We start from the raw sequence: 264,373 nt of genomic DNA on the forward strand, positions 1-264,373 counted from the left end.
CTCCATTCTCTGCTTGACGATGAAGCCAGGTTCCCTCTTCCCTATCCCCCTTGTCTCACAGGTTTCATATGACCTCAGAAAATCCTTCAAAAGTCTGAGCCACATTCTTTCTGTTGCAGCTCTGCCCCCTCCCCTCCTCCTGTGTCCTAAGAGCACAGTCCTGCCTATGAATCTCCGCTGACCCCGAAGCCCCATCACCTTATAAGGCTTATCCTTCTGAGGTTGATGTCCCCGCTGCCACTGCTCAGACAGAGGGAGAGAGATGGAGAGAGAGACAAAGAGAGAGGGAGAGAAAGGGAAGCCCCAGTCTGGAGTGAGGGCATGGAGAGAGAATCACCGGAGAGATGGAGATAAGACAGCAACAAGGACTCCCCAACACCCAGACACACAATGACACAAATACTCACCACACCACCACCACCTTCAGCTGCCTGGCTTCCGGGGGAGGGACAATTGTCTTACGGCTTTCCATGACGTGAGTCCTCCGCGAGGGCTAGGGCTGTGGGTGAGGCGACATTTCCTGCCCCCGGGGGCTGGGGTGAAAGGAGAGATGAGTCGCTGAGTGTGCACACCTTTTGAGAGCCCAGACACACACCCTGCTCCAGGGGCTCCTTTCCTAGGCTGCCCCCATGGAGTTCCCCCTGGCCCAGATATGCCCTCAAGGTAAGTGTGAAGTTGGGGAATGTGGGTGGGAGGGAACATCAAGACCCCCATGATGCCTGCTCTCCTCCCTCTGGGCCTGAGCTCCCACTTCAGGGGTGACGGGCCACACCTCAAGCCAGAGCTGGCGGGCAGGCGGCCCACAACCCCTGCTCCCCTTCGGGGGCTCCAGGTCCACGCATCCCTGAGGATAAGGGTGAAAGGGTCTTCTGAGGGCTTCTTCCAGTGGAGAGAGGAGGCAGCAGGAGGATGAAGGGGGCTGGGGGGTCGAGGATCCTGGGCCAGCAGAGGGACCTGCCCTGAAGAGATCTGCCTCCTTTCCCGGATTTCAGGACTTCCGGACCAGCCAAAGGCCAGCTGGCTTACCAGCGCTCCTTCCGGGGGCCCAGTTTCCCTGAGAAGCCCCTCTGCGCCTCCTTGGCCCCTTACTCCTCCTCCCTGAGAAATCGTGTCTGCCATCCCTCCTGCATTTCTCCTGCTGTCACAACTGTCCCTGTCCTCCAGGTCCCCAGGGAGAGGCCTATGGGGCGCCTCTGAGCCTGGGGGAGGGGTGGGCGGCAGAGGGAGAGGCAGGCCCTCACTGAGAAACTTCTCTGTGCTAACAGGGAGTCAAGAAGCCCCCACCATAACCTTCAGCACCTTCCAGCCCATAGACTTGAACCGCAGGAGCTGCCAGAGCCTGGGCTTGCTGCCGGGACCCAGACTCCAGGCCCTGAGGGCCCAGGAAGCCCGGCCCAGCCCCAGGGCCTCCGCTGTGCGCCCTGCGGTGAGTGGGAACCTGGGGGGTGTTGCTCCCTCCTCTGCTCCCACCGTCCCACATGTGAGGGCTTGCAGGGGGACAGAGGCCAAAGCGGGAATGAGCTGGAGGCTGCCGACAAAGCCAGCGGCCCAGAGGGAGGGTCTGCATCTCTGTCCGTGGCCTTCATTTGCCCAGTGCATCCTCATCTCAGGCCTTCTCACTCACCCAGTCATTAGGAAATCCTCCCTGTGAACCAGCTCAGTCCCTCTTACTGTAGGGTGAGCCCTCCCTCATTCTGGCCTCTGGCGTTCCCTTCATCCCTCAGGCCAGGGAATGCCTTTCTGTCCATCTGGAAGGCCTCATTCCCATTTAAGCACAGTTTAACAGTTCACTGCTACTGGATCAAAGGCCCACGGACCCAGACGGAAGTGGAAGGAAATTCCCTGGAAACAAAAACAGTTTGACCTAAAGAAGAGATTTAAGTTACACTTTGGGAGGGACTTTCTGGGCAATTATACCCTAAAATAGGCAACAGGGATGGGGGACGGGGAGCTTCCTCCACATGTCCAGGAGGGGCTAGGTATGAGGATGAGAAGGGAGTAGCTGGCTTGAAGTCAGAAGAAGGACCACTAATCATGGCTACTTCCCCCTCCTTGAACTCTTCCCCTATCCAGGCACCTCCCCAGGCCCCAGGGGCTGCCTGCAGCCCAAAGGATATTGGGAAGGAAGAGGTGCCTAGGGAAGGAGGCATGTCCCTGCAGGCTGAGACTCAGGCTTGGTTCCAGAAGACCCAGGCCCATGAGCTCCTGCAGCATGGGGCAGCCCCTGCTTGGTTCCACGGCTTCATCACCCGGAGGTGAGTCACAGAGGAAGAAATAGGCCCAGAGAAGGGCAGGAGTCAGTCCCGGGTCCTGCGGTCAGTCAGGAGTAGATTGAGGCTACAGGCCAGGCTATGACACCTGGAGGTTCCAAGGCTCCTCGTTAAGGCAGCTCTCCTGGGGGAGATCATTGGAGAGGCTCTAGCCCAAACCCCCTACTCCGTGCCTCAGTTTCTCCCTTCTAGGCTCAACTTTCCTCCTGTCTCTAAGGCTTCTAGTGCTCAAGTTTCCACCTCTGCCTCAGTCTCTCTCCCTCCATCTTTATTTACCTCTGGCTCTCTCCAGCCCTCTCTTTCTTCCCTCCCTTGCAGTTCCTCCCTCTTCCTCCACTTCTCAGCTTCACTTCTCCCATATCTCTCTGTTCACATCCTCTGTTCAGCTTGTGACTTCTGAAGTCTAGGAGTCTATTACCATCCCTCTTGCTGCGGCCACTGTACTGACCCCCTTAGTCCCCCACCCCAGGCTGCTTTTCCAGGATGAGGCCAGGAGGAGGATGCAGGGCTGGGAGGTCTCCTGACCATCTACGCCCAGTCCCTGCAGCAGGAGCGCAGTGCCCACATCCTCTCTCTCCCACCTCCACCCTTCTCTAGCCACTTAAGCCCTCTTGGTAGGGGGTAGGGGTCCCCCCATGAGAGCCAGGGAGACAGGGGGTGAAGCTGGAAGAGTCTGAGCATCTTCTGTGTCTTCTCCATCACCCACAGAGAGGCTGAGAGGCTGCTAGAGAGCAAGCCTCAGGGATGCTACTTGGTGCGTTTCAGTGAGAGCGCCGTGACCTTTGTGCTGACTTACAGGTGAGGGGCGGAGCGCTGCGCTGGGCGACAGGGAGGCGGGGCTTCGGGCTAATCAGAGGGAGGGGCTTGATACTGACGGACGTGTGAGGGGAAGAACTTCATGCTGACTCCCAGCAGGGGTGGAGGAGGTCTATGCTCAGCCCCCAGGCTACTAAGGGTGGGAGACCCCGGCGCGGGGCGGGCAGGGGTCACTCCTCGTGCTGGTGCCCTGGCCGGGAAGAGGGAGCAGGTCTGATCCTGACTAGTGCCTCCAGGAGCCGGACTTGCTGCCGCCACTTCCTGCTGGCCCAACTAGGGGACGGGCGCCACGTGGTGCTGGGCGAGGACAGCGCCCACGCGCGGCTGCAGGACCTGCTGCGGCACTACCAGGCGTGCCCGCTGAGCCCCTACGGGGAGACGCTCACCGAGCCCCTCGCCCGCCAGGTACGCAGCCCCCATCCCCGGCCCTGACACTGACCCTGACCCTGGGAACCCAGGCCAGCGCCCCTCCCCACGCAGAGCCCAGGCCGCAGGACCTCGACATCAGGCACTTTCCCATTCCCACCGACGACCCAGCCAAACCTCCCTCGCCCACACGTCTCCACGCAGATGCCCTTCCAGAAAGATGCGTGTGCTGGAGGAGGGGTCCTTGAGAGACCAGCCCAGCCACACAAAGGCTGGGAGTGGCCAGCTAGGCAGACGGGTCATTTGGTGGTGGGGGGGGGGGGGGTGGTTTTTTGTTTTTTTGTTTTTTGCCTCGAAGCTTGTGGGATCTTAGTTCCCTGATCAGGCTTTGAACTCGGCAGTGAAAGTGCCCAGTTCTAACCACTGGACGTCCAGGGAATTACTGGGTCATTTGTTCTTTAAATTAAGAGATATTTACTGAGACAAGACATATAGGTGTCAAACCCACAAAGCTACTTACCAGCGGCAAAGACATATAACAGGAATCAAGTGTGAGAGTGTGATGAGAGAGGAAATACAGAGTGGGGTGCCATTGAGCTCACGTGGTGGGGAGCCGTGTCAGAGAGCGCCTCCCTGAGGAAGTTCAGGCAGTTCTGAGGGACCGCTCTGTGCCAGGCATTGGTCCGGGCACTGGAAAAATTGCAGTAAACAAAACTGACCCAAATACCCCTACCTCCATGGAGCTCCCATTCTAGTGACAGAAGACAGACAACAAATGTGTAACACAGATAACAAACAGAGAATACAGAAACAAGGAGTGACAGGGTTGGGGCTATTTTACACAGGAACATCAGGGAAGGCTATTCTGGTAAGGGGACATTTGAACAAAGGTCTGAATAAAGTAAGGGAGAAAGTCATGCAGATAACTAGAGGAAAAACATTCTAGGTAGATAGCACAGCAGGTGCAAAGGCCCTGAGGCAGAAGGATCCTTGATGTGTGTGAATAAGAATAAGAGCAGTAAGGAAGCTAGCATGGGTAGAGAGGTAGGAAATGAGACCACAGGGGTGAAGGAAAGGGGCCCAGTAAATTCTTGTATGATTTGGAATTTTATTCTGAGTGAGATGGGATGGCACTGGACAGTTACAAGCTAAAGAGTGACATGACCTGGCAAGTTTGAGAGGGACATGGGTGACCAGATGGAGACCACTACAATACTTCAGGAGAGAAGATGGCAGCCTGGACCCGGTTGGTAGAGGTGAAGGGGTGAGGAGGTGGAACACTGGGTCTGTTTGGAAAGTGGAGCTGACAGGGTTTTTGCAGGACTGGGTGAGGAGTGTGAAAAGATGGAGTTGTCACTGACTGAGATGAGGAAGGCTACAGGAGGAGCAAGTCTGCGGGAGGCAGGGGAGATGGCGAGTTCAGTTTTGACGCTTGCGGTTTGAGACATCCATTCAATATGCAAATGGAGATGTCAAGTACGCAGTTGGAATACAGGGATCTGGAGTTTAGGACAGAAGTCTAGGTTGGAGATCAACATTTGGGAGCCATCAGCATGTAGACGGATTGATTCTAAAGGCTTCAGGAGGGATGAAATCTCAGGAATGAGTGTAGATGGAAAAGAATACCAAGTCTCCAGCCTTGAGAGTTTGCAGAAATAAGGGGGAACCTACAAAGAAAACTGAGAAGGAGCAGTCAGAGAGAGAGGGGAGAAGAACCAGGAGTGTGATGCTCTAGACGCGAAGCAAAGAAAACGCATCAGGGAAGAGCAGGTCCCAGTGCGTCCAGAATTAACCACTGGATTTGGCCAACAGAAGGTCACTGGTGACCTGGGCAAGAATAGTTTCCTGGAGCTTGACTGGAGTCAGTTCAAAGAACTTGCCTTGGGCTTCCCTGGTGGCTCAGTGGTTGAGAGTCCGCCTGCCGATGCAGGGGACACGGGTTCGTGCCTCGGTCCGGGAAGATCCCACATGCCGCGGAGCGGCTGGGCCCGTGAGCCATGGCCGCTGAGCCTGCGCGTCCGGAGCCTGTGCTCCGCAACGGGAGAGGCCACAACAGTGAGAGGCCCGCGTACTGCAAAAAAAATAAAAAGAACTTGCCTTGAGGGACTGTGCCTAGGGGTAACTCTTGTGCAGAATTTTGTGAGGAATAAGTGGAGACCTGAAGATTCCCAAGCAGTTGGAACAGGGTGTAGGGAAGTCTGGTGGGGAGGGGAGCCAGCTGGAGCTGCGAGAGCCAAAAGCAGAGCTGTCAGAGACCAAGCTCCATGACCGGCCCTCAGAGGGTCCTGTCACTCACGTTTTCTGGAGTTTGGGCTTTATCCTGGAGCAGCAGGCAGCCATGGAAGGGTTGCTAGGGGAACTTCTGCAGGCTTACTCTGCTCACGGAGTGGAGAATGGGTTAGCAGGGCAAGATGATGCAGGAGGAGGACTTAGGAGGCCTGAACTGGAGTGGTAGCTGTGGGCGTGGAGAAGGTGTGCAGATGTAAAGATATTTAGGCAGTGGAAGGAGCAGGGTTTGTGCTCCGTTAGATGTGGGGAGGAAGGGAGGAAGGTGTCCAGGTTGACTCCTAAGGTGCTGCTGTTTCGGCAGCAGGGTAGAGGTGCTATTTTTTATTCATAAAGGGAATGCTAAGAACTCTTAGGGGGTTGAGGCAAGGAAAAAGAATTCTGACTTGAATCCATGAACTGCCTATACACCTTAAGATGGAGACATACACTTGGTGGATTGCAGAAGCATGAGAAAAGGCCTATGGCCTGAGCCTTCCAAAAGTAGTGGGCATGTGGAGAACATTCAAGAACCCAGGGATAAGTGCTGAGCAAAAAGCATACCTAACATGGGAAGGAACCCTATAAGGCTCATCTCCTCATCCCTGAGGCAGTGTCTCTGTCCCGAGAATGTCTAGCTTATAGCTCCATAAAGCAGAGTCGCCTGGCACCTGCATCAATAAACACAGAAGTCTTGGAGATCTATCCCCATGCCGAAAAATTTTAGGCTAAAGACTTCTAAAGCCTTGTTGCAGTTTTACAACCACAGGTACAAATGGCGACTGGCCTGGCCCTATGTTCCAGATGAAGTTAAGTTTAATGCTAAATATGGCCTGTGACCAGAGCGACTGTCCCGCCTCCTGGTCTCCTTGCCGCCTCTTCCTCACCCAGAAACCCAGCGCCACCCAAATTTCTGTGTCGCACCTCCACCCCCGACATTATCCGTATGGACGAGATTATTTTGCGCCCCCCTGCATCACTTGCCGACTCCCATCCGCCCCTCGTGCACCAAGTCCCTGAGGCCTCCTTCTTTCCCCGCAGACTGCTGAGCCCGCAGGACTGTCCCTAAGGACTGAAGAATCAGACTCTGGAAGCAAAAGCCAGGTCTCACAACCTCAGTATACCTCAATCCTCAAAAAGGAGCAAAGCGCAGCCCCCATGCAGAAAGATGGGGCGGGGGGGCCAAAGCAGGTACTGGGCGGGAGGGGCTGAGAGAGGTGGTGGGGCCTGAGGGAGTGGAGGAGCCGGGAGACGAAAAGAGGGAAGGCCCTGCGGTCAGGGGCGGGGCCAGCGGGGAGGGGGCGGGGCCTGCAGGGAGCGGAGGCTCGGGCTGAGCTGCAGCTTTGGCCCTGCCTGTGTTGCTCTGACCCACTCTCCTCCCCGCCTGCCTTCTCTCTTAGACGTCCCAGCCGCCCAAGCCCAAGCCTCCCATCCCCGCCAAGCCTCAGCTGCCTCCCGAAGTCTACACAAGCCCCGCTCCGAGACCCCGCCCAACCCCGCCCCCCAAGCCCTCCAACCCCATCTACCACGAACCTGATGAACCCATAGACTTCTATGCCATGGGCCGTGGCAGCCCCGGGGAAGGCCCCAGCAACATTTATGCCGAGGTGGAGGTGAAGGTGCCTGATTCAGGGTGTGAGGGCCCGCCGTGCATCCTCAGGCACGAAGTCGTACGGAAGTGCCAGTCCAGGCCTGTCCCAGGAAGCCAGGTGAATAATGGGGGTGCAAGGAGGATTTCCTGAAAGCAGATTGCGGAGGGTGGAGAAGGTGTTCAGACAGGATGCCTGGGTCAGGGTGAATGCAGGTCAGCGGTCTGAGGTGAGATGGGAAGGACAGAGGGTCCAGGCTGCCAGCAACCCTCTTCCAGGCCCAGAGTTGCTCCCTCTCCTCTGCCTGGAGTTACTGGGACCTGCCTCCCCTTTGTCAAGTCCCCACTCCCTCCACTTCTCAGAGAAAATAGAGGCCCCGTCAGCCTTCCCCCAACTGAGCCTGTGTCCCTCTCACCTGGCTTGTCCTCTTCAGACCCACCTGAGACTGACCCCACCCTGTGCTGGCAAGCTCCTCCCAAGTCTGAACTTGGGCCTTTCACTCTGGCTGCCTCCCCTCAGCCTTCAGGGACCTCCTGAAGAAGAGCACCTGGAGTCCCTTGTGTCACCTCAGATGAGCTCAGGGGACAGGGTACCTGCACGTCCCCTGCTTCTGCACACTCCTCCTCTCCTCCATCCTCCCACCTGCCCAGTCTTCTCACTGATCAGTTCAAGTCAGTATCTTGTTTCATGGGATGTGTTAGACCCAACAGCTGCTCCCACGCAATCCCTCTGCCTCTGCCCGCCTCCTCAGGCCCTTCCCCACCCTCCCCCCCCCCCCCACTTCTGGCACCTCAGGCTCCTGCTCAGCCCTTGCGCCTGCTCACACTTATCCACACCCCTGCCACCTGCTACCATCCTAGAGCTGAGGTCACCAGCCCATGTCTCTACGCAAACTTCTCTCCAGGCTTCTGCTCAGCTTCCCAGCATCCCACAGCTTCTTGGACTCAGCACAGCCAACACTGTTCTTACCCTACTCCCTGGATTGCTCCCTCCATTGTTCCCTCTCTGATCGGGTACCTCTCCAGTCACCCAACTATTCAAGATCATAGGGCTCCCTTGACGTCTCCCCTCTCTTCACCCTCACTCCCCTATAAGCCACTGATTCCTGCTGAGTCTCTTCCTAAATATATTTTTCCTTTCCCCAGTTTCAGCCCCCATCATCTCTCATCAGGACTTATCCAAGGGCTTCTTAACTGGCCTCCTAACCACCAGTCTTGCCACTTCTGACCCACTCTGCCCCAAGAAAGTCAGAATGGTCTTTCTAAAACAGCTACCTGGCCCATGAGGCCCTCTATACTTGTGTGGGCTGGGGAACCACCTCCTCAGTCTTACCATCAGCTGCTCCCATCCTCCCAGAACTGGTCACATTCCTCCAAACACACCAAGTGGTTTCAAACCTCCCAAGGTTTTGCACATGCCAGTCCCTCTGCCTATAGCTGCTTCCTGCAAGTGCACCCTCTGGCTGCCCAGCAACCTTCTAATCATCCTTCAAGATCAGCTTGCCCTTCTCCTCCTCTGCAAAGACTTCCCTGACCTCACCACAGAGGCCGTCCACACAGAGGCTTTATACACACCTGCCATGCCACTGATCATTGACACCCGTCTCCCCTCTCCCCCAGCAGAGTGTGAGCTTCCTGAGGGCAGGGGCTGGGACTTGTTCATCTCTGTTTCCAGAGCACCCAGCACAGTGCCTGGCAAAGAGCAAGTGCTCAGGAAATGTTTGTTGAATGAATGAGAGAGGTTTAGACCTCCTCTCTGCAGGCCAATGTCTGTTAAGATCAGCCCTTGAGGCTGCAGGTAAGCCTAGGAGGCAGAAGGAAGAGGGTGTGACCTGGGACCATCCTTCTCTCTACAGAATCCAGGTGGCCAACAACTGCATTCTGAGAACTCTGTGGCTGAACAAGGCCCTGCTGTGCCCCACAAGCCCCTACCCCGCTGTGGGGGAGGGAGCCCCTACCCTCCCCCACAACCTTTCTAGACAGGTGCTTCAGAACAGAGGTCAGGCGTGGCTCCCCCTGGGGCCTCCTCAGTAGCTGCTGAGTCTGAGCTGGGGTGGGGCGGGGGTGGGGGATAACTTGGAACAGCGGGTCCAGAGACCTTCACACACACCCAGGCGCCCTTCTCACAAAATGTGGATGGAACAAACTGTAGATGATCAAAGCTGGAAAGGACCTCAGCCATCATCCATTGCAAAGATGGCAAAAAGGTGTCACCTCGCATGCCAACTCCAATCCATTCATTGTGGCTGCCTAGAGCGCTGCAATGGAAAGGATGTTGAGGTCATATCTGAACTCAGCAGAAAAGAACTCTGTGATTGATTAGTGATGTCTGCCACGGGTGAGAGAAGGAAGAGGAGCAGCATCTCCTTTGCTCTTACTGATCAAGTTCGACTCCCTCACTGTGCAGATAAGGAAACAAAACCAGAGAGGGATAGTGGCTTAGTCAAGGTCAAGGACTAGAACCCCAGCTTCCTGTCTAGTGCTCTGTTCCATACCCCACATCCACTAACTCTTTACCACGGGAAATGTCAGAGATTTCCTCAGGAAATCTGGCTGCTTTCCAGAGTTCTGCCTCATGGGGGCCCGGGTGCTTGTTCCCCTCCTCCAGATCCCAGCTTACCCCTGTTCTCCTAACTGGTCTGGGGCCCCACAAAGAAGCCTGGAGGTCAGGGGAGCAAATGTGGAGTCGGCTTCCTTTTAGGGACACACTCACTGGTTCCCCCCCAAGAGTCTCCAAGAACCCAATGGCTCAGTGCTTGCCTCCAAGGAAGTGGGCTAGGAGGGCCCTGCTGCAGCCCGCTGCCCTGCTTTCTCCTCCTGGAGTCTGATTTCCTTGGCCCTCTGAGCCTTTGAGTCTGGGCCCTGGTCCAATGCTGCTGTTGTCTGAGGAACAGTTTGGCGAGAACAGATGTTAGAACTTGTTTGTTGATTCTTGTCTGGCTAATAAATCATCACCAACCACCTCCCCCAACAGGGATTCAAGTACTCCAGGCTCCTTCTGTCTCTCCTCCTGACTCTCTCTCATATTGTGGAAGGCAAGTGGTTGAACGACCATTGCAATGGTGGGAGAAGGGTCGGGGGTTGAGAGACTCCTGGGCAAGGGTCACAGATCTATGGGCTGGGGGCAGGGAGACAGCAAAGCAAGGGACACAGACCTCTCTCTGAAAAGTATTCTCTCCCTAACTGGGGTGAGCTGGGCAGTTAGCCAGGGGCAGAGGAGTGGCTACATCACCTGCGGGTTGCCAGGAAAGAAAGGGGCAGGGAGGGGAGTGGTTGAAAGGTAGCCCCTGCACCTCCTTCCCCAACCCCCTGCCAAACACAGGACTGGGAGGGGGAGGGGGCATTGTTAGCCTATGTATGTGAGCCCCTTAGGAGGATGCGGAGCCCCCCTGCAGCAGCTCCCAGCCTCTTGGGCTTAGGCCTCCCCTGTTCCTCTTATGAGGCTTCCTCCTGTCTGCCCAGACCCACTTCAGGGCCATCTTCCTGCCTCTGTGGCCAAGCTCTGCATTCTAAGCTTCAACCACCTAGAAGAATCTGCCTTGGGTCTTATTTTTTTATCAGACTGGAGGCTCCCTGAGGCAGGGCTGTGTCTGCACCTGGATGGCCCTGAGGGCTCAGAATAGACTGCCCCCAGGAGCCACTCAGGGGGCTTCTGGGTACTCCTGTGGTCCCAGACTATTCTATGAGAGTTCAGTCAAGACAATCAGAGCCCATCGAGGTCTCTCTTCCTGCCAAGGGGCCCTGGGTACTTGCCTGAATCACAGAAGCCCCCCAGACCCCCTCCCTGAAGACATATTCCCTAGGCCTAGGTGCTGCCACCACCATGCCACCCCCAGCCTGGTGCAGGGCCAGCTCCAGTGACTAGTGAATTCCCCTCCTTTCCACTCAGTGCTAATCAGCTCAAGGAGAAATATGGTTGCTGAGTCAACAGAGTGGGGTTCCACTTCCTTCTGTCTGTAGGTCTGAACTCCCTCCTGAGCGAGAGACGGGGGAGGGGAGGGGAGCAGATGGCTTTGGGAGGGGAGGCTGAAAGCGCAAGAAAGGTCTTAGATTAGACTCAGGGAGTCACCTCATGGCTGGTTCCTCGTGGCAGGGGAGGAGGCAGGAAAAGGAGAGGCTTGCTGTATAGCAAGGGCTGGAAATCAGAGTCAGAAGATGGGATTTCCTTAGACTTCGGGATAGAACAGGATGGCGGGTTCGGGGAGGGGACAGAAATGCCTAGGGACCCACTTGGTGTTTCTGAAGGAGCAAAGCCTGCTAGAAAGGGGTGAGCAGGACCCAGGGAATCTCCCCCTCCCTCTTCAGCTCCTCACAGCTAGGGGTGGACTCCCCAGAGTGGGTGGGAGGATCCAGATGATGGCATTGTCAGGAGCCCTGGGTTCCTGTCACGGCTGTTTGCTAGCAAGCTGCCCGGCCTTTAACAGGGGAACTCGTTTCTGCACCACCGTTCCCTACACTGCTTTGAAATGAAGAGAATGCCTTATTTGCCCACAGGGCTGCTGTGCAGAGCAGATGAGACCAGGCAGCGAGGGGCTTGGCCGAGCAGGACTGGGACAGGAAGGGACTTCCAGACCCCTTGTGACTGACTTCTTGGTTCAACCAAATCGGAAACTGAGGTCTAGAGAGGGGAGGTGACAGGGTACTGGAGATAGGACCAGATCTTGTCATCCCAGTCCAATGTTCCCCCTTATACCGTGAGGTCCCTCCCAGGCCAAAGGATAAGGCCCCGGTCCTCCCGAGGGCTCCAGCTGCAGGCCCAGCCCTGACGACCAAGGTGGTGGAACCTCCCTTCTCCCCACCATAGCCATAGGCACCCCTGCACCATCCTGCTGATTTCACTCCCACGGGGGCCTGGGGCTGCGGTGAGACCTCAGGATAGAGAAGTTGAGTAACTAGTACAGGAAAGGGAGCCTGGCGATCGTGCTGAGCAGGTTCCTCAGCCCCAGCAGAGACCACTCGGGCAGGGAGGGGGAGGGCATTTCCCAGCTGACTCAATCTCCCACGGTTATTCCATCCCTCCAGCTTCCTCTAAGGGAGGGCTCTCTCTGGCTCAGCCCCCTGTCAGAAAGAAGAGTCTCCTACCCCGAGCCCCAGATCCCCTTCAGAGCCTGCAGCAGGCCTTGCTGCAAGTGGCGGTTCCAGCTTTTTCCTCCAGTTCCAGCCCCTTCAGCACCATGGCCGACCCTGAAGTCTTTTTTTTCCTGCTCCTATCTCCCTTAAGCTGTCCCCTTTATCCTATCAGCTCCCTCAGCTAATGCAGTAGACAGTCTCAGTAAAGTACCCTGTAACTCTGGCTCAGGGGACCAGGGCAGGGGCAGGGGGCTGAGAAGCTATTAAACCCCAACCTCAGCTGTCCCGAGTCTATAGCACATCATTCCCCATGGACCCACTTAAGGAGGACTGGGGGCCAGTCATCACTGAGGCCCCATCCCCAACTACCTCTACTGGCCTTAGAACATGTGTCCCCACCGGAAACAAAGCTGAGCAGAGGGAGAGGGGTAAAAGACGGTTGGGAGCAGACAGCAAAGCCTTCCAGCACCCTGGCCACCTCCCCGGGCCCCACGGAACTCAACCATCCCCTCAACAGACTGCAGCTTCTTGGACAGCAAGCTCGGCACCCAGCTGGGGCGAAGACCTGGCCAGGTCCCTGCCCAAGGGTCAGAGCTGAAACCCCCTTTGTGACAGCTGTGCCGTCTCTGGGCAGTTCCTAAGTCTGCGTCCTGAGCCTGTTCCTGTGGACCTCACCTTCCTCAGCTCCTCTGCCCTGGGCAATGCAGCACTGAACACTTGGGCTTTGCCCCAGCACCTCCAACACCTTCTAGGGCCATTGGGAGCCACTTCTGACCAAGGCCTTCACCTCCCGCCCCCACCAACCCCGCCCCTTGGCTGTTACTGCCATGCCAGTTTGAGCCAAGTTATCATTCCTTATTCCTCCTTCCCTCTCCCTCATCCCTGTCTTCTCTTTCCTGTTTATCAGAACTTGAGGTTATTACCTCAGGAAGCCCTCCCAAATAAAGTCTGTCCATTTTCTAACTTGTATTTCTCTTGGTAACCAAGAAATTCTAACCACCAAATAATAATGTCATCTTTGGTAGGAGTAAAAAGTGGCTTTAAAAAAATGGCTTAGGGCTTCCCTGGTGGCGCAATGGTTGAGAGTCCGCCTGTCGATGCAGGGGACACGGGTTCGTGCCCCGGTCCGGGAGGATCCCACATGCCGCAGAGCGGCTGGGCCCGTGAGCCATGGCCGCTGAGCCCGCGCATCCGGAGCCTGTGCTCCGCAACGGGAGAGGCCATGACAGTGAGGCCCGCGTACAGCAAAAAAAAAAAAAAAAAAAAAAAAAAAAAAGGCTTAATACTACCTCCAGAGAACCAAAGGAGGTGGGAGGCAAGAGGAAGCTGAAAGATATCTGGCTTAACTATCCGTTCCCAGGAGACACCAGGACAACCCCTGACCACCACGCCTTGCCTCCCAACCCAAAGCACTTCCAGCTCCATCATGATGCAGCCCCTAAAATGAGAAAGTTGAACTGCTGAATCCCAGGAGTGTGGCAACTCAGGAGGGCAGGACTGCGTCTATAGCGTACTGAATACAGAAACAGCACTTGACGCCATGGGACCTCAGACTTTGGGGCCCTGCTGAGCCTACCTCACCACCTCACTTCACTATGACACCCCAGAGGGGCGACCTCAGCCCTCAGTGCCTCTGTGGATGGTGGGAGTGGTGGTGCGGGCTAATGCTCCTTGCTGAAGGCTGGCTGGATGCACTGACTTGGACAACTACAGCCCAAGTGTCCCTGTGGGATGCAGGAGCCCTGTCTGGCTCCAACCTGAAGTAGGTCAGATTTCAGATAAGCGGGTGGTTTTCCTGTAAGTGATGAAACCCTCCTCTGTACTTAATGAGAAACAGACTCCTCAAGTTACCCCAGCCGACAAGAGCAGAAGCATGGTGAGATTCCTCACTTCTTCTAGACTCCAAGTCCCCACCACACACTTCTTCAAACTGCCCCTCTAGCCTTAGCCTTCCTGTCACCAGGACTGTCAAACGCCAACTCCTCCTAGTGTTCTCCCCATTCAGAACCTGCAACGACTAGAGTCAGGCATCTTTGTCCAGTTAACACTGCTCTGCCTAGCACCCAAGGCTTTTCTTCTTGCAGGAGTTTAACAGTCCCTTCCTGCAGGAAGCCACTGCAGTGAAGCCCTACTGGAGTCCCAGTACCCTCAGCAACAGGTTTCAGTAGTGTCTACAGTAGGATTTGCATGCTGCTTTGTGAACGATACCCGGTATCTTCCATCTCTACTTGAATCTTGCTCCGAGGAGGAATCATACCACCTATCTTGTGGCTCCTGGGCACCACAGTACCCTACAGCTAACTCAAGTCACAGACCCTGCCACCTCCCTTCCCCATCCATCCACCCACCCAACCTGCCCCTCCCTCTCAAGCAAAAAGCTAGGAGTCCAGAAATCTCCAAGATCTGTCTAGCCCCCAAGCTCTATGCAAAGCTTCCAAACCAGCCCAGGTCGATGACAACCAGTATAAATCTGACTCATCTTTAGGGACAGGCATTTCACCACTTTTTCATGTCCAACAACTCTTTCATGTCACAGAAACAATCTCCTTGACTTCCCCCAGTCTTCAGAGATACCCGAGATCAGCAATACTTTCCATATTTGGGATCACAGGCCCCTGTCCCATACAAAACTGTTGGTACAATTCCTAGAGCCTTCAATGGCCATGACCCCAGTTTAGATGGTGAGTACTCAGAAAAGATGCAAAGTAATCATAAGGCAGCTCACGATAGTCTGGAGGTTGCTTTACACAAAGTAAATATTGAGATCCAAAGACAGGATAACAAATGAGAAGGGTCCAAAAAAAAGAGACCTCACTTAAAAGTAGGAAACGGTCAGGGCAGGCAGCATCTGTCAGACTGAATGTTTTATTTCAACAGACATCCCTGGTTTAAAAAAAAAAAAAAAAAAAGATGGAGGGGTTCAACATTTCGTCACACCCAACAGAGAGCAAAACTCCCATCCAAGAACTCAGAACCCCTTCTGAGGCATCACTTGAGTCTCTGCTAGCTCCAAGACAGAAAGGAGCTGAATTTTCTAACTTTTGTTAAGAAAAATCTATCAAATATGTTCATTCTCGCAGAGGCGAGGGCTGGGTCCTCAGGGAAGGAGATCCTGGGCTTGGAACAGCTGGGGTCCCAGAGACGAAGCTGGGGGCCCGGCCAGCTGGGCAGCAGGAGATCCAGGGGGCAGTCAGGTCCAGAGCCCTAGAATCCATATTTGGCTTGGGTCTGCCGGCGGCTGAGCTTGTTCTCCGACCAGGTGTTCTTCAGTTCCAGCTCCCGCTCCTTAGCCTATGCGAGGAAGAAGGGGCAGGGGAGAGTCACACTAAGGTTCTGAGAAATATTTTTCTTTTGCCTCTGTGCACTTCCCAATTTAAAGTCTTTCTCCCGGGCTTCCCTGGTGGCGCAGTGGTTGAGAATCTTCCTGCTAATGCAGGGGACACAGGTTCGAGCCCTGGTCTGGGAGGATCCCACATGCCGCGGAGCAACTAGGCCCATGAGCCACAACTACTGAGCCTGCGCGTCTGGAGCCTGTGCTCTGCAACAGGAGAGGCCGCAATAGTGAGAGGCCCGCGCACCGCGATGAAGAGTGGCCACTGCTTGCCACAACTAGAGAAAGCCCTCGCACAGAAACGAAGACCCAACACAGCAAAAATAAATTTAAAAAAAAATTAATAAACCCCAACATCTTTTTTTTACTTATTTCATTTAATAATATTGGTATGTATATTTAGAATAGTGTTACACAAAATATTTTAAAAAATAAAAAATAGAGCCTTTCTCCCATCAAAACAATTAGGTGGGAAAAGCAAATCCCTTGAAAGATTTAATTTTCCCTTATTCAAGCAGAAGGGGAATACCCTGAGAAAGCAAAGAAAAACCATCTCTTTGGGGAGCTAATAGGGTTTAAGCAGAATAAAGACTCAAGAATCCTGGTCCTTCATCAGCTAGAATTAAAACTGAGATGCTCAAGTGGGAAATGGACAAATGAGAAACTGAATCTGGCATCTGAAAGAAAGACAACTGGCTACCTTGGATACCTAACTAGCCAAGTGGGAGAGGACAGCCTCAAAGACTTGGACAGGTCAAAACAGGACACCAACCAATAATAACTTAGTCTGGAGCCACAGTTTGCTGTTGTGTTGAATACAGTGTATATGGTACCCTAGAAATTCACACCACTTTCAAGTATAAACTGAAGCTGTGAAAAATTGACTGGAAGGAACTAGAATTAATGCTTTCTCCTTCTGACTGCAACAACTCCTGGCTCTACATTGCATTCTGGGAAGGTACAAGCGCCACCCTAGAAATGGGGCTCCTCAACCCCACTCCCAACAAGCTAGTTGATACCTGCTCATTTCCCCTGGAATGGGGTGGGGTGCTAAGGGTTTGGGTTTAAAAAAAGACACTACAGGGGAGCAGCTAGCAAAAACAAATAATTAAAAAATAAATTTAAAAGAATTTTGAAAGACCCTACCCTCAAATTCTTTCCCTACAAACAATAAGACAGGGTAAGGATACAAAGGAGTCTCTGAAAAGGAATGTGAAAATATGATAAGAACAACGAAAGCAAGTTTTGCCACTGAAATCACCAACCAGCATATACACTCCCCAGGGAAACGGCCAGGAAAGAGTCTTATTCCTGTCTGTACCCTTGACAGCATTTAGTACAGTAGGTCTCGAAAAGATATTCAGTGATTCAGTGAATATTTGAAAGCTGCCAGGTCCTATCAAATAAATACCAAGACATATTCTAATTCCAGAAGATATTCTGGATTATCTGTAATTTTGAATTATTTGCACTGATGTTTCCTGCCACAGAAATGGAGAACATAAATAAAACCAACTTCCTCACGAGGTGGATGTTTTGCTAAAAGTTGGTGAACCAATTTTTCTTTAAAGATTTTTTTAATTTTTTAAATTTATTTATTGGCTGCATTGGGTTTTCATTGCGGTGGGCGGGCTTCTCACTGCAGTGGCTTCTCTTGTTGCGGAGCGCGGGCTCTAGGCGCACGGGCTTCAGTAGTTGTGGCATGTGGGCTCAGAAGTTGTAGCTCGCGGGCTCTAGAGTGCAGGCTCAGTAGTTGTGGCGCACGGGCTTAAGTTGCTCCGCAGCATGTGGGATCTTCCCAGACCAGGGCTCGAACCCGTGTCCCCTGCATTGGCAGGTGGATTCTTAACCACTGCGCAACCAGGTAAGTCCCTAAAGTTTTTTAAATTATCAGATAAACTTGCTATTTGAAAGAACCCTGTGATAAACCAGTTCACTCCCCTCTTACCTTTATGCTTTGAATATCTGAATTTTCACTTACAGAGTTTATTCCAAGCACCTGTACTTGAGTCTTATCTAAAGTGAGACTGATGCAGAGTAGGAGAATTCTGAAGGACACATCCCCACCTAGTGGCCGTATGGAGAACTGGGGAGGGCGCCTGCTGGAAGCTTCTTAGCCTAGATCTCAGCCTTCAAATCCCCAGGTTTTCAGGGATCCTGCCTAGCAGGCCAGGGCCCTCAGCCCTCTCACCTGATGAATCAGATACGTGATCTGGTGTTTCCGCCGCTGCTGGCCTGTTGGCTGCTCACCTTTCTTCTGCAAGGGAAGAAAACAATCATTAACCCACTGAAAGAAAAGTGGAAGTTTCTCACGTGCCCCAATGAGGCAAGGTTGGGCATTAAGAAACCAACTATACACAGCCCAAATCCTAGGGGGAAAAAGTCAGCTTGGAGCTGTTTTTATGTCTGTATACTTACAGTTATTTTTATTAAAGCCATTATGCAAAACTCCCAAGCTCAGACTACTTGCCTAAAATAGCCAGCTAACATCCCCATTAGACTGGAAATCCTATGGGGTCAGGACTGTCTACTACACGTCTTTGGTAAGTAACCCCACCCCGCCCCCAGCACCAAGCATGGTGTTCTGCCCACAGTGGGCACTTGATACCAGCTTTACTGCCTGCAGTCAGTCTAAAACAGCTGAAGTGCCAGGGTCCAGGAGACCTTCCTCCCTCCTTTCCTCGCGCCCTCCAGACTCTCTCACCACCCACTCTGCCCATCTCCCCTTTAGGCCCTCTTCATCTCTGTTCACCTCTCCCCAGTCAGGCCAGATGTCTAGCCTATCTCCTACCTACTGCTTACCAAGCTCTCTCCCATCAATCACCTCTGGCTGAAACCCCAGTCCCTCATTCTAGTAACTGCCAACAAACAACTTCCCTGGAATTAGATTTTCGCCATCACCCCACCTCTCTCCAGTCTTCCAGCCTCCACCCGTAACTGCACTGAACCCCTAACCAAACTTTGATGCAAATGATTTACTGTCAAAGTCTATATTGGTCTGGGCTTTCATTCTGCGGTTTTTCTGTCCTCTGCCAGTCTTGTCTCAGACTAGAAGCTTCCTAATCAGCCCCACCTAACTCCCAAAACTCCTCTCTGGAGTCTCCTCAGCACTTATGTAATCAATTTGCACCATAATCATTTACACTCAAGTGTCCTTAAATCTCTTTTTCTCAACTACACTGTAAACCCCTCAAGGACAGGAACTGTATCTTTCTCTCCTTTTTTTTCAATCTAGCTCAATACAATGAGATGATGGAAAAAACCCTTAGACCTGGGAAAACAGCAAACTCCAATTCCTTGATGCTATTTAATATCATTTAATATGACAGTTAAAGATGACAAACATAAAACATCCAGCTCCATTCCTGGCCCACAGTGAGCACTGACAACAGTAGCTATTACTATGTGATGATGCTTCTCGACCCACAGTTAGTAGAGCATGCTCTCCTAAGTGGTTTTTCCAGTAAACAATGATGGATCTATGCTGATCTAACCACAATCCTTTGCTCTGTCCTGTATGGCCGCCAACATTCAGTTAAAACAAATGGCTGGGGCTCAGATGGCCATCTGTGGCCACAGAACAAAGCAAAGAAAATGGATAGAGAAGGGAATAAAATGCCCGACCTTGGCCTTACTGGTGCTCGGCTAGAATCCAGGGCTCCCCACATTTTCCCCCCTGTGGCAGGCTCATAAATGTCCACATTTGCTGTACTCAGCTACTAGGTGAAGAGATGTTCATCATACTGACTGAAGAAAACTAGCAGAGAGAAGGTAGGAGTGTGGTGTGGGAAATGTGAGGCATAAAGCATCTGAAAAGACTACAGCTGGCTACAATAAATAATGGAAAGAAAGGAGAGAGAAGGACATGTACACTCAGCACCTAGGACCCCAGGGCTTCTGAGGCTCTGCTGTGCCCACACCTCACAGATGTCTGTGCCGGGTCCCAACTTAACAGAATGGAGAGAGAGATATGACTGCAGAGAGAAGGAAGAGCAGCTATGGATCCCGTCCAGCCAGGGAAGGAGCCACACATATCAGAGATCTTCCCAACTGCAGGTTAGGAAACTGTTTCAACCATCCAATCTCAGTAACCAGACTCCACCACCCAGATGGAGAGCAAAGTGCTGCAAAACTCTGAAAGGCGGGAGCTCTGTCTGGGAGGCTTGGTGTACACTCCAGTACCAAGGGGAACAGGTGTTTGCTAAAGGTGCTGGGACAGTAACAATGGGGTATGGGGGTCAGATTTTGCTTTGGCCACCCACTAGACCTTTCCCACTTACTTTGCTGAATGACTTCATGGTTTTCTCTTCTGTCAATGACTTGGTCATCCACTGCTGGGCCCCACTGAGCTGGTCATCACCTTTGATCTCCACAAAGTTGATCTCCTCCCTCCCTCGGTTCCTTTTGCCCTGCAGCCGCTTAAACTGGAAAAGGGGGAAAAAATTCAGGAGTGGGGGGTCTGGGTAGGGGGTCAGGAGATGTCACCAAGGATCCAGAGTTTATGGAATGGTTTTGGGCCTCCCCAATTCCATTGCACCCTTAATTCTCTCTATGCAGTATGTCCTTTCACCATGCCACCTACCAAGTGGCCTTAAAGCCAGGTGAAAGGCTACTTCTCAGAGGTTCTCCTGGCCTCAGGGAAAGGAAGGCCAAAATGTATTCCCAAACATAAGTGAGTGCAGAGAATCACTGATATGAATTTGTATTCAAATTATTTATAAATTGTATCTGCCTAAAAGGACTGCATACTATTTTCAAATTAAGGGTACAAAAAAAAAATTTTAGGATTTCTCTTCTAAAAATTGGTTCTTTTAACATGTCTGTTCCTTCGCATTGGTTCAGTATCACCAAATCAGCAGACCGCACAACAGACCAGACATGAGAGAAGGAGAACGTAGAGATGGGGAGAGAGGAAGCCTCAAAAAAAGACCTGGCAAATTTTCTAGGAGGCTGCTACTCCTTCCTCCTCAAAAAAAAAAAAAAAAAAAATCACACCACAAGTCACCAGGAGATATGCCTAGAAGGAGTGTGAGCAAAGGGGAATTAAATTCAATAACACTCGGAAACCTGCAATGAAACCCAGGTTGTGGTCTGAGCATTAGCAAGGCCTCCTGGGGTCACTCTACCCATAAGAAGCTGACTTTTGCCACTGGATGAGCTCTCTGCTGCCTCCTAGGCTTAAAACAAAAAGGGCCTAACTACTGAACTTGTCAAGGAGGATATACACAGGGAGGTGGATGAACACAGTATTAACCACAGGCAGAAGTTTGCAAAGGGATGCACATCTTTCTGTGAAAAGGTGAGAAGAAAATTATTTTTATAAGAACTTGCATGCAAAGAGGTAGAATCCCCAATTTCTCCAACCCACTCCTAATAGGCTGTGACCTACCTACAGATGGAATACTTTATCTCCTGAACATGACCAGATGGCCGCAGGACATGGGGTTTTCATCTTCCCTTGTGCTGAGTTGGGGAAAAGCTCAGCAGCAGGGAACACAGTGATGTGAAACACAGGGTTATTTACTGTGGCTGCTGTTCCCTCCCCAAATCCACTCTCCTTGTCTCCGTTAGTATGAATGAACCCAACACTTCAGCTAGGCATATTACCACCCAGCGAAAAGACTCCATTTCCTTGCAACTAGATATGGCCATGTGACCAGGTTCTAGGCAGTAAGACAGAAGGGGAAGTGTTCTTAGGAACTTTCAGGAAGTCTCCTAAAAGGGGAGGTGACTTTCTTTCTCCACTCTGCTGCCTGGTATGCAGTAATGATGGCAATGGACTTAGCTACATTCTTAATCTTTTTTTTTTTTTTTTTTTTTTTTGTGGTACGCGGGCCTCTCACTGTTGTGGCCTCTCCCGTTGCAGAGCACAGGCTCCGGACGCGCAGCTCAGCGGCCATGGCTCACGGGCCTAGCCTCTCCGCGGCATGTGGGATCCTTCCGGACCGGGGCACGAACCCGTGTCCCCTGCATCAGCAGGCGGACTCCCAATCACTGCGCCACCAGGGAAGCCCCATTCTTATTCTTATCACTAACCCTAAGAATAAAGGCCACAACCTAGGGATGGGCAAAGTAATGATCAGAAGGGGACTGGACCCCTGACAGCTTTGTGGAGCTGCCATACCAGCCTTCGCCTGCCTACCTCTAGCCTTCTTTTATGAAGAAAAAAGTTAACTTCCCTTACATAAGCCAGTATTACTTGAAGTTTCTCAATTATATGTTGCCAAACCTAATCCTAAGTGAATGTAGTTTAAAAAAGAAAGAAAGAATTTCCTTTAGCTTCAGATTTGAAACCTGGTGACCAGGGGTTAAAGATGGTCACTTGTGCTTTGTTAACTTACTGCTTCGTCATCGATGAAGGAGGCATCTGGGGCAATTTCCTGTGGGGGGACCAGAGTTGGGTCCTGTGCGGGATAGTAGCCACCACTGTAATAATCCTGCAGTCAAGGAGGGAAAAAAACACACCAACTGAGGGCACAGTGGAGAGGGGACAAAGAAAACCCTCATCAAAGAGGCAGTGGTGACACCCACACCCACACTACAGACCCTCAAATGGACCAGTAAAGGCACAGATCCTAAGGACCTACCCTATAACTCAAGAACCAGACTTTCTTCTCATCTGCACCATCCAGACGGATATTTTTTAGGGAAGAGAGGTAAGAAATAAAGACGTTCTCTCTGGCTTCAATTTACCCCCTGCTCCCCTGGCCGCTTCCCAAGAGTGGTTCCCACTCCTGACCTCTACTGCACCTCAGCCCTGCTCCTGCTCGTAAGACCCCAGCAGAATCCAGTGTGAGCAGAGGTGAGAGGTGTGAGGCATGCCATTCATGCTCCTCGTCCTATCTAGCACCCTGGACACAGGAGATCACCTGTAACAGGCAGGGAGGTTGCAGATCTCGGATAAAAATCAACCCCTACAAGGGTGGTATGGAATTTACAAAGCTGGGAACAAACCAGGTTTGCATTACCAGATTTTTAGTTCAGGAATTGATGATTTCCCTTTAGAGGTGAGCTGTCCAGATGTTGTTATGGACCCCAGAGGAAGAGGGGTGAAGGCAAGGGCAAGGCCCCTACTGTGGCCGAGTCAGGCAGCCACAGGGCTGAGAAACTGTTTCCTCCCTGCCTGCACTTTTTCCTAATTCTTCCACCTTTGCCCAGAACTCCAAGAAATGCTCCTCTAAAAACATTCACTTTATAGTGAGCTATAAAGGTTTAATTCTGAATAAAAGTAATACATAAAAACCCAGAGTAATTAATTTTCATTAAAAGTATTGATAATAACATACATTTAAATTGCAGGGCCCCCTAGTGTATTTAAAGTGCTTTAATTTGCACAGATTACCTCAATAATGTTGATAACTGCATACAGAATTCCAAATGATACTCATTTGCTGGATGTAAACTAGTGGTTTCTTAGATTTTTTTTTTTCTTTTCTCCTGCTAAAGAGATCAAAACACTCATGTTCCTCCTTCCTTCTAACAACCTTGAGGGGAGATGCATTGTCCCTGATCAGCCTACAGGATACAACAAGGTTTAACGGCAAATAGTTCTCAAGGTCTTTGATCAGAACAGAGTGCCTTCAAAGCCCACTGCCTAGACTGTAGATAAGATTAACACTGACCATTCAGAGAATCACAGTGGCTGAAGAAGACTGGAGTCTTGAAACCATCGCATGCTGGCAGGAAAACTTCCTACAGCTGCCCAGCCACAGGACCGGCCAGAGGCCTCTGTTCCACCTCCACCACTGCCGTGAGTCCCGGAACTCCTGGGAGCCCTCTCCATCTCAGGAAGCTCTGACCACTGGAAAAGTCTTTCTTAAACCTATTTACAACCTGGCCTCATATATTCTCACTCTCTGAGGCCACATAGAACAATTTAAACAGCTCTTCCCAATAACATTTGAATAAAAAGTTATCATAACCATTTACTGAGCATTTGCTATGTTCCAGGCAGCACGCTAAACCAATGTAATTCTACCTAACAACCCTGAAGTTGCTAGTATTCTTCCCATTTTAGAGCTGAGAAATCTGAGACTCAGAGACGCAGTTAAGTAATAGACTCATATAGTTTGAGATTCAAACTCCAAACCACCCTCAAACCCCATTCTCTATCTCTGCCCAAACTATGGTCCTCCAGCATCTTCTTTCCAGGGACTTGCCTCAGTCCCTTCAACTTCCTGTGACTCAGTCGAGGCCTCTCACCATTCTCCTTATTCCCTTTTGCATTCGACTCTCCAGATTCCCTCCTGTCCTCCACAGTCCCTCCTCTCCCTTGCAGTCCTCCTCAGCACTCCCCGCCTCCAGAACTCTTCTTGGACTCACTGCTGTCTAGGAGTCTATGCCACAGTTCACTTATCCTCCTCACCCACATCTGCAGAAGCTACCTGGGATCTCTAAGACTAGAGACTGCTCCTCTTCCACTTTCTCCCTATACCTTTCATCAGCTCCTACAATGACATTTTGTTTTCAGAATAAACGGGTCAATTATGTGTTTCGACCTATCAGACTACAAGACTTAGCATAAAGGCAGTATGTTTTGAGGCCTGACAGGTACAGGAAAACCAAGGCACCAGAAGATTCATTAATTCAGCCAAAGTGATGCCACAGAGGCCGTATCACTGGCTCAAAGCTCTCCCTGACGGCCGTACTCCAACATTCCCTGGCCTGCCCTCCATGCCTCTTACCCACCTGATAGTAAGCACCAGCGGCATTGGCATCGCCATACGTGGAAAACTGATTGTAGCTGTAGTCATCCCCAGGCTTAGGCATCCAAGGGGCCCCACTTGAGCCTGCTGCCATCTTGAACTCTAAGGGGGCATTGGCTGCATCGTCCTGGAAGGCCGGCTCTGGTTCCGTGCCTGGAGGCAACTCTTCAGGGACAGTGGGAATGGGGTAAGGGTATGGCTCAACTCCAGGCGGCTCAGCCTTCTCAGGGAGGGAGAAAAAGTTCTCAGGGGCTACTTCCTCATCACTATCGTCCTCTTCCTGCGTGATCTGCTTCGTCACCTGCAGGGCAGCACTCTTGGCAGCAGCCTTGATAGCAGAGGGCGATGGAGTGGTGGTTGTGGTGCCCACAACAGGGGCGAGAGAAGAGGGCTTGGTCTTAGAAGCTTGTCTGGAGGGCTTAGTGTCAGAGGAGCCATCCGAGGGTTTCCGGGAGAAGGCATGGGGCAGGAGCAACCTGTTAGTCTCTTTCACAGTCAGGTTTTTAGGTTGGGGAAGCAAGGCGGACAAACCAGTCCCCTCACTGGATCCCTGGTGAGCCCAGGTTTGGGTAAGGAGGGAAGAAAGATGACAAGTGAGATGTTATGATACATACTACTGACATTAAGAACAAGCATTACAGATATGTGCTCTAGCCTAAAATCTTACCAGCCCTGTTTCCGTCTAACCTCGGACCACTAACGTCATCCAAACTGGACTTGACTCCTCCTACCTCAGGCCATTCTGCTGTCCGCTTCTCCCAAGGTAAGATGTCATCCCTGTTTTCCTCATCCATCTCAACCCAGCTCCACTTCCCTCTGCCACAAAGCCTTCCCTGACTCTGATTTTTTTGCAAATATGATAAATACATTTGGCAAATACATCATCCTTCTTCGCAAAAAGCCCAGGGCTCTCTCCAGCTGATCACTGAACCTCTATGTCCTAACGGTTCCTCTTAACATGGGACTACTCCCTGCTTCCTTTGGATTGCCACTCAAAGTCAAGAGCAAGCCTATGTCCAAAAAAGATATTCATACATACCGCCAGAAGTTCCCTCCCCGACCCAAGGAAAGCCCTATAGATGGGGTATATTCAGCTTGCTTACGCCAGAGTCATGCATGTAACTTATCAATTTGTAAGCTAATTGGCTCAGCCTATCCAGTGTTCCTCAGCCCAACCAGAGTTGCTATTATTCATAAGAATCTCTGGGATTCTGCTTTCCATGTGCTACAGGTCCAGCTTGGCCTAACTGCAGGGCTGAGGGAGGTGTCAGTCTGAAAAAGGAGAAAGGAATAAGGTCATTGTGTCACCGTCCTGGAGTACCCATGTACTTCAGCTCTCTCAGCCAAGAAATGCCCAGAATGAGTAAAATAAGACTTCTGAGTCAAGCAGGCCAGGCAGAACTGTTCATCCAGAAAATGGGCTCTTCTCCCTGCTGTCTGTGTTCACAGATTTGGGTCATTTCAGCCTGGTAGACCCCAGAGGCTCAGGTTCATAAAAAGCAGACTGAGGTGGCCGGTGGAGCACATCCTCAGGCTACCTTCAAAGTGTCTGACTTCTCAGATACATCTGGGATCATGGCTACATCCCTGGGCAGTGCTGGGTCCATACTCTGCCTTAATAGCTCAGAGTTTCTCTATGCACTCATCTCTTCCTACCATCTGGAAGACTGCTTTTTACTCCTGGGGTGCCTTCTGAGCCAGTGTCCTCTCATTTCTTCAGTTGCCAGTCCACGTCCTCCAGGAAGCCATTCTGATAACAGAGAACAACTGGCTTCATTCAGTCTCAGCAAGTCAGTATCTTCCATGATTCCTCCTCCATCACCCACTACAAATATGGACACAACATCACTCTCACTAGTTATCTTTCTAACTTTCACATGACTTTGTCCTTCTAACACCTCCCAGCCATGGAAGTGACACCTTAACAGAGTCAGAGGAAGGAGCAACTTCAGCATCATATACCTAAATCATGAGACAGCAACCTTATAAAGGCAGAACTGTTTTTGTTTTTTTGGCTGTGTTGGGTCTTCGTTGCTGCACGCTGGCTTTCTCTAGTTGTAACAAACGGGGGCTACTCTTCGTTGTGGTGCACAGGTTTCTCATTGCGGTGGCTTCTCTTGTTGCGGAGCACGGGCTCTAGGCACGCAGGCCTCAGTAGTTGTGGCTCGCAGGCCCCAGGAGTTGTGGCTCTCAGGCCCCAGGAGTTGTGGCTCACAGGCCCTAGAGTGCAGGCTCAGTAGTTGCGGTGCACGGGCTTAGCTGCTCCGCGGCATGTGGGATCTTCCGGGACCAGGGATCGAACCCGTGTCCCCTGCACTGGCAGGCAGATTCTTAACCACTACGCCGCCCCCAGGGAAGTCTCAAGGCAGAACTGCTTTTGCTCTTCCTGAGGCACATAATCAACATGAGGTCAGAGAGTGTATAAATCACCGAGTGTGGAGCTGAACAGGAAGAAACTTCTGGGAGCCAGAATAAAGGCACGGGGACAAGGGGAAACAGGAAACAGCAGCAAGATCATCTCCCAACACTGTCTGGTTAAGGACTTCTGGTCTTGATGACAGAGCAGCAGCCAAATGCAGCAGGTAAGAGCTTGGACTCTACAGTCAGACTGCCTCAGTCTGAACCCCAGCTCTGTCCCCACTAGTTGTCTGACCTCGGGCAAGTTCCTTAAGCTCTCGTTTTCCTTGTATGTAACACGGGGATGATAATAACGCTATGACTTAGGCACTATTAGGAGGATTAAATCAGTTAAACACTGGTACAGCACTTAGTGCCTGGTAAGTGCTATTTAAGTGTTTCTTTTCCAGGTTAAAAATGAGACAGGGAGAAGATGGATAATTTTAAAGTTCAGATGTTCCATAACAACATTTTGACCAATCCATTTATTCTACCGTTCCTAAATAATCCTTTTACCTGAAATGTAATGAATCAAATTGAGTTCCAATTCATCTCCCTACCACGCCTGTCCTCTAGGAGAGACGCCAGTGCGCTGAAGCCAGGGAACAGCGAGGAGAGGGCAGAGAAGCACGAGGTCTGATGTTATCAGGAAAACAAAACTACACCCAACAGGCAGTCGTCCAATACTTGCATTTGCTCTACGCCTGACCTGGAAATTTCCCATCTTTAGGAAGCAATATGGGAAGAGAAGAAATGGCTTCTATTACATCACAAAGCTTACCTGAAGGACAGTTTTCTTCTTTGTGGGTTCATCTTCCTCGGAATCTGACTAAGAGAAAAAGAAACGGAATAAGGCCTCACTGTTTAAGGACAGTGGAGAAGCACCCACATTAAATGAAGCACAAATAAAGGACTGGACAACAGGGGCCATCATCCTGTCCGAGCCCCTCCTCTGTATGCGAGATGCACCCCCCAGAACCAGCCAAAAAGCAGAGCTTCCTTCCTGCTCTCAAACGGCTTCAGAGAACAAGGTATGCGTTGACCACCCCTGGCACTCATTCCCATACCTCCAGACCTGTTGCACAGCCTTCTTAGCATCCATTTCTAGTCCTTTAAATTAAGACTACTTCCTCCCATTCAGTCTTTGGTAGAAAGAAAAAGCTACACCCATTCTTCTTCCTATAAATCTGTCCACTAGAAGATGAATGGGATTTGGCCCACAATCTCACCCAATCTCAGTTTCACTTCTAAAACCACTTATATAGACTACATAACCACAGGGCTGGGGAACTCCAGTGGGATTAAGTGGTATGTTAACTACTTTTCTATGAGGTATTAAAGGTCAAAGCCATTGGAGAAATCCATTCCCTCTCGAAGTATGATCTATTGTCTGCCAGACAGAGTTGTTTGTGTCCAGGAAGAAGGCGAGCAAATGATGACTGTGAGAATTTGGAGCAAGAAGGGAGCTCATCTGTGTTACTCCTCTGACTCATCAGGATTGTTTCTAATACTAGCTCTCACACTAAAAATGTCTAAACTTTTAGCTCAATACCAGTTCCTCAGCATCTCCAACTATCAAAAAGATGCAAGGCATATGAAGAGCAAGCTTTCACATTTTATTTTAAAAAATTAATATCCAAACTGAGAACCTTAAAAGTTTTCCATTTGTTCTTAGCACCTTGGTTTGGGGTATCTGTAAACAAAGGTGATTAGGCAAGAATCTAAGATCCTATTCATCTCCAAGACTCTAAAGAACTCAAATCCTCTGCCTGTCTTTCTCAACTGACCCTCATATCTCACAAGTTCCTTTTGGGGTTTTTTGGGAGTTGTTTTTTTCTATTTTATTTTCATTTATTTATTTTTTTGGCCACACCACATGGCATGCGGGATCTTAGTTTCCCCACCAGGGATCGAACCTACGCCCTCTGCAGTGGAAGCACAGTCTTAACCACTGGATGGCCAGGGAAGTCCCCAGGTTCCTTTTTGGATTTGTGTGCTACAAGGACTTTTTGATCATCATTACTCAGAACCTACTGTATGCAAGACACTGTGCCAGGCACTGTAGACAGAGTTTCCCAGCTGGTGTCCTATGGCTGGGTTATAGGTACTATGATGATACTGACCCACTCAGCCCACAGGGCATCAGGCAGGGCTTGGAGCAGGTAGAGTCCTGGCCCACTGGTTTCCAGAGGCACACAGCCTGTACCACTTCCTCCACTGTGCTTCAAAGATTTTCTTGTGTGCCATGACATGAAAAAAGTCCCTGCCCTCAAGAAACTTACAGTCCAGTTAAAAAGAATGACAAGTACCCAAATAACTGTAATAAAGGCAGTAAAAAGATAAGGGCGGGCTTCCCTGGTGGCGCAGTGGTTGGGAGTCCGCCTGCCGATGCAGGGGACATGGGTTCGTGCCCCGGTCCGGGAAGATCCCACGTGCCGCGGAGCGGCTGGGCCCGTGAGCCATGGCCGCTGAGCCTGCGCGTCCGGAGCCTGTGCTCCGCAACGGGAGAGGCCACAGCAGTGAGAGGCCCGCGTACCGCAAAATAAATAAATAAATAAATAAATAAAATAAAATTAAAAAAAAAAAAAGATAAGGGCATCAAGTGTGGTTCCAACATCCCCTCAAAGAATTGGCTGATCCTCCATTTGTGCTTTCTTTCACGTAAGTCCCCCACCTTATTACTCCCTCTCCCCTACCTGAGTCACTGACACCTCTCACTCTCCTGTCAGTCTGCACTCTGTACTTCCTGACTCGAAACTCCTGAAGTCTTTCTGAAGAAGCTCACCTTGCTCTTTTTCACTCTGTGTCCCTAAGTTATTCATTTGTCTGGGGTGGCATCATGCTAACAATGATTCATTTGTGCCTGCTGTGTAAATGTTACATTTTTCACGTGCGTATTCTTCCCTTTACTCTGACAGCCAAGGCCGTATCTTACAGTTCGATATTACCTCACAGTAGTCAGTACACAATGATTTTAATTACTAACTGCTGCCAATTGTAGTATTAAAAAAACCTGTTAAGAGAAATCTGTCTTGGACTTCCCTGGTGGCACAATGGTTAAGAGTCTGCCTGCCAATGCAAGGGACATGGGTTCGAGCCCTGGTCCGGGAAGATCCCACATGCCGCAGAGCAACTAAACCTGTGCACCACAACTACTGAGCCTGTGCTCTACAGCCCGCAAGCCACAACTACTGAGCCCGTGTGCCACAACTACTGAAGCTCACACACCTAGAGACCATGCTCCTCAACAAAGAGAAGCCACCGCAATGAGAAGCCCACGCACCGCAACGAAGAGTAGCTCCCACTCGCCGCAACTAGAGAAAGCCCGTGTGCAGCAATGAAGACCCAACACAGCCAAAGACAAATAAACAAAACAGGGCTTCCCTGGTGGCGCAGTGGTTGAGAGTCCGCCTGCCGATGCAGGGGACACAGGTTTGTGCCCTGGTCTGGGAAGATCCCACATGCCGCGGAGCGGCTGGGCCCGTGAGCCATGGCCACTGAGCCTGCGCGTCCAGTGCCTGTGCTCCGCAACGGGAAAGGCCACAGCAGTGAGAGGCCCGCGTACCACACACAAAAAAATAAATAAATAAAATAATAATAATAAACAAAATAAATAAATATATATATTTTAAAAAAAGAGAAATCTGTCTTAGTACTTAAATATGGGGGTAAGAGAAAGGGCAGTAAAGGACAGGACAGTCATTTGCTGAGTAGCTACTATGTGTCAGGCAATTTATTCACAAGTTTTTATTCAATCCTGAATAAAACTTCAAGGTAGGCATTATTATCTCAACTTTACAGGTAAGGAAAATAAGGCTCAGAGAGGTTAAATAATTGCTAGTACACGGCAGAACCGGGACCTGAATCAGTTTAGGCTCCCATGTTTTTGCAGCAACACCTGTCACGTTTTTGCAGCTGAGCTGTGCGTGTCCAGACCTGAGATCCACAGTGATCAGATCCCACATGATACAGCCGAGAGCACAAGGCACAACATCAGAAATACAGGTTTATAGCTAGTGGGAAGCAGCCGCATGGCACAGGGATATCGGCTCGGTGCTTTGTGACTGCCTGGAGGGGTGGGATAGGGAGGGTGGGAGGGAGGGAGACCAAGAGGCAAGAGATATGGGAACATATGTATATGTATAACTGATTCACTTTGTTATAAAGCAGAAAGTAACACACCACTGTAAAGCAATTATAGCCCAATAAAGATGTTAAAAAAAAAAAGGAAATACAGGTTTGAATCTCAGCTTTGCCATTCATTGGCTGGGAGGATCCCCAAAGAGCCATTTAACCCCCCAAGCCTCAGTTAGCAATAATACTTATCCATATCACAACATTGTTCTAAAGACTGCATGAGCTACTATCCATGAAAATGTATATAAACTAAAATTCTTAACAGAGTTCAAGGATTACTATTCTCTCTGGTCTGCCAAGATGTCAAACACAACCGAAGAATAAGGCTTAAGCCCCAAACACCCAAGCATTTCTGACCTTTTCTCTCTGTTCCAAACTCTCACTGCCTCAGGGGCTACTGACCATTTCCCTTGTCTTCTGACCGTGAGGACTTTTCTCCTTTCCAGCAGACCACACAGAGCCACCTCACTATGGGGTATACAAGGTTTTCATTAAGTCCCCAGGCACGTTTAAACTTTAACATCTAAGGCAATACGTCCAATGGAAACAATCTGAAAATAAAATTTTATCAAGTTTAAGATGATTACGTTTATAAAATTGTACAAGCATACTTTTATTTTTCAGATCCTGTGACAAACAGAAAGTGGCTACTTTGAAAGTGTAGGCAAACTGTCCCACGGCTAATAGAACCGAAGGCCAGATCAGCTGTGGGAAGAAAATTCAATTTTTCCTTAAATGTCAGATTGTTTCCATTACACTGTCAACCTAAGTTGTTTTATTTTTTCCAACCTAAGTTTAAAAGCGCGTGTGCGCACACACACACACACACACACACAAACTGTACAAAGACTTTAGGAACACCTTATTAATTCTGGATTTAGAGAACTGCTATGGCTACTCACAATCATCCTTCTTTGAACGTTTTGTACTAACCTAATGAACTCCATTATAAATCATCTCAAGATGGGCACAAAATATGACAGACTCCCTAAAACAGAACACTAAGACCCTCAAAAACATGTGCTGAGCCCCTAAACACTTCTTAAGTCATGACTATTCATCTCTGAGCGAGGGGTAAAAATAAATCTTTACCTCTTAAAGCTGGCAAACAGGACTCCGAGACATTCAGTAATCTACCCAGGGCCACAGAGGAAGTCCAGGGCCATTGGGAGGGTGAGGAAATAGAATGAGAACCGCCTCTTGCCCCCTGAACTAACTTTAGCCAACTAAAGAGGTTGGAAACACAGGACTCACTGGTTCACTATGAAAAGAGGTCTAGATGCCACTCAAAATACTTCTGGGCATGTGGGGGCCTGAATGAAAACTAACAGGAAGCGAAAGGAAAGCTCAGCAAGGAATTATCCAACTACCTCAAACAAAAAAATAAACTTCGGTTCAGAGTACCGAAAAGGAGGAGATGAATAAGCCAAAAGCTAAGAGATGTGCCACATATCCGCCAGTCACAGGGTAGGGGTTGGAGTCGGGGGGATACAGCTGTCTCGGAGCAGTTAAAAGAAAAATTAATTCAGCTTCTATCAGGAACCAGCTAGAAGCAATGGGCTTAGCCTAAATACAGTATTTAACTAAGACACAAGAACTTCCTTGATGGTGAGAGGCACATGAGTATACTGGGTTTTTTCCCCCTTATCGTGGTAAAACATATATAACATAAAATTTATCATTTTAACCATTTGTAAATGTACAATTCAGTGGCAGTAGGTACATTCACAATATTGTATAACCATCACCACTATTTCCAGAGCTTTTTCATCATCCCAAATAGAAACTCTGTACCTACTGAACAATAATTCCCTATTGCCCAGCCCCCAGTAACCTCTACTCTACTTTCTATCTCTGGATTTGCCTACTCTAGGTACCTCATATAAATGGAATCATACAATAGGTGTCCTTCTGTGTCCAGCTTATTTTACTTAGCATGATGTCTGCAAAGTCCATCCATGTTGTAGCATGTACCAGATTGCATTCCTTTTTAAGGCTGAATAATATTCCATTGCATGTATATACCACACTTTTGTTTATCCACTCATCTGTTGATAAGTTGGGCTGTTGCGCTGTTGCCACCTTTTGGCTACTGGCTACTGTGAGTAGTGCTGCTGTGAACACTGGCATACAAGTATCTGTGTGAGTCCGTTTTCAATTCCTTTCACCTAGGAGTGAAAATGCTGGATCACATGGTAATTCTAATAAACTTTTTGAGGACCTGCCAAACTGTTTTCCACAGGAGTATATTAAATGGAGGCGTGGAGTCAATTCCTAGAGAATGCTAAAGACCAGCAAATGGTGATCTGAGTGGGTCTGTTTCATTAGACCCAGAAAGAAGGGTGATGCTAGAGATACGGGAGCACCCAGGGCTGGAAGAAGTACGCTGGGCCAGAACAGGCATTCCCGGGTTTTAGAGACACAAACCGGTTGTGTCTCTTAAGAAGAAAGTATTGTATTTCTTCTTGGCCTCATTAGAGCCTGAGCCTCAATGGCCACCACTGTCCTCTCTGTTCCAGCTGCCAAGAGTGACAAGACACACACACCCAGAGACTGCTGAGCAAGAACGGAAACAGACATTTTCCATTAAGCCAGGCCCAGTGGGATCTGCTAATCTATCAGAGCCTCATTCCCCGTGGCAGCCTCCCTCTTATCTTTCCAGGCTCTGGTTCTGACAGACTCCCTCTCCAAAAAAGCAATCACTAGTTGCCAGGGCCAGGAGCCAAGAAGAAAATCAGGGCCCAAGCACAGACTCTCCTACCCCCAGGCTCCAAACTCTAATCACTTCTACACTCCTCTCTGCTATTATCCCAATTAGCTAGATTCATCAACTTCTTTACCCTTTGGTCTCAAATATGTTCTTACATCTGCCCTTCAGTTAGGACATCATTTTCTCTCCCACTTTTGCACTGCTCATCGTATCACTTTCATAGTTCTGGTTGCTCAAGGTTCTTCTATCTTTTTGGTAGGCACTATGATAGAAAGGAACAGAACACACCCTGGGTACAAATACGACTTCTGCTACTCCCAAACTGTGTGATTTTAGCTCTGCTCTCTAAATTCCTATCTCCTCACCTGTAAACTAGGGGTAACACTTAGCTTACAGAGTCGCTGAAGTGCCCAGCACCGTGTCGGACACTATGCAAGTGCCCCACAGGTGTTAGGGCGCGCCTCCTTCCCTTTCTATCTAGGGCTAAATCTTAGCTAAATCCACCGCAGTCTACTCTTATATTACTTGGTTAACAGAAATGAGCAAAATTAGTGAACTTGCAATCTCACAGCTTCAAATCTTCCACTACCTGGGTAAACAATCTAAAAGGACGGGTAATACTAATCCACATAACCCTAAAATTTCTATTTGTGTTGTAATGCACATTATATGACAGAAAACTCTTACAGCAAACTTATTCTTCTAATTTTGTTTTTTTGGTATCCTAATTTTAGAAGTCTGCATCCCCTAAGCCCGCAAAATCAACAATAAACCACTGTTCAGAAAAAGAACAGTAAGAAGGGAAAAGGAAAGGATGGTTCTCCATTTTATGGGTCATTCCTAATTCCTCACAGAAGTCAAAAGCTGACTGAATTTGATTTTGCAGTGCACCTGGAGAGAGAAATTTGGTGCCACCCTGTCCCCGGACTGCAGCTGGCTGATGAGCTCACCCAAACCAATCATATCCTCTCCCCTGGAAAACCAGAACTGGGACTGAGATTGTAGGTCAGTCTGAGCCAATCACTAAAAGGAAGAAACGAAAAACCAAGGAGGTATGGGTGGCCATCTTTCACCTGCAACAAAAGTTAAGAAGTGGAAACTGGTCTGCAGACAAGGAAGAATGAATCAAATGTGCAGAGAAGCTGTGTGGGTCTCCGACAGATCTCCAATTCCTGATTCCAGGCCCTTTCCAAGGTACCTCAGTATACTTATGACGCATTTCCATTTAAGCCAGCTAGGAGCGGTTTCTGATACTTGTAACCAATTAAATCTAATCCCCAATCTGCTCAGCCTCTGTATTCCCTAAATGCACCACTACCCTCCCAGCTGCCTGAGCCAAAAGGCAAGGGATCAGCCGGGAATCCTCTCCTTCACCCATGACACCCAATCAATTCCCTAGTCTTAAAACGTCTACCTCAGAAAAAGACCTGGAGCCTCCAGCTCTCTCCAGCCCCCGCTACTCCCTTACCCAGGCCGCCATCATCTTTCACACTCTCTGCCAGTCTTGCTCCCTCCAGATCTTTCAGCACCCTGCGATCAGAGAATTCCTGCTCAGACTTCAAGGGCTCTTCACTACCCTAGAATTATGTACAAAGGCCTTGGCATGGTTTCCAAGGCCCATTATCATCTAGCCTCAGCCTCTTTCTCTCTAGCTTCATCTCTCATCACTGCCCCGCCCACCCATGCGCTCCAGCCATGGTGCCTTACAAAAGGTTCCCCCAAAGCGTTTTCATTCTCTCACCTCTGGGCTTTTGTACATTCTGTTCCCCTGCCTGATGTTCTCCTCTCCATCGCCCCTTTCTCTGGCTACCTTCTGCTCATCTGTCTTATCTCTGAAGTTTAGACATCGACTCCTCCTGGAAGCCTCCCCAACCTGTGAACTGGGTTAGTGCCCCAGAGGAGTGCTCCCATGGCACCAGCTCTATCATGGTTCTTCTCTGACTTGACCTAAAATCTATTTCCTTGTCTCCCCCACATTGACCATAAACTCCTTTTGTGACAGGATCTATCATGTTCACTACTGTACTCTTAGCTCCTGGCACAGAGAAGCAGCTCAATACTGAACGAACAAATGAATGAAAATTCAGAGTAATTATTTCTACTTCAGCACCAAACCCTAAAGGGAAATTATTTAAGGAAACCTAATTCATTCACTCAAATGTTTACTGAGAGCCCAATAAGCACAAGACACAGAGCTTGGAACCACAGGGCCTTAGAACCACAACTATTTCAAAGGCGAAAGTCACCCTCACCTAATCACCTTGGAACTCTCTTAGGCTACACTTCCCAGGAACTATATGTTCAGAAAACAAAAATACTAACTTGAACAGAACAAAAATGGGAAACTGAACCAGCTAAGGGCTAGGATTTGGCTTTATTTTAATTATCCACATCAGGATTCACCTCAGGAATTTAGTAAATTATACTCACAAAGGAGGGACAGTTAGAAGTCCTCAGAGTTTTCTGCCACTTCAGCCAGCCTAAATGGAAGATTCTACAGCCTCTACCAGCACCTTTTTTTTTTTTTTTTTTTTTTGCGGTACGCAAGCCTCTCACCGTTGTGGCCTCTGTGGTTGCGGCGCACAGGCTCCGGACGCGCAGGCTCAGCGGCCATGGCTCACGGGCCCAACCGCCCCGCAGCATCTTCCCTGAACGGGGCACGAACCTGTGTCCCCTGCATCGGCAGGCGGACTCTCAACCACTGCGCCACCAGGGAAGCCCCCAGCAACTTTTCTTAATGCTACCTTTGCAGACCTAAAAATGAGCCTTTCCACCGTCACTGTGGAGGGTGGAGGGAGGCAGGTTTAAAGTGCCATCTTCCACCAGATGTAACAATTAGGCTGCGAGAAAAGTTGGTGGGAAAATTGTGAAAAGAAAACACCCCAAACAACAAACCTATTTTCCTCTGTCCTACTCAGGGACTTTCCTTTGTTCCAGGTTAAATCAAGACCAAACTAAGTTTCAGTGGAGCAATACAAGCCTTTCTGGGAACCTAAACTTAGAAATGACAAACTCAGGTGAGAAAGAAGGGGGAAACGATATGGAAAAAAGTTTGGAACAGGGCCTCTCTGGTGGCGCAGTGGCTGAGAGTCCGCCTGCCGATGCAGGGGACATGGGTTCGTGCCCTGGTCCGGGAGGATCCCACATGCCGCGGAGCGGCTGGGCCCGTGAGCCATGGCCGCTGAGCCTGCGCGTCCGGAGCCTGTGCTCCGCAAAGGGAGAGGCCACAACAGAGAGAGGCCCGCGTACCGCCAAAAAAAAAAAAAATATTTAGGTAGTATTTAGCTTGTGCCAGGCACTGTTTTAACCACCAGGGATATGGCAGCGAATAAAATAAACAATAAGCCTATCTTCATGGAGCTTGTATACAAGCAAAAGGAGAAAGGCAAATAAAATATACAGTATGCTAGACGGTGGTATAGTATTTTAGATGTCAGTGCTACAGAGAAAAATAAAAGAAGTGGGGTGGGGAGGAGCATGTGACAGGAAGTTGCAATTTCAATAGGTCGGCTAGGAAGTCCTCACCAAGAACGTGTCTTTTAAGCCAAGATTTGAAAGAGGTGAGGAAAAGAACAGTAATACATGGGGGGGGGGGGGGCGGGGGGGGGAGAAATAGCCTCCAGGCAGAGTCTGAAGAAAAGAAAGGGCAAGAATCAGCTTCTCTCAGAGGGTTACCAAAGGTGAGCCAGGGATTGACCTAATTAACCTTTTAGAAGAGAGAGAATGGAAAGAACTCCAAATAACTGTAAAGTATTACCTGCCCCTAGGCTGTCTCCTTTATCCCCCAAAGTGCTCACCCCAGAAAAGGCCTTCAATTTTTCTGATACAACATTCAGAAAACGACAAGAGCTTGGTTGCCTCTCTAGGACCCAAATGTCCTAATTCACCTAGGCTTGAGAAATACCTAAACCGTGAAACTGAGGCACAGGCCTGGAGTTCAGATAAACCCTTAATCTTCACTCTGCCCTTTGCCAGGTAAGATCATGCATACTGGACACCTGTTTCTCATCTGTAAAAATTAGAATGTTATCTCCCAGAGTTCTGTGACAATTGAAGGAAAGGGCCAGTGCCTGGTAAACGATCTATACTAACCAAATACTCAATTTCTTCCCTAACTCCCCTCAAACACAGAATCCAGGATTCCTATCCTTTTCGTTCCGAAGCCTGATGCTTTTAAGTTCAGAGGCAAAGGAAAAGGTTAGTCCTGAATGTTCAGCAAGGGCTCAGGAATCCTGTCTCCTGTTACCTAAGGTGCCAGATTTTATGCTGTTCTCAGTATAAGACAGAAAGAGGGGGAAAAAAAAAAAAAAACTGGGCTGCGGTGAAGATGCAACAAGGCGGAGTGGAACCAAGTGTCCCTAGGCCTGGGCCTGTCAGTGCCAGGTGATGGTATATGGCCCTTCTGCAGGCGAAACCAGCTTGAAGAAACCCGCATGGACAAATTCCCTAACTCCCCAAAGCCGACAAACTTCAGCTCAATTCATCGCACTGTACCAGGAATCCAGCGGTCCGGAATCAACGGATGCATTTACAGGAGAGAGTCTCGCAATCTCCACAAGTCCCTCCTACAGCTGAGCCCATGCCCAAACCCAATGGGCAGTTTGGGGGTGCCCTCCTCAGATACTCACATCCCCCTTATGCAGCTCTGGCGCCGCAATCTTCACCGGCTCTGTCCTCTTCTTTGGCTTGGGAAGCCCCAGGGGGGGCCCGGCCCCGCCGATATGGGGGGGCAGACTGAGGCCAGGGCCTCTGGGCGAGGGCAGCCCCAATCCCAGCCCCTCCCCAATTCCCGCCGCTTCAGCCGGGCTCACGCCTGGAGGTGGAGGGAAGCCTCCCAGACCGAAGGGCAAGGAGGGAGGAGGCTGGAGCCGGGGGTCTCCGGTGGGTGTGGGCAGCAACAACGGCGGGGGAAAGGCTGGGGCCAGCATCTGGGGGGACGGAGGCAGCAAGGCCGGACCCTTGGGCGCGGGAAGAGAAGCGAACAAGCCCCCTAAAGTGGGCCCAGGTGTAGGGGCTGCCGTCTCCTCCTCCTCCTCCGCCTCCGGCTCAGCCTCATCCGGCTCACTCTCATCGCTGCTGGCGTAAGCAACCAGCGACATGGCGCCTCCCGCCTTTGGGGCGCCCTTGCCGGCAGACGAGGCCTACTTGACACCGGGGATGTCCGGAGGCCTAGTGGGCCCCGCTAGTTAGCGGGGCGGTGAACCAAAAAGCCCGCCTTCTCCGTACTCTAGGGGTAGCCCCGGTAGAGGCCCATGCCCACAGTTGATTTCCACCGAATAAGCCTTCCCTCTCCACTTAGGCTCCTAGTCCCGGGCAACTACACACAGCTAATGGCCGCCGAGTCACTCCACCTCCTCCTCGTCTCACCAATATACGAACTACAACTCCCAGAAAACACTTTGGCCACAGCACCATTCTCCGCCGCAGGGAGCTCAGCGCAAGGCACGGCGGGAGTTGGAGTCCGAGGAAGGATTAAGGGGTGCGGAGAAAGACAGGAGGTAAACCCGCCTCTGACACGAGGACTCCTGGGATGAGTAGTTTTTTTGGTCTCCTGACAATTCCTAGGTAACTACAAGCCCCATCGGTCACCGCGGTAGTCACGGAGACGGATAGGAGAGCATTTCGGTACTTGAAGTTCCCTAAAACAGCTGCCTGGGCGCTAAGATTTATGGGAGACGTAGTGCTCTTAGAAACTGCAAGTGAGGCTGGGAATGAGAGGGAGTCTGGGAAGGTGACGGATTGAGGGAAAATAGCTTAAAGGGAAAGAGGTCTGTAAATGAACTGATGAAGCTTCCGAAGCCACTGAAACCCCTAGTTGGAATAAAACACCCCAAGAAGAGCCAGGGCCCGAGACACCTGTACGGAATTGGGCTGCGAGCCAGAAAGAAGCAAGACTTCAGGCCTAATTAAAAACATCTCAGAGCTGAAATAAATGTGACGTAAGAGGGAGTAAGTGATCTCCCTCGCCTTGACCAAGGTGCATATCCAGGAGCACACCTAGCCCTTCCAGCCTGGGTCCTAACCTCTCTCTGCAGCGAGACTGAAAGATGGGCAGGGCCCTGGAAGGCAGAACCTGGTACTTGAGGTTAATCCCTTCCCCTCAGCCCAGTGGGATAAGGGGGCCAGCTACATCTGATACCCCTTCACAGATCTGAGGCATCATCTGAGTCCATCTCTATCTGCATATGTCCTTTGTATCTGTGTGTCCGTGCTTGGTATTCGTGTGACTTTGTGTGTGACCTTGTTAATCGGTCTCTGTGAGTGCCTCTTATATCCATCCATGTTTGTGTGGCCTTTTCCAGCGCACACATGTCTGTCTGCCCGTGATTCTGCAGCTGTCCTTCTCTGTCCGCCTGTAATTTTGTGTCCTTTTCTTTATATTCATCTTTGCCCCTTCCTGTCTGCCTGTGAGTGGGTGCCCTCTACTTGTCAACTCTGTACCTGTCCTATATATGCCAAACCACCTCTGTGTGGGCTCTATCTCCCTATTGCCAGAGCAGAAGGCTCTACTGAGCTCAGCCCATAAAGACTGTTGAGGTTTGGGGAGGAGGCTAAAAAGGAAGATGGAAAGGATGACAAGGGGGGCGATGATGATGGCAACAACAGAGAGGGACAGTGAAAGCCCAAGCATGAATTCTCTGTCAGACAGGCCTGCTATGGCCCCCTCCTCCCCACCTTCTCCACGTGTCTAAATCTCACCCTACCTTCACCAACAAACTCATATGCTGCCTTCTCCGCCTGTTTGCTTAAATCTGTTTGCTCCCTGCTCTGGATGCCCAGAGCATTTTTTCTGCCCACCAATTCTTAAACTTTATTGTGCCTAAGATCACTGGGAAAACTTCTTAAAAATGCAAACTTCTGAATTCCAGCCTAAGAGATTCCTCTTCAGTAAGTGTGGGGTGGGGCCCAGAAGTCTAAATTTTTTTTTTTTTTTCCAGTACGCGGGCCTCTCACTGTTGTGGCCTCTCCCGTTGCGGAGCACAGGCTCCGGACACACAGGCTCAGCGGCCATGGCTCACGGGCCCAGCCGCTCCGTGGCATGTGGGATCTTCCCGGACCGGGCCACGAACCCGTGTCCTCTGCATCGGCAGGCGGACTCTCAACCACTGCGCCACCAGGGAAGTCCAGAAGTCTGAATTTTTAAGAAACTCCTCAGTTGATTGCAAAGCAGGTGCACTGAGGACCGCGTTGAGAAACTAGACCTTCCAGTCCTACCTCGCAGCTGGTATGCTTTGCACAGTACTGACTTCTAATACCACCTTTTCGAATCTAGGTTCCCCAACCTACTTTCTGGTGACTTTGGACAGTCACTTCTCTTCTCTGAGTCTCACTTTCCTCCTTTGAAAAATGGATAGAGTATGAAGGAACCCTACCCTACTTCTGTGAGAGACATCTGATATTAACACACAGTGAAATGATTCAGAACCGTAAGAGAATGGGAAACTTTCAAAGGGAAATGACTATCCTTGTTCCTGGTCAACATATCTTGCTGCCCTGCAGTGAAGAGACACCACAAAAGGGCAGAGATCTTTTTGACAAACATTTTCTAAGCAGGGTCCTCTTACTGTAAAGATTAATGATTTACCTTAATAGGTAGATACCCTGCCCTTGAAAGGTTGTTTTCGTGCAAGAAATTGATAATAGAAACTTGAGGACAGGGATGGGAAGGGGATTTATTTCTTACTGCTTACTCCTTTATACCTTTAGAAATTTGTAACTTGTGCATGTATTGCCTATTCAAAAGTAGTAATAACAGTTATAAAGTCTTCCATTAAAGATAGTGAATAGAATAGACATATCTAATTTGGTTCCTTCCTGAAATTCTACTAAAACTTCAATTAAAGGAATTTTTTTAAGGCATTAAAGATCATTTTGAAAAGATTTAAACCCACAAAGATGGGGACATGAGAAAAGGAGATCACAGTAACAACATTTGGAAGGTGGAGAGCAAGATGCATCAATGGTACTGACTTGGCATATCCAAGAGAGCCGAGAAGCAAGCTGGCCTTGGGGAATGGTGAGAATGAATCTGAAGTATCTGTGGAAACCTCAAAGGGCTCAGGAGTGGTGGCATCAAGTACCTCCGGAAGTAAATGAGAAGGGAAGGGAGCAAAAGTGAGGGCTGGTTACAAGATGGTTAACAAACAGTTAGATCCCTAAATCCCCTCCCCCACTTCATGCTAGTGGAAGACTGCCTCTCCCCAATCCCAGAAAAAATAAAGGGTCTTTGTTTTTGTTTTTTTCCAGAGGGAACAAAACAAGAGGGTTTCTGCTATGGGGAAAACCAGGCACAGTCAAGGGCAGAGGTATTTTACAGAAATCAAAGGAGTTAAAGCAATACGCACATGGAATACTGAGACCCCAGACCTAATTCTCCAGAAGACTGGCCACGGCCTTTACCCTAAAGGCTAGATGCTGGGAAAAATCTCCACAGGAAAATGTGTTCAGCCCAAGAAGAAAGATCTATGGAATCCCACATCAGAGATTCCCCCTACAAATTTCCCAGCCAGATAACCCTCACATCAAGTTCTCAGTTGAGAAGCCCCAACCACATGCCCATAGGTACAAGATGTCTTTTTAGTCCTTCACTCTTTTTTTTAAGTCCCTCACTCTTAAACATGAGCAGGCACTCTGACATGAATGATAGAGACAAAACAAACAAGTAAAAAGAGAGAAAGTGCAGGGAGAAGAAAACTTCCAAAACCTAACAATTTTCTCAAATAAGTAAGAGAAAATACTATATACATGAAACAAGAACAGAATGCCATAAAAAAGTAACAAGCAGAAGATAAAATAGAGCTCTTGAGAAATCAAAATATAAGCACACAAATAAAATTCTCACTAGAAGAGTTGGAAGAGAAAAGTTCAGAAAATCAGAGAACCAGCCCAGAAAGTCTAATATCTGAATAATAAGAGTTCCAAAAAAAAAAGAGAGACAACAGAAAAAACACAGAGGGAAGGAAATCGTCAAAGGAATAATTACAGAAAACTTCCCAGGACGAGCGTTTGTTTTCAGATTGAAAGGGCCTACCCACTGCTCAGCATAATGGGTAAAAATGGATCCACACCAACATGAAATTTCAGAACACTGAAGACAAAGAAAAGATCCTGAAAGTTCCCAAAGAAAAGAAACAGATCTCTTAAAATGGATCAGGACAGGGACTTCCCTGGTGGTGCAGTGGTTAAGAATCTGCCTGCCAACGCAGGGGACACAGGTTCGAGCCCTGGTCCAGGAAGATCCCACATGCCACGGAGCAACTAAGCCTGTGCACCGCAACTACTGAGCCTGTGCTCTAGAGCCCATGAGCCACAACTACTGAGCCCACATGCCACAACTACTGAAGCCTGCGCACCTAGAGCCTATGCTTCGCAACAAGAGAAGCCACTGCAATGAGAAGCCCGCGCACCACAACGGAGAGTAGTCACTGTTCACCGCAACTAGAGAAAGCCCGCACACAGCAGTAAGGACCCAACACAACCAAAAATAATAAATAAATAAATATGCTGCAAAACAAAACAAAACAACAACAACAAAAAAAATGGGTCAGGACAGAATGTGCAAGGCCTTCAAAAATGCAGAGGAAAAATATTTCCAACCTAGAATTCAACTCCAAGCCAAGCCATCAATCAAGTGGGAGGGTAGAATAAAGACATTTTCAGACATAGAAGTTCTCCAAACTGTTCCATTCTAAGCACCTTTACTCAGGGAGCTACCAGAGGATGTGCTCTATCAAAAAAAAGGGGGGGAGGGGAGATTAACCATGAAAAAGAAACACCTAGGATTTAGAAAATACAGGAGAGGGATGAAGGGAATCCCCAGGAGGCTTGGGAAGGGAGATTCCAGGAGGAAAGCTGTAGACCAGACTACTCACTGCCAGCCACCTATTCACCTTCAGACCTACGCCTTGCCCCCAACACTCCCTCAGGGCCTGGCACAGCACCTACCAATGCGCTGTGAATATATGTGGGGGTGAATGAATGAAGCTTCAAGCCTGTGGCAATGTGGTGGCAGAAATGGTGGCCTTTCAGTACCTCCATTGCCATCTGTGCCCACAGAAGCCATAATCAGCTTCCTCCAGCAGAGCCAAAACTGCTGGTCTCTCTCCCTCGGTGGTGGGGAGGTGGGGAGAGAGGCAGAGAACCCACTAGGGCTCAATCTTATCATTCCAGAAAAGGGCCCTTGGCCCCTCCTCACCCAGGCACCTCCCAGGCTCCTCTCCTCCCTAGGCCTCTGTCCCTGGTGTCTCAGAGCAATGCCCTTGGTGGGAGAGGGCTGAAAAGTGTGGTCAGACACGATCAGAGCCACAGCAATTCTGTCAGCCTGACTCTGGTCCCAGACCTCATTCCTTTAAGTCTCAGGGACCAAGGGGAAAGCAGACAGACCTGGGGTTTGTGGCTGTACACAATGGAGGCTTCTCATTCAACCTTAGATGCCCCTGTCTATAATTAGCAAGGTTACTTCCAGCACTACTTGTCAGCAAACTCCTGCAAATAATGTTGCTGTGAATGACCTTTTTCATCTTGCAAATGGGAGAGAAAAATGGTGAGGATCCTCACCCGTGAAAGAGATGAAATGGTACAGTTTTATTCACTACAGCATTATTGGTATTATCAAAAGAAAGGAAAAAACCTGAACATCCATCTACAGGGGGCTGATTATATCATTTATGACACAGAAATGTTGTGAACTATTATGCAATCATTAAAATGAATGGGGCCAATCCTTGTGTACCGAAATGGAAGGAGTTCCAAGATATATTATTAAGTAAAAGGTAGTAAAGTACAGAACGGTGAAAGTGAGATGCTACAATTTGTGTAAAGGAAATAGATAGCTCTGCATTTGCTTGAAAATTATATAGAGAGAATATTACTAGAAAAATACATACAAATTGGTAAATTTTTGCCTCTAAGAAGAAAATTGGGGTGGCAAGGGATAGGGAGGGGTAACATGAGATGACTTTTCGCTAAATTATCTTCTTGACTTTCTAAATTTTGCATCATATACACATATTCATTACATATACAAAAATTAAGCTGAATTTTTTTTTTTTTTTTTTTTTTTTTTGCGGTACGCGGTCCTCTCAGTGTTGTGGCCTCTCCCGTTGCGGAGCACAGGCTCCGGACGCGCAGGCTCAGCGGCCATGGCTCACGGGCCCAGCCGCTCCGCGGCATGTGGGATCTTCCCGGACGGGGGCACGAAGTCGTGTCCCCTGCATCGGCAGGCGGACTCTCAACCACTGCGCCACCAGGGAAGCCCTAAGCTGAATTTTTTTAAATGGCATCTACAACTCATGGGATCTTGAGCTGCTCCTGACTCTTTCCTGGTCTATGAAGGCTGAAGTTCTCTCCCCTGAGGGCTGAGGAGCCAAGGAGCCGTTGCCACCATAATTCTTGGAAGAGTGGAGAAGAGAACCCAGGAATACAGCTCCCCGGGAGCTTTCATAGCCCCTTCCACATGTGAGGTCACACGTCCCTCAGCAGAGACCACCGCTGTACCCTCTCCATGACCTGGCAACTCCAAGCCACTCCACACCCGTGCTGCCTCCAAATGAATCTTCTAGAAGTTCACCTCTGCTCTTGCCTAAACACTTCAACAGCTTCCACTGTCAACCAATTAAATCTAAACTCTGGGGAGTCTGGCCCAGGCATTAGTATTTTATAATTCTTCAAGTGACTCTAATGTACAGCTCAAATGGAAAGCCATGGCCTTGGAACACTGCTGTCCAATAGAACTTTCTGAGCTAATGGAAATGTTCTGTATCTGCTCTGTCCAATACAGTAGCCAATAGCCACATGAGACCACTGAATACTTAAAGAGTGGCTCATATGACTGAAGAAGGGAATATTTCGTTTTAATTAACTTACATTTAAATAGATATGTTAAAAGAATAGCTTTAGAGAATGAATCCAATGATTCTCACTTTTTAAAAAACAGAATCCAGGAGTTCCCTGGTGGCCTAGTGGTTAGGATTCCGGGCTTTCACTGCTGTGGCCCAGGTTCAGTCCCTGGTTGGGGAACTGAGATCCCGCAAGTTGCATGGTGGCCAAAAAAATTAAATAATAAATAAAAATAGAATCCTCTTTAAAAAAATATATTTTTCTTATACAGGATATTATACATACAGAAGAGTTATAAAACATAAGCATTTTTAAGAAAACTAGCTAAGGGAATTCCGTGGTGGTCCACTGGTTAGGACACCTCATTCTCACCGCCAAGGGCCTGGGTTCAAGCCCTGGTCCAGGAACTAAGATCCCACAAGTCTGTTCTAAGCCTGTTCTCAACATCCCCGTTTACAGATGGAAAACTGAGGCACAGAAAGGTTGAGTAACTTGTGGCTGGTCACACAGTTGGTAAGTGGTGGAGTGGGACTCAAACGCAGGTAAATGGGTTCCCAAGCCCATGTGAACACCCACATTCATTGTAGTAGTGCCAGCTTTATCAGCGCATAAGGCTAGTACCTAGAAGCTCACTGCAAAGTAACCCATTTTCTTGAACTATTACTCAATCGAATCTGATAAATACAGTGATCACTGATTTTATCAAGCATTTACCATGTTCCTGGCTCTATTCAAAGCACTTTAAAATACATTAAATTCATTCAATCCTCATCACAACCCTTTTTACAGACATGGAAACTGAAACTCACCCATTTCACAGACATGCAGACTGCGACTGGGAGCAGTAAAGTAGGTTTCCTAAAGCAATACAGTGTGTCACAGTGGTGGAGCAGGTACTTAGACCCTGTTATCTCTGACTCCTTGTAAAATGCATAAAACCATGAATGCTTTTTTTTTTTTTTTTTTTTTTTTGCAGTACATGGGCCTCCCACTGTTGTGGCCTCTCCCGTTGCGGAGCACAGGCTCTGGACGCACAGGCTCAGAGGCCATGGCTCATGGGCCCAGCCGCTCCGCGGCATGTGGGATCTTCCCAGACCGGGGCACGAACCCGTGTCCCCTGCATCGGCAGGCAGACTCTCAACCACTGGGCCACCAGGGAAGCCCATGAATGCTTTTTTATTTGGGGAGGCACCAGTGGGAGGGGCCAATGGAGGCGGTTTTGAAAACCACTGTTCTAAACTTCCCATCCTTCTCTCCTCCATTTTCCAGAAGGGGTAACCGGGCCCAAGAAGTAGTAATGGGAGCAGGTCACACAGCGTTGAGGGCTGGGACCGGAGCCAAACCCCTCGACTCTCTCTTAGGAGTTAAAGGGAAGGAAGCTGACATTTCCTTTGAAACTAATGAGCAGGTAAGTTTTTCACTCAGATGATCTCCTTTTCACTTTACAACCACACCATAAGGGTGGCTATTTGTATTAGTATTTTTGCAGTGGAAGAAAATTTTGTTTAGAAATTCTAGTTAAGTCATTTGCTAAAAGCAAGTTTCAAACAAACACAGATTGTTTCCACTAGACTACATTGCCCCTTCCTCTAGTACTCTAAATTCCACAACCCTACTGCTGTGCCAGTTCCTCCTTCTTCCTGACATGGACAGAAAGAAGTCCGCCACCATCTTCCCTGACCTAGCTCCTCCAGACTCGCTTCAGAACCCTAGAGCCAGATCTGCACCCTCAAGCCTTCTCTGCTCTAGGGCCCCAAGTCCACTGTCTGTCTTGACCTCCCCCCCGCCCCCGCCCCCCGCCACAAACGTAGAATCAAGCACCAGCATCAAAGGAATCATCTCACTGAGACATCTGTGAATTGGTTCCAAGCTGGACTAGCAGTCGGGGGCCTGTGACCGAGTGTTTTAGACCTTACTAATCAATAGAGGTCCAAAGCAGCAGCACCTTCGGTGATGAAATAGAAATGTGGGCACCCCACACCTACTGAGTTAGAATCTGCTTTTTAAGAGGATCCCCAGGTGATTCATTTGCACATTAAAGTCTGCAAAGCGCTAAATTAGACCTGAATTCCAGGGGAAGCAGGTTTATGCCCGCCCCTGTAACTGACCCTCTGTGGCTCCTGGCTTGGTTGTTAGGGGCAGCTGTGAATTGGTTGATGATGTTATTGTAAGGAGAACTTGGATATTAAATTGCAACCAAGGCCTGGGAGATTATTGCAACAAAGGGAACCCTGGTTGTTTTATTGCAACCAGCATCTGCATGGCAGACTGAATGACAGGCCCAAGAGATTTGTTGCAAAAAGAATTGAAGAAGCCTTATTGCCATCTCCATGCAACAAAGTGGAGAAATGGATAGGAGTCTTTGGTTTAAACTAAATTGGGGTGTGCTAAATTGGAAAATAGTTTAAAAAACATGTTTGTTGCACTGAAACGGCATATTTATAATACTGGCCTGAACACTAAATAAAAGGAAACCAATTGTGACACTGGATTTACTGAAACATTTCTAAGAACTTGTGACAAGATTCTCTCCTAACAACAATAAGAACAACAAAGAAGGGTATTAGCCTGACAGAATCTGGACTATCACACTGACTGCATTTCAAACTGGAATGCATGGTAGAGTAAACACCAACTGGATCTAGCTGCTCTGTTGCAACAAGTTTGGATTTGCTATTGAAACAAATCGACAAGTCTGTGGCTGAGGGCATGCATGAGGACCTTGCAGAGTGCCCCGCTGTGCCAGCAGCCTGGGGCCTGGAGTGCCTGTGGACAGGGCCAGCCACCTCCTATCACAAGGTGGGATTATGCTGAGAGGCCACATTCTACAAAGGCAACAATTGTGAAATGCATTGCCATGGACATAAGGACAACCAACTGATATGAAGGCCTGCAGGGAGCAAGGTCAGCCCTCAGCTAATGATAAGCAGCCCTTCCATGTCTGTGATGTTGGCAGGAAAGTAATGTGATCCCATCTCACAGCTGAAGAAACTGAGGCTCAGGGAGAAGTTCAGGGGGTAGCCCAAGTTCTCATGACTAGTGAACAGCAGGGTAGGATGTGGATCTGGGCCTTTTGGCTTCATCCTGCGCTTCTTTTTCAGGGAGACTTTGCATATGCTTTGAAGTAGGATCAGGAAACTTGTGGGAAGAAAAACAGACATATTTTCTCTCTTCAAACCTAGAATATTTTGTTGAAAATTTTAAGGATCTGGACATACTATAACATAAGATCCAAATAGCTTATTTCTAAGTTACCATAGGTGTCTGGAATTTCGGCAGATCCAAGATCAACAGAGTGACAGCAAATCAAAGATGTAATTACGGCAAAGTCTTGTTTGGCTTAATGGTAAGCGACGTGAATTCAAGTTTTGGCTCTATCAGTTCTTAACATATAACCTAGTCTAAAATGTTGTCTCTGGAATCCGGCAAGCTCACATTCGTCCTTTAAGGCCCAACTCAAAAGTCACCACTTTATGAAGCCTTCCCAGATTTCTCCCCACTCTCACCGCCCCGAGAGATCTAGTGACTTCACGTTTTATCGATGGTTTGGGATTTACTGGCATTCTACTGTCTCTTCCCACTAGAACAGAGCTCATCTTTGAGGGCTTAACTGGTGGTAAAGCCCAGATCTCTTCTGCCAGGAAGTAGCAGAGAACCGAGACCTGTCTAATGCACATGGAACGTGGCCACTTTGTGCCACAACCCCTCCGAAGCTTCCTCGATACCGAATTCCACAAAGGCCGTCGTAGGGCGCAATCCCCGACGTTTCAGGAGCCGCCCCACAGACTGTAAGCACGTCGAGGTCCAGGCCAAACCTCTGTGCGCTCAGGGGCGCGGTGCCCAGCTCTCGCCCCGGCGCCCAGCTCTCGCCCCGGCGCCCAGCACGCTGCCATGCACTGGGTGCCCAGCAAACATTCGTGGATAGGGATGGAGCCGAGGGCAGGGAGACACTGCGCCTAGACGTCGACAGTTGGCAGCGCCGAAGCCGCAGTTGGGAGCGACCCGAGGGGCCGGGGGAGGGGCGCCAGGCCGCTCCGTCCTGCCGGGCGCCAGCTCCTCCCGGGCGGGCGGGCACCCACCGACAGCGGGCACACAAAGCCTACTCGGCTTGCTCGGCAATCGGCTCCTCACGCCTGTGTCGCCGCGCACCGCCAGGCGGCTCCAGGTTGGGCGTCGGGCAGTGGCAGGCACAGGGCGTCAAGAAGCCGCACTCATCAAACCGCCGCGGGAGGGAGCGCGGAGGAGGGAGGAGGAGGAGGAGTGAGAAAGGGAGGAGGGAGGAGGAGGAGTGGGGACCGGGAGGGGGGTGGAGGAAGAGGCCTCGCGCAGCGGAGGGAGCAATTGAATTTCAAACACAAACAACTGCACGAGCGCGCACCCATCGCGCCGGAGCGTTGCCCCCGATCCGCGCCCGCCCCGTCCGTGCGGCGCGCGGGCGGAGACGCCGTGGCCGCGCCGGAGCCCGGGCCGGGGGCCACCATCGAGGCGGGGGCCGCGCGAGGGCCGGAGCGGAGCGGCGCCGCCACCGCCGCACGCGCAAACTTGGGCTCGCGCTTTCCGGCCCGGCGCGGAGCCCGGGGCGCCCGGAGCCCCGCCATGTCGCGATCCAACCGGCAGAAGGAGTACAAATGCGGGGACCTGGTGTTCGCCAAGATGAAGGGCTACCCACACTGGCCGGCCCGGGTGAGCAGGGCGGCCCGCCGCCCCCTATCCACCTCCAGACTTGGGTTGCATAACACCCGAGAGGGCAAGAACGCTCCGCGCGGAGGGGGTGGGGGTGGGGGGCGTCTGAGTCCCCGAATCTTTCCCGAGCGACTCAAGCCCACCCGCCGGTTATATAATGGTGGAGGCGGGGTGGTGGGGGTGGTGGTGGCGGCAGCGGCGAACACCTGGCCACACGGCGTCCGCGCGTGGTGGCGTGTGCGCGGCGTGGGGATCTGAGGGCGCCGGTCACTTCCCGGCCCCCGGCTCCGCGTGCTCAGTTCCGCCCCCAGCCCCCATACTCCCAGCGGTTTCGGGCGCGCTGCCTGGGTTTGGGCCAGCAGTGTAACTCCTCCCACCGCCCCCCAGGCGCCACCGCTACCCCCTTCAGGGACCCCCTTAGAGACCCCCAGTTTCTTCACTGATTGTTACCCCCAGTTCAAACTCTCCTCTTTCTACATTAGATGGTTAAGAAGGATCTCAGCCCTGAAAGGCTAGATGGAGGCGGAGTTCGCTTCTAGAAAACTTTGGTTTGGGGCATCCGTAAGAGGTCTGAAGTTGGGAGGGTCGAGGAATCGTTGTGGGGCGGCAGAAGAGGGGGTCCGTCTAGCTTGGAAATCACCGGCTAGTACCCTTCACTCCTCAGCTCCACAAAAATATTTCTCCGTATGCTGCCGACTCAGATTGGGGGCTGAAGGTGGCAGAGCCCTTGTTGGAATTGGGAAGTCCAGTCCAGACTGCCCTGCCTCTTAGTGGAGGTGGGGGGAACCCGAGTTGCTTCTCCTCCCCATTTCTGAGCCTCTCCCGCCAGAACGGCCCAGTCTGCCATGTGGTTGATTCAGCCCGCCAATGTGAGGCGCCCACCCTCCCCCCACCCCAGCACCTGGCCAGGTGGGAGGGTGGGGCCCAAATGCCCAGCCTGGCGCATTCATCATGTTTCCCCTAAGAACTGAGACAGGTGAAGTAAGGAGTAAGGGAGGTTGCCAGAGAGTGCTGGAGGAGGTGGGGGGTGTCACAGGGCACAGTGTCTCTGGCACCTTATTTCAACGTTGGTGTAGAGAGAGGCCTTTGGTATCGGCCCTAGGGTATAGGACTCCTGTAGAGTGTAATCCAAGGGCAGAGAGGAGTAGAGGGAGGGAGTCTTCTGGGCAAGGGGACCAAGTGCAGAACTGCCTTATGGCTGTGGGTTGCTCTTTTCCACATGAGTCTGTGTCTTCATCTGGGCCAGACCCTGCTCTGAGCTCGGGAAGTTGCCCCAGGCTCCCTTGGGTCCTGTTCAGTGTCCAGACCAACTTTGGGGCCACTCCGAGAAAATCCAGGAGACCCTTCCTCACTCAGTACCCTCTCCTGAGGAATAGACCTAATCCCATATGCCTTGAGCTCCTTGTTCCCTGCAACTTCTAGATGTCTGGCCTCTGGAATGGGAGTGAAGTACAGAGTGAAGCAGGGCTCCCCCAGCCTCCAGGGCCTCCTAGGGGACTTGGGTTTAGGGGGTGGGGGGCAGTGTGAGGAAGCAGCCACAGACAGCCTTGTGTGTGCATGTATGTGTGTGGTGTGTGAACACTCATGTACTTTACCCTGCACCTTTGATCCATCTGGCTTCTTGGTCCAGATGCCAAGGTCCTGGTGGGCAGGGCAAGAACTGAACACAGGTCTCTACTGCTTCTACCTCCTGGGGGTGGGACAAAGTCCGGAGACTGAGGAGGGGGCTCAGCTGGAATGGGGGTTGTAGGGAACCCCTTCAGGCTGCAGGGAAGAGAGAAAGGGGGGCCCATGCAGACCCACATTGGCCCCTGTGAAGAAGGCCTTCAGGTTTCTGGTAGCCTTTGGAGTGAGGGCAGCGCCTGGGACTGGGGATGCTGTCCATTTCCTCTGTTCACCCTACGCCTCCAGGACAGAAGAGCAGAACAGGGAGGCAGTCTCTTGCTCTGTTGAGGCCTGGGCCCTTTAGATAAAGTTTGGGTTGGGGGAGGGAGATCAGACTGGATCCCAAAGAGATAGGACCCCACCCTTTGCCTGTGCTCCGGGTCTTGATTCTGAAAATTGGAGAGAGTGGTACACCCAAGGTTGTTATCTTCCGAATACCTCACCATCCTTGGGTGCTGTCTTAGTCTTGTGAGTGGCAGAGCCTGAAGGGGGGCCTGGCTCCTCCTGAGATGGAGGAGGAGTAGGGGGGCCTCGCTGACTGCTCCATCTAATAGGCAACCAGAGTCCTCAGCCATGGTGAAGGCCACTGTGTGGGCTTTCCTTCCTCAGCCTCTGCTTCTGGGGAGGACGGCTGACTCTGGGTGAGACTGGAACAGCCCAGTGCTTGGAGAGTTCAGCCAGAGGGACCACGTGGTAGGCAACACCTGCCTGGAAGGATGGTGTGACTCCATCTTAACCTTCTCCTTTCCTCTTCCTCCTGCCAGACTTCCTGGGGGATCTCCAAGCACTTAACAGTTAACCTCCAAGACTCAGGGATTTTCCCCCTGAGGTTCCTTCCTCCTTTCTCCACTTCCTGTTTCACAGTCCCAGGAAACCTGAGCAGCCAGAGGGCCTCGCCCATCTGTCCGCCCTCTGCCCTTCCCCCACATCCAGGCACCACACCACCTTCTCTTTTCTGCCTCTTGGGCTTGCCACACTTTCCTGACCCCAACTGTCTCCTGTCCCACATTTTACGGTTCATGGGTCAGGTTGGGCCTGGGCCTTGGGTGTGGTGGTCAGAACCCTGGCTGGCAGTCAGGGTGGGCTTAGCCTTCTCTGCTGCCTTTCTATGTGCTGAGCTGGCGCCCCTGGGCCTGGATTTGGTATGAGGCTGGGGTAGAGGTGTTCAGTCCTCTCTCCCCACTCCTCACCTGGGTCCTTCAGGCCTTAGAAGGTGCCCTGGGCTCTGGGAGGATGGGACTTGTGCTCAGGCCTGTGTGATGGAATGAGGCACGTGCAGAGGGGGGTGGGGTGGGGGTGGGAGTGGATGAGCCCCAGCCGGGTTGGGGGTGGGGGAAGGTAACTTGCCAGGATTCCTGGAATGGCTGAGAAGTAGCAGAGCCCCCTCCCCTGTTGGCCAGTGGAGGAGGTGCAGTGGGGTACCCAGCACTCATCTGGCCCCACCCTGACCCACTTAGCTTTGACTCACTTGTTCTGAGTCACAACCTGGATATAAAGGCACCGCCTGGGAGACACATGTCTGTATTGGGAGTACAGGCCTCCCCTGAGACTTCATATCCTCTATGTCGTCGATGAAGAACCTCCCTTCACTTCCAAATGCAGAAAGACATTTCCTTTGTGGCTTGAAGGATGAAGGGTCCACTAGAGAAGGAATGTCTCCCCTTTTTGGGGTGAGGGGTTGGGAATTCCATTAAGTAAAAGGAGCACGCCTCTCCTGGCCCTTCCCCCACGGTTGCCTACACTCGAGGTGAGGTGGGATTGGGGTGGCTTTATGCTTTGGGGGTAGATGCCCATCTTCCCAGGCCCCTGGCCTCCCTCTTTCCTCTCGACCTACCCTTTATCTGGCTAGAAGTCAGCAGGGCGGGTATATCTGGTGTGTCCCGTTCTGTCTATTTTTAATTCCCATCCATTCTTTGGTTTCTCCCCCGCCCCTGAGGCTGGGCAGCTGGTGGCCTCCTGGATCCCCTGTCACAGCGTTCAGCTACCTCTCTTTGAGTTCGCTTCCCACGGGAAAGAGACTGACGGGCAGAGCGCTGCTTTGCCTGGTCTGAGCTCCTTGAGAGGACCTCATGTCTCCTGTTTCTGACCCCATCCCCCCTTTCCTGAGCCTCAGTTTCTCCCTTTTCATCACATGTTTCCTACAAGCCTGTTAACGTCCTGGCTCAAGTGTGGCACTGAAAATGCAGAGCCCAAAGTAGTTCCCAGCTGGGACCCTTAGATATTCCCCCCCCCGCCCCCCCCCCCCCCCCCCGTCCTCTTTCCTGGTGCTCGATGATCCACCAACAAGAGGCCTAGGAAAGAGCTTTTGCTATTATTGTCCTATGCCTGTCTCCTGGGACCTCTAAGCCCTGGAGGCCCTCATTTTATTTTTTGCTTCCCCCTCTGAGAGGAGGGTGGGGAGCTAGCAACAGGACCCAGGTATCCTAGCAGAGGACTGGCTCCTCCTTTGCCCACACCCCAGCTCTGCCTTCCTGAGAAGGGCCCGCAGCCCTCAGCCCTAGCTGTGGTTTCAGGCACAGCCAGGGACCCAGGTGCCAGACTCCAGGCTTGGGGGTGGGGTGTGTGTTAGTGTCCCCTCCTCCCCAATCTGGAGAGAGGGCCTGGGGGGGGAGGGGCAGTCACATTCCTGGTTGCTGAGTGGCCCCGGGGGCGGGGTTGGGTTGTCATGGCGATGGGGATTGAGCTGGGGTGGGGGACAGCGTGCCTTTCCACCCCCAGCTCTCACACCCCAGTGTCTTCCCGATTGTGGGGAGGGCCCAGTTTGTGCTGAGCCTTCCTGGGGGGGAGGGGCTGGACCTCTGTCCCCAGAGGCCACAGGGCAAGGGGGGAGGTGCTCAGGAGCTTGAAGACTCCATGTCTGGAGCAAGATGCCCCTCAGATTCTTGCTCAGGTTCCACCCCATCTCCTGGGTGTGTCTCAGCTTATTTCCATCCACCTAGCCTCCCTGTCTCCCCAGGCCCCCAGTCAGGCACTCTGTCCTAGTCTCTGTGTGTTTAATCACTGCCTTGGCCTGTCTGTCTCTTTCCTATCTGCACCCCGGGCCCCAGCCAACATGGCCACCTGGCCTCTGTCCGGTGGGAAGCCCGGCCGCTAGGGCTGCTGCAAGTGTTGCTGGGAGTTGTAGTCCTCTTCCCCCGTCCCCCACCCCCCCACCCCCCCCAGCTCAGCTTGGCCTGGGCTTCCAGGGCCTGATCTGGGAGAGGCTATCTGGGCCAGTGTCTCTCACCATTTCCCTGACCTCAGACCTCTGCACCTTCTCCACCACAGCATCCCTTATGCCCCCAGGACATTTGAGGCAGAGGATCAAGTCAGGAGCTCTAGTTCTGAAATCTGGCCCTCACTAACTTGTCCTGTCATCTTGGGCAAATCACTTTTCTTTTCTGGGCCTCAGTTTCCTTGTCTGTAAAATAAGAGAGTCTGACTACATGACATGACTTTCAGAGAGTTCCCTAGAAGTCTTTTGGAGCTGCTACTGATGGGGGATATTGAATAGGCAGCCCTTGGCCTCACCTCTCCACTTCAGTCAGAGCAGGCTGCTTCTGTCTGTTTCATAGAGTCATTCAGCATATCTTCACTGTGCACTCACTGGGTGCTAGGCACTGTGTTGGACTTATAAACAGATGTCTCTGTTCTCGGGGCAGGTATAGTCCACGTAGACATTAAGCAAACGGTAAAACTGTAAAACTAGAATTGTAAAAAGCACTGTGAAGGAGAGGTGCTGAGAGTTTTATCTGGGACGCCAACCAGGTTGGGAGAGGTGGGGAAGCTTTCTGGAGGAAGTGATGATGGGGCTGAGGTTGGAAGGCTGATCAGGAGTTACTATAGGAGACTGAAAGGTCAGTGTGGCTGGAGCAGAGAGCAGAGGGGCAGCGTACTGGGGAGAGGATGTTGATAGCGAGCACATATGCGGGACGTACTACACTATGGTCATTTAATCCTTACAACGCTATGGCTTAAGTACTGTGACCATCTCCATTTTACAGTTGAGAAAACTGAGGTTCTGTCAGTTGCCCAAGCTCATACAAATACTGTTGGCAGCATTGGAATTCAGACCTTGACATTAGGGACAATGGTGAACAGGTGGGCCCTAGAGTCCTGAAAAGCCACCGGAAGGTTTCTAGCAGGGGGAATGAAATGCTCAGACCCGCACTTGGAAAGGCCCCCTCTGGCTGCAGTGTGGAGAATGAGTTGTAGTGGGGCAAGAATGGAGACTGAGAGAAGAGAGGGAGGCTGTGGTTTCAGTCCAGGCAAGAGGGGACAGTGGTTGGACCCGGGTGATGGCAAAGACGTGGAGCTTATGGGCAGGATCTGTTTATGGACGCTGTTTGGTTTGTGAAAGAGAGGCGGGGATTCTGCTGGGCTTTTATGCCTGACTTCTTTTGAACAAAGTCACACTGCTAAAAATGGTTCAGAAACCCCTTTGGTGAACTCCTGGGTCCCTCTCAGTCTGATTTTTCACAGATGTGCCCTAGAGATCAGCCCCTAACCCCTAACCTCCGGCCCCAAATTCGTGACCTCAAGACTCCAGCTCACGCTCACTTTACTTATCTTGCTCTCAGATTGACGAGATGCCTGAGGCTGCCGTGAAATCAACAGCCAACAAATACCAAGTCTTTTTTTTCGGGACCCACGAGACGTGAGTGAGGGGGCAGAGGTGGGGAGGGCCACGGGGGGACCACTTTGGGGAACGAGCAGTGGTGACGGCACGCCTTCCCTATGGGGCTGCGCAGCTCAGATGCGGTGAGGGACTCGAGAGCACAGTCTCCCATCTCTCACCAGGGCATTCCTGGGCCCCAAAGACCTCTTCCCTTACGAGGAGTCCAAGGAGAAGTTTGGCAAGCCCAACAAACGGAAAGGGTTCAGCGAGGGGCTGTGGGAGATCGAGAACAACCCTACCGTCAAGGCTTCTGGCTACCAGGTGAGCTGCCATCCGCCCCAGAGACCTCCTGGAAAGCGGGTGTGGCCATAGGTGCCGGGAGCCCCTGGGCCCACATGTGCTGCTTCAGGAACAGGGGGCTCAGACACCAACACCAGGGCTTTCAGAGTAGGAGCTCGTGGGGTGGGGGGTTGGGGGAGGCTTCTTGCAGAGGGGAAGGGGTTCCGGGTGTGTGATGTAGCTGTGGTCAGGGGCCACCTGTTAGACAGCGCCTGGGGGGGCAGGAACAGGATGGAGGCGGTAAGTGGGGACAGGCCTTTGGCAGGCCCAGTGTGAGTATAGGATGTGGCCTTAACTCTTTCCACAAAGGCTTCCAGGAGGAGGTGCTCGTGAGCCGGGCAGGATGAGGCGGGAGGGTGGGGGGCGGGGGTTGGCGGGGAAAGGGTCCCAGCTCCCTCTGGGAGAAGTTGACCCGAGGTTTTGCCTCCTGCTCCAGCCCTCCCCCCTCCTGCACAGAGCCCTGCCTGCCCGGCCAGTGGGTTTACCCCGGGGCTAATCCGACAGAGGTGGGTCTCAAATCACTTGTGAGACTGGGCACCTGGGTGGGGGCGGGGGAGAGGTGGGAGAAGGAAGGAGTGAGTGGCCGAGGGAGGGGTCTGGGGAGGGGGCCCAGCGTGGCAGTCGCTGGTGCCACTCAGCCTTTGCTGTCTCCGCCGCAGTCCTCCCAGAAAAAGAGCTGTGTGGAAGAGCCCGAGCCCGAAGCCACCGAGGGTGATGGCGATAAGAAGGGGAATGCCGAAGGTAGCAGTGATGAGGAAGGGAAGCTGGTCATTGATGAGCCGACCAAGGAGAAGAATGAGAAGGGGGCGCTGAAGAGGAGAGCGGGAGACCTGCTGGAGGTAACTGCCCCCTACCTGGGGCCCCAGAGCAAGGCTCCTAGTCTGAGGAGGGACGTTACGACTTTTTCAGGGAGTGCCCGTCTGAGAGACAGACTCAGCCCCTAGTTTTGGGGAGTCCCTTGCTGAGAAGATGGGACACAGGAGACCTCTCAGCTAGCAGAGGGTTGGAGGACTGTGGGTCTGCCTAGGAAGGAGAGCCTCTGGGGAAAGGAGGGGGAGGCTGGTGTCCTCCCTCTCTAGCCTCAACCCACCTCATCTCTGCTAACCCTGCCCAGGACTCCCCCAAACGTCCCAAGGAGACAGAAGACCCCGAAGGGGAGGAGAAGGAAGGGGCCACCTTGGAGGGTGAGAGGCCCGTTCCAGTGGAGGTGGAGAAGAACAGCACCCCCTCGGAGCCGGGCTCTGGCCGGGGGCCTCCTCAGGAGGAAGAAGAGGAGGAAGAAGAGGAAGAGGCTGCCAAGGAAGATGCTGAGGCCCCGGGCATCAGAGACCATGAGAGGTGAGTGAGCCCCCTGCCCCTAGGCAGCTGGGCTGGGAGGGCCCAGCCCCCTGCTGAGAGGAGGAGGAGGACCTGTAGCAGTCAGCCTCCAGGGAGGCAGGGTGGGCTCTCCCAGGAGGCCGGCACTGGCTGGGGCCCGGCCAGGCCAAGGCCACACCATTAACCCTTCTCCCCTCCAACCCTCCCCCGCAGCCTGTAGCCACCAATGTTTCAAGAGGAGCCCCCGCCCCGTTCCTGCTGCTGTCTGGGTGCTACTGGGGAAACTGGCCATGGCCTGCAAACTGGGAACCCCTTCCCCACCCCAACCCACTCTCCTCTTCCACTCACTCTCCCCCTTCTGAGCTCAGACCCTGGAGATTGACCCGGATGGGGCAGGCCACCTGGCCCTCACCTCCATGTCCCCACACCCCTGTGACCTGAGTCAGGTCCGTGTTTTCTGCTCTGTGGGATGAGATGAGGCCACTGTGTCCCTCCCTGCCTGGAGCTGTTTCCCAGTGTATTTGTTAGGGCCTGGACTGGCTATTTCCATCTTCTGACACCCCTCTCGCCCTTCCCCGGGCATTCTAGACCTCTGGGTTGGTTGGGATCAGGGCTATGAGTGGAAGGGATGGAGTGTAAGTTGCACGGTGGGCTTCTGGGGCCTGGGAGGGGCAATCTTCAAGTTGGGGTGGGGGAGTGGGCAAGAGGATGGCATCCTGTCCCTTCCTCCCGCACCTGTTCTCCCAGCTACCTGGATTCAGGGAAAGTGGGACAGCTTGTGGGAGAGGGGGGCTCCCTTCAATAAATCCTTGATGGTTGACAATGCCCATTCTCTTACGCCAACCCTAGGTGTTACGGGAGTTACAGTTTATCATCAAAAGATTTGGGGTCTTCCAAGTTCTTTGGGTCAAGGACCTGAGACCTGAAGGGTTAACTTCACCCAGCTCCTATGGGAGTGTTGAGGAGTATCCATCCACCTTTAGACCTCAGGCCAGAGATGGGATGCCCTGGGGAGACCCTTAGCTGCCCTTTTCCCTCTCCCCACAGTGCTCAAGGCCAGCCTACAGTCACATACGTCACTCAGACATAAAGGAAAAGACACATTTTTTAGGAAATGTTTTTAATAAAAGAAAATTACAAAAAAAAAAATTTTAAAGACCCCCCCCATCCCTTTGTGTGCCCCCCACTCTGCTCCTTTCTTCCCCACTGTTGCCCCCATTTCTGAGGTGCACTTGGAGGCTCCCCTTCTGTTTGGGGCTTGATGACTTTTCTTGTTGTAGTTGGGGCTTTGGTGTTCCTTCTGGTGTCATTTCCCATCCACATACCCTCACCTGGTCCCCTCAGTGTTGTCACCAGATCCAATTTGTAACCCACTGAGAGGCCAGAGGGAAATAAGCGCCCTCTCCCAGCCTCTTTCTAGTGGTCTATTTGGCTCTTCCGTCTCTCGTCTCTTTCACCCTTGCCCCCCTCCCTTGGGCTCTGATGAAAAATTGCTGACTGTAGCTTTGGAAGTTTAGCTCTGAGAACCGTAGATGATTTCAGTTCTAGGAAAATAAAACCCATTGATTACTACATTGGATTTTGACTGATTCTTTGGGGGTGTATTGGTTAACTGATGGTGCAGGGGAATGGGAAAGGGAATGCAAATGATTTCCAAATCCACTTTTCAGATTGAGGTAAGGTGTGCCAGACTTCTCCATTCTCAGTCTGTTAGAGATATCTAAAATTCTACATGAGGGCAAAGTCACAGAATATGGTGCCCAGTATTCTACTTCTGCCCAGCCACTGTTTAACACAGTTTCCCTCATAAGCACCTGGGAAAGTTTTTTTAAAAGTTTGCACAAGAAGTAGGGTGTGGGACTTCCCTGGTGGTCCAATGGGAAAGACTCCCCGCTTCCAGTGCACGGGACCTGGGTTCGATACCTGGTCAGGGAACTGGATTCCGCATGCATGCCACAACTAAGAACTCCACATGCTGCAACGAAGATCCCACGTGCTGCAACTGAGAGACGGTGCAGCCAAAATAAATAAATAAATATTTAAAAAAAGAAGAGGTAGGTTGTGAGAGGTGACAGTATCAGTCACAGCTCACGATGGCCAGGGAAGTTAGGGTGTTGGGGCTGGTTGTAGAAACAACTTTGACCCTCAAGGGCAAAGCCAGGGATGCCCGCTACTGATAACGTGATGAGGGTCGGGGAGGTTGATAGCATGGAATCCTCCCAATACTCCTGAATTAAGTGGAATGGCTGGATTAGATCCTCTCAGGTTTCTTTCAGTCTGACATTTTGTGACTGGATCATCGACTGGCATTGGAAGGGCCCACGTTTCATCCCTTAGTTTAGAAAGCCTATGACACTTTCTTCACTGCCTTGGCTCCCTCCAGCAGAGGGCGGGCGGGGAGAGTATTGACTGTAGCCTCACTAGAAAGCGAGGCCCTCTGCTTTGAAGAAGCCGCAATCACCTAGAAAATGGAGCCGTCGTCTCTAGTAACTACAATTCCCAGCGGCCTCCACGCAGAGCACGTGCAGGAATGTGGCAGGCGCGATAGCATATTCCGCTTTGCCTTCAATTCCCGACGTGCTTCACGGTGCTCTTAGGCTTCCTAGATTTCCTACAAGGCCAAATTTCCTGTTTCTCGCTTGCTTTGCAGCAGCGGACTACAACTCCCATCATGCAGAGAGGCTAGATTATCGTTGCGCGTCCATTGTACCATTAGACTACTTTTCCCAGAAAGCCGGGGGACGCGGTGGGGCGGGGCTTAGGTCCCACGTGCAGAAGGGACTGGCGGAGGCTTCGGGGCTCAGCGGGAAGCGGAGGTGAGAACAGCGTGGCCCGGACGTTTTGGCAGCTTTGGGCTGGTCCGGGAGCGGGAGCGGGAAGAGCCTTCTTTTACCCTGGCATGGCTCAGTCGCTTCGTCCGAGGTCTCCCTGCTTCGGAAGCTCGGAGCGGGTGGTTGCTGAAGACTGCTGGGGGATGGGGCCGGCGGGGCCTTTGGAGCCGGGGTCTGAGGGAGCAGACGCCCTACCTCACTACCTAGCACGGCGCCCCAGAGCGCGCCATGAAAGCCCCACTGCGAAAGGGCACCAGCCTTTCCAGGGTTTGGAGGAAAAAAAGGAAAACATCTAGGGGGCTGGCTTCTGGGATCTTCTCCCAGAGCTTCAGATCTTGAATAGCTGAGGTTAAGGGACGTCTTGCAGCAATCACGCAGGAGTCTCGGGTCTTAAGATTGTCTTTTTTGGGGGCCGCACTGCGCGGCCTGCGGAATCTTAGTTCCCCCACCAGGGTTGGAACCCGTGCCCCCTACAGTCCTTCAGTGGAAGCGCAAAGTCTTAAGCACTGGACCGCCAGAGAATTCTGCTTCTATCAAGTCATGAACTAGGGCAAATCTCCAGCTCTCAGGGCCTTGGTTTCCTCGTCTTCTGTCAACCTCCCGCGGAGAGCAGTGTGAAGATCAAATGCTGGGAATAGTGAAGTTCCCAGCATTAGACCTGTCACATAGTAGTGCTCCCTAAGCATTTTTTGATTCTGAATGGGAATACCAAGGCCCTTAACATTCATCCAGCATTAATTAAAAATAATATTAGGTCTTTTCCATATTGAGAAGTATAGAGAAGAGAAATGACCTGATATCTCACTGTTCAGATAAACCAGCTGATGTATTATTGTAAAGGTACGTGTTTAGAAAATGCAAACGTTATGGAAAGGAACAAGATGGAAAGTAATAGCCCTCCCAAACTTCCTCATCTCCAAAACAAGTACTTTATTTGTTCCCTGTTGCCTTCTTGTAAATATTTATGTCTGTGATAGAATATATATTTTTTAATTTACCCAAAAAAGGATACTATCCACATGATTCTGTACATTGCTTTGTTAAAATGTTAAAAATAACTCGAATGACAGAAACAACCCTGTAAAGTTTTATGAATGATGAAACTGAAACTCGGAAGTCAAGTTGCCTAGGGTCACAGAATAAGTTGATGGTGGAGCGGGGACTAGAACCCAGGTCGTCTGATTCCCAGTCCAGAGCTTTTAATGTCATTAGTGCACTTTAATTGTACTTTGAAGTTAGGCTTTATTCTTAGCTATGAAACAAGGCTAATGGTACCTCCTTCATCAGTTGTCCTTGGGCTTAAATGAGATGATACAGGAAAGCACTTAGCATGGCAACTGGAAGGTAGCAAGTGCTCAGCAAACTGAAGCACTTATTATTTTTGCCCTCAGTTGTCTCGCCGCCCCATTGGTTTAGTCCATTATCCAAAATTGGGAGGCTTAGAGTACATACTTAGTTTGGAAATGTAGGACTCTATAATCCTAGAGTCTGGCTCTGGGTCCTTTTCCTTTAGAAAAGAAACTATCTTAGGGAGAAGTGGTTATTTCCTGATTGAGATTAGGAATTGGACATTTTGTAGGGACATTTTAATCCCAGTTTTTATCTCTGCCACCTGTTTGATTGTTTTACCTTATAACTGCCTGTTTTCTGGCTTTACGCCAGTGTTTTGTCCATTACTTGTTTTCTTTCCATCTTGCTGTTGGTGCATTTATTAAATAACTTTTTATTGAGTACCTACTACATGCCTGGCCCTGCTGGGATCTGCTGGATTCAAGGGTGATCTAGATAACATGGTCCCTGGCCTCAATGAAGTTTTGGACTTTGAAGTCAGATATATGTGGCTTTGAATGCTGATTCTCCCACATAGTAGCCTTATGACCATTGACAAGTCACTTAACTTCTCTGAGTCTCTGTCGTCATCTGTAAAGCGAAGATAATATCTTGTGAGGATTCAGTAAGATCAAGTCCATTGAGCCATGAAGTAAGTGCTTAAGAAAATGTTGCTTCCCTTGTTTCTTTGCCCCTTTCTTTGTCCTACCCCAGCGCCGACTAGGAAGATTTCTGGGTCTTTCACCGGCCAGGGGATTTCTCACAGTCTCCAGCCATGCGGCTCTCTGCTCTGCTGGCCTTGGCATCCAAGGTCACTCTGCCTCCCAATTACCGCTATGGGATGAGCCGCCCAGGCTCCTTGTCAGACAAGAAGAAGAACCCTCCAGGGACTAGGCGGCGCCGGGTGGCTGTGGAACCTATCTCTGATGAAGACTGGCATCTGTTCTGTGGGGACAGGGTGAGAATCTCAGATGGGGTGGGTGGCGGGGTGCTCCTGGGCAAGGATCTCCTTCCCTGAGGGTCATCTCTTCCCACAGGTAGAGATCCTAGAAGGCAAGGACGCTGGGAAGCAAGGCAAAGTGGTTCAAGTTATCCGGCAGCGAAACTGGGTGGTCGTGGAGGGGCTGAATACAGTAAGTGAAGAGTGAGGATGGCGATGCTCAGGAAGCCTGTGCCATCCGTCCCTGTCCACTAAGAGCAGCACAGGGAGGCCAGAGACTGGCTGAGGGGATGGTGAGACAACTGAACCTTCTGCTTTTCAACTTGAATGCTCTGAGTTGTGGTAGACAAGCCCCCTTCTCACCTCCTGGGTTCTGATAGCCCCCTCCTCTTTTGGACAGCATTATCGCTATGTTGGCAAGACCGTGGATTACCGGGGAACCATGATCCCCAGCGAAGCACCCTTGCTCCACAACCAGGTCAAACTTGTGGATCCTGTGGACAGGCAAGCACATGGGGCTCTGGTCAGAGGGTTTCTTGCCCTCTGAGTCCACACAGCTGTTGACCATGTTTATCCAAAGGGAATGGTGGGTTGGATGTGCTGAAAATTGAGAGGGGCCATCCATGACCCCCCGTAGGAAACCCCAGTGCAGGGGTAGCAGAGAAACAAGATGGTGACCTTAGCGTTCTTAGTCATTGACTTTCGGGTTGGAACATAGAAGGGAGACCTAACTCCCTGGCTGGCCTCACTTCTTCTATCCCCTAGGAAACCCACTGAGGTGGAGTGGAGATTCACTGAGGCAGGAGAGCGGGTACGAGTCTCCAGAAGATCAGGAAGAATTATCCCTAAACCTGAATTTCCCAGAGCTGATGGCATCGTCCCTGAAACATGGATTGGTGAGGCTGGGTGAGGCGGCAAGAAGTGGGGGGGTGGGAGGAGTGGGAGTAAGGGATGTTAAGAAGCCCTCCCACCCATCTTCTTTTCTCTGGCTCAATAGGTGGCCCCAAAGACACATCAGTGGAAGATGCTCTAGAAAAAACCTATGTGCCCAGTCTAAAGACACTGGAGGAGGAGGTGATGGAGGCGATGGGGATCCAGGAGACTCGGAGACATAAGAAAGTCTATTGGTATTGAGTCTGGGGAGAGCTGCTTCTCCCCTCCTTGCCTTAACCTGGACGATTGGGGCCACCTCTTCTTCAGACTCTAATAAAGAGCCTTGGGTCCTCTGTGCGCAGCTGCTGTCTTTTGGTAGACTGGCACCCCTAACGCCTGTTTCAAGGACTGAGGGAGGGAGATGTTATGACAAAACCTGGATAGAAGTTAGCCAGCCTTAAGGTGGTCCTCCCAAAGGGCAGGGCCTGCAGATTCTGGGATGGAGATCTAAGGGAGAGACAGCTTCCCTCATGGAGACCTCTGAGCAACAAGGTGCTACCTGTTAGGGAAGACAGTGGGGATTGGGGATGTGAGACCTAATTTAGCACCTCTGCAGGATGCGGTAGGGAGGGTGCATGTCTGTCCTTTTCTATACTTAATAGAAAAGACAGAGAAGTAAAGATTTCAATTTTTTAATAAATAAAAAATAACTTTTTGCATAATGTTACATAACACACAGAGGGAGAGAAAGGGTATGAAGCTGAAGGTTTGTAGGGAACCAGGATTCCACGGAGGATGCTGGTTCTCTGGCTGAGGAGGTGGGTGAAGACTCCGCCACCCAGTGTGGTACCTGGCAGTTTCAGATGGGGTCTGAGATATGCCCTTCCTCAGGCTGTGTCAGCTGTCTTCAGTCTCCAGAACAGAGAAGGTCTCACCCAGAGGCCTTTTGGTGGCCACCAGAACCAGGTTTCTCGGAGAGAGTTCGGGGCTGAAGATGGGCAGGAGCTCAGCATGGAAGCCTATGAGAAAGGCAGGGCTACTCAGAAGGGGAGAAATGGAACAGACTCTTAGCCACTTCCTGCTTAGCCTGGAGGCATAGCCCCTTTTCCCCATGGGGGAGGCTCCAGGGGGTCTAAGGAGACCCAGCTCCCTCCAGGAACATGAGTGCCCGAGACACTGACTCGGGAGGAGGCAGTCTGCAGCACATCGTAGGTTCTCAGTGCCTGGGATGCTGGCTTAAAATGCACCTCAGGGAGGTACCACCACAGGCAGATTCAGTAGGAATTTGCATTAACAAGTTCCCCTTCCCCCACCTGACTCTGAAGCAGCTGGTCTGAGAATCACCACAGCAAGGAACCTAGTCCTGGCAGGTGCAGGGGCCGGGACCTGAAGGAGAGCCCTAGAACTCCAGCCCCTCTGGCCCTGGGTCCCTGCTTTGGCCACCCTCACCCTGCTCCTGAAGGTAGAGCAGCCGGTCCAGTAGAATCAGTGTCTCCACCAGCGGGGCCAGCAGCAGGGCCAGGCTGAAGAAGGCCACCACACGGTTCTCCTGGGCCTGGTGGGCCCGAAGGGCAGCCAGATTCAGCGGCAGGTGGGGGTCAAGCCCCACCCGCTGGAGCCCCTGCTGCACGTATCTGTGGGGTCAGCCACAGACAGCACTCAGTTTGGTTTTAGAACCCTCCTCCCCCATTCAAACTGTCCATTCCTAATTCAATTCCAGCTGTAATAGATTTGCCACCCTAAGGCATTTTTAAATGTTTTTCTGGCTGTGAGCTGTCTGTCCAATAGCAAATCAATCCAAAAATTTATTTTCATCCTAATCTGTCCAATTATTTAGCCATGTTTTTAGCATTTCAAAAACTTGATAAAAGAGTGACAACTGCCTTTTAAAGAAAGTTTGAAGCTGCTTCCGAACTCAAAATCACTCCCCTCCTCCCTGCACATTTAGATTTTCTTCAGGACATGCTAAACAGTTGAGGGTGGGAGGGGAATCATACCTCCAGTAGGTGATACCCCCCTCCTCGCGCCCCCCCAACTCCCCAGCCTCACTCTTCAATCTTGAGCTCGTGGACCCTGGGGATCCCCTGCACGCCTGGCCGACGGAGCTCGGGCCGGGCACGCCGGATGACTGTCTCCAGTGCTGCCCGGTAGCAGTGGGTTCGAAGGCCAGGGCCTGCTTTCTGCAGCCGCTCAGCGTATTCCTCCAGGGCGTGGCAGGCCCCCTCCCGTAGCCTGTAGGGCAGTTCACGGCCGGGCAGCCCAGCCACCCACTGACTCAGTGGGTAGCCACCGGGGTCACTCAGCTTCATGTAACAGCAGCCCACTGAGGCCAGGGCCGCCACCTCAGGGCGGCAGAAGTGCCTCAGCAAGGCAACACTCAGATCCCCACAGGCGTGGAGGCCTGTCAGCAGCAAGCGGGCCTCACTCTGAGGTGAGTTCTCCAGTGGAAGCAGGAGCTCCTCACACAGGGCCGTGGGGTCTACCCACCTAACCACATGGTGGGGGCGGTGGCGAGGGCCAGTGTGGACCACCTGTGGAGGCAGGACAGAACAGAGGCAGATGGGAAGCCGGCTTCCCGTCCCCGTGCCACCTCAAGCCACGGGAATGGATCTGTCCTCTGAGTTCCTTCCCAAGGAGGAAGGTGGGGGAGAAACTGGGGCAGAGGAGAAAGTGGAACTTTGAATCAGGAGATGGGATAGATTCTGGGTCTGTTATTAGTAACTGCAGGTCTTTTCGTCTGAGCTTCCTCATTTGATTGGCCACTTTTTACAGGTGGCTGTGAGAAGGACGTATCGGTGTGGAAAGCACTTTTTAACTAGAAGGTGCCTTTAAGATATGAGGAGGCTTTGGGAAAGGGGTAGCAAAAATAGAGACATGCCATGTCAAGCTGAGAAACTTAAAAGAGGGAATTAGCCTTGGTGCCCAATTCCAGCCAAGCAGACCCTGCTCTCACGGTCCTGGCTGCAGGAAGGGCTGGTCTACCTGTGGGTTCCTCTTCTCCTCTTTCTGCAGAGCCTGCAGGAGCTCCTGGTCTAGGCGCTGGGCTCTCTCCACCAGTCTCTGATCCCCTTCAATGCTCTTCACCATCAGCCCCAGCCCCAGGGACATGAAGCGGGAGAGATGGCCCTGGAGTCCCGAGAGGGAGGGTGGAGACAGCCCCGTTCAGTGTCCTCTCCACTGTCCCCCTCCCTATCTGTGGTTTGGACGCCTGGGTCCTAGGCCCCCAGAAGGCTTAAATTCTGCCCAGCTTGCTTCTACCACTCCTTAGCACCTGCCTCCCTGGGCCTGTGGCCCGATAACCTGTCTTCCAGCTGTTCTATCCCCACGACAAAAAACCAGAACATTAGGGGTCTGGCTCACCTGGCCTGAGCCTACATCCACAACTTGGGTGCAGCCTGTGAGGTCACTCAGCTTCTTCACCAACTGAAAGAGGAGGGAACAAAGGTCTCCTGCCATTGGTGTTGGCTCCCAGGGCAAACACCCATAATGAGGGTGGAGGAGCTGAAGATGGCAGAGGAAGATGGGTAGAGGGAAGAGACAAGAGACATGGAAACCAAAATGGGGTGTGCTGACCCCAGGCTCAGGCTACTGTCTTTGCTCCTCTCAGGCTAGTGATTCAGTCTCCTCCACAGAACAAGAGCCCTGCTGTGAAGCCATGAGCAGATTGTGAAGGTTATCAGAACAAGATTAAGCCAGTGATTCAAATACAGCCACCAAACAACCCAGCAAAAGGATGAAGATATGATTATAGTGTATCTGACAAGGAAGGGACCTTCTAGGGCCTCTGGTCCTGCAGGTAATATAAGGTGCCCACACCTTTGTAACCCATAGGCTTAAGGAGTCCCCAGGCTCCCAGATACCACCTATACCCCAGCCATCTCCTCACCTCTCCCAGCCTCCGAATCTCATGCTGCTTCTTGGGCCTGACATGTTTCCGGAATGGAGCTGTCAGTCGGGAACTCTGGCTGGGGTTCTCCAGGAACTCTGAGGGGGTCTGAAACCCAGGCGTCCGGGTAAAAGCCAGGGCATAGGCTGTGGACTTCAGGGCCAGCAGGGTGAGTGGCCACACCGACCTGTACCTGAGATAGCCCACCCAGGCCCCCAGTGAATAGTCCCATTGCATCCTGAGTGTGCAAGTTTACAACCCAGGAAGCCCTTGTGAGACTCTGAGCAATGGCTCCCTGCAGGGCTCAGCACCAAGTCCCCCAACACAGGTGCCCTCTTGCCCATACCTGGCCACTTCCCCTTCCCCAGGCATCCCCAGCAGCAGTGTGGCCAGCTGTGGCGGGTTCAGTCCATCCAGGGCTTCCTGCCATGAGCAAGGGAGTGTGCCCCATAGGTTGTCTGTGAAAAATTCCTGTAGGGGAAAGGGAGAAGCAATCAACAGGCTATTACTCTTCCCATTCTTCCCTGCCCCACTCAACACATGGCCACTGGCTGCAACTAACAGGCACCTCTACTCATTGGCTGTCATCTCTTCTCTGAAGCCTGCTCTAGCCTCCCCCTCCTTCCTCTGAGCCCAAACTGCATTTTGGACACATCTCTCCTTTTAGCAGTGTCCCCACTTACTTATGTGTCTGTTTCCTCCACTCAACTAAAGGGCAGGGATGGTGGCTTCACATCTGCATCCTCAACACCACAGTGACTGACATCCAGTATTAGTGTTACCACCTAGTAACCTACCATTAGATGTGCCAGACATTATATATGTCAGAATGTTGGGTGTTTTTTTTTTTTTTGGCCGAACTGCGTGGTTTGTGGGATCTTAGTTCCCCAACCAGGGATTGAACCCAGGCCCTCGGCAGTGAAAGCGCTGAGTCCTAACCACTGGACCACCAGGGAATTCCCTGCCAGAATGTATTTTTATTCATTCATTTATTCAACACAAATTCTGGAGCTTTGGTTAGGCACCAAGTTCTATCCTAGGCTCAGGGGATACAAACAATGAAGCAGACAGACAAGATCCTTGCTCTTACAGAGCTTACATTTTAAAAAATTATTTCAGATAACATCAAATGCCACATAGACAATAAAACACTAATGAAACAGTAACAATGGAGAGTTTGAGAGAGTACTATTTTAGATAGAGCAATGAGGGAAGACTTGTCTGAGAAGGTGACACTTGAGCTGAGACTTGAATGATGAACAGGAAACAACACATGTAAAAAAATTCAGGCAGTGGTTGCCAGAGTCAGGGGGTGGGGGTGGGTAAAATGGGTGAGGAGGGTCAAAAGGTACAAACTTCCAGTTACAAAATAAATGTCATGGAGATGTAATGTACACCATAGTGACTATAGTAAATAATACTGTATTGTATACTTGAAAGTACTGTGCACTTGAAAGCTGCTGAGAGAAGATCTTAAAAGTTCTCATCACAAGAAAAAAATGTAGCTATGTACGGTGATGGATATTAACTAGACTTACTGTAATCATTTCATAATATATACAAATCACTATATTATACACCTGAAACTAAAATGTCAATCCTATCTCAATTTTTAAAAATTCAGGTAATAGCAAACACAGAATACTATAATATGCCAGGCACTGTCTGAAACATTTTACATGTATTAATGCATTTAATCCTCACAATTACCCTATGAGATAGTACTACTTTTATCCCCCATTTTACAGATAAGGAAACCAAAGTACAGCAATTAAGTATTCTGTCTAAGTCAAACAGCTAGTAAGTGGCACAGCTGGGATTTGAAACCAATTTGACTCTAGAGTTCTTGCTCTTAACCACCCTACTCAATTGCCTTTCTGTGGAGGAAAAACATTCCAGGCAGATCAGTAAGTGCAAAGGCCCAGTGTAGTACAGTGAATGTGGGAGAGAATGAAATGTGATGGGGTTTAAAAGAGAGCAGGGGACAGATCATGTAGGGTTTTATAGGTAAAGAATTACGATTTCATCGAAGTACCTAAGAAGCAAGGAAGTGTCCTGGTGAGATTTACATTTTTAAAAGATTAATCTGGCTGTTTTGTGAAGAACTGGGTATGGAGGAGAGGAAGCAAACACAGAGATCAGTTAGGAAGTAGTCCAGGAGAGAGATGATGTTGGCTTGTCCTAAGGTGGTAGCAATGGCAATGGAGACAAATGGGTGAATTTGGATCTATTCTGGAAGTTGAGCCAATAGGACTTGTTGAAGGGCTGGATCGTAGATCAATGAAGAAAAGAGCTGAATCGAGCATGGCTTCTGGGTTTGGGAGCTGAACAATTCGGTGGATGTTGGTGCCATTTATACATCATCTCATTTATTCTTCACAATGATCCTTCAAAAAGAGATCCATTTTACCGCTCAGGAACTGAGGCTAGGAGGAATGTTTTTTTTATGCCTAAGGTTAACACAGTAGGGGAGGCAGGATTCTAGTCCAAGTCTGTCAACTCCAAAGTTGGAATTGTCCATTACACTGCAAAGCCAGGAATTTATTCAAAGCTTGAATGAATGAACATGTGTGTTCTCGAAACACCTCACATGTTCCTGGGAGAGTTTAACGTAGCTGCAGCAGCATGGCTCAAATGTCCATGCGTTTTATTACTTTGGACTTGAGAGGGTTAGAAAAACACTATTAATATTTAGGTCATCTGAAAGAAAAAGAAGGGGGGGACTGCCCCAGCTTTAACCCTTTCTTGTATAGACAAAAGACTGAAGAAACATATTAGAAAAGAGATCAGAAGCTAACTCTACATTCTTCCCCTGTCGTGGCTAGGGAGCCACCCACATAACCAGGAGCACCCCACCCACAACCCTGTGGCCTCACAATGATGTAGGCGTCCAGGATGGAACGGTAGAGCGTCACGACCCGGGTGAGGTTCACAGCTAGCTGCCTCCTCGCTTCGTGAGAGAGGCCCCGGGCGGAGACCCCCGGCATTCCGGGGCCCAGCCGGTGGCGCGGGGAGTGAGAATGCAGTGAGGCGGGAACCTGGGTCAGGACTACGCGGGTCCGGGAACCGGGCTTGGCTCAGCTCTGCAGAACCGGAAGAAAGCACTCAGAACCCGGTCCCAGACGCCGCCTTTCCGGGATTCGAGCTTGGGGTTGAAGACTTGAGGCGCCCTCCTGACGTCACAGGCCGCGACGTCCCATAGACCGAAGCTGTCAACATTGGACGCAAGCCGGGAGGCGGTGCCAGCGCAGTGACGCCACAGAGGCGTGCCGCGACGCCCACCTCAAGGAGTGGGGCGGGCCAAGTTCCAGGTCCCGCCTCCAGATCCCGCCCCTTCCCATACACTTCCCTCTTCTAACGGAAGTGAGGCCCGGGGCCTCCGGCATGCTGCAGTGCCAGTTTGTAGCGGTCTCACCACACCTTCGAATTGTACCTCCACTGGGCTAGAGGGCCCGGGGAGCGCATCCCGCCCCCGCCCCCACCCACGCCGCCGCCGCCGCCGCCGCCGCCGCCGCCGCCGCCGCTGCCGCTTCTCACACACTAGGAATCCCTGGCCTCGCTCCCGGAGGCAGGTGCGCTGTGGGTACGCGGGCCCGGCCTCCGGCGCGTTCCAATCCGCTAGCCTGCCGGCTCGGGCCTCGCCTACGCGCGCCAATTTCCGCATCCGGCTCCTGGCGCTTCCGGTCTTAGCTGGGCCCATCTGGGAGGTAGGTGTGTGAGGGTGGGAAGCTGGCTCCGGTGGCGTGGACGGCCAGCGTGTGCTGTCCCCAGCCTCGGTTTTCCCCTCCGCTAATATGTGTTGTCAAAGGTCCTTTCTTGGGAGAAGGACTTGAGTGAGCTGCATGTGGAGATTTCCTTCACGTGGAGATGAGGGAAATGGGTGCCTGAATTTCTATCTCTGTCCTTGGGACCCGCGCTGGGGATGCCTGGGTAATTCAGAGGTCAACTGTGCCAAACCTGTGACTGCCTTCGAGCATACTTAGACGTTCCTTCCCTGGGCAAATGATAGAGCTCACCTATTCTGGCGTTCCAGATCACAAGAGTTTCAGATGGTTGGTCCTGCAACCCCCTCAGTTTACGAATGAGACTGAGATCTAGAGAGGGGAAATGGCCTTCCTAATACCATACTGCTGGAGAATTGTGGGGCTTCCCCGGAACCCAGGCTTCCTGGTTCAGAAGGAAGTCCTCCTTCCATCATTTCACATTTCACGTTATCTGAGAGGTTACTCTGATGTCTTTCCTCTCTCCTTTAAGTCCTACGGAGATGGGTCTTATCTTACTGGTTCCCAGGCCTATGGACTCCGTTATCAGGATCATTTTCTTCCCCAGGGTATACTACAAACTTCCAGATGTTGGCCTATGGGATTCAGCAGAGGATGAGTTGTCCATCCTCTCATTGGTAAGCTGTTTTTCCCAACTGTTCTGCCACCATCCACCGTCATCATGTCTACCTTACTCCTCAATCTGGATTTTGGCGAACCTCCCCCCAGAAGGGCATTAGAAGGCAATGCCAAGCACCAAAAATTTGTCAAGAAGCGGCGGCTCTTGGAACGGAAAGGCTTTCTGAATAAGAAGCAGCAGCCCCCTAGCAAGGTCCCTAAGTTGCGCTCAGAATCTTCAAAGAAAGGGGACACTCCCAAGGTGGATGGCACTTGGAAGGCCCCTCCCCTTCCAAAAAAGAAGACTGCTGCTTCCAGCAGTGGGTCAGAGCAGTCCCTGGACAAGAAAGCTGCAGTGCCTTGGCTGACCCCTGCTCCTTCACAGAAAGCTGGTTCTGTTGTGGCTAAAGTAGATTTGCTGGGGGAGTTCCAGAGTGCCCTACCAAAGATCAAGAGCCTCCCAATTCGCCCCCAGAAGAAGGGCGCCCAGAAGAACCCTCCTCAGAAGACTGCCCCACAGATCTCCACCCAAGCTCACTCAGAGAATAAATACCCTGGAGCATCCCAGAAGATGCCAACGAAGATGGTGGCAATTGACTGTGAGATGGTGGGCACAGGACCCAAGGGGCATGTCAGTTCCTTGGCTCGATGTAGCATTGTCAGCTACAGCGGAGATGTGCTTTATGATGAGTACATCCTTCCCCCCTGCCACATTGTGGACTACCGGACCAGATGGAGCGGTATCCGGAAGCAGCACATGGTGAATGCTACACCCTTCAAGATTGCTCGGAGCCAGGTGAGAGGCATGCGAGATGGTGGTAGCAGCGGGGTGGGTGGGGAGAGGTCCAAATCATTTTTCTGCAAAGAATATCACCCTGGGGAGGCGCTGAAGGATTGTGGAGGGAGGGATGGAGTGGGTGGAGTAGCAGATGAAGAAGGCTTTCTGTTGGGATAAGGAGTGGTGAGAGCCTGGAAAGTTACAATTAGCGGGTGTAACGAACTTTATTAGTTAAGATCTTTTAGGTCCCAAGCGGAATCCTCATCTGGAGAACCGGGAATCTGCTAGAGAAATAACAGCCAGTGATAGAGCAACAGGCATGAGTGCCAGGGGGAAAGGGCTCAATTTGAGAATGCCTTGTAGAGGTGGGGTCTAGGGTTGAGAATAGAGAGGTGGAGAGGGCTTCCCAAGCAAGAAGTAGCCTGTGGCAATGTGGAAAGTTGGTGATGGGAGAAGGCAGAACATTGACAGAAGGAGCTGGGGCATATTTGTATAACTGGAACAGGTAGCCTGCAGTGGAGGGGATAAAAGACACCGGGCTGGTATGTTGGGGTTCTCATCTCACTCACTGAGCAAACCTAGCCACTGTAAGTCCTATGCTGAATACTGGAGGCCCAACAAATGAACGGGAAAGGAGGGTGAGCTGGTAAATGTGAAGCAGAAGGGAGCCTGCTGGTCTTGGAAGGCCTCCAGAGGGCGCCTTTGGTCCACTTCTTTGTAATTTCAGCTCCACATTCTTCGCCTTCTCTAGACACACACTGTTCCAATAATTCCTCATATGCCAGAGCAGTCAGTTGGAGGAATTTCATCAGAGGTGGAACAGCTGGATTTTAGAAAGAACTTGAAGAGTTGAAGAACATCCTGTGCACCAGGGGCATAGCTGAGCAAAGGCTTGGGAGAGGCAGAAGATGGGGTGGGCCTGAAACAGCAAATCCACTTAGCTTTAAGGCAGGCTATATGTTGAAATTAATGCGAAGTAAAGGTGTTAGTGGTCAGTAAACTGCAGGTGCAGTTAGGAGCAACTAAATACCAAGTTGATTGGACTATATCTGGCTTTCATCATAAAAACCAGTGCCCAAGCTGGGGTATGAGACTAAGGTACATTCAAATGAGTCTTTTCCCTTCCAAGGGGTCCCATTGGGAGGCCAGGCATTGATTCCAGGCCTGTTGCTCTTGTTCACAATCTGTTTGGAACCCCATTTTGGTAATGGCCCTCAGAGCTCATGACATATTCTTTAGTTATCCTCATTGGCAGTATGTTCTTATGCTTTAAGATTCTGAAATGGTGAGAAATTATTTGGTTCCAAGAATGGTGTGAATAAGGTTCCTGACCAGCTGGTAAATACCCTCTGGTTATGAGCAGGAGGAGCTATGAAGCGCCGGGACTGATTTGTTAAAGCAGCATAAGCGTGGGCACTTGATCACTTCCCTCTGCAGCCTTAGTTCTATAAATGATTCTTAATCTTTTTCTTTTTTGAGGTGGGGCGCTGTACCTCACAGCCTGCAGGATCTTAGTTCCCTAACCAGGGATCGAACCCCGGCCCCAGGCAGTGAGAGTGCCGAGTCCTAACCACTAGACTGCCAAGGAACTCCCAGTTCTTAATCTTTTATGGCTTGTAGGCTCTTTGAGAATCTGATGAAAGCCATGGATTCCCCCCCCCCAAAAAAGGCAAACATATGCATATCTATTTGCATATAATTTGGGGCTTCCAGTACCTTCCTGGAGCCCATCTTTAACAACATTTATCCCAGCCTATGTCAAAGGCCAACATAATGATCATGGTTAAAGAACTTCAGGTATCAAGCCAGGACTGAACTAGGTAGTTACATGAACATCACATTGGGGTAGAAATTAATGTGAAGATAAGGTGCCACTGGTGATGTAAATCCAAATAGGGTTACACCATAGAAAATACCTACTTTTACCTTGGGGAGAGGAGACAGATTTCAGGTGAAAGAAAATTTGTAGAAGGGGGCATTTCAAGGATGAGGCAGGTGGGCAATTGGTGAAAAGAACCTAGAAGGACTTAAACAGCCATGTTGGGCTTTGAAGATGCAGGGGCTACATCTTTGAATGCTGTTCCTCACCACCTCTTCTCCCATGCCTGTTTCAGATCTTGAAGATTCTCACAGGGAAGATAGTGGTGGGGCATGCCATCCACAATGACTTCAAAGCCCTTCAGTATTTTCACCCTAAGTCCCTCACCCGAGACACCTCCCATATCCCCCTCCTCAACCGTAAGGCCGACTGCCCAGAGAATGCAACCGTGTCTCTGAAGCATCTCACCAAGAAGCTGCTGAGCCGGGACATCCAGGTAGCGTCTTCCCAAATGCTGCCAGACCTCTGGCCTGGACGCTGAAGGCTCTCCTGCTGCCTTTCTCCAGGCTCTGACCCTCAAATTCCTCTGGTTGTAGAGAGATCTGGATGGGATGCTCTGATGGGAAGAGCTTTGGGCAAAGGGGTCCATCTCTACATAGGGATAACTATTCCTGTTCTCTACCTCCCAGAGTGTTCCAAAGGATACTTGGAAAAGGAAAAAAGCCTGAAAGTGGGGATAAAACCCTAACTAAGAAAAGTAGAAAGCAGGTAGTTGTGGTGGTCTAAAAGACCACGTAGTGGATGCAAGAGGCTCTTATGTATTTCATATGTTTGGCAGTCAAAGAGGGGATGGCCTGCCTGGCATGAGGCTGTAGACACAGGTCATATACAGATCAGTTAAGGAACTGGGGAAGGTGGAAGACTCAGAAGGCCTGTCTATGGTCTGGTTTGTCGTGCCTCTACAGAAGAATGTAGAACAATATGGTATGTACATGTTGCTACAGAAAGGATTGAGGCAGACAGTAGCATAGGAGTTGAACCCCTGAAATGAGGTAAGGAGTAGGCTCTCACCACAGGTCTACCTTTGTAGCCCGCTACCTGCAGAAGCAGCAGCATCAGTGGGTTGGAGGGAGCCAGTTGGGAAGGGAAGAAACAGTCTCTTGTAGCTTCATGTTCTTTTCTTCCTCCCTTTTCTTCCTTCTCTCAGGTTGGGAAAAGCGGACATTCCTCTGTGGAAGATGCTCAGGCCACCATGGAGCTGTACAAGTTGGTCGAAGTTGAGTGGGAACAGCACCTGGCCCAGAATCCCCCAAAAGACTAGTGCCAGTGGGGACACTGGTGGTGTGGGGAGGCAGAGGCAGCACCACACCCAGGAGAACAGGGCAGTGGACCAGTGGACAGCTCTACCAGCTCTACACCTTTGGAAACTAGAGTTGTTTGGGAGAGTGAGGCTCCACCCCAGACTTAAAATCCATTAAAATTTCACCTCAGGTGTTGTTAAGTGTTCCATGGAAGGAGGAAGGCTCCACGTCAGAACCCAGCCCTGAAGGCTGTTTACCTCTTAAATGGTGCTAACCATGGGTCCCAGGGTGCTTTGCTCCTGGGAAAGCCTTTTGACTTTCAAGGGGCAGGGCATACTGGGGAGTGTAGTTTCCCAAACTGCCTTATCATTAGGGTGACCATATGTCTCATTTTATGCCTTTTGTTCTCAAGTAATTAGCAGCACCGTGTTGAACTTTCCAAAAGTATCCTGCTGGATGATAACTTGTATGATCACAGTTTCTCTCAGACTTTTTTTGGCTCAGAGTCTACATCCAGTCTGTGTTGGGATATCACCTGTTCTTTCCACCTTGACTTCCAGAGGAGCCATCCCTGGTGAGGTTTAGTTCTTAGGGTTACAAGGAAGTAGAGGTAAGAGAGTGTGACTTGGAAATCAATTTTTCGGATTTAGGAAAGCAGCCTCTTTCCTAAAGTGATAGAGGATTTATTTAATTTAGACCCCACTTGGAAGGTTAAAGAAGAATTCAAAGTGTTTTAATGGTTTTTAGTCTTTTACTTTGCTAAACCAAGCCTTTTAAAACTCAAATTATTCCCTTGATAAATTTTTATAAAGGAAAAACAATTGTGTGATGTTTTCTTTATAACTTCACGTTAAGTAGCTTTGTCACAGGATCCTGTAGAGCTGTAATTCTGATAGGGGGTCCAGGGTCTGTGTGAATGACACTAACTGGGCCCTGGTTTGCTGGAAGTCATCAAGAAGCGCTGACCAAGCCTTTGTGTGTAGCCCATGTGCTCTGCTGCCTTGTCCTCGTCCCTACCACAAGTCAACGAGCACACCTAAAGTGACACCCCAAGCCATGCGAACACCCTCACACAGAGGGTATGTGACCAGGAGAGTGACTCAGAGAGCGGGCGTGCGGGAGGGATGGAGCCGGGGAAGAAGGGTGCTTCATGACGCCAGCCTGGTCGCTCCTGCCAGCTCTTCCTCGGTGGTATACACCCTCATGTTGGGAAGGTGAATCACAGGTCTGACTTTGTGTCTGGGATCGCTGCACTCTGTCTTGAGAGAACGCAGACTCCATGTATACACCAAGGCTTGTGCCCTCTTGAGTGGCTAGTTTGGCTCCAGGGGCCAGAGTCACAGTCATGGCTGCCCATAGAAGGGAATTTCCTGCAGCCAAACCGGACCCCACATGTGGTCTTGCTGTTGTGTCCTGCGCTACGGGATCTGCTTGCACAGGCAGCTGTTGAGCTCTGAGCAAGTTGGTTCCTGTTGAACCCAAAATATGTAGTGTCCATGACACTTCACAAAGAGGTGCTAGGCGTCCTTACACACCTCTAAGTGGGATTAATCAAGGAAGGCTACACCAAAAAGCGGGGATACAAGTCTTATTTGAAATGAAGGCGAGTCTTACTTACATTGTGATCAGTAAACTAGAATATATGTGGAAAATTCTCATTTGAGTTCAAGTTTTAGGGTACCTGGCTTTGTAATTTATTCCACTGAAGTATAGTTGATTTACAATGTTGTGTTAATTTCTGATGTACAGCAAAGTGATTCAGTTATACATGTATATATACATTCTTTTTCATATTCTTTTCCAATGTAATTTATCGCAGGATATTGAATATAGTTCCCTGTGCTATACAGTAGGACCTTGTTGTTTATCCATACTATATATAACAGTTTGCATTTGCTAATCCAAACTCCCAATCCATCCCTTCCCCACCCCGCTTCCCCTTGGCAACCACAAGTCTGTTCTCTATTCTGAGTCTGTTTCTTTTTCATAGATAAGTTCATTTGTGTCATAGTTTAGATTCCACATGTAAGTGATAGCATATGGTATTCGTCTTTCTCTTTCTGGCTTACTTCACTTAGTGTGATAATCTCTAGGTCTATCCATGTGAGTAGCAACTGGCTTTTATGCTCCACTTCACCCCCCACTCAGGTGCCCTCAGTCCAGCATTGGGAAGAGCTCAGTCTCACTTTAGCTCACCAGGAAGAACCTGGAGACCAGAGGACCTTGCAGACATTTTCTTACTCTTCTCTTATCACACTTCCTGGTCAGAGCCCAGCTCACCCTGCAAGGTGCCTGGGGATCCCTGTACTTTATTATTATATTTTTAATAAATTTATTTATTTATTTATTTATTTTTGGCTGCGTTGGTTCTTTGTTGCTGCGAGCAGGGGCTACTCTTCATTGTGGTGCACGGGCTTCTCATTGGGGTGGCTTCTCGTTGCGGAGCACGGGCTCTAGGCGCGCAGGCTTCAGTGGTTGTGGCCCGTGGGCTCTAGAGCACAGACTTAGTTGCTCCGCGGCATGTGGGATCTTCCTGGACCAGGGCTCGAACCCATGTCCCCTGCATTCGCAGGTAGATTCTTAACCACTGCACCACCAGGAGAGCCCTGGGGATCCCTGTATTTTAATCCCCTCTTTCTCTGCCCCTCTGTTCCCAGGCTTCATCCAACTGATGACAGATAAGCCCCATTGCAGATTACTATGGAAATAGCAATCAGCAAGTCCTGTTTTGTCTTGGGTATTAAGGCTCTTCAGAGTGGAGCATACGTATAACAAAACACATGCTCTTCCAATAGCATTCTTTTCGTAGCATAATAATGTTTTCTAATGCCAAGACCCCCTTCTGCAGGTGAGAAGGATAAAGGGAAAAGAGTGTGAGAAGTGTTATCATGCCAAACACATTACTGATCTTAAAATTTCATGTAACAAAGTGATTCTCAGAAGGGTAAGGGGGGATGTATTTTGAAATTTCAGGTGATAGCACTGCCATTCTCTACCCTTAAGAACCACTGATTGAGGGAATTCCCTGGCCGTCCCGTTAACCACTGGACTCTGCACTCTCACTGTCGAGGTCGTGGGTTCAATCCCTGGTTGGGGAACTAAGATCCCACAAGTCACACGGTGTGGCCAAAAGAAAAAAAAAACCACTGATCGAGTTAAGGCTCTAAAGGAATCATTTGATTCCTAGTTTAACAGATGGTTACAGCTGACGATAGGAAGGATGAACAGCACTGTAATTATGAACTTACCCCAAGACACATTAGCACAAGTCCAAGTTTAGAGACGCAAATTCCCATGTATGCAATATGCCAAGTGCATTTATGAATGTCCTATGTCTACAGTCTACGTATTATTGTTCACAGTGCTCTTTCATTTACCTGTAATTAAGGACAAGTCCACAAAACAGCCCATAACAGCATTTTATTGTTGTATTGATACTAGGTTTTAAGTTTGATCTTGCCACTTACTAAATTCGTGATGGTCAGTCAGTTTGTTTCTTGGAGCCCCAGTGGTTCTAGCATTAAAATTCTGGGGTTCTTTTCTAACCTTGAAGTTTAACTGATGGTTGCTGTCATTAATAATAATGGCAACCATTTACTGAGTGCTTCTCTGTGTCAGGCACTGTGCTGAGTCCTTTAGGAGCATTGTCCCATTCTCTGTAAGGTAGGTGGAGGTATTCCCATTTAACAGTTGAGGAAACTGAGGCTGACAAAAAGGAAGAAATATTCCCCAGGCCAAATAGCTGGAGGTTGGTGGTGCTGGCGTTCAGACCTGCCAAGTCTGCCTGTCTGAAGCCTCTGCTCTTAACCACTGCCCTGCTTGGCTGTTAACGCATTCAGGCAGCACCTGATGAGGCTTGGAATCCTTCCACTCAAATGTTTATTAAGTACCTGCTATGTGCCAGGCATTGTGCTAGGCACAGAGAAATGGCCTGTGACCCCGAGTTGCTTACAGCAACCTGAAGAAGAGAAACCAGTAAACTAATTTCAATTTAAATTTAAATCCTGCAAGGATTTAAAGCAGGGGAGTGATGTGGTCAGATCTGGGTTTTAGGAAGACGACGCTGGCAGCCCAATGGAAGCAGGATTGGGGAAGGGCCAGGAGCTGAGTTCTTCTGTTTGACTAATTTGATGAGCAGTGATGGAGTCCTGAATTAATGAAGTGGGAAGATGTATATGATCATCACTGAGGAGGTAGAGTCAGTAAGACTTAGAGATCAGGGCAAGAGGATTAAAGGTTGCCTTGATATTTCTGAATTACAGTGAATAGACAGCAGTGGTACCATTCACCAAGACAGAGAATATGGTGGGCAGAAGAGCAGGTTTTTGAGGAGGATGACTTGGGTATTGACTGACTTGCCTTTGGGCTGCCTGAAGATACCCAAATGGAGATGTCCAGCCAGCAGCTGGATGTACCAGACTGGAGTTTAGCAGAGTAAAAGAGATCTGGGGCTGGAAACTAAGGCTTAGAGACAAGAGTGTAGCAGTGGGATGGAAGCCTTGGATTGGAACGAAGCCTTTATACATAAAGGTATAAAGAGCAACAGAAGGTCAGAGTCTCAGGAAGTACCCATCCTTATAAGCTGCTGGAAGAAAAGAGGTCTGAGAGAGGGCTATTGGGTAAGAGGACAGCCAAGGAGAATCCCCAGGAGGGAGGAGATAGCATTAGCAGCATGGACAGCCAATAAGCTGAGAGCAAAGAAAAGGGTCTATTTTGTAGCGATTTGGTGCCCTTGATCTCAGCAATGTCTGTGGCGGTGGTGGGGAAGGCGGCAGAAGCTCAGCTGAGGTGGGCTGGAGAATAAATTGGACGTGAGGAAGGAGAGGAGTGGGTGTGGACTGCTCTTTCTTGGCTCTGAAGAAAAGCAGGTGAAGGTTGCTGTAGGAGTGAGAAGTCTTAGGATGCCAATGGACAAAGCCAGTAGAGCGCAAGGTGGCTCACGAGGGGGCAGGTGAAGTAAGCTACAGGGGATCCTGAAAGAGTAGGGGGAAGGAATGCCAAGCTTAGCCTTGGCCAGCAATAGGCATCCCTTGTCTTCTGGGACAGAAAGGAAAAAGGAACGGGTAGGGCAGATGGAGATGGTTTGGGATGATGGTGGAATAAAGTGATTAGCACCTGGTGACCTCGATTGCTCATTAAATGGGAGGCAGAGTGGTCTGCTGCGTATGAGGGGGAAGTCAGGGGACAGGAGCTTGGGAAGAATAAAGACGATTTGCAGCAGCCACTGAGAAGACGGGAGAGCGAGCCGACCGAGAACACAAGGAAAGGCCTCTGAGCAACGGCAGAGTTCCTGATTGAGGTCAGAACCTGAATTTGCAGGAGCACTGCAAGCTGCAAGCTGCAAGCTGCTTGTCACAGTTTTTTTCTAGCATCACTCGGCAGCCCAAACAGAGAAGTGGAGAGTTTAAATGCTTGCGGCTGCATAGGCCGCAATGGGAGGACAGTGTGTGGTCCTGGAGGTGAGTGTCTGAACTGAGATGGAGATGAGATTGTTGGAGCCCATGGAGTCAAGGACCTGAGAGGCTGACCTGTTGAGTAAGCGCTGGAAGCCCCCAGGTGGCTGGCTGTAGGATTACATATCTATATATCTATATATCTGTACCTATATCTATAGATAGATAGATAGATTTCTTTTTGGTTGCACTGCACGGCACGTGGGATCTTAGTTCCCTAACTAGGGATCAAACCCGTGCCCCCTACGGTGGAAGCATGGAGTCCTAACCACAGGACCTCCAGGGAACTCCCCGGCAGCAGGATTAGAAACAGGAGGATGGGGAGCCTGAGCTAGATCCTTAGGGACCTGAGATAGATAGATGCAGCAAACAAGGAGTTGAAGATGCAATAAACATATGGCGTGAGCCTCAAAGAGTTGGGTCAGGGATTTCTAAGAGGGCGGCTGAGGCATCGTGGAGAGTTCTGAGGCCTCCCAGGCAGCGGTCATGGCCTCCGCCAGGGCTATATCACTCTCGTTTTCAGACCTGATTTTTGTCAGAGTACCTCTTTCATGCATCTATCAAGGACAGTTAAATAAATGATTAAGCCAGGAACAAGAGTACTAATGAAAGACAGGTATTTCTTTCAGCCTTAGTAGTCATTGATTTTGGTTGATGTCATTCACTTTTCAGTCACTTGTTCAAGAAATATTTATTGAGTACAAACCATGTGCCAGGTACCGTTGTAGGCTAGCGAAGTCTGCACGAACTTCCCTTGTAGTGGGGTGATGAGTGACATGAGGAAAAGTAAGGGGATAAGGCAGATATGTGTACATAAGATTTTAGATGGGCTGTTTAGAGAAGACCTCGCTGAGGAAGTGACACTTGAGCAGACCTGAAAGAAGTGAAGGAGCAGGTCATGTAGATATCTAGGGGAAGAACATTCCAGAGAAAGAGGGAGGTGCAAAGGCAGGAGGAATGTTTGGTGTATTTAGGGAGCAGCAAGGAGGCCGGCATGGCTGGAACAGGGGAAGCCAAGGGGAAGGGGGTAGGAGTTGGGGTTAGTGAGCAGGGCGAGATACAGGCAGATAATATAGAGCCTTGTAGGCCATCGTAAGGAGTTGGGCTTAATACCTGCACAAAATGGGGAACAAATGCAGGGTTTTGAGCAGACTGGTGTGAACTGGCTCAGGATTTAAAGGACTCCCCCTGACTGCTGTGAAGGGAGGAAAGTGGGAACAGAGAACCAAAGAGGAGGCTCTTGCTGTAATCTAGGCAAGAGATGATAGGAGTTGAGGCAGTGGATGTGGTAAGTGGCCTCATTTGAGACTGATTTTACATACACATGGATGATCTTTGGCGTGGTTGATGCTGAACAAATGTTTAAGCCAAGACCGACATCTTTGGCTTTTCAACTCTCACCCAAGCTCCTGTATACACTAGCCCACCAAAGAGAGCTCAGGAAGTACACGCACCCTCAGAAGTTGGGGACCCAAGGATGGTCAGGGGTGGAGATTTGCTGCAGACTCTGAGCAGACAGTCAGGGTTGCACTCGCTCTTTCGCGCAGTGACTAAATGGGTAAGTAACATCTAGTGGCACTGCTAGGGGAGGGGTCCTGGTGAGTCCCTTCCACCCCAGCCCCTGGCCTGTGGGAACTGCTGCACAGGTCTTTGCTCCAATCTCCTCTCTGCCCTCCCACCGCTTAACTGTGCTGACTTGCTGGTTTTGTTTGTTTCTTTCTTCAATGTGTAAGGCTTCTAGCCTTATTTAGGGATACCATCAACTCTGTGCTTTCTTTGAAAGAGTGCATATAATACATAGGATTTTGAGAGAAATGGGGGTGGAGGGAAGAGGCAGAGAGAGAAGGTATTTTTAAGAATTTGCCATGGAAAGACAAGTACATCTTAATCTTCCTCCAGGCTCAACTGAATTCCACTCTGAAGTGTTTTAGAGCAAAGCTTTGGAATCAAACAGACCCAAGACAGTACATGGAAAGCTGTTGCACAGTGGTGGGTTCAGAGTCAGAGCCACTCCTTTCCCAGACCTGGGCACTGAGGATCGGGCCCTGTGCCTGTGACCCTGACCCCCCTGTCCCAATGCAGCACCAGGAACCTAAATTGTCTGGCATCCCTAGACCAGAGGCAGCTTCCCCAAGGGGCAGGTTCTTCACTCCCTTCTACCTTGTGGAATCCTGCTCGGTTCCTTCTTGGAAAGATTCCATGAGACGGATCCAAACCATAACCAAAGGAGGAAGAAGGCAGACTGCCCCCGCCCTGGGAGCTGGGGAGGGAGACGGAGCCCACACCCAGGACCAACAGGGAGGCAGAGGCAGATAATATAGCCTGACAGCCGGACACCTAAGGCTGGGGCTTGGACGCCGGGCTGAGCTGGCAGAGTGGGTAGGTCTGGGAAGCTTTCCTGAAGGGTGGGAGGGTGGATCTGGGATCAGATCAAAGGGGCCCCCCGGGCTGGGGAAAGGGCAGAATGATCTGTTGCCTTTCTGCTAGGTTAGAACCCACCCCCATGCCCACTCTCCACTCCAAGGCAAGAGCTGCCTCCTCCCAGCTTTGGAATCAATTCCCTGGGGCTCCTAGGAACCTAGCTCCCGTGGGTCAGGGAGCTCATCAGAGGAGACTTCGCCCAATGAGACCACACTGCCCCCAAGCAGGGAGAAAGGCACACACTGTGTCCTTGACTCAGGATGGCTCCCTCTCTAGGCCAGCCACCGCAAGCTCAGTGGGAAGACTAACCAAAACTCCGGATCATCCGGAAACCTGGAAATGTGTGGCTGACAGTCCTAGAGCACTGGGATTTAGGAGGCGTGAGACCGTGGCGAGAGGTTGGCAGCTGTGAAATCCAGGAGCTGCTGGCTCCTTTGATCCCCCAGGGACGTGTCCCTGAGTATCCCAAGTGCCAAAGCTCCCGCTTGGATGTCTTTCCCAGGTTGGTGGAGAAGACGCAGGCGGGGCGGGGGGGGTGGGGGTGGGTGGGGGGTGTTTGTCACAACAGTGTGTCCTCAGCCTGGCGAGCTGAAATTCACAGACACTAGCCCAGTGCCCTTTAGGAATCCAGGCAGGCTGGGGGGCCCTGGTGGATGGGATGGGGTAAGGGGTACTGGGTTGGGGGAGGCAGGGAGACTGTACAGTCTCTCTTTGACAGCTAACATTTTCCAGAGCTGGAGCCTACAGGGGAAAGGAAATCAGAGCTTCCCACTTCACACATCTTTTTCCCATTTTGTTCATGCTGCCCAGGGAAAGCCATTAGGGCTAGGTCAGTCTGGGGCCTCCCCCACACTCCCATGTCTCCAGCCCTGCTATAAGGAGGGGTGGGATGGCAGGGTCACTGGAAGGACAAGGCCCTAGCCTGGCAAAGGGGCCAGACTCTGAACTCTTGTATCCCTTCTTAATTCCCTGCCTGCTCAAGATGGGAGGATGGGGGCAGGGACCAGGAATCTGGGCTCCTGGGGCCCTCCCTTACTCTGCTCTAATCCCCCTGCACCTCTGATTCTGTCTCCAGGGAGTCTGGCCCCCTGGCCTGGGCCTGGTCTGCAGCAGGAAGGGCCCTGGTGTTGGGGAAGCTGGCCCTTATTACCCGACTCTTGGGGCTTCAGCCTCCTTCCTGGAGCCATTAGCACAGCTGGTTTCCATAGGCCCCTAGGAGCCAGGCTGGGGGCCAAGCTACTAGGTCTTTTTTTTTTTTAATTTATTTTGGCTGTGTTGGGTCTTCATTGCTGCACGCCGGCTTTCTCTAGTTGCGACGAGCGGGGGTTACCCTTCGTCGCGGTGCACGGGCTTCTCATTGCGGGGGCTTCTCTTGTTGCGGAGCACTGGCTCTAGGCGCGCGGGCTCAGTAGTTGTGGTGCACAGGCTTAGTTGCTCCGCAGCATGTGGGTTCTTCCCGGACCAGGGCTCGAACCCGTGTCCCCTGCATTGGCAGGCAGATTCTTAACTACTGCGCCACCAGGGAAGTCCCAAGCTACTAGGTCTTACCTGGAGACAAGTAGCTGCATTTGGGGGCTAGAGACAGGAGGGGAATGTGAGAGCTAAGGAGCTTTGAAGTGGTGTTCTCCCCAAGCTGGCCGACGTTCCTGAGTCTGACCCATCAGCCCCCTTACCCTGCCCACAGCCCCCCCCCCCACCAGGGACAGTGAGTCCAACACCCTCTTTCTGTCTCCATCCAGAACCTCAAATCTCAGACCTGGGGCCCCCTCAGTTTCTCCTCTGGGACCTCGTCCTTCTCGCCTCCCTCCTGCCTCTTTCCTCTTCAATCCCAGAGTCTGATTATCTGGCCCAGTGCCCACCTTCTGCAGTTCAGGCCAGAAGAGGGATATAGCACCCATCCAATCTGCAGCCTTGCCGATTTCTTTCTTCCTCCAGAAACTCCAGACCATCTCAATGGAGAGAGGGGTTCTTTACACCCCTGGCTCTTCTTCCATTTGCCATCCTCAGAGAGTGGGAGAGGAGGCATCTGGGAGATGGTTCGGGCTCCCCAGAACCAGTTTTGGGCTAGACTGCAGGCTGTTCATCTTTTCCAGGGTTAGCCACTGTCCCCAGGTGCCATGCAAACCCAGGTGTCCAGCCTGCCAAACCTGTCATAGCTACAGCCTTCTCCCTCCTGCCTTGGGCTGCCAGGGTTAAGGGGCCAGTGCAGGGCAGGGAGTGGAAATGGCAGAGGGGTCTGGCCCTAGTCACTGCATCATAAAAGCTAAAAGGAGTTTAACTGCAGGTCTCGGTGCCGACTGACTTCTTCGTCCAGCAGTGCTGCCCTGGGGGGGATTCCTTCAGGAGGGGGGGAGGGGCCACAGCTGGCCAGAGTCAGGTCCAGGCCCATCCAGCTTCAGATGTTGGCAACTGCCACCAACAGTCCCGGCCACACTGAATCCCACCTCAGCCGGGAGGTTCCCTGAGAAGCATGGAGGCTCCAGAGGAAGGGGAGTCGGATTTGGTGCCTTTCACTGCAGTAGGAGAGGAAACTGAACAGGGGCCTACGTGGAGAAAGGGATGACCTCCCATGCCAGACTGGCAAGAAGCAAAGTCTAGGTGGTGGAGCCACGGTAGGGGGACAGAGAAACAAAGAGCCCAGGGTCAAGGAATAGAATCAGTGCAGTGGTGGCCAGGCCTTGTGCAGGGGGTCTCCAGGCTCTTCAGACACTGCCCACACCTCTGCACCTGCCCCCTGAAAAGGTGAGCAGAGCCAGGGGCCTCTCTCAGGCGAAAGAGATTCAATCCGAACACTGTCTTCAGCCAGTGCATCCCCACCTCCTCCTTCTCCCCTCCCTTGCTCAGCCCCCCCGCGGCTCAGTGTGCCCGGCCCAGCCCTGAGGAAAGCGTTGGCGGAAGGAGCTGGGAACCAGGTAGCAGAGCCAAAAACAACAGAGGAGCCGCCTGGCTGCCTGGGTGCGGTGCAGATCCTCCCCTTGTCTAACTGTAATCCCTCCTATCACAGTCAGTCCCCTCCTCACACCCCGTGGCTCTGACCCTACTGGGCCATACTTACCTCCCTCTTTGCAGGGCCCTGGGGCTGGCCCCAGAGGCCACTTGTCATCCCCTACCTTTGAGTCCAGCTGCCCCTTCCCCCGGTCACTCGGATTCTCTGCTCACGTCTTCCTTAGTTCTCAGGGTCTCTCCCATGTACCCAGACGTTCCTGGGAAATGAGTTGCCTCCTTTCTAGTTCTCTGCCTCCCAGCTTGCACTTTAGCTTGCTGGAAGCTCTTTTTTGGTCTAACTGCCATCCATCCTGTTGCAATGGCAATTTCACTTGCAGAGAATCAGAGCCGGCCTTACCAGATTTGAAAAGGGCTGGGCCCTAAACCCAGGGAGACACACGAATGGAACATCCCCTTCGGTACCGAGGATCAGAGCAGACTAGGAGGCAGGATGCTTAAGTCTACGCTTGGTGCTGAGTGGAATCCTGAGGGCTCAGGGAGGCCAGGAGACACAGCTGTCCTGCCCCAGGCACTCCCAACTCCCCTCTTCTACTTTCCGACTTCCCCACCCTCTATAGAAGTCCTGCTTTATTTGCTGCCCCTACCCTGAGTGGCAGAGACCCAGGTGTCCAGCCCCACCTGGGTTTAATTTCTACATGACTCCCAGCCAACAAACTCTGTGATCCAGCAGATGCAATAACACTGGTCAGGGTGAGGCCCTTCTACAAGTGCTGGCTTTGGCCAGAGAATCTCCTTGGTCCCGGTTGGGGGTGAGGGTGAGGGGTTCATGACACTCCCACTCTTCCCATCACTCCTCCCCCACTCAGCTTCAAGGGAATGATGGAGAGGAGTGGGGGAGCCTCCTCTTCCCAAGCCCCCAGATCCCTCAATCGTGCACGCATCTACATCTACTCACACCCACACTCTTGCAACCATTCAGAGCCTGCCCATCTCCATTCCCTGTGCAAAACCAGCCACTTTCCTCATAGCCACACTGCAACGGGAACAAATCCCCGGAGTGTTTATTTCCTAACTCTCTCAAGCCGGTTGGTTTCCTCCCCACCCCACCCCCATCCTGCCTCTGCTCCCCCAGCTTTTCTCACCAATTAAGCACCCTCCCCCACCTGAGTCTCCAAATTCCTAGGAGGAACCCCAAGAGGAGTATGACCAAGGCTCCTAGAAAGGGGAACGCGTTGCCCCAGGAGATCTGCAGCAGATTTGGTCATAATTAAAAGGCCAGCGACACTAGGAAATTCCTTCTCCTTATGGATCCCAGCGGGAAATTAAAGCCAGTTGTGACTGAATGACTGATGCTGGCTAAACTCCTCCCCATCGCCTTGTTCCAGGGCCCTAGTCCCTGTCCCTTGCCCCTAGGCTCCCCCAGCCTCCTCTGTCAGCCCCCTTTCCCGGTACCCCCAGCCCTCTCATCCCACTGCTCCCAACCCCAGTCCCCCAACCCCCTTCCCCTGATTCTCCCCTAAGCACCCCTTACACATGAGCCTCCATGCTTCTGTGGGGTAACAGGGCTGCTGGAGGCTGAGACATCCAGCCTAGCTGCCCGGCACCATGCTCTGGACCCTCTGCCCACCTCCCTCAGCCAGGGTTGGGATGCGGGGGCTGAAACTCAGGCCCAGAGCTGCCAAACCACAAGCACATCTGGAAAAAATTCCCCTCCCAGCCCGACTTTCCTTTGTCTTACTTCTGTCTTTTTGGAAATTCTGGCTGCCTGGCCAGTGGGGGGAGTGAGGAAGTGAAGGGAGGGGAGTGGGCCCAGGCCTCCTTCCTCCACCCCAGGGAGCCCCCACCTCCAGCCTCTCCAGTTTCCTCAGCCAGACCACATCCCTCCTCTGTGCTCCTGCAGGTCTAGGCTCCCTCATTCTGGTTGACCATCTTTTGAGCGAGGTTTCTACATCCTTCTCACAAGGCTTGTGGGGGAGAGGGCCACCACTGGCCCTTCTCTTTTGCAGCAGGAGGGATGCATATTGAGGAGGAGACTGGACTATTCTGGCTGGGGTCTCAAGAGGGCTGGAGTGGAGATGGACATGGGACCTGGGTGGAAGAGGTAGGGGGCAGTGAGGGGGAAGGAGAGGCAGCAGGAGTCTGCTTTCCACCATGTTCCCTCCCCCAGCCTCTCCTCATCCCTTTGGCTGGGAGCCTGATTTCACTGTCAGAACCTAATCCCCCTCCCTTTACCTACAGCGTTGCTGGAGCCGTGTGGATGGGGGAGGAGCACAGGCTGTGCCTTAACCCCAGGCCCTAAGCACCCCCCAGGGACCACCCCCTTCCCTCCACCACCTCTGCTTTTGTCTGTCCATCCTCCGAGAGCCCTTCGACCTGCTGCCCCCTCACTTCCAGAAGACCAGGCCACCCGCACCCCCAAATAAACTCTCCCACACCAAACCTGGAACCCTAAAACCAGGCTGGAGCATCCAGCTCCCTTCTTCAGAATTGACCTTTGATTGGTTATTGCAGGGTGGGACCCTGTCAAGAAGTCCTTTCTACAGTCTAATCTCCATCCCTCCTGCTCCAGAGTCACCCTAGTTGCATTATTTTTTTTTTCCTACACACCCGTAATTCAGAGATTTTCCTCTTTACAGCACAGAGGCTCGACCTCCAGTGTGACTTTGGTAAATCCTCCAGCCCCTCTCCCTTGGCTCTCCTCCTCCGGGCTCCTCCCTAACTAAGGCCCCTACCTCCTTAGACCGTTCCCGGGCTCTAAGGGAAAGGGCCTAGAATCTCGGAGAGCCTGTCTTCTGCTCCACCCATGGCCACGCTGGCAGGGAGGGGCCAGGGCAGGAACCCAGGGCTGGGACCAGATGAGGGGATTTTCTTCACCGTCTCGGAAGAAGCTGGGAGGACAGCTCCGGCAGGGTGGCGGGGGTGGGGTGCGGCACGGGCATCGGGGCCACGTGCACGGATTCGCCGAGGGCAGCTGGGCTGCAGTGTCCCTCAGCGCTAGACAGGTCCCCGGGTTCCGCCCGCTCAGGGTACCGCATCCTCTGCGGTCGGCGGTCTCGAGTCTCCCGGCCTGTCTCCGAGGTTCCCTGCCTGACTTCCATTTGTTTCTCTGTCTCCTGGCCCTCTCCCCCGGGGTCTCGCTCACTCCCACTTGGGTCTCCGTGGGGAGCCGTTCCCTACCCCCTTCCTTTGATCTCCCACTTCAAAGCTGCTCGCGGCGGGGCGGCCTCTCCTTCCGCCAGTTTTACGGCTCAGAATGGTGACACCTGAGACCCCGCTCCGCCCCTTCCCCGGGGCACCCAGACTCCCCCCAACCTAGGTGGCAGCGCGGCGCGCCGAGGGCTCCGCGCCTCAGTCCCCGCCTCCCCTCCCTGCCGCCTGCTGCGATTCCCTCGGGGGTCTGGGGAGCCAAGTGACAGAGAAAGCGCCGCAATAAAGAGCTCGTGTCAAGTGATTGGCTGTGACCTCTGCCCTCCCCAGCCTGGCGCTCCAGGCTCCTGTTTAACCCTTCGATGCCCGCCCAACGCTTTAAGAAGAATGAGTCTCTTTGCTTCAACTTCCAGCGTCCGCAGGCGCTACTTGAGCCCGATACTGGGTGGGGAGTCGAGGGTGGTGGGTAGGGGGTGAAGCCCCCTCCCAGCCTCTTCGAGTTGTTCCAGTAGGGGGCGCTGTTGCCTCACTTAGGTGCCTGGCCCCTAAACCCCAGGGCTCCCCAGCCGGTCTCGAGTTCGGAGCGGTCACACTGGATCCAACTCAAGCTTCAGTGGAGCCGGAGCTCGGCCGCGCATTCTCTTCCCCGGCTCTGGCTTGCAAGCAGGGGTTCACCCGCCGGTGGTGTCGCCGGGTGTCCGGCGCCAAGGAGTCGAGCGCACCGTGTCAGGTTGGGCAGGGATGGGGAACAAGCGAGGTGCGACCCTGTGCCTCGAACTGCAGGACATGAGAGCCCAGCATCTGTGCCCCGGGCCTAGCGCCCTCTCCTCTCGGTTGAGAGCCCAGTCCGAGGGCTATAGCCCTCCGTCCGCCTCCTCATCCACCCACTGGCGCGGGAGCCAGCAATCTCGGGCCCTCTCAGCGAATTCTGGACCCGCCCACTGGGCTAGATCCAGAGGACGGGGTGGGAGTGGGGGTGGGGTGGTAATGCAGGGCCGGGGCTCAAGGCCCCCCAGGTGGGGTGGAGGGGGGGGGCGGAGCGGGAGGCGGGACCACCTCATTCTTGGGCAAGGGCGGGTCCACAAAGGGTATAAAAGCTGCCCGCGCGAGAGCCCAGGCCGGCTTTAGGGTTGTCTTCGGACGAGTCCTGGTTCCTGAGTCTTACCATCCGGCGAAGGCGGCGGAGACATCTCTTTCGACTAAAGGACTCAGCGTCCAGTGCTCCAGCCGAAGGATCTAAGGGGACCGCCACTAGCACCGCCACCATGCCCAACTTCTCTGGCAACTGGAAGATCATCCGATCGGAGAACTTTGAGGATTTGCTCAAAGTTCTGGGTAAGGAGATTTTTGAGCGCCCGGGAGAGGAGAGGGGGCTCCGCCGAGGCCTTGGAGGTGGGTACGAGAAAGAAAGGGAAGTTGGAATCAGGGCGTGGGAAGCTGGGCGCCTGCGTTCCCAAGAATAGGGGTCAGACGCCTGGGTCCCGGGGCGCTGAGCCCGAACACCTAAATCCTTCTTCCTCTGGCGGGGCGCCCACAGACGCCAACTCCTGCGGCGACTCAGCCTCTGAATCAAGTAGAAACCAGAAGCATGAGGTCGGTATTCCCTGGGGTGAGGCAGTGGGGTTCTCCGCAGTTCGGAAGCTGCACACCTTGCATCCAGGCTGGGAGCCTGGGTCCCTACCCAGCCGAGCCTCCCACCCCCACCCCAGGCATTCCTGCCTCCTTCCCCTTGCCCCCCGCAGGTAACCCAATCCCCGGGCAGATTCCAGATCTCTCTGTGCGGGGCTCCACCCACCAGGTGATCCGTCACCGCAGGGCCCCCAGATCCCCCTTTCAGAACTTTTCCACTCTGCTCCCGCCACCCTCCATCTGTGAGACAAATATTTTCCTACAGCGAGCAGCTCCAGAATCTTAAACTCGCTCTGGATAATTATCACTTTCTTAGATTTCAACAAATGGCTTCGTGTGAAACCCCAGCCATCCCCTCCCTTTGAGAAAATCCGAATTCTCTTCTCCCTGCCTCCCTGGAGAAGGGCTGCAACCCAGCTAGGTCTGTTGGTTAAAGGTGGAGGAAGTTGAATCTACCCAGACTGCCCTTCCCAACTCCTGTGTGCCCTCTGGTGTCTGGGGAGGAGGGGTGGGGAAAGCCTGGGCCGGCTGGGGAGAGGGCTCTGCAAAGAGATGGAGGTTAGTCAAGGACCCAGCCACTGGGAAGCCACCTGGAAACCCTGGAGCCATCAATTTCTGAACTGAACAGAGAGACCCCAGCTGGAATGAGCAGAGGGCACCCTGTGTGGGGCCGGGGGCTGTAGAAATGAGTCAGGAACTAGGAAGGGGCTGGAATGCAGTGAGGAAAGCAGGGATTTCCATCCTTCCTTACCATTAGTTCTGCTTGCAGTCTGACCACAGTATTTCTTGTAATCATGTCAGCCTTTCTTGCCCTACCCTTGTTGAAATGAAAGATCCAGGACTTCCCTGGTGGTCCAATGGGGACCCCGCACTCCCAGTGCAGGGGGCCTGGGTTTGATCCCTGATTGGAGAATTGGATCCCGCATGCCTGCCTCATGCAGCAGCCAAGATCCCGCGTGCCACCGAGATCCTGCCAAAGGATAACAAGTTTCCCTTCAGAAAGCCTAGATGCCATTCCATCCCCCAACTTCTCTGGATTCTGGCCCCTCTCCCCAGTGGAGGAGGCAGTGGCCTGGCACACCCCCAGGCCCCAGCTGGAGGATAAGATCCCAAACCCAACCCTGTTGTCTGTCTGTCTTCAGTCTGTTTGTCCTCCCTGCGGGGTCTCTCAGAGCCACGTGCCCTCCTCAGGGCTTGCTGTTGGGCAGATTGAAAACAGACCCGTTAGACAAACACAGTCCTGAATCAGCCAACGTTGGCTGAGCCTGGCCCCAGCACCACAGGTACCAGAAGCGGGCTGGAGGGGTGTCTCCTCTGGACCTAGCCTTGCTTCCGCAGGAATCTCAGTCCCTTCTCACCCCTCTTTGTCCTATGCAAGAGTCTCTCTCCTGGGGAGGGATGCTCAGGTATTTGGGGGATACCCGTCCCATCCAGTATGATGGTTACGACACATAGCTAGCAGCTCCTGTTCCTATAACGGGAAAGATGGATAACAGGATGGACTTCCCGGGTAGCACCAGAGAGTGAAGTAGTCTTTTTGTCCAAGGAGGTGGAGTGGGATATGTCTCTTTTACCAAGTCAATTAGTCCTGGGAACCTCAGTCATTTCTCCCTGGACCCAAGAGATTGGCAGCCAAGAAGTGCGCTCCTGGGGCTCCTGAGGGACAGGGCTTCCTCCCATTCCCTTCTGTCTGGAATAGAGTGGGTCTGCTCTGGTGCCGAGGGGAAAGGGGATTTGTTTCTTCTCTAGGGACCCAGGTCTGGAGGAGGGCCAGGGGGTCTGGACCGCATTGGGAGGTAGGGAATCCCACTTGCCTGGCCCAGCCCAGCTTGGCCCCTCATCCCACCCATTGCTTCCCTGAAGCGTTCTGCTCCAGTTCAGGGCAGGAGGCCAGGCCAGGTGAAGGGTGTAGAGCTTGGACCTGGGCCCTGACTAGAGGTGCCTCCCTGCCTGCTTGACTTCCTGCCAGAGGGCTGCTCTCTCTGGCTCCTCCACTCCTTTGAAATAACTAGGGAATAGAGAGAAGGGGTCCAATCTGGGAAAGGATAGGGGGACAGGCACAGCGACTCTGAATCCACAGAGGCTGAATGAGAAGACCTGACCCCTGAAGTTGGGTGGGTGTTCCTGGAGTCGGGCCCACATCAGGGGAGGGGAGGGGAGTGTCCCTTTCTGTTCCAGGAGGGCAGGTGGGCAGGAGTCCGATGCAGGGAACTTTGTCTGAGCCCCAACTCTGGCTTTTTCTTTGCCTTCCTTTTATCAGTGAAAATAACAACAACAATAAGAGTAGCTATTGTTTCCTGAAAACATATAGATGTGCCTGGCACTGCGTGTGCTAGGGCCTAAACACACATCATCCCATGTGATAGGCTCTTGAAGAAGTTACTGTCTCCATTTTACAGTTGTGGAATCTAAGGCTCAGAGAGGTTAAGCCATTTGCCCAGGGTCACCCAGCCTGCAAGGGAGGGTGAGCCAGGTGGAAATCATGGCCTAATGGATCTTATTTCACAGCCGGTGGTGTCCCCAGGCTTCTGACCATTCTGTAGGGGGAAACAGCTGTCCCACCTCTTCCCCTGCTGAGAATCCCTGCTTCTTCTCATCCTGGGGAGGGACAGAGGCTCAGCAAATAAAGGTCACAAGACAGGGGAGGGGAGTGGGCAGAGAGGGAAGTGGCCCCTACTCCAGGACGTGAGTAGTGAGGCCTGGCGGGGGAAGGCCTGCCCTGCACGTGGGCGGGGGTGCAGACGCAGTGGCTCTGATGAGCCCACCCCAGCAGATGGTCTCCAGCAGGATGGACAAAGGACCAAAAGTGAGGTGAATTGAGCCAAGGTGAGCTGTCGCAGGATGAGAGGAATAGGGGGAAGCTGCCCCCAAGAACCGAGTGAAGAGCTGAGACTTGGGGATCCCGATCCAGGGCTGCTGACTCATCCAGGTGGGGCCGTAGCTAGAAGCAGAACTCCCAAGGGCGGGGCACTGCCTCTCTGTCCCTCCTCCCTGAACCCACCAGCCATCGGGGCTGTACCACCTGCCCTCCCTTCAAGGTGCTTTCTTGGACACCCAGGCAGCTTGCCCCTCTTCCCAGCCGCTCACAGTTCAGCCTGCTCCTGCTGTCCCTGGGGAGAGTGTGAGCCAGGCGCCTGGAGCACCCATAAGAGTCGAGCCTCTCCTCTCCCTCCAGGGGTGAACGTGATGCTGAGGAAGATCGCCGTGGCTGCAGCATCCAAGCCAGCAGTGGAGATCAAACAGGAGGGAGACACTTTCTACATCAAAACCTCTACCACCGTGCGTACCACAGAGATCAACTTCAATATTGGAGAAGAGTTTGAGGAGCAGACTGTGGACGGGAGACCCTGTAAGGTGCGTGCCGGGACGGGGTCCCTCAGGGTCATGGCATCTGTTGCCCTGCCTCTCAACATGACATTTTCCAGTCTTTTCCTAGAGTCTTTCCTCCAGTTCCAATGGAGAAAGTCCCTAGATAGTGGTGGTGGGAAGAAAGGGGGTGCATCGCCTATACCTCTCACAGCATTGTCCCTGCTGTGGGCCCACCTCACCTGACCACCCTCTCATGCAGAGCCTGGTAAAATGGGAGAGTGAGAACAAAATGGTCTGCGAGCAGAGGCTTTTGAAGGGAGAGGGTCCCAAGACCTCCTGGACCAGAGAACTGACCAATGACGGAGAGCTGATCCTGGTAAGGCCTGCCTCCTCTCAGCTCAGAGCAAGCCCAGTGCTACCTTCAGAGATTTTCCGGGACATTCCAGGGTGCAGGAGATTTAAGAACAACTGTGGCTGGTCTCCCCGTCTCCTATGAGGCTGCTGGGGCAGGACTAGGCTGTCCCTGTCCCATACAGTGTCCTTGTGCAAACGTAAAAGGGTGTCCCTTCCATTTGGAACAAAGGACATGCGCTGAGAGGTCCCAACAGTTCTCCGCGGGGATCTTCCAGGCTTGGGGAGACAGACTTAGGATGGACCCCTGGGGCTGTATTGTCCTCCATCCCATGATGCCCAGGCATTTTGTGACCAGCTCTTACCTGTGAGTCCTGAGCCAAGAAGTAGGTTTGGACCTGGAGGGCAAGCAGAGTACCTCCGCTCAACCTTCCTGCAACCAAGCACAGGACCCAGGCTAACAATGCCTTCTCCCCTTTCAGACCATGACGGCGGACGACATCGTGTGCACCAGGGTCTACGTCCGAGAGTGAGTGGCTGTGGCCCAAGAGCCGCCAGAGCCTGCCACCAGCCCATGCTCCCTGCTTCACTGCCCCATGGGCTGCCCCTCCCCCATTCCTTCCTTCTAGGCTAGCTCTCCCCTCACCCCAGTCACTTCTGGGGGTGCTAGGATGCCTCCTGCAGGGGCTCTGCTTTTTTTGCCCCCTCTTCTCCTCCCATACACCAACAAAGTGGGATGGATGGCAGGACCCCAGATCACCCGTTCCAGAATCACTCCCCCCATCCCAAGTCAGCAGTCCCAGCCCCAAGCCAGCCCAGAGCACCGTCTCTCTCTTTTTCTGCAAGGGGACCTGAGGGCCCGACTGGGAAGACCGGCCCTCTGTCTTCCACTCTTTGTCCCTGTAGCCCATACAGTGTAGAATATTTATTGGTTAATTTTATTAAAATGTTTTAGAAAATAAAACCTGTCTCTGGCTCATTGGGAAGGGGTTGGGTAAGTCACCTGAGTTCAACTTTGCCTCTAAATTGCAGCGTGAGAGAGTCGATGTTTCAGCAGCACCGGTGCGACTTACACACCTGGGAGGGAACCACCTTCCCTTCACCTTTCTCATCACCACCCCCTCATTTGCTGCTGAGTCCATGAGCATCACCTTCACTTCCCCTCCTCCAGCCTCCTTTGTCTCCTGCTCTGGCTTCCAAGGCCACCAGGGCCCCCCTGACTCTGAGCTGGCTCGCTGGGGAACTGATTCCCACCTTCTCCCATGATGGTGACACAGCTTCCTCCTCCTCCAATTGTTCCTTCTCTCTCCTCCAACCCCAATCTGTGGGCGACCCTGGGCCTGGCCTTGGCTTCCCACCTGGTTCCAGACGAGCTCGTCACCGCCCACGGGCTGGCCTTGCTCTTACCCAGGTATCCTCTGTGTCTGAGACAAACCCATCTCTGCCTTGAGATCCCTCACTCTGCCCCATCTGCCCTGTCTCCTGGGTCTTCCAGGCCCCTTGGGTCCTCCTCCCACTCACCTCACTGAGCCTCCACACTCAGGTCTGTCCCGTGTCTTCCCAAATTCCATCATCATCTCTCAAATGCCTGCCCTCCTTCCCCAGGCCACTGCCCTAGACCATGCTTTCTCACTGCTCACCTCCTAACTGGTTTGCCTGTTTGCTCTTTACATTATCATGCTGTGATAGGGCGAAATGAGCACAAGTGTTAGAATAAGAGAGGCTCAAATCCTGGTTCTGCCACTTGCTAGTTGTGTGACCTCAGACAAGTTACTTAGTGTCTCTGAGCTTCAGTTGTCTGGATTTTTTGTTTTTGTTTTGTTTTTGAGGTACACGGGCCTCTCACTGTTGTGGCCTCTCCCGTTGCGGAGCACAGGCTCCGGACGCGCAGGCTCAGCAGCCATGGCTCACGGGCCCAGCCGCTCTGCGGCATGTGGGATCTTCCCGGACCAGGGCACGAACCCGTGTCCCCTGCATCGGCAGGCAGACTCTCAACCACTGAGCCACAAGGGAAGCCCCTTGTTTTTGTTTTTAATTGAAGTATAGTTGGTTTACAATATTGTGTTAGTTTCAGGTGTACAGCAAAGTGATTCGGATATATATATATATATTTTTTCAATTCTTTTCCATTTTAGGCTATTACAAAATACTGAATACAGTTCCCTGTGCTATACAGTAAATCCTCGTTGTTCATCTATTTTATATATGTTAGTGTGTATCTGTTATTCCCATACTCCTAATTTATCCCTCCCCCGTCCCCTTTCCCCTTTGGTAACCATAAATTTGTTTTCTATGTCTGTGAGTCTGTTTCTGTTCTGTAAACAAGTTCATTTGTATTATTATTTTTTTGGCCACACTGCCCGGCTTTCGGGATCTTAGTTCCCTGACCAGGGAGTGAACCCTGGCCCCCTGCAGTGGAAGTGTGGAGTCCTAACCACTGAACCACCAGGGAATTCCCTGTATTATTTTTTAGATTCCACATATAAGTGATATATAATATTTGTCTTTCTCTGACTTACTTCACTTAGTATAATAATCACTACGTCCATCCATGTTGCTGCAAATGACAATATTTTATTCTTTTTTATGGCTGAGTAATATTCCACAGCGCGCGCGTGTGTGTGTGTGTGTGTGTGTGTGTGTGTGTGTGTGTGTGTGTGTGTGTATGTATATATATATATATATATATATACATGCCATATCTTCTTAGGCCAATTGTCCATTGATGGGCACTTGGATTATTTTCCATGTCTTGGCTATTGTAAATAGTGCTGCTCTGAACATGGTGGGGAAGTACATGTATAGTTTTGAACTAAACACAAAATAATGTAATTCAATAGCTTATGTCCTGGGAAGTTTCAGCTGGGTCTAGCTTCAGGTGTGGCTAAGTCCAGGGACCCAAACAAGTACATCAGCCTCTCCCTTTGCATCCATCCTGCTCACCTCTGTTTCTTTGTGCATTGGTCACCTTCAATCCTATCACACAGAAATGTTCTCTAAGTCATAGGAAATTGGCTTCATATGACCCAAGCTTACATGGTTACCCCTTGAGATCCAAAAACAAGTGGGACTCTCTCCCGGGGTCTATATCTTCAACATCCCAGAAGGACTCAGTCTGGTTCTGCTTATATCACATGACCATCCCTTGGACCCTTGGTCTAGTTGCTGTTGGCAAAGCAAGGGGCCCACTGATTGGCCAGGCCTGGACCTCATGCCACACCCATGGCCAAGGAACAGGTCTGGTTCGGTGATTAACAATCGCATCAGAATCCCATGGGATGGGAAGCAGCACTTTTCCAATGAAGAGGGCTGTTATGAGTCTCAGGTTTCTAATCTAGAAAACAGCAATTATATATAACATCTACCTCACAAGGGTGTTGTAATAGTTAAATAAAATAAATCTCATTACGTACATAGCACTTAGCAATAGTAAGCTCTTAGCATCTCTGATCTAACCTCCACAGTGCTGCCAGAGGATCCTTCAAAACATACATTTTATTATGTCAGAGCCCTGTTTAAAAAGCCATAAAACAAGACACAAAATCCCTTTAGCTGCACCCTCTTTTTTGTCCAAAATAAAGTCCAAACGGGTATTAGAGGCCCTTCAAGACATGGCCCCTGCCCTTTCCGGTGTGTGTTCCTCCAGGCAGGCCTCAGCTCCAACCTCCCCTGCATGGTATGCTGCCCTCTCACCCACTGGCATTCAGCTGCTTCTCCAAAGCTTAGCTCCTCACACGGCCTGAAGCAGCCTCTCCCTCCATCGGCACAGTGCACAGTTGGTGGTCACGCTTCAGAGCCTCTGTGTCGGCTGGGGAGCCTCCTCTCCCTGCAAGATCAGGATGCCCTGGGGCCAGAGCCTTCTGTTCCTGCCCCAAGAGAGGCCACATTCAGCAGCTGAGGGCAGAGGGTCAGGGCCAGGGAGCAGGCAGACAGTGTGCAGAGTCCTTGGGTAAGCAAGTCCCGTCTCTGAGTGTGGGGTGGGGGAGGTGAGGGACCCTTTCATTTATTCATCCAACTATTGTTTCCTGAGAGCCTCCTAGGAGCTGGGCACCCTGCTAGGTACTGGAAACACAGAAATGAATAAAATGGACAAGATCTCTGCCCTCATGGGGGCTGTGGGGGGGAGGGGAACAGACCTTTAGTAGGGAAAGATGGTTAAAAAGTAAATGCATCAATAAATATGCAAGGGACTTCCTTGGTGGCCCAGTGGTAAAGCACCCACCTTACAATGCAGGGGATGCGTGTTGGATCCCTGGTCAGGAAACTAAGATCCCACATGTCGCAGGGCAACTAAGCCCATGAATCACAGCTACTGAGCTCACGCGCCTCAACTAGAAAGCCCGTGTGCCGCAAACTACAGAGCCCACGAGCTCTGGAGCCTGGGTGCCACAACTAGAGAGAAGCCCATGCACCACCATGAAGACCCCGCACGCCTCAACGGAGACCCCGCGTGCCGCAACTAAGACCGGATGCAGCAAAAAAAAAAAAAAATATATATATATATATATATGCAATTACCTGTGTGGTAGGTGCTATGAAGGAGAAGCAGAGTAGAGGGAGAGAGTGCCACAGAGAAGACCTCATTCAGATTGGGGGTGGGCAGAGCATCAGAAGAGCAGGTGTTTTGGAGGACAAAGCACTTAAGGGGGCCCTGGAGGACTCAGTGGGGTAGAGCAGAGGGGAAGGTGCTCTAGGCAGAGAGAACCATGGGGTAGAGTCTCTAAGGACAGTTTGGGGCTGTTCAAGGTCCCATAACTGGAGTGCCTGGGAGCTGGGGGCCATCAGTGGCTGGATCGTGCAGAGCCTGAAGGACCTGAGGGCCACAGTAAGTATTTCTTTTCTTTTTCTTTCTTTCTTTTCTTCTGACTGCGCCTTGCGCAGCTTGTGGGATCTCAGTTCCTGACCAGGGATCAAACCCGGGCCCTCAGCCGGGAGAGCACGGACTCCTTACCACTGGATCACCAGGGAATTGCCACTATTTCTTATTTTATTCTAAGAGCAATGAGAAGCCATTGAAGGATTTTTAAAAAGGGGGTGGCATTTCACTTGTGTTCTAAGGATTTTCTTCTGGCAGCCAGGTGGAGATGGAACAGAGAAAAGGGGAAGTGAAGGAAAGCCATCAGAAGACTGGTGAGGTGCTCGGGCAGAAGGTGGAGAAAAATTTGGGGGAGGGTGCAGACTGTGATGCATTAGAAGGGAGGCGTCAAGAATGGCTGTCTGGGGGCTTCCCCGGTGGCACAGTGGTTAAGAATCCGCCTGCCAATGCAAGGGACACGGGTTCGAGCCCTGGTCTGGGGAGATCCCACATGCCGCGGAGCAGCTAAGCTCGTGAGCCACACCTACTGAGCCTGCCCTCTAAAGCCCACGAGCCACAACTACGGAGCCCACGAGCCACATCTACTGAAGCCTGCGCGCTCTAGAGCCCGTGATCCGCAACAAGAGAAGCCACCGCCATGAGAAGCCCGCGCACCGCAACCAAAAGCAGCCCCCACTCGCTGCAACTAGAGAAAGCCTGTGCGCAGCAACGAAGACCCAATGCAGCCAAAAATAAATAAATAAAAATAAATTTATGAAGAAAAAAAGAATGGCTGTCTGGCTTTGGTCGCTGCTGGTGCTGTTTTCAGAAATGGAAGAATGAATCAGGCTGAGCTTTCTGGATGCGTTTTGTGTTTGGTTTAACCCAGAAGAGTCTTAATTTGTCAGCCTGAGCCCTTTCTTTATCTTCGGCATCACCTCCTCCCCTCTCACCCCATCCTTGACTCCAGCTCTGTCTGGCCTGCATCCAGGCTGCTGGCTCCCCAACCTACCCTTCCCCCGTCAACTTGACTCCCCACTCCCACCCTGGAGAGGCCTTTTTTCAAGCCTTTCCCAGGCCCTTGCGGCCAGAGCTCTGTCTGTCTGTTCGGGGCATCTGCTCTTGTTTCTCTGCCTAGCTTGTCTCTTTCTGAATAAAGTTGTTGAGAATGGCAGACAGAAGAGACATTTCTTTTTCCCAGGAGATCTCGGAGGGCAGGGACTGGGTCTCCCCCAGCAGACTGGGGGTTCTCTGAAGGCAGTAGCTGTGTGTCCACCCTGAGACCGAGGCTCCCCTTGGGCAGGCACCTCCTCCTGGCTCTGCTTCTCCAGTACTTCCCTGCCTGCCAGCCTGAGATGACGAGGAAGTTACAGTCCTGGACCCAGGAGATTGGACCAAGGAGCGGCCACCTCACCCATTTGGCCCAGCCCAGCCCAGCCTGTGAGAAAATCTCTCCAGCTTCCCCTCCCAACCCAAGGCCTCTTGGGTTCCTCTTCTGTTACCTGCCCTCATTACTCAGCAGTGCATTGGAGGGAAAATGCATAGGACCTCCCACCCCCTGCATGCATCCTGAAAATTCTGTGAGATATCTGTGGGCAGAGTCTTTTCTAGAGTCCAAGCTTCTCAGAGGAGAGGGAGAAGGTGAAACCTCTGGGGCAACAGAGGGGCCTGGGTCACTGAGCCCCAACAAGGGCCAGAGCAAGAAGAGCCAGAGAGGAAGGGAGGGCAAAGCCAAGGGAGGGGGTATGTGTGATTCTCTCCTGAGGTCAGGGCTGGCACGCATGGCAGGGGCACTTACAGGCACTGGGACAGTCTACAGCGACATCTTAGGGAAACTGAAGTATACACACACACACACACCAAGAAACAGGAGCATGGAGCTGAGAGAAAGGTCTAGAAATGTCAAAACCAAGAGAGTCAGGGCACAGCTGAGACCAGAGAGGAGAAAGCCCTGGGGAAGCCAAGGCCCAGGGTACCTCTGAGGCCTCCAGAACCTGAGCAGCTCCGTGCCAGTGTGTGACAGGAGGAACCACGTTACAGGAATCCACATGGGAGGGATTGGCCGAGGTGGAGCCAGATACAGGAAGCCCTGAGAGAGGGGAGAGAGAGACAGAGAGAGAGAGAGAGACAGAGACAGAGACAGAGACAGAGACAGAGAGAGAGACAGAGAGAGACAGAGGGAGACAGAGGGAGAGACAGAGAGATCTAGGCTGGAGAAGGCTGAGATACTCAGGAGGAGGGGAAGAGGGGTAAAGAAAGGGCCCCAGGGGTGGGGCTCAGAGGAGAGGGGGCATGCTGGTCAGGCCCTCTGACCCCAGGTCCCAACAAAGGGCTACTTAAGGACCGCCACAGGCACAAGATGGATGGGACTGGGGCCGCCAGGCCCTTTGTAGCGGAGGATGAAAGGGAGCAGGCTCTGAGGAGAGTCCCCCAGAGTCCCCCACCTCTTGCTGGCTCCTCTGCCTCTCTCCTCAGTGACTTTAGGACTCTTCAGGTGTCAGTGGAAAGGGAGAGACTGGGGTGGGGAGGTGGGGAGGAGTCCACCCAGGGATTTCTCCCGCCTGGGCCAGTCGTACCTGAGAAAGACGAGGGACAGGATAGCAGGACAGGGACAGCTGGGGGACCTGGGAGGGTCCTTCAGTCCGTCTAGAAAGTGAATCCGTCATATGCAAATAGGATGCAAAAGCGATGCCTACGGAGGTCCCCCGGCGGTTGAGACTGCGGCTCTAGTGAGGGTCGGGGGTCCCCAGGTCAGGTCCTCCCACCTCTCCTTCAAGCCTGCCACTGCCCTCCTGACCTCTTGGCTTCTTCCTTCCCCTGTCCCCCTTGGTGCTGCCAGTCGAGAAACCAGTTCTGTCCCTGCCCTGGATAAGGATCTCTGGGCTGGGCTCTTCCCAGGCAGCGGCAGAAACCTGGCTGGCTGACAGCACCCTCACTCCCAGCCGGGGCTGCCAAGAGCTCCCCACTCCAGGCCCACCCGAGGGTGGCCTGGCCCCTTCCTCACCATCCCTCCTACAGTCCAGTCGCACCTTCCTTCCCAGCCCTATTCCCACTCAAAGAGAAGTTCTCCTCAGAGTGGCCTTGTAGGGGGCAGTGTCCCTCCCTCACTTTCTTCCTTGGGTGTCCCAGGAACCCCAGTCCCTCTCCTCCCATCTCTGTTCCCCTTTCCCTTTGGGCTGGTGGGCTGGTGGGGTTTGCCTGAATTGCCCCTTCCTCCCCCGCTCCCCGCCCGCTCCCCACAGGGCTGTGACAATTGCTCCCAGACAGCAGGGTCAGCCCCTTGCCCAGTCACTGGCACCAAAGGGGGTGAGATGAGACAGGGTTGACCCCACTTAACCCCAGCCCCTGGTCTCCTCTTGAACCATCATTCTTTTCCCATGACATTCTCGTCCTTTTCTCATCCCTTGGAGCTGCATGCCCGACTCCTCCAACTGGAAGGGACTTTAAAAGGTCGTCTCCTCCGTTCTCCTGCCTCCTCATCAAATGCCTGCCTGACCTCTGCCCCCGGCCAGCGCCCCAGAAACCTCATTCCTATCCCAGCCCTCCACAGGTTTGGCCAGCCTCTCCCAGCTTCCCCCAGGGGATCCAGCCACTTGCAGGGGAGTAGGAGATGAGAAAAGCAGAGAGGAAGGCAATTCTGGCAGCCATCAGAGGAGATCTGGGGGTGTCTGGAGGTAACTGGACTCAGGTCTCAGCTCCCACCCCCGCTCATTGAGGTGAGCAGGTGTGTCAGGTCAGGTTGGGATTCAAGCTGGTGACTCAAGCTGGAGCAGCCTGACAGCTGCACGGTCCTCGGCAACGTGCCCTCCCTTCCGGCTGCCCCAAGGTGGAATCTTAGAAGCTGGGAATTGTAGAACCAGAGAACAGAGTCCCAGAAGGAAGGGCCTTTGGGGATCATGCCTCTCCTTTGTTCAAGAAGCAACTGAGGACCAGAAAGTGGTGTGGCCTGCTTGGGGGATCACTCAGGCAGCAGGGAAATCATTGGTCACATTAAGAGGGGTCTGCTTGGTCCCAACAGGTGTCAGCAGGACCCCTCCACATCCTCTTTCTCCCCAGCCGGGGAAGTGGGTGCCCCAGGGTGGAGAAGTGTTAGTCTTCCCCATAGGCTCTCTTCCATCTCTCACCCTGGAAGGGGGACAAGCCTCTGCTCCTTGCTGGGCCTCTCCTCTCCTTCTGGACTGAAGATTATGAGGCCGGGATAGCTGTGGGAGCCCTTCAGGCTCAGGTGGGGGATTATGGGCTAAAGTTTCAGCAGGAGCCTAAGGGCAGGGGATCCTGGGCTCAGCCCAGAGCTGCCTGGGGAGGGAGAGCCACCCTCACTTGGCCCAGCTTTGGGGCGGGACACTGGAGCTTCCTCAGAGGCCTGATGGTCCAGCCCCCAATTCATTTCAGCCCACCCAGGGTGTACCTAAGCGTAAGGAGACCCAAGGACCAGCCCATCCTCCTCTTGGTTCGACCACAGCACAGGTGTCATTACTGTTTTCAGGGATGCCTACAAAGGCAGGGCCCAGGCCTGGCCTTGGCCAGATGGGCAGCATTTATTCCCTTGACAAACATTTACGGAGCATCAGCTAGTCGCCAGACCCTGTGCTGAGCAGGACCAATGCAGTCCCTGACTTTCATCCGTCCTCTCATCCATTGAGGAAATACTCCTCGACCTCCTAGTATGTGCCAAGCACATCATTCCGGCTCCTCGCCCTCAGTTCCAGAGCTGAGCTGGGATGGGACATCCCACAGCAAACTCTGTGGGACAAGGTGTCAGAAGGGCCCTCTCGTGCCATCCTCAGCCTCTGCCGTCAGGCTGCCCAGGTCTCAGCTCCAGCCCCTTTCCTCACAGCTGGGTATAGAGGCTAATCTTTCAGCGAAACTTTCCTGTAATTGTCCTTCTGTCATCACAGTCCCTGACTCAGAAATCAGCCAAGGAACTGCAGAAACAGAGGCAGAAAGGTGAGGTCATCCTTCCAGCAGCCTGTCTCAGGTCAAGAACGTGGGCCAAAACCCAGCTGAGTCCCAGGACTTAACAGAGAAGGAGAGATTGCACCCTCCCACAATCCTCTCTGGCTCACTCCTTCCCTTGCCCCCATTCCTCCAGGGAAGTCCTTCCTAAAGGCTAACTGAAGTTCCTCCTGCTGTAGCTTCAGCTCCTCAAGGGGCTGGAACTCAGAGGACAGGCTCCTTTCCTCAAGTAGCTTTAGAGACTCAGAAGAGGAGTAGTGTGGGCGCACCCACGTGGGGACACTGTTTCCACCTCTCCCAGCTCTCTTTTCTTTTTCTCTTCTCCACCCCTCATCCTTTCCCCTTCCCTCCTCTCTCCTCAGTCCCTGACTCCAGCTCCTGGCTCAGTGCCAGCATTGTTCCTGCCTGGCTCCCCGTTCCCCTCTTCCTTCCCTCCCTGCCCCCTCCAGCCAGCCCTAGGGGCACCAGCCTGCCCAGTCCCAGCCCTCAGTAGCCCCAGGCTGGGGGGGGGGGCGGGGTGGGAGGAGACCTTTCTGATTCCATCCTCTGTTTCCTCTTTGCTCTGCCCTTCTAGTCCCCACTGATGGCCTCCACCCTGCCATAGAAACCTGGGAGCTTGGGTTACGCAGGGGCCCTGGTTATTTTTAATGCCACCAGCTCAGAAGATAAATATACCTCCCCCTCCCCCCAGCTGCCCTGCATAGACCAACACCTCCTCCAGATACCCTCATTCTCCCACCTTTTATCCAATCTCCTCAGTCTTGCTAAATGCCTTCCCATCACATTCCTCCTTAGTGGGTCCCCCCACCTTGGACTCTCAGCAGGAAGACAGCCTGACCCCCAAACCCCCATAGATGAGGTGGGAGGTGTCCCGGTGTCCTGCCTCCACTCGGTGGCTGCTTGAGACAAGGGCTCCACGGGAGCTTCCCCCTCGGCTGGCATGGCTGGGGCAAGACTCAGAGAGCCCTGGGGAGGAGGCGCTGGACAGGAGTCACTCCTTGGCCCCAGCCTCAGCCCTGGGGTCCCTCTCCTATTTGGCCAGGGGAGGGGCCAGTGGTCAAGAGCCCACGGCCTCTTCCTCTCCCTTATCCCACTCCATTTCTGTTTGATCCCACAAGACAGGCAAGTTCTTCCTGGAATTAACTTCCAGGCCTCTTGTTTTGGCTCAAAGAACCAAACTCTGGCAGGGAGTTCCCTGGTGGCCTAGTGGTTAGTATTCTGGGCTTTCACTGCCATGGCCTGGGTTCGATTCCTCGTCAAGGAACTGAGATCCCGCGAACCACGGTGCAGCCAGAAAAAAGACAACCCTCTGGCAATATTTCAGGGCAGGAACTGCAGCTCTCCAGGGAAGACAGGAGCGGGGTCCTGGGGTCCAGATGGACTGTTGTTCATTCCTAGAGTGTTGGAATCCCCAGGGTTGAAGAAACCACCAAGGTCCTCTAGGACAGATCACAAAATGGATCACCCTAGAGTGGTTAGCTGTCTTGTGTCCCAGTAATGGGGCTCACACTCCCTCTGGTGGCAACCTGCTCCAGGACAGAAACAAGTCCTGTGCCCATCTCCTTTGTCTGGGCTGGCATCTGGGCCCGTAGCATCTACTCATCAGGACGGGTTCTGATCTCTGGACCCACTAAGAGGAGTCTGGGCCCTTTTACCCAAGAGCCCCTCAGGCACTTCAAATGACCCCACCGTATGTATTTATTTTCAAATATTTCACATACTCTATCAATAAAGAACTACATTACGCACAGTGGTGTACCTCTCCATCCCCCTTGCATCTCCTCCCTCCTCCCCAGAGGGAACTATTATCCTGTCCTTTATTTTTACCATTATTTGCCTTTCAAAAACGTTTTTACTACACACGTACATGTCTCCAGATAACACATTGTTTTGCAGGGTTTTGAACTTTGATAGAAAAGGCATCTGCCATGTGGATTTTACTGCAGCTTTTCCTTCTCAACATGATATTCGTGAGGCTTATCCATGCTGATGCGTTTCCACAATTGTACTGAATGGACACACTTCACAATTGTGAAAAATTAAAAAATCTGACAGTACCAAGACACTGTGGAGCAATGGGAACTCTTTGCACACTGTTAGTGGAGAGTAACCTGGTATGCCCGCTTTAAAAAACGATGTAGCAGGAAGTCGCTGGTGATTCAGTAGTTAAGACTCCAGGCTTTCACTGCCAAGGGCGTAGGTTCGATCCCTGGTTGGGGAATTAAGATCCCGCAAACTGCGTGGCCAAAAAAAAAAAAAAAAGATGTGGCATTGTGGCATTGTCCAGTGGAGTTGAAGATGTGCCTTCCCTCCAACAAGCAAATTCCCTTCCAGATGGCTCCGAAGAGAATGGGACACACACGGACCCCAGAAGACCTGGCCAAGAATGTTTGCAGCAGCATGGGTAGTAACAACCTAACACACCCCACCTTATTCACTCATTTATTCATTTCACAAACATACACTGAACACCTGTTGAGGACCAGGCGCTTGGACAGACTGAGAGGCGAGTTCTCTGTGCTCAGATTGGGTGGGTATTATTTCCCCCATTTTATAGATGAGGAAGCTGAGACTCAGAGAGGTTAAGTGTCTCTCCAGGACTCAGGTCTGCCGCCAGAGCCTATGCTCTTAACATCCTCACCACACTTCGTCCAGGTGCCTGGTCCTTCAGTGGGCACGTTACGGTGTGTCTGTGCCCTCCTTCAGCAGGGTGCTCGGAGCCAAACTCAGTCCAGTGTGGGGTTGGACAGTCAGTCAGCGAACACCTGATGGGAGCTCAGTGTAGGCAGGGCATCAAGGTACCACCAAACACAGATGGCACCTTCAGCATCTTCCCTGGGATCCCAGCCCAAGCCAACCCTAGCTCTCTGATTCCAGCTCCAGTCCAGCCCCAGCTGACCTTCTCTGTCCACTGCTCCTAAAAACTGGGTGGGTGGGTGGGTGTTGGTGGGGTGAAGACTGGATGATTTTAACCAGGGAAGAGTGTTTTGAGTCCAAAGTTAGTCATCTCCCGGTTGGTGCTGTGTGTGCTAAGGTGGCCCTGAGTGAGATGCTAGGAGAAGCATGAGGGATGGTAGAGATTAAAGACTTTCCCACAAGGTCCTCTCTGACTCATCCCCTGACCCCGCCCCCCATCATCACCTTCTTTCCCAGAGAGAGGGAGGTGCAGGCTGAGTCAGAACTCTGAGTTCAAGTTCTATTTGTGTGGTCTTGGATAGGTTACTTAGCTTCTTTAGGTTGTTTCCTCTGTTAGAAAATCATGAATGATAATGATGATAATAGTACCTACCTCACTACCTAGATATTATAGCTTAAAATCATCATCATCATCATCACAGGATTTCCCCAGGGAATGCAGCTTTTCTTGTGGCAATAGTGGCGCCCGTGGCGGCCGTGCCCCACTGCAGCCCCTTTTACTTTGCGGGGGTGGAGACCTGAGCTGAGCCGGAGTGGGCGGGTGGCTGCTGCTTTGCAAGCTGCTCAGCAAACCACAGACCCAGAGCGTCACAGAGAGAAGGGAACAGCTCATCATTCTGTACTTTTATCCTCTGTCCCTGAACAACCCAGTCCATGCTCACAGTCCCCCAGCTTATCCACCCCACTCGGGCATCATCCTTCTAAATGTGATCCCCAACCCTGTACATCTGGCAGCCACTGCACCTCTCCCCATGCCACCCTCCCTCCCCACCCTAGGGCCAAGCCACCAGTATGGGAATCTTCCCTGTCCCCTCCCGCCATCCCACATCTAACTCTTATTGGAACCGACACATCCTAAGTATTCTCACACTCATCCCTCCTCTCCGCCCCTAGGCTCTGGTCTCACCACCTCGAAGGTGGCAACTGCCTCCTGATTGGCCATCCTGCCTGTCTCCCCCCAGCCGGCCCCAGTCCTTCACAGTGATCTCACCAGGTTACCCGTGGTTGAGGTTAAAACCTTTTCAGGGCTTCTCGCTGCCTGGAGGGCAAAGGCCCCAAATTAACCACACGGCCACCTCCTTTGCCCCCTCCCCCCTCCTCCTCCAGTTCATCACGCCTCTCTACCCGGATCGCACTCTATGGTTCCCACGTCTGTCCTCCAACGTGCCCATCGGCTTCCTGAGGACAGGGCTCCACATTAGTCATTTTTGATTCCTTCACAATATTTATTTAGTGCCTATGGTGCACCTGGCACTCAATAAGTGCTTTCTAAATTATTTGAATAAATTACTGTGGAAACCACGACCCAAAGAGGTGAACTGACTAGTCCAAGGTTGCATAGAGAGACAAGGCTCTTTGTTCAATGCTTTTCCCATGCTACTTGCCTCCCCTTAACCCCTCCCTCAGGATGTAGAATGAGGAGTCCAGCTGGCCTGCTGTGGATGTGAGGGACAGGAGAAAGCTGCAAAACAAAGCCAGCCCCATCATCCCTCCAGCCGGGAGAGGAGAAAACGAAGAGAGAAGGAACATTTCTGCCTCCCAGACCCAGCTCCAGCTCCAAGCCTCCCTCACGGGGATGGGGAAAAGCAGCATGGAAAGGGAGGGTCCAGCCAGTACCCAGAGCTCTCAGGCCAAAGCCAGACTTCCCAGGAGGGGTCCCTGGGCCCGCTCTCTGCTCTGTTGATCGCTTCCTCGGCACCCGCTCTCTCCCTCTCTCTATGTCTCCAGATCTCTCGGTACAGAGCTTCCCAAAGTTGCCGTCTCTCTTACCATCTGGTCTCCAACCTACTCACTTCCTTCTTCCCGTCTCTTTTCTTGTTGTCAAAAGACTTGTGACTCCTTGCTGACGTTACTCCTTGCCACACATGTCCAGCAGGACCCATCTAGTCCTGGAAGTGGAGGGGAAGAGAGAAGGGGGACAGGGAGATTAAAAGGAGGGGTCAAGTTAGGGATAGGGCAAGAGTGATGCCCTGCCCCTGCCCTAGCCTCCGTATTATGAGGCAAAGAAGTGAGAGGTAGGGGAGGTAACAAAAAAGGACAGCTTGAGATCTCTCTGACCACTGCCTGCAATGACATTCTGTTGGGTCTCCCTCTCCTGTCCCTTAAGCACACTTTGGCAGACCCGCCCCGAGGCTTCCTTCTCCTCTGCAGGACAGAGGAGGAGACAGGGGTGAGTGCCACTTACCCAGGGCTACAGTCAGCCTTCCTCAGATGCAGACCTCCCCTGGGGGTGGTGATGCCCAAAGCTTGCTCCCCATGGGGGGCTCCTTTCACAGAGTCCTCTTGGCACACAGAACCTCGCCTATCCCTCCCTGTGGCCCCCTCTATTTCCAGCCATCCTTCTCCAGTGTCTGTGTCTCAGTGAGGCCCAGATGAACAAACCCTGTCCCCTAAAAGACAGCTGCCCAGAGGTGGGACACCAACGTGCCCTTCATGCGGATGCCCGGCCTTGAGGAGTCATCCCCTTGGAAGTCCCCACCCACTCGCCTCAGTAGGCATCACCCTTCCCCTCGGAGCAGAGGAGGGGAAGCCGCAGCCTGCCCTCCAGGGCTGGCCACCCTGCAGTCCAATGCTGCGGTGTACAACCTCTTTGCACTCCGCCTGCCTTCTCTCCTGGGGACTGGGGCAGGGGTGAAGCCTTGCAGGCGAGTCTGGCAACTTTCTTTAGGATATGTATGGTGCGCAGAGGCTATTATCTTTTAGTTTCGGAACTTAGCTGCAGTCCTGAGACATGAGTAGATGCAGAAATTCTTCATCAACCATGATTCCAAGTTGCCTTACCATCTGCTCATCTTCCTCTGGGATCAATTCCAACATGCCAAGGTCCCTCTTAAAATACTGTGTCCAGAACAATACTCCAAATGCGGAAGGGCAAAGGGAATGTCACCACCCCTGATCTGGACGCCCTGCATCTATGAATCACTTATATCCTTTCTACTCTTTTAAGTGGCCACATCACAGTGTTGGTTCATAACAAGCTTGTGGTCCGCTAAAACCCCCAGGTCTTCTTCACTAGATAGGCTTTATTCTTTTCTCTTCTTATGCTGTTGATTTTTTTTTTTTGGAAACCGAAAGCAGAATTTTACATTTATCCCTATTAAATGTCATCTGGTTCATTTTTTTTCCTATTCTGTCAAACCCTCTCATTTCTTGCATAACATGTAGATTTGATCAATATGGCTTCTATGATTTCATCCAAGTCTTTAATAAAAACTTGTGATCTTCAGACCAAGGACAGAACCCTGAGGGCCCACAGAACCCTCTTCAGCTTTCTCATGGACATCTCTGGGGATGGCTACTGAACTTTGTATCCACCCAGTGTAGTATCACACAGTCCATGTGTCCTGGCCAGGCACAGGGACATAAGAATGCAGGCAAAGGCCTCATAAAAATCCCAGTAACAGGGCTTCCCTGGTGGCGCAGTGGTTGAGAGTCCGCCTGCCAATGCAGGGGACACGGGTTCGTGCCCCAGTCCGGGAAGATCCCACATGCCACGGGGCGGCTGGGCCCGTGAGCCATGGCCGCTGGGCCTGCGCGTCCGGAGCCTGTGCTCCGCAACGGGAGAGGCCACAACAGTGAGAGGCCCGTGTACCACAAAAAAAAAAAAAAGAAAAAGAAAAAAAAGAAATCCCAGTAACAATGCAACCCCCCGAGGGAGGAGAGGACACCTGGCCCCCCTTGTGCCCATTGAGTGTCCCCTGGTCGCATGGAAGGCCTCATTTTCCTCAGCTTCTCATTGCCTCAAATATCAGTTATCTGTTTAGAATTGTCTGGGCCTTGGTGTCCGCTCCACCAGCTGTGGTTGCTGGGACCCACCTTCTCCTGCCTTAAAAAAAATCAACATCCCACTCTTCTCCAGCATTTCAGATCATCTCTGCCTTCCAAGATTCCCAAAACTCACCAAGAGTTCACGGGAAGGGTTTGCTCTAGCTTGATGGCTTTCATGGTGATGGTCCTCAAAAAGGCTTTGTACAGAGACGTCCCCATACCCGGTCTTCTTTGATGCTCAGAACAAACGCCTGGGGATGGGTAAGTATTAACCTCTTTTACCAAACAGGTAAACTGAGGCTCAGTTGGAGAAGCTACGTGATTTGCCTAAGGTCATTCAGCTAGAAAGTGTAAAAGTCAGACCCAGTACTCTTTGCATGAAACACAGTCCAAATGTCTCCCCTCTGGGTGAGAGTGAGAGGTCCAGGAGGGAAACTCCCCACACCAGTGCCACCCCACATTTCCAGGGGACTGCCCCCCCTTGGAGGAACCCAGGGATCTCAAGTATTCAGCTTCTCTCTCCCCACAGCCAGGAAGAGAAAGAGGAAGGAGAGATGCCAAGTGACCTCCCCTGGACACAACTTTTGCGATGCCCCAGCCCAAACCAAACCGCAGGATTTGTGAGGTAATGTGGGGATGGAGAAGCCTCAGCCTCCCGGTCTGCACTAAGTCTCAGTCAATCCCCCCACTCCACGCCCACTGGCCCCTCCCTTTCTGCTCCACATATGGTAGTGAATTCAAAGTCCAGTTGGCCTGGTGGGATGGCCTCCTGGTCATTGACCCTGCTGTACCCCCTTTCCAGAAAACCTTCTCCATTATCTGTGCTCCCCCAGGTCTCTGTGGATGCCTCAGGTGCTAAGTATTATGATAATATTACCTCCACCACCATTGCGGTTGCCCTCACATTACCAAACTGTGTGCTCCTCCAGGGCTGGGACAGAGTGCTGACACATAGTAGGTCTCAATTAACACTTGTAGAGCTAAATTGGATTTACATGAGCAGAAATTCCTTCCCCAAAGACCCCCCTCAGTCTCATTATCTCTGGCCCTCTCCCTCGGACCCTGCTTCCCCTTTACACTACAAACCCCAAATCCCACCTCCCTCACCACCCAGTTCAAGGACCCCTCCTCCTCCAGAAGGCCTTCCCAGCTACTCCCGCCCTCAGTGAGCTCTTCGTTTCCTGAACTGTGGAACCCTCAAAGGGATGTTTTGAGGATTCAGTCAGATAACGTAAATAAAATGTTGGAACATGATTGGCATATTACAAAGGCTCGATAAATTTGGACTAGTTGTGACAAGAGATGCCTCTTCTTTCTGCTTCCTCTTCTTGGCCCGGTCTGCGAGCCACCAGGGGGCGCCCTCTGCCCAAAAATCGCTGACAACGAGGCCAGGATGGGGTGTCCTTCCCTGCGAACTGGCGGGGCGCGGGGGGGGGCTTCCATTACCTAAAAAGTGGGTATATGAACCTCAGCTTATATGAAAGATGAGTAGAAAGGATGGAGGTGAATAATGGGGAGAACATCCTTTTGCCTGCTTTCTCCGTTTCCTGGTGGAGACTGAGGAAATAGGGTGTGTGTGCATATGGGGTGTTTCCCAGTAGGACACATTTGTTCTTGTGTTCCAGGCAATGTCTCTTCTAACTTCTCTCTGCAATGCTGCCTTCTTCCAGTATTTCAGGAGGGTGAGCCTTCGCTATTTACGAAAAACATGGCCACATCTATTCTTTCAACAGTCCCATGACAGTTCCCTCATCACTCCCATTTTTTGGATGAAGAAACTGAGTCTTAGAGGAATTCAGTAAGTGATAGCTCTCTTGGATGCGCTGAGTAACTGAGACTCGCACCCCCTCGCAGGACTGAATCCCCTGGCACCCCCTCCACAGGCTCAGTTCTGTGTATAATCTGCTTTTATCTGCGGTTCTGACCTTGCCTCACGGCCTCTTCCCCCTGAAAGCCACCATCGGATCGGATTCTCCGGGCATGGCTTCTCCTTGGGTTTCACTCTCCAGCATACCGGGGGCACAGGGACAAAGGCTGCCCTCGTTTCTCTTAACTTTAAGGGGTTAAGGCCTGGGTCCCGCCCCTTTTCCCGCCAGGCTGGCGGGAGTATGAATAGCCTCGCTCCCACTCCCGACTCTCAGTCGCTTCAGCTGCTCCTCGCCCCGCCCCGTCATTGTCCCCATCCGTCTTCTTTACCCTTCCGTCCTAAAAGCTTTGAGAGCTGCTGGCTTCTCCCGGTGCTTCGCCTCTCTCCACCTTCGGTGGGTCAGACGGGCAGGATGGAGGGCTGCTTGGGGGAGGAATCTTTTCAGATGTGGGAGCTCAACCGGCGCCTGGAGGCCTACCTGGCCCGGGTCAAGGCGCTAGAGGAGCAGAATGAGCTGCTCAGCGCGGAGCTCGGGGGTCTCCGGGCACAGGCCGGGGACGCCTCCTGGAGGGCCCGTGCCGACGACGAGCTGGCGGTCCTGCGGGCCCTCGTCGACCAGCGCTGGCGGGAGAAGCGCGCGGCCGAGGTGGCGCGCGACAACCTGGAAGAAGAGGTGGAGGGCGTGGCGACCCGGTGCCAGCAGCTGCGGCTGGCCCGGGAGCGGACCGCGGAGGAGACGGCCCGCAGCCGGCGCGCGGTCGAGGCCGAAAAGTGCGCCCAGGCCTGGCTGAGCACCCAGGCGGCGGAGCTGGAGCGCGAGCTGGAGGCTCTGCGCGCGGCGCACGAGGAGGAACGCGCGGGCCTGAACGCTCAGGCTGCCTGCGCCCCCCGCGGCCCCGCTCCGCCCCGCGGGCCCCCCGTGCCGGCCCCCGAGGTTGAGGAGCTGGCGCTGCGGCTGGGCGAGGCGTGGCGCGGGGCAGTGCGCGGCTACCAGGAGCGCGTGGCGCACATGGAGACGTCGCTGGGCCAGGCCCGCGAGCGGCTGGGCCACGCGTTGCAGGGCGCCCGCGAGGGTCGGCTGAAGCTGCAGCAGCTCCAAGCGGAGCGCAGCGGCCTCCAGGAGCGCAGGGCCGCGCTGGAGCAGAGGTTGGAGGGCCGCTGGCAGGAGCGGCTGCGGGCTACTGAGCAGTTCCAGGTGAGGAAGCCTGGGGGCCTGGGCAAGACAAGGCTTCAGGAAGTCCCGTTGGGGATCAGAGACCTGGGAGAGGGAGTGGGAAGTGGGGGGTGTGGTGGCTGCAGGTTCAGGGGCCACTTCTTATAAAACCATGCCTGGTGCCACTGCCCTAGACTTTCACAGCTCTGTGTAGTGTAGGGCTGGAATGATGGAGGTTCAGACCTCAAAGCACACCCCCTCGAAGGGCAGACAGGCACAAGACGCTGCAGCGGCCTCCTCACTGTCTAAATGGCACGTTCGCACCCTGATGGCCCCTGGACCCCTCTCTAGGCCCTGCCGTTGCTCAGAAGATGCTCAGAACTTTCCCTCTCAGGGCTGATCTGATGGTCTGGCCACTCAGGAGTCTCCAAGTTCCCAGCTGCCCTCCTCCCCCCCCCGGCAGGAGAGGGTGAGGGGCCCTGGGTGGGGAGCCGCCGGCCCTTCTCTCCCTTGTCTGGGCTTTTCGGCTCCCGAGCACATTCCAGAGGCCTGGGACAGCTGCTCCCCCTCACACTGCGCAGATGCGACCAGCAGCTGAGAAAACAGCCTCCTGCCTGGGCCAGACAGAGGTCTCACCATGACACCCCCCCCTTCAGAGGAGAAAGATTCCAGAACATGTGGGAAGTGGAGGGGGTGGGGGCCTAGCATGGGGAGCAGGAGACAGTGACTGGGACCCGGGCTGTTTGGCTTCCAATCCTGCAGGCTCCAGGCCTGGTGATTAATTGTTTTTCCTTCTGCTTCCACTTTTTTCCTTCTCCTCCTCTCTGTAAGCCATCTCCTCTCCTCCCTCACCTCCCCCTTCCTGTGGGAGCTGAATTCTGAGCAGCATGTGCTACCATTTAATCAGCATCTTCAGAGGAGGAGCCAGGCCGTGGGAGAGGGCTGAGAGGGGCCACTGTGCTCTTCTCGGGGGCTTCAGGAGGGGTTCTCTGGGCGGGAAGTGGGGTAGGGGAGGCAGGAATCTGCTCTGCAGAGAAGTGAGGGAGCAGAAGATGCTGCTGCAGCAGCCCATGGGGATGCAGGTAAGTTAGCAGAAGGACCCCGTCCCTTCACTGACTGCCTCTGGCTTGCTCTGCAGCTGTCCGTGGAGGCCCTGGAGCAGGAGAAACAGGGCCTACAGAGCCAGATCGCCCAGGTCCTGGAAGGTCGGCAGCAGCTGGCACACCTCAAGATGTCCCTCAGCTTGGAGGTGGCCACATACAGGTACAGGTGGACCCTGACCCATGCAGGCACACAGATGCACACATGCAGGCAGGGGCAGACTCCTGGGCTGAAGAGGCCCAGAGCCACGGGTGGTGGAGGCTCTGCCACCGCTCGGTCCTGTGACTCTAGGCGGATCCCTTCCACACCACGACGTGTGCCGCCTAAGCCCACCTGCTTTCTCGTGGGTTCAGGACCAGAGAAGCGTCCTGTGCTCAGGAGATCCCCCAAGGAGAGGCGATAGAGCTGTGTGGGACAGCCTCAAAGGAGAGGGCTGGACACGTGCGGGTCATCCAGATCCAGAACCTTACCCCAAGGGGCTGAAAAGCCCAGTCTCTGCGTGTGTGCTCACACAGAGGGTGATGTCCTTGAGCAGCCTCGGGAAGAAGGAATTGCAGGTGTGGGCCGGTGGCACTGACTTGCCACCTGACCTGGGCCTCAGTCTCCTTGTCGGGAGGATGGGAGATGGGCTGGGTGACAGCCAAGGTCCCTTCCATCCTGAGTGTCCTGGGGCCTGGCTTCTCTCGAGCCTTGGCCCTGCCCAGCCCTTCTACTGACCACATTCCCCGTTGGCTCAGGAAAGGTTGAGACCAAGGAAGTGCTGCTTCTCTGGCTCTGTGGCCTTGGGCAAACCCAGTTTCTGGGAAACTGGCCTGGTTAGCCAAGGATCCACCGATGAAGCCTGAGGAAGGGGCTTTGCTACTGTGAAGGGCTGCGTACCCCAAGCCTGCAGGGTGGAGCCAGGGCTAGACGGGCTATGAGGACAGTGCCCCCAGAATCCACAGGCAAACAAAAGCAGGGGCCCTGGGACAGGTTAAGGAGGAGAGGGGAGGCCGGGCCCAGAGAGGGAAGGGCGGTGGGGATCTAGGGATGAAGAAGAGAGGGCCTCCACCTCCGTGGGGCACAGAGCTCAGGGGGCATGATGCTGCATCGATCGAGAAGGACAGAGGTGAGACCATAGAAAACACTAACCGGACTCAGAGATCATGAGGAAGAGCACAGAGGAGACAGATGTTCAGGATAACTTGTTGAATTGATTGGTCCTCCCTCCCCCGCAATCGGTCCCCTCCTCCTCAGTCCCCGTGGGGCACTAAGGCAGGGGCATGTACACAAAAACCTCCATTGCCCTGAAAGGCTTGGGATCCAGAGTACTTAGAGATCCCAAGACGAGGGCCTTGACCCCTAAATCAAACCACTGAGGGGAAAGGACTGCGCAGGCTTGACCTGGGTTTTGAGGCATGAAAAGGATTTGGAGAGAGGGAGCTGAATTCATTGGCTTTTGTCTGGAACCAGCTCTGGGGGCCCTGGGGGAGAAGGAGGAGGGAGCCTATCCCATGGGAACGGCCTGAGAATTCCCACTTCCCCTGGGAAGCCCCCTACTCAGACCCTCCAGATGGCAGTGTGGACAAAGGCAGCAATTAGCATGAGAATCGGCCCCCCACACGGAGGATGAGGTCATAGGCCTGGGGTTGGGAGGGGACTAGTCTAAGCAATGTGTGGGTGTGTGTGTACACTGTGTCGACTGTGTGGGAATCTGCTTGTGTGTCTGTGAGTCCAGCTGTGTGTCCCAAATCAGTGTGTGACTCCGTGTGACCAAATGGGTGATATCTGGGGGATGTGACCATGTGATTTCATGTGCAGAGCCAACTATGCGTGTGGCTTTTGTGTGATAGTGGTGAAAATGAAGAGATAGCCTGCCAGGCCAGGGACGCGCATGCTCAGCTGTGACTTTTCCCTGGATGGCTTGCCGGCTGGCCTGTGGGCAGAGGGCTGACCCAGCTTTTCCTCCCTTGTCCCCAGAACCCTCCTAGAGGCAGAGAACTCCCGGCTGCAGACACCTGGCAGTGGTTCCAAGGCTTCCCTCAGCTTCCTGGGTAAGAGGAGGGGCCAAGGTCCCCCCAAAACTTTACCTTTCTTTCCTCTTCACACCCAGAGCGATGCCTTTCCTGAAAAGCAGCAGTCTTAAGTCTTGACACCGTGGTCCTCCACGGCAGCGAGCATACTTAAGAGTATGCTCATACTCCCAGCCCATAAAAGGCAGGAGCAGGACCCTCTTGCCAGAAGTGGTAGCTGTTCCCCTGCCCCACCCCCAACCTGTATGCGCTGTTCCCCTGCCCCACCCCCAACCTGTATGCGCTGACACCGTTTCTTCCCCTCTACCTTTCCAGACCCTAAGCTGGAGCTGCATTTCCCTGGGACCCCAGAGGGCCGGCGTCTGGGACCTTTGCTTTCTGTGCTGAGCCCTACTCCCCTCTCCTCACCTTTGCCTGATACCCTTGAAACACCTGTGCCAGGCTTCCTGAAGAGCCAGGAACTCCTTCAGGGCCATGCCCCCACCTCGGCCAGCACCCCAATTCCGCCCACACCTCAGGCTCCCCACCCTGCCACAGATGCCAAGATCAGAGCCCAGGATGCCCCTCTCTCCCTGCCCCAGCCACAGGTTGGGATGCAACAGGTTCCAGAAGCGGTGTGGGCTGAAGCCAAGGTGGCCATCCCTGCCAGCGTCCTGCCAGGACCAGAGGAGCCTGGGGGCAAGGAACAAGAGCCCAGTCCAGGCCAGTCCTCTGAAGATCATGCCTCCCTGGCTCCAGCCCTCAGCCCTGACCATCCCAGTTTAGAGGCCAAAGATGGAGAACCCAGTGGGTCTAGAGAGTCCAGCAGATTCCAGGAGGAAGGGGAAGGACAAATCTGGGGGCTGGCAGAGAAAGAAACAGCTGTAGAGGTCAAAGTAATAAGCAGCTTGCAGCAGGAAACATGGCAAGAAGAGGGGGATCTGGACATGAAAGAAATCCAAGACTCCCCGGGTCCTTTGGAAAAAGAAACTCTGAAGTCTCTGGAAGAGGAGATTCAGGAGCCACTGATTTCTCTGGAAAAACAGCGCCATGAGACGATGAGATCTCTAGAGAAGGAGAATCAGGAATCTCTGAGGTCTTTGGAAGAAGAGAACTTAGAAACACTAAAAACTCTAGAAAAGGAGAATCAAGAGTTATTGCAGTCTTTAGAAGGAAAGGAGATGGAGGTAATGAGACCTCTAGAAAAAGAGACTCTAGAACTACTTAAGCCTATAGGAAAAGAGGACCCACAGACATTGCAATCACTAGAAAAGGAGAGTCAAGGAATAATGAGGTCTCTTCAAGGAAATGTAGGAGCATTTTTATCTCCGGGAAAGGAAAATCAAGAATTAGTGAGGTCTCTAGAAGAGGAGAACTTTGCGTCATTGAGAGCTCTAGAAAGGGAAAGGCAAGAGCCACTGAGATGTCAAGAAGTAGAGAACCAGGAAGCATTGAGACCCTTAGCAAAAGAGACTCTAGAGCCACTGAGATCTCTAGAAGAAAAAGACCAGGAGACACCAGGACCTCTAGGAAAAGAGAATCAGCCACTGAGGTCTCTAGAAAAAGAAGACCAGATGACATTGAGCCCTCTAGAACAGGTGACACCAGAGGCACTAAAGTCTCTTGGAAAAGACCAGGAGATAGTTAGACTTCTCGAAAAAGAGAATCAAGACTTATTAAGGTCCCTAAATGAAGAGAGTGTAGAGGCAGTGAGATCTTTAGGAACAGAGACTCTAGAACCACTAAAGCCTACAGGAGAAGAAAACCTGGAAATGTGGAAACCTCTAGAAAAGGAAAGTGAAGAACCACTGGGGTCTGTGGAAGGGAACCAAGAGACACTGAGACCCCTAGAAAAGGAGACGCAGAAATCACTGAGCTCTCTGGGAGGGCAGAGTGTAGAGGATGTGAGATCTCCAGAGGAGGTAGACAAGGGAAGTCAAAGGTATCTGGAAGAGGAAGAGAACGTGGAGAAGGGAGAGAATTCAGAGCCACCGAGGTCCCTGGAGGAGGAGGGACAGGAGCTGCCACTCTCTGCACATCTGCAGAAGTGGGAAGATACGGTGCAGGGGGGTCAAGAACTGGATCAGGAAACGCCCCCTGGGAGACCTGAAGTGGACAGTGCGGACGAGGCAGAGATGGAACCTAGGGAATGGGATAGCTTCGCTGGGAAGGGGGAGGCTGTAGACCGGGGGGAGCTGCAGCTGACGGCCACAGGCCAGGCCTGGAGCCCAGGTGAGGGGCAGCCAGGGAGCTCCGCGCCCAAAGAGCAGAGGGTCTCAGCTGAGGGAGCCAGTGGGGTGGGAGGCACTGAGGGCCTCCAGGACCCTGAAGAGCGGCCAGACCAGGTGGGGACCCCGGGCCTCCCAGCTCCCCAGGGAATGTCAGAGGTGCTAGAGCCAGTGTTGGAAGGTGAGGATGTGGCCCCCAGCGATGGCCGAGCCTCCCCAGAGGTCACCTTGGGCTTAGAGACTGCAGGAGCGGAACAGGGACCGGAGCAGAAGGCGGTAGGGCTGGAGGACCCAGGCGGCCTGGCCAGAGAGGAGGTGATGGGGCCACCCCTGGGGGAGGAAGGTTTGGAGGCAAAGAGGGTGCAGGGCTTGGAAGGGCCCAGAAAGGAGCTGGAGGAGGCAGCTGCTCTGGAGCCAGAGCTCTCCACACTGCCCAGGAAGAGCAGAGACCCGCTGGACACTGCCAGGGGCTGGGAGGAGTCTGAGCCTGAAGCCCCTGAGGAAGCAGAGGAGATGTTCCCTGCCGAGACCTCGTGCTGCGATGGAAGTGACACCCCTCAACCCAGGCCCTTGAGCTCCGAGGGAGCAAAGGAGGACGCCAAAGCAGTGCTGGGGCCACCCAGCCCACGGCCCACTGAGTCCTGCTCACCCATCCCAATCCCTGAAGATGCCCCTGGGCCCCAGCCCCTGGCTGAGGGTAGCCAAGAGGCTAGCTGGGGGCTGGCAGGCAGGGCTGAGGTCCTGGGAAAGGTGGAGGGTGAGCAGGAGGATATGGGCTCCGGGGGAATCCCTGAAGACCTCTCGGAGGAGGGGGAGGAGAGCAGAGAAGAGAGTGAGGCTGATGAGCTAGGGGAGACCCTTCCCGACTCCACTCCCCTGGGCCTCTACCTCGGGTCCCCTGCTTCCCCCAAGTGGGACCTGGCTGGAGAGCAGAGGCCCTCCCCTCAAGAGGAGACTGGAAAGGAAGGCTGGGGCCCTGCAGTCCTGGCCTCTGAGGGCCTTGGGGCCCATCCCTCAGAGGAGGAGGAGGGGGGAGATGAGGAGGAACGTGGCCATGACTCTGAGCTGTCGGAAGAATTTGAGGACTTGGGGACTGAGGCTTCTCTTCTTCCTGGGGTCCCTGGGGAGGTGGCAGAACCTCCGGGCCAGGTGCCCCCGTTGCTACTGGAGCCTGCAGTCTGGGATCCGGATGGGGAATCGGATGGATTTGCAGATGAGGAAGAGAGCGGGGAGGAGGGAGAGGAAGAAGATGAAGAAGGGGAGAGGGGGCCAGGGGCAGGGCGGTGGGGGGCAGGGCCCTCTGTGGGCAGCCTCCCGGCCCTGAGTGGCCCTCAGAGAGGGAACCTCCTGGGGTCTGAGACCATGGATGTCAGTGTCCCCTGGGATGATGGCTTGAGGGGTGCGGCATCTGACGCCCCCATGACCGCCCTGGAGACTGAGTCCCAGGACAGCACGGAGGCCTCAGGATCAGAGGAGGAGTCTGATGCTGTTCCCCTGGAGAGGGAGGGCCAAGTCCCTGGCCCTCTGGGGACCCTCAGTGCGGTGGAGGACACGGGCTTGGAGGTAGGGGACACCCTTGGTGTCAATGGCCAGGGCCCCAGCCTGAAGGAAGAGTTGGAGCATGTGAATGGGGGTGTGGTGAACGGGCTGGAGCAGTCTGAGGGAGTAAGACAGGGGAAACCGGGGCCCCCTGAGGGTGACCAAGGGAGCCCCTTGGAGGAGGAGGAGGAGGGGGGTGCCCTGAAGACCCCGTGGGCAGGGGCTCCGCTTCACCTGGGCCAAGGCCAGCTCCTGAAGTTCAGTCAGCGAGAGGGAGATGCAGACTCCTGGTCCTCAGGGGAGGACTAGAGGAAGAGCACCCCCTCCTGCACTGAGGTCTTGGGCGGGGGGGTATCCCCAAGCCCCTCCCTGCTCGGAGGCAGCACCCTTAACTTATCTCTTGACCCGTGGTTTCTGTCCGAGAGGCCTGGCTAGCCGAGGTGAAATGGGTGTGGCAAAGGGACCCGTTCCAAGAATGCAGGCTCTGGGAATAGAAACCAGCCCCTTGGACCCTGCTAAGGGGGACATCCGGCCTGCACTGTCCCACGAGGCTGAAGCCAACTGAATCTCTGTAGGACTAGGCCCCCCCTTTTCCTTGCACTCCCTTTCCTCCCCATCCCATCAGCTGGAAAAGGCCAGGGGCCCAGTGGCTCCTCCATGGGGAGGGGGCCGTGGTGGTCCATGCACCAGGGCTCACCAGCTCTGCCCTTCTTCACTGCACCCTCATGGGATGTCTGGCTGATGGCTAATGGGGGTGAGGGGGTGCTCCTATGTCCTGACCCCCCATATGCCTGCCATGTTGTAGCCCCATCTGGCTTTTCCCTGCCTGAATAAAGTAATGCCTCCGCCTATAAAGTCTGGACTCTTCCTTCTTCAATTCAGGGGGGCCTCAGGGCTGACACAGAAGCAGAGGAGACTGGGAGAGGAAGCAGGAGATGCTAGTGTGAGGGAGGGGCTGCCTCCTGAGGAGAGGAGGACCTGGAAGGCCTCATGGGGGAGACACAGCAGACAGATGAAGGCTGCAGGCAGCAGTGCTGGAGACCTGGGGAGGGAGGGGGGTGTTGTTTGACCAGGGAAGGAGGGCCAGCCCCTGTGGCCTTGGCGCCTGCAGAAGTCAGGCCTGTCATCATCTCTGCCCACAGCGCTGATTACAGGGATTAAGCCTCGGGGCCACACTCCCCCGCGCATGTCCTCCCTGCTGGCCCCTCAGTGCCGCCAGCGTAATAAGCCCCCTTGCCCCCAAACCCAAACAATTGTATGGCCTTGGCGTCTGCTCAGACTGGCTGGGTCAGAGCTGGGTAAGGGAAGAGGGAGGCCTATTCTGTCTCAGTCTGGCTGTGTGGCCTCAGGTCAGTGTTTAATCTCTCTGAACCTCAGATTCAGCCGCACAGCGAGGGATGCTGGGCCAGGTGACGGCGGGGCCTCCCAGGGCAGGGAGATCAGGAGGAAGGCTGGGGAAAGCCGGAGGGCTACAGTTTAGATCTTCGGTAGGACTTCCCTTCCATGCTAAAGCAGGAGACAGAGAAGACAGGAAAGTGGAGGTGAGGCCGGGATAGACTGAAGCTGTCAGGGGTGAAACAAAAGAGCGAGGGGGTGTGCTGATAACGGGTTAGATCGGGGGTCCACCCAGCCACAGCTTCTTCCCAAGAGTACCCCCCTTCCCAGGAGTTCTCTGGGTCCCTGTGTAGGGCAGGGTGACACCCCCCTTCCCAGGGGTTCCTGGATTAGGCGGGGCTTGAAGGCCTTGAAGTCAGGATACCCAAATAGAAACCACTCCCCAGCTCAGCTCTGCAGGGAAGGAAGAGCCGGCGACACCTCTAAATATCCTGGGTGGGGGTGGGGCAGGGGCTGACAGACAAATGTTCCACGTCTGGGGACAATCCCAAGGCCGGGGGCAGGCCCTTCCTTTCCTCGGGCCCAAGGCTGAGGGCAGGGGAAGATGAGAAGATGAAGTCTCAAGCCCTCTGACCTCAACTCATCCTCTGGCCAAGGAGGGGTGGACAGAGGCCCCCTGACAGAACCTCACTGTCTGTTTCTCTGCCCATGCCTTTCTCCTCCACCTAAGAGTCTTTGCATTAGGTACCCAGGCCCCCTCCTCTGCCCTTGGGGTCCAGGATGCTGGCAGCCCTCCTGGCAGCCCAAGCCTCCACGATCCTTCCTGTACTCACTGCTAACAAGGCCATGTCTGCTCCCGCCAGGCTGTGGGCCAGCACACTGGCCCGAGCAAATAAGGCCCACTCCCTGCTCCTCTAATGGGACAGAGGAGACCTGTGCTTGATCTCCCCAGGCCCTCGGGCACCCCCACCTGGACGGGGGACCAAGGACAGAGGCCAAGCCAAGCAGTCCTTCCCTGTGTCTGGTGCCCATCCTGACCCCCACACCAAGATCCCTGGTCCCCTGCAGAATTACCCAAACTAGCCATTTCTGCCAACAATCCCAAAGAGGTGGAGGGACATCAGTTAGACAGAAGCGAAGACTTTCTAAAAGACGCATACGGTGGGTGGCGTGTTCTCTTTGGCAATGGTAGTCCATCTGTGCAGCAAGAGAAATGAGGGTTGGACAGTAACAGGGACTGTCAGATGTCTACAGGGCATCTCCTATGCGCCATGGACCATGCAGGTGCTGGGAGTCCAGGGTTCCTGGCCCCGAGAGCTCTACCTTCTAACCGAACAAGGGCTTCTGAGTGGAAATCATATTTGAAAACAGAGAAGGGCAGGAGGTTATGGGAGCATAGAGCAGGGGCCCCACCTGATCTGGGCTGGGGATGGCTGGGAGGAGGAGGAGGTCAGGGATGGCTGCCCTGGGAACCTGAAGCATGAGCAGGAGCTGACCTGCCTGGTGAAGAGGAGGGAGGAGGAGGGAGGAGGAGGGAGGAGGAGGGAGGAGGAGGGAGGAGGAGGGAGGAGGAGGGAAGAGGAGGGAGGAGGAGGGAGGAGGAGGGAAGAGGAGGGAAGAGGAGGCGGAGGAAAGGATTCTAGTCAGAGGGAACAGCAGGTGCAAAATCCTGGGGCAGGAAGAGAAGTCTGGGCATTTGAGGAACAGAATGTAGGCTTGTGTGGCCAGAAGGCAGAGAATGAGGGGTAAAGTGTCCACAATAAGACTAGAGAGGCACTGGGGGCCAGTGGGCCAAGGCCTAGCCAAGCAGCCAAGCAATATGGATTTCATCCTAAGGGAAATGAGGAGCTTTGAAGGGTTGTAAGTAGTGAGATGACATGACCAGGTTTGCATTTTAAATAGAACCTCTGGCTGCTGTGTGAGAGTGGATTGGGGTAGGTAGGTGGGCTTCAGGGAGGCTACTGCAGCGGTCCAGGTGGGGGACAAGGGTGGCAGTGGGAAGGAGAGGAGGCAGGTAAGGGAAGCACAGTCTCAGGCCTTGGTGACCCACTGTGGGAGATGGAGTGGGAGTGTGGCAGTAGGGGCAGCTGGGAGTCGGTGGTCCCATCTTCTGAGCTGGAGAATCCAGCAGGAAATTGTGACCTCTAGGAGGAGCTGCCCTGGGAGAGGGTGGGTTTGTGGAGCCCAGGAGAGAGGACCAGGTTGGAGAAGAGAATTGGAGGGGTCTGGGGGCCCAAGGGTGCTCAGTAAACACGGACTGAATACATGAATAAATGAATGAATGAACGACTGTGATGAGATCAGACGACAGGAAGCACTTGGGAGGGTGGAGTCCCAGGGGAGGGAATGAGGAGGCAGCACCCTCCACGTCCCCCCCATCCCAGCATGAGGACAAGTGGGAGGTTATTCTGGGACCTCCTCTGGGTAAATATAGCCTCTGAACGGGGTGGGGGTAGGATGGGGGGGCTGGAGGTGACTTCCTCAGTTTGCTTGGGGCACTTCCTTATAAGGCTGTGCAGGCCCAGGCGCCTGGGAGGGTGAGGTCAGGGGCTGAGCTCTCCATTCAGCCCAGCCTGATGCTGTCCCCGTTGCTGCTGCTGCTGCCGCCAGAGGCTCAGAGGAAATCAAAGGCCTTGGCTTTGGGTTCTGGCCAAGGAGCTCAGAGTGCGGCCTCTTAAAGGGCCCCCTCAGCCTCACGTCTATGCAGGAGCCCAGTCCAGGGGTGGGAGGGGGTGTTCTTCCAGGGTCCTCTCAGAAGGTGATGCTGGGGGCCTCGGTTTTCCCATCTGCACAATACTGCTCGGACTGGATCATTCCCTGCTGCTCCATGCAGCTAGGAGATGCTGCCGTCTAACCTGTATCCCTCCCACTGCAGGGTCTATGCTTCTTGCTCTGGCCTCTTGAGATCAAAGACTCAGAGTTCATTCATTGCTTCCAAAGGCCCTGGTCTCTCAGCTCCCCTAGTTTCCCCCTCTCGACCCCTCCTTGGGGGACCAGCTGCTGCCACTTGACCCTGTGGTGTCACAGCTGCTGTCAGAAATGCCATCCTTGTCAGGCAAGGATGGAGGAATGTGATTTAATTTCAGCTGGAATGTGCCCTCTGGGGCTGCCCCTAGAAAGGGGAGGGAATGGAGACTAAGCCCACCTAAGCCCAAGAAACCCAAGAGGGCTCTGGGCTTGGCAACAGGCCCCTGGGTCCCTGTGAGGCCACCCCAGCCCACAGGGGATGGTAAGTTCCAGGACAGTGCTGCAGCAGGATGGATGGAAGTTAGACAGGAGGGTCTTCCTAGGAGGTGGGAAAAGAGAAGGTGTCACGTGAATGCAGCTCCAGCAGATAAAGAAAAGACCCAGGGACCCGTTCCCGAGTCCTCAGGCCCACCTTAAAAAGACAAAGGAGAGTCTCAAGTGAGCCACCAGGGAAGGGACTTTTTGGCTCAGGGGCAGGAAAAGGGACAGAATGGCCTCAGGTGAGGGTCCACGGAGTCTGCGACCAGAAGCAGAGGAAAACACGGCCCTCTCTGTTTCCACTCTCATGATCCGAAGATCCCATATCCACGTCTCCATCCACCCTGGGGGCCCCTCTCCCCTCTCTTTCTAATACAGCACTGGCACACCTAGATCATGTCTCTTCTCCAACAATTCAGAAGCAGTAGACTCTGCCTCCCACTCCCCACTCTTTCCCCAGCCCCATTAATCCAGGGTCTCCAATGTGGACATCCCTCCTGTAACCTAACTCCTGTTTCTCATGCTGTTGCCTCTGACCCCTCTTTCCCAAAGGGGCAGACCTGGGCCCCAGAGTCCCAGGTCCTAGAGCCTCCTTCAGCTTTCTCCTCTTCCAGTCATAAGCTCCCCTTCCCCCAGCCTTTATTCACTCTCCCCACCCCATGACTCAGCTGTGGCACCAGAAATAAACCGAGGCAGGTGCCAGGGGGCCACTGTCGAGGAAGCACCTCCCAGCAGCTGTGGGCTCCTGCTGACAAGTGGAGCCCCAGGGTCCCAGGAGGGGTGGCTTGGAGAGTTCAATTTTGGGGGTGGGGAGACATCTCGCTGGCTCTGGCTCCCTCCTCCATCCTCCCTGCTAAGGAGAGACACCCCCTCCCTGTCAGCCTCACTCACCACTCACCGACCCACTCTCCTTCCTCATCTCCCCCTTCTCACCTCTCCTCTGTCTTCCACTCTTCCACTTCCTTTCTTCCCTCCTCCCTGGCCCCTTCCCAAGTCCTGAATCCCTTGGTCTCTCCTGGATTCCCTCTTTTTCTATTCACCTCGTTTGCCAGGAAATTCTATGTCAAAAGAGAACTTCAGTTCACCTTGATGGGGATAAAGGCACAGACAGACATTCTTGCCAACGATACTAAGAACCCTTAGATGCCACTTGGGGCCCATAGAACATGGGCCAGCGGTCTGTGGGCTGTTTCTCTTAAGGGCTCAAGTCCAAAGTGGTCAACCAATAGCCTTCCCTCTGTTAACAACTTCTAAAGACCAAGGAAGAATCATCAGGAAATAAACACAGAGGCCACAGGATCTACACACTCAGACGATTAACGAGAGTCTAGAGTCTTTCAGTGGGGAATTTCCTCACATTTTTCTTCCATTTTCCTCTTTTCTTTTCTCTCCTCTCCTTCCCAATCCTTTTCTCCTGCTCTGTCCCTGAATCTTTCAGTTCTCCCTTCCCAGGAGGAAGAAGGCTGCTTTGCAGGAGGCAGACGGGAAGTTAGATCTCAGGAAGGACCTTTAGCCTGGGGAACAGAGGAACCTTTATACCGCCGGGAGAGACAGCACCTGGATCCTCACTCCATGTGGGATCTGACTGCAGCCCCTACGGAAAGCCCTCCCACCCACGGGGGTCTGACAGGCTGAGCATTTTTGGAAGTCTTTGGGAGCTACTGTGTCGCAGAAGGCAGCCAGGACAATGGGGCCCTTTCTCTCCCTGCCCAGGAGACAGGCCCACAGACAGGCTAGGACAAAGGCTTCAGTGAGGTCAGGGCAGTGTGTGGGAGTTATGGGTGGGGGGGTGGGGAGTGGGGGAGGAATGGGGAGGTGGGATGTGGGTAAGAGCAGCCTGGGAAAAACTGGGGACCCTGGCAGGTGGAGGACCTCTGGAAGGCCCATCTCCCTGGGCTCTCAGGCCCCTTTTCAATGCCCAAGCTCCTAACCCAAGCTGGGCCTCCTCTCTCTACATAGAAGGGGAGGAAACCCCCATTCTAGGTATGTGGGAAGGAGGCTGGGAGCTTAACCGTATACCCAGGGCACTCTGCTGTGTCCTGGAGGCAGAGGTAGATACAGCTGTGCCCCTACTCCAGCTGTCCAAAGAGATAGGGATGACACTCCATGAGGGGCTGATTCCCCCTATCCAGACCAAGAGAGGCCACACACACACACACACACACACACACACACACACACACACACTGGTCCAGGGGTTAGATTCTGTGCAGGGTGCTGAGTCATCCCTGGACCAGCTCTCCCTTCCCCAGGAAGTCCAACAAAGCCAGGAGAAGGCTTCCGTTTCCGGCAGCCCTGCCCAAGCAGCTCAGCAGGTGTCAGGGGAACAGGGGGGATTCTAGTTCTTCTGGAACTCTCCTCACCCACAGATCAATGATGGTAGATCCCTGCCTACTGCTGCCGGGAGATTCAGTGAGAAAGCTGATGACAAGGCTGGGAAACAAAAGCCCCTTCCAGCTTACCACCAGAGTCTCTCCAGGAAATCCAACCTGCTACCTAAACTCCATCTCTGTGAGGATATGTTTCTCAGACAACCTCCCTTAAGAACCCAAGGACAGGGCTTCCCTGGTGGCACAGTGATTAAAAAGCCGCCTGCCGGGCTTCCCTGGTGGCGCAGTGGTTGAGAGTCCGCCTGCCGATGTAGGGGACGCAGGTTCGTGCCCCGGTCTGGGAAGATCCCACATGCCGCGGAGCGGCTGGGCCCGTGAGCCATGGCCGCTGAGCCTGCGCGTCCGGAGCCTGTGCTCCGCAATGGGAGAGGCCACAATAGTGAGAGGCCCGCGTACCGCAAAAAAAAAAAAAAAAAAAAAAAGCCGCCTGCCAATGCAGGGGACACGGGCTCAAGCCCTACTCCAGGAAGATCCCACATGCTGTGGAGCAACTATGCCCGTGTGCCACAACTACTGAGCCTGTGCTCTAGAGCCCGTGAGCCACAACTGCTGAGCCCATGTGCCACAACTACTGAAGCCCGCACACCTAGAACCCGTGCTCCACAGCAAGAGAAGCCACCGCAACGAGAAGCCCACGCACCGCAAGGAAGAGTAGCCCCCGCTCACCGCAGCTAGAGAAAAGCCCGCGCACAATACAGACCCAATGCAACCAAAAATAAATAATAAATAATTTAATTAAAAAATAAAAACCCAAGGACAGACACTGCCCCCTCCTCAGCCTTCTCCTCTTCAGATCCCACCTTCAGAGGCCCACTTTGGTCTTGATCCACTTACAATTCCAGCTTAATGCTCTGACATCCCTAAAAGCGCAATGAGTGGGTAATTGCAGGGTAATACAGGATAAAGTGGGGTTCTGCTCTGGCCCCAGGATCATCTTCTTCTTTGCAGCTGCTTAAAAAACAGTCCCACTCCCTAGCCATGCTAGGCTGTGTCGTGTGGAGGTGTGGAGTGTGGGCAGGGCAGAAGGTGGGACAGCAGAGCCTGGGGCGAAGAGAGGAATGTGGTGGTTGGTGACTGGTTGGGAGCTGGGTCTGGGAGGTCAGTGTTGGTGTCTCAGAGACCAGCTGGTTGGGGTTTACATACCTGGAGAAGGCCCAGGATGGGCCTGGGCAGGGATGGCCTGGGAGAGCCCCCAGCTCCCCCCAGCAATCACCTGTCTTTCTCTGTCTTGTCTCACTTGTCTGGGCCTCTTCATATTGCCCTCTCTAAGCTTTTTGCTGCTCTGGGTCTGTCTCCCTATCCCTTAGGTTTATCAGGTTTTACAGACTTCTGCAAAAAGGAGTAAGAACTGCCCATGTGCGTGAATGTGGTGTAACCGTGGGCACAAGCAGAAGTGTGTACACATGACAGTGTGCACACGTGTGTGCATGTGTGTGAACCAGTGTGGTCAAGTGTGAGGATCTGCAGCAGTAAGATTCATCCCCATCAAGAAGACAGCATGCTGACAAAACACTTTACCAGGAGGCACAAGAAGGCACAATTCAGTGGACTGCGATGAGGTACACACACACACACACACACACACACACACACACACACACACACACGCGCGCAGCTGATCATTCTCTCTCCACTATTCAGAGAGTGACCTCATCATCTCAATCTCCGCTGACTCACAGACCCCAGGGCCAGCTCAGCCTGGCCGGAAGTCCTACCTTCCTCCCGCCCCACAGCCCGCAACCCGCTTCCCTTCCCTGGGCTCCTCAGAAAGACAGACCCCAGCGCTCCCTGGCGGTATCCTGGGACTCCTCCAGTTCGGCTCCACTCACGCACGCGCACACGGCACTCTCAGGCTGACGTGTCTGCAGCCGCAGCGCCCTCTGCTGACCACAGCCTATGGGCCTCACAGGTCGTTCCCCAGATCCCTGCCAGCCCTTGTTTCCCCGTTCCTGCATCTCTGCTGCTTCTGCTGAAAGTAAGCCTTCTTGAAGCCTAACCCTCTGCGTTCCCTTCACCCTCACACCCCCTGGGAGAATCCCCCTCTGGGACCTCGGAATGGGGACACCAAAGCACCCACCTCTCTGCCTTCCTCTCCGGGCCCTCAGCCCCTCTACCTCCCCAGACTGAACTCCAGGTCGGCTTAACTGGACACTCTGGGCACTCCAGCGTCTTCCAAATATCCTCATGCTGTTCCCCAACCCCCGTGGGCTTCTTCATTCCATAAACACTTACAGGGCAGCTATTCTGTGCCGGGCACTCATATCGGGCACTGACATCTTGAGGACTTCTCTGATCTTCAGAAGCTAATAAACACAGAAGGTCTATTCATCCTGTGAGGCCCGGCCCAACTCCACTTTTCTCTCTCACACACAGAGGCATCAAACTTGTTTGGGCTCAAATGCAGCTTTATTTCCTGCTGGTTTTACAGGTATTCCACCCTGCGAACCCATTCTCTTGGAAAACCGAGAATGAGTGGGCACAGAGCCCCCCAGGGGAATGGAGAGGACAGGATGGCTGGCAAGGAGAGGGCAGTTGAGGCACTTAGGGACCTACTCAAGGCCCTGAGGGAAAAACCTGATGCCCAGGGTAGGGGTGAGAGAGCCTAAGGCAGGGCTGGAGCTACCCAGGTATTTCACAGAAGCCCCTCCAGGCACTATCACCTGGACTTCAGCTCCACCCCTCTCATTGTCACTCCCTGTGATGGGAAAAGCATGGGTTGGAGGGAGGGTTGGGGGCAGAGCGCAGTGCTGGGGGCCTTGACCCTTAGGGACCTGGAGCGGGATTGGGAGGGGGTGTCAACCGTGCCTTCCAGCTCTCCAGGAGCCTCCTCTGATGTCCTTCTGGGGCTTTTATTGGGCGCAGAGCTCGAGCCTGGGAGAGACACACACTCACCCTCCACCCTTGGGCTCCTCCTCCTTCTCTCTCTTCTCAGAGCCTGCCCTCGGGGTTCTTGCTCCTTGACCTCTGACCTCATCAAAACACTTTCCCTGGCTCAGCCCTTAAGAGCCCAGACTGTGGCTGCACATTCTCAGACAGCAACACTGAAGGGGACCCCGGAGCATTCAGCCCACCTCCTCTTTGCCCCAGAGAGGGGTAGTGATAACTCCAAGATTACACAGCCAGTGATGGACAGAGCTAGGACTGGAGCCCAGGGTTGTGTTGGCTAGTGCCCCCCACCTGCCTCCTCCTGCCACTCACAGGCCTGCGGGGCACACAGGAGATCTGGGGGGGCTCCCAGCGACCATTCTCCTGGCAGCGGATCAGTGGTGGGTTGCGCTGGGCCAGGCCCTCCAGGCACCGGTAACGAAGCACTGTGTCTACTTCATAGCGCAGCCGTGGACGGCCAAATACTCGAGCCAGGGGCAGCTCTGGTGGGGGGCCACAGGACACTGCAGGGGGGACACAGTCAGGAACTGGGAGCTGGGCTCTGGGGGTAACAGTTCCCAGAATTGGGATGAAGGAGGAGAGGAGTAGGCCATAACCTGACACACAAAAAAAGTAGGGGTTCCAGGGACTTCCCTGGTGGCGCAGTGGTTGGGACTCCGAGCTCCCAATGCAGGGGGCCCAGGTTCATTTCCTGGTCAGGGAACTAGATCCCACATGCATGCTGCAACTAAGAGATTGCATGCCACAACAAAGGAGCCCACCGGCCGCAACTAAGACCCGGTGCAACCAAATAAATAAATAATAAAGAGTAGGGGTTCCAAATGGACCCGTCTAATTTGTTATCCCGCCCATGCCCACGGCCTGGGACGCATTTCTGATTTCTCTGTGTAGCTTTGCACCCTCCTTCTGCACACACATCAGTTCCAGGATTCTCTAGCCCCCACCCCTCCTCCCCCTCGCCCGCCCTCACCCAGCCCCATCTTGCAGGTGTAGGACAGGTGGTAGTTGCAGGGCACATCACTCCATTGTCCCTGATCGTGCCACACCATAACCACGCAGTTCTCTCCGGACAGGAAGTAGCTGTCTGGCTGCCCAGGGTTCCAGTTCTCATAGAGCTGGGAGGGTGGGGGGGAGGATGGAGGAGGTGGTGAGGAGCTCCAGCCCCAGGAGCACTGGGAGGAATGGACCTGGAGGACCTGAGGAGGAGGGGGTGGGGGAGGGGCACCAGGAGAGGGAAGGCTAGAGGGATAGGGAGTAGGGGACCCAGAAGGAAAAAGAAGATGTCAGGGGCTTTGGGGGGAAGGATAATGGGAACCAGAAGAGAAGAGAAGGGGACACAAGGAATGCAGGAGGGCCAGGAAGAGGAAAAGGTAAGGGGCCAGTAAAAGGAGAGGGAGGGATGGAGGTTATTGGGGGTAGAGGGCAGAAATGCTTCGAAGAAGCGACCTAGACAGCGTGAGGGGCGGCCAGAACCTCTCACCAGGGAGACGCCATCTGACCACAGGAAATCGCCTTCGATGGTCCTGTCATTGAGCCCGATCCACTGGTACTCCCGGTATCGATCTGGGGAAGAACCGCAGGGGAGACGAAGGTGTGCAGTGAGCTTCGCTGCCAGCAGATGGCGGCCATTCCCTGTCATCGGGCTGTCTGTGGGTGCTCGCGGGGGGAAGTCCTTCCCGCAACCCCAAATCCGCGCTTCCCGGTATCCTTATCCCTCCAACATCTGCACAAGGGCGGGATGGAAGGCAGGGGCGTGGGGGGTGAGGGAAGAAGAAAAATATCACCAGGGCTAGAAAAGGGAAACTCTGGGAAAAGTAAAAACTCTCAGCAAGGTCAGAGTCGGGGAGAGTAGAGGGAGGCAGGAGAGCCAGGGAGGTGGGGAGCGACTAAAGATAAGCCCCCAAGCAACCGCCAGGCTGATGCAGGTGTACTTCCTGCGCGAATCTCAGCCCTCCCCTGCCTGAAGCCCCACTACCCACGTGTGGAGTGGGAAGGAGGGAGAGAGGAAAGAAAAGTGAATGAATGAATGAATGAGGTAAACCAAGTAATGAGTACCTGAATTAATGTATAAGGGGGCTAATTAACACACTCATTAATTGATTGATTGATGAGTGAGTGAGTGTGTGAGTGAGAGAACAGGTGACGAGGGTCGCCTCCCGCCCTGTCCCCAGCCCACTGTTGATGAAGTCCTGTTCCTCCGGCGTGCTGACGCTGGCCAGGTGCGCGCCATACATCCGGCACTTATTCTCCGCCTCCTCCCAGCTCCTTCGTGTAGAAAAGTGCTTGTAGCAGGCGCCCTGGAAGGCGTCCCAGCCGGGGCTGCAGAAGTGGAGGCCTAGGACACAGAAGGGCAGGCACCTTAGGCGGGAGAACCCCGAAACTCTGAGAGGCTGGGTCCCCAGACAGGGACTGGGCTCCTCCCACTACCTCAGACCGAGGGGGCGGGCTAAGTGTAGGAGGGCGGTGCCAAAGAGAGGGTAGAGAAGGAGCGGCTAGGAGCTGGAAGGGCCCTGGTTGGAGGGGGGCCTTGATGCCTTCCTTCTCTCGAGCGACACAGACCAGGGTGAGGCTGGAGTCCCGGCCTGGGTCTCTGCAATCCTCCTTCCTAAAGAAGAGCTGAACCCTCCTCTCTTCCCAGGAGAATGGAAACCGACAAGTACTGCCTGCCTGCCAAATTCCAGGAGCATAGACTCCCAGACTCCCTGAGAGAGTCCTTTTTGATTCCACTTAACAGATGAGGAAATTGAGGGGAGGGCTCAGAGAAGTTATGTGATTTGTCTGAAATGGGGATTCTTTTCCCGCGCTTCCACTGCAGGAGGCCCAGGTTCAATCCCTGGTCAGGGAACTAAGATCCCGCAAAGTGCGGGGTGCCTCCAACAACAACAACAAATGGAAATTCATTAATGGCAAGGCCCAAACCAGTGTCCCGTCCCACCCCCTGGAACTAGCGCGTTGTGGCAGGGTCTAGGCTTCAGCTCTCCCCCCACCGCAGCCCCTCAGCACACTCACCAACATCGCACAGGTCCCCCCCATAGCCAGGCAAACATAGGCAGCGGACCCCCTCCTCCTCCTCCAAGCACGTCCCACCATTGTGGCAGGGGCTGGGGACACAGTAACCTAAGAGGGAGAGAGGTGTGAGGTGGGGGGCCAGGGGAGCACAGCTCTGCAGCACAGGGTTCAGGGGTCCCAGCCCTGACCCGCTTGTCCTGGGGGCTATCACAGCACCCTAAATGTTCTCCCTGGAGCCTGCCTCTGGTCACAGCCCAGACCTGAGTTCTGGGTTTTTTCCCCTCCTCACTGCCCCCCACTTCAGCACTGGCTCAGCCCAGTGCTGGTCATTGTCATGCCCACCAGTGTGGGCCACGTCTAACAGGGGCCGAGAGGAGTGTCCAGGAAGGCCTTCAGGGTTTGATCCCACTAAGGGGAAAGATACTGGGCTGTCAGTCATGCGTCCTGGACTCTTACCTAGCTCCTGGATCTGCTGGGTACACTGAGCCAGTCACTTTACCTCTCTAGGCCTAGAGTTTAGTCCCCCACCCCTTGTCATTGTGCCAGGTCCTAGCACAGTTCTGTGTAGTCTAGGTGGGCTGGGTGGAACTGAAGGAGAGGAGAGTCACCATAGCAACAGTGAGGTGTGGCCTGCCATTTACTGCTTCTGGGATCTGATATTGGGGTGGTCTAGGAGGGAGCTAACCATTCCTCCTGCTGTCCACTGGGCAGAGCCAGGCCCAGAAGCTCTTAGTGAAGATCCAATGTACTTCCCTCACTCTATGCCCTACTCCCTCGCCCCCCCCCCAACCCTTCCCAGGAATGCAGCTGCAGCAGCTCCCCCTGTCCTGTAGCACTGGCTCCACACACTCTCTCAACATCATCCAACCTCTTTGCCTCCCCTTCTTATCTCCCAGGACTCTCCCCCCACCCCGTTACCAGGCTCCCCTTTCCCCCTCCACTTGGGGCCTCCTGCAGGTTCCCCAGCCTAGAAACCCCTTCAGTCCATTTTGTTCCTTCCTTCTGGCCCCTCTCCTCCAGGCAGTCTTCTTGGACTAACACACTACTCTGAAGGCCTGCAATCTGTTGTCTACATCCAGCTCCGTCTGGCTAGGCCATCTGCCTTCTCTTCTGGACTCTCTCTCATGATCTTGGGTGGCTGCCCTTAGACTGGGCCTAGGTGCTGAAGGGGCTGTCAGATTCTACTCCTTTCTGATCCGGATGACCTGGAGATGATGGCCCCACAGACTGACAGAGCAGGTCAGTGTTCTCGGCCCAGCCCTGGGCAGGACCCCTCAGACCAAGCCATCCACTCCTAGCAGCCAAGACCCATGCCCACAGTGATTTACTCTGGCCCAAGATCCCACTGCCTGGTGGGGATCAGAGCAGAGGTGGGGGGAGGAGAAGCTGGAGGTGATTCAAAGAATTTTGCTGGGATGACCTAGCTGTTTTGGGTAAAATGAATCAGCTATTCCAACACCACTCCCCCTGTCATCACCCCTTCTGCCAATAGTTTCTTTCAAGCTGGTACTGCTACCTCCTAGGGCAAAGCAAGAAGGGGAAGTGTTTTATTTAACCCTTTAAGGACCAGGTCCTACAGAGGGTAGGAGTCCTGAGCCCCCTTCCTTTCCTCACACTTTCCTGCTCCTCCCGTGAACCTCTCTGCTCCTCTCTGTCCAACCCCCTAACCCTGGGGGCCAAAGACTCTCAAACTTGGTCCCTGGGGCCGTACCCAAGCCACAGGTCCCTCCCCCTGGCTGTGGGTGGCAGAACCTGAACCAGGATGGTGGGGGGTGGGTGTTGGTGGTGAAGGAACTCCTCTTGAGACTTTCTGGTCTTCCGCCTCCCCCCTTCTGGATCAACTACTATACACAATCAGAAAGTTCTCCCTTCCTTCCTGCTGCAATAGCAGGCTGGAGGACCTCTCACTCATCCCCCAGGTGGGGTAACTAAGACACCGCAGATACTTCCAATGGTGATCCTCTCCCACCAAAGCCCCTCCTCACCCCACAGCACTGAACTCCAAGGCCAGCTGGGCAGGGAGACAGTAGTTGAAATGAGTGAGCCTAGGTGTGATGTAGAGACCCTAGCCCACCCTGGGCCATCTAGGAGAATGGCCCTGGTACTAGGAGGGTCCAGCCTTCTCCAGAGATCTCCATTTGGAAGCTCAACCTTCACTGAATAGATAGGGCTTCTTTCTCTCAGACCCCAGAACCTAACTCCCCATTCCCCCTCCCTCCACACTCTCCATCCTCCCCTCCTGATTTGTTTCTTCTCCAGCAATAGGAACTTTGAGATCCTTTGGGTTCAGGAAGGGTGAAATAGTGGGTGAGGGCGGTCATTAGTGCAGGAGTTAGTGGAGGAGGGGGAGGCCATGGGCAGTGGGATGAAAGCGAGATACCATTCCCCTGCTGATATGTGGGGGAGGGGAACAGAGCCTTGGGGCACCTGGACACCAGGGAATGGCCTTCATGCTAAGAGGGGCTTTCTCTGTCAGTCCTCTGTATGTATGGCTCTAGATGGGAGCCATCAAGATGGATCAGAAAGGGACACGTGTACACACACACACACACACACACACACACACTCTGGCCTGCAGAGGTTTCTCTCCATCAGGAGTGAGGGACTACAACTCCCAGCACTCCCGCAGACTGACAGACAAAGACTTCTCTGGGGTAAAGTGTACAGTCAGATTTGGGATCTCAGCAGTCAGGAAGGAAGGCGGAGACAGGCCTGAGGAGAGGACAAGGGAACAGCAGGGGCTGTTAGACTGCTAGGACAGGAGAGGGTGCAGGCTGAAGATGGAGACGGAAGAGGCACAAAGACACACAAAGACCCAGGGGGAGAAAGAGAGAGACAGAGAGACACAGAGAGAGAGATGGCACCAAAAGAACCATCAAAAAGCTACCCAGGACACAACTCCATGGAATGAGAGGGGCAAACAGCTGGGGGTGGAGACAGAGGGTGCCAGAGTTTTGGTTATAAAGCGGTTTAATAGAGATTTATTTCCAAGGCTTGTTTCCATGAAACAGTAGAAAAAAGTACTTCACAGAAGTAGTTGCTTAAGGCTCTGTGGGGATAGGGCTCTCCTGGACCCCAAAGGTTGAGGGGTGGGCATGGGACCCCAGGCTTCCCTGATACCAGTGGGAGGCAGCTGAAGGGAGGTGGCACACAGGAGGGGGAGGGAGCAGTGGAGGATGGGCCTGGGCCTTGAAGAACGCAAAAGGCAATGAGGGCACCCACTGAACAAGGCATGAGGGTCCTCTGTGGGGCCAGTGAGATGTGAGTCACAGGTAGAGAGCCGAGGGTAGGAAAAAGTTCCAGGTGTTTGGTGGTAGGGCTGGGGGTCACAGTGTGGACTTCAGAAACAGGGACAGGGTCACGGGGTGGGAGTCATGGAGTTGGGGGTTACAGGGTGAGGACTCAGAGAGCTGGAATGGAAGTCACAAAGTGGGGTATCCAAGATTGGAAGCCCACAGGTAGAGGTGGGTAGGAGAATGAAGGCAAAGGACAAGAGAGTCTGGGGCAGTGGTGGGTTAAAGGACTATAGGTCAGGTGATCCAGAGCTGCAGGGGGGGAAAGAGGACGAGGATAAAGAGGGAGGTTGAGCCTTGGGCAAAGTTACCTGATGAGGGGGCCACGGCCACTCCACCATGGCTGGCACTGTCAGTGGGCAGCACCGGCTGGGCATGCACTGAAGTCCCTGCTGGGACAGTTCTTCCAGAATTCTCTTCAGAAGGGGTCTCCAGGTCCCTGGTACCCTCAGGGACCCGTGTGGCTGGAAGCAGGGAAGGGGCATCCTCGGAGCTCCCTGTCTCCTCACTCTCTCCTCGAGGGACCCCAGACAGCTCAGGACCCCCAGTCTCCTTCCCTATCTCTCTTGCCCCAACCGGAGCGGAAGGTGATGGGGATGCCAGGTTCCCTTCCCTGGGAGAGGGCAGGGCCTCCGTGGGTGGTCCAAGGACCGTTGGAGGCCTGGGAGCCTCTGACTCTCCGTAGGGAGGTGGTGATGCATCAGGCTTCAGGACCGCCCTCACTGGTGGGGATGCCCGGGAGAGTGACTCCTCTGGAGCCGGCTCCGTGGGGAGAGGGGCCTCTGGGTCCAGGCTGCTGAGCTCACTGGGCCAGGCCCACAGGGCCTCGTCCTCCACCTCCTCCTCTTCTTCTTCTTCCTCTTCTTTCTCTGCTTCATCCTTGTATGTCTCTTCTTCCTCCAACACCTTGCCTTCCTCTTCTGAGGACCCCAGGGGAGGTACAATGGATTGGGTTTCAAATTCTAGGCAAAGCACAGATGGTTCAGCACCAGGGACAGCACCCACCAGAGGACAGGAAGAAGGAAGGGGAAGGGGAGAAAAGTGGGGCTGGGGAGGGTGAGCCCTCAGGGAGAGGGAAGAGCCTGCCCTGGGGAGGAACTGCCTTTGCTCCACACCAGAAGAATTTCAACTGGAGCTGCAATAGTGAGGCAACACTTGAGAAGGCTCTATGAGCTGTCATTAGCCCAGGAAAACCTGGTGGTTGCATCTTCCTCTCCCAGTCTGTTAAAATTCTCTGTTTATTTTGCGTAGGTGAGGGGGAGGAGAGACCGAAGAAAGGAGATCCCTCCTTCCCAGAGGGCAGCTCCTTAGTCCAAGCATCTCCAGACCCAGCTATCTGGGAGTGGGATTTGCTGGAAAGGCAAAGGTTGGGAGAGGAACAGGAGAGGTGCCTTGCACGACTGTGCTGCTGAGAGAGGACAGGGGAGCATCACGGCAGCGACAACCCCGGCCTCAGCCTGGGCTTGCCCTTTCTGCCCCAACTTCTCCCAGGTGTGGATATCCCCAGGATAAGAGATCTGAGTTACCTAGGAGGGTCCTAGGGGCCTCTGCTGGGTCTTCTGGAGTGGAGCTTCCACCTGTTCCATCCTCCATAATGGGAATGGAGTAGATGGCTCCCCGGGACTCGCTCTCCACAGCTTCCCGAGGCAGCTGCAGTTCCTCCAGGGTCTCTGTCACTGTGACAATGGCTTCCAGTGCATCAGAGGCCAGGTCAGAGGCCTCAGGGATGGCAGAGGGCTGGCCAGAGTCTGTGGCAGGAGGAAAGTGCCGATGGGAGGTTAAGGAGGTGCCTCTGCCCTCACAGGCCTGCATGTGAGGGTTCTGGGTTAGACTCAGAGACCATGGAATTCTCTTAATTCTCTCTCATCTTCCCTATGGAGCACCCATGGGGCCCAGAGACCACCCCGGGGCTTCATCACTCATTCCTCAAGCATTAATCAAGTACCCGAGCATTCTCCTGGGCACTGAGGATACAGTGCACAGCAAAACAGCAAGCTTCCTGCCCTCAAGGGAATTTATGTTCTAGATACAGACAAACAAATAAACATATAATGTTACCATATAAAGAACAATTACGTTTAGTAAGGAGATGGGAAGTGCTACTTTAGATAGAATGGTAAAGGAAGGCTCAGGGGAGAGGTCATCCCTTGAGTAAGGAGATGGAGGCAGAAGGATGGACAGAATGGCCTCAGCACCTTGGGACCCTGGTTTTAGGGTAAGGTGTGAGGGACCCCAGTCATCCTAAGACTCTAGAAATGGAAGGGGACAGGCTGCCATCACCACAGGAGAGCTGAAGGGTAGGATACAGGAAGGACATTCAACCATCACCACCTGATGATCTCGGTGTTGGGGCAAAAGGGCAAGTGGCCACCCCATCCTTGCAGGATCTGCTCTCTTCAAATAACCAGAGTTTTAGAATGAATTACCTTGTCCCAGGGGAAGGGAACCAAGAGCAGAAAACCAGTGAAGCAAAGGTGGAATTGGGCTAAGAAAAGCCCTGAGGGCCATATGTGTTCAGCCAGACAAGACAGGACAGCACATCCTGCCTGCGTCACCTGCTTCAGTGAGCCTTGCTCATACCAGACAAGCAAACCTGTGCCCTTGCCCGCCTCTGCCCTCCACCTGCTCCCAGCCATAGTCGTCCTCTTCCTTCCCCACTTCTCCTGATTCAGTTCCTCCTTCAATTTCTTTCCATAACAGTGCTTGGGACATAATTACAATCAGTGCTAGACGTGTTAACTACCATTGTTATAATTATCATCATCATCATCGCCATTATCTGTGTTCAAGTAAGTCTTTCCAGATGGACCTGTGGACTTCGCTTCCCCATCCCTCCCAGCCTCGGGCCAAAGCCACCTGGAGATCTGTCCCAGGGGAAGTAATGCTTTTCTCTCAGTCTTTCCTTGTGCTGGGAGTGAAGCATTTTGTCTTTGGTCAGACTGGGGGCTTCCATGGCAGAAACTGTGTCTTCCTCCTTCAGACTAAGGGCTCCTAGTAGGCTGTGTCTTCTCTTTCCGTTTCTGCCTCCAGCCCTTGTGCCAGTACTGCAGGCTCACAGTTGGGGCAGGGACTCCAATGCTCCGTGGCAATGCCTCCCTGATTGTCAGTCATCCTTGGCCTGGGCCCTGTGCCTCTGGGGGTCGCAGGCACTGCTTCCCCTCCAGCTCCCAATATAAGATGTGGGCAGGAAGCCATCTTTACACCCAGCTGTCTTTAAGGACCTGCTCCCTGTGGGGGGAATTATGTCTGTCCCTCAATATTTGGTGGTAAAAATCTGACACCTTCAAGCTGAAGGTTCTGGAAACCCCTCTGAAGCGTATTTAGTTAACTGGAGCAGATCATTCATTGGATTCAGAGAATGTCAGTCATCTCTGGTCTGCTCATGAGCTGACCAGAGATGGAGACATATTTGGCAGCCCAACAAGGGAGAGGCAGCTTTGCAACAGGAAGAGACAAGGCAGGGACTACTGGTGTGGAGGCAGGTGAGGAGATGCAGCGAGGTGAGCCCTCCTTGAGGCCACAAAGACCAAGTCAGAGGGCACAACCAGAATTAGAACCCTAAGGGACAAGCTGAGCACCACCCAAAGCTCCTTGAGGCAAATGGCAAAGACCCAAGAGAAACAGGTCGGGGCTGGGGTAAGAGCGTAGGCCTCGACTCCGTCTCCCTGAGGTTGGTCTCAGCCTCTGCAGGGAGGTGGGCTCACCTCGGAAGCAGTAGACATTGAAGCGGCTGTGCTTGTTGGGGAAGCCGGTCTGGTTGGGGAAGAGGAAGAGAGTCTTGACACCAGGGAGGCCCCCACCACAGCGCTGGCTGGGTGTGACGATGGGGTAGCGCACACTGCCATCAGCCAGCCAGCCTGGGCTGCAGCGGTCCAGGCCACCATCCCAGGCTGCATACAGCTGGCCCGTGGTTGCAATCTTAGCACCCCGCTCCTGGCAGTACGCCCGTGCCTCCTCCAATGTCAGCTTGTCTGCAGGGGCACCCAGGAACAGCTCTCCTGGGGAGAAGAAGAGGCTGGGTTACCAAGAAGGGAGCTCCTTCCACCCTGGGCTCCCACAGAGACTCTGGGCAAGCTTCTCTGGGCCTCAGTCTCCTCATCTGCGACATGCAGTCCATCACACTACTTTATAGGATCGAAGTCTAGATAGAACCTTAGGATCGATAATATTGCTCGAAGGAACCTGGCCCAACTTCCTAATTCTGCCAAGAAGGAAACTGAGGCTCAGAGATACTGAAACATAGAGAGATGCACAACAGGTAACAGCAGAGTCAAACTCAGTCTCCTACCACCTGTCTGAGGCTTTGGCCATGAACTTGTCTCTATGACAGTGTTTGGAGGGAGGGACACTGACTGTTTCCTTACCGCTGGCTGCCCACTTAAATACAGGATGATAAAGGATGATAAGGTCCAGCAGAGGCCCAGGAGGACCTATGGGCAGCACTGGAGAGGGGGCTCTTCCCCTGGGAACTCCCTACCCCCAATCACCATTTAGTTCTTCAGCATAACAGTAGACATCATAGAGGTCATCCGGGTCCACCACTCCATAGTTCCGGACCCCAGGGAAGCCATCCATGTCTCCATAACAGGCCTCTCGTGGAGTCTGGATGGGATACCTGGGGAAGGGGTACAAATGCCTTCACCAGGGAGCCATCCCATGGTGACCCTCCTGAATCCCATTGCTTTTCAGTGCAGCCAATTGTCCTCCTAGCTCTGCAGAAATGCACACCCCCCACCAAGGCGGGGTCCTAACCCACCCTCCAAAGACCAGCTTCATCCGCCAGAGGCAGGGAGCCCTATATGGCCAGCCTGAGGCAGCCCCTGGCAGAACCAGAGGACACAGCCCACCTCAGCAACAGCTAGAAGCTCCAGGGCCCCAGCCCCAGCCCACCTCACGGTCTGGTCGGACAACCAGCCAGCATCACACTGTTCATAGCCCCCAAGATAGGCGGCATAGAGCTGCTCCGGGGTGGCGATTCGGGCTCCGATGCGGGCACAGGCCTCCTGGGCCCCAGCGAAGGAGAAAGCATAGCGGGCAGAGCCCTCCCGGTAGAGAAAGACGACCCCTGAAGGGCAGAGAGGATCCTGAGGCAGGATCACCCAGCACACTGACTTCCCCTTCCCCTCCTTGTCAACCCCCTGTATACAAAGGGTAAAGTCCAAATTGCGCCCCCTCTGCAGCATGAGGGGCTTCAGTTAGACTGTGGGTAGAATTTCCTCCACCTGAAGAGAGAAAGGAGGTAACAGAGGCCTGTAGCTACCCACTCCTTTTCCAACTCAGTCTGTGCCTTCTAGGTGTTTGCTTCCGCTTCAGACTGTGGGCTCCCCTCCCTCTCTCCGGGAACCTCTCTCCATCTTTGCCCTCTCACCTTTGACCTTGACCTCCACAGCGTCGCTGCTGTCGTCGATGCCGTGCTGGACCTCGCAGCGGTAGATGCCCGAGTCGTTGGGCCGCAGCTCGCTCAGCACCAGGGAGACATCGGTGAGTGACGCTGGGTAGGCAGGCAGTGCCACGCGGAACCGGTAGGCCTCGCTCACCTTGACGCGTAGCCCCCGCGCCACTAGCACCTCGGCCTCCCGGCCGCCGGACAGGAAGGTCCACTTGACCCGGGGGGAGCCCTGCGCGGCCCGGCGGCTTGGCGGCGGCCGCAGGTAGTGAACGTGGCACGGGATGGTGAGGGCGCCGCCCAGCACGCCCTGCAGCGGCGCGTCACCCGCTATGCGCACGCGGAAAGCCCGGTCCTCTGTGGGCGGGCGGGGCCGGCTGGAACTTCGTGCTGTGGATCTGCCACGACCCGCCCCAGGGTTTCCGAGCCCCGCCCCAGGATCCCGACGCCCCGCCCTAGGATTCCCGGGCCTTGCCCGGGGGTTTTCGTAACCCCGCCCCCAGGAACCTGGGCTCGGGCCCGCTGAGTCCTGCAAATCCACCTCTAGGACCCCCAGGCCCACCCCCCACGGCCTACAGACCGATCCACAAAGTCTCCCAGTCAAATTCACCCCCAAAGTCTCCCAGTACCACCCCAGGATTCCTGGCCCCCACCCCAGGGTCTTCTAACCTCACCCCCTGGGTCCTGCAGCCTTGGCCCCAAAGTTTCCCAGTCTGTTCCCTTCAGTCACTTTCACGATTTCTCCCAATTCCACCTCTGTTCTGCCTCCCAGCCCCATTCATTGTGCCCCAAGGGTCTCCCATCCTCCACCCTGGAGACTGGCAGCCATGCACCTAGTGCCCCTCCCCAGCCCTACTCCCAAGATTCCGCCACCCGACCAGCGGCCCACAAATCATCCCTTATTTTCAAGTGTCCCTGCCCTGATCTTCCCCCACAGTGCTCCCAATTCTGTCTCTTCCCTGGGTCCCTCAAGGCTGACAGACGTTGGTTAGGGCTGAACAAGAGGCTCCTTCCTACCACAGGGGAGATGCAGGAGACTGACAGTGACCCTGAGTGGGGTTGCTTACCTGAGCTGTCTCCTTCCAGAGCATCAGCTAAGGCCGCAGGGACCCAGGCCAGAGCCAGGGTTGCCAGCAGGGGCAGAGATGGTAGGGCCATGCTGCAGGATGAGGGGGGGAATGGAGGAGGAAAGATGGGGTTAGACCTCAGGATGGACTTCTGACTCCCTCCCACGTCCACATGGATCACACATATCCTGACTCCAGAAGCCCAGTGCCCCCACCTCACTCTTAATTAACACTGTTTCTGTCTCCCCACAAGGGATTCTTATTTATTTATGCTTGGCTGCATTGGGTCTCTCTTGCTGCGCGTGGGCTCTCTCTAGTTGTGGCGAGTGGGGGCTACTCTTGGTTGCGGTGCACGGGCTTCTCATTGCGGTGGCTTCTCTTGCTGTGGAGCACAGCCTCTAGAGCGCAGGCTCAGTAGTTGTGGCGCACAGGCTTAGTTGCTCCGCAGCATGTGGGATCTCCCCGGACCGGGGCTCGAACCCGTGCCCCCTGCACTGGCAGGAGGATTCTTAAGCACTGCGGCCACCAGGGAAGTCCCCCCACCAAGGGATTCTTATTCAGAACTGAGACCTGGGTCCTCATCAACTCACTGTGTGACTTAAGGCAAGTTCCTTACCCTCTTTAAGCCTTTGTTTTCTTACTTGTAAAGGAGCACCATTACTACCACCTCACAGGTTGTCATGAGGCTATGGGCTTTGAGAGTGCTTTTTATCCTAAAACAAAACAAAACAAAAACAAAAAACAAACAAAACAAACAAAAAAACCTGTACAAATGTATAGCACCCTGCACACAGTAAGAGCTCAAGAAATGCTTACAGCATATAGCATGAATTGTGGGTGCCATTATGCTTGAGTCTCCTCTGCCCCTCCCAGTACCAGACTTCTTTGAACCTTCCTCCTCCCACAGTACCCCTCCAACCTTTCCTTCCTGTCCCTTCCTCCCTGAGTACCATACCCACCTAGCCTCCTCTGGGAAGGCTTTCTAGACTAAACCCGGGCAATGAACAACACCTCTCCAGCCCAACCCCTCATTGACCTCCCCCCACTGCGCCATTACTTATAAGGAAACTCTTCTCTTTACCCCCCAGCATCCTCCACCCCCTCATCCTTGGCTGCCTTCTCCCTCCTTCCTCCCAGCCTTTCCTTTCTGCCTGGCACGGGCTTTCCCACAGGATCTCCTGGCTCAGAAACCAGCTGGGACAAAGCCCCTGTCTCTGCCAGTCTGGCCTCCATCCAGCCTCTCCCTTCCTCCACCCCAGCCCCAGGCTGGGGGGTGGGCTAAGGGGGGTGTGTGAGAATAAATGAAAGGGACCATTTCCCTCCTGCCCTTGGCTATCAGAAGCTCTGAGAGCTTGAACTATTCTTCTGAAGATCTCAAAGCTCTTACACTCTCATAATGGAGGGATGGGGGTGGGACATTGAGAAATGGGCCCAGAGAGGGATTGAACCTGAGTCCCCAGTGAAACCAAGTCAGGCACCAGGCCAGTGTGCCCCCAGGAAGGAAGGCTGCAGAGCCAACGTCATCTTTAATGGTTGGCTTAGACTCAAAAGAGCACGGAGAGCCAAGGCTGCCATGGAATAGGCCAGTGATACGGCAAGAGAGATGAAGGTTAGACTGCAGGCAAGGCTTCCTAGACATCAGGCTTATTCCTACTGTCTACTCATTCCCACTTCAGGCCCATTGTTCCAATTCTATCTTCCCTGACCACTCAGGCTCTGCCTTCATACATGTCCGCCCTTTTCTGAGCCTGAGCTGATGGGAAATTTCCCTCTTCTCCCAGATCCTCTGAAGGATCCCAGATCCTCCTAAGGATGCCTCCCCACCACGGTAACATCCATTTCCCCCATTGTGGCTGGGCATCGAGGGCTCTGTGGCTCTGTGGCTCTGACCTCAAGGTCAGAGGTGGGGGAGGAATGGCAGAAGCCAGATGCCCAGGGCCTCTCTTCGACCTTTGAGAGGGAGGAGGTTCTTGATGGGGCCCAGTCAGAGGGTGTGAGACCAACTCTGGGCATGGGGGCCCTTGAGAGGACTGCTTTCTGGGGTTGGAGTGGGGACCATTTGGTATGAACAGCCAGTGCCTGCCGGGTGCTTGAGAGACTGTTTGCCATGCATTTGAGCTGTGCCAGGTCCTAAGCTGGACCCCTTTCTGGTGCCTTCCCTCCCCTCACCCTGGGCTGGAGCTGGAGCTACTCAGAGCTCTCTGATGGGCGGCCCAGAAACCCATATAGTTGGAGCCACTCTGGGACCAACACCCTAGACCCCGCCTTTCACCTCTGTTATGTAAGTGGGGGAATGAAGGGAGAAAGTCTGAGTCTGATGAGGACCTGGATGCCTTGAATCATAGAGGGTATCCCACCCTCACCTCCAAGATTTGGAGTCACTGACCAGAGGAGCCAAGAGAGTGGCCCTGATTGTGTGGTTCTCAGTCAGAGAGTTCTGCACACCTCCCAACCCCACACCAATCACACCAAGCTTGGGCCTCAGCCCCTTCCTGGTATAGCTAGGAGTCCTGAGAAAACTTAGGCATCCCCTCCTCTGGTACCAGACTCAGACTCAAGGATCCAAGGCTTGGTCTCCATAGCACACACCCACACACCTCCACTACATCTCATCCTCCAGAGCAGGACACACCACCACTTCATCTCTATCCTCAAGAGCTCAGCAGTCTTCCTGTCCCTTTCCCTGATGCCACACCATCCCTCGGCTACAGCCTCTGGATTTCTCCCCTTGTCTTGAGTTTTCCCAGCTGTTCAGGAAACTTCCCTCTCGTTACATTATCATTCCTGTCTGACCATGGATGTCAATCTCCTCACAGCCTTCAAAAACCCAGTGCACAGAGAATCAAGACCAAGCTGTGTGTGTGTGTGCGTGTGTGTGCGCGCACGCATGCATGTGCGTGCACTTAGGCACACATACCCAATGCCCACCATCTCTATGCTGAATGCCCACCAGCTGGCGGTTCAAGGTCTGCCCCATGGGAACTGAGCTCCAGCACTCAGCAGGGTGAGCAGGGATGCACAAGAGGCCAGAGCTTCAGTCACAGCAGGAGGGAAGCTTTCAGCTACCCCCTTAGTGGCTGTGTGAGGGGCAACAGGAACCTACACAATATCAGTGAGGCCTTAGCAGGGCCTGCAGGAGTAATTGCGGTAACCATATAAATAGTCCTATTTATTGGAAGCACAACTAACAGTATGATTAGCAACATCGTCAGCTGAGCTATTGTAACTCCTCCTAGTATAAAACCTGAAATGTGGATGATGCTGTTATCAACAGCAAAGTTAGCCATGACAACACAGGCACTGGTAATACTGGGAGTGGGTCTATGGGTTAGGTCATTGTCCCTTGATCTCACTGGTATTATCTGGAATAGAAGTAATGCAGATATGAATGGTGATAACAAAACTAATGGCAAATCTTTGTCCTGTTAGAACCAAGTGGGCAGAGCTATTCTGATAGGAAGGGGATATGGAAGTACCTGGGGGGAGAGGGGTTCCCGGCCCAACAGCAGTGCTAGGAAGGAAAGCAGGAGCGGTAACTGGAATTCCAGCTGACAGTTCCTGACCATCTACTTGAGCCAGGCCTCTTACTAAATGCTTCCCATGTATAACCTCAACTTTGAGAAAAATACAGATTAGGCATTACATCGATGAGGAATCCGAGGTTCAGGGAGGTGAACTAACTTGCCCAAGGTCACACAGCAAGTAAGTGGCAGAGTTGGGATTCCAGCTCCAGTCGGCGCCGGCACCACCCACAACAGCGGCTCCTGTTTGCTGTCCTGCGGGCTCCGGGAAGGTACCCCTAGGGTGGCTGGCCGCGGCTCTTCCCGCGGTGCTTCCTGCACCGTGGGTACAGAGTCGGGGGCTGACTCAAACCGCTGCCGCCCTGACCAGGACAAGGTCGCAAATCTCGGGCGGTGGTGCTGGGACTGGAGCCCGCAGCAGGGAAGACGCAAGGACCCAGAGGGGCGTTTCCATTAGCCCGCGGACTCAAGGGGGTTGCGGGTCAGGCTGCAAACAGCAATGGGGGTGCCAGCGGCAGAGCTGGGAGGCAGAGCTGGAGGTGGCAGGACGGCAGCAGGGGCCGTAGGCGCTCCGGGCTGGCCGACAGCGGACCTCGCCGAGGTGTCAGGGGTCGGCGGGTTGGGTGTGCCGGAGCCACGCGAGGCAAGGCCTGAGGGGTCGGGGACGCGGACCACAGGGCAGCCGGGGGTCGCTCCCTTCTCTCTCCCTCCCAGGTCTGGGCGGCTGGGATGCGGTCGCACTCACCTACCGGCGGGAGGCGGAGGACTGGGGTGGGGGTGCGGCACCGCGAAGTTTGCTGCTTCCTCCGGGGGTCTCCTCCGCGTCCACGGCTCGGTCCCGCAGCTGCAGCCGAGACTGCGGCGGGGACTGCGCGGGCGCGAGCAGAGGCTGGGCCCGCAGGACGCTCGAAAGAGGGCGCCGGGCGGCCGGGCGCCGCACAAAACCCCCTTTCTTTACCCCCGCCCCCGCCCCGCCCTTCCTCGAGTCTGCCCCCGCCCTCGGGCTGGGAACGCGGGGGGCTCGGGAAGATCACGGGACCCGCTGCCTTCTCTGCGTCGGTTCCCGGCGGCGGCAGCCGCGAGAGCAAGGACGAGAGAAGTAGGACAGCGTCCTGGGGATAAGAAGCCGATGACTTGGAGTAGGGAGGGAGGGAGGGCAGAAGGGGCGGGCAGGGAGCGCTCGCCGAGCTAGAGGATGATGTTGCAGCCCGAGGGATGGAAGTTAGACAGTCGGAAGGACTTCCCGTTGGTCAAGAGGAGAGGAGGAGGGACTCAGACAGTAGGGAAAGGGATGAAGGGAGAATGGGAGGGAGGCTTTGCTCCTGGAGAGACATCACACGCACGTATAAATGGGGGAGGGAGTCTCTTTTTTGGAGGCAGGATCAGGTGCAAATGACCTTAGCCACCTCCCTGGAGGAAGCTCTGATTGGGTTTTGTCTTCTGTGGTGCTCCCACTCCCTGCACAGAGGAGGAGCTGACTTTGCAGCTGGAGGGATGGAGGTTAGGCAGCAGATTCATGGGTTAAGCAAAGCAAGGAACTCTCTAGACATGGAGGGGGGAATGTGGCACTGTGAACGGTCATTACTGGTCATGCAAACCAATGTGCAAAATGCAGGCGTTGCTGGGAGCCCAGAGGGCCCACTGGCCAGAGCTGTCGCTGATGAATGCACAGCCTGGTGCCAGGGGGTGGGCCTTGAGCGCTGCCCAGCCGCTGGGGACTCCTCAGAGCCCAGAATACCAATGACACCCCCCTCCACAGCTCCAGGGCCTCTGCTTGCCTCTTCTTTCCCAGGCTCTCTTTCCCTCTCCCTCCTCCCTCCTGGGATTCCAGGCAAGGGCCGTGGCACAGACTGTGGGCAGGACAGCCAGACGCCTGGATTCTCTCCCCTGGATACCAGTGATGGCATCAAGGATAGCTTGTCAGGGGCTTTGATCTACACAATCTCTAACAGCACCTCCAAAATATCCCAAGTAAAGTGGGGTGCCTGCAATGCAAATGAAGCCTCAAGGCAGGTCCATGTCCATCCATCTAGATTTACCCAAGTCCGTCTTGTATGGAAATTCTGGACTGCCCTCTAGTGGATGCCCCAACTGCCCCACTCACCACTGCCTAGGCTTCCACTGCCCGGGCTTCCACTCACAGTGCTGTGAACTTGGTTCCGAAGGACTCGAAAAGCTCTCACACACACACACAAAAACAAACAAACCCTCCCCCACAAACAAAAACCCTCCTCCCCAAATTCTTGAGGACCTAAAGGTAGAATTCGGGCCCCTCCGCACAGACCCATCTATTGGAGAGACGGGACAAGAAGACCTGGGGGAAGTGGGTGGTAAGGTCCCTCAGTAAGAGACATGCCCCAGGCAGGGATGCAAGACTGAAGGGGACAGGGCAAGATGTCTGGGGAGTTTGGGGAGAAAGAGACCTCAGTTTATTCATTTCATTAAACAAATACTAACTGAATGTCCGCTATGGATCAGGCACTATTTTAGACCTTGGGGATGCTGTCCCACGTTCCTTAGTGGGGATGAGGGATCTGAGAATGCCTCTGGGGACAGATCTAGGCAACGCCTGGGCAGACCTAGGACCTCCCTTTGCTTTCCTCAGACCTTGCATCCCCAAGCTGAGAGACAGTCTCAGCATCGGTGCCTGAATCCATCCTAACCCCCACTTAGGCTTGTCTCTACATGGGCTCGTTGGGGCTTGAGCCCAGCCAGGCAGAGCCATGCAACTGAGTGGCTGAAATTCAGTCCCAGCCGTGGCTCACATGTAACGACAATTCTTGCCTTGGGGAAACCTGGCTGTGACCAGAAAAGACAGAGAAAGTGACTTTCCTTGCCACCTACCCATGTGACTAGAAATGTGGCCACACATTTCGGTGCCCTGGAGGAATCCATCCTCCAGCAGCACCTGCGTCTGGACAAAGGCTGGTACCAGACAGTCTGTTCCAAGGGGCAGACCCCTGGTGGGAAACCAGACCTGGTGAGAGAACAGTGAACTGCTGCTGTGAAGATCTTGATGAGAACAGGACTCTGGAGTCATGCGCACTGAGGTCAAACTCCTGTTCTGCCATTTGCAGTGGCAAAACCTTGGGAAGGTCTTTGTTTCTCTGGAACGGTTTCTTCTGTACAACAGGCTGAAGAGTATCTGCTGCACTGGGTAACATGTACTGCACTTGGGCTGGGTAGAGGAGGCACGTGGCCCATGGTTTAGGCTAAGTCAAATCTAATTATTTTTTATTTTATTTTATTTTTTACTTGAAGTAAAGTTGATTTACAATATTGTGTTAGTTTCAGGTGTACAGCAACAAAATCGAATTCTTTTCCTTTAGTAGTCATACACACACACCCTAATCTGCACCAGATCTCTTGGCCAGGAGGTCAGTGGGCCACTCCCCTGTGAATGGGATAGAGTGCTCATTATTTGAGAGAGGAGTCCTTTCCCAAGGATTTCCCAGGGGAGGAAATGAGCACCTCCCCAAGACTTTCCAGTATTTCCAGCTGTGAAAATTCATACTGAAGTCTAACCTGCACTTGATCTGCCAATTTCTGATCAGGGACTTTTGCATCTTGACCCATGGCCATGTGACAATCTCCCCCACTCTCCATTTCTATCCTCTTTTTGAGAAGAGATGAGATCTAAGGCCTTCCCCTCTAGGATTCAGAAAGAGATCCTCAGGGACTGGCTGAAAGCAAACAGGATCAATGGAAGCAGGAAGAATGAAAGTCAGATTTTAAGTAGAACTTCCTGCCCCAGTAACAGGAGGAGAATGTCTCAGGTAACCTTAGGTATCTTCTGGACGAGGAAACTGAGACCCAAGTGGTGAAGTGACCATCTAGGGTCACATGGCATGTAACTGACATTACCAAAACCCAGGTCTCCCAACTCCCAGGCCCAGGTTCTTGCCAGGGCCCACAGCTGTCTCTCTCAGGGGAGAGAAAATGGGGGAGGTGGAAAGAAGAGAGAAGGAAGGAGGTGGGTCCAGCTCTCCTCCCGTGCAACCCAGCTGGCTGTCTCCCAGCCTCCTGGGCCGTGGAGAATTTTCCAGTTTCTCCAGATGAGAACAATCTCCAACCCACTGCCCACCCCCAATATCCTCCATCCAAGACAAAGCTGAGGTCATGACCCAAGTTCAGGAAGCAGAATCAACCCTCCAAGTTCTATCATCCCAACCCACCCCCCCACTGGACTCCCAATCACAGTGGCCACTGGGAGAGCCTGTCTATCCAGCTTCTTGAACACCTGTCTCCACTTTCTCAGACTTGGAGGTGGGCGCCCAAGCAGCTTGATTGGTCTCTGAGGCCATGCACATCACACAGGCACCTGGATCCTATGCCATGGGGACGTGAGAGTGGGGCTGAAGAGGAGGGATGGACATGGCGCTGAAGGCTGGCACAGCTGTGTTTGGAGAATAGGGGCTTTGATAGCTTCTGAAAGGGGCCAGGAAGCTTGGGACCCCAGCCCAGGGGAGGGAGGGCCCAGGAATGGCTGGGTGTAGCTCTGAGGGCTCCTGCAGCTGACCATGGGCTGGGGGTGGGAGGGGAGTAGGGTGGTGGAGGGACAGTGGGGGGACCTACAGACTGACCAACATTGTGGGAGAGCCTCTGCTGCATGAGGAGGAGCCAACTGTCCCCCCTGACCTGACAGACCCTCACTTTGAGGGCTGCAAACTCATGTGTTCAGAGAAGACCACCAGCCTGTTCCACAAAGAACAGCTGAAGGGACTGGAAGGCTCAACCCTGAGTACATCCAAATCTACTTCTTGAGAAAAAGTCTGTCCCATCTGCAGACTCTCTGCAGCCCTTCTCCCGCCCCCTGATGGGGAAAGACCGCTCACTTTTCTGTGATGCTGGGGCAGGTGCTCTCTGAGTCTCAGTTTCTTCACCTGTAAAATGGTAATAACACTTTATTTTATGGTTTTGATGTTGGAATCATATAATTAAAACAAAAAATTAAACTGGAAAGAATTAATTTTAGATTAATTTAAACAGAGGAAAAGTGATGCAATCCCTAAAATTTTAAAACAAAATGAAACTCATGCACCTAATTATATATAAAGTTGGAGGCAAAGCCACATAGAAGAATTTTCTTTCAAGTGATTATAAAACTCAGCATTTTGACTATAGAACCCTAAGAACAAAGAGAACCATGGAGATATGTTACTGCTGGCATTATTATTTTGAAAAGGGCTATTTATGGTGATAAAGCAAATAAGTAATTATAGTAATGGTGTTAGGAACTAAGATTTTCAGTGTAAGAAAAGGAAAGTTAAGCAAAAACTGCTAATCTTAAATCTGCATTGGAAGTAGCAGCGTGAACTCAAGATTTGCATATTTATCTTCCGTCTCCTGAAAAGGCTTAGAAGCAATGACAAACCAATAACAGTGAATACCCCTTGTATCCAGATTGAGGTCTCTAAATAGTACTTTTCACTAAATGGAACTCTTTGGAGAGATTCCAGGTCTGGGGCAGGATAGCTTGTCATACTTGAGAATAAGGAAGTTATGAGACTTAGGTCAGGTTCATGTCAAAAGGACCCAGTAGCCAACTTGAGAAGACTCCCACTGGCCAAAGATGAAACATCAGCATTAAGATGAATAATGACCGGAAGAGATTGAAACACGTCGAATGGATAAAAAGTCCATGGTTTCATAACGATACTAAAAAATAAGACCAGTGGTCACCTCTGGACGTTGACAGGACATCAACTCACAATTTTGAAAATGAATGGGGTATATAGCAGATCGTGTTGGTGTCCCTGTCCCTTGATAAGGATTCATTTCTGATGTGGAGGTACACTTGGCCTAAGTGCATGGCAAGTCAGAATGCCCCTGGAAACGGCCCTCAGTCAGTGACAGAATGGGACTTGATAGCCTAAAATCCCAGCCCCTCGCCTCTCAGGAGGGAACACTCTGAGGCAAGTTCCTCTCAGAGCTCCCAGCAGCTTTGAGCTCCAGCTGCCCAGAGCCATTACCTGCCCAATTATTTGGATTATTTACTTAATTACTTAGTGGATTCCTTTCCTTCCCTGTTTCCCTTTCCTATCAAGATCTGGGAATTTTCAGACCTGCTAAGTCATGAGCACACGTGGGTGAGCACAGTGGCCATCCACAGTGGTATATTTGTGACTGGGTGTGAACACATACAGAGGCATGAGTAAACCACGTGAGCAGTGGGCCCAGATTCCCACATTACCTATCTCTGCCGCACCCTTGCCTCTCTCCCAGCTCACCCTGTAGCCTTGTGGGGCTTGTCTGTGATTAGGATTCAGAGGAGGACAAAGCCCACACCTGGTCCGTGGATGAATCACTGCGACATATTGATGTGAGCTGAACATGGGCTGTTGCCACACTGCCGTCCCCAAAGGGGTGGCCCTGAAAGACAGTGGTGAGGGAAGATCCTCCCAGGAGGATGTTTCAAGCAGTACACAGCTCATCTACTTTGCAGTGAGAGAGGTGACTTGAAGGAAGTATGCACATGGACTCTTGAGCAGTGGCAAATGGCTTGGTAGGTCAGGCCAGAAAGGGCACAACTGGAAGGCTAGAGATAAGAAGTCTAGGGAAGGGCTATATGGATGGACTTACAGGAGTGGACATTGTGTCTGATGGCAGTACTGTTTGAGAGCATTCACTGCAGAGGAGACATTGAACAGCTAGGGGAACAGAAGGACTCCAGTGGATAACAGCCAGCCTTTGTCCTCCGCGGTGCCAGGGCTTGCACAATGTGCCCATGAATGGAGTAGTTGTGGCAGTGAATATGGGGACTATATAAGGGATCACCAGCATGGGCTCCCTCTCACCAAGGCTGATCGAGCTACTGCCAATGCTGGATGTTCGGCCTGTCAACAGCAGAGACAGATGCTAAAGCCTCAACATGGTACCCTCCCTCAAAGAGATCAACCGGCCACTGGGAAGCCTGTTGATTACAATGTACCTCTTTCAGTTTGGAGAGTGGAGCAGTAACTCCTTACTGGGATTAATGCATATCCCAGATATGGATTTCCCTTTCCTGCCCAAGTGCTTTGGCCATCACCAATATCTATAACCAAGGACCTGAAGGAAATGGTTTATCCTTATGAGATCCCATATAGTAGCACCTCTAACCAAGGAGATCAACTTTATAGTGAAGGAAATGTGACAGTGGGCACATGACCACAGGATCCATTGGCCCTACAATGCACCATATCTCCTTGAAAGTGCCAACCTGATAGTACGTTAGTATGGCCTCTTCACACCACATCTAAATACCAGCTTGGGGAAAACATCCTCTAGGATTGAGGTACTGGCCTTCAAAACACAGTATATATATATATATATATATATATATATATATATATATATATATATATATATATTTGAACCAATGGCCATTCCATGGTGCTGTATCCCACGGGTAAAAATCATGGGTACCGGAACCAGGATACGGAAGAAGCAATATCCCTCTCACCAGTGACCCACTTCGGGAATTTGTGCTTCCTGTACCTATACATTTAGGCTCTGCAGGATTAGAAGCCATAGTTCCTGGAGTGGGAGATGCATCCACCAGGTGTCACAGTAAGGGTATCACTAAACCTAAGGCTATAGCAACTTCTGGGTCATTTGGGCGCCTCATGCCAACTGACCAGTAAACAAAGAAAAGAATTATACTGGCCAAGATGTTTGATCTTGATTATCCCATGTCTGGTGGTAATCCTGAACAGGCAGTTACAGCAATGTTGGCCTGTTAAGGGCACGGTAATGAAAGGCTGAGGCCTTCAGGGATGAAGGTCAGCGTTTGTCCATTGTGAAAGACTCATAGACCAACAGTTGAATATTGATTACGGCCTTGGAACCAACTGCAGCAACTGTTTGTCCCACTAACCTTATTGTTATAAGATGCTTTTTTCTTTTTTTTGACTGTACCATGGAGTTTGGGGGATCTTAGTTCCCTGACCAGGAATTGAACCCGGGCCCTAGGCAGTGAAAGCACAGAGTCCTAACCACTGGACAGCCAGGAAATTCCCAACACTTTCTTTTATTGTTTGTTTTTGTTTTTGATTTTTTTCAGAACGCGGGCCTCTCACCGCTGCGGCCTCTCCCGTCGCGGAGCACAGGCTCCGGACGCGCAGGCTCAGTGGCCATGGCCCACAGGCCCAGCTGCTCCGCGGCATGTGGGATCTTCCCGGACCGGGGCACGAACCCGTGTCCCCTGCATCGGCAGGCGGACTCTCAACCACTGCACCACCAGGGAAGCCCAAGACTTTCTTTTTAATGAATTAGAAATTGCGATCAGCCATGACCTTGAAGAATCGGTGAGGGGACAAAGTGATCTTATCATGGAGGCACAAATGGATGACAGTGCAAAGGGTTTAGCATAGCTGCGACCCCTATTCTTTGCATTCACCTCTGCAAGGGGAAGGCTTCTGGGAGAACATCTGTGACTCTGCCTGGGGACGTTTTTTTTCTGGCTGTGGGAGCATATTTGTGCTCAGGGCTAGCCAGGAATGGTAGAGGGTTAATGCTTCCAGACGCAGCCCTCAACTTTCAGACAGGAAGTTGACCAATAATATTTTAGTTTCTTTGCCCTTCAGGTGGGATTTCCTGAGACAGGTTCTACACTGCCTTCTAGAATTCCCCAGCAGGACTGAGCCCCAGTTGCTCCACCTGCTCTATCACAACGTTTCATTAGCTTCCTCCCCTTTCCTGTCTCAATTCTCCACTTCTATACCAGTGCTCCTTAGCATGACCTCCCAGATAACCTCCTTGCACTCAAAGTCTTGACTCACATCTGCTTTTAGGGAACCCTGTTGTCTTAGTCAGTTTAGGCTGCTATAACAAATTACCATAGTCAGGGTGACTTAAACAACATTTATTTCTCACAGTACTGGAGGCCAGCAGATCTGGTGTCTGATGAGGGTCCACTTCCTGGTTCTCAGATGACTGTCTTCTCGTTGTATTCTCACATGGTGGAGAGCAGAGAGAGAAAGTAAGCTCTCCGAAGTCTCTTCTTATAAGGGCACTAATTTCATCATGAGGGCTCCACCCTTGTGACCTCATTACCTCCCAAAGACCCCACCTCCAAATACCAGCACATTAGGGATTAAGGTTTTAACATATGAATTTTGAGGAGTGGGGGGACACAAACATTCACTCCATAGCACCTATCTAAGACAAATGGAAGAGAATCAAACATTAATCCTACCTTCCCGAATGGGTTATATGTCAGAGTAACAAAATAGTGGATAAAGAGAAATTTTTCCTCATAGACAATTCACAGCTAATAAATGCAGGAGAAATGACAAAATTAGAACATCTCCATTTCGCACTTCTAATGAAATAATGGATCTAGACAGTGATCATCAGTAGCCATTAGATTAGAAAGTTGATGAGTGTAGTGAGCTGACAGTTGGCCACAGATATATCCACGTCCTAATCCCTGAAATCTGCAAATGTTAACTTGCTTGGAAAAGGGTCTTTTTGGATGTCATTTATTACATGAATTCATTCCTGGAATTCAGTTAATGGTTTTGAGATGAGATCTTCCTGGATTAGCCAGGTGAGGCAAACCCAGTGACAAGTGTCCTTATGAGAGACGGAAGAAAAGACACAGGCACATGAAAAGGAGGAGGTGGAGATTGCAGTGATGCAGCCAAAGGAGCCCAAGAACACCACCAGACACCAGAAGTTATAAGAGGCAAGAAACAATTCTCCTCAGAGTCTCCAGAGGGAGGGTGACACTGCCGACACCTTGAGTTTGGACTTCTGGCCTCCAGAGCTGTAAGAGAATAAATTTCCTTTGTCTTAAGCCACCAAGTTTGTGGCAGTTTGTTACAGCAGCCGTAGGAAACTAATACAGTGAAGAACTTTATAATGAGTGGATCAGACTTACACTACCTGAATTCACTGATCAACCTTAGCATCACTATTTTAGCCCAATAATCAGACACCATGTGCCTTCTGATGTGATGAAGGAGGAAGTATGCAGTGTCACTTATTAAATACTCCTGGGGGAAAAAAAATGAGTGTTAATTTAATCAAACTTGTAAATATAATTACAGGGGATGGAGGAATATATTAAATGACACTTTGAGGATACACTGCGCCAAATCAAGACTGTGGGAAACCTGATAGGAAAAAGACCGAGTTACATAAACAAACAAGATGGCATAGATAAAATGGAGGAAGTATTATGGCTTAAAAGATACTTAAAGGGGCTTCCCTGGTGGCGCAGTGGTTAGGAGTCTGCCTGCCAATGCGGGGGACACGGGTTCGAGCCCTGGTCTGGGAAGATCCCACATACCGCGGAGCAACTAAGCCCGTGCGCCACAATTACTGAGCGTGGGCTCTAGAGCCCGCAAGCCACAACTACCGAGCCCACACGCTGCAACTACTGAAGCCCACGCACCTAGAGCCCGTGCTCCACAGCAAGAGAAGCCACCACAATGAGACGCCCGCGCGCCGCAATGAAGAGCAGCCCCCGCTCGCCGCAACTTGAAGAAAGCCTGTGCACAGCAACAAAGACCCAATGCAGCCCCCCCAAAAAAAAGTTAAAAAAAAAAAAGATACTTAAATTAACCCAAAACAACTAATCAAATGCAATGTGTAGACCTTAGTTGGATCCTGGTTTGAGCAAATAAACTCATTATAAAGTTATATTTTTAGACATTCAGGAGAAATTGATCATGAACTAAATGTTAGATAACATTAATTTTGTTGGAGGAGTGTGATAGTAAATTATGCTTGTTTGTTTAAAAAAATTTTTTTTTTTTTGCCACACTGGGTGGCTTGTGGTAACTTAGTTCCCCAACCAGGGATTGAACCTGGGCGCTTGGCAGAGACAGCATGGAGTCCTAACCACTGAACTGCCAGGGAATTCCCAGAATTATGGTTATTTTTAAGTCACTATATATGAGAAATACATACTGAGTATTTACAGGTGAAATGATAGGCTATTTGAGATTTGTTTTAAAATACTCCAGCAAAAAACAAACACAAATGAGAGGATTCAAGAAACAAGGATAATTTTGAAATCGTCAAGCTGGAGGATTTGTTATTCTGTTCCCTCTATTTTTTGAGTACCTTTTAAAGTCTCTATAACGAAAAAATAATAGTAATAGCAATATGAAGAGTAGTTGTAAGAACTTGTGGTCATATGTTTCTATGGGCAAAGAAACAAAGCTTTGCAGCAAATGAAAATCTCCTCCCATGACCGTTTCTCATATGGTCTCTTGACAAATGCTGAAGGCATTATACTGAAGACAAGCCATCTTCCTACAGGCTGAGCTGCAAGGCCTTAGATCTTGGCTTCCTGGGGTTCTGACTCCATAATAGGAGTGGGGGGACACAAACATTCACTCCATAGCACCTGTCTAAGACAAATGGAAGAGAATCGAACATTACTCAAATATTAAGAGAATCAAACATTAGAAAACCCAGAAGATTGGGGGAGTGGGTGACTACCAATATGTCCAATATACCCCAGAATTTAGACAGCCCTCCTTGCTGTTGGTGGTCAACATTTGTGCTGGTGCTGTTCACCAAATAGTTCCAATTCTACTTCTAGGTCAAAGTAAGATTGCTCTTTGCTGCCCCCTTCTGGTTGAGTGGGGTCATGTAATTAGTTTTGGAGAATTGAGTTGTGGAAAAGACAGTTGTCCCTGGGGCCTGTAGCTATTAACTGCTTGTATAAGACCCTCCAGAGCTCTTTTTATTTTTTCCTTCTGGCATGGTGATTGATGGCATATGAGATGGCAGCTGCTCTGTCACCTGGGGTCCCTGAATAACTAAAATGAGAAGAGCCCCATTATTGACCACAATACATGTAGCTAGAGTGAGAAATAAACCTTTATGTTTTAAGCCACTGAGATTTGGGGTTTTTTTGTTATCACAGCATAATTTAGCTTATCCTGACTAATCAGTGCCATACAACAACGGATACTACAGGCTGCCTAGTAAGAACCTGAATAGGAATGATTATTTTTGTTCTGTTACTATCATTATTACTCATTAATTATTATAGGTACCACTTACTGAGTGCCTCTTATGTGTACCAGGCATGTACTATGCAGTCGATGCATTGTCTCAATTACTGTTCACAGCAAACTTGGGAGGCAGATCTTATTATCCCATGACCAAGATGAAAAAACCAAAGCTTAAGAACTGGAACAAATATTTCATTGGCTATATGAGGATTATTGAAGATGATGTTCATTCAGTCATCCTCTGTCCCTTATATAAAGTCCCATGGGATGAATTCATTTGACAATGATTGCAAGAATCCTCTTGGAAGGCAATTTTACAACATGTATGAAGTGTCATTAGGAAGTTCATACCCTTTGCTCCAGTCATGACTATTCTCTAGCCCAGGCTTTCTGTGGTGTAGTTAGATTGCTTGAACAGTAATAAACAAACAAACATACAAATAAAATGCATAGAATATAATATATATTAAGGAAAATGAATTAATGACATTGGAGTTTGTCTCTTGAGTTACTGGTATGTTTCTTTTAGCCAGTTGTTAAGAATGCCCCTGGTCCAGTTGCCACTTTTGTCCTGGCAGTCGTGATGGTGGTGAACGCTAAACCCAATGCACATAACCACCCTGCAGTATCAGCCCTGCGAGAACCTTATTGTGTCCGTTAACCTCCTCCTCCTTCTGAGGGCTTAATTTCCCATCAGCTGTTAACAGCGGAATGACTTTCCTTCCTTTAATAGCAATCATGGAAACGCTTCTGGGAGACTGGCAGGATACAAACACATTTTGAAGTATGTTCAGGTCCACCTTGTATTTGTTCTGTGGTGCCCAGGGGCTAGGCCTCGGGGGTTGGAGCGCTCCCGGCAGATTTGAACTAGAGTAATCTTAAGTGAGTGTGTGGCGCCCCCTCGTGGTGCCTGGTACAACACCACCCTGGATTCACTTGCTCCTATCCGTGACCAGGCCGTCCAAGGTGAATCCAACTCTCTTCCGGATTTTTGGTGCCCTCTCCTCGCAATCCCTACTCTCTTGCAGGTTCACCCCTCAGGGGCAGTAGCCTCTGCTCTTACTCTGTCTTCCTAGGCGCGCTGTCAGCACGCTGGGTCCAAGGCCATCCCCCTCATCCCCCCAAGCCTCGCCGCCGCGCTTACAGCTTCACCCAACACAAAAAGTCCTCGAGTTATTTTATTGCTGTATATAGAAGTCAGTTAATGCCCCCTGGACTCCGCTTGCGTCACCTAGCAGTGGCTGCCTCGTCTGCCGGGGCGCGCGAATCGCCGCGGGTCCGAGGGTCGTAGCCGCGCACCGCCACCGGGTGCGCCACCACTTCCCCTCCCCGACGCCGGGCCAGTCGGGATCCTCGGCTTGCAGCCCTCGGCCGAAAAGGCGGGTCAGGAGGTACTGCTCCTCGTCTGATGGAAGGGGAGGCTCGCGGGAAAGGGGCGGCGAGAGACCCCTGACACGACTCCCAGGCTTTGTCGCGCGCGCTGGAGGGGGCGCTGTGGGCCCCTATTCGGAGTAGCAGTAGGTCCCGTAGGCCGCCTGCTGGGGTCTGGGGAAGCCGAAGCTGCGCACTCCGGGATCCGGGAGGCCCCCGCAGCGCGGCCGAGGCGTGGTGATGGGGAAGCGCACGCTGCCATCCGCCAGCCAGCCGCCGTCGCATTGGTCCAGCCCGGAGAACTTCCAGGCTGCATAGAGGTGCCCGACCTTGGCCACCACGGCCCCGCGCCGCCGGCACGCCGCGTGGGCTTCAGACAGCGTCAGCCGCCCCGGCACGAAGAACACTTGGCCTGGGGACCGAAGCGGGTCACCGACTGATCCAGAGAAGGGCCAGCCGGGGCGCAGCGGGATTCAGACTCCCAGGGAGCAGAGTCGGGGGGGCAGGTGTGGTCGGGTGGGTCCGAGCTTGGGTAGGAGGAGTGGGAGTAACGAGACTGGGGGTGCGGGTGAGGTTGCGGGAGACAGGCTGGAGCCTGAGTGGGCGGAGTGACGGAGGGGCGAGGCCTTCAAGAGACCACGGAGCTGGCCCGGGATCTCAAGCCACTTGCCTTCTACGTTCCCGGCCCCATCCTTCAGGTCCGGGTCCTGGCCCCGCTCGCCCCGCCCCGCCTCATTCACAGGCTGAATCCTCCTCCTTCGCAGCCGGTCAGGCCACGCCCCCTCCGGTGCTGAGGCTGGCTAGCCCCGCCCCCTTACCTGACAGCTCAGAGGTAAAGCAGAAGGCATCGTAGCGGTCGCGCTTCCGGTCGCGGGGCCCGTAGCTGCGGATCCCGGGCCGACCTGGGCCACCGCACGGAGCGCGCGCCGTGAGCACAGGGTAGCGCACGGAACCCTCGAGCAGCCAGCCCGCGTTACACCAGTCCAGACCCTCGGTCCACGCTGGGGGGAGATGGCGGGGGGTGGGGGTTGTGTAGGGCGATCAGAGGCATCACAGGCGGGAGCAGACGACTGCTGGGGTCCACGTGACAGCCCGGAGGGCGCCTGGGCGGTGCCGGGGTTCGGCTGCTCACCCTGGTACAGCTGGGCGTAGGTGGCCAGGCGTCCGTCTTGCTCCTCGCACGCCTGCTTCGCCTCGTAGTAATTGAACTGGTACCTGCCCCGGCTGGGCTGGTACGGAAACACCACACCTGGGGGGTGGCAGACAGCCTGGGGAGGGCAGGCAGAAGGAGAGGGGGAAGGAAGGGCGGTGCAGCCTAGGAAAAAGGGCTTGGGGGACCCCGGGAGCAGGCGGGGGAGAGGCTGGGGAGGAGCCCTGGGAGGCCTGAGATGAGACAGCCGAGCCACCCCTGGAGAGGAGCGGGGCAGTAACCGAAGGGCCTCACCCTCCAGGCGAAGGGTCAGCGCCACACTCTCGTCCTCAATGCCATTGATGAGCTCACAGCGGTACCGGCCCTCGTCCTCCAGGCGCACGCCCGCGATGACCAGGGAGGCGTCTAGCCGATGCCCCCTTCGCATCCTGGCACGCCCCCCCAGGGGCCCGTAGCCCCGGGCGTGCAGTCCGTTGGTGATGAGGATGGGCGTTTCCTGGAGTTCCCCCGGCTCCACTTTGCTCCAGCGCACCTTGTAGCTGGGAGGCGGGGCGCCCAGGACGCAGGGCAGCGTGGTCGTGGCCCCACGACGAGAGTGAATGACCTCGTGGATGGGGGGCAGGAGGTAGTGGGGGCCAGGGTGGGGCGCTGAGCAGAGGGGGCCACAGTGGCAGGAACCCCCGACCCTCAATGCCCCAAGTGCCTACCCAGATCCCCTTACCCCAGGCTCCCCCAACCCTCTGCTCCATTGCTCACTCAGCAATGACTCTCAGCCCCAGAGTATCTCCAACAGCTGCCCTTTCCACTTTCCCCACCACTGTTCCCCAGATTCTGGGCAGAGCTAAGGTCTTACCTGAGTCCCCCAGGGCTCTGTGGAAGGTGGTGAAGGCCCAAGGGAGAAGGAAGTGGCAGAGAGTGGGGAGACTGATCCTGCCTTGCATCATGGGGAGTCAGCCCAGCACAGTCTGCAGGGCACAAAGGGTGGGCATTCCTTAGGACTAAGGGAATGGGGTGGAGGGAACAGGGTAGATCTCCCATCAGGGATTCCTGAGAGGGGACTGTCCAGCTGGAAGCCATGAGGGCAGAAAAAGGGGCTGAAGTTGTTAGCAAAAGGAAGGTAATGGGGGAGGGGCAGTAACTAGCTCCACTCCCTGCCAGGCCTCCTGAGCCCATCCCGCCTCCTCTCTCACATCCCTTCAGTCAGCAGGTCCTAACTGAGCACCTCCTCTACCTATCCATTCTCAGCACCAGTTGTACTTCCCAAGTCTCGCCTTCTGGATGGCCAGCTGTGGTCTCTGTCCTCTCCCAATACCCATTCTTCATCTGAAGCCAGAGTAAATGTGGTCTTGTCACTCTCCTGCTTTAAACAGTGACTCCTGAACCCAACTTCCAAGGCTCTCTGTGATCCAGCTTCTCCCAGCACCTCCAGCATTGCCCCCCTGCCACCCTACCCCTCACTACCTGTGCCCTCTGCGCTGTGCTCCAGACATGTTCTGGCTCCAACACAGTCCAAGTTCACCCTCACCTTCTTCTTACAGGCAATCAGTTTGGACCTCACCTCCTCTGGGAAACCTTTCCCCTCCCCTCCACTTCATCACGCTGTAGTGCACTGTGATCTACTCCTCTGGTTCCCCTACTGCCTTGGACTGGGGACTTGTTTTCTTAGAAGTAGTTCTATTAACAGCTAAATTAGCAGTGTGGATCTGAAAGTAATACATATGCATATGTAGACTATGTCAGTGAGCTTTCCAGTAATTATCAAGTATAAAATTATAAGGCTATTAAAAATGATTTCAGGGCTTCCCTGGTGGCGCAGTGGTTGAGAGTCCGCCTGCCGATGCAGGGGACACAGGTTCGTGCCCCCGTCCGGGAAGATCCCACATGCCGCGGAGCGGCTGGGCCCGTGAGCCATGGCCGCTGAGCCTGAGCGTCCGGAGCCTGTGCTCCATAACGGGAGAGGCCACAACAGTGAGAGGCCCGAGTACCGCAAAAAAAAAAAAAAAAAGAAAAAAAAAAGAAAAGATTTCAAACACAATTGTCTATTTCAGTAGTTGATTTCCCTCCCTTCTTTATTCTATTCTTTATTCTTTATCACCTTGGCCATTTTTTAAAAAAATTAGACTAAAGACCCCTTAACCTAGTTTTATTCCTTTTTGAGATCTGATTCCTCTACTTCCTAATCGCATGACTTTGAACAAGTTGCTTAACCTCCCTCTGCCTCAATGTCCTCATCAGTAAAATGTGGTGAATAGTAGCACACCTACCTCACTGAGCAGTTGTGGGGATTAGAAGAATGTATGTAAAATGCTTAAATAGGTCCTGATATCTAGTAAGGGCTATGTATATGTTAGCTGTTATCTGCAGCTCCCGGCATAGTTTCTGGCACACAGTAGGGGCTAAATAAATATGTGTGTTAATGAATGAGCTCACATTAAGGACTTCTGGGAAGGAGAGCAGGGACACGGCAAGAGGAAGGCAAGACTGAGGAGGAGTCAGAAAGCTAAGGAGCTGGACTCCGTCTTCTTGCAGATGAAGGCCAGAGCTGAGCATGCAGAAGAGACAGGGTTTAGGTGCAGAAAGGACTTCCCAATGGTTAAAAAGGAAAGCATCTGGGACAGGGACCTGAGCGAGAGAACACATCTCCTGTACAGGAGAACCTGGTAAGCACAGTGAGAGTGGGAACTGAGACCGATTGAGGGACCCATAGCAATGACAGCCAGCACCAGCATGTTTAAAGTTTAACGTGCCTGAAACTGCTCTAGGCACTTCACATGTACACTTTTATATCTACTCCCCTTAGCAATCCTATGAGGTAGGAACAACTATGGATCCCATTTTTATATGCTCAGAGGTGCTCACATGTCAGGATACTTGAGTGAGGTCACACAGCTAGTAAGAGGAGGGGTTTGCTGGGACTTGAATCCAGACTTGACGTGAGTTTCAAGCTCTTAGTCACAGATCTGTCTTTCTGTTTCTCAAAGCAGGCGCGCACACATCTTCTTCATATCCTTTACAGAGAATGAGAGCGCGGCTAACAGCTCCAGTGCCTCCCCCCACCTTTTTTTTTTCCACTTATAAAGTTTTATTTAAGCTAAATAGTCATAATTTTTGTGAGACACTTTTAGGTATAGAATAAAATTATTTCACTGATAATTATTTTATGAACATTCTGATCAACAGTACTGTGTAAGATATTTTGACACTGACCTGTTAGAAGTGGGCCTCTTCACAGAGATGGAGGGAGCAGTGACTAGCAGCTTTTTGTCCTGCTGGAGGAAGAGGTTCCAGGTGAAGGAGTTGCCTGGGCCCCTGGGAGGTCCAAGCATCTAAGAGCCCCAGGACTTGCACCCCTGATCATCGTACTCTCTCCTTTCACACCTTTGAGGAAAGGCTTCTGCCCTGAGTTCAAAGAAATCAAGGTACCAAAAACTCCCCCACTCATCACTCCACTAAGCCAGGCTAAGTGACTAGGGTCCAGCTCTGTGGCCGGGCACTGTGTCTGTGGCACTCACTGTCCTGGGCCCAGGGGAAGACACGGCTTAGGAAGAGGCATGGGAACCCATGAAGAGGGATGGAGTAAAGGAGGCAACCCAGGAATAATTACCTGGAATATTGTGGAGAATGGGGTGCCTCGTTTCTTCTAGATGCTCTTAGACCAGAGAAAGGATGGATTAATGGGTGGGTATAAGGATGTTGGACTGATGGGCATGGAGTGAACTACAAATGAGGCTCAAAGATCCGTAAGTGTCAAGTTCCAGCTGCCTCCGCTTTTCCATACGGGCCTACTCTGCGTAGCACCACTCCACCTCCCCCAACAAAGCCCTCACCTCTGCCCTCCGGTGCCTGGGTGCGCATTGCCTATGGGAAGAGGCTCTCAAGGTGGGAATCAGACTTCCAGGACCTCCAGTTGCTTCAAAAACCCTGACCCCTTCTGTCCACCTCCCCTGTCTGTCATCTGTCTGTCCTTTCCTTCTCTGTCTCCACCCCATCGGAAGCACAATTTCCCATTGTCTCCTTCTTTTCCCCTATTGTTGAATAACAGGGGCCCTTTCTTTATCCTGTGGGTAATGGCAACGAAATGTCAACAGCTGGGGATGTGGGATGCAGGACCGGCTGGCACATGCCACCGGAAAAAGGGCCTGGGTGGAGGCGGGCTCAGAACAGGAACTGACATCCCCAAGGAGGAGAAAATGGGGAGAGGGAGAGAGAAGTTTTGTGAGAAGGTTGAAATGAGGTCTCCCTCAGTATTCAAGTTTCACGGCTCTAAAGAGATTTTGTGTAAGGCCGGGGAAATGGCTGAACTCCACGGAGAGCAGAATGAGAAGTCAGCATTGCACGGGGAGAGATGGAAATTAGATAGCACAGAGGATTTTGCTGTCTCTGGGAAGGACATGGGAATTTCTGAGGATGGAAGGATTTTGGAAAGTTCTCCGAGAGAGGGCATCTTATTTGTTCCCTAGTTCCCCATCGCCTCCTTCAGCAGATGGATAATCTTAAAGTTCTCAAGAGAAAGGAGATCCTTAACCTCCCCGAGTGAAGGTTCACTTCTTTAAAATCCCTCTTATTAGGAAGTCTAAACTCCTACTGGAGTTTAAGCTCATTTTTTATTTATTTTTTTAAATTTTATTTATTTATAAGAGGTATGTGGGCCTCTCACTGTTGTGGCCTCTCCCGTTGTGGAGCACAGGCTCTGGACGCGCAGGCTCAGCGGCCATGGCTCACGGGCCCAGCCGCCCCGCGGCATGTGGGATCTTTCCGGACTGGGGCACGAACCCGTGTCCCCTGCATCAGCAGGCGGACTCCCAACCACTGCGCCACCAGGGAAGTCCTAAGCTCATTCTTTAAACCTTTCTATTGAGATATAATTTACATACAACAAAGTGCAGTTCCTAAGGGTACAGCTCAATAAATTTTGACATGTGTACACACCCTGTAACTACCCAGACCCAGATTAAGATATAGAAGGTTTCCAACACCCAGAATAAGTGCATTTCTTTTTTGTTTGCTGTCAATGCAAAGGGAGCACTTCCCTCCATAAACAGACATTTAGAAATGTTTCGAGCTTCAAATCGCCTCTTGCCCTTCTTTTCTCTCTGCAACCCAACATCAGTGGCTTCACGTTACTAAATCCTACACTTTCAGGATCCTTAGCTTCCTCATTTACCAGAGGGAAGTGACTTGTCCAAGACCACACAGAATGCAGTTGTTGAGTCAAGCCTAGAACGTTCTGCTTTTCCGGCTAATCCCTCTTCCACTCCTCTCCTCGACCCTCCGAGTCAGCCCCGGAGTTGCAGGGTCTTCACTGGGGCCATATTTGACAGCATGGAGCCCACCCCGACGGTGCTCTTTAAGGATTGGATTGACTTTTTCCTGTCCCGCTCCATCCTTTCCTAAACCCTTCCCTCTTCCTCCCAGAGAGAAGGACAAACGAGAACAGACAAATAGCCGCCTGTCTCCTCTGCCAGGACACCCTGATCCCGCGCATCTGATTGGCTTCCGCCCAATACAAACAAACAGCCTTACGCGGAGGGGGAGGTATAAAGCCTCCATGGCCTGACCGGTCGCACCCTGATTCCCAGGCTCACCCCTCGCTGCTCCTTTCTCCCCAGACCACTTCTGAGTTGCGGTTTGGAAGTCTCTGGTGTATAAATCCGTAAAAGGCTGAGTTTGGCAGGGAGGAAGGCCTAGAACTATGCGATAGATGCAAAGAGAACCCCTTGAGGATGGAATGAGAAAGGAACAGACCAAGAATAAATACAGCGTGAATAACCAAACTGTTCAGTCTGCTTAGGTCACATTCATTCTCAGTTCTTCCCGAAGACACTACGAGACAGGAATGAGGTAAGACTGCTCAAGCTTGAGTTGGCATCTTTTCTGGCACCTTCTGAGGAGAAGCCTTTGCCACTCCTGCTGCCTACCAACCAGGGTGAGGTGGAATCATCTAGGAGGAGCATGGAGTCCTGACACCTCTTTCCCTGACACCCCAGACTCAGCCTCCACCCTCCAGGCATGTTCAGCAGACTAATTTTCTGGATCTTTGGTGACGGCAAGCATGGGCCCAGTTTACTACGGGATTGTTGCATGAAGGACTGGAAAAGTCGGCAAAATGGTACTTTAGGGCGCATAGCAGGGAAGGGCCAGGTGTGCCGGGGTTGGGGGGGTGGGGGGGCTTCCCTCTCCTTCCAGTGAAATTTGCATTCACCCCCACCTACCTGGGCCGGCCGCCGCAGAGTCTCCAGCAGACGCTGCAGGGCCCTCTCTCGCGCCTCCTCTGCTGGGTCTCACCTTTCTCCTCCTCCCTGGGAGCCCCCAGGCTTCCTCTTGCTTCTAACCCAGGCTCAGGCCTTTTGTGGGGCTGCATCCTGGCTGCACTGCAGGACCATGTGCGGGGTGAGCCTGGGGGAGTCAGCCTTGTGGAAAGACATGTTTTCCGCTCAGGATGCCTCACTGTACCCTGAAGAGCCTTTGTCCTGTAGACAGAGTCAAGGGTGGGAAGGAAGGGGAAGATGTGGCCCATGCCCTTGGGTGGGGGGTGGGCTGCCAGTCTGGAGGGGGCATGAGGCCACATGGGCTAATGGGAAGAACACTGGACCATGAATCAGGAATCCCGTTCCAGCCAGATGCTGACTTCCTAGGAGACTCTATACCAACCTCCTGGAGCTTCAGTCTCTCTAATTATCGAATGGGCACCACACCTGCCCGATGGGACTGGCTGGTGTGAGGGTGATGGAACAGACTTCTACCCAGTGAAAAGCACGCTGTGAATGAGGTTCATTGTTATAATGGTTGGTTCAAATTGGAAAACTGCTAGAGAAGGGGAGAATGAGATGGGAAAGAGCTGAGATCCGTTAGACACCCTCATCCTTGAACATCCTTGAAATAGCCACACCCTCCAAGAACAGTGGGGGCCCCTCATGGGGCTGGGGTCTCTTTCTAAACAGTGAGGGTGTCCCTCTCTGTATTTCCATCTCTGTGGAGAACAGGGGGATGTCACCACCCATGCCTAAGTTGCCACGTGGATCCCTGACCGTGCCCCATCTCAAGCTGCCCCGCCCAGCCCAGGAGTCCTGACAGAACTCAGTTCCCTGGTCGTCACTCCAGCCCCTTGATTTGGGGCTCTTGAGAAGTGGGACCCACAGTGCCCACTTCAGTACTGATCAGAACCTAGAAACTAGAAGCAAAGATGTCCAGAGGCATCCTCTATGGGCAGCGTCTTCCTGGCTCTGAAAGGTCTTGAAAGACAACAGTGGGGATATCTGGTTGTCCTCATCTCAACCTGGCAAATGTTCAGGTTCCTCAACCATCTCTATCCTGAGGGCGTGATGGCTGAGGGGTGCGGCCAGGGTAGTGCTTTTTCTGAATTCCCCCTTTTCTGAAGGGCCTCAGGGTGTAGAGAACTGTGTGAGCAAATGCAGTAAATGAACTTGGGAAGGTCTTGACCTTATGAAGCGCTCAGGCTAGTGGGATAACACTGTCCTATCGCAGAGGTAGATGAGGGTAAAATAAAAGGTTGGAAAGTGCAGAGAACAGTAAAAGACAAATGTCTAGAAGTTGTTTTCATGGTTACTAAGGTTTAACAATTATATTTTACATATTACTAATCATGTCTCTGTTTGTCACAGTCAGTTCATGGCTATATTCAAGTGGGCCATTTAAATTGTACTTTTGGGGTGCAGCTACTGTGGAAAACAGGATGGACGTTCCTCAAAAAACTAAAAATAGAGTTGCCGTATGATCCAGCAATCCCACTTCTGGGCAAATATCTGGAGGAAACTATAATTCGAAAAGATACCTGCACTCCTATGTTCATAACAGCACCATTCACAATAGCCAAGACAAAGAAGCAACCTAAATGTCCATTTACAGATGAATGGATAAAGAACATGTGGTACATGTATATAATGGAATACTACTCAGCCATAAAAAAGAATGAAATAATGCCATTTGCAGCAACATGGATGGACCTAGAGATTATCATACTAAATGAAGTAAGTCAGACAGAGAAAGACAAATACCATATGATATCACTTATATGTGGAATCTAAAACATGACACAAATGAACTTATCTATGAAACAGAAACAGACTCACAGACATAGACAACAGACTTGTGATTGCCAAGGTGGAGGACGGTTGGGGAGAGAAGGATTGGGAGTTTAGGATTAGCAGATGCAAACTATTATATATAGGATGGATAAACAGCAAGGTCCTACTGTATAGCACAGGGAACTATATTCAATATCCTGTGATAAACCATATAAAAATATGAAAAAGAATGCATATATATGTATAACTGAATCACTTTGCTGTACAGCAGAAACTAACACAGCACAGCAAATCAACTCTACTTCAATAAAATCAATTTTAAAAGATAAAATTGTGTTTTTGTTCATCTACCTCTGCAAATACCTTGAGATTCCCGAGTCCTCATTTTATCAGCCCTTCTCACACTCCCAGGCCTCAAGTCTTGCTCTCTCAAATCCCTGCTTCTGTTCTCGTTCAAGGCAGTCTAAGTTGGATCTGACTTTACTTTGTACAGACTCTCACTCCCAGTCACACGTTAGTCAAACTTAAGCCCAGAAGTAAGAAGATTTGCAAGTATTAATCAACCGTTCTCAGGCCAGAATGTGAATAATTTAAAAAAGCGAGCCCTAACTTATAGCTCTACATTCTCTCACATGGGAAACATAAATACTCTCACAGTATTAACATTCCCATTTTATGGACAAAGAAACTGATGTCTAGAGAAAGTTAATTGTTAGTGAGTAACCCAGGGAGCTCATCTCCGAAGCTAGATGAGTTCTTCCCTTCTGTGGAAGAATAATTCCTCCAAACTTAGAAAAGGTAAAATGAGAATTGCTTTTTTTTTGTTGGTTATTGGGCGTTTTGTTTTGGGGGGGTTTGGTTTGGTTTGGTTTGGTGTCGCTCTAGAGCATTGTCTAAAAGCTTGCTTGACACTCAACTGACTCTCCTGGAGAATGGAACTTTGTTGTTATAGTATATTTGATAAAGAATCTACAACCAAAAAAAGATGAAACATTTACAGTCTGTATGGTTAGTGGTTAACTTGGAGAAGTTGATAAAATGATAGGGTTTTATTGCCCAGCAGAGAAGTTAACCACAAAGGTGTTTTGGTTTTATTGTCCTGGAAACTTGACCAGTCATATCTAAATTAGCAATCTTATTTCGGCATTCCTTTTTTTACTGACTATATAAATCCCTGTTTCTCAAATGCTCTTCAAAGCAGCTCCTTTGTCTTCTTCCTAGTTCTGCCATTAATGAGTTGAATAAATCTTTGACGTGAGTTAAAAAATAACTTTGAGAATTGTTTTTCCACTTCTCAACTTCCCTATATTGAAAGCAACATCCTAGTGCTTTCTGCTTCCCTGGAATAGCAGATCCACTTGTAGAACTAACACATGAGTGCCCTGAGAGACTGAACCTCCTTGAGGGGAGGATACTTTGTATCTCCAGCCCGCAGAGAACCAGCAATGGCACTAGGAGGAAGTGGCCATTCTCAGCAAGAGTCCTCTACAGTGTCTTCTTGTAGTTAAGGCTACGAAGGCTGCTGCTCCAATGGGCCACCATTGTTACAGCAACTCAATTTCATTAGCTACATCAGAGACTTTAAATTGCATCCATTGTTCTTCCTCAAGGAAGCCTCCCAAGAAACAATTTAACAGTTTTCTCACCTGGCATATACTAGCATTCAGAAAATGTTTACTGAATAAATAAATAAATTTGACATTTTCTTTCTTTCTTTAATTTCTGCAAGCTTAACCAAAGGGCAGGGCATAATGGCTAAGTTCCACAGGCTCTGGAATTTGAGTGTCTGGAGATAAATCTCAGGCAACCTACTAACTGGATAACATTAGCCTTCTCTTTACTTCATTGTTTTCCTCTGAAAATGAGGATAATGACATCAGTAATTAGAACTGTGCCTGACTCATAGAATGCACTCAATATATTTTAGCCCTTACTGTTGGTGAGGGGAAGAAGTGTCAAAGGGAACAGAATCAATCAAAACACAGATACTGACTGATTGATCCTAAGGGATCACGTGATTTTTAAAAACCATAAACACATACAAATCAATGTCCCACTTATTTTTATTTATCACAAAACATAACAAAATTAATACATGAACATAATGAAAAAGAATTAAACCACTAACAAAGGGATAAAATGAAAAGTAAAATCCTTCCTTCTTTTCTTCCTTCCTTCTTCTTACTTCCTCCTGGAACAATTAAACCATTGTTAAGCTTCTTCTGTACCTGCTCACAAAGGTTTTAAGAATCTACAAGAATTCACATAAATGGAAACATACATCATGCATATATTCTATTTTTTAATCTAATTAGGATCATATACAAACTGCTCCCTACTTTTTTTTTTAAACTAATAATATGTTGTGAACATCAGTCCTATCAGCACATGACATAAAGTTTCTTCATTCTTTTCCATGTCTGCATAGTATTCCAGTGGGTGGCTGTAGCATAATTTATTTAACGAGATGTCTACTTTTGGAGACTGCTAGAGGTTGGACAACCAGTTAGCCATCTTGGGAAAAAAATATGATCCATAATTCATTCCTTAAACTAAATAAATTCCTGGAAGTTCAAACATTTAAATGTAAAAATGAAGCCAGAATGAGTCATAGAATAATAATTTTTAAATTGGAGGGCAACTTTTATTGCTTTCTTAAAAACTGATTCCACAATGATGCATTTAATTTTAGAGAGTTTAACAAACATAAAAACATTAAAAAATGAAAATTGCAGGACTTCCCTGGTGGCTCAGTGGTTAAGACTCCGCGCTCTCAATGAAGGGAGCCCAGGTGTGATCCCTGGTCAGGGAACGAGATCCCGCATGCATGCCACAACTAAGAGTTTACCTGCCGCAACTAAGGAGCCCAAGAGCCGCAACTAAAGACCCAGCGCAACCAAATAAATAAGCAAGTATTTTTTAAAAATGAAACTTAATCCTACCACATAGAGAAAATAAATTTTAACATTTTGTTGTCTGTTCTTCCAAACTTTCAAGGCATTTATGTATTTATTATGTGTATGAATTTTTTCATGATTTAATATGCAATACATCTGATAGCCAGCAGGTGGCTCAAGAAGGCGGCGTTAGCGGCGCTGACGGGCCCTGCAGAGTGCTGGGCTCCGCATACAGCTCGAGTCCTGTGCACTGCTGGAGGATCACCGCTTGTTTACTGCGGACGATGTTCAGAGATGGGAATGCTATAGCAGAGACCTGAAAGTTTTGGGGGCGTCCTCCAGACTCAGAGCGCCCTTCAGACTCGCTTTGACAAGGCTGAGCTAAGCTTCAGTTCAGAGGGAGAGAGTCCCAATATCTCAAAGCGTTTTCCTTCGTATTTGTGGCAGCAGTGCCAAGAGAAAGAATGAGGTGGGATACCCTGCTGCTTTTCTTTCCAGCAGGGTCCTTTTTCCCACCTCTACTTCCACTCATATTGGTGTCTTTCATACTGCCCCCGTTCAGAAATTTTTCCATGGCATTTTTACTGATGTATCTGGAAATATTTCATTAAAAAAATATTGATTGATCGATTGGCTGCATGAGGTCTTAGTTGTGGCACGCGGGATCTTTCATTGTGGTGCGCGGGCTCTTCATTGCGGTGCGCGGGCTTCTCTAGTTGTGGCACGAGGGCTCCACAGCGCGTGGGCTCTGTAGTTGGGGCATGTGGGCTCTCTAGTTGCAGCGCCAAGCTTAGTTGCCCTGGGCATGTGGGATCTTAGTTCCCCCACCAGGGCTGGAACCGGCGTCTCCTGCGTTGCAAGACCGATTCTTAACCACTGGACCACCAGGGAAGTCCCTGGAAGTATTTTATTTTTTAAAATATAAAAAACAAGCCAACTGGAAATGTCTGCTGCCTTGAAAACTTCACTTCTCTAGGCTGACTCTAGAAGTGGCAGCAAGCACTACAGAGGAAAGAGGGCCCCTTTTGCAGTTCCCTCCCTCATCCATTCTCACCACCCCACCACCACAACCAGCATGTACACACATTGGGGTTTCCAAGCCCCTTCACAGAAGGACACACTGAGGCCAGGGAAAGACAGAGACAAGAACTAGAGGGACAGTGATGCAGAGCTCAGAGACAGGTCTTGACCCAAACTGGAGAGAAGCGTGGTACCAAGGGGCAGATGGCAATGATGCTTCAAAGGGTTTGTTAAGCAGAAACCCACACCAGATTGCATTAAAGAACAGCCGTCTGTGGCTGAGACCATTTCATTTCTGTTTTCTGTGCTGACTGGCCCTCAGGTTACTTACCTACAAATAGGGAAGATTATATACAATTTGGGATTAGGCTGAGAATCAAATAAAATGATGTTTGTGAAAATGATATTTTAAACTCTGAACCACTGTTTTAAATAAAACCCACTATTTTAATTTTTTTGAGTCATTTTTATTCATTTATTTATTTAGGCTGCTCCGGGTCTTATTTGTGGCACGCGGGATCTTTGCTGTCAGCATACCGACTTCTTTTTTTTTTTTTCAATTAAACTTTTTAAAAATGTTTGAGGTAATTGTGGGTTTTTTTGTTTGTTTGTTTTGTTTTTTTTTAAACATACCGACTTCTTAGTTGCGGCGTATATGTGGGATCTAGTTCCCTGACCAGGGGTCGAACTCGGGCCCCCTGCATTGGGAGCATGGAGTCTTAGCCATTGGACCACCAGGGAAGTCCCCAAAACCCACTATTTTTAAATAGCAAAGCACTCTGCACAAGGGATTGTAATATTTTTGTTGTTATGAACTTAAATAGTTAATGAAGTAGGAAAATTACAAACTGCCTAGGCCTGAGGATTAAGAAATAATATCAGTCTAAGAAAAAACCCTAAGACACATAGGCGCACCCTTTTTTTTTTCCCAACAGAAAGAAAAATAACATTATATTAGGTAAACATTGCCAATATTTGTGATATAAGCTTTCAAAAATCCCAACATTTGGTACTTCCCTGGTGGTCCAGTGGTTAAGATTCCATGCTTCCACTGCAGGGGACATGGGGTGGATCCCTGGTCAGGGAACTAAGATCCCGCATGCCACATGGTGTGGCAAAAAAAAAAAAAAAAAGTTGCAACCACAAGCTCTTTTCTCTTCCCTCATTCTCAGATTTCAGTAATAGAATAAATACATGAACAAACAACTGAGAAGAGGTGGAGGAAAATGTTACACAAGTTTATGCACCAGAGGGATTTGTTAGCGTAGTATGATTTTTATGATACTCTGTGTGGACTTAGAGTATAGAAAGATAACCCAGTACCTAATTTTTAGGATTTCATTCTGCTCCAGAAATTTAGAAAGGAATTCAAGAGTTGGTCATCTCAGACTTCCCTGGTGGTGCAGTGGTTAAGAATCCGCCTGCCAATGCAGGGGACACAGGTTTGAGCCTTGGTGCGGGAAGATCCCACATGCTGCAGAGCAGCTAAGCCCGTGTGCCACAAGTACAGAGCCTGAGCTCTAGAGCCCGCAAGCCACAACTACTGAGCCCCTATGCCACAACTACTGAAACCAGCACGCCTAGAGCCCGTGCTCCGCAACAAGAGAAGCCACCACAATGAGAAGACCGAGCACTGCAACGAAGAGTAGCCCCCACTTGCCGCAACTAGAGAAAGCCCGTGCGCAGCAACAAAGACCCAACGCAGCCAAAAATAAATAACAAATAAATGTATTAAAAACAAAGTTAAAAAAAAAAAGAGTTGTTCATCTTAGTGCCACATTCACCTCCTCCTGAAGGTCTCCCTGTTGCCAATCATATTTCTCCTCATTTCTGCACCAAGTTCCTCAGCACTGAGGAACTCTGATTTGTATTCATTTGCTGTTTTAAAGTTATTTTTCCTGACAAAGTATGTTAATTGTAGAAAAAACTAAAATTCAGAGAAAATGTATAAAGAAGGGTATGCACTTACTCATAATTCCTTCATCTCAGAATGACTGCCTGTAACATGTTAGTGTTCTCTTGTTCTTTTACTGTGCCTGTGGTTTTTTGTTCTTTTGGTTTTTTTTGAGATATAATTCACCTACCATAAAATTCACCCTTTTAAAGTGTACAATTCAGTGGGTATTAGTATGTTCACAAGTTTAATCAACACCACTGATTCCAGAACATGTCATCAACTCAAAAAGAAACCCTCCACCCACCCATTAGTAGCCACTCTCCACTTTCCTCTTCCCAACTGAACTATGTCAATGGAATTGCCTACTCTGGACATTGCACGTAAATAGAATCATACAGTATGTGGCCTTTTGTGTCTGGTTTCTTTCACTTAACATATTTTCAAAGTTTATCCATGTTGTAGAATGTATCAATACCACATTTCCTCTGATGACCTAATCATATTCCATTGTGGATCTACCATGTTTTGTTTATCCATTCATTAGCTGATGGACACTTGGATTGGTTCCACTTTTTAGCTATTACTATACATAGTGCTTCTATGAAATTTTGTGTACAAGTTTTTGTATAGACATATATTTTCAATTCTCTTGGGTATATACCTAGGAGTGGAATTGTTGGTTCATATAGTAATTCTATGCTTAACTTTCTGAGGAATTTTTCATACTGTTTTCCAAGGCAGCCGCACTATTTTACCTTCCCACCAGCAATGTATGAGGGTTCTCATTTCTCCACATCCTCACCAACACTTGTTATTGCTCATTTTTTAAATAATAGTTATCCTAGAAGGTGTGAAATGATATTGTATTGTGGTTTTCACTTGCATTTCCCTGATGACTAATGATGTTGGGCATCTTTTCATGTGCTTATTAGCCATTTATATATCTTCTTTGGAGAAATGTCAATCCAAATCTTTTACCCATTTTAAAATTGTGTTGTCTTTTTTTTTTTTTTTTTTTTTTCAGTACGCGGGCCTCTCACTCTTGTGGCCTCTCCCGTTGCGGAGCACAGGCTCGGGTCGTGCAGGCTCAGCGGCCATGGCCCACGGGCCCAGCCGCTCCGCGGCACGTGGGTCTTCCCGGACCGGGGCACGAACCCGTGTCCCTTGCATCGGCAGGCGGACTCCCAACCACTGCGCCACCAGGGAGGCCCTGTGTTGTCTTTTTATTATTGAGTTGTAAGTGTTCTTTTTTTAAATTTTATTTATTTATTTATATTTGGCTGCATTGGGTCTTTGTTGCTGCACAAGGGCTTTCTCTAGCTGCGGTGAACGGGGGCTACTCTTCTTTGCGGTGTGTGGGCTTCTCATTGTGGTGGCTTTTGCTGCAGAGCACGGGCTCTAGGTGCACAGGCTTCAGTAGTTGTGGCACGCGGGTTCAGTAGTTGTAGCTCACGGGCTCTAGAGCGCAGGTTCAGCAGGTGTGGTGCATGGGCTTAGTTGCTCTGCGGCCTGTGGGATCTTCCCGTACCAGGGATTGAACACGTGTCCCCTGCATTGGCAGGCGGATTCTTTTTTTTTTCTTTTTCTTTTTTTTGCAGTATGCGGGTCTCTCACTGTTGTGGCCTCTCCCGTTGCTCTGCAGCCATGGCTCATGGGCCCAGCCGCTGCGCAGCATGTGGGATCTTCCCGGACCGGGGTACGAACCCGTGTCCCCTGCATCGGCAGGCGGACTCTCAACCACTGCGCCACCAGGGAAGCCCTGGCAGGCGGATTCTTAACCACTGCACCACCATGGAAGTCCCTGTAAGAGTTCTTCATGTATTTTTTGGATATTAGAACCTTACCAGAAATATGATTGCAAATATTTTCTTCCATTCTGTAATTGTCTTTTTACTTCTTTTTTTTTTTAATAAATTTATTTATTTATCTTTGGCTGCGTTGAGTCTTCGTTGCTGCACACGGGCTTTCTCTAGTTGCGGCGAGCGGGGGCTACTCTTCGTTGCGGTGCGCGAGCTTCTCATTGCAGTGACTTTTCTTTGTTTCTGTGCACGGGCTCTAGGCACGCGGGCTTCAGTAGTTGTGGCTCTTGGGCTCTAGAGCGCAGGCTCAGTAGTTGTGGCGCACAGGCTTAGTTGCTCCGTGGCATGTGGGATCTTCCCAGACCAGGGCTCGAACCCGTGTCCTCTGCATTGGCAGGCAGACTCTTAAGCACTGTGCCACCGGGGAAGTCCCTCTTTTTACTTCTTGATGGTGTCCTTTGGAGCACAAACGTTTTAATTTTGATGAAGCCCAATTTATGTTTTTTTCCTTTGGTTGCTTGTACATTTGGACTCATAACTAATAAACTATTGTTTAATCCAAGGTTATGAAAGTTTACATCTATGTTTTCTTTTAAGCGCTTTAGAGGTTTTGCTCTTACATTTAGGTTTTTGATTCATCTTGAGTTAATTTTTGCATATGATGCGAGGTAGGGGTCCAACTTCATTTTTTTTTTTTTTTTTTGCATGTGCCTATCCAGTTGTCTTAGCATAATTTGTTGAAAAGACTATTCTCTCCTCATTGCATTGTCTTGGCATTCTTGTTGAAAATTAATTGCCCATAAATGTCTGGGTTTATTTCTGGACTCTCATTTCTATTCTATTGATTTTATGTCTAGCCTATGCCAGAACCACAGTCTTGATTACTATAGCTTTGTGGTAAGTTTGGAAATTGAGAAGTGTTAGTCGTTCAACTTTGTTCTTTTTTGAGAAAAAGGACTCCTTGCATTACCATTTGAATTTCCAAATCAGCTTGTCAACTTATGCAAAAAAAGCCAACTAGGATTTTGATAGAGATTGCGTTGAATCTGTAGACCAATTTGGAGAATATTGTGATCTTCTTAAGTCTTCCAACCCATGAACACATGTATCTTTCCATTTACGTAGCTCTTCTTTAGTTTCTTTCAATGACATTTTGTAATTTTCAGTGTACAACTCTTGCTCTTCTTCTGTTATATTGTGTTAAATTCCTAAGTGCTTTATTCCTTTTGAGGCCATTGCCTATGAATTTTTTTTTGTTTGTTTTTTTGCGGTACGCGGGCCTCTCACTGTTGTGGCCTCTCCCACCGCGGAGCACAGGCTCCGGACGCGCTGGCTCGGCAGCCATGGCTCACGGGCCCAGCCGCTCCTTGGCATGTGGGATCCTCCCGGACCGGGGCACGAACCCGTGTCCCCTGCATCAGCAGGCGGACTCTCAACCACTGCGTCACCAGGGAAGCCCTGCCTATGTATTTTTAACATAGATGGGCTCTTACTATGCAGGAACCAGTTTGTACCTGCTTTTTTCATTTCCATCATATCATAGACATTTCGCCCAAGTTATTAAGACTCCTTTTAAAGCTACATATTAGTGCATTTTACGGTTACACTATAATTTATTTAGCAATTCTCCTGTTGTGGGATATTTAGGTTCTTTACAATTTTTCCATTTTATAAATATTCCTGTAATAAATATTTCTATTGATCTTGCTATGTCTGCATTTTAGATTATTTCCTTATAAGTAGTCATGGCCCCTTCCCCCACGAGAGAACACAGCAATAAAGTGCCGGATATGAATCAGGAAGAGGGACCTCACCAGAAGGTGATCGTCCCAGTCCCTTGATCTTGGACTTCCCAGCATGCAGAACTGAGAGCAGCCAAGATGGCGGCGTAGAAAGACCCTCAGCTCACTTTATAATAGCCATGTATTCTTGTTCTTACAATGGATTTTATTTCTCACAACTCTTGTGAGGAGTGTGAGACCCCATGAAACTTGGAACTCCTGGAGGCCCATTTCTTCTTTTGCAGTCCCACATAGCCCCCAGGGACAGGCTTACAGGCTGGGAGAGACTCCTTCAGGAAGCCCTCAGGGGCCCTGGCTTCTCCTCTTACCCCTGTGGCACTGTGTCCTGACCTTGCCACAGCTCTCATCACTCACTCATATAAATGCCTGGTAACTTGTTACACTCCCACAAGACGGTGAGGTCCAACAGGACAAGGGCTGGACCCCTAGCCCTTGGCCTACAGAAGACCCTTAATAAATGTTTATCAAATGAGTGAGTCAGGCAGAACAGGAGTTCAAGGTCCTAGGCCAGAGGAAGAATCTTGAGTCAAGGAATTATGGCCATTAGGTTTTTGGAGTGGCTGGCAAAGTATGCCACACAGAAATTGTAGGCTGGAAAGGGCCCTTGAGGTTGCCCTATTCAGGAGTTTTCAAACCTCTTTTATGCCCACAGTATAATATATTAGATAGATAGATAGATAGATAGGGGAGATGGAGTGGGAAAATGGTGGAAACTGAAGACCTATCTATGGAATTTTCTCTCTCTTTTTTTTTTTTTTGCCGCGCTGCTCTGGCTTGCTGCATCTTAGTTTCCCGACCAGGGATCGAACCGGACCCCTGGCAGTGAAAGCTCGGAATCCTAACCGCTGGACCGCCAGGGAATTCCCCCTTTATTTTTCCTTCCCAGGTAGCATATTGTAAAAGTAAAATTAATTTTACGTAAAAAAAGAAATCATATGGGGATGAGGGAGTATGACATACTGAGCAATTATGACAAAACTTTACTATGAAACAGCAGTTTTTCTTTTTGAAGTTCCTTGGGGGTGGGGGTGGGGGTGGGTCGGCCTCTAAGTTACCGTAAATCCTGATACAGGGACGCAAACAAGGGATTTTTTTTTTTTTTTCCAGGTTTTAGTTCTTGGGTGGCTCCGTGAAGCCTAGGAACAGTTTGTGGGGATGAGAGCACGTGCAGCCTCTCTTGTTGATTTGTTTGCAATATGTTCTTTCCCTCCCCTGCTCAATGGACCCTAATACTTAAAAGGCAAGTCCAAACTCCTCAACCTGGCATGGATTCCGGGATCCTCCCTCTCTCTCCAGTCCCACTCGAGGTCCCGATTTTCCCTGGGCTAGACTAGGTGCACCCCGAAGTCAGGGCTCTCTCTTATGCATCTTTGTATCACCAGTACCAGAAGGGGCAGGTCTTGGCACAGCGTGGTGAGTCAAAAAGTGTTTGATGGGCTTCCCTGGTGGCGCAGTGGTTGAGAGTCCGCCTGCCGATGCAGGGGACACGGGTTCGTGCCCCGGTCCGGGAGGATCCCACATGCCGCGGAGCGGCTGGGCCCGTGAGCCATGGCCGCTGAGCCTGCGCGTCTGGAGCCTGTGCTCCGCAACGGGAGAGGCTACAACAGTGAGAGGCCCGCGTACCGCAAAAATAGAAAAAAAAAAAGTGTTTGATGAACCTACTGAAACCTCTCATCTCTAGGATTTTATAAACAACTGTCCCTGCAGGCTGAGTATTCATCCCCGCAAATCACCTCAGAGGTGCTACCTCCTTCTCTGCCTCCACAAATCTCTCAGGCCACTCTCGATGGTTTCCCCTAAAGTTTTCCTTCCTCATATTTGTGCCTGGAACTAGTCAGTGTCGGACCCAAAGCTGTTCTCGGCATCCCAATACAGCCGGATAGGACTGAAGTCCCACGGCCGTTCAGACCTGCAGGGAGGAAGAAAATAGAACACTTTCCGGATCTTCTGAAACGTGCACAACACAGTTCCTCCGGGGACGACCGAGAGTTCGGTTCCGGCGTGCGTCTCTATGGTTTCGACAGCCTAGAACGACCGAAACGGCACTTCCGGGAAGATGGCGGCGCACAGGTTACGTGTGGCACATGTTTCTGCGGAGAGGCCCTTACACTAACGGTAAGGGCCTACAGTCCCCCGAACGGTGGCTGTCAGAGCCCGGGCTCAGGAGCAAATGTGAGAGCAGGAGTGAAACTGCGGGAGGAGGGCTGGAGTTTAGACCTCAAGAGGAAGGAGGCCTAGGGAAAGGGTTGCCGGTTCTTTGGAATCGCTGTAAGAAAGGTGGCCCAGGGCCCCTTCTCCAGAAAACTCAGGTTGACTGGAAAGAAAACAGTTCCTGAAAATGTGCTATAAGTTTATAAAGACTGCGGCGCACAGCCTGGGATCTAGTTGCTTCTGTCCAGTTATCCATTCTAGGTCGGTTAAAGCAATTACCATCAGTGTCACTCAGTTCAACGAATGACGACTGAACGCATTCTCGATTCTTGGAGTTGCATTAAGTACACCGGGGTTGGGTAATAAAACCAGGGCGTATAGTTTCGAATTACTGCGACAAGGGACAGGCAATGGTAGGTTTTACAGCGTAAAGTACAGACGTCTATGAGATTGAGCGATGTAGTGATTAAGAACGCCAGTTCCGGAATGCCTGAGATCCTGGATCCGCTACTTGCCAGCTGTTTGATTTGGACAAGTAACTAAACTTCTCAGGGCCATTTGTCAATTACAAAAAAAAAAACCCCAACAACTCCTAATAGGGTTGTTGGGAGGATTAAATGACATAATGTGTGTTCAGCAATTAGCAGCAGGCTGGCATTGAGTAAATGCATGTGTTGGTTGTTGTTGTAATTGAAATCTGGGGGCTAGTAGATTAGAAATAACTTGTGAGAAGAAGCAGAGGTTTGAGGTGGCCTCAAAGGCCTCAGTGTTTGAATTTTACTTCTGTTGCATTATCAAGAAGCAAGATAGGGCCATTTCTTCACTCAGTGCTTTTCTGTTGGGACTCTCAAGGTGTCAGTTAGGTTTTCAAATAATCATCCTTCACAGTAGAAATGTGAACAGAAGTGTGATTCATCCTAAATTTGCTACTCTTCACACCTAACCAGACTGGTCATCGTTGTTAAGCCTAATATGTAATGTTTAGGAGGGGTAACTTGATGTGTCTGACTTTTTTTTTTTTATTAGCATACTCACTAGACATTCTTAAACACAACTGAAAGTTTTAGCCTTTGGAGTTGTCACTTGGGGAGGCCAGAGGGTTACTCCAGGAGTGCCATTAATCAGCTTTTAAAATGGTCTGCAATGCCTGTAATAAATGATCTTAGTACAAGTTAACTTTAGTGACTCAAGTCAGCAGTGATAGTCTTAGTTTTGAACGTCTTGTGTAATAAGCCATCTTAACCGTTTCAGAGGCAAATTTGGTATATAAGTTGGACAGTGCCATTGTGGAGTCCAAAATGAGGAACACCTGAACAACTCTAAACAAATGCAACTACAGCTGTGACAAACAACACAGATTTGAACTGCATGGGTCCACTTACATGTGGATTTTTTTCAATAAATAGTACAGTACTACATAATCAGTGGTTAGTTGAATCCTGGGATGCGGAAGGCTAAGTATGGGACTTGAGCATCCATGGGTTTTGCTATCCACAGCAGGTCCTGGAACAACTCCCCCGCTGATACTGAGGGATGACTGTAGTTGGGAATGTGATAGAAAGTGGGCCACTGTGGAGTCAGGCAACCTGAGCTCATATTCCAGCTCCATCTCTTAACAGCTGTGTAACCCCAGGCAAAAAAACCCTTTGTAAAATAAGGATAAGGTGTATCTCACAGGACTGTCAGGATTAAATGAGACAGTATAGCAATATGTGTAACCCCTCTGTTACGCTTTAAATGCTCAATAAGAGCGCCCTTCCTAAGCTGGACAGTTTCAAAAGGGGTGCTCCAACAACACTGAAAGACAGTGGGGAAGAGGCATGTAGCCTTCACATTGAGAGGACAGTGTAAATGCTGGGGCACAGGTATAGGATATGGGCTCTGTTAAGTACTGTTGTCAGGTTAACAAGCACCTCCTTGCTTTGTTTTTACGTGGTAATAAATCGTGGGAGATGTTATCAGGTAGTGGTAAAGAGTGGGGACTCTGCAGACAAGCTGCCTGGGTTTGAGTTCAGTATGTATCAGCTGTGTGACCTTGAGCAAGTCACCTAACCTCTCTAGGCTTTAGTTTCCTCATTTGTAAAACAGGGATATAATACTTTCCTGAATGTAAAGTTCAGGAAATCTTCCCGGGCTGGGAAGAGTACGCAAAATGATCCATGTAAAATCTTAGCACAGCCTGGCATGTAGGGAGTTCTCCATACATTTGGGTGTTATTATTAATACCAGGTTTCCTTGGCCTTCAGCATGTTGACATTGACCTCTCAGTGGTCGGACAGGGAGCTCCCCAGGCACCAGGCCGCTTTCCTCTGTCTCTGCTCCAGCTTCAGGGAAGAATTCTTACAGGAGCAGGCAGGATGGATTTGATGGATGATTTGGGCACTTTCTTTTTTTTCCCCTTAAAGGGAAGCTAGTGACCCCTTCTCTTCTCTGGTGAGGGCCTGAGGACAGTGACTCTTTTCTCACCATGAGCGTCACCCCAGAGGTCAAGAGTCGTGGGATGAAGTTTGCTGAGGAGCAGCTGCTAAAGCATGGATGGACTCGAGGTGATTCCCATGGAGCCCTTTTCACATCCCCCCAACTCCCTCACTACCCTCTGCCCAGGGAAGAGGCATCATCCTGGATTAACCCCTATGTAGTCCATTCAACTGAAGGAGGAAAGTTAGTTTAAAGGGAAATTTGCAGAAGAAAATTGCTGACATTTCCAGAAAAGGGAAGAAGGGAAGAAATATGATGGTGGATAGTGAGAAAGAAGTGGTTCGGAGGACTGGGAGGGGGAGGAAGAGACACGACTTCTGTCCTGAGAGAATTATGAAGGAAGGATAGTTTGGGCTCAAAGATGGGAGGACTGCATGGAGAGGTGCTAGAAAGAGTGCAACTGGGAGGGCTTCCAAGATGGATGGAGCATGCCCAAAGTTAGGTATGTGGAATGGCAAGGAGTGGCATGTGCTGGGTGTGCCTTGTGAGGGCTTGGGGCAGGAGTGGAATAAGCCAAATCATTCACTGTGTTTGCAGGCAAAGGCCTGGGCCGGAAGGAGAATGGCATCACCCAGGCCCTCAGGGTAACGCTGAAGCAGGACACTCATGGGGTAAGACTGGGCAGGCTGAGGGAGGTCAGTGTGGATGGGACAGGGGGGCCTTGAGGATAGGGGGAGGAAGGGGAATGACGGGTCCCGAGTTAACACTTCTTCCTCTGGCAGGTGGGACACGACCCTGCCAAAGAGTTCACAAACCACTGGTGGAATGATCTCTTCAACAAGACTGCGGCCAGCTTGGTAGTGAAAACTGGGCAGGTATAAGCTCTAATAGTAGGCACATGAACCATGAGGGCCTGGGACATGTGGGGGTGAGGGAGACATGGCATGTCACCCACTCACGGATACTCCCCCACAGGATGGTGTACAGATAAGGTGCCTGTCTAAGGAGACCACCCGTCATGATCCTTCCAAGCCCAACTTGCTGTATCAGAAGTTTGTGAAGGTATTAGAGGCTGGGGGTGAGAGGGCCCATCCTTTTTTCCTTCCCTGGTCTCCCCTGGGGCCTGAACAATTGCCTTGTGTGCCCTACCTATTCTCAGGACTGTCCTAACAGTGGGATCCTGTGACCAACCTCGCTGTTGCTTACCTAGACTGCCCAGACCCTCAGCAAGAATTGAAATCTTCAGGTTGAATGGATCCCTGCCATCTGCTGAGGGGGCAGCAACGGGGAGTGGGGGGTGGGGCACAGTCAGGAGCTGTCAGAGCAGGGCAGGGAGGGGATGTCTAATTCAGAGGACTTAAAAGTCAGAGGAGACCTGCGGGATCATCTGACCCATTGTCCTTATTTTGCAGATGTGGCCAAAAGGGGGGAAAGTGGCTCGCTGAAGAGCCCACAGTGGGCTAGTAATGGCAGACAGGACTAGAACCCAGGTGTTCAGACCCCCCTTTTCTAGCCCGCCAACAGAAGGGAGCTAACATTTAACGATCCTCTATTATGTCCTTAAGGGCTCTATGTATTATCCAGCAAATCCTTCCCATTCATCTCTGTGGCCATCTTCTGCCCCAGTTCAGACCATCATCCTCTCCTGCCTCATTTCTTTTCACAGCCTCATAACTAGACTCCTCACTCTAGTCTCAATCCCCACCGCGATTAGTTCATCCTCCACAAAGGATCCAGTGTTCTCTGAAAAACACAGATTTCATTCTGTCACTGCCTCCTCCTTGACCTCGGATGACACAGTCCAGATGTGTCAGACTGGCTCACATGGCCCTTCATGCCTTGTCCCTGCCTTCTTTCTTAGCCTGTCTCTCGCCACCTCTCAGGACCTCTACACTTTAGCCAGATGGAATCTGAATCTTTTCAAGGTACCATGTTTTTTCACTTTCAAGTTTTTGCACATGCTGTTCCCTCTGCCTGGGACATTCTGCTTCCTTTGCCCCTTTACCTGCTGACCTTTTTCTTGTCTTCCAGGGCTCAGCTCCTTGTAGAAACTATTCCCCAAACCCTGAAGCCTGAGTAGGGTACCCTTCCTCTAGCACAGACAACACTTTCATCATTTTCTATGTTCTGCCATGTTCCTTTACCCTCCAACCATGTAGATTCCATCTGGGCTGGAACCATCTCGTCCTTATTCCACTCTATCCCCAACCTCTTAGCCCAAAGTAGGTTCTTAACCTGGTTAAAGTACTGTGCATAGGTATAGGGGGAGGGGGCATGAAAAGTAGCATCTTTATTGTACATTACTGGCACCATGGGATGACCGCCAGGGGGCACTTGTCCCACTGTGAAGACCTGATGACCCAGAGCACTTCTTCCTTCCTTCCTGTTCTGCCCACTAGCTGGCTGTGAGCCAGGGAGGCCAGGACTGCCCCCACCCCACCCGCCCCCAACTGCAGCCCACCTCCTGCCCAAGTTGATGTATGCAGTTTGGCACATCTCGTGTGGGGCTGCAAGGAGCGATGCTGGGGGCTGACAGATTTGTGCCAGTGGCTGTTCAGGGTGGCAGTGGCACCACTGCTCTTCCCTTTCCAGGAGGGAAGAGCAATGGTGGTGGTGCTGAGTGGGCCTTGTCCACCCCCATGATTCCTCCTTCTAGACGGCCACACTGACTTCAAGTGGGGAGAAGCCAGACAAGGACTTGGAAAGCTGCAGTGATGACGACAGCCAGGGGTCCAAGCCTCCAAAGATGTGAGACTTCTTTTTGGTGCCAGGGGCATGTGGGAGGAGATGCCTTCCAATCTCAAAAGAAAGGACCAAGTGTAATGCTTGACTGTGGGCTTCATCAGGGTGGAAATGTGTTGTACTCATCTTTGTATCCCCTACACCTAGAAAAGTGCCAGGTCCTGAATAGGAACTCAGTGCTGAAGGAATGTTTTAGAGGGGAGGAGAGGCCAAGCCTTTCCACCAGATCTGTTTGTAACTCCTGATTCCTGCCCTTCCCCAACAGTCTGACTGATGAGATGATGCTCCAAGCCTGTGAGGGGCGAACAGCACACAAGTAAGTAGCGGTTAGCTTCTTGGGCTCCCTTCTTTTCTCCCCATCACAAGCCCACCCCTGTGCCACTCTTTTCACCCCAGAGAAAGTGATTCCTATTCTCTGCCCATTTCTGAAGCTGTCTGAAGACAAGCAGCTCTTCCCTTATGAACTTTCCCTGCAGTCTCAGAGATTAGGCCTATTTTCCCCAATACCCTCCCTCTGACTTGGGCCCCATCTATTTCAGGGCTGCCCGTCTTGGGATCACGATGAAGGCTAAGCTTGCTCGGTTAGAGGCCCAGGAGCAGGCCTTCCTGGCTTGTCTCAAAGGCCAGGACCCTGGGGTCCCTCAACTGCAGTCTGAGAGCAAGCCCCCACAAAAAAAGAAAAAGAAAAGGAAGCAGAAAGAGGAGGAGGAGGCCACGGCAACTGAAAGGAATGCAGAAGAGTACCCAGAACACACTGACCAGAGTGTCAGGAAAAGCAAGAAGAAGAAAAGGCGGCATCAAGAAGAAAGTGTCACAGATGAGAGAGCGGGAACAGCTGTAAGGCATGAGGAAGAAGAGACCACAGGAACAAGTGGGCTTGGGGAATTGAAAAACAGAGAACAAACTGATCAGTCCCTCAGGAAAAGGAAGAAGAAGAGGAGGCAGCGTGAGGAAGAAGACTTGAACATGGAGGAGGCTGTTGTAGATGGTGGGACCAGAGAAGCAGAAAGCAGATCATGCAGTGATCGGAAAAGTAGGAGAAGCAAGAAGAAAAGACAGCGGCATCAGGAGGAGGAGGACGTCTTGCATGTAGGGGATGAAGGAGAGGAGGAAGGTGGCAGGGCTAGGACAGCAGAGAGCAAGGCATACACGGGCTCAAGTGGCAAAGGTAAGAAGAGGCAGAAGCAACCAGAGGAGGAAAGACCTGGAGTCCACACTGACCAGAGAGCAAAAAAGAAGAAACAGAAGAAGAGAAACTGAAGGCCAGGTCAAGATGCAGCCCGATCAATTCCTCTTCAGGAGCTGAAGCCTCAGGGACCTGAGTTGGTGCAGGTCTTGTGTACCCTCTCAGTGAGGAGTCCCTCCCAAGGAGGAAACAGCTCTGCTGAGAGGAGAGCGGTAGTGCCGTGTCTGACTTGAGGGAGCAGGCACATTCCCCTTACAGCATCTAACCCAGAGAGGCTGAACTCAAGCACCTGCAAGGCCCGGGCAGCTAAGGGACAAGGATGCTGGGGGCTATGGGAACGGGAATGCAGACAGCCTCTGAAGGGGCATCTTGGCTAAAAGAAGTTGAAAATGTAGACCTATGGGAAATGTACTGATTTTTTAATTTTGTGAAGGCTAAGAAAGACATGCAAATTCAGCCCATAGGTTGCCAGTTTCTAACTATACCAAATTGAATAAACATCAGCTTGGTCTCCAAGCCTATATATAAGTCCTGACCATCATCTCCATTCTCAGCCTGAGAAGGTCCTGAATACAAGTTAGTTTCCTTGGAGGCCTCTGAAGAAATTCCTTCTGTTAACTTCCTGTAGTCTTGCTGTGCTGTTAAGTGGAAGGAGAAAGTTCAGAGAACCTCACCCAGGTCCCTGTCTGCATCCCTGATAAGAATTGTGTGTGTGTAAAGGACAGCACACCTCACTTGGGAGCCTTTTTTAGCATCTGAAAGTGAATTGTCATTGCCCCCAAATGTCATAGCAACCCCTCTTGCATGTTGTTCCCCCAGAGAGAGGGCACCACATCTCCAGTGTTGCTCTCTGGCTCCTGCCATCTCTTAACCTTTATTGCCAGAAGAGCTCCCAGGACTCCACAGTTCTGGGAGAGAGGAACTAAATCTATTGGGAAGAATGCCCGCCCGCCTTCCCTCACTGCAGACGATAGACACACTCGGTGTCAGGGTAGGGTGGCAGGTTCAGCTGGTACTTCTTTTCCAGAGCAGGAGGCACGAAACGACCCCCCAGGTAGTGGTAGCGACCAGTAAACTGGCTTGCAGACTTTTTGGGTGCTGTCAGGGAGATGAGCAAGTCTGGCTGGATCCCTCCAGAGTTTCCTTTCTCCACATCCCATCCTGAAAAGAAGGTGGTATTCAGAAAGAGCGGAAAAGACCAGATGTCCAGTCCCCTTCCACACCTTGCTCTACTCTAGTCCTAAAAGAGTGGGAAGCCCCCTGGGTCCCCACCTGAGGAAATCATGTCCATGTACTCCTGGGCTGTGGTCTCTGACAGTCACTGTAAAGGGCATTCCTGAACTTTGCTCCCCAGCCCTACTCTGGCTGTGGTATGCGCCTCTACACTTGGTCTGAACCTTGAGTCAAGAACCAGGACTCCTAGTACCTACCTCAAGGCAGGGCAGGGCCCCAATCCCCCCAACCTCCTTGGACCCAGCACCTGAGGGAATGTCGATGCTGGCAATGGGCACAGTGAGTCCATTCAGGACACTCAGGATGCTGCGGAATGGCTCCCGAACATCACCCTTGAAGCTGAAGCCAAAGATGGCATCCACCACCAGCTCGTATAGTTCATCAATCAGCGTGGGCTGTGGTAGAGCAGAAAAAGGAAAGGATGTCAGAGCCGGCAGCTGCACAAAGAACCCTTAACAGGAGAGGGCTGTCCTTTGTACCCACAGACCATTCACATAGGCACAAATATAATTTTTTTTTTTAACGAATATTTCATCTTGTTCAGATGGCATTCTGAGGCCTAGAGTTAAGTGCAAGTGGGTCACTGATTGAGGCCAAGGTGAGTCCAGTCACATTTTCTGTTCTGAGTGCCTGCCAACCATTGGGGAGGCTACAGTGTAGGACAGCCTGAGACTTGGAGTCAGGAGGGACAGGTTCTGGTCTTGGCTCTGCCATGATCTGGTTCTGTGACTTTGCACAAATCACTTCCCTTCTCTTGCATCTCAGTCTCTTCATCTGTAAAATGTGTTAAGGAATTTTAAAAAGAAGTTCTCAAGTTTTCCACTCCTAAATCCAAGATCTGAAGCATCTGAAGAAAGGGTTTAGGATGAGGCAGTCACCTCAGCTCCCAAGAGATGCAGATGATGTGTTTACTGCAAGCTAGGCGAAGAGGAACTGGCTGCAGAGTTACAGGAGTGGGGCTTCCCTGGTGGCGCAGTGGTTAAGAATTCGCCTGCCAATGCAGGGGACACGGGTTCGAGCCTAGGTCCCGGAAGATCCCACATGCCGTGGAGCAACTAAGCCCGTGCCCCACAACTACTGAGCCTGCGCTCTAGAGTCCACGAGCCACAACTACTGAAGCCCGCGTGCCTAGAACCCGTGCTCTGCAACGAGAAGCCCGCGCACTGCAACACAGAGTAGCCCCCGCTCACCGCAACTAGAGAAAGCCCGTGCACGGCAACGAAGACCCAATGCAGCCAAAAATGAATGAATGAATTTTAAAAAAAGTGACAAGGGGAAATTAAGGGGAAATGAAGCTGAAGAGAAGGTAGTGTTGGGAACTCATGGAGCACGCCTTATGGAGAAGGCTCTTACACCACTTCCATTCAGATAGCATGCTTTAGGCATCTTCTGTGTCAGGCACTATCCCTGCCCTCTAAGAGTTAATCCTCTAGAGAGGAAGATAAGCAAATGAGCTCAGTCTGGAAAGGTGAGGGAAGAGCAGAACACAGGCAGCAGTATTGAGGAGGGCAGTGAACTGGAACCACCTACCTCTGGGGGCATTTCACCAAGGAAAGGGATGTCCATTTTCTGGCACTGGGTCACCAGTGCAGTGAAGAGTGGCTTGTTAGGCCTTTTAGGATAATAGATGGTTGGCTGGTAGCCCTATGAGGAAAGGAAAGGGGTGATTCAAGCCCAGGTCCTGGAAACCTCACTCTCCCCGACAGCCCTTCCCCACATACTCACAAAGAGTTTGAGGTGTCGAGCACAGACCAGGCCATCTCCTCCATTATTCCCGGGGCCACAGATGACCAGGACAGTAGGGGGGCTCCTGGACAAGGACGTGGGGGGATATGCCTGAAGGCAGAGTCAAAGGGGATTCAGAAGGGCTTCGGGCAGTGACAGCCCAGTCTCGGCCTGGCCGTCCCTCCCAGTTCATTGTGCCTAGGCCAGGTGGCTTGCACAGTGACTGCCCCTTAGGTGGAGGGTTGTGCCACTGACCTTGGCAATGGCTGTGGCACAGCTCAGCCCGGCCAGCTCCATAAGTTGATCCACGCTGAACTGGTACTCGTTAAACAGCTCCTGGTCCACGGCCTGGGCCTCCTCCTGGCTGAGGAAACCCACAGCCTGAGTCCCCTTCCCTCAGGTGTTCCGTCGCGCAGGCGGCGCGGCCCAGGTCCCGCCCCTGGGGGGTGGTGGGCTTCCACCCAAGTCCCGCTCCCAGCGTGCCCGCCCAGGGAGCACGTGCCCGTCCAACCTCAGGTACTTCACTGCTGAGCTCGCCATGACCTCTGAGTCCCCGCGGCCACCCGAGATCAGCCGCTGCGGCCCCCACCAGGTGGCTCCCGCGCGACAGGCGCCGGCCTGGACTCTGAGGAGCGATAGGCGCGGGCCCGCAACCAGCAGCCCGAGCCCCAGGAGCGCCCGCAGCCCGGACATTCAGCTCTCAGAGCGCGCGGCCCCGCCCCGCCTCGCCCCGCTGCGCCCGGCGCATGCGCGGCCCCTCGTCCCGCCCCCGAGAGGCCGGGGCCGCGCGCGCCCCTGAAGGAGGTGGTCCTGGAGCTGGAGGGACTGGTAGTGGGACTCCACCGCTCCTCCGTGTGTTGGTATGCGCGACAGCGCCCTCCCGCCCCGGCCGCACGTCGTCCGGGCGCCTTGTCTAGATGCCAGCCCTTCGCGGGAGCATTTTCATATTGCCTCACAGATGACCGAAGTGCTTTGCTTCCAACCGCCCTTTGATAATAATTCTTGTTTTTCGTAGCTCTTTCAGGAAGCTGTATAGCATAGCAGTTAGCCCGGGTTCCTCCCCTACCACTTAGTGGCTGAGTGAACTTGGCTCTCCAGGTTTCAGTCTCCTGTCTATAAAATGGGGATACGAGTACATACTTCATCGGGTGGTAATCCATGCAAAGTCGTCGACAGCGCCTGGTACATAGGGCTCAATAAATTAATGTTCTTATTCACACTGCTAAGCATTTCATATAACTTAGTACCCCTCTCCCCACCAAATTAGCTTCCCCTATCTCTGTTTACCAGGAGAGCACGCTGTACTTCCCTGATCATACATAATACTTGTCCCTCTTCATCTGGTAATAGCTGTGGAAATAGAAAAGTATAAACCTTAAATAGGTTGGGTATGCCAAGATTAAAAATGTAGTTGAAACCCTAGACTCCAGGTCACGATAATATTTCAAGAAAAACCTGGAGAGGAAGACTAAACTTGTAACCTAAGAGCTTTTAAGAATGCAAACACACTCCTGCCGGGTTAAGAGAGAAGTATGGGGAATAACAGACCAGTTACATTAAGGCATTAAGATAAAGATAATTATCCAGGTGGAATGAAGGTCTTGGGTTTTTGTGTTTGTTTGTTTTTTCCGTTTTCCTTTATGGTTTATTACAGGATTGAAGGTCTTGTTTTCATGCTAGTATATTCTTTTTCTGTATCGTGAATTCCATTCCCGGCTAGTTCACTGAGAAAACAAGAACCCCTCCTGCTTTTAACTACTCCTCTGATAGTCTCCTTTTTAATTATAAGAGGTTTAACATCTTCTATGGGTTGTACCCTTGGCCTTCATCTATGTTTGTTTTACATGTTTGCTGTGGGAAATTGAATGTATCAGACTGTGATTGCGGTGGAAAATTGTTTTTGTTAGACTTTGTTTGTGGTTTACTCATAGAGTTTACTCATCTAAATTGAAATGTAGGGTTTACATTACAATTGGATAATCTTATTCAAGACCTCATTAACTTTGTTTTATAACTTCACCGGTATATAAGTTGTTTCACTTTTATATATTAGTCAAGACTCCCTACAGGCCTACTTGAGAAAATTAATTTGGTAATTCTGAAGATTCATTTCTAAAACACAATGTGAAGCATGCTTCTTTGACATAGATAACATATTGAGTTTATGTGCCCAGTGCTGACATGAATCATCTCATTTCATCCTCACAACTCTGTTATTATCCCCATTTTACAGATGAGAAAACTGAGGCTCAAAGATGTTGAATGACCTGTCCAATGATACAGTGATAGCTGTCAGTGGAGCTAGGATCCAAGCAGCTTGACCTAGAGTATGTAGTCTTTTTTTTTTTAAGGGCTGCTGTGTATGCAGTGCTCTTCAGTGTTTTTATTTTTATTTATTTTTTAAATTAATGAACTTATTTATTTTTGGCTGCGTTGGGTCTTCGTTGCTGTGCGTGGGCTTTCTCTAGTTGCGGCACGCGGGGACTACTCTTCGTTGCGGTGCACGGGCTTCTCATTGCATTGGCTTCTCTTGTTGCAGAGCATGGGCTCTAGGTGCACGGGTTTCAGTAGTTGTGGCGCCTGGGCTCCGTAGTTGTGGCTCGTGGGCTCTAGAGCACAGGCTCAGTAGTTGTGACACACAGGCTTAGTTGTTCCGCGGCAGGCATGTGGGATCTTCCCGGACCAGGACTCGAACCCGTGTCCGCTGCATTGGCAGGCAGATTCTTAACCACTGCGCCACCAGGGAAGCCCCTAGGGTATGTAGTCTTAAGCATTATTCTATGCTGAAATGCCTCTCCAAATGCAGAACTATGTAACTAAAGGGTTGTCAATTGCTGACTTCATTCTGATGAGACATAACTATAAAATTATGACACACACACTCACAATTTATGAAACAGCCAAATGAGGGCTATCCTCAGGAAGGCAGTGCCCAAGTGCCCTAGTCCACCTTGCTGCCTTTCAGATTCTGGAGTTTTCTTTGGGAAATGCCTTCAAAACCAGTTCAAGAAGGGCATGTGGATTGAGCACCTACTGAGTTCCAGATGCTTTACATATATTATCTAATTTAATCCTGTCCATCCTATGATGTATTTTTATCCTCATGTTAGAGATGAGAAATTGAGTAGCAGAGAGAAGTCAAGTAATTTTCCTAAGATAATATAGCTATGAAATGGTAGAACCAATGATGGTTGATATTGGGTTGGCCTGACCCAGTAGCAATACTCTTGTGTGACAGATGCTGCTACTTGTCCCTCGAAATCCATTCTTCTCTATTTAAAGGCAATGTTATATTGGTTTTTGTTACAGTCAGTGAATCTGCATCCCAGTCAAGACATCTTGAATGCCTGACAAGATAATAAGCTCCATTTAGATAAGGAAGATTAACAGCTGTGTCCCTTGCACCTAGTTCTGTGCCTGGAACATAGTAGGTCCTCTACAAATATTTTAATGCATCCTCAAAATTTCATTGTGAAGTAATTCACAGTACAGTACATGCTCTTATCTGACATGACTGGGAGTAGATGATCTTATTTCAACTTAAAACAAAAAATACAGGGAATTCACCAGCGGTCCAGTGGTTAGGACTCCACGCTTTCCCTGCCGAGAGCCAGGGTTCAATCCCTGGTGGGGGAACTAAGATCCCACAAGCCACATGGCATGGCCAAAAAAAACCATTCGTTTGCCATCTGTCAAAGTGTGACCAGGGTCTTGTCTCTGAGGATAGGGCCAAAGATTGTAGTTCTCCATCTTCTTTATCTCATAAACTTCACCACTTACATATCACCTGCAATTTGCAGTCTGTGTCCTTAAGGTGGAAAAAAATTTATTGTATATTTGAAGCAAACTGAGTGCAAAATTCATCTAGATTTTTATGATTTTCCCCCAATTTGTAATAGTCTCTCTGCTTACATCTAATTCAACAGCAGTTTTTAAGGTGAGTCACCTGAATCACGTCTTCTAAGGATTCAATTTAGTTTTCATAGAAACTGCTTGTTTTCACACTCTTAGTTTATCAATTTAATTAAATTACATATTACAATAACACAACTGGAATAAACACATTTGGTATCAAACACAACCAACTCGGTAAGCAATGGCTTAACTGGGGGAGTAGAACTGACTGCACAGCATTCTAGAAGCTTCTCACTGCCTAGGTTTGAATCGCAGCTTCACTTACTAGTTGTGTGACCTGGGTGGCAAACCAGTTAACTTTTGTGCCTTGTTTTCCTCATCTGTGAAAGGGGATTCATCTGCTGTGAGGATTAAAGGAGAAGACACTTGTGAAGCACTTGGAACAGTGTGTGGCATGTGCTAAGTGATCAGTGTTACATAATACTGTTGTTGCAGCTGCTGGCAGCAGTTTTGCTACAGGCCTGAGGGGCCTGTATCCAGGATCTGCTATGTTTCTTGGAGGAAGAGGAATGCATCCATTGGTTGGTTAAGGCGTATCTTCTGTAGCATTAGATCGCCATTTCTCATGTGAGAAAATGGAGTCAGTGACTCCAAAGCCTCTTAACCAAGATGTCATGGTTTTAAGAACTGGCAGGGGCCTTGGCAGTTGTGAGGTTTGAATCCAGAAGGAAAGGGGGGAAGTTCACCATCCGTTTTCCATTTTTCTTTTGCTTATTGAGTCCAAAAATCCCAACGAGGAGCACACAGACCGCTTCAGTGCTGAGACTGCAAAGGCTTTGTCCAGCCTGCTCCGGATCCCACTTTCTGACATTGTATTCTGTGTCCATACAGTGCTCACTGGGAATGACTGGGAAGGGGCTCAGCCCCAGAAGCCCCTGAAGTGTGTATGTTGAGGAGGTACTGTAGGGGCCATGCTGTGGCCAGCAGGGGAGGGTCACATGATCATGCAGAAGCCAGACTCAGTGGATCTCCTCCGAGGGTTCCTGCTGGGGGGTTCCCTGGGCTGTTTGGATGACCTGAAGGAGGCAGAGAGGGGCTTGCCAATGGGAGTGATTAGGGAGCAAACAGAAGGCAGCTTGCCCTGGCTCCCGTTTCTGTTACCCTCTCTGACCCTTACCTCTGCTCGCAGGCTCCAGGGCAGGAGGGAGTAGGCTTAAGCCGTCTGTCCCCCAGTTCAGCAGGACTCTCCCTTTCGCTGAGGGCTGCACTCAGGCTGTGCAGGAGGCAGGGGACACCCTGGGCCTCCAGAGCCCGGTGAGGGTTGTTCCGATTGCTAAAGGGCAAAGACAAAGAGGCTCAAAGCACCATTCCCCCAACTTCATGTTCCATTAAAGTCATCCAAAGCCACACCCTCTCCTACTTCTTTTATCCATTCTCCAGGCCTCTTCCCTTCCCGCAGGGACCCACCTCTTGCTGTGGGGGCCGTTGGTGACCAGAAGGCCAGGATTCTCCATTCTGAGGGGGCCTTGGCCTCCAAATGAGAGATTGGCCCTGGGTCTTGGACCTGAATGGAGAGGACCAAACACATTCATCACAGGCCTCTCTGCACCAAGAACCATCATGGTGGGAACGAGACATCTTTGGGAGAAGAACAAGGAGGGTGGGTATCAGGGGATGTATTGGTCACTGTACACAGAGGAGACACCTGTACAGGGCAGGTGCTTGGCAAACCTGGGCCTACTAAAGTTGGGGATGATTCACCAGTGTCACTGATGCCTGGAAGAAAACACACTGAAAAGAAGACATCAGTGAATTCAAGTCACCAAGTAGCAAGGAACTCTGTCCTCAGAGTGCCAAGCCTTTGGGGGAAGAGACTAGTAAACAGTAAGCTAAGGTAAGAAAAGCATCCAGTGCCTGGCATGTAGTAGGTGTGAAAGCCTTGGTGCCCCAAGATACAAAGTTCTAGATGTTAGGAAAGCCTCGGAAGCAGGGAGGAAGAGGCGATTCAGGAAAGTGTTTAGGGGAAATGGGCCAGGGCCTTGAGAGACAAGCAGAAAGTGGGGAGGGCTGGTCCTGGGGTTGGGAATATAATGTGTGTGGGGTGCGGCCTCAGTATCAGACCTGAGGCAGGGAAGTGACAGAGTGGGGCGTGGGGATAAAGGAAGTGAGAGTCTCCCATTTGGGGGAAAGCGATGCACAGCTGGAAACAGCCTACTTAGACTCACGCTCCAGTCTTGGTGTCCAAGACGTCGTGAGAACATTCGCCGACTCTTCCTCTTTCCCCTCGTGGCCCTCCTCTAACTCATCTTCCCACCTATCGGAAGATCTGTAGGGGCAGGGAACAGGGGGCAGAGTGGCACTCCGGCCAGATCCCCCCCTCCCCAGATCCCCCCGGCCGCTGCCAGGCTATGACACCTCCCAACACCCTCCAGAGGCCATACCCACACCTGAAGCTCTGTTCCTGCCTGCCCTACTCACTCACCTGTGACGCACTCCTGCTGTGCCTTTTCCCACCCTGGCTGGGGTCCCCACCACGGGGCAGGCCCCACCTGGAGCCTGGGGCCCCCCTGGAGCTGAGGTCTGGGAATGAAGGGGAGTAAAGGGAATCAGTTTGAGAAAAATGGCCACCCCAGCAGTGGTTGTGGTGTGCATGTATGTTCTCTCCACACACAATGGCCCCAGAGGGACAGAGAAGTGCTAGAGACAGCTGGGCTGTGCCTTGTGTCTGAGGATGAAATTACAGGGCAAGGCCCTTTGTCGTGTTATGGTCCCTGCTAGTAACTCTCAAGTTAGAACTCGGGCTCATGGACTGTCAGAACTGGCCAGAGCTTAATGACCACCTCATCCTGCCTGGGGTCTCCGGGACAAAGTCACACAAAGTCAGTGGCCAACTTCAGCTGGAACCCAGGTCTTCTGACCCCCAATCCAGTCCTCTGCTTATACCAGGCTAATTTAATTTTACTTGCAAATTATAAATATGGTGTCCTAGTCTTTCAAATAAGACAGAACATAAAACCTAGTAAATAAATATAACAAATAGTAAAGTATAATTTCAATTCCTGGCATAGGAGGTTGCCTGAGAAATCTCAGAGTGTGAGGGAGGAGGCAGCTGGAGAGACGCTGACCTGTTGAGAGAGGCTGGGAGGTAGCGAGAGGGGGAGGAGGGGTCAGAGAGGGAGGGGCACGGCTAGAGACCCACAGAGAAATGCCCCCCAGCGAAGGAGGGAGGGGAGAGAGGAACGCCCTTGGAGCACTACTGCCATCCTGTGGCCCTTTGGGGAACTGCAGCCAAGGACAAACCTTTCCACCTGCTCACAGATTTTTTGCTCAGTATCTTTGAAGGCACACCTTGGCTTTCACCCACTGAGCTAGTTACCACTCAGCCAAGGCCCTGGCACAGCCCTAGTGCTGGAGACGTGCCACAATCCCCCGCCCACCTCCCCATCCCCAGGTGGCCTCTGAAAAGTGATATATGTCCCATATGCAGGCCCCAGGGCCGATGAACACAGATGAGCAGTCAAGTGCGGCAGCAGCCCTGAGGACATCAGCTCTGCTCACCACCACCCCTTTCTCTGGGTAACCTCTCCCCACCACCCGCTCCTTGTCTCAGGTGTCATCTCACCAGGGTGTGGGTTGGGAGCAGCCCACCCCGGGCCAAGTGGGTCCTTATGGCGTCTGTCAGCTTGGCCACCAGCCGCTCTCGCACAGAATCTGGCTCCTTCTGGGGAGAGAGTGGATAATGGAGTAATGGAGGAAGCCTGGGCTTTGTGGTCCTCTGGGGATCGGGGAAGAAAGAAACAGGAAAGGGGGAGGGAAGGGGGAGGGAAGGGGACTTTGTCTCCCCTCTTTTCTAGCCCATCTCCATGCCTTTGCCAGGGTCCTGCCACCGCCTGCCCAGAATTGTGGACAGAGATGGACTCTTCCTCTCAAGAGTGTCCCAGGACCTAGCACACAATGTGCTCAATGCACGTTGGACGAGTGAATGAATGGTGGGGAGAAGGCAGGAATATCAGCCAGAGAAAGGATAGCAGGAGAGCAGCTGGAGGGATATTGGGGAAGAGTTAGATTCTGGGATGGAGGGTCTCACCTGACACCGGGCCAGCGCTTCCTTATAGTACTTCAAAGCCTGGTCATGCTGCCCCAGTCTGGCTGCAGCAGCCCCCAGACCCTCACAGGCCTGCCATTGCCCCTTCACGTCCCCTGGGGAAGACAGCCTGAGAGGTCCTCCCACAGCTCCCTACACCTCCAGAGGTACTCCCCACCCCCAGTCCCCCTATCTGCCTCCCCACCAGCCCCAAGGATTCTCAGCCTTTGTCCCACCCCAAGCCACCTGCAAACCCCCTCACCCTCACCAGTGTCCCGGGCAGCCTGCAGAGCATGTAGATAGTTGTCTCTGGCAGCCTTGTGGTCTCCCAGCTGGCTCAGTGCAAATGCCAGGCTTCCAAAGCTCCGGCCCTGCTCCCACCGCTGCCCCACAGAGCCTGGTGATAGAGCCCGCCCCATATTAAGAGAGGACTTTGGCTGCTGGGGCATCAGGACCCTACCCCCAAAGACAAAGGGAGGGTTGCCAGGAGTCCTTGTGCTCAACCCTGGCACACCTCCAGATGCACCACAGAGGCCTGAACGCTTGAAACCCAGCCTCTCCTCAGTCCTGAGCTTTGGCCTGAATGCCTCCCCCATGCTATTTGAGCCACGTATAATTCCAGGGCGTCAGGCAAGGCACGTATTAAAAGCTCCATTTTTATACATGTAGAACCTGAAGCTCAGAAAGCAAAAATGACTCGCTAAACGTCACACAATCATTTAGAGCAAGCACTGGCTCCACTTCAGGCCTCCTCTACCAGCCAGGGCTCTTCCCTCTGCCCATTGTTGCCTTCCCAACCCCAGGCCTCAGCCTCTAGGCCCATGACCCTCTGTCCTGTCTGGCTATCCCATCTCCTGCACCCCCTGCACACCCTCACTCCCCTGTTCTGGACTTCCCAGTCCCATAATTAGTTCTAAACGTCCATCTACTCTTCAGCCTCCGGGCCCCAGCTGGAACCCCTTCTTAGTCCCTTGGCCCCAATCCCATTCCCCAGCCCCTGGTACCCACCGTGTGTGTCGGCAGCCTTCTGGTGAAACTCCCGGGCTTCCTGATAGTTGCCGAGGGCATTGTGGGCCATCCCAAGGTTTCTTAGCACCGTGGCCTCCTCTCCTGGCCCCCGGCACAGGGGCAGGGCTTGCTGGAAGGCCTCTGCTGCTAGCGGGAACAGCTGGAGCTGGGAATAGCCCACGCCTAGGTCGTTATAGAGTTGCCCTAGAGGGCATGGCCAAGGTCAGTGGTAGCCAGGTCAGATGCAGCTGAAGCTGTACTGCTGCAGCCTCTGCCCCACTCTCCCAGGGTTCCCCCAGTCCTCAGAATTGCCTCTGCTTCCACCCCACTTCTCAGAGTATCACCAAGTCTTAATCTCCCCAGATCCCGCACCTTCTCTGCCCAAAGGCCTCACCCAGCAGTCCTCGCTCAGTGCTCCTCTCAGCAAGCCTCCAGCTCTCCTCCAGCACCTGCAGCACATCACCCACCCCATGCTGCCCGCTCTTCAGCATACAGCCCGCTGCAGCCCCCAGTGTCAGGGCTGCAGCCCTGGGTTGCCCTGCTTGGGCGTAGGCCCGGCTCGCTTCCTGCAGGCAGTGGGCTGCTAGCTCAGGCTGTCCCAGAGCCTGGTAGCAGGCTCCCATTCTTGCCTGGGCTTGCCCCTGGTCACCTAGTGGCTGGTAGTGGCCCAGGGCCTTGTGATACCAGGCCAAAGCCTGAGGCAGGTCGCCCAGGGCGTGGTAAGCCAAAGCCACGTTGAAACACTGGTCGCCATGACACCCGCCCTGGGCTGTCTCTTGAGGTTGAGCTCGTAGGAGCAGCTCAAGCCCTCTGGCTGGGTCCCCAGTCTCCACGTAGGCAGCCCCCAGGTTGAAGGCACAGGCCCGGAGAACAGGGGTGTCCCTGGTTTGTGGTGACTTGGAAGCCAGGAGGAAGGCCCTCTGGAAGCTGGTCAAGGCCTCATGATTCTGACCAGCCAATAGGGCCCTGTGGCCAGCCCTGGTGAGGGCTTGGATTCTGGCCTCTTGCCGTGGCCACTTTCTTTTCTTCTTTTTCTTCTTGGAGCTTGAAGGCGAGGGCGAGGGCTCTTGCAGGGTATCCTCAGTGTTGAGGGAAGACATAGTGCTGACGATAGGGAGCAGAGGGGTCAGTGTGTCATCCTTGGCTTCCTCCAAAGCACTATCCCTCTAGGCAATTCAGCTCTACCTCTGCCCTGGTGTGACCCTCAGGGTGTCAAGGATTTCTCTCTGACATCTCACTTTGCTTCATCTAACCCGGTGAACACCATATTAACTCTCACTCTAATGTCCAGACTGGTTTTTCGTCCTCCAAGACTCACTTCAAGCTTCCTTCAGAAAGCCCCTCCCCTCAACCAACTGGGTCCCTCTTCTGTACCCCCATAGTACCTTGTGTCCTTTACGGCATTTATCACACTGGGTTTAGGGTTATTGACTTTCTTGTCTATCTCCCCTACTAGATTTGGAGCAACTTGAAGGGTCTGGCACATAGATTCTCAATATATGCTTATTGAATGAGATGAAAAAGTTTTATAGATCATTAGATTATTATTATATATAGAGATTTTACCACAATAAAAAGGTTTATTGAATGAATAAATGAATGGATGAACGAACAGAGCACACACAGGGCCTCTTCTCCACCATCTCCTTCACCCTGTGCCTCCAAAGACACCCACTCATATCTAGGTTCTCCTGCTGTCTAATCTCAAGGTATAGTTCAAGTCAGCTCACCAAACAGTGAGCTCCTGCTGTGTGCCGGGAGGGAGCCACACAAGGCACTGGTGGCACAAAGGTGCATAGGCCATGGAATTGGCAAGGAGCCAACTTCCAGGGGCAGGGCTACTGTCTCTCCATTTATTGCTTACTCCCTATCTCGAGGGGAACCTCTTTCTCCCCTACCTCCTTGGCTTTCTGTCTGCTTGCTAGTTTCAGTCCCCCAACATCCTGCTCTGGTCTCCAGGGCACTCTTAAACCCAAATACATTTCTCTCATCAGCATGTGTTTCCCATTAGTATCTCTCCCTCAGAAAGGCAAAGCCTTTTCATGAACTCTCCTCCCAAGAGACAGGAAAAGGAGTGGAAAAGATCCAGTAGCTGAGCTCTCAGCCCCTCCCATTTGCTTCTTCTTCTCCCCTTTTTTTTTTCTTTAGGAGAAGCAGGCAGAGGTGATACATTTTCTTTTCAAAGAAACTCCCCCTGCTCCTAAGAACAGCCAGGAATCCTGTCTCTTTGAGACCCGCATTCCTGAGGCATTCCCGGCTGCCCCCACAAGGTCTTGGGGCCCCAGACACAAAACGCCTTACCTCCCTCGATCTCCTCTGTAGCTGGCTTTCTGGAATGGTCCCTCAGGCTAGGGTTACCTCCCTTGTCTCTTAGCTCAGAGCCCCTGGGGTTCCTAGACAACCAGGTACCTCCCTCCACTCCTAGGGAATTCTTTGATTGACAGCTCAAATGCCCTATCTTAGTGCTGAACCCTGCTGGTGCTTGGGCACAGATACCTGAATTCCATTGCCCTTCCTGCCCCACCTCTCCCCACCCTTGCAGACACACGCATCAATCCTTCACTTCAGGCAAGAATCAAAGCATCAAGGGCTTGTTACTAGTCACAGCTTCAAAGATCGTCTATCCCATTCCCTCATTTCACAGAGGAAGGGACCTCAGAAGAGCAGATGTAACTTGCCTGAGGTCACAGAGCACTCATGTAGCTAGGATTAGAGCCCAGGTTTTCTGATTCTGGGCTAATTAGCCTAAGGTCCCTTCCACTAACCGTAATTGCGAGCTTTAATGAGGCTTGGGTTGTCCCAGAAGTGAACCCTTTCACACATACACACACGAACACACACGCACTCTTATACACTGTGCTTCTGTGTGATAGTTTCACATTTGGAAACAGGGTGAAAGGTTGATGGTCAGGAAGGGCCTGGAGATCAGAAGAGCCTCTCTGCCCCCGGAACTCCTTTTTCCAGCTCCACTGATCTGCAACCTCCAGGTTCTGCTTAATGAGAGGACAGCAGGCCCCAGGACAACAGGCACCTACTGCCCTAACTCACCAAGGATGGCCTGCATCAGAAAGCAAATGTCCTCATTTATCTGGGAGAAAGGCCTCTTTTAAGTAGAGGCCATGGCCAGAAACAAAATTATAAGGAAGTACTTGGGCTCACCTGCATTTGCCAGGCAGCCTCTGCTGAGTGCCTGCTGCGTGCAGGCCTGGTGCTGTGTGCCACAGATGGTGCCCATGCCCGAGGCCGGCTCTCCTAGCAGCCTGCGGCTTCTGCCCATGGGCTGGGCCTTCAGGATGCTACCACAGCATAGCCAGAACCAAATATGCAGCTCAGTCTGTTGTTCACTGAGTAGCCTCTCTTAAGGGGAGAGGAGGATTTGGGGAGGGAGCAGGGACTGAAACCATTCTCACCAAGGTTCCAATGACCTCTCAATGATCTAGTCATCATTTCTGAATCATTTTTCTTGTTTGATTCCCTGCTGTATCTGATATATCCTTGCAACTCTCTCCTCACTTGGTTCCATGACCCACTGTGTCCTGGCTGTCCTTCTCCTGTGCTGACAACTCCTTCTCCATCTCCTTTGCTTGCCCTCTGTCCACCTCTTAAATGCTAGTGTTCCCCAACACTCTGGCCTTTGCTCATTTCTTATTTTACATGCTCTTCCTCAAAAACTTCATCCAGTCCTTTGAATTTTTTTAATTGAGTATCGTTGATTTACAATATTGTGTTAGTTTCAGGTGTACAGCATAGTGATGCAGTGCTTTCGCAGATTATATCCTATTACAGGTTATTACAAGATATTGGGTATAATCCCCTGCGCTATACAGTAAATCCTCATTGCTTCTCTATTTTATGTAGTTTGTTCATCTCATACCCCTAATTTGTCCCTCTCTGCCTCCCTCTCCCCTTTGGTAACCACGAGTTTGTTTTCTATGTCTGTGAGTCTGTTTCTGTTTTGTATATACATTCAGTTGTATTATTTTTTAGATTCCACGTATAAGTGATACCATATAGTATTTGCCTTTCTCTGTCTGGTTTCACTAAGCATAATATTCTCTAGGTCCATCCACATTGCTACAAATGGCAATATTTTATTCCTTTTTATGGCTAATATTCCATTATATATATATAGAGAGAGTAGGCCCTCAAGTTAAAGGGACCAAAGAACACTATAGGAAGAGTGTGTGTGGGGGGTTAATGGGAATACCAGGGGAAAATGATAGAGGCAGGGGTAGGCGCAGGGGCTACTTCAAATAAGACGGTTTAACAGCGAAGGAGCCCTGGAGAAACAGCGACCCAAAATACCACAGGAACGGGAGCTCCCCTCCGGGAGCGCCCCTCCCGGTCTTGGACAGTACCCTTCGTCCCATCCGGCGGCGCACCTCCCAAGCCTGGAACTACAAATCCCAGAGGCCCCTGCGGCACAGACAGGACGTGTCCTGTCTGCCTGTGGGTACGATGAGGGGCGGTGGCCGGGCGGCGGGAGATTCAAACCTGGAAGAAGGAGAAACATGGAAGGGAGAGGAACGGGCCCGTCCCGGGCGACCTGTGAGTGCCAGAAGGGGCCGAGAAGGGTCCGGCAGTGATGCCACTGGTCGGGGACTCGGCGGTCCTGGGAGAGGTTGGGGCTGGGGTTGGGCGCAGGGCCAACCAAGCAAGGGGCGGCCGAACTGTGCTCAGTGGGGAGGGAGCATTCAGCCCGGACTCCTGCGGGCGGGAGTAAACCTGTGAGCTGCGAAACGCTCCGACTTCTGTGTCGTGCTTCAAAGCTTACAAAGAGTTTTCTCACTTATTCCCAAATTCTGGGGCTCCTGGGCTGGGAGAATGTAGGTGGTCTGGATGGCCCCTTAAAAATTCGGCAGTTACTCTTGGCTACCATACTTGCTAAGCGCTACCGGGGGACGGGACGCCTAAAAAGGCCTGCGGGGGCTTCCTTGACTTTTTGATGCTTCTTTGAGACAATGCCTCTCAAACTTGACGGTGTCGGAATTACCCGGGGAGCTAATTTAAAATGCAGATTCCTGAATCCTATCCCAGAGCTTTAGCAACTATAGGTCTCGACTTGGGCCCATAATCTGCATTTATAACAAGCACCGCTGTGCTTCTTCCATCACCCCACATAATTGTGATGCGGGTAGTCCAAGTACCACACTTTCAAAAACATTGCTTTAGAAAGAGAGACTGGGGTCCGAAAAATGGGACCGCGGAAAGGTTTCCATCTGACCTTCTGAAAGAAAAGCAAAATCTACTCCTTTCCCTTGCTCTCCATTAGGATTCAAAAAGCGAAGTCCACGTCCACCTATCTGTTGAAGGAAAGCTAGTTCCAGATCTGAAAAGGACAGGAAAACTGATTTTTTTTTTTTAAGACTCTGTGTGTGTGTACAAAGTCCCGCCCATCTCTCACAGTCCTCAATTCATAACTCTGAAGTGATGTCACTCACTGGTTTATTTTCCATGCTTAGCAACCAAAACTTGTTTCTTGTACACCCCCCTCAGAAGAACTGATGATTTCCTGCGATTGGCCAGTGCTTTCCAATTTGAACATGGAGGGGTGTGTGTGTGTGTTTGTGTTTTAACTTGCTTAACTGACAATTCAAAGAAGCCCTGCCCCTGCCCCAATCATATTGCAGGATATGCAACATAATGAAAAGAGAGAAAGAGTTGGAACAACATTAAGTGCTGAGTCAAAGACATTTGCTAAGCTCTGTCTCTGTTTTCAAGCTCTCTGACTTTATTTTCTTGGTGTATGTGTGTAGCTTTCTCTCATTTTGTCGGCTTTTGTATTGTCTTCCCTAAGGAGACTAGAGAGATAGGGGAGAGGAGGGGGGAAAAGGATAAAAGGAGGCTGTGGCTAAGGCAGAATATGAATGCTGTCTCATTTCAGGGATTTCCTGTTCTTGAGTTTGGGAGTCAGAGATTGTCTGCATTTTATTTAGCTTGGAGACTATTTTACTCTTCAGGTGACCTATACCGAAAGGGAGAGTAAATACACCTTTGTGATCTTTTAAAATTCTCTGTCCTTCCACTTAAACCCAAGTGAGTGGCTTTTTTTCACATGGTTCCCTCTGTTGAACTGCCTTTTCTCCCTTTCTGCCTGTTCATTCAAGATTCTACTCACAGGTAGAATCCTTTGCTTCCTCTGCTGCTTCCATAGACTATTTTTATTTATTTATTGGAGTATAATTGCTTTACAATGTTGTGTTAGTTTCTGCTGTACGATGAAATGAATCAGCTATATGTATACCTATATCCCCTCCCTCTTGGACCTCCCCACCCCCCCGACATCCCACCCATCTAGGTCATCACAGAGCACCGAGCTGAGCTTCCTGTGCTTTATACCTTGTCCCCACTAGCTATCTATTTTACACATGGTAGTGTATATATGTCCATCGTACTCTCCCAGTTTGTCCCACCTTCCCCTTCCCGCCCTGTGTCCACATGTCCGTTCTCTATGTCTACGTCCATAGACTATTCATGAGCTATGATCGCACTTCTCACATCAGGTTGAAGTTTTTTACTTACATGTTTTTCTCTTCTAATAATAATCTTTGTACTTCTTGAGAGTAGGGGTCCACTAGTCCAGTGCCTGACATATAGGAGGTATTGAATGAATGAATGGCTGCTGAATGATGAGTTCTAGTTAGTCCTGTTAACCTAGCCTCTGGGAGAGTACCTGAGGAGGATGACACAAGTACAGTTCTTGGAGAACTCAGAATCTAATTAGGGATAAAATGAGGAGCTAAGTTCCCAACCAAGGAGGGATCTGGACATTCCTACTAGGAGGTACTGAGGGAAGCGCAGTGAAGTAGGTTTTGGAAGGGGGAGGTCAGGAAGATGGCTAGAGGGGAAAGGGAAGGAATGCCTCCAATACAGGAAGGATCCCCTCTTAAAGGGTGGGGAGGCCTCCCTTTAACAGAGTGCTGACTAGGAAAGCTTTACTGGATGGGAGAGAAGATTGGAGCCAGTGTCCTGGGACTAGGGGGACAGACATGTGGGAGATGCCTCCGGTTTCCGAGCAAAGTTGCCTTAGAAAGTCTGTTAAGAAGAAGCTTGCTACAGCCCTCTGTCTAATGCTCCCCTCCTTGGTTCCTCAGATGAACGCCTCACAGCTGAGGAAATGGATGAGCAGAGGCGGCAGAACGTCGCCTATGAGTACCTGTGCCGGCTGGAGGAAGCCAAGCGGTGAGCAGAGCGACCGCCTCTTTCTGGTCTCCCTTTCCCACCCTGCCCACCCCAGGCACCTGCCCCCAAAGCAAATACAAAAAGACAAGAGTCCATTCTATGGGAAAGGGAAAGTTGAAATAGCATCTTTTTTTTCTTTCTTTCAGACTATTTTTTAGAGCAGTTTTAGGTTCGCAGCAAAATTAAGAGAAAGATACAGGGATTTTCCTCATGCTTCCTCCCCACAAACATACATAGCCTCCCCCATTATCAACAGCCCCCACAAGAGTTGTATGTTTGTTACAATTGGTGAACCTACTTGGACACATAATCCTCCAAAATCCATAGTTTGCCTTAGAGTTCACTCTTCATGTTGTATACTGTAGTCTATGAGTTTGGGCAAATGTATAATGACATAGCCATCCATCATTATAGTATCACAGAGTAGTTTCACTACCCTAAAAAGTCTCTGTTTCATTTATTCATTCCCTCTGCCGCACCCCCACCCCCACCCCCAACTCCTGGCAACCACTCATCTTTTTACTGTCTCCATAGTTTTGCCTTTTCCAGAATTTCACATACCTGGAATAATACAATATGTAGGCTTTTCAGATGGGCTTCTTTTACTTAGTAATATGCATTTAAATTTTCTCCATGTCTTTTCATTGCTTCCTAGCTCAGTTTTTACTAGTGCTGAATAATATCCCATTGTCTAGATGTACCACAGTTTATTAATCAATTCACCTATTGAGGATCATCTTGGTTGCTTCCAAGTTTGGGCAGTTATGAATAGAGCTGCTATAAACATCCTTGTGCAGGTTTTTATGTAGATGTAAGTTTTCTACTCCTTTGGCTAAATACCAAAGAGCACAACTGCTGGATCATATGGTAAGAGTATGTTTAGTTTTGTAAGAAACCACCAAACGGCTTTCCAAAGTGGTTGTACAATTTTGTATTCCCACCAGCAACGAATGAGAATTCCTGTTGCTCCACATCCTCAGCAGCATTTGGTGTTATCGGTGTTCCAGATTTTGACAATTCTAATAGGTGTATATTGGTATCTCACCATTGTTTTAATTCACATTTCCCTGATGACATATGATGCGAAGCATCTTTTCAGATGCTTCTTTGCCATCTGTATATCTTCTTTGTATATCTTTCTTTGGTGAGGTGTCTGTTAAGGTCTTTGTCCCATTTTTTAATCAGACTGTTTGTTTTCTTACTGTTGAGTTTTAAGAGTTCTTTGGATATCTTGGGTAACAATCTTTTATCAGATGTGTCTTTTTTTTTTTTTTTTTTTTTTTTTTTTTTGCGGTACGCGGGCCTCTCACTCTTGTGGCCTCTCCCGTTGCGGAGCACAGGGTCCGGACGCGCAGGCTCAGCGGCCATGGCTCGCGGGCCCAGCTGCTCCGCGGCATGTGGGATCTTCCCAGACCAGGGCACGAACCCGTGTCCCCTGCGTCGGCAGGCGGACTCTCAACCACTGCGCCACCAGGGAAGCCCAGATGTGTCTTTTTTTAAATAATTATTTTATTTTATTTTATTTATTTATTTTTGGCCGTGCCATGTGGCTTGTGGGATCTTAGTTCTCTGACCAGGGATTGAACCTGGTCCCTGGCAGTGAAAATGCCGAGTCCTAACCACTGGACCGTCAGGGAATTCCCTCAGATGTGTATTTTGCAAATATTTTCTTTTGCAAATATTTTCGCCCAGTCTGTGGCTTGTCTTATTATTTTCTTGACATTGCCTTTTGTAGAGCAGAAGTTTTAATTTTAGTGAAATCTAGCTTATTAATTATTTCTTTCAAGGATTGTGCCTTTGGTGTTGTATCTAAAAAGTCATTGCCATACCCAAGGTCATCTAGGTTTCCCCGTTGCCTTCTAGGAGTTTTACAGTTTTGCGTTTTACTTGGAAGTTGATGCTCCATTTTGAGTTGATTTTTATGAAGGGTGTAAGGTCTAGGTCTAGGTTCATTTTTTGCATGTCGATGTCTAGTTATTCCAGCACCATTTGCTGAGGAGACTATCTTTGCTCCATTGTACTGCCTTTGCTCCTTTGTCAAAGATCAATTGACTATATTTATATGGGTCTCTGTTCTGTTCCACTGATCTATTTGCCTATTCTTTCACCAGTACCACACTGTCTTGATTACTGTGGCTAAGTCAGGTAGTGTTAGTGTACCAGCTTTGCTCTTCTCCTTCAATATCATGTTGGCTACTCTGGGTATTTTGTCTCTCCATGTAAATTTTAAGAGTCCCATGCTCCACCGACTGAGTTAGCTGGGTGTGCCTCCATGTAAACTTTATTTTTATTTATTATTATTATTATTTTTAATTTATTTTTGGCTGAGTTGGGTTTTCGTTGCTCTGCGCAGGCTCTCTCTAGTTGCCGCGAGCGGGAGCCACTCTTCACCGTGGTGCGCGGGCTTCTCATTGCGGTGGCCTCCCCCGTTGCAGAGCACGGGCTCCAGGTGCGAGGTCTTCAGTAGTTGTGGATCGCGGACTCCAGAGCGCAGGCTCAGCAGCTGTGGCGCACAGGCCTAGCTGCTCCGCGGCATGTGGGATCCTCCCGGACCAGGGCCCGAACCTGTGTCTTCTGCATTGGCAGGCGGATTCCCAACCACTGCGCCACCAGGGAAGCCCCCATGTAAACTTTAGAATCAGTGTGTGGAGATCCACAAAACAACTTGCTGGGGTTTTGATTAGGACTGCATTGAATCTATAGCTCAGGTTGGGAAGAACCAACATTTTGACAATATTGAGTCTTCCTATCCATGAGTATGGACTATCTCTCCATTTATTTAGTTCTTTGATTTCATTCATCAGAGTTTTGTAGCTTTCCTCATGTAGATCTTGTACATATTTTGTTAGATTTATACCTAAGTATTTCATTTTGGGGAGTGCTAATGTAAATGGTATTGTGTTTAATTCAAATTCCACTTGTTTGTTGCTGGTGATTTGGAAAGCAGTTGACTTTTATTTTATTTGTTTATTTATTTATTAAACATCTTTATTGGAGTATAATTGCTTTACAATGGTGTGTTAGTTTCTGCTTTATAATATTTTATTTTATTATTTTTATATTTATTTAATTTATTTATTTGGTGGCACCAGGTCTTAGTTGCAGCAGGTGGGCTCCTTAGTTGCAGCTTGCAGGCTTCCTAGCTGCAGCTTGCCAGCTTCTTAGTTGTAGCACATGTGCTCCTTAGTCGTGGCCGGCGGGCTCCTTAGTTGTGGCTGGCGGGCTTCGTAGTTGTGGCTCGCGGGCTCCTTAGTTGTGGCATGCATGTGGGATCTAGTTCCCTGACCAGGGATCAAACCCAGGCCCCCTGCATTGGGAGCACAGAGTCTTAACCACTGCACCACCAGGGAAGTCCCACAATTGACTTTTATATATTAACCTTGTCTTTTGCAACCTTGCTATAATCACTTATTAACGCCACAAGTTTTCTGGTATCATGCTTTCAGATTTTCTACAAAGACAGTCATGCCATCTGTGAACAAAGACAACATCACGTCCTTTTATCCCCTTACATACTTTAATACATATCTCTATATATGGACACTTGGTTACATAACCACAATACCATTATAATACCCACCTAAGTCATCCATTAATCCTTGGATCAACACCCAGGCCATCTTCAAATTTTCCTGATTGTCTGAAAAAATCATTTATTTTTACAGTTGGCTTATTCAGTTAAGGATCTGAAAGAGTTCACATTTTACATTTGGTTGTTATGTACTACTAAGTCTTCTTTCATCTGGAACTGACATAAACAGTTCTTTATGTCATTGACTTGTTGAAGAAACCGGGTCATTTGTCCTGTAGAACATCCTACATTCTGGCTTTGTCTATTCGCTTCCTGTGTCCCTCAACGTGTTCTTCTGTACCCCATATTTCCTGTGAATGGATGTTGGCTCTAAAGACAGGATAAATGCTTAATTCTTTCCTTTTAATCAATAGCATATTTTTAATGTTCTCCAAAGAAAGTAGGTAGGATGGGGTAGATAGAAAACCAGGGTGTTTCTGTCAGGGAAGGCATGAAGGGAGGTGTGACTAGCTCTCTCTTTGAAAACAGATCTTTCCTATAGGCCCCAATATGCGGAGAAGCCCTTATTCTCTCCCTCATACAATCATCAGCCATAATAATACTTTACATTTATATTCAAAGTGTTTTCACATTCATTAAGTCATTTAATCCTGGCAGCTGCCCACTGAAGCAGGAGGTACAGGTGGTATCTTCATTTTGCAGATTATACAGCTGAGGCCCAGAGAGGTGAAGTGAGGGAGATGGCATGGAAAGCAGGTCTTCTGCTTCGAAGGGCTGTGACCTTTCTCTCCCTTTGTGCTGCTCCCCTCGCTTCAACCCTGGGGCTTCCCTACTCCCCTCATCATCATCAAAGCTGGGTTATGTGCTGTGTAGACATGACTTTTGTATACCTGGGTTCTCAGAACTTGCAGAATAAGAGAAGTGAGCAGGTACAATTTGGTTCAACAGTCAAATGCATAACCAGACTGAGTGAGAGGTTATATCATGTAACAGGTAAGAGCCTGTTTAAGCCTCACTGAAGATGGGCAGCTTCAGTATCTGTCAGGGAAGATGTATAGGGTGGGTGGGGGCTGAGGATAGGCCAATCCAGGTGTTTGCGGCAGCTTGGGAGAAGGTGGGAACAGCCAGGCAATGGGCAGAGAGGGGAGTTGGGAGTAGGACAGGAACAGGAGGCAGGAGAGAGTGAGAGGCTGCCTAGGGGGAGAGAGGGAGTGAGGGAAGGTCTTGTGGTTGGAATGAAGTGCTGTGGCTTGCCAGAGCGGGTGAGAAGCTTCTCTCTGCTCTCAGCTGGATGGAGGCCTGCCTGAAGGAGGAGCTTCCTTCCCCGGTGGAGCTGGAGGAGAGCCTCCGGAACGGAGTGCTGCTGGCCAAGCTGGGCCACTGTTTTGCACCCTCTGTGGTTCCCCTGAAGAAGATCTATGACATGGAGCAGCTACGGTACCAGGTGGGGAGCAGAGGTCTCTACTTTCTACCTTCTTCCTCTCAAACTATCTGTTCTCAAAGTTGTGAGAGTGGGGTGACCATATAATTTATTGTCCAAACCTGGGTACTATTGAGGATAAAATGGGTGCTAGTAATCATTGCACTGGAACAACGGGTTTCAATTGGTGTCTTGCAGCTAGGCGGTGTGTACTACGCTTAGCAGCAAGGGGCATTTGCTAGGTGGGCTTTGAGATGCCTCTGATATGAGAGCTTCCAAGCAGACTTTTCCACCCACAGTCTACACTCAGAGGCTTGTGAGCTTTGCCACCTTAAGTTACTTCCGGGACATGCTGCTCTAGTCAACCCAACCCGCCTCTCCTTCCCATCCCAGCTCCGGACTCCCCTTTCCCAGGAAGCCTTACTAGCTTGCTAATCCCATCCCTGTGCCATCCTTCCCAAATGACCCACTGGGTCATCCATCCCTGGTGGTTTCTCTCTGTTTTTGTGTCTCTGTCCTGGGGGGATGGGAAATCCATAGCACAGGGTCCTCTGCCCCCACCCCTTGAATCTTCAAGCTGTGGTCTGGGCTCTACCCAGAGGGAACCCTGAGAACTGTGGAAATAGATTCTCTTCTCTTTCCTTCCCTTTTAGGCAACTGGCTTGCATTTCCGTCACACAGACAACATCAACTTTTGGCTGTCTGCAGTAGCCCACATCGGTCTGCCTTCGGTAACATTGGGTCTCAGGATTGGGGTTCATCTTTGCTCTTCACCAGTACTCGCACCTCCACCACACACATGCTTTATCTCCCTGGCACTCTTTAGTGCTCATCTCCATGTGTCTTCTAAATGAACTTGATCTAAGAGTTTAAGTTCCCTGAGGCTGTATGTCTTTGAACCATGTTACTTGGTCTCTGTCTTCACTTCCTTGTGGGTAAGGGAAGTGAAGGGAGGTGAAGGCAACCTGGCCCAGGATGCATTGTTGCATTGTTCCCATTAGTCAGTGAGGCCCCTATGTAACGCAGGAGGTGGGCCTCATGTTGGCCAGCCATCTTTCCACCAGAATTGCATAGTGTGAAGCAAGGACACACCACATCCTTAGGCGGTAGACTTGGAAGCCTAGGCCAGGACCCCAACTGGACACATGCTGCATGTCCTCTCACTCTTTGACTCTCAGTTTGTTTCTCATCTGTAAAGTGGGGATAGTAATCCCTCCCCTGTCTTCCTTATAAGGTTGTCAGGAAGATCACATGATCTGTGTGAATTCCTTTTGTGAATTATAAAGAACTATACAAATTAAGGCATAAGATTCTGTAGTGTTTTTCTTCACTGTAGAAGGCAATTATAAGACAAGGAAATAACAGTTAAGACAGACGCTTTGGTGAGAGGCAGATCAATAGAGGCCATGTGTTCTCAGTGAGGCTAGAACCCTTTTAAGTCTCTAGATTTGGTCTTTTCTTATGTATCTAAGGTAACCAAGAGGTATTGAGGTTAAACCTCATTACAGTCGCCAGGTGGCATGAGAAATCATGCCTGGGGTTACTCAGTTCTTAGAGGGGCCCCCACTGATCAGAGACCTTTGGCTTGAAGACAGGGGTGGCATGCCCTGACCCTTTGCAGTCCTTGGCGGTGTGTGTTTCATTAGGCCCCTTGTGGAGTCATGGCCAGCTCCCAGCATGCCACCTTTCTGGCAAGAGTCCAAGGTGAGGGGCACAGGCTGGCTGTGTCTGTAGGATGAAAAGGGGGCCTGTTTCTCCTGGAGCATGTGGCCTGCGTCCTATAGCCTTGATAGCCTTGTCTGGCGTTTGGTTAATCTGGGGCTGTGTGTCCGTGGCTGGGTCTTGGCTTAGCATGTGTCCCCAATGCCTTTCTTTTACACTGAGTGTGTGGATGCAGTGCTGACTGTAAAGAGTTGGGGAGATTGACCCAGAAGCCCCAGGTCAGAGAAGAAACCCATTCCTCAGCCCCTCTCTCCATATCTGGTGCTGCTTCAAAGTCTTCAATGGCAGTAATTGGCTGGTTTCCCCTCTAGACCTTCTTGCCAGAGACCACGGACATTTATGACAAGAAGAATATGCCCCGGGTGGTCTACTGCATCCATGCACTCAGGTGAGAGACCGAGACTTTTGTCATCCAAGTTCCTCTAGGTGGATGCAACCAACAGTCAACAGCAACAAACATTGCAGCAGGGAGGATGGAAGATAGACCACAGGGAACACTTCTCAGAGGGACATTTTTGATCTACATAGTTTAGACTTATGTGCATGCTGGAGGGCACATTTATGTGCGATCTGTGTGGATGAAGGGAAAGAGCAGGCAGGGAAGAGTGTTCAGCTTGTGACCGGGGTGCAAGGAAGTCAGATTAGGATGCATCTGGAGTGTCACATGCCATCAGCGTGAATGGAGAAGGCTATCTAGTCCTACTCGCAGCCAGCCATCAGCAACCAGTTGGCTAAAGCATAGAAAGTAATTGACCAGTTCCTATGTCCATCATGTCGTCTCTTCCTGACTTCATTTCCCACATCCTTTGAGGACTCTGTGCCTTAGCTTAGTGGGTCTCTGCTTGCTATGCCCTTTCCATCCTCCATCTCCATCCAGTGACCTGCCACTGAAATGTGTCCTTCCCTGTGAAGCCTTCGCAATCCCCCCAGAGCTCCTACAGCATCTTATTTTTCTGCTATGGCATTGCCTTGTGCTGACTTACAATAACCTCTCTCCCTGTGAATGGGGGATGACTTGTGGGCAGGTGCTGTATGGTCTTCATCTCCAAGTCCCCATAGTATCTCCTGCAAACCTATTATAGTCAGCATGTGAAAATGAATAGACCCCAATGCCTTCCATTGTTTCCTAGTCTCTTCCTCTTCCGGCTGGGATTGGCCCCTCAGATACATGATCTATATGGGAAAGTGAAATTCACAGGTAAGCCCAGCTCCTTCCCCAGCCACCACAGTCTGGGCAGGTCTTGGGGGTGCTGGGCCTGATGAAGCGCATCCGTGCTATCATTGCAGCTGAGGAACTCAGCAACATGGCCTCTGAACTAGCTAAATATGGCCTCCAGCTGCCTGCCTTCAGCAAGATCGGGGGCATCCTGGCCAATGAACTCTCGGTGGATGAGGCTGCAGGTAGAGACCAGGCTCCCCTGCTGGGGTAGCTCAGTGAGTATGGGAGGACTCTGAACCTTATAGCCCCTGCATAAATCCTGGATACTTCTCATCATAGGCAGGGCCAACAGCCTACCTGGCTTGCCTGGCCCCTGTGGATGGAAAAAGGGGATGACGTCAGAGTGGGGTCTGCAGCTGGTTACGCTGTAGCTGGACTGGGGTTTGCTCTGGCATCCTGACCTTGTCTTCATGTCCCCTCCTAGTCCATGCAGCTGTTCTTGCCATCAATGAGGCAGTGGAGCGAGGAGTGGTCAAGGACACCCTGGCTGCCTTGCAGAATCCCAGTGCTCTGCTGGGGAATCTTCGAGAGCCTCTGGCAGCCATCTACCAGGAGCTGCTGGCCCAGGCCAAGATGGAGAAGGCTGCCAATGCCAGGAACCGCGTAAGGAGCCTTGGATGGCAGGGGCCGAAAAGCTGGGTGGCCTGGAAAATCTCGAGTGAAACCAGGACTCCTATTTGTCCTGTCTCCGGAATCCAAAGTTGCCTAGAGAAACTAACTTGTCAGTTATTTTTGAGAAACAGGAGAGGAACTCAGGAGAATAATGGGAATTCAAAAGAGAAGATAGGGGAAAATGTTCTCGGGCAGGGCTGAGAGACTGGAATGTAGAACTGGATGAGATTAGACCGGAGATTCCAAAGGGTAGTTCAACTTAACTGTGTCAGTGCCAGGGGGTTAGATCCCACGATTTCCCCAGATTCCTTCCAACCAGACTGACCTTTGGCCTTTGGAAGACCCCCCAGAAGAAGAAATAGTTATAGACAGGGAGGGAGGGGTAAGAAAGATTGAATTGGTTTTCCCAGGTTCCCCTCTCAATGTAGTTTTTGCAGAATGATGGAGAAAGCCAGGACATCTATGACTGCTACCTAACTCAGGCTGAAATCCAGGGCAACATCAACCATGTCAATGGTAAGAGAGAAAGGCCAGGAGGGGTTTGAAGGGTAAGCCCCCGCCTAGGGAGTTATGGGGTTGGCTTCTCTCAGGCCAGAAGACCCATGACCTCACTTGGGCCAACACTTATTTCAAGGGAAGTTCAAAGTCAAGGCTGTGTGTGCTCTGTTTTATGTCTGTTAACGTCTGGAGAAGTGGTTGCTGTCAAGGGGGCTTCTGTTTGAATGGACATCCATAGAGTGGACAGAGGCAAAGGGGCAGGCTTTTCAGCTCTTGGTCCCGGGGGCAGTTGGTCTGGGGTCCTTCAAGAAGAGAGTTTGGAGAATGGATGGGGGTAGGAGATCAGGGCAGGAGAGGCTGCTTGAAAGCCCAGGATGGAGCGTGCCTCTACCTTTTTAGGTCAGGATATCCTCAGGGTATGGGGTAGTGAGATGGGAAGGCTGTGAATATCAAGCTGAAGAATTTGGGCTGGGCCCTAGGAGCCCAGGGGGCAGGGGTGAGGGTAACCCTGGGCAGGCAGGAAGAGGGCTGAACTGGGGATATCAAGGGGTGGGCTTTCTCACACTATCCATTATGGAGTCTTGGTCTTTGCAGTCCATGGGGCTCTAGAAGTTGTTGATGATGCCCTGGAAAGACAGAGCCCTGAGGCCTTGCTTGAGGCCCTTCAAGACCCTGTCCTGGCCCTGCAAGGAGTGAGGAGAGACTTTGCAGACTGGTACCTGGAACAGCTGAGCTCAGACAGAGAGCAGAAAGCACAGGTCAGGCTCTGTCTATGACCTGCTACCTCCTCTATCTGACTATAGGATGGGGGAGGGCCTCACCACTGTCAATTCTTTGTATTCAGTAAGTACTGACTATATGTTTAAATGGTTAAATTACCCCAAAGCCTAACGGCCCACACTGATCAGCTTCTGCCTTCTGAGAATCTCTCATACTGACTGGGGGGGACCCAGGGGCAGTCCAGTAGGCAGTGATATGCTCCCCCATTGCTGAATTGAGGCCTCAAGTTAGCAATCTTATTTTCAATGCTGTTGACTTTCTCCCTGACACTATATTTGTGTTGCCTGTGTTGTTATTTCAGATGCTTGCTGGGTAAGAAAGAGCCAGAGGTTAGAGATGAGTTCTGAGGGATGGGTGGGCCAGGCTAGTCTGCCTAAAGGGGAGAGGTGGGGTTGAGGGTGGGTGACTGGGTGGACCTGGGGCTCATGCTGGCAGCTCCTGAAGTATGTTCATGGTCCCAGGAGGACTCTCTTCTACTGTATCTCTTCCCTCTTCCAGGAGCTGGGCCTGGTGGAGCTTCTGGAAAAGGAGGAGGTCCAAGCTGGTGTGGCTGCAGCCAACATAAAGGGTGATCAGGAACAAGCCAGTAAGTCATCTCCAGACTGAGACCTGGTCTGGGTGTATCACTGGCTCTTGGGAGAGCATGTAACTCCTTTGCCAGCTTCTGTGTAGAGCAAGGTAGACTGCTGCCCGATTTTCCAGCTCCCCACCTAGTGTGCCCTATTCCTGGCCGCCTGGGGGGATGCTACAGGTAAGTTCATCAAGGCCCTGGAGATAATAACAGTCAGTACTGCACCAGGCTGGACTTCTAGGACAGGCAGTTTCCTTCTAGGCACCTCCCCTGTATTTTGACCGTTTCAACTTGGTTGAGTTCCTTTGGCTTCTGAAATATAGTGATGGCCCAGATGAGAGAGAAACTCATGATCCAGCTCAGTTTCCCTTAAAAACATGATATACAAATATAATTCTTTATTAAAAGAATGTGGGTTAGCGATTGTCTCCCTCCAAGGGGCTCAATCTGGATAGCAGGCGTGAAGAGAAATAGAGTGCCGAGGCGCCACGCAGCAGCCTGTGGACAACCACACCTGGCACGAATGCTTGCCTCCGACTGGACTTGCTCAGTCACCCTTCACCTTTGTCTGGCAGGGCTCTCTGTGGCTACCTCATGGAGCCCCCAGGCCGCTCTTGGCTAACTGCCTGCTTATCGCTCAGTTCCTTGCTGTTGCCTGAATAATCGCTCAAGCACAGATCTGATCTTAGCTTCTTTGTTGAACATCTTCAGACCGTCGTGGCTTCTTCCATATTTCTCCTAGACTTTAGTCCCATCTCCTCAGCATGGTAGGTGAGACCTTCCAAATGTCTCCCCCAACCCTTCTCTTCACATCCCACCAGCCCAGTTGAGTCAGATGACCTGTTCTTCCTTGACTGCCCACAGCTTTGCCCACTGCCAGGCCTCTGGTCCTCTGGATTACAGTTCTCCCACGTTTTCACCAGTGGAAAGCAGATGAAAATATCCTGCAGAGCTGCCTCAAATGCCTCCTCCTCTGTGAAATCTTCCTACTCTCTCCCCCTAGAATCCCTCCTCCCCCACGCTGCCAGTGGATTTGCAGGGAGGGGAAGTACCTCTCACATAGCGGTGGCAGCAATGCAATGTAGGTAATTTTGTATCCTTATTTTTCCCCAGTGGATTTTGTGCTCCTTGATGTCAATGCCCATATCTGCTTGGCATTTTATAAGCCCCAGCATTTGAAAACTAAAACTACATAGATACACCAGGGCCCCTTTTTAGCTTACTCTCGCCCTTTGCAGCCCAAATGGCTCCACCTTGGAGCTAGTTCCCTATTCTTCTGCACTGTCGTCAAGATTTGGTCCCTGGAGCCCCTTGACTAACTTCATCTTAGTTGTGCTACATAGCCTCCTGTCAATCTTATGCTCACCACCCTAGGAATTCACCTCTGCTATGACAGCCACCTGCTGAGCTACTCAACTTCTAGGCCTGACAAATTGCTTCTTCCGGAGCCTCTTCTTAAAGCGACCCAACCCCTTTCCCTCCTGAACATTTAGAAACGCATTTTGAACCTAGCAGAGGTTCAAAGCCATTTCCCCTCAGAGATCGCCAGCAGAACCTAGTTAGCCAGGAGAGTGGAAATGGCACTGGATGCCCAGCCTGTACAGCCTCTCCCTCCTCCCCTGCAGTGCTCCAGGCTGTGCAGAGGATCAACAAAGCCATCCGGAGGGGAGTGGCAGCTGACACCGTGAAGGAGCTGATGTGCCCAGAAGCCCAGCTGCCTCCAGTGTACCCCTTTGCATCAGCTGTGTACCAGCAGGAGCTGGCAGTGCTCCAGCGGCAGCAGCAGGGGGTAAGCCCTAGAAATGAGGATCCAGCTCTTGGGTTCCCAAGGAGCTGGAGGGATCAGAGCAGTCAGTCCAGAGCACCCATGAGGGCACCCTTAGATTCTGGCAAGAGATTAGGGGTGGGAGGTGGGCTACCATCCTTGCCATCCTGAGTGTATTATAATAGCAAATACCTTTGAGAAAACACTGCTTTAAACATTCATTTAATCCTAAAAGAACCCTATGAGATAAGTATTATTATTTCCATTTTAGAGATGAGGAAACAGATACAGAAGTTAAGTAACTTGCCCCAAACAGCTGTGGCTGGCAGTGCTGGGAGTGCATGCAAAGCTGAATATACTTGAAGCCTATGTTTTTAACCACTCTGCTGTCCCACCTCCCCCTGTCCATACAGCTTCTCTGACGGTGAGGTGATAGGGCCCTCCTGTAGGGACTTCCCAGCCTGTTGGAGGAGTTAGAACACACCCAAGGGCCCAGGCAGAGACACAGGGAGGAGTAGATGATGTAAATGGGAGATGACTTCACACTAGGGAAATGGAAGGGGCAGAGCTCAGGCTAAGTCTGGGAAGCCTTCTTGGAAGAGAGGAGACTCAATAAAGAATCCTGGGCTTCCCTGGTGGCGCAGTGGTTGGGAGTCCGCCTGCCGATGCAGGGGACATGTGTTCGTGCCCTGGTCCGGGAGGATCCCACATGCCGCGGAGCGGCTGGGCCCGTGAGCCATGGCCGCTGCGTCCGGAGCCTGTGCTCCGCAACGGGAGAGGCCACAAGAGTGAGAGGCCCGCGAACCGCAAAAACAAACAAACAAAAAAAGAATCCTAACCATAGCAGGCATCTATAGAGCATCGACTCCAGGCACGACACTCGGGAAGCTCATGGTCTCATTGTATGAGACTATAGTACAAGGAAGCATAAAATAAGTCCTAAGAAGTAAAGCATAGCGACTAATGTGGACTTTAGAGCCAGAATCCTTGAGTTAAATTTCAGCTCTACTGCCTCCTAGCTATGTGACCTTGGGCAAGCTATTTACCTCCTCTGCCCCTCAATTCATATATAAAATGGGAACAGTAATATATTTATTTCATAGGATTGTTGTAAGGATTAAATGAGTTAACATATGTGCTTAGAAGTGAGCCTGGCGTGAAATTTTTAGCCGCCATCATCATCATCATCATCATCATCATTATTATTATTTGTAGAGGACAGGAAGGGTGCTCCAGACAGGGAACAGCACAAGCAGGTATTTGAGAAGGATGAGAAGACTGGGCAGGGAAGGGGCCCTTGGGTGTGTAGCACAGCACTGAGGAGCCCACTTTATCTTGTTCTCAGTGTGCCCAGGGCCTAGTGCAGTTCTTGGTGTGTGGTAGGGACCAGAAAGGAGCAGGTAGAACTCACTGGTTGAATGTGGGCTCTGGTATCCGGCAGTTAGCTTTAACTTATATTACTTGACTATGGGTTCATCTGTGAAATAGGGATACTTACCTATTACCTCTTTGGCTTGTTATGAAAATTAACAGATAATGTGCACAGAGTACTTATACATTGAGCACATAGTAAGCACTCTCAAGTATTAAGTATGATTAATTATTAGTGAATGGATTAGGCCATAGGTGTTTTGAGACAGAGACTCTGGGATGTGGGAGAGTCTTGGGGGCAGGATGGCAGGCAGACCCCCGAGGCCCTTCACTAGCCCACTAGGGAATCAGCCCTCCTTCTGTTGTAGGAGCTTGGCCAGGAGGAGCTCTTCGTGGCCGTGGAGATGCTCTCAGCCGTGGTCCTGATCAACCGAGCTCTGGAGGCCAGGGATGCCAGCAGCTTCTGGAGCAGTCTGGTGAACCCCGCCACAGGGCTGGCCGAGGTGGAAGGAGAGAATGCTCAACGGTGAGAAAGGTTAAGGTTTAGCTGCATGTTGAGAGAGGGGATGGGTGGGTGATGGAGGGAATGTAGTCAAGAGTCCAAGTTCTTGTGCTCGGAGATTAGCCTTCTGCATGATGCCCTGTTCTCTGGCACAGGCCAACCCTCTGGGTCTATTTGCAGTTCCCTGGCCTGTGTTTCTCCTGGGAGTTGATGGGTTCACAGTCATTCCCCTTTCCTCCATTTATTTAATCTTTTATCACAAAGGTTTGAGTACCCACTCATGTGCCAGATACTTTTTTTTTTCAATTATTTATTTATTTATTTAGTTGCACCGGGTCTTAGTTGTGGCTCGCAGGCTCCTTAGTTGTGGCACATATGCTCCTTAGTTGCGGCCAGCAGGCTCCTTAGTTGTGGCATGCCAACTCTTAGTTGCAGCATGCATATGGGATCTAGTTCCCTGACCAGGGATTGAACCCAGTCCCCCTGCATTGGGAGCTCGGAGTCTTAACCACTGCTCCACCAGGTAAGTCCTGCCAGGTACTATTCTAGGTGCTGGGAAACAACAGTGAACAAAACACAGTTCCCTGCTCTCTAACTTATGTGCTAGTAGAGGGAGACAGACAAAAAAGAAACATGTCAAATGATTAGAAGAGCTATGGTGATTAAAAATACAGGGCAAAGCAGATAAAGGGTGGGGACATGGTAAGGGCAGTTTGTCTCTGCTACATAGTACGGTTATGGAAGCCTTCTTTGGTAGGGGGGTCATTTGGAGTGAGACCTAAAAGGCATAAGTGATGGCCATGAGCTATCCGGGGCACAGACCCTGAAAAAGAAGTGTCTTTGATGTGTTCAAAGAACACCAGGAAGCCACGAGGCGGAGTGGAGGGAGGGAGGGAAAATAATGGGAGAAGAAGTTGCAGAGGCTGGACCATGTAGGCCTCTGGCTTTTACTCTGAGTGAGGAAGGAAGCCACGGTGGGGGGGTTTAAGCGAGGAGGGAGATTATCTGACCTACTTTTAACAGGATCACTTTGGCTGCTGTGCCGAGAATCGACTACCGGGTTAGAAGGGAAGAAGCAGGGAAACCTGTTAAATGTCTGTTGGAGTAACCTGGGCGAGAGTTGATGGAGGCTTGGCCTAGTGTGGTAGCAGTGGAGGTGGCGAAAAGGAGCCAGATTTGGGGTATATTCTGATAGCTGAACTGACAGGATTTGGTTATGTGGTGGATATGGGGTGTGAGAGAGACTGGAGACGGGTATGACTCCCAAGATTTTTGGCCTGAGAAGTTGGAGTAAACGATTACCAAGATGGGAAAGACTGTGGGAAACGCAGGTTGAATGGCGGGGATCGGGAGTTTAGATGTTTGCTGCTGGGCTTGCGGTGAATTTTGGCGTTCACATGGAGATGCCGAGCAGGCAGCTGGCATTTATGAATGGGCTATTGGTGTACTTTTTGGAGTCATTAGAATGTGGTGTTTCAAGCCATGAGATTAGGTGAGATCACTTAGGGTGTGAGCACGGAGAGAGGAGAGGCCTGAAGACTGAGTCTTGGGATGCTCCGACATTTAGAAGTGAGGGAGGAACCAGCAGAGGAGACTTAGAAGGACAAGCTGTAAGGCGAGACGAGAACCAGGAGAATGTGACGTCCTGGAGGTCAAGTGAGGAAAGTAGTCCAGAAGTTTCCCCTGACCTCCGGCTAATGGTGCACATACTACCCCCCTCATTCTCACTCACCTGGCTACCAGGTACTTTGATACTCTGGTGAAGCTGCAACAGGTGCATGGAATGGATGGGGCCTTCCTGAGCTGGAATGATCTTCAGGCCACTGTGAGTCAGGTCAACGCCCAGGTCCAGGAAGAGACCAATCGTGAGTGGAGTCCAGGACTGGGGGAAGATGGCCCAATGCGGACAGCCCCATCCCTTAGCCATAAGTCTGGGCCCTCTGCCCACCTATATCTCTCTTTCCCAGAGGTCCTTGCAGTCAGCCTCATCAATGAGGCTCTGGAACAGAACAACCCTGAAAAGACCCTCTCCTCCCTTCTGCTTCCTGCGGCTGGCCTGGACGACGTCAGCCTTCCTGTCGCCCCGCGGTACCATCTCCTCCTCGTGGCGGCCAAAAAGCAGAAGGCCCAGGTGAGGCTTGGGCTGGCTGGGTTGGTCACCAGAGCAGGAAGAATATCCCCTATGGGTAGAGCTGTGCCCAGTATGCACCCTGGGAAAGCCAGTCTGATGGACACTGTCCCTTCTGGGGATGCGAGGCAGCTGGGGTTCTGATCTGGCCATGGGGAAGAAGGGCAGAGTTCTGGTCGCCAGCACAGAGCGAATGGTGGGGTCTTGTGCGTGGGAAGAGCACAGGTCTGGGAGCCAGAAAACCCAGACTGGATTCCCTGCTCTGACACTCAGTGACCATGTGACTTATAGCAATTCCCTAACATCCCTGAGCTCTCCTTATACATCTGTAAAATACCACATGCCCTGGTCCTACCTACCTACTGGAATGAGGGTAGAAACCAAGTGAGTTGAAGAATGTGACAGGTTTAAAACCTGTAACATCCAGAGCAGGCGGCAGCGTAGAGAGTGGCTGAGGACAAGGACTCCTGCATCCTTGTCCGGGTTGCATCCAACTCCAGGTTGCATCCTGGCACCTGACCCTGCACGTTGTTACTTACCCTCTCTGGGCCTCAGTTCCCTCACCTACAAGCTTGTGATAATAGTGAACTTGTCTCAGAGTTATAGGGTTTAAGTGAGGTAATATGACAGGAGTACTAGCTAAGGTTGATGGAGTTCTAACTCTGTTTCCGAGCATTGTCTTATGTGCTTTGCAAGTTTCAGTTCATAAGAAAGTGCTTTAGAACACTGCCTGGAACACAGTGCTCAATAAAATGTTAGTTTAGAACATTCACTCTATTAATGAGGAGAGCTGGGAGGGAGTAGAGTCTGGGGTTGGGGTTGGCTAACGCAAGGGAGGGAACAAGCCTTACAGCGTGGCAGGCACAGGCTCACTTGACCCGTGGTCACGTGCAATCTTCCCACTGCCTTGTGCGTCAGAGGACCGCGGAGAGGAATGGGAAGGAGAGGGTGGAGGTCAGGGTCAGATGGGCCCAAGAAGCTGTGAGTTGAGGCGTAGGGGAATGGGGAGGAGGGGCAGGTAAGTGTGGCCTCCGGCGTGGGCTCTCCCTGGACATGGCTGAGGCACAAGGGCAGGGAGGTGAGCTGTTGAGAGGATGGCGGATGCTGAGGGTTTAAGAGGGTTCTGGGGGTGCTGTGGCCAAGCTGAGCTGATGCCTGGCCTGAAAGCAGGGTAGGAAAGAACCTTGTGAACCTGGCAGCAGTCCAAGGGAGCCATAAGGCCATGCCCACGCAGGGTAGGCAGAGGGGAGTGGAGACTGCTACCCTGTGGCTCCCAAAGTGGGCCTGCAGTTTGGCTCCCCTGGGCAGCTGGGCTTGGGGAGACCAGCCTGGGCTCTCATCTTGTCCCATCTCTCTCAATTTACCAGGTGACAGGGGATCCTGGAGCTGCGCTATGGCTGGAAGAGATCCGCCAGGAAGTGGTTAGAGCCAACCAGGACACAAACACAGCTCAGAGGAGTAAATGGGCGGGAGTGGGGGCAGGAGTGGAGGGGAGAGGGGTTGGGGGAGGCGAGGAGATGTGGGCTCAGCGGGAGCCTCCCCAGTCACCTCCTTCTCCATTTCAACCTCTTTGGGGAGGCAGGCCAGAATGAGAACAGGGCTGCTGTTTCGACCGTAGGATGGATTTCCTAGCAGTCAGCTGGGCAGGAAATCCTCAGGAGTCGAGAGCCCATAGTCCACCCACTGCCTCCTTCTGTGCCTTCCTGTGTACACTTTCCTCCTACAATGTGAGCATGTGAAACCACATGGGGGTCAAAAACCCATCCCGTTTTCTACTGGTAGCTTGAGTCTGGGTTCCAACAATCATCTCTGGTTAGAGAATGTTTAGTCTTGAAGTTGGCGAAGAGGGGTTGGCTTTGAGGAAAACTAGGCAAGGTCAGTACAAATAGGCACTGGTGTTATTTCTGGTGTGGGGTGCTGATGGTGTTAGTTTTCAGTGTCTGGAGTCCATCTGTCCATCTGTCTGTCTGTGAGTGACTGGAAGGCAGGGGCTGCATCAACTCCCCCCACTTCTTGGACTTTATTCTCCTCCTAAAAGACTGTCTTGAGGCTTTCTGACCATATCCTGCCCTGGAGCTTCTGTACAAGCTGACTTTCCTTTTACCAAGCCCCAGCCCAGCCCTACACAGCCTTCCTCCAGGAAGCCTTCCTTGATTGCTAGCTTTTCCTCCAAGCACAGCTGCATGCTTCTTCTTTTCATCTGTGTCCATCCTGGGATGTCCTTGTCCCTTCCATCAGGCAGAGTGGTTTTGTGTCCTTCTTCTCTGGATCCCTTCCCAACAGACAGGACAGGGCCTCTGGGAGGGGCTCAGAAAGATTGACCACTTCCTCCCAATGCCCCTATTAGTGGCTCTTGGTGTGGCCGCCATCAATCAGGCCATCAAGGAGGGCAAGGCAGCCCAGACAGAACGGGTGTTAAGGAACCCCTCCGTGGGCCTCCGAGGGGTGGTTCCTGACTGTGCTGACGGCTACCAGCAAGTCCTGGAAGGTGCCATGGCAAAGAAGCGGCGCCCAGGTAGTGGCCTTATCATGTCCCTCCCTTCTCTGCATGCCTCAGCCACCTCTAGCCTCCTCTGAGCCTTCTCTGCTTACTTGGTTTCTGCTTAGGGGATACAGCGCTCTGGGTTCAACATGACATGAAGGATGGTACCGCCTACTACTTCCATCTGCAGACCTTTCAGGGGACCTGGGAGCGACCCCCCGGCTGCCGCCTCAACACCTCCCACCTGACTCGGGAGGAGATCCAGGTTGGCGGGCCCCTGCAAAGGAGGGGGCTCGTGGATGGGAGGTTTCCTGCGGGAGGGGCTCCCAACCACCAGGACACCAAAGGCTCTCTCTCCTACTTCCACAGTTGGCCGTCACCAAGATCACCGCTGCCCACGACCGCCAACAGCTCTGGAAAGCCAATGTGGGCTTCATTATCCGGCTCCAGGCCCGCCTCCGCGGCTTCCTGGTTCGGCAGAAGTTTGCTGAACGTTCCCACTTTCTGAGGAGCTGGCTCCCAGCAATCATCAAAATCCAGGTAGCAGGCTCGGCCATCTGAGGCTTCAGGGCCTGGACATACCTGAGCTTCAGGGTTTTCTCCCTACTTACTTCGTGCTGAGTGGAGTTGGGATGATCTTTTGGCCTCTGAACAGTAGTGATTAAGAGCGTGGATTCTGGAGCCCAGACTACTTGGGTTTGAATCCCTGTTCCACCAGGTTAGCTGCATGGCCTCAACAAGTTATTTACTCTCTCCCAGTTTCCTCATCTGAAAACGAGGAATCTGGAAATTGTAGCACCCACCTTATAGGGTTGTTCTGAGGTAATATCTAAAGTACATCTAAACAGTACCTGGCAGATAGGCAAGAACATGGTATAAATGCTAGTTACTGTCATCATCATCACCCTCCAGAGGGTATGAGAGCTGCTTTTTAGCTTCTCCAGGGGGAGAGTAGAAGATCTAGTGAGACAGCAGGGTATAGACACCAGGAGGACTTCCTGCCTAGAAAAGGAGTAGTGAAGAGGTGGTGGTGGTCAAACAGAAAAGGAGTGGAATCCCTTATGGAAAGAACTCTACCTTTTCTCTCCAGCCAGCCTTTCCATTTTTATTCTCCCAACCTGTGGATGGTCCAGTGTGGCCTCTGAGACCAAGCCCCAAGTAACTGGGGCACGAGGCCAACTGGGAAGATAGGCCTCGGGCCCAGGCACATTACAAGCCAGGAACAGTGGGAGCTGAGCAAACAGAGACCTCCTCAGGCAGACGTGACCTGGAGGGCCTCGTGGCAATGTTGGCAGTGTAAAAGAGACTTTATTTAATGAACACCTCCAAATGCCCAGTATCTGCGAAGGATGCCACTTCGCACTGGGCAAGGGTGAGAGATGGGTGTGAGAGACACAGGTGAGTGATCACATCTCTCCCATCGCAGGAACTGGAATACAGTGGATGTGAGATATTGTGATAGTAGGGACGCAGAGATAATACCAGAGAAGCCCAAGGGAGACAGAAGCACAGACTGAGACTGGCCAATGGCCCTTGATTATGATCTGGGACATGTGGTGGTCATGGAGAACTCAGGCTTTGGAGTCAGAGGCTACCGTTTGCCTCTTGGTCCTACTACGTCTGGGCACCTTACTTAAGCCTCTCCAGCACTCAGTTTCCTCATGCATAACGGTGGTACTCGCCTCATGTCGATTGTGAGGGTAAAGTAGGAAAATTGCATGTAGCACTTAGTGCAGTACGTACTCTATTGGTGGGAGCCATTACGAGATGTACATTTCGGGGCGTTGGTCCCAGAATTCAAAACAGAACCTTAATAATCAGCATTTAGTGGTCTAAATCATAGGAATTCCGCCCTCCTGAGCACAGCCTGGCATCTCACAGCAACTCTAAGGAGCAGAAGAGCCACACCAGCAGCGGGAGAGGGCACAACGTCCGAAGGCGAGTTTGCTACTGAGCCTGGATGCGTGCCAGCTCTGGCCTGGGTCCTGGGAGACAGAGAAAGGGAGAGGGGGCCCAGAGCCCCAGGCTACCTGCTCTCCAGCTAGCAGGTGTGAGACTCAGAAATGAAGCAGCTTGGGTGTGCTGAGGCTGTAATCTCTCCTGAGAGGTCTGACCCTGGCCAGGACCCCAGTCAGGGTCCTGAATTCTGACCAATCCAGGTCTGGAGGCCTTCTCTTTAAGGAGCAGCCACGTGGGGGTGGGTAGGTGGTAAGAGCAGAGAGGAGACCCCTCTGCCTTTCCCCGCAGCAACTGACAATATGTCAGGCAGTACCTGGAGTAGGAGGGGAAAGAGTGCTGAGGAAACGCACAGACTTGGGGCTTCCTGGCCTCTAGGCTCCAAGACGGACAGCTGGTGTCATGGGGCCAAGCTGTCTCTTTTATATCCTTTCCCAACAGAAGGACAGCGTAAGTCTTAGGGGAAAGCCTGGCCAAGAGAGCTGGCTTTAGAAGGGGCTGGGAGGGCCAGTTGTCTGCAAGGGGATGCTCTTAACGCACCAAGCCATGGCAGTGTCAGCGGCAGAGAGTTCTCCAGGGCCTGAGCTCTCAGGAGATGTTTAATGTGTTCCCTAAAAGACAGGATTTCAGTGGGTAGAGACAGGGCTGGGGTGAGGGTGGGCACAGACAAAGGTTCAGGGGCAGAAGATCATAAGGCATGTTCAGAAGGAAGTGAAATGTCTGAGGTGGTTAAAATCCTTAAGGAAGTAGGGATCAGTAGACAGATAGGAGTGTGGGGTCAGATGGTTGAGAACTTCTGGAAATTTGGGGGCTGGAAGAAACATGGTCTAAGTGGTACTTTAGGAAAATTAATCTCACACAAGCTTGGGGTGAAAGGGAAGAGGCTCCTAGGAAGGAGACCAAAACAGAAGGGAGTCATGAGATTTGTGTCTTAGGGACCAAAGGGGATGTGATTTATGGAGGAGATGGTCATATAGACCCTTTGCAGCAGTCTAGCAGTGGGGAGGGGCATCAGCCTCACAGCTGAATTACTGGGGGCCTTAGAGGGAAGATTTGCTGAGAGCTGGAATTCAGAGCTGAATGGTAGAGTTGTAAAGAGAAGGGTGAGTTATGAGAGCATGAATGACCTGCTGCCCAGATGGCCATTGGCAGAGATGGTGCGCACACAGCTCTGTGCCTGCATACACTTTCCACCTGTGCCACCATGTGCCTCTCCAGACCATGGAGTGTGTGACAGAGTGTGGGTAGTCTTTATGTGGGTGGATGAGTATGTTGGGGGGTTATGGTACATGCTGTGGTGAAGCTGGTGAGTAGATGTATGCTTTATTAATATCTTTTACGCTTGTATCTTAACAGTTGTTTCTATGAGGAGGTGTTGCTTAGCATGAGTGTGTATGTTTGATTGCATGGTACAAGCGTGAGTGTGGGGTGGGGGGGACCAGGGAGTGTGGCAGAGGGTATGATTGGCTACATGCAGACATTTGGTCTTCCCCATGAAGTTGGAAGTTCTTGGAGAACAGGGCCAGTTTTCCCTTCCTTCCCCCTCTACTTTCCTGCCTCCCCCCACCCCCTGCCCCTTCCCTGGAGATCCCAGGACGAGGCTTTTCCCACAGGCTTCTCAGGCCAACAGGGACCAGCTGTGGTTACCGCCTTTTCCCTTCTGATCTCAGGCTCATTGGCGGGGTTACAGACAGCGGAAGATTTACCTGGAACGGTTGCAGTATTTAAAAGCAAACACGAATGCTATAATCAAGGTAGCTATCATGATTTGGGTGGGTTCCTGTCTTTCTTGAAGGACTCTCTGAGAACAGTTTTTAGTCCCCTCACCTATGACCTCTAGAGATGGCTGGATTGGCCTGGAGAGTGGGCCCTGACCCTGGAGCTCTGAGGCAGTGTGTCTCTGCCCCCAGATCCAGGCTTGGGCCCGGATGTGGGCAGCTCGGAGGCAATACCGGAGGCGTCTGGGCTACTTCCAGAAGAATGTGAGTGTCATCCCACTCCCCCGTCCCCATATCCAACCTTTATCCATGAGACCAGAGCACAGGCAGCCGGCAACCCTTTTTCCATCTGTGTTCCTGGCAGGTTAACTCCATCGTGAAGATCCAGGCATTTTTCCGAGCCAGGAAAGCCCGGGATGACTACAGGATGTTAGGTAAACTGCCTGGGTTCCCTCCTCTGTCTGTGCAAGTGTCTGTCTTTGCGAGTTTCCTGGCTTTCAGCAGTTAGCAAGGTAGAAAGTCACACGACCCCACAGCTCACAAACTGGGACCTTAGAAAAGTTGTCTGGCCTTCTTAAGCCTTTTTCTCTCACCAACAGCTGATGTTCCCAACCTTGAGCATGCCTCAGGACCCAGGGTGGGTGGAGGAATGAGGAGATGTGCTCCTGCCTTTGCAGATACCCTGGTTTGATGGGAGGGATAGGAAGGGAGGTCCAGATATCCCTCCTGGGGCCACATAGCGGGTAAGGGGAAGGTACAAGTTGTCTGTGCAGGAATGTGGAACAGAGGTGGTAACAAAAGCCCCCTGCCCCACCCCAGTAAGAGATAGCCTCATCAAAGGAAAAGCCCCTCTAACAAGGTTCTGTCTGTACCTCTGTACCAGTCTTAGATTATCTTCCTGTTGCTACCACACAAGCAAAAAAAAAAAAAAAGAAAGAAAGAAAGAAAAGGACCTTTCTCCTCTCCCTAGAGTTCCAGCCTTCCCCAACTTTGCCCTCTTCCCTGACCCATGATTCCTCCACTTCCCGCCCTCTGTGGCCCAACACACAGGAAGCCAGGCAAGGTACCTGGGGTCCTCTCTGCAGTGCTAGGAAACTTGAGGAGGAGCTCTTGAGGAAGCTCCATCTTCGTGCCCCATGGTTCCCAGTAGTTGGGCATACATCTAAAGCCTTAAAGAGGTCCTTCTAGGCTGCTCTTGGCTCCTGTTCTTAAAGCCCGGAAGCCCAGCCTTGGAGGTCCCCCTCCTTTCGGTGAAGTGGACTAGTGGTCTATCTCCAGGTTTGCCTCCAGCCCGTGGGTTTCCGAAGAGGTAGGCCCCTTTTCTTCCTGGGCCTGAGGCCACACCTGTGGGCTTCAAGGTTGAGTACACTGTTCAGGAATCATCTCCCTTACCTCCTTAGTCCATCTTCCCACCCTGTCCTGCGGCAGGGGTACCATCTGCCCCTATCTAGCCACAGACACTCGGTCCATCTGCTTCTGGGCAGCTAGCTGCTTTTCCCTCCTTACCTCTCCCCAGCCTGGCCCTTTCTGTTTTTTCTCTTGCTGTTGCATTAATACCACTACCCTGACCATCCTTGATCTCTTTTTCTTCTCTTTAGTTTATAGTTTTTCTGGAAGAACTTGTTTTTCCCAGGTCTGTCTCCCAATTTCATTAGCCCCAGCTCCACTCAGGGCACTGCCACTTACTAGCCATGTGGCCCTAGGCAAGTTACTAAACTTCTTTATTGCCTCCATTTTCTCATTTATAAAATGGAGATAATGATCAGGTATGGTTGTTGTGAGGATTAAATGAGTTAAGGTGCTATATCTCGTTGAATCCAAGATGCCATCAGCTGTCTTCCATTGGTTTATCCATTCTTCACTCCCCAAAGATCTGTCTTCCACACAGTAGCCAGCGTGATCCATTAAACCTCGTGATCTTGTCACTCTCCTTCTTGAAACCTGTCAGGGACACCCCATTGCCCTGGGGATAAAGTCCAGTCTCCTAAACACAGCTTACAAAACTCTCTGATCCAACCTCTCCCTGCACCTCTGACCTCACTGACCTCCAGCCCTGTCCCTCAGCACCTGCACCCTCCACACTGTGTTACAGGCATTATGGACTTCTAGCACTTCCTAAAACAGCCAAGTGCACTCCCTCTCACCTCCTTTTCACAGACATCAGGTTGGGTCTCACCTCCTCCCGGAAGCCTTTCTTCACTCCGCAGGTAGCCTTTGGTGGCCCGCTTTCACTTTCCCAAAGGTCCCCATGCTTGCCCCTCTCAGAGCACTAACCACACTGTAGAGAATTGTGGTTTATTTGTCTGCTTCCCTTACTGGACTGCCTTTAAGGACCAGGCCTGGTTTTGTTTATCCTCCAAATCTGACTCCTTCATTTCTTACTAGCTGTGTAACCTAGGGCAAGTTACTTACCCTTTCTGTGCCGGAGTGATTTCCTCAGTAAGTTACAGTGTGCTGACCTCACAGGGTTGTTTTAAGTATGTTAAAGCACTTAGAACACTTTCTGTTCCATAGTGAACATTATATGTCTTAGTTGATATTTTGTTGTCATTCCCTGTAGCTTAGCTCACAGGCTTCTCCTTGCTCAAATATCATTCCAAAAGAGATTCAAGGAGAATCCATCTAACTCTGACCTCCCTATATTATAAAACCCATTGAACATTCCTTCTATCTGTGCTCCCCTGACGCAGACACTCCTGACAGAGGAGGGTCGTGTGAGGGTCAGGCAGGGCTGAGTGGAGGCTGATAGGTGGAAGTGAACTTGGAATGAAGGATGAGTAAGTTGGCCCAGCAGGAGTGGGGAGTGATTCAGAATAGGGGAGCCTAAACGGATCATCAGAGGATGCTAGGGCTCTGACTTTGGTGTGGGAGGTCACCGAGATAGGCCCAGGTTGGGGGTGAATCCAGGCAGGGGAAGGACAGCTCTTGTGTCATCCCTAGTTATAAGATAAGGAGCTCCGGGACAGGACTGGCTGGGAGGCTGCCCACTGCCCTCCAACTGCAGGCAGAACTAATTAGAAAAGGGCTGGGGTTGGGGACCTGCTAGCCTCAAGCAGAATGGACACTGAGGGAGGGATTACTGGGGAAGGGGGCTGGAGAGGAAGCCTCTAGTGAAGGCATGTCTAATCCTGGCGCCTCTGCCCTTCCTGCCAGTCCACGTGCCCCATCCCCCTCTCAGCGTGGTATGCAGATTCGCCCACCTCTTGAATCAAAGCCACCAGGACTTCCTGGCTGAGGCAGAGCTGCTGAAGCTCCAGGAAGAGGTGGTCAGGAAGATCCGGTCCAATCAGCAGCTGGAGCAGGACCTCAATCTCATGGACATCAAGATTGGCCTGCTGGTGAAGAATCGGATCACCCTGCAGGTGAGGGGCCCACTGGCCCACCCTTCTCCCAAATCTAGCTGCCTCTGGAGAGGTGATGCTGGCCATTCTCTGGTTGCTAATCAAATATTTTTTAAATGTCTGGATTTTATCACATGGCTCAGGTCCTTGTGCAGTGGTCCTCTGCCCTTCTAGCAATTTGTTGGGGCACATGATATAGCAGGAAGAACATCGGACATAAAATTGGAATGGCTGGCCCTGCTGATTCCTAGCGATGGGACTGCGGGCTGGTCTTTTAACCTCTAGGTCTGTTTCCTCATTAGTAAAGTGGGAATAATGAGAGTGCCTACCTCACCAGGCCAAATGTAAAAATAGATATGAAAGCTCCTTAAACTGTAAATTACCATACAAATATGCAGTGACGGGGTGGAAGTGATATAGTGATATCTCCACCTCAAATTTGTACAACAGTCTAATAAGAAATAATAGCAGAAACGAATAGACATGGTGCCTCAGTCTGGTAACCCACTTCTCTCTGGGGACTCACCCTGTGACAGCAGAGGTGCCAGATGGAGTCTCGGGGCAGTAGGAGGCCCTTTCTCACCCTAGAACTGTTTATCTCCCTTGGCTCATTCCTTGAATACCTTGAACAGCAGAAAGCCCTGGCTCTTCAAGGCACTGATTCTAGACCATATGTTCTGTGCTCTGTGCTGGCCTGGGTCGGTTGTATCACCCGCTCCCCCGCCCCTGCAGGAAGTGGTCTCCCACTGCAAGAAGCTGACCAAGAAGAATAAGGAACAGCTGTCAGATATGATGGTTCTGGACAAGCAGAAGGGATTAAAGTCGCTGAGCAAAGAGAAACGGCAGAAACTAGAAGCTTACCAACACCTCTTCTACCTGCTCCAGGTGAGCAGAGGACTTTGGAAGGAGATATCTCCACTATCTCCTGAGGGTCTGGGACCTTGAGGCCTTCATGTCTGTGCCTTTACCTGCAAGTAAGGTGTTCTTTCCCACAGTCCTAATGCCTTGTACCCAGGGAAGGAAACTACCTCTGTTCATTTGTCTGGAATGTTCCCAGTACCCCCCAGAAAGTGTGACAGTGTTCTCTATTCCAAGTTCCAAATCAGCAAAACCTTTCTTTATCTGATCACTAGTCCTCAAGGTGCGTTATCAGCTATTCTTATCTCCCCCATTGCGTACAGACTCAACCCATCTACCTGGCCAAGCTGATCTTTCAGATGCCGCAGAACAAAACCACCAAGTTCATGGAATCAGTGATTTTCAGTCTCTACAACTATGCCTCCAACCGCCGAGAGGCCTATCTCCTGCTCCAGCTGTTCAAGACAGCACTCCAGGAGGAAATCAAGTAGGTTTTCCAGATGCAAAGGAATGGGAAGAGAATGGGTGAAGAGATGCCACTGTTAGCTCCTTCACAAGGTGACAATTTATTGAGGTTTGAAGGTAGAAATGGAATCAGAAGACCTCTTTTCTCTGCCTCCTATGGAGACAAGCCATCTCCTGGGACAGCATGCAGGGAGGACATGCGCTGACATGTTAGCACAAAGGCCGAGACAGAATGTTAGCACAAAGGCTGAGACAGAGATAACAAGACATTCCTTAACAGGAGGGATACCAGAGCAGGCTTTAAAGAGCCAAAAATCTCAAAAGGAAAAGCAGCTATTTTACACAGAGGCAGGAGACCAGCTTCAATTGCCTCTTGACCCATAGGTCGAAGGTGGAGCAGCCCCAGGACATGGTGACAGGCAACCCAACGGTGGTGAGGCTGGTGGTGAGATTCTATCGTAACGGGCGGGGGCAAAGTGCCCTGCGGGAGATCCTGGGCAAGGTGATCCAGGATGTGCTGGAGGACAAGACGCTCAGCATCCACACAGACCCTGTCCACCTCTACAAGAGCTGGATCAACCAGACCGAGGTCCAGACAGGGCAGCGCAGGTGAGCCGACGGGCAGAAGGAGAGCTCTCTCTGATCAGCTCAGTCTTGGGCCTCACTGGGGAAGCTTGAGCGTGCTTTGAAGGTGGCATATAAATGAGCATGCTGATTTATGCAAATATGACACCAGCCCTATAGGATGAAATCTGGTAGCCTTTAGACCCCCTCTGGTAATTAACATGGAACTGCTGTAAATGACACCAGACCTGGTGTGCTTAACATAGAATGAGCACAGATGAATGTGCAAATGTGTTTAATTGCCATGTCAGTGCTTGCAAATGATAGGTCAGATTTACTGGGAGTTGGGATATGGACTCCTTATTGATAGGGGTGTAGTTGAATATTCAAATTTATAGATGAATAGGCAAATGAGATAGGGGGAGAAATAAGTTGGCCTTATAGATTGGAGGCATTAACTCAGGTGCATAGGTACTAGGGAAATGGAGCCGCTAAGGAGAGTAGGCAGTGCTGGTGGCTTCTCTGGGTGGCACGTGGGCGTATAGTTTGGGGGTGGCCCAGCCTTCCCCACCACCACAACTACCAAAGATATGCAGGGTGGCCCTGGTCTCCTCTGGTTCCCCTTAGGATCTTTCCACAGACTCCAGGTCCTCCATTTCCTCCTACACTCTTCCACCTCCCCCTGGGTGCTCCATCTCTTTCTTCTTCCGCCCACATCAGTCTAGTCCTCTCCGAGTCCTTTCTCTTATTCTGGCCTAATCCCCTTAAGCATATGCTGGGCTGCCCTCAGCGTGTATATATGAGATCTTGTTGTTAGATGAATTTAGGGGGTAGAGCCTTAGGGAGGGGAGGCCATGGGAGGGGCTTCTGGCTGATAACTTGTCTCTCTCTGCCCATAGCCACCTCCCCTATGACATCACCCCAGAGCAGGCCTTGAGCCACCCCGAGGTCCAGAGACGACTGGACATCTCCCTCCGCAACCTCCTTGGCATGACCGATAAGTTCCTTGCAGCCATCATCTCATCTGCGGACCAAATTCCGTATGTGCAACAGCCGCACACCAGCCTAGGCACAGGATCTCAAGAGGGCCAGGCCACGATGGGGAGAGCAGAGCAATACTGAAGGATGGAAGCAGGAAGGGAAACTGGTCTCGAGGTGCTCAAGGGCTTCAGGAGATGGGTGGAGAATGCCCAAAGCCCCGGCTAGAGACTTGCGCTGGAATACAGCACGCAGGTCTGTGTGGGCAGTCAGGACATCACTGGGCCAGAGAAGGGAGCCTCAAGTGATTATGGGGACATATTATTGTCTGAGTGTAAGTGGTGGACAATATAAAACTCTTCAGTCCACAAAGTCAAAAATAAGAAAACTTCAAACCAGTAAACACTTGATAAAGGTCCTTTCCTTTCTTAAAATTTAGTCAATAATTATTTTTTGGAAAACAGATGATTGAAAACGGTGAGAAGGGGGGCCTCATCTAGATCATCACTCAGCCAACCAGCCTTTCTGGTGCTCAGTAGTGCACGGGGCAAGGTGGGAATGCTGCAGAGGGGAGCCCACAGAGTTCAGTACCCTGCTTTCCAAACCTGGAGGACTGGATTAAGGATTTAAAATTAGGATTCAGAAAAGGTTGTCCTAGGACTAATAAAGGAAAGTACACAGTGAGCTGTAAACTTCTGTCCCTGACACCCTAGGAGGTGGAAATCGCTTTTAAAGGTATTTAATTAAATTTGTAGGTGGCACACCCATAGTAGGAATAATAATTAAGTCTAGCATGTTCAAATAGCACTACCGTTACTTTCACAGACGTAGTTTCACTTGATCCTCATAAAAACCCTATGAGATAGAGAGGGCAAGAATGAACATTCCCATTTTCCAGATGAGGGAACAAACTTATAAGTGGAGCAAAACAGCCTAAGCTGACATCTCTGGTTAGTGGTGGAATCAGGACTGGATGCTTCTACTCCAGTTGATTGTGCTCCTCGGCCCCTGCCTCTAGCCCAGACCAGGCCCTTCACAGATGCTCTGTGATAACAGCCTCAGAGCCTCCCAGGCTGTCCTGGGATGGGATTCTGGCTGTGGGTGTCAGACACCTAAGGTACAGGCTAAAGGTGCCTCTGTGGGGAGTGCGGGATGAATATTGGGATCTGGGGTGTTTCCCAGGGGAGACTAAAGGGGACCAAAGAAGAGGCTCTCAGGCCAGGTTGGAGGCTGCGTGAGAGCTTAGTGGCTGACTGGGCCCTGGTCCTTGGTGCTGACATAAGGGCAGGAGGGAGGGACAAGGCCCAGAGATGTTTGGAGGAAGGCAGCAGGGAGCTGGCTGTGGATAGGGGAGGGCCAGTGCTTGAGCTCAGCTCTCAGGTGGCTGAGCCCGGGGAAGGAGAAGCAGGCACTCAGGCCCACACTCTGGGGTGGGTGGGTAGGGCCATAGCGCACCTATTGCCTTGCCCCCAGGTATGGGATGCGATATGTGGCCAAGGTCCTGAAGACAACTCTGGCAGAGAAGTTCCCCGACGCCACAGAGAATGAGGTCTATAAGGCAAGTGTTGTCTCCCATCCCCCACCTCTTGCGCTCTCCTTTGCCCCGATGGTGCCTGTGAACCCCCAGACTGACGCAAAAGGACAGAAAACCCTATGCTGTAAAAATCCAAGAAGGAAAATATTCTCCACCCTGTCAGTCGAGCCTGGCTCACCAGCAGGGCTCAGGTAGCAGAAGGAAAGACACCCAGGACATGAGTTAACAGTGGCCAACCCTGGACTTGTCAGATCTGGGTTCCGGTCCCAGCTATTGCTCAAGTTTGCTGCGTGACCTTGAGCAAGTTCCCGGCCTGCTCTGGGTCTGTTTACTCTTCTGTACCATAACGGGGTTGACGCAGGTGGTCCTTCCAGCCAGGTGAGCTGGGAGAGCGGGGCTGGGGCCGTGGAGGCGGACCCCAGGTGCTTCTACGATCCTGTGCCCGCAGGTCGTAGGGAACCTCCTGTACTACCGCTTCCTGAACCCGGCTGTAGTGGCCCCCGACGCCTTCGACATTGTGGCCATGGCAGCAGGCGGCGCCCTGGCCACCCCCCAGCGCCACGCCCTGGGGGCTGTGGCTCAACTCCTGCAGCATGCTGCCGCTGGCAAGGCCTTCTCCAGGGAGAACCAGCACCTGCGGGTCTTGAACGACTATCTGGAGGAGACACACCTCAAGTTCAGGTCTTGGGTCCTGGCATCCTATTCCCCCTGTCCCCTCCTCCTTTTCCCATCTTCTTTCACGTACCACTTCCCCTCTCAACTCCATGAGGAGGAGAGGCATAGAGGTGAAGAGTATAGTTAGTGGGTTGGAGGATAGATTGTTGGAAGGACTCCCCAGTGGAGAGAAAAGAGGACTGTTGAAGGAAGTTGGCTTGAGGGGACCACCGGGAGAGAAGTTAGAGCAGCACAGAAGGGCCGGAGTCGAGACTGGAGAGTCACAGTTGGCTTGAGCGGTCACTGGAGAGGGCCGGCGGAAGGCTGATGGGAACAGAAATGTGGCGGGTGCCGGCCCGCCCCACCCTCTCACATGATCTTCCTCTGGAGGTAGGAGGTTCATCTGCCGAGCCTGCCACGTGCCAGAGCCAGAAGAGCGCTTTGCGATGGATGAGTACTCAGACATGGTGGCTGTGGCCAAACCTGTGGTGTACATCACCGTGGGGGAGCTGGTCAACACGCACAGGGTGAGAGGCGGCAACCTGGGGGCGCTGGGTAGGTGGGCTGGCCCTGGAAGGCCTGGTTCAAACTCCATCTCTTTTTCTCCCTCCATCCTATAGCTGTTGCTAGAACACCAGGACTGGATCGCCCCTGATCACCGCGACCCCCTGCACGAGCTCCTGGAGGACCTTGGGGAGCTGCCCACCGTCTCTGACCTCATCGGTACGTGCCATCCTTGACAGCTGGGGTGGGCGGCGGGGGCGGGCAGTCAGGTGAGCAGGGCGTGGGAACGTGCCCCCTCGAGTTTTTGTTCAGTCGGGGACGTGTGCCAGGAAGCTGGTTACACGCTCTCCCTCTCTCCCTCTGGTCCTGGGATGGACAGACTGATATGCAGAAGGTGGACAGACAGTAGGGGACCCCGTACCGTCATGTAAATGGCCAGTTCAGTCATGCGAGAGAGCCGTGGAGGCATAGGGCCTGTCTTGGGTCTTAAAACGTGTCTCTGATGAGGGGGGATTTCAGGAGCTGTGGAATGAAAGGAAGCTGGCTTACAGGCGTGGAAGGGCAGGGTGGAGGTGGTGACAGATGGGAGACAGCCAGGAGCTCCAGGCTTGGGGAGGCACAGCCCCAGTAATGCAAGGGTGAGCTCTGTGGGTAACAGCCCTTCCGCTGGTGCTCAGGGCTGAGGGTACAGGGTGGTGCCGCAGAGCAGTGTGGGAAAGCTTCCTGGAAGAGGGGCTCATGGAGCAATGTATTTATTTACCATGGCCCCATCTGTGCGTAAGTGTGCTAGTCTCTCTCCTTCCTCACCTGCCTCAGGGGAGAACGTAGCTGCGGATGGGAACGTGGATCTGAGCAAGCTAGAAGTGTCCCTGACACTGACCAACAAGTTTGAAGGGCTAGAGACAGATGCTGACGACACCAATGCCCGGAGCCTGCTTCTGAGGTGGGAGAGCAGCCTCGGCCCCCCTGAGCCTCCCCAGGCCAGTAAGATGGCTACTGTGGAGTGGCCATCCCACCTTCTTCCTGGGCTCTCTTATCCTTCACAAAGTTCTCCCTGAAGCCGAATTGGCCTTCCCCTTGCTGCAGTCTCAGCTGTTTCCCTTCTGGTGGCCTCAGCTTTTTGCGCTGTCTTGTGGCTGAAGGCAAAGAAATAGTTAGGACATTGGCAACAGGGTTGTTCGCATATTGTTGTGCTGTTTACCAAATGCTTTCTTACACATCATTTAACCTAAGGGACAAATGGTGAGGTAGATGATGGTTTCCCTGCCTTCCAGTGGAAGAAAGAAACTTGGGTTAAGTGACTTGCCTAAAGTCCCACAGCCGGTCGGTGGGGGAACTCGTGTTCTAATTCCCTGTCCTTACGAGTGATGGTCAGGAGATGGGCATGGAGCTTTTCAACCCCAGTTCTGCAAAAGTGAGGGAGGACCCCCAGCAGGGCTGGGCTGGTCATCCAGGCAGAAGAGGAGCCAGGTCACCACTTTGATCCCCCTGCCAGCAAGGCAGTCCCTCTGCTCACCCATTCACCTGGTAAACCAGTGAGCAGGGTGTTCAGCTCTGTCCTGCCATCAAAGCCCTTACAGTGGGGCGAGGCTAGGGGTGAGTACACATCAGAGAGCCGCCAAGAGGGAGGTGGGTGTCAGGTGCGTGAGAGCTCAGAGGGACACCTAGGTAGAAAAGGTCTCACAGATGAGGAAGTGTGTCCTTCAGCCAAAGGACTCAAAGGAAGACCATTTGTGGGAGGCATTGTAGGCGGAGGACACAGAGGTGTAAGAGAGCACAGTGTGTTCGGAACCATGGTAGTTGTGTATCACAGACCCATCACCCCACCTCCTGGGTCTTCCTCCTGGTTATGTTCTCCTCACAACACCAACCCCCATCGCACCCTCTCTCCTTACCACCCAAGCGTCCCTGGCAGCCGTGATGCGGGGCAAGGTCCACTTACTCTCAGCTCCCTAGCCAGCCCCATGTCCAGACCCTCCCCCTGTCCCTCACCTCTCCCCCCTCGCTCCCCTCCTGCAGCACCAAGCAGATGCTGGCTGAAATCATGCAGTTCCACTCTGGGGATTCCCTCAAGGAGATCCTGTCCCTCTCGGCCTCCAGAGAGCAGGTGAGCGGCAGGCTGGCCCACAGGTACTGTCTCGTTCGCCCCCCACCAGCATGGCTGATGCCTTTCCCGGGAAGACAGCTGTGCTCACCAGTAATGTGAGCTCTGGGGGGCCGAGGCCTCTGCCCTTGACCCCCAGAGACCCTCAGGCTGCAGAGTGCCAAGACTCCACCTCCCTCCCTACTCCCCATTGAAATAAGAGTGAGCCCTGCAGGGACCCCAGCCCCTGCTGTCAGTGCTAGGAGTTGCTGGGGGTGCAGAGAGGCAGTCTGGGCAGGCTCCCTTGAAGAGCACCGAAGGGCCGGTGCTCAGCGTAGGGAGTGGGCTGCTTGAGGGCCTGGAGGCAGGAGAAGGTGCTGAGTGGTGGGTGGCCAGGGGCAAGTTGGGCCAGCTGGAGTACAGACTCAGCCAGGGGCTTCCCAGAGAACAGGTGGGGACAACCAGTAGAGGCCTGTCCCACAACGCAGGACAGAAGGAGGGAGAGAAGCCCAGATACCCTGGAGCCATCACAAAGCTCCGTCGTTGGGAAGTCGCAGCCAGTGTCTACCGGAATCCTTTATGCTGTACTCCTAGTGGGGCCCCCTTGGCCACTCTTCCTCTCAGGTGACCCGCGAGGCCCTTCAGCATCTGCGAGGCTGTACACGTTGATGTTCTTCACAAACCACCTCACCCCGCCCCTCCCCCCTGGACCATGGCCTGGGGGCAGAATGGTAGGGCCTGCTAGACCCCTCAGCATCTCTGCCCCCCAGGAAGCAGCCCACAAGCGGCTGATGTGCCGACGCCAGGCCTGTGAAGCCCAGACCCCAGTGTCGCTGCGACGACACCGCTCGCTGACAGCTCACTCCCTCCTGCCGCTGGCAGAGAAGCAACAGCGTGTCCTGCGGAACCTGCGCCGACTGGAGGGCCTGGCTTTGGTCAGCGCCAGCGACGGCTACCAGGGGCTGGTAGACGAACTGGCCAAGGTAACGGCCTGGGCCTGGAGGGAGCGGAAGGGCGAGAAAGAGAGAGAGAGGGAGTGAGAGTGTGTGTGTGTGCGCGTGTGTGTGTGCGTGTGCGTGTGTGTGTGTGTGTGTGTGTGTGTGTATGCGCACGCATGTCCATAGTGCTGGCACCTCAAGGGCAGGCCTCTCCCTGGTGAGTGCCTACCCAAAATTGTCACCAGCCAGGGGAAGCCCAAGCGATCTCCAAGGGTCCTTTTTGAAGGAAAGGTCTCAAAATTCGTCAGGGAAGGGAGTATTCTTGAAACTCTCTTTCACTAAAAAACAAGGAGCCGTGGAACAGTTACTCCTCAATGGGGGAGAGGCCCTGGAAACGTCCTTCAAGGGTTTGGGATAGGGTCCTTGAGATTGCCCTCCTCCTAGGGAAAACAACCTTGAAATCTTCCTCTTCCTGCTCTTCCTAAAGATCCTTACAGTAAGTTGTTCTCGGGCCTGAATCAGACCCTGAGATTCTCCTGCCAGGAAGGGTCAACTCACCCCTCCCCTGGTGCCCCCAACCCCAGGACATCCGCAACCAGCGCAGGCACCGGCAGCGGCGGAAGGCAGAGCTGGTGAAGCTCCAGGCCACGTTCCAGGCCCTGAGCACTAAGGCCACCTTTTATGAGGAGCAGGGCGACTACTACAGCCAGTACATCCGGGCCTGCCTGGACCACCTGGCCCCCAGCTCCAAGTAGGTGCTCCCTTCCTACACTTTGAAGCTTACCTGTGACCTCTCCTCCTGCCCATGTCGACCTTTGCCCCACTCTTTCCCAGCTTTCATAGGGACATCTCACCCCAGAACAGCATGGTCCCTTCCTGACTCTGGTCTTTGAGTTTCACTCGCAAAGTCTTGGGTTCAAGTGCAGCCCCCTCCTCTTGTCTTCCACCAGTGAGAAGCCTTCCTTGGGGTCTAATTTCCTTCCTGCCAGCCACAGAGAGAACTAGTGTCTTTGGTGTTGAAGGGTTTGTTAGATGAATTCTCTGGGGCCTTTTCTTCCTCAGGAGTTCTGGGAAAGGGAAGAAGCAGCCGTCTCTCCATTACACTGCTGCCCAGCTCCTGGAGAAGGGTGTCTTGGTGGAAATTGAAGATCTTCCCACCTCTCAGTATGTGTCTTTGGAGGGCAGAATGTCAGACCTCTCCCGTGTCCTAACCTGGGGGTGGGGCTCTGGGCTGGGCACCAGGTGGGAGGGAAGGAGATGCATGGTCCCTGCCTTGAAGGAGCTGCAAGAACAATGGGGAAGACACGACATTTCCAGACAGAGTTAAGGGCAGTGGGTGTGGTCTGGCACAGTTCTAGACACCCCAAGGCAGAAGATGCTGGGAAAGTGTCCTGGAGGAGAGAACAGTTGATTAGGGCTGGGCCGAGAGAAGAGCTGAGGTGTAAGCAGAGGTAAAAGTGGGAGGAGAAAGAGAGTGATAGAGGGGAAGCCTGGCTCTGGGTGACTCACAGCACTGCCTGGGATGAGCAGCAGTGGGTGGAAGAGTGCGGCTGTGGCCCTGGAAAGACGCAGTGGGTCCCTGTTTTGAATCCTGTTCTTGATAGCTTCAGAAATGTGATCTTTGACATCACCCCTGGAGATGAGGCAGGAAAGTTCGAAGTAAATGCCAAGTTCCTGGGTGTGGACATGGAGCGATTTCAGCTTCACTATCAGGTGAGGGGACACTCCCATGAGCCCTCAAGACACCCGATGGGCTTTCGGTGCTAGCCTAAAGATGGCAGCCTCGCCTGGCTTCCCTGGGCCGCGGATGGCATCAGCTCTGTTCCCCACCCAATCCGTATCGTCTATTCCTGAAGAGAAGGGTGATGGTCTGTGTAGCCCAGGCCTCTCTGTCCCCGTGCCCTGACACAGACCCCACTGCCAAGCATCAGGAGAGTGGAGTGGGCTGGTGATGTCAGAGCAGGATTAACATTTGAAGCCCTATCACATGTCAGGGACTTTACACATTACCTCATTTAATCCTCTCCGAAACTCTCAAGCATTATCCCTATTTTATAGGCTCTGAGACTAAAAGGTTAAGAAGCCGGCCTAAGTCATAAGCCAGTGTTCAGGGAAGCAGTGATTTTAAATCCAAATCTTTTTGCTCTGCTGTTTTGTCTTTTAAATGATTTCAAGCCCTGGCTCTGCTTGAATTGACATTTGGTCAAGTCACTGTACTTGTCTCTTGGCCTCGGTTTCCTCATCTGTGCAGGGGGTTTCAATGCCCACTTCAGTGGCCAGTGCCACTGGATGACTGTGTAAGTCTCCAAGATGTTAGTGTTTTATAGACTAGCTGTATGGGCCACCGTGAGAAACCCTCAAACTTGCTTCCCTGCCCCTTCCTTCCCTCCTAGGACCTCCTGCAGCTCCAATACGAGGGTGTGGCTGTCATGAAACTCTTCAACAAGGCCAAGGTCAACGTCAACCTTCTCATCTTCCTCCTCAACAAGAAATTCTTGCGGAAGTGACAGAGGCAGTGGGTGCTACCCAAGCCTTTCTTACCTCGCTGGATGCTTTTCTTAACACTAATGCACTATTCCACTTCCCTGCAGACGCCCAGAGCTCAGGACTGGGCAGGGCTCGAGGAGTCTCACCCTTTCCCCAGCTGGGAGGAGTTTGTCTACCTGGCCACAGGCAGGGACTCTAATTGGCTCAAGCGAACCCTGTCTCTCAGTCTGGCTGTGTGGCTTTGAAGTCCCAGAACCCCACGGTTTTCCAGCCGGATGGTAGGGAATGAACCTAGGGCCTGCCCTTTGACCTGAGAAAGCTATTGCTCTTGCGTCTGCTGCTGCCCTCCCAATACCGTGAGCGCTGCCCCAGCGGCCTGATTTCCTGCTGCCTCCCTTCCCTTCACAGACTCCAAAGCCAGAGGGTCCCTGTCCCCACTCCCACTTCATCAGCTGTGTGTGTTCCTGCCCTGCTGAAGCCCAGGCCACTCTGTGACGCCTCACACCCTCCAGCCCGTCACCCTCACACCGGGTGGACAGCGCTCGTGACTGCCCATGTGGCATTGTGACACGGTTGCCATCCAAGGCGGCCTAGGCAAGATGACCCTCCGTTAACCTCAAATCTCATTCCCTTGTTTACAGTCTGTTTTACATGCGGGTCACTAGGGTATTTATTCTCTCCTACCCCTATACTCTGTGCAGCCTTAATCATGGCTTTCTTTCTTTTTGAGCTCAGAGAAAGAGTTCCCATTTCCCTGTTCAAACTAATATTCATGCCAATCTTTTATACCTTGTATAGAAAGTCACCTTGGATCACTCGTGTTTAAGATCTCATTACTTCAGCTTCATACGGTACAAAAAGCAGTCTTCCCCTCTTCTCTCTCACCCTCAGGATTCTTGCACCTTAGAGCTGACTCTTCCAGGCAGTTTCCATAGATCTGCCGTCTTGTCTCAGCCACTGTCTCTCTCTTGTCCCCACATCTACCCAGCTTCCTGTCCCTGTGGCCCTTCTGATTTCATTTTAATAAAAGCAGCTGTTACCCCCACATCTGTTGTTAACCCCTTATTTCACTTCCTGCGCAGGCCTCCAAGTTCTGGGACAGATGTTCCCTGGTGAGCTGGGGAGTCCTTCCTGCAGCCTCCCCCAGCCTCCTGCCTGCCTCGGCTGTGGGCCCACTCTGCCTGCCTGAGCTCATCAATGCTTAATGAGATGTGGCGTTTATTCCTCTCTTCCCTCCCCCAGGGGACAGAGAGTAGGAAGAAATGCTTAGGTTTTGATTCTGCTTTTATCAGCCACTCTGAAGACTAAAGCCAAGAGGAGGAGAAACCAGTCCAGCTTCTACTTCATCCGTTTTGCACACATTTGCTGCAAATTCTTTTCCTGAGCCTTGGGTGATGACACCAAAGGTGCTTGAGCCACAGCTCCTTAGTATCGTGGGTTCTACACTATGATCAAAATCCCATGTCCATGAGGAAAGCCGCCCTCCTTTCCTCCCAGGTTTCAGGAAGCACGGAGGGGAGTCTGGAGGAGGGGATAGTCTATACAGACACCTGTCCTGACATCAGAACTCCCAAGCAGCTCCTAATGGGCGGGTGCACACAAGTTTGCCCAGTGCAGCCCATCTCCCTGCACTCCGTTCCATTCTGTCACTCAGGATCTGTCTTGCTGTCACATTCAATCTCAGTCACATCCTCTCCCCCCCTTAACATGTCACAGCAAAAACTTCAAGTACCGCCTCGCTCTGGGTGACAGTGACACGTACCAGTGGATCCAAGTTTCTGTACATGATCAGTCATCATTAAAAGTCTCACACTCACCAAATGGCTCCAACACTATCCCACTGTGATGCCCCCCCACAATCACATGATCTCAGGTGCAGGCACCGCATGTAGAAAAGTCACAACAGCTACCGTTATTTACAAACACTTGTTCCTCACAACAACTCTACAAAGGTAAGCAGTCACCATTTTTGTTTAACAGATGATGAAACTGTGATTCAGAGGATTAGATAACTACCCAAAGCTACACAGCTGGTAAGGGGCAAAAAGTCTTTAAACTCGGGCCCATCTGCTCAGATTATATTCCCTTGCATTTTTCTCTTCTCTGAAGCATTTCCACTTCCTTCACCCCACACTCGCACGCCACTCTCTTCTTCCAGGCTCTCCTGACTCGACCCTAGTGATGGTCCCTGATGAGCTTCAGTTCATCAAGTCTTCTCCTAACTGTTGATGCCCAATCTGAGATACAGACACTTAGCTCCAATGGTTGGGGCTATACACCAGTGCAACCTCCTCGGAGGACAATTTGGCAACATCAGAAATATAAGTGCAGGGTGCCAGGACAATGCAATGGGGGGAAGAGTAGCCTTTTCAACAAATGGTGCTGGGACAACTGGATATCCACATACAAAAGAATGAAGTTGGACCCCTACCTCACACCATAAACAAAAATTAAAACATCATAAACCTAGACATAAGAGCTAAAACTATAAAACTCTTAGAAGAAACACATAAATTTTCATGACTTTGGATTAAGCAATGGTTTCTTTAGACACTGAAAGCACAAGCCACAAAAGAAAAAGTATTGATAGATAAATTGAACTTCATCAAAATTCAAAACTTGTGCTTCAAAGGACACTTTCAAGAAAATAAAAAGACAACCCACAAAATGGGAGAAGATATTTTCAAACTATATCTCTGACAAGGGATTTATATCTACAATGTATAAAGAACTCTTATGGGGCTTCCCTGGTGGCACAGTGGTTAAGAATCCTGCCAGTGCAGGGGATGCGGGTTCGAGCCCTGGTCTGGGAAGATCCCGCATGCCGCGGAGCAACTAAGCCCGCGAGCCACAACTACTGAAGCCCGCACGCCTAGAGCCCATGTTCCGCAATGAGAGAAGCCACCACAATGAGAAGCCCGCGCACCGCAACGAAGAGTAGCCCCCCGCTCGCTGCAACTAGAGAAAGCCCATGCACGGCAACAAAAACCCAACACAGAAAGGGAGGGAGAGAGGGAGGGAGGAAGAAATTAAAAAAAAACAAAACAAAACGAAACTCTTACAACTCAAAAATAAAAAGCCCAACTAAATGGGCAAAGAATTTGAAAAGCCATTTCTCCAAAGAAGATATACAGATGGCTAATAAGCACATGAAATGACGCTCAACATCATTAGTCATTAACAAAATGCAAGTCAAAATCATGAGATACCACTTCACCCCCACTAGGATGGCTAAAGTAAAGTAGGTAATAACAAGTGGTGAGGATGTGGAGAAATTACAAGTCATATATTGCGAGGGAGCTTGTACAATAGTGGAGCCACTTTGGAAAACAATTTGGCAGTTCCTCAGCATTTTAAACATAGAGTTACCATATGAGCCAGCAATTTCACTCCTAGGTATATACCCAAGAAAATTGAAAGCATATGTCCACACAAAAATCTGTACATAAATGTTCATAGCATCATGATTCATAGTAGCCCAAAAGTGGAAATAATCCAAATGTTCATCAACTGATGAATAGATAAACAAAAGGTGATATATCCACACAATGGAATATTATTCAGCCATCAAAAGGAAGTACTGATATATGCTACGACATGGAAGAACCTTGAAAACATTATGCTAAGTGAAAGCCAAACACAAAAGGTCACATATTGTATGATTTCATTTATATGAAATGTCCGGAACAGAAAGTAGATTAGTGGTTGCCGGGGCCTGGGGAAAGGGGAGAATGGAAAGTGGCTGCTCATGGATATGGGGTTTCTTTGGGGGATGTTGAAAATATTAATTAAATAGTGGGGATGGCTGCACAGCTCTGTGAATATAGTAAAAAACCACCTGATTGTACACCTTAAAAGGGTGAATTTTATGGTATGTGAATTATATTTATTTTTTTTAATGTAAGCATACATACCCAGTGAGGAATTTTTCCTGTGGAGACACCTGGATAAGGGAGCAAAGAGCTCCGGAGCGTTTGTTGCAGTATTATTTGTAATGGTGATGATCTTAGAAAGGCAGCCACACAATGGTACATTATGCAGCCAATAGAAATGATGAGCTAGATCTGAGTGCAATGATGTGAAAAGCTGCCAATGGTACATGTTGTTTGGAAAGATACACAAGAAACGTGGCCGTGGTCACCTTTGGGGAGGAGGAAGTATCTTTCTGTGCTGTTCTTACAGTGAGCTTATACTAGTCTTATGAAAAGGAAAGCCAACGCACGCTATGGCTCTAGAACTGAGGTGTGAACATCACGGAGGAGTGGCGTGTCCCTTGTTCTACAGCAGTGCTGCTGGGATTAGGCACCACAAGCTGTTCCTGGTCCGCTACTGGGACACATGCCGAAATTGAGAACAAGCATTTAGAAACTCACAGCCAGTAGTTTTACCCCTGAATCTAATAAAAGATTGAGTTTATATTTTATAAGTCTTTTCATTTCATTTTTCTAATAACTAGTTTTTATTGTATTTCACGAAAATATCAGTCCATAACAGATGGGAAATTTTAAGATGTCACCCTTCATTACAGAGAGCTTGAGAAGAACTGTTCTACAGGGAATACTTTTAGTCATGTGACATAAGAATGCATCAGCAGGGACTTCCCTGGTGGCACAGTGGTTAAGAATCTGCCTGCCAATGCAGGGGACACGGGTTCGAGCCCTGGTCCGGGAAGAGCCCACATGCTGTGGAGCAACTAAGCCTGTGCGCCATAACTACTGAGCCTGCACTCTAGAGCCCATGAGCCACAACTACTGAGCCTGCGCACCACAACTACTGAAGCCCGCACACCTAGAGCCTGTGCTCCACAACAAGAGAAGCCACCACAATGAGAAGACCACACACCGCAACAGAGTAGCTCTCGCTTGCCGCAACTAGAGAAAGCCCGCACACAGTAAGGGAGACCCAACGCAGCCAAAAATAAATAAATAAATTTATTTAAAAAAAAAAAAAGTGCATTAGCACTGGGGTTTCTGGGTTGTTTTTTTTTTTTTAATATTTATTTATTTATTTATTTGGTTGCTCCAGGTCTTAGCTTTGGCAGTCAGGCTCCTCAGTTGCGGCTTGTGGGCTCCTTAGTTGTGGCATGCGAACTCTTAGTTGCAGCATGCATGTGGGATCTAATACCCTGAGCAGGGATCAAACCCAGTCCCCCTGCATTGGGAGCCCAGAGTCTTAACCACTGAGTCACCAGGGAAGTCCCACATTGGTACTGTTGAATTAAACCAGAGGGACTGAATGGGGTAGCTGAGATCACACTATATATGCAATTTTAGAGTCTGCTTTATTCATTTAGCTGTGAAAAACATTCTCTATGTCTTAAAAATTTCTTCAGGGCTTTCCTGGTGGTGCAGTGGTTAAGAATCCGCCTGCCAAAGCAGGGGACACAGGTTCGAGCCCTGGGCTGGGAAGATCCCACATGCCGCGGAGCAACTAAGCCCGTGCGCCACAACTACTGAGCCTGTGCTCTAGAGCCCACGAGCCACAACTACTGAGCCTGCGTACCACAACTACTGAAGCCCGTGCGCCTAGAGCCCGTGCTCCGCAACAAGAGAGGCCACCGCAATGAGAGGCCCACACACCGCAACAAAGAGTAGCCCCCGCTCACTGCAACTAGAGAAAGCCCGCGCGCAGCAACGAAGACCCAGCACAGCCAAAAATAAAATTAATTAATTAATTAAAAACAAAAAAAAATTCTTCAAAAACGTTATTAATGTCTATAACATAACCCATATAGTTCATATATTTAACATTCCCATAATATTGGACAGTTTTCCATTTTCATTAATTTATATAATTCTGCAATGGATATCCTTGGGTATAAGATCTTTATTTACATTTCTAATTATCTCCTTAGAATGCCAGGACAGAAATTACTAGATCAAAGAGCATGAAATTTTAAAAAATTAGGTTTTTCCAGATTATACACATATTCATTGTAGAAAATTTAGAAAATATTTAAAAAGCAAAAAAAGGTTAAAATAATTCATGATACCATCATCAAATGATAACTACTTGTAATATTTTGATGTATTTTCTTCTAATCATATTTGTAATTAGAATCACACTATGCATCTTATTTTGTAACCTGCTTTTTCCATTTAAAACTGTAAAAAACTCACCATATTAAATGGGATATACCATAATTTACTTAATCCATCCACTATAAAATAACCATATATACTTAATCCATCCACTATAAAATAACCGTCTAGAGGGTTAAGTTTTGATATATAGAAGAATGTTATGTTGCAAATCCCTTGTAGGAGGCTCTGTTGGCATTGTTCTCTCTGGGTCTTTTTTTTTTTTTTTTTTTTTGGCCATGCCATGCAGCACACGGGATCTTAGTTCCCTGACCAGGGAGCGAAACTGTGCCCCCTGCAGGGGAAGCCAGAGTCTTAACCACTGGACTGCCAGGGAAGTCCTGAGTCTTTTCCTTTAGGGTACTGATTCTCTCTTCCTCCAAATGACTGGTGGGATTAATGGTTAGCAGAATCTGCCTCCCCCTGACCAGGACACTGGGCTCAAGGCTATAGAATAGACACAGACTCCCTTCCCTTCTGCAAGCAGAATTTGAATTCCAAGGGTGGCACCCAGGAAGGAAAGCCAGTTGAAGCTGAGTCACCAGCTGGCAGCACCCTGGAGAGACAGCCAGCAGTTTCTGACACTGAGATCCCTAGAGGGGTCAGCGTGTCATCTTTCCCAGGTCAAGTCATCTCACTCCTTACAACCCTGAGTGCTATCAGCGTCTCCTGACAGATCCCTGCTTGCTGAAATTCCTCAGCGCCATGTATTATTATTTACAAAGATTCCTTCCTGATTCATCTTTCTACCTAAATCTTTGTGCCTGGGTTTATTTCCTTGGATTATACTCCTAGAAGGGAAGTTGCTGTGTCAAAGGGTAGGCACCTTTTAAAGGCACTTTTTGCATGTGACCTAATGTCCTCCAGCAAATCTGTATCAATTAACAAAGAAAGAGGGCACAGAAGGTGAGAGAAAACCGGTACACCCTATGGGGCCAGTACTCCTTGATCCAGAATGAAGCCCAGCCTGACTCTTGCAAATCAACACAAATCTGCCCTCGTGGGGCTTGCGAAACCTCTCAGTTGCCTTCCTACCACTCCCAGTGTAGCATAAGAAGGCCCCTTCCTCGGCAAGGAACACACATTTTAAAAATACAGATTGCCAAATGCTATGTGGTACCCTGGACTGAATCTTGGGACAGAAAAAAGGACACCAATGGGAAAACTGGTGAAAATGAATAAAGTCTAGAGTTTAGTTAATAATAATATGCTAATATTGGTTTCTTAGTTTTGACAAATGTACCACAACAATGTAAGATGTTAACCTTAGGGATATACAGGAACTCTCTGTACTGTTTTTGCAACTTTTCTGTAAATTGAAAACTATTCCAAAATTAAAAGTTTATTTAAAACTCTATTACACCAATTTATAGTCCCACTAAGAGGGCATAGAAGTGTTAGTCTTACCACGACCTTGCCAACAGCAAGTATTTTTAAAAATTCAGTCCTTCAGCAAATATTTATTAAGTGCCGTCTCTGTGCCAGGCACTATCCTAGGTACTTGGGATCCGTCGTTAAACAAAGCAGACATAGATTGATGCCCTCATGGTGTTGACCTTGTGAAGAAAGACAGATACTTTAGTATGTTAGAAGTAACAAGCGCTTTGAACAACAAGGATTTACTGTATAGCACAAGGAACTATATTCAATAGCTTTTAATAAACTATAATGGAAAAGAATTGAAAAAAGGATATAGATCTATACATATATAACCGAGTCACTTTGCTGAACACCTGAAACTAACACAATATTGTAAATCAACTATACTTCAATTGAAAAGAAAAGAAGTAGGAACTTCCGTAGTGGCGCAGTGGTTAAGAATCCGCCTGCCAATGCAGGGGACACAGGTTCGAGCCCTGGTCTGGGAAGATCTCACATGTCACAGAGCAACTAAGCCTGTGCACCACAAATACTGAGCCCGTGTGCCACAACTGCTGAACCCCGCACACCTAGAGCCCGTGCTCTGCAACAAGAGAAGCCACCGCAATGAGAAGCCCACACACTGCAACTAAAAGTAGCCCCTGCTCGCCACAACTAGAGAAAGCCTGTGCGCAGCAAGGAAGACCCAACGCAGCCAAAAATAAATAAATTTAAAGAAAAAAAAAAGAAGTAATAAGTACTTTGGAAGAATCAGAATAAGGGACAGCACAGGTGAAGGAGAGGAATAAAGGGTGGGTTACGATTTTCAGTAGGGTGATCAGGAGCCTTCATTGAGGAGGAGGCATCTCGGCAATGACTTGAAGGAGGTGAAGAGGTAAGCCATGTGGATATCTGGAGAAAAGGTTTGAGAAATAAAGTGGAAGGACAGATCGTGTATGGCCTTGTTGGGGTCACACGAGATGTGGCAGGGACCACTAAATGCTCACCCCAAAGCCCAATTACTCTGCTACATCCCCAGCCCCTTGCAGCTAGACAGGTCTATATGAACAGTTTGGACCAATGAAACGTGAGAGGAGGGGTAGTGTGTCACTTCCAGGCTCACAGGCGACAAAAATCCCACATGTGATTTTCTGGTCTTTCTTTCCCTCATCGGTATCTGTGGTCCAGAGAGTGCAGCTACAAGATGGTAGAGCTTCCATCAGCCTGGGTCACTACTGAGTGGCTACCTGGAGCAGAACTTCCCCCTACTATCCTACGTGTGACAAGTGTCATGAGCTGAGTCACCAGCTGGTGGCACCCTGGAAAGACAGCCAGGCACTGTCTGGCACTGAGACTTACTATCTTCAGCTACTGAGACTTGGGGGGTGGTCATCACCGCAGCACAACTTAGCCCATCTCGCCTGACACAGAAGGACTTGGCTTTGACTCTGTGTTAACCGAATCCATTGTTCGTTTGAAAACTACAAGCGCCATTGTTTAGTTTTCATTTTTTGATAATTACTGAAATAGCAGATTCTATTTTCTAAGATGGCCATAACAAACTCTCCCAGCCCCCATGCTCTCCTTATCATGGCATCGGCCCTCCTCCCATTGAGAGTTGGCATCTATGTTCCCTTCCCTTGAATCTGGGCAGGCCTAGAACTACACTGAAAGTGAGGCTCTGGGACCTCTCAAGGTAGTCACAAATGATGTGGCTTCTGCCCAGTCCTGTTGGAACATTTGTTCTTGGTAGCCTACTGCCATGCTGTGAGGAAACTAAGGTGACACAGAAGAGTTAAGTGTAGGTTCCAGTTGACGTTCCCAGCTGAGGTCCTAGCTGACAACTAAACATGGGAGGAAGCCTTTGGGAAGACTCCAGCCATTGTCTCTCTGCAACCCCATGAGCGACCCTAAGACAGAACTGCTTGGCTGAGCTCAGGCAAGCCCAGAACCATAATGATAACGATGATGGTGATGAAGGTGATGATTGTGATGATGATGATGATGGTGATGATGATGTTTTAAGCCACTACGTTTTTTGTTGTTTTTTTATAAATTTATTTATTTTATTTATTTTTGGCTGCGTTGGGTCTTTTTTGTCTGGGCTTTCTCTAGTTGCAGCGAGCGGAGGCTACTCTTCGTTGAGGTGCGCTGGCTTCTCATTGCAGTGGCTTCTCTTGTTGTGGAGCACGGGCTATAGGCACATGGGCTTCAGCAGTTGTGGCATGCAGGCTCACTAGTTGTGGCTCACGGGCTCTAGAGCACAGGCTCAGTAGTTGTGGCGCACGGGCTTAGTTGCTCTGTGGCATGTGGGATCTTCCCGGACCAGGGCTCAAACCCATGTCCCCTGCATTGGCAGGCGGATTCTTAACCACTGCGCCATCAGGAAGTCCCCTAAGCCACTAAGTTGTAGGGTGGTTTGTTACATAGCAATAGATAACTGGAAGAGTGAGGCTGAATATTTTCACTATTCTTACCTAATATATTGAAGTCTTTTTACACCAACATGCCACTCCTTACCAAGCCTGGCTTTTCTCTTTCCAGATAAATATGTGAAAAAGGGTGAGACAATGGATGGAACTACCAGAGATGTCCCTCAAAATGGACTCAGAACAAAAATGTTCTGGGAATAGCTGTTCAGTTAACACACGTAGGTATTCAATAAATAGTTGTTAAATGAATGAATGATCCTATCCACGGGGGGTGGGGAGATGGGAGATGTTGGTCAAAGGGTACAGACCTCTAGTTATAAGAGGAATAAATTCTGGGATCTAATGTACAGCATGGTGACTACAGTTAACAATACTGTATTCTGTACTTGAAAGTTGCTAGGAGAGTAGATCTTAAATGTTCTCACCCCCCCCCCCACACACACACACACGATAATTATGTGAGGTTTATGGAGGTGTTAACTAACGCTGTTGTGGTAATCATTTTGCAATACATACATGTGTCAAATCATCACATTGTACACCTTAAATTTATACAATGTTATATGTCAATTATATCTTAATAAAGACAGAAAAATAATAAGAATGCTGTCCAAACTAACACATTGTAAAACTATACCCCAATAAAAATAAATAAATAAAATAAAATATTAATGCTGTCCACATTTCTGCATCTTGTTTAAATATATTACAATCAACCTAATGAAATGCTTTCATGAAATTCAGATGCATTATACAACATTCCCCAGAAATACCAATCTATTAAATAATTTTATTATAAAAGGCTTACAGCAAAGTTTTACTTTTTCCTTCTCTTCAGTTTCCTTTTCATTAAACAAATAAAATAATGTATATTGTATCTCAATGTAAAAGACTCAAGGAATAGATATGAAGGTAAGTTAAAACATATCTGCTACCTATTTTCCCCAGAGGAAAGGTTTATTGATAGTTTGGTATGGATCCCTCCAGCCCTTCTTTATATATATTATTTGCATTTATGTATATGAACTTTTTGTGGCAGAATGTGTTTTCCAAAAATGGCCCCGACACCATTTCCCATCCCACATGCTCTTCCAAAACGTTACCACACTCCCTCAGGTGGGGGCTCTGTCCTCTACCCCACAGCCTGGGCAGGCCTCCGGGCCTGTCTCACTAAGGTGTGACAAAAGTGGTGCTAGGTGACACCCAAGTCTTGTCATAAGAAGCAATATTGATTCCCCTTGGCTGTCTGTGTTAGGACACATACTTCTAGAGCCGTAAGCCACATTGTAAGAAGTCTGGCTACCCTGAAGCCCCCATGCTGGAGAGACCACAAAGATAGACTACAGAGGGAATAGATCATAGCTTTTCTGGACCCCTGCTTGAGTGTTCCCACCCCATGTGCCAGACACGTGAGGAAGCTTTCACCTTAACCCCTATCAGAGTGTGACAGTGTAAGACCCTGAATGAAAAAGCCACTAACCATTAGCTAATTGATTAATATACATATACCCATGTATATAATGCTTACTTGCATAAATGACCTACTATTGTACAGATTGCTCTGAGACTTGCTTTTTTCACTGAGCAATTTCTGAGACTGATGTGTGTCAGTGGGCTCAGATCCACTCCGTGTTTTGTAAGGCTGTGCAGCATTCCATAGCATAGATATTCCGTAACAGGGCATAGAAGATTTTCAAACATCTTTTAGCTGGGGCCTGCCTCTTCAAAGGAAAAGTATTCTTGGAAGCCCACTGTTTAAAACAAGTGAAACAAGCCGCTGGGGCCCAGACAGAGCCTCTCCTCACTACACTCCATGGAGGGAGGGACCCGTCCTTGAAAGAACTCCTAGCTTTTGATGACACATTTAAAAATCACTCACCTTGGGACTTCCCTGGCAGTCCAGGGGTTAAGACTCCACCCTTCCACTGCAGGGGGCACTGGTTCGATCCCTGGTGGGGGAATTAAGATCCCACAAGCTGCCCTTGCGTGGCCAAAAAAAAAAAAAATTCACTCACCTCATAGAGGGTCCAACAGTAGGTCGCAGCAGTGCTTCTTGTCTGTTTTTTATTCTCTTTCTCTTTTTTTAAGGTATAATTGGCATATAACATTATATTAGGTTCAGTTGTACAACATAATGACGATTCTATATTTGTATATATTGTGAAAAGACCAACACAATCCATCACCACACATAGTTCCAATTTTTTTTTTCTTGTGATAAGCGCGTCTCGGTCTTGAATGTACATTCGAATCACCTCTGAATCTTGTTAAATGCAAGTTGTGGGACTTCCCTGGTGGTCCGGTGGTTAAGACCCCACGCTCCCAATGGAGGGGGCATGGGTTCGATCCCTGGTTGGAGAACTAAGATGCCGCATGCCGCACAGCGGGGCCAAAAAAAAAAAGGTAAAAAAAAAAATGCAAGTTGTGATGAGTAGGTCTGGAGTGGGTCGAGATTCTCAGCAGTTCTTACCGTCTCCCAGGTGATGCCCGTGCCCACTTGAGTGGTCAGGGATTAGCAAGCCCCAGCTAGCTCCTGATGACCCCTGCTTTCCTCTCTCACCTATCAAAATGGTGGTGGGGGTTCTCTTTCCCTCCTCCTTATTATTATTATTTATTTATTTTGGCTGTGAGGCATGTGGGCTCTTAGTTCCCCAACCAGGGATCGAACCTGCGCCCCCTGCAGTGGGAGCGTGGAGTCTTAACCACTGGACCACCAAGGAAGTCCTTCCCTAAAGATTGGCAGCTCCTATTTTCACCTCCAGTCTTTGGCTCCCCTTCTATTCTCCAGAACTCCAGAATTCCTCACAGATCGGGGGCCATGCCACCACAACCATCTGTGCAAATTCCCTCTGCGCTGCTGCGCTGCTGAACTTCACGGGGTGGAAACAGGAAGTTGCTGAACGAATGGGCTGTAGACTTGATTCTCACCTTTCCAGAACTTCAGTTCTCTCATTTCCACTTTAAATATCTGTTTTAGGAGAGAAACGGGTAGAAAACTGGAGTTGGGAATTGTGTTCCCTCTGTCATCTGTCACCATTACTCAGCCTGCTCCAGCAGAGGACCCTTTATTGGCCCTTTCTCAACACTTTTGCTCCAGACATGACCTTCCCCCGCCCCCTGCCAGGAGAGAAAGAGAGAAACCTCTAAGATGGTCCACAAACCTCCACCGGGCTTTGAGCATCCTGGTACTATACCAACAGATTTGCACCACTCTGGAATCTGGCCTTGGCTACATGTGACCCTCTCCTTCTGTAGGGGATGGAAGGAGAAGGCCTTTGTAGCAAGGCACCATACATACGTTATTTACATTAACTACTGTAATCTCTGCAGTACTTTATGAGTATCACCCTCATGTTATCACTGAGGAAATTGAGGCTCAGAAAGGGTCAGTGACTCACCTAAGGGCACACCGCTAGACATGACTGAGCTGGGATTGCATCTCAGACCTGACTGACTCAGCATTTTGCCCAGGCTTTCTCTAAACCTGAGCAATTCTGAGGTCCCTGTGTGACCATGCTGGGTCTCTGAGTGCCCTTTTCTCCCTCATTGCCACTTTCAGTCCTGAATTCATGAGGATACAGTCCCAACTACGCCCTGGGGTCTCCCCTCCGTGTGGAGTCCTGGGCCCCTCCAGCGTTCCTGTAACCACGTAGTCAGGGTTCTCTTATTTGGCAACAGTGAAACCATTTTGTCCCTGACCTGACTGGGCACACACAGGCCTGGGTTGGAATCCCACAGCCACCTGTTGTACGAATACAAACACGTTCCTTAACCTCTCTGAGCTTCATTTTCATCATGTGTAACACGAGGATGATAACTCTATGTCAGATGGGCTATCGGAGGATGAGAATAGTGCCTCTAATGCCTTTCAGAGTGCTTGGCATCCAGCAGGAACGAAAACAAAACAAGCTTGTACCTTTTTTATCCTCAATTTTTAAACTTTCTCATGGATCAGGACTAAGGTGGCCTCTCATTGGCCCCTGCGTCTTCGCAGCAACACAGCCCTCCAGGGGCAGGTCAGGAGTGTGTGAGATGGAGAAATTTCCTAGCTCTTACTGAGAGCAGGAGGGCACCCCGTTCCCTGTGGAATTTGGGGACCATGCCAGGACAGACCGCAAGCAGTTATTAACCAGTATGTGCAACATGTGTGAGTGGAGAGCGATGGGAGAACCAGAATTTGGCGAGACACCAGCTGGCAGGCTGGCACTCCACACGGGGAGCTGAGTATGGACCATCACGGTGCCCACCCCTCGTCACTTCCCCAGCTCCCTATCACAGGTGCTCAGTAAAACTTGTTGAACAAAGATGCTCTTTGGGGATAGGGGCTGAGCCAATGGGGGAAGCGATAGAAGAATGGTGATGGCCCTGTGTCGACACTGCATGAAGGCCTGAGCTGCTTCCTGATAGACCTGTTAGAGGTGTGGTTGGGTGGGTGACAGGGCTCAAAGGAGAAACAATAGAGTCGTTCCTTTTGATGGTTACCACTGTCAAACTCCAGCCAACTTGAAAATAAATTTAAAGTAATAGAATAAAAATAATGAAATACTGTGGGGAACTTCAGCTTTGAGAACACTGAGACTTCCAGGATGAGAGAGGGATCCTGCTGCCAGGCTGCCTCTCCTCTGCAGAGCCTCTGTCTGACTGGGAGGCCAGTGCAGGTTCCAGCCAGCCTCTCCTCCCATTCCAGCTCCTGCCAAGCTTCTACCCCCCGGCCTTTGCAGTTCTGCAGAAGCTCCTACCTTTTAGTGGATGGGGCAAATCCTTGACCCCTTCTATCACCCGATGAAAAAATGCTTGACGTGGTCTTTTGTCCCCTACCTCCCGTCCCCACTCCCAACAGCCCTCAACAGATAGTCCGGAGCTTCCCTGGCAGCGCAGTGGTTAAGAATCCACCTACCAATGCAGGGGACACGGGTTCGAGCCCTGGTCCGGGAAGATCCTACGTGCCGTGGAGCAACTAAGCCCGCGCGCCACAACTACTGAGCCTGCGCTCTAGAGCCTGGGAGCCACAACTACTGAAGCCCACGCACCTAGAGCCTGTGCTCTGCAACAAGAGAAGCCACTGTAATGAGAAGCCCGCGCAACGCAACGAAGAGTAGCTTCCGCTCGTCGCAGCTAGAGAAAGCCCGTGCGCAGCAACGAAGACCCAACACAGCCAAAAATAAATAAATAAATTAATTAATTTTAAAAAAGAGATAGTCTGATGAGTACCTCACAGGCAAGCCCACACAAACAATCATAGCATCCTGGAGAAGGACCATACACACACTCATTAACACGTGGAGTGACAAGTACACCTCTCCTCTGTAACCATCATGAGGAGGATGCGAGAGGGAGCCTTGAGCTTTGTCCACTCTGTTCCTTTACTGTCTCCTTGCCTCCCCTGCCCCCTACAAACGGTGCCAGGGCCCCCTCCTATGCCGCCACACAGGTACAGCCTCTGGTTGCTTAGCAACGGCGTGCCTCTTCCCCCTACCTCAGCAACCTCCCCTTGTAGCTCTAGTAGCAGCCACAGCAGGGAGAGCCAGGCTGGACCTGCCAGGAGTTGCTGCTGCTGCTGAAAGGGAATGTGTGGGAACAAGCCCCCAGATAGGCCCAGGTGTGAAACCCAAGGTTCTTTTTTAACACACAGGTCCCACACTGACTCTCGGAAAGTCCTGCCACCCTCCCCTGTCCCTAGCTTCTGCCAGGCTGCTGGTTCCCCCTCCCACACTGGACCTCTCACCCCACTGCTGTGCTTTCTCTGCCCTGGGTCTCTGGATCTTCCCCATGTGGTCTGTTCCCCTCTTGAGGTGCAAGGCCCCTTGTCCTTTGTCATCCTATAACTCCACATCCACATGTGTTTGTCTCTGGGGTCTCAGTGGCTGTCTTAGGCTCTCTTTCAGCCCCTCCTGCTCAGACTGAGTAACTGCCTGTCTCCCCTTCACTAACACCAATCCCCTCACTCCCCACCTCCAAAGACTGGTCACTGGGATGACCCCATGTTGCCCCAGCAACCATGCCCACATCCCTTGTTACCACCTTTCCAGGAAAGGTCTGTGGTGGGAGGGGCTTCACCAAAATGGCCCCCAGGGGAATCCTGCTTTCTGCACTCAACCTGCTCTGGGCTTCAGTTTCAATGGAAACTGACACTGGACTTCTGGCCAACTAGAAGAAGACCAGGTCCAGAAAAGAAAGAAAGTCCTCCCTGCTGCCTTCCCTCCATCCGATCAGCTACAATGTCAGAGTCCCCAAGAGAAGCTCCTGAAGAGACTCAGCGCCTGCAGTGGGCAGGAACCTGCCCCACCCAGAACAGTGCTGCCCAGCCCCCAGCTGATAGAGTGCCCTCCCAGGGCATGGTGTCCATCCCCCTGTCTGTTTCCACCTGACCTGACCTCTTTACCTACACTCCCTGCCACCCCACCTCCCTCAATCCCTTAGGCTTGGGTTTGACAGTATTACCTGTGGGTTAAGAACCAGGACTAGGGAGCAGTCAGCAAAGAGATGGCTGAGAGGAAATACTTTGAGTAAAGGGAGACCGGGTGGAGCCCAGGCACAGCAGGGTTGGAGGGATGCTGAAATGAGAGCATGAGGGAGATTTAGGGAGGGAGACCTGGATTCTCCTCTTCTAGCAGAGGAAGCCAGCAAACAGCAGATGGAACTTTCAGGCAGGAGGCTGGACTGAGTGACCTCACCCAAACCCTGTGGTCTGCTGCTTTTGCAACCTGGTGAGTCTCCCAGCTCTCCTGGGTCCCCAAGTAGGAGAGCTTTTTATAGTTCACTCCCCAACTTGGGTTTGAATAATTAAACAAGATGGACAGAAATAGTAGCCGGACAGCTAAGGCGGGTTATTTTGGGGTTTTCTGGAACACAGAGTGCTCCTGGGCGGCACCCTACCCCCGCAGGGGGTGGAGCCAGCATGAAGGCCGATGGGAGATTCCTGTGGGGGAAACCCACCCGCACCCCCCAGGGTTCCTTGGGTTGACAGGTTTGCTCTCAGCCAGAGGAGGGTCTCACCACATCTTCCTGGTCTTCAAGGAAGGAGAGGGCTCTCACTGCCTTCTGCTCATAGCTCCTCCCCTGGCAGGAAGTCCCTTCTGTTGTCTGTCAGCCCTTCTACTTCAGAGATGGTGACAGATATTGAAAATCAGATCGATAAGCAGCTTCAAGACAGGCTGAACCAGGACGAAGTGGCTACTGCTCCTCTGGCCAAGGAGCTGGAATCAGGTGATAGGAGGTCTTGTGTCCCCCTCGCCCTCCACTATAACTGTTGGAAAGCTGTGGAGGGAATGAGGGTTGGAATGGGGGATGGGAGGCAGAGCTGGGGAGACGAATTGATGGGGGGACGGACTAGGCTCCAGGGAAGAAAAGGCCAAAGATGGATTAGTGTTGGGGCTGAGAAACTCTGAAGGGGCAAGAAGCTCTCTTCTAGCTCCCTAGTGTCCTGTGTTCCTGGCAGATGCCCAGCCTGGGTTTGCTGGGACAGGGTTCTAGCAGCTGGGGATGGGGAGAGGTGGGGAGGGCCCCTTCAGGTCTCCATTGCAGACCAATCATTTGAGGCTTGTTTGCATAATACTTTTGGTTCAACCACAGAGATTAGGGCCTCACCCCAACTCTACCTTGAGGCTCTACCACAGAGCTTAAAACCTGGGGCCAGAGGGGGCACTTGTAATGTTTTCTCTCTTTGGTAACAACTTCAGGGGTGGGTTTGGAGGTCAGATTTCAGGAAATACTGAAATACTCATTCATTCATGTTTATTCATTCAACAAACATTTTAAAAGCACCAACTATAAGCCTTGCATTGTGTTGGTGCTGGGAATAAATTAGTATGGCAAGCTCCTTGCTCTCAAGAGGCTTGAAGTTTAGTGGGGGAGATGGCCATCTTAAAACCTGCTCTCCACCATTATTGAGTGCTTACTATGCATTAGATACCATATAGGAACTTCACAAAAATTGTCCCATTTAATCCTCATAACAAATCTGTGGTCTAAGTAGCATTAGCCCCATTTGACAGTTATTAGAACCAAGATGAAGAGATTTGTCCAAAGTCACTCAGCTTGTAAACTATATAAATGGAACTGGAACCTACGTTTGTGTGATTCCAAGTTCGGGCTCTTAACCACTGCCCTTGTGGTCGCTAATGCCTGGAAGGAAGATGTAAATTCATTAAACGCCGTGGGTGTGAGATTGCCTTTAACTTCGGGTATGTGCTACGCGTGGCTGGGTGGGGCAATCAGGGAAAGCCTCCTACAAGAGGTGGCTTTGCATCGTACTCAATTCATTCTACAAATACTTAAATTGAGTATCTACTACGCCCTTGTTGTTGGTGCTGAAGATCCCGAAGTGACCGAAGTCCTTGCGCTGTGGACATGCTGGGCAGGGATAGAGGAAAGGCCGAAATTATAATTGCGCGAGTCGTAAATGCCAAGTTTCCTTTACCCTCAGAGTTGTTCTGCTCCTCCTGGGTTTCTCTCCCAGAAGCAAATACCCAAACTTCTGGGGAATCTAGAGGAAAGGCCTGTCCGTCCTACTCTGAGAAGTCCTTCCTAACGTCTATCCTGCATTTCTTTCTGTTCCAACAGAGTTCCCCACCTCCCATTTCATTCCTCTTTTTCAAGGCCAAATCTCACAGCCCTAAGCCGGCAGTCCGAGAGCGTCTGGCCCTTTAAGGCCACCTTCTTCCCCCCACGTGCCGTCTGGTTGGGCTGGCGACGCTGACGCACGCGTGACGTCAATGGCAGCTGGCGGAGTCTGGGCACGAGGAGCGAAGATGGGGTGGGGGTGGGGGGGGGCAAAAGCGAGAGGGCGGTTCATTCGCATTTAAAGGGTCCACTCCAGGGTTAGCGATCAAGGCTTTAAAGAAATGTGTATTTGGAAAACTTTCCGTCTTGCACTATGGGGCAAGAAAAAGGCGTGGTATAGCTAAAGTCGGTGGTGACTCAAGTTTGCAATGTCAATTATGTCCTTCCGCGGGAAGGGGGAAATAGTCCGTCGGTGCCCGGGCTGGAACCACGTGACATGGAGGGGGCGGTGGGGGGTGGGGAGAGGGAAGAAGGGAGGAGCTGGGGAGACGACTGTCAGGCTTCGATTCAGCTGCCCCCACCCCCACATCCTGCCCACCCTCCTGCAGCTGCCACCACATCCTGCCCAGCCGGGGGCAGGGAACTCGTGGGGGGGGGGGCACTCACCCAGGACCCAGGTTAGGCACCCCTTCCCTACCTCCTTCAGTTCCAGGGTGGGGCGTCTGCCCTTTGCCCTGGGCCTGGCCCCAGTCACCCTGGCACTGAGCTTGAGGCACAGTTCTGCCAACACAGTCTTGGACACCTCTCTGCCCAACTCCGCCCCGCACCCTGCCCCCGCCCAAAGCGGGACTTGTTCGGTCCCAGATCAGAGCCCCATCCCTGGACTAGCACAGTTATCAATAGACAATTAGAAGTGTTCAATAACGTTTTTATAGTCTTAACTCAGATACACAGCTACAAACACATATACAGATTCATGAAACAGACTTTTGCTGAGCACATTCCATGCCAGGCCCTGAAAAGCCCTGAAGACTCAAAGTTGAGTTAAACTGCTGCCCTCAAGGAGTTCAAAATCTAGTGAAGGCGAGTAAATTAGAAACCAAAAATGTCAGTACAATGCAGTGGGTACTGATGAGGTAGATACACAGAGTGGAGAACACTATACAGAATCAGAGGTACAGGAAGACACACAAGTCGAAGGATCACCAGTATATTACCCATGCTGATGGCCCTTCCCCTCACAAGTGAGGTGGAAGATGGGAAAGATTGGGAGCCTTTGCTGGGATTACTGGAAAACTGGGAGGAAGAATGATCAGCCCAATGGAAAGTATGACATGGGTGGAGGTGAGGATGGAGATTGTCCAAATGACTGTGGAGAAGGCAAGAGGGTTAACCAAGCAGCCAGTTAGAGGCTGAAACAGCGGTAATGGCTTCCCATAGTTATGAAACAACAGTCAGGAGAGAAGCAGCCCTTGTGGATGAGGAAGACCTTTCCAAATTAAGTTGGATAGGGATGCTTGGGGAGGTGTGACTAAAGGGAGCTATTGATGTCCCTTTGCCATATAAATTGATGAAGATGATACTGTACTGAGGAGTTTACACACACTTTTTAGGACTTTGGTGGGCATCTGTCCGACTCACAGGGGATTTTATAGCAACGTTAGTTGACTTTTCTCTAAGAAAGATTGAGTTGGTAGTCAGAGGGAGAGAAGGAAAAATGAGACCCAGCCATCTGAGCCTGCCTAGGCATTTTCCACCTAGCACATCCTGGGATGGGTAGTCCAGGGGCTAGAAGAAAAAGATGTAGTGAGTCATTTTCAGGAAGTCTTTATTATAATCTAACTTCCAGCAACACTCCCTAGATCCTTTCTTAGTTCTCCATGG

The 264,373-nt window shown here is 51.4% G+C and overlaps 14 protein-coding genes across 16 annotated transcripts; 8 read left to right on the forward strand and 6 right to left on the reverse strand.

Moving 5' to 3' along the window:
• Positions 1-604: 604 nt before the first annotated feature.
• SH2D2A (SH2 domain containing 2A) lies at positions 605-9,339 on the forward strand (the record flags this gene model as incomplete). Its single annotated transcript, XM_082865765.1, is given in 9 exon segments — positions 605-663; positions 1,266-1,426; positions 2,074-2,255; positions 2,979-3,068; positions 3,323-3,491; positions 6,759-6,908; positions 7,118-7,426; positions 9,162-9,230; positions 9,232-9,339. Coding segments are annotated over 9 exon segments (1,272 nt in total). The 5' UTR covers positions 605-629.
• Positions 9,340-15,081: 5,742 nt separating this feature from the next.
• Positions 15,082-38,964, reverse strand: PRCC (proline rich mitotic checkpoint control factor). Its single transcript, XM_082860784.1, has 7 exons — positions 38,284-38,964; positions 27,590-27,637; positions 24,395-24,961; positions 22,048-22,143; positions 19,987-20,130; positions 17,898-17,963; positions 15,082-15,666 (listed from the first exon to the last, which is right to left on the reverse strand). The coding sequence occupies exons 1-7, from the start codon at positions 38,752-38,754 to the stop codon at positions 15,580-15,582; spliced, it is 1,479 nt and encodes a 492-aa protein (XP_082716910.1). The 5' UTR covers positions 38,755-38,964; the 3' UTR covers positions 15,082-15,579.
• A 10,850-nt stretch (positions 38,965-49,814) lies between these two features.
• Positions 49,815-59,650, forward strand: HDGF (heparin binding growth factor). 2 transcript variants are annotated; one of them, XM_082834352.1, is made up of 6 exons: positions 49,815-50,176; positions 56,401-56,477; positions 56,621-56,759; positions 57,437-57,616; positions 57,892-58,115; positions 58,308-59,650. In XM_082834352.1, exons 1-6 carry the CDS (start codon positions 50,090-50,092, stop codon positions 58,312-58,314), a joined length of 714 nt encoding a protein of 237 aa, XP_082690478.1. In that variant the 5' UTR covers positions 49,815-50,089; the 3' UTR covers positions 58,315-59,650. The 2 variants fall into 2 exon arrangements, with proteins under 2 accessions (XP_082690478.1, XP_082690479.1); XM_082834353.1 differs by lacking the exon at positions 49,815-50,176 and adding an exon at positions 53,439-53,588.
• Positions 59,651-60,845: 1,195 nt separating this feature from the next.
• MRPL24 (mitochondrial ribosomal protein L24) lies at positions 60,846-64,416 on the forward strand. Its single transcript, XM_082832592.1, has 6 exons — positions 60,846-60,910; positions 62,969-63,212; positions 63,292-63,387; positions 63,595-63,698; positions 63,960-64,090; positions 64,192-64,416. Exons 2-6 carry the CDS (start codon positions 63,030-63,032, stop codon positions 64,326-64,328), a joined length of 651 nt encoding a protein of 216 aa, XP_082688718.1. The 5' UTR covers positions 60,846-60,910; positions 62,969-63,029; the 3' UTR covers positions 64,329-64,416.
• Positions 64,417-64,813: 397 nt separating this feature from the next.
• Positions 64,814-71,107, reverse strand: METTL25B (methyltransferase like 25B). Its single transcript, XM_082864444.1, has 8 exons — positions 70,830-71,107; positions 68,300-68,424; positions 67,954-68,146; positions 67,428-67,490; positions 67,050-67,193; positions 66,117-66,598; positions 65,517-65,701; positions 64,814-65,086 (listed from the first exon to the last, which is right to left on the reverse strand). The coding sequence occupies exons 1-8, from the start codon at positions 70,938-70,940 to the stop codon at positions 64,965-64,967; spliced, it is 1,425 nt and encodes a 474-aa protein (XP_082720570.1). The 5' UTR covers positions 70,941-71,107; the 3' UTR covers positions 64,814-64,964.
• Positions 71,108-71,491: 384 nt separating this feature from the next.
• On the forward strand, positions 71,492-77,004 carry ISG20L2 (interferon stimulated exonuclease gene 20 like 2). Its single transcript, XM_082865761.1, has 4 exons — positions 71,492-71,660; positions 72,283-73,128; positions 75,225-75,425; positions 76,137-77,004. Exons 2-4 carry the CDS (start codon positions 72,397-72,399, stop codon positions 76,248-76,250), a joined length of 1,047 nt encoding a protein of 348 aa, XP_082721887.1. The 5' UTR covers positions 71,492-71,660; positions 72,283-72,396; the 3' UTR covers positions 76,251-77,004.
• A 14,458-nt stretch (positions 77,005-91,462) lies between these two features.
• On the forward strand, positions 91,463-96,019 carry CRABP2 (cellular retinoic acid binding protein 2; the record flags this gene model as incomplete). 2 transcript variants are annotated; one of them, XM_082865618.1, is made up of 4 exons in its annotated part: positions 91,463-91,532; positions 95,002-95,180; positions 95,395-95,511; positions 95,969-96,019. In XM_082865618.1, 4 exons carry the CDS (start codon positions 91,463-91,465, stop codon positions 96,017-96,019), a joined length of 417 nt encoding a protein of 138 aa, XP_082721744.1. The 2 variants fall into 2 exon arrangements, with proteins under 2 accessions (XP_082721744.1, XP_082721745.1); XM_082865619.1 differs by lacking the exon at positions 95,395-95,511.
• Positions 96,020-114,185: 18,166 nt separating this feature from the next.
• Positions 114,186-122,109, forward strand: NES (nestin; the record flags this gene model as incomplete). Its single annotated transcript, XM_082832954.1, has 4 exons — positions 114,186-114,983; positions 116,080-116,204; positions 118,002-118,075; positions 118,370-122,109. Exons 1-4 carry the CDS (start codon positions 114,201-114,203, stop codon positions 122,107-122,109), a joined length of 4,722 nt encoding a protein of 1,573 aa, XP_082689080.1. The 5' UTR covers positions 114,186-114,200.
• Positions 122,110-131,513: 9,404 nt separating this feature from the next.
• Positions 131,514-144,482, reverse strand: BCAN (brevican; the record flags this gene model as incomplete). Its single annotated transcript, XM_082834173.1, has 13 exons — positions 131,514-131,621; positions 131,949-132,139; positions 132,607-132,751; positions 133,117-133,199; positions 133,813-133,971; positions 134,646-134,753; positions 138,250-138,900; positions 139,465-139,686; positions 141,643-141,936; positions 142,426-142,553; positions 142,829-143,003; positions 143,307-143,681; positions 144,392-144,482. 13 exons carry the CDS (start codon positions 144,480-144,482, stop codon positions 131,514-131,516), a joined length of 2,730 nt encoding a protein of 909 aa, XP_082690299.1.
• Positions 144,483-161,332: 16,850 nt separating this feature from the next.
• On the reverse strand, positions 161,333-163,346 carry HAPLN2 (hyaluronan and proteoglycan link protein 2). Its single transcript, XM_082834198.1, has 5 exons — positions 163,244-163,346; positions 162,685-163,038; positions 162,373-162,489; positions 162,059-162,241; positions 161,333-161,652 (listed from the first exon to the last, which is right to left on the reverse strand). The coding sequence occupies exons 1-5, from the start codon at positions 163,332-163,334 to the stop codon at positions 161,372-161,374; spliced, it is 1,026 nt and encodes a 341-aa protein (XP_082690324.1). The 5' UTR covers positions 163,335-163,346; the 3' UTR covers positions 161,333-161,371.
• Positions 163,347-181,917: 18,571 nt separating this feature from the next.
• Positions 181,918-188,425, forward strand: GPATCH4 (G-patch domain containing 4). Its single transcript, XM_082833537.1, has 8 exons — positions 181,918-181,965; positions 184,407-184,547; positions 185,017-185,090; positions 185,202-185,294; positions 185,395-185,481; positions 187,076-187,167; positions 187,427-187,477; positions 187,701-188,425. Exons 2-8 carry the CDS (start codon positions 184,469-184,471, stop codon positions 188,419-188,421), a joined length of 1,197 nt encoding a protein of 398 aa, XP_082689663.1. The 5' UTR covers positions 181,918-181,965; positions 184,407-184,468; the 3' UTR covers positions 188,422-188,425.
• Positions 188,426-189,305: 880 nt separating this feature from the next.
• On the reverse strand, positions 189,306-192,017 carry NAXE (NAD(P)HX epimerase; the record flags this gene model as incomplete). The annotated part of the gene is made up of 6 exons (XM_082833538.1): positions 191,817-192,017; positions 191,561-191,669; positions 191,306-191,416; positions 191,111-191,224; positions 189,828-189,975; positions 189,306-189,508 (listed from the first exon to the last, which is right to left on the reverse strand). The coding sequence occupies exons 1-6, from the start codon at positions 191,996-191,998 to the stop codon at positions 189,306-189,308; spliced, it is 867 nt and encodes a 288-aa protein (XP_082689664.1). The 5' UTR covers positions 191,999-192,017.
• Positions 192,018-196,154: 4,137 nt separating this feature from the next.
• On the reverse strand, positions 196,155-201,352 carry TTC24 (tetratricopeptide repeat domain 24; the record flags this gene model as incomplete). The annotated part of the gene is made up of 10 exons (XM_082833433.1): positions 196,155-196,236; positions 196,338-196,493; positions 196,628-196,724; positions 197,386-197,486; positions 197,643-197,740; positions 198,783-198,881; positions 199,248-199,360; positions 199,513-199,641; positions 200,253-200,456; positions 200,647-201,352. 10 exons carry the CDS (start codon positions 201,350-201,352, stop codon positions 196,155-196,157), a joined length of 1,785 nt encoding a protein of 594 aa, XP_082689559.1.
• A 3,396-nt stretch (positions 201,353-204,748) lies between these two features.
• IQGAP3 (IQ motif containing GTPase activating protein 3) lies at positions 204,749-244,136 on the forward strand (the record flags this gene model as incomplete). Its single annotated transcript, XM_082856041.1, has 38 exons — positions 204,749-204,800; positions 207,347-207,434; positions 212,254-212,410; positions 213,040-213,117; positions 214,420-214,496; positions 215,239-215,306; positions 215,396-215,509; positions 215,752-215,930; positions 216,377-216,455; positions 217,032-217,195; positions 217,716-217,803; positions 219,414-219,577; positions 221,293-221,450; positions 223,170-223,291; positions 223,394-223,557; positions 224,922-225,012; positions 225,902-226,069; positions 226,162-226,301; positions 226,406-226,576; positions 229,663-229,746; positions 229,903-229,974; positions 230,075-230,144; positions 232,864-233,072; positions 233,784-233,936; positions 234,233-234,396; positions 234,759-234,983; positions 235,838-235,978; positions 237,390-237,474; positions 237,899-238,131; positions 238,499-238,631; positions 238,725-238,827; positions 239,425-239,551; positions 240,628-240,715; positions 241,462-241,674; positions 242,214-242,380; positions 242,692-242,793; positions 243,234-243,342; positions 244,023-244,136. Exons 1-38 carry the CDS (start codon positions 204,764-204,766, stop codon positions 244,134-244,136), a joined length of 4,899 nt encoding a protein of 1,632 aa, XP_082712167.1. The 5' UTR covers positions 204,749-204,763.
• Positions 244,137-264,373: the final 20,237 nt, after the last annotated feature.

The sequence above is a fragment of the Leucopleurus acutus genome (assembly GCF_964270905.1).
Source record: "Leucopleurus acutus genome assembly, chromosome: 2".
Lineage (NCBI taxonomy): Eukaryota > Metazoa > Chordata > Mammalia > Artiodactyla > Delphinidae > Leucopleurus > Leucopleurus acutus.

Bases quoted from the DNA above. Each gene is read 5' to 3' on its own strand.
- PRCC (XM_082860784.1), bottom strand. From the start codon at position 38,754: ATGTCGCTGGTTGCTTACGCCAGCAGCGATGAGAGTGAGCCGGATGAG. The intron at 17,964-19,986 runs GTAAGTGGGAAA...CTTCCCTTGCAG, and splicing joins CCATGAAGTCATTCAGCAAA to AAGAAAGGTGAGCAGCCAAC. The intron at 15,667-17,897 runs GTGAGAGGGCTG...TTCCTCGCATAG, and splicing joins TCACGTATCTGATTCATCAG to GCTAAGGAGCGGGAGCTGGA.
- HDGF (XM_082834352.1), top strand. From the start codon at position 50,090: ATGTCGCGATCCAACCGGCAGAAGGAGTACAAATGCGGGGACCTGGTG. The intron at 50,177-56,400 runs GTGAGCAGGGCG...TCTTGCTCTCAG, and splicing joins ACCCACACTGGCCGGCCCGG to ATTGACGAGATGCCTGAGGC. The intron at 56,760-57,436 runs GTGAGCTGCCAT...TCTCCGCCGCAG, and splicing joins TCAAGGCTTCTGGCTACCAG to TCCTCCCAGAAAAAGAGCTG.
- MRPL24 (XM_082832592.1), top strand. From the start codon at position 63,030: ATGCGGCTCTCTGCTCTGCTGGCCTTGGCATCCAAGGTCACTCTGCCT. The intron at 63,699-63,959 runs GCAAGCACATGG...TCTATCCCCTAG, and splicing joins CTTGTGGATCCTGTGGACAG to GAAACCCACTGAGGTGGAGT. The intron at 64,091-64,191 runs GTGAGGCTGGGT...CTGGCTCAATAG, and splicing joins CGTCCCTGAAACATGGATTG to GTGGCCCCAAAGACACATCA.
- METTL25B (XM_082864444.1), bottom strand. From the start codon at position 70,940: ATGCCGGGGGTCTCCGCCCGGGGCCTCTCTCACGAAGCGAGGAGGCAG. The intron at 68,425-70,829 runs GTGAGGCCACAG...TTTCCCCTACAG, and splicing joins TCCTGGACGCCTACATCATT to GAATTTTTCACAGACAACCT. The intron at 68,147-68,299 runs GTATGGGCAAGA...GGGCTATCTCAG, and splicing joins GGGGAAGGGGAAGTGGCCAG to GTACAGGTCGGTGTGGCCAC.
- ISG20L2 (XM_082865761.1), top strand. From the start codon at position 72,397: ATGTCTACCTTACTCCTCAATCTGGATTTTGGCGAACCTCCCCCCAGA. The intron at 73,129-75,224 runs GTGAGAGGCATG...TGCCTGTTTCAG, and splicing joins TCAAGATTGCTCGGAGCCAG to ATCTTGAAGATTCTCACAGG. The intron at 75,426-76,136 runs GTAGCGTCTTCC...TCCTTCTCTCAG, and splicing joins TGCTGAGCCGGGACATCCAG to GTTGGGAAAAGCGGACATTC.
- HAPLN2 (XM_082834198.1), bottom strand. From the start codon at position 163,334: ATGATGCAAGGCAGGATCAGTCTCCCCACTCTCTGCCACTTCCTTCTC. The intron at 162,242-162,372 runs GTGAGCAGCCGA...ATCTCCCCCCAG, and splicing joins CTACGCCCAGCTGTACCAGG to CGTGGACCGAGGGTCTGGAC. The intron at 161,653-162,058 runs GTAAGGGGGCGG...TTCGGTCCCCAG, and splicing joins CTTTACCTCTGAGCTGTCAG to GCCAAGTGTTCTTCGTGCCG.
- GPATCH4 (XM_082833537.1), top strand. From the start codon at position 184,469: ATGAGCGTCACCCCAGAGGTCAAGAGTCGTGGGATGAAGTTTGCTGAG. The intron at 185,482-187,075 runs GTATTAGAGGCT...TCCTCCTTCTAG, and splicing joins TGTATCAGAAGTTTGTGAAG to ACGGCCACACTGACTTCAAG. The intron at 187,478-187,700 runs GTAAGTAGCGGT...CATCTATTTCAG, and splicing joins GAGGGGCGAACAGCACACAA to GGCTGCCCGTCTTGGGATCA.